This window comes from Carcharodon carcharias, chromosome 3 (assembly GCF_017639515.1).
Source record: "Carcharodon carcharias isolate sCarCar2 chromosome 3, sCarCar2.pri, whole genome shotgun sequence".
NCBI lineage: Eukaryota > Metazoa > Chordata > Chondrichthyes > Lamniformes > Lamnidae > Carcharodon > Carcharodon carcharias.
The window spans coordinates 81,372,889-81,602,017 of record NC_054469.1 but is presented as its reverse complement, the minus strand read 5'-3'; the positions used below and the strand labels follow the sequence as shown (position 1 = coordinate 81,602,017).

At 43.1% G+C, this 229,129-nt stretch overlaps 1 protein-coding gene across 1 annotated transcript; it reads right to left on the bottom strand.

The window, feature by feature from the left end:
- Positions 1–29,872: 29,872 nt before the first annotated feature.
- On the bottom strand, positions 29,873–227,948 carry dazl (deleted in azoospermia-like). Its single transcript, XM_041183964.1, has 12 exons — positions 227,892–227,948; positions 225,216–225,395; positions 188,156–188,305; positions 150,852–150,943; positions 144,586–144,640; positions 133,388–133,454; positions 106,275–106,402; positions 95,694–95,774; positions 94,182–94,232; positions 91,877–91,999; positions 60,507–60,625; positions 29,873–29,936 (listed from the first exon to the last, which is right to left on the bottom strand). The coding sequence occupies exons 1-12, from the start codon at positions 227,946–227,948 to the stop codon at positions 29,873–29,875; spliced, it is 1,167 nt and encodes a 388-aa protein (XP_041039898.1).
- Positions 227,949–229,129: the final 1,181 nt, after the last annotated feature.

Below are 229,129 nucleotides of genomic sequence, written 5' to 3'. Positions count from 1 at the left end.
ATGAAATATACTATAGTAGTTGAATTAGCTGCATTTATAGGTCTTATACATCTTCTTAATACTGGTAAGAAACAGCTCAAAAAATGTCAGTGATACATGATTTTGATTTATGAGGCATACAGATCAAGGAAGGCCCATATTTTTCCATAACATGAAAAAGTATAACTATCAATTATACATAACACAACAGTATGTCACATTGTGTTAGCATAAATAATTTAGTGCATTCTTTATGATAGCCATTCCTCAAGACAGAAGCAGCTAAGGGGGAGGCAAGGATATGAATTCCAGATTCTTGTTAACAGAGCAGTGTCTTCATGACGTTTTTTCAAAACTTCATCTTTTAGGGGTAAGGGCAAGGAATCATGAGTCATTTTCATCACTATGATACCAAGTTCAAGAAAGTAATGACATGTTTTGGAATAATTTATATCATAGTATCATCAGTTAGGTGGAAAAGGCCATTCATCCCGTCTTAACCTATCAATCCACAATAATCTAGATGAAGATTGTTCGTAGTATAGTATTATCGTATAAACACTTAACACATTCACATCAGGTTTCAGTATCCAATATTTTGATGGAAATAGTAAACTATTCAAGATGAATGGATTAATGCTTCCAGTGTAATAGCAGATATCCATGCAGTGCAGTGCAATCCTTTGTAGAATCCACCTGTCTCCTAAATAACTCTAAAGCTTTTACCTTCACTATCCTAGCGTAAATCCCTCTTCATGTGATCAACTGTAGCATTGTCCTTAATTTGCCTTTCACCAGTTTAAAGCTGTGTTCACTTGTTCCACTTTTATGCCTTACCTTATAGTGCTCTACATCTACCTCTTCTGTGCTGCTTAATAGGGTAGATATTCTGATTGGTGAAGGTCTGTGTGAACATTTAACCTGTGCTCAAGCTACCTTCCTATGCGTGTGATTTCACACAACCATTAACTTGCTTATTTTAAATGGCTTAACACCTGGATAAAAATAGAGCAACCTGAATATAGTAAAAGAACATAAGGTGTTGATGCATAATATTTGCCAATCTTAATCTCTTGTATATTTATATACCCACTCTGTATTTCATCAACATCACTTGCGATGGAAAATTTTGAGGAAGCAAAAAAGGGCAAAGACCCAATTAATCATGTCCTCAATCTCTCTTGAGACCATGTCTGTCTCTGAAGAAAAACTGATGTCTCTTTAATCTACTTTAACCACAAAAGTTCATTATGATTTGTACAATAATATTTCGACAAATTATATTTCAGCTGAACTAGAAGTATTTTGAAGATAAAGAAAATGGATATAATAACTAATGGCTCTATTTGCAGATGAGAGCAACAAGAATGAGAGAGGAAATAAATGCTTAGGTAAAGGGACTCTTGGTTTTGAACTTAGATGTCTGCGTATAAGAGGCATGAATTGTTCCACTCCTATGTACCACCAATTTAACTCTGAGATAACCATACAATGTAATAATAAAACCATCTTGGAATCCAAACTACATTTGGGGTTGAATTGAGTCATGTACTGCCTGTTCCTAGGCATTACACAGCCAACCAGAACTCAAAGATGGAGTCTGAGATGTGCTCATGCATTTTTGAAAAGGTGTGTGCAGGACATCACTTAACCACTAATAGCAGCATGCAGAGGAGAAAGATTATAATGTAAATCAGTGTGCAAAGCTGATCTGAAGCCACTGCTGCCGTGTTGACATTTCCCACTCCATCCAATCCTCTGTTTTAAACTTGCACAGCTGAATATGACATTAAAAGTATAAAAATAGTGCCAGTGCTATTTAAGGGGACCTTGAAGTACACTTACAAGTGAGTTTCCAGATTATTTCTTGTGCTTATTAGCGCAGTTGAACACACTTTTGGAGGTTTCTCATATTTAGCTACAGTTGAAGCACTCTATAGGTACTAGTTTGGCTAGTCTTGCAGTTCGTTTTTTTGTCTTGTAAGATATTGTGCTGAAACAAGTTGCTTCCAGACTTATGTGGGCTCATAGGGCTTCCTCTTGAAATTAGGTATGACTGGCAGAATGGAGAGAGATCACACAGAACAGAAAAAAAAACTGATTGATGTGGAGGTGGGGGAGGAGTGCACTTTACAGGAAGTCACATGCACAGACGTACACCAGGAAGAAATTCTCTTATCTCAACTTTAGCGAGGTGCATCAGATAACTTTGCTTCAAAAACAGGTCGTGACTGAAATCTGCCAACTGCTGCATGCTCAAACCAGGGTTAGGACAGCAAGTGCAGGAAATTTGTGCCATAGTGGTATTGTCACTGGAGTTATTTTTTAATATTCATTCACAGCATGAGGGCTTCGCTGGCTTTATTGCCCAACTCTAGTTGCCCTTGAGAAGGTGATGGTGAGCTGCCTTCTTGAACCGCTGCAGTCCCTGTGCTGTAGGTACACCCACAGTGCTGTTAGGGAGGTCCAGGATTATGAGCCAGCGACAGTGAAGGAACAGAGATATATTTCCAAGTCAGGATGGTGAGTGGCTTGAAGGGGAACTTCCAGATGGTGATGTTCCATCTATCTGCTGCCCTTGTCCTTCTGGATGGTAGTGGTCATGAGTTTGGAAGCTGTCTCAGGAGCCTTGGTGAATTCCTGCAGTCTTATAGATGGTACACACTGCTGCTACTGTGCATCAGTGGTGGAAGGAATGAATGTTTGTGGATGTGGTGCCAAGCAAGTGGGCTGCTTTGTCCAGGATTGTGTCAAGCTTCTTGAGTGTCCTTGGAGATATACTCATCCAGCCAAGTGGGGAGTATTCCATCACACTACTGACTTGTGCCTTGTAGATGGTGGACAGGCTTTGGGGAGTCAGGAGGTGAGTTACCCATCACATGATTCCTAGCCTCTGACTTGTTCTTGTAGCCACAGTATTTATGTGGCTAGTCCAGTTCAGTTTCTGATCAATGGTAGGATGTTGATAGTGGGGGATTCAGTGATGATAATGCCATTGAATGTCAAGGGGTGATGGTTAGATTCTCTCTTGTTGGAGATGGTCATTGTCTGGCACTTGTATGGCATTTGTCAGCCCAAGCCTGGATGTTGTCCAGGTCTTGCTGCATTTGGACATAGACTTGTATTCCAGAGGCTCTGGGTAATGCTCTGGGGACCTGAGTTTGAATCCCACCACAGCAGATGGTGAGATTTGAATTCAATGAATAACTAGAATTAAAAGTCAGATTATGACCACAAAACCATTATCAATTGTTGTAAAAACCCATCTGGTTCACTAATGTCCTTTAGGGGAGGAAATCTGCTGTCCTCCTGGTCTGGCCTACATGTGATTCCAAACACACAGCAATGTGGTTGGGTCTTAAATGCCCTCTGTGCAAGCACAATAAGGGGTGGGCAATAAATGCTGGCCCAGCTGTGATGCCCACATCCTATGAACGTACAAAAAAAAATCCTAGTAATCAAAGTGACTTACCTTTTATGCCTCTGCCTCCTTTCAGACTGCTGGAGAAATAAGCAATATGTGCAATTTTCAGCAGAATGCTGCATAACTGATATCACAGAGGTTGTCTGTCCACAAAGAGGCAGCTTCATCACATTGCATCTCACTAGATAAGTGGAGTGAGCAAGAGGGTTTGTACAGATTGCTGACTTACATTGTTTTGCACATAACTCATGTGGCCATTTTCACGAGCCGATCGGGATTCCAGTTGCTCAATGTGCAGCTGGTGGACTTTAGAATCAAAAACACAATTACTAAATTTGCCGATGACACAAAATTGCAGCAAGATAGTCAAAACTGAGGAGGATTGTAACAAATTACAGGAGGACATTAACAAACTTACAGAACTGAGAAATAATTGGCATGTGAGGTTCAACACAGATAAATGTGAGGTAGTACGTTTTGGTAGGAAGAATAGGGAGGTCACTTATTGGAAGGTGCAAGTCTCGAGTACAAATACACCAATTAAAAGCTGCGCCACAGATTAGCTAGACAATTGTTACAATACCCATAGAAACCAGTAAATTTAAAGAGATTTGAATTCCCAGTGACCAGCTGAAAGGATCACATGCAAAATTTCAAGTTTTAAGACTTTTACTGTAACAAGCAAAATAAAAGCACTAGCAGCTAGTGGACTTTAAATTCAATTAATAAAATTGGAATGAAAAGTTCAGTAATGGTGACCTTGAAACCATTGTCAATTGTCATAAAAACCCATCTGGTTCACTAATGTCCTCTAAGGAAGGGAAACCTGCCATCCTTACCTGGTCTGACCTACATGTGACTCCAGGTCCAGGGCAATGTGATTGACCATTAATTGCCCTCTGAAATGTCCTAGAAAGTCACTCAGTTCAAGGGCAATTAGGGGTAGACAACAAATGCTCATCTTGCCAAGCCCAATGAAAGAATAAATTTTTGAAAATAGAGACTGACTTTCCTCCCACATTCAGCTTGGTCGTCAACAGAAAGGACACACTCTTCAGCTTGCTAATCATGTTCGGCAGACTTTGCCTCTCTGTCTCTCAGAGCAATATGGTTTATTCACTGAAATAACCTAACAAGCCACTCAGTTGTAACAACCTGCTACACCTGGCATTGATCTAGGCACCAGAAACAAAAGCAGCACACCGAGCCCTGTTGATCCTGCAAAATCCTCCTTACTAACTTCTGGAGGCTTGTGCCAAAATTGGGAGAGCTGTCTCACAGACTAGTCAAGCAACAGCCTGACATAGTCATACTCACAGAATCATACCTTACAGGTCATGTCCCACTTTCACTATCCCTGGGTATGCCCTATCCCGCCAGCAGGACGGACCCACTGGAGGTGGTGGCACAATGGTATACAGTTGGGAGGGAGTTGCCCTGGGAGTCCGCAACATAGACTCCTGCCCAAATGAAGTCTCATGGCAGCAGGTCAAACATGGGCAAGGGAATCTCCTGCTGATTACCACGCACCACATTCCCCCGCCTCAGCTGATGAATCAGTACTCCACCATGTTGAACATCACTTGGAGGAATCACTGAGGGTAGCAAGGGCACTGAATGTACTCTGGGTGGGGGACTTCAACGTTCATCACCAAGAGTGGTTCGGTAGCACCACTGTTTTCCGAGCCCTAAAGCACAGAGCTGCTAGACTGGGACTGTGGTAGGTGGTGAGGGAATCAACAAGAGGGAAAAACCTAATTGACCTCATCCTCACCAACCTACCTATCGCAGATGCATCTGTCCATGACAGTATTGGTAAGAGTGAGCACCGCACAGTCCTTATGGAGGAAAACTCCTGTCTTCACATTGAGGATACCCTCCATCGTATTGTGTGGTACTACCACCTTGCTAAATGGGATAGATCTTGAACAGATCTAGCAACACAAAACTGGACATCCATGAGGCCCTGTGGGCCATCAGCAGCAGCAGAGTTCTACTCGGCCATAATCTGTAACCTCATGACCCGGCATATTAGACCATAAGATATAGGAGCAGAAATTAGGCCATTCGGCCCATCAAGTCTGCTCCACCATTCAATCATGGCTGGTAAGTTTCTCAACCCCATTCTCCCGCCTTCTTCCCGTAACCTTTGATCCCTTTAGCAATCAAGAACCTATCTATCTCAGTCTTAAATAGACTCAATGACCTGGCCTCCACAGCCTTCTGTGACAATGAATTCCACAGATTCACCACTCTCTGGCTAAATATTCCCCACTTTACCATTACCATCCAGCTTAGGGATCAACCCTGGCTCAACAAAGTATGCAGGAGGGCATGCCAGGAGCAGCAGCAGCAGGCAAAACTAAAAATGAGGTGTCATTCTGGTGAAGCTACAACACAAGACTACTTCCGTGCCAAACAGCGGAAGCAGCATGTGATAGACAGGGCTAAACAATCCCACACTAACGGATAAGATTTAAGCTCTGCACATCCAGTTGTAAATGGTGGACAACCATCATTTACAATGGAGGAGGAGGCTCCACTAATATCCCCATTATCAATAGTGGGGGAGCCCAGCAGCTCAGTACAAAAGATAAGGCTGAAGCATTCGCAACCTTCTTCAGCCAGAAGTGCCAAGTGGATAATTTATCTTGGCCTCCTCCTGAGGTTCCCAGCATCATCGATGCCAGTCTTCAGCCAATTCAATTATTCATGATATCAAGAAACAGCTCAAGGCACTGGGTACTGCAAAGCTATGGGCACTGACAACATTTTGGCAATAGTACTGAAGACTTGTACTCCAGAACTAGCCGTGCCCCTAGCTAAGTCATTCCAGTACAGCTACAACACTGACATCTACCAGGCAATGCGGAAAATTGCCCAAGTATGTTCTGTCCACAAATGCAAACCAGCCAATTGCCACCCATTGTCTACTCTTGATCATCAATGAAGTGATGACAGGTGTCATCGACAGTGCTATCAAGCAGCTCCCACACAGCAATAACCTGCTCACTGATACTCAACAGAGGGTGCTGGCAAGAAGTAACTGAAGCATTCTGGGAGAAGTCACCACAGCCACCGCGACTCAGGAGGGAATCGAGGAGAAGGACTCTTGCACTCAACAGGAGGAAGAGTATCCAACAGAGAACACTGGTGAGAAGTGACTGAAACATTCTGGGAGAAGTCACTGCAGACACCACGACTCAGGAGGGAATTGAGGAGGACCCACTATCAAAGAACGGAGTAGCCCCAAACATTACATTGCTGTAGTGTTTCCATCCCTCCCTCCTCCTCAAACCTAAATACAGAGAGAGGAAGAGGCAGTGCCTTCAGGAGTGCACCAGACCTGCGAGGGACATTCTTCTGAAAGTGGATTTTAAAGAAAAAACAGCTGATTGGTGAATAAATCCTGGGAGCAGACTCAGAGGGAGGAGCATCAGAGTGGTGAGTATAAATCTAGCTTACCTCAGGGATTCACGGCCTTGTCTCCGGGGAGCAGACTCAGAGGGAGGAGCACAGGAGCGGTGACCTCAGGGCACAGAGTGACTGAAGCCAAAACTGAAAAAGTGGCATCACAGGAAAGCTGTGACCTGATTGGTTGGTAGGAAATCTGCACCAAATTTAAAAAAAAACACTGCAAAGCTAATTAATAAATTAATTATCTTAGTCGAGATGGCTGGGCAGGTGATGTGCTGTAGCTGTATGATGTGGGAGCTGGCAGATCACATTGCGAGCCACAGTGAGCACATCTGCAGCAAGTGTTGGTTGCTGGAGGAACTCAGAATTGATGAGCTGGAGTCTGAACTCTGGACGCTGCGGCACATCCAGGAGGGGGAGAGTGCCCTGGACACTTTGTTTCAGGAGGCGGTCACACCCGGTAGATTAAGTACCTCAAGTCTGGTCGGTGGTCAGGGTCAGCAGGGTATGACTGCAAGTGAGGCAGGTAGAGGGATCCTGTGTTCAGGAACAGAGGAGCCTCAGCTCTTGACCTTGTCCAACAGGTACGAGGTACTTGCTCCCTGTGTGAATGAGGAATAGGGCTGTAGGGAGGATGAGCCAGCTGACCACGGCACCGTGGCACAGGAGGCCATTCAAGAGTGGGGAGCAATAAGACAAGTGGCAGTTGTAGGGGATTATATAATTAGGGGAATTGATAGCATGCTTTGTAAGCAGGATCGAGAGTCCCGCATGGTATGTTGCCTGCCCGGTGCCAGGGTGAGTGACATCTCTGACCGGCTTAAAAGGGAATTGGAAAGGGAGGGGGAGGATCCAGTTGTTGTGGTCCACATCGGGACAAATAACATAGGTAAGACTAGGAAAGAGGACCTGTTTGGGGATTATCAGGAACTAGGAACTATATTAAAGAACAGGTCCTCAAGGGTTATAATCTCCAGATTACAACCCGAGCCACGTGCAAATTGGCATAGGGACGCGAGAATAAGGGAAGTAAACACATGGCTAAAGGGGTGGTGCGGGAAAGAGGGGTTCCATTTCGTGGGGCACTGGCATCAGTATTGGAACAGGAGGAATCTGTACCAGTGGGACGGTCTCCACCTGAACCGATCTGGGACCAATGTTCTAGCGAAAAGGGTAAATAGGGTGGTCAACAGGACTTTAAACTAGAAAGTGAGGGGTGGGGGGAAAGGGTAAAACTCCAAGAAGTATGACTAATGGGAAACAAAGCAGCAGGTTAGTGTGTGGGGGGGTGGATTCAACTTCATGGAAAATTAAGAAAAAAACTGAAAAGAAAGGAGAGCCCAGGAGAGGCTATTAATGTCCCCAGAACACAAAATAGGACAGAGTGTTTGGAAAGGGCTAGGAATCTAACTTCAAGCACATCAGATAAAATGACGACAATGAGAAAGGGGACGGGAAATACAGGACTGAAGGTGTTGTATCTGAATGCACGCAGTATATGAAATAAGGTAAATGAGCTTGTGGCACAGATTGAAATTGGCACGTATGATGTGGTGGGCATCACGGAGACATGGTTGCAAGGGGATCAGGACTAGTAACTAAATATCCAAGCATATACATCCTATCGAAAAGATAGGCAGGTTGGTAGAGGGGGTTGGATTGCTTTGTTAGTAAGAAATGAAATTAAATTGATAGCAAGAAATGACTTAGGGTCAGATGATGTAGAATCTATGTGGGTAGAGTTGAAGAACTGCACAGGTAAAAAAAAAACATAATGGGAGTTATGTACAGGACTCCGAACAGTAGTCAGGATGTGGGACACAAGATGCACCAGGAGATAGAAAAGGCTTGTAAAGAAAGGCAAGGTTACAGTGATCATGGGGCATTTCAATATGCAGGTAGACTAGGAAAATCAGGTTGGTCGTGGATCCCAAGAAAAAGAATTTGTGGAATGTCTACGAGATGGCTTTTTGGAGCAGCTTGTGGTGGAGCCCACTAGGGAACAGGCAATTCTAGATTTAGTAATGTGTAATGAGGCAAATTTGATAAGGAAGCTTAAGGTGAAGGAACCCTTAGGAAGAAGTGACCATAACATGATAGAATTTACCCTGCAATTTGAGAGGAAAAAGCTGGAATCAGATGTAACAGTATTACAGTTGAATAAAGGCAACCACAGAGGCCTGAGCTGGCCAGAATTGACTGGGAAATGAGCCTAGCAGGAAAGACAGTGGAACAGCAATGGCAGGAGTTTCTGGGAGTAATTTGGGGGAGACAGCAAAAATTCATCCCTAGGAAGAAGAAGCATACTAAAGGGAGGACGAGGTAACCATGGCTGACAAGGGAAGTCAGGGACAGCATAAAAGCTAAAGAGAAAGCAAACAATGCGGCGAAGAGCAGTGGGAAACCAGGAGATTGGGAAGCCTACAAAGACCAACAGAGGACAACTAAAAAAGAAATAAGGAGGGAGAAGATTAAATATGAGGGTAAACTAACCAGTAATATAAAAGAAGACTGCAAGAGTTTTTTGAGATATATAAAGGATAAGAGAGAGGCAAAAGTGGACATTGGGCCGCTGGAAAATGACGCTGGAGAAATAGTAGTGGGGAACAAAGAAACGGCGGAGGAACTGAATAGGTACTTTGCGTCAGTCTTCATGGTGGAAGACGCGAGTGACATCCCCAAAGTTCAAGAAAGTCGGGGGACAGAGGTGAGTATGGTGGCCATTACCAAGGAGAAGGTGCTAGTAAAACTGAAAGGTCTGAAGGTGGATAAATCACCTGGACCAGATGGATTACACCACAGAGTTCTGAAGGAAATAGCTGAAGAGATAGTGGAGGCGTTAGTGGTGATCTTTCAGGAATTGCTAGAGTCAGGGAGGGTCCCAGAAGACCGGAAAATTGCTAATGTAACCCCCGTGTTTAAGAAGGGAGTGAGGCAAAAGACGGGAATTACAGGCCAATTAGCCTGACCTTGGTCATTGGTAAGATTTTAGAGTCCATTATTAAGGATGAGATTTCAGAATACTTGGAAGTGCATGATAAAATAGGGCAAAGTCAGCATGGTTTCATCAAGGAGAGCTCATGCCTGACAAATCTGTTAGAATTCTTTGAGGAGGTAACGAGTAGGTTAGACAACGGAGAGCCAATGGATGTTATCTACTTGGACTTCCAGAAGGCCTTTGACAAGGTGTCACACAGGAGGCTGCTCAGTAAGATAAGAGCCCTTGGTGTTAGAGGCAAGGTACTAGCATGGAAAGAAGATTGGCTGTCTGGCAGGAAGCAGAGCGTGGGGATAAGGGGGTCCTTCTTATGATGGTGGCCGCCGACTAGTGGAGTTCAGCAAGGGTCAGTGTTGGGACCACAACTTTTCAATATATACATTAATGATCTAGATGAAGGAACTGAGGGCATCCTGGCTAGGTTTGCAGATGATACAAAGATAGGTAGAGGGAGAGGTAGTATTGAGGAGGCGGGGAGGCTGCAGAAGGATTTAGACAGGCTAGGAGAATGGGCAAAGAAGTAGCAGATGGAATACAATGTGGGGAAGTGTGAGATCCTGCACTTTTGTAGGAAGCATAGAGGCAGAGACTATTTTCTAAACGGGGGGAGAAATCAGAAATCTGGAGTGCAAAGGGACTTGGGAGTCCTTGTCCAGGATTCTCTTAAGGTTAACTTGCAGGTTGAGTCGGTAGTTAGGAAGGCAAATGCAATGTTGGCATTTATTTTGAGAGGACTAGAATATAAAAGCAGTGATGTGCTGCTGAGGCTTTATAAGGCTCTGGTCAGATCACATTTAGAATATTGTGAGCAAATTGGCCCCATTTCTCAGGAAGGATGTTCTGGCCCTGGAGATGGAGTTTAGAAGGATGAGGGGGGAACTAATTGAAACTTACAGAATACTGAAAGGCCTGGATAGAGTGGACGTGAGGAAGATGTTTCCATTAGTAGGAGAGACTAGGACCTGAGGGCACAGCCCCTTTTAGAACAGAGATGAGGAGAAACTTATTTAGCTGGAGAGTGGTGAATCTATGGAATTCATTGCCACAGAAGGCTGTGGAGGCCAGGTAATTGAGTGTATTTAAGACCAAGATGGATAGGTTCTTGATTGGTAAGGGGATCAAAGATTACGGGGAGAAGGTGGGAGAATGGGGTTGAGAAACTTATCAGCCATGATTGAATGGCAGAGCAGACTCGATGGGCCAAATGGCCTAATTTCTGCTCCTATGTCCTATGGTCTTATATATTTTTAATTTTACCACCAAATCGTGTACTATTTTAAACCTTAGGGATAGAATAGAACTTACCCACTTGCCAAATACTCAAATAACTAGCTCCTTTCCCTGTAGTTGAGCAAGAACCAATTTCTACAGGGTGAGAAAGGGGAAATGAACAACTCTTCCTCCCCCTTCACCGAACTCTCTCTTCTTAGAGAATTCCCCCAGCATAAACACAAACAAAGGACAAACAGGTAGAATCTCTCTGCAGAGATAGGCTTTGGAAGATGGGCATTATAATATAAAGGATAAAGTTCACAGGGTCTCGATGCTGGCGGCCTGTAGTTTTCTCATGTGAAGATGGGCCCCTGGACCCGGTAGATGCCTGGAAGTTCTCACCACTGGTCTCAGCTTTGCAGGTCCAAATGCAGACTAGTTACACTCAGATGAGTGTTCTCTGGCTGCAGGTTGATAGCCACACACAAGGTAGAGAGAAGGAGCCGGTCAAGGTAACCTTCCCTCCTGATCTTGTTCTCCAACAAGACTGCCTTCAAAACAATCAGGTTCACAACTTAAGTTTCTTTCCTCCCTCCCACGTGACTGCCTTTTTTCTCCCAGCTTTTCATTAATGAAAATACTTTGCAGTTCAACACAAATAAACAACTCCTCAAGTACCATATAGGTCAGGGGATTTCTTGGAAGAGGCCTGCTTGTTGGCAGTTCCAAGGTGAACTTACAGGGCAGAATATTGAGCACAGCGGGCTGATGTGTGCCTGACCCAGCTGAGCGTAAAATGACACACGATGCTGTCGGGCGCGCATAGTCCCGCGATATTTCATTTAGCCAGCGCACGGAGTCGGCAGTGCACACGCCAACAATTAAAAGGTCTATTAAAGCATTAAAAAGGTAATTAATTTCAAATTTACGTCCAACCTAACCGTTGGCACGCAGACAAAAACACCAAGCTGCCTTTGCATTTTTTAGGAAACCTCATCCACGGGCGTGATGAAGGTTTCTAAAGCAAATAAAAATTTCACACTTGAATTAAAAACATGTCCCTGCTCGTGTGACAGAGTCACATGAGGGGACGTTTTATGTCATTTTTATTTTGTTCATTGTTTTTTTCAAAAGTGCTTCATCTCCCTGAGGCACGGAGCTGCCTCAGGGAGATTGAAGTGCTCTTTCACGTACATGCTCGAAGGTCGCGCTTGGCCTGCTCGCATTCCTCCCCCACCGCCTGCACAGGCAGTGCTGAGCGATGCTGCTTGTGTTCCACAATGGGCGGGCCTTAATTGGCCCTCCCCCGTAAAATCGTGGTCAGCTTTCCGACCACCCCTGCCGATCACCCCCGCCAAGGGCAAAATCCTGCCCATGACCTTCTTTAAAAAAAAAATCCCAGGTTAGCATCCACATGTTCAGATCATGCCACATCCTTCCATTTTACAAAAGAAAACTTCAGTCTTGAGAGATATGATTCGAACACTGTTCTCAAGTCGGTTCCTTGACATACTGGTCTAAAAAACTATCTAGTGCACACTCCAAGAATTCATCCACCACAGTATTATTGCTAATATAGCTTGCCCAGTGTATATGTAGATTAAAGTCACCCACGATTACTATCACACCCTGGTTACGTGCATCTCTAATTTCCTGTTTAATGCCATCCCCTACCTTATCACTAATGTTTGGAGGTCTATAGACAACTCCCACTAATGTCTTCTGCCTTTTGTTGCTTCTTAGCTCCACCCATACAGACTCTACATTTAGATTTTCTGAGCCTATATCCTCTCTCACTATCACACTGATTTCATCCTTAACTAACAACACCACACCACCTCCTTTTCCTTTTTGTCTGTCCATCCTAAATCAATTACAGTTGGATACACAGTTCCCGGCCTGGTCACGCTGCAACCATGTCTCTGTAATCGCAATCATATTGTACCCATTTACTTCTATTTGCACTGTTAATTCATTTACCTTATTTCGAATGCTCTGTGCATTCAAATACAGTGCCTTTAGACATGTCTTTTTACATTTTTACACATCATTTTTTGTACTATGGCCCTATTTGCTGCTAGTCCTCATTTCCTCTGCCTTCCACTTTGTTTTCTACTTTTGTGTCTTTCATTCCTATCTTTGTTTCTCTGTGTCTCTCCACTCAGGTTCCCATCCTCCTGCCACTCTGGTTTAAACCCTCCCCCACAGTACTAGCAAGTATCCCGGTCTTGCTGGGGTACAACTCGTCCAGCTTGAACAGGTCCCATCTTCCCCAGGATTGGTCCCAATGCCTCAGGAATCCAAATCCCTCCCTCCTACACCATCTGTCCAGCCACAAATTCATTTGGTCTATTCTCCTATTCCTGAACTCACTAGCTGTGGCACTGGGACTACTAATCCTGAGATTACTACTGTTGAGGTCCTGCTTTTTAATTTATTTCTTAGCTCCCTATATTCTGCTTTCAGGACCACATTCCTCTTTTTATCTATGTCATTGGTACCGATATGGACCACGACACATGGCTATTCACCAATGGCTGCAGAATGTCTTGCAGCTGTTCAATGACATTTTTAACCCTGGGACCAGGGAGGCAACGTACCATCCTGGTGTCACATCTGTTGCCACAGAAACGTCTATCCGTTCCCCTTACAATAGAAACCCCTATCACTATTGCTTTCCCACTCTGTGCACTGAGCCACTTGTGAAGCCACGGACTTGGCTTTTGCTGCATTCCCCTGAGAAATAATCTCCTCCAGCAGTATCCAAAACGGAAAATGTTAGGCCAGGAGATGGACACAGGGGATTCTTGCACTACCTGTCTTGTGCTTTTATTCAGTCTGGCAGTCACCCATTCTCATTCTGTCTGTGCACTCTACCTGCAGTATGACCACCTCACTGTACATGCTAGCCACAAAGATCTCAGCCTTGCAGATACTCCACAGTGATTCCAGTCACAGCTGAGGCATGCATATGTTGTGTACCTGCAGCTGTAGCCACTTCCTGTACAGGTGGTCGTCCTGGACACATCACACAGGAGTATTCCACTTGGCCAAGCTGCCCTGCTATGACCTACTTTTAAATTATTCCCTTTACTTCCTCTAGTTTAGAGAATATTACGGAGAGAAGAAATACTCACCAGGTCCTACTTACCATGGCCGCTGCTCTTTTTACTGAGGAAAGGTAGAAAATGAAAGGATCTCCCTTCCCTTTTCACCAAACTTACCCTCTCACCAAACTCCAACTGAAGCACTCTAACGCAGATAGGAGCACTCCAGTGGGGGTTACCATTGACCAGAAACTGAACTGGACCAGCCATATAATTGTTGTGGCTACAAGAGCAGGTTAGAGACTGAGCTAAAACAGCAGGTTAGAAGCTGGGAATTTGGAGGTGAGTAACTCACTTCCTGGCCTCTCGCAAAGCTTATCTGCTATCTACAAGGCACAAGTCAGGAGTGTGATGGAATACTCCCCACTTGTCTGGATGAGCGTAGCTCCAACAACACACAAGAAGCTTGACACCATCCAGGGCAAGGCAGCCCGCTTGATTGGCACCCCATCTGCCATCTTCAATTTTCACTCCCTCCACTGCCGACGCACAGTGTGTACCCTCTACAAGATGCACAGCACCAACTCACCAAAGCTCCTTAGGCAGCACCTTCCAAATCCGTGATCTCTAACACCTAGAAGGACAAGGGCAGCAGATGCATGGGAACACCACCACCTGCAAGTTCTCCTCCAAGCCACATACCATTCTGACTTGGAACTATATTGCTGTTCCTTTAGTGTTGCTGGGTCAAAATTCTGGAACTCCCTCCCAAACAGCTCTGTGGGTGTACCTACACCACATTGGACTGAAGTGGTTCAAGAATACAGTTCACCATCCTCTCAAGGGCAATTAGGGGTGGGCATTTTAATCTTTGTATCTGTATTTCAGTCAAAAACATTATATCACTTTTACTTCAGTAACTTTCAGTAGTAGTTTTGTAATAAACTAACCTTTATTTTGTTTAAAAATAAAGCTTGACTCTTTTTTTTAAATTGAATCACTCGCAAATTAAATGGGGCTACATACACACATACAAATCCTTAACTCATGGACCACTTTAAGGAAATTAATTTTATGTGGTCATGATAGTACTGATTGATAGAGATTGTTGGCAGGTGAGTTGAGTGATAAGTGTGTAGGGAATTGAGTAGTGGTTGACACTATAATTGGCATGATATGTCATTCCAAGGTTAAACTCACTCACCTTGACAATTCACGTCAGATTATTAAACATCTCCCTACTCTACATCCATGTAGTTGGAACTATAATCCTGGCATTGACTTCTGTCAATACTTCCCCCTATTGCCTCCTAAGCATACGTCTTGAGGGCCTCCCACACAAACTGCAGATACAGTACGTCTTCTTCTCCCACACCTAGCCTTCTAGTACATTATCAGAAAATCTTGGTACATTCTCTTTTGCGGGTTGCACTGTCTTGACAAAATTCCTCAAAATCAATTCACTTCCTACCACTGCTTCCAACAGCCACAATGCATCTCCTTTGAAGAAGTGCTGGTTACCTTTAAGGAGAGCGAGCCACTTTCAATATCAGTCTATTTGCTGATGTGTGCGTTCAATGATCAAGATATGTAACACTGGCTGCATGCAGTAATCATGGAATTCAACAGGCAACACAAATTTAACAAGCTGCCTGTCGTGCAAGTAACAGGCATGAATTATTTCACCCCCAAAATCTTTCATACATGTCCCATTCCCAAAACTTCTAGAAGGTGGACTTAAACACTTAGTGATACAAACTTTTGAACTGCTTTATATTACAGTGAGCAAGTTAATAAACAGAATGACCTTCCACTCAATTTTACCTTTCTCCCTGTCAGAATGGGTGGGAAATATATCATATGGTCTATCTCTTTGATGGGTGGTTATTTGTTGTTTTGGAACCACCGTGCTTAATAGGAAATTTTTATTGCAAATACTTGACTCCTACCTTTGAGCTTTCAGCTGCAGACCCCAGGACTACACCTGGTTTAAATATAACTAACCATTTGACCCTGTCCCATTCCTCCATATGTTGAGTCTTAGCATAGTTGTGATATGGATATCGTCCCCACCCTGGCCAACAGTCCTGTTAATAAAACCAAAATCCTTTCTTGACCCTTTAGCTATGGTATTAAAGAGAACGTCTCCTACTGTTCTCAAAATGCATGGGAACAATCCTGGGATGAGACAACTGACTTTTATTGTATAAGTTGGGAATCTATATGCTGGCTTGTTTGGCTCTAATACATAATCCTCAACATCTGTAGCCTGTGTTTTTTTTTAAACTTGTGAATTTGCTTTGTTTTAAAATAGTTAAATGTAACTTAACCCCAAAGTACTTCCCTCTCACGAAATGAAAAATCAGAAATGATATTCTGTTTGCCTGCTGTAACATGTAATGATCCTTCCAGAACCAAGTTTTTCTTGAATTTCAGTGGATCAAGGCAGCATAATTTGCTGAAACATTGGGCAGAAACATATACGATTACTTCACTCTGCTGAATAAGCATGGTCACTAAGGCACACCGATTATGATTCAGTGGTCTGAGACAAGAACCAAGAAGCAGTACTTTGTTTTCATCCAGAACAGTAGTTTAAGATTCTGTACCGGAATTAAAAAGAGTAACATGAGTTCTGTGGTTTCAGGTCCCAGACCACAGATCTTTGAAACATGGCCATGTTTTCTACACCACTGTAATACATTGCAAAACCTCCCCAAGGCACAACATAGATACTTAAGCGCAAGAAAAATAGCCAGTTTGCAGTCTGATGGAATTGGGTATAACATCATCTCAATCATGTGGCTGTTGAAAATACTGCACAGTTCATGCATAGAAAGTTTTTAAGGTTGGAACATTAAATTAGTGAAGGGTAAGAGTTCTTCTAGGCAATCAGGTTGGAAAGCTCAAAGAATTCTTATCTTCTGGGCAAGTTAATATTTTCTGTCAAAAGAAGTTGAGGAGTATTATTCATTTATAGATCAATTTAATGCCAAATGACAAATAAGAGTGTTGGTACAAAAGGTTACTTTTGATGGTATTGATACCAGTTTACAAGTATCAACAGATGATGGTGGCAGACCAAAGCAACAATTGTGGGAAACAGGTTAAGGTAATTATGTTTCAAAAAAGCTAGTAAACTGGCTAGTAAGCAATTCACCTTGTGCCATTAGGTAGCTTGTGTGTTGCCAGACAGTGGTTGAACAATTGTAGGAGCCATTTCTTTGCTTGCTATCCAAAATGTTTTATCTGCTCCGTTGCTATGTTGTCAAGACCAATTGCTTTCCTGTGTTTTAGATTGGATATACCAGTTTCCAGCTCTTCCATGGTGATGGTCCAGTGAAGCCAGGGTCATTGCTGTACTTCTTCCTATCTAGTTGTGCTCTTGGTTATTTCTTGTTGATTTTTCCATTTAGGAGCAACTGGTGTGCAACTTGGTTAGCAGACACATTTGGATGTTGGGCAGCTTTCTTGGGATCGCCTCCAAGTTTGTGTATGAGAGACTATGCCTTCTTGCTGTTTTTTGTAAGATCTGTTGTCTCTATCGAGATGTCCCAGGTGTTTTGACGCTCTTGAGAGATACTTAACATCACCCTCTCACTGGTAGATATTGTATCCTCTGAGAAAGGGTCAAATTCAAACCTTGAGACATACTCCCAGTAGAGTTCAGCATTCTCCTTGGTGAGACCAGAGATGTAGTGTGCTCTACAACCTCAGGGGATCTTCCTCCTGGCTGTTTTTTGGACAGCTTTTGCAAACAGGTTGTAGTGCTCAGGTAATGGTTTAATGCATTTAACCTTACAGTCAAGTGCTCGTGTGAACCCGTATCAATCGGCCTTCTTGAAGTTGAAGCGCCTTTTGAATGGTATGACAGTTGGTAACACTGTTGCATTTACCTGGATACCAATAGGATGGTGTTGTGTCTGTGACAAGCTTCTTGCAGAGGCCAGCAATGTCGTTGCTGACAGTGGCAAGATCTGAGTTATAACTACACTTCCAGCAGGCACTGTGAATGCAGGCTGGCAACTTAGGATCGTGGATGAGAGTAAGCTGGTTAGCATCCATCCATTTTTCGACTGCTCTGATGTTGTTAGACTCCTTGTACCCCCATTGGGTACAGTGGCTATTAAAGTCTCCAATGATGATCTGTGGTTTACTGTGCAGGTTGGGTTAGAGAAGCTGAAATCTGTGCCAGGTGGCTTGTACACTGAGGTCACTGTCTGGCAACACACAAGCTACCTAATATTTGGCAGAAGGCACATGTAATAGCAATATTAAAGCCTGGAAAAGATCCTCAGATCCTAAGAGTTTTCGGCCAATTTCACTGCTTTGCCACACCAATAAGCTGTTTGAACGCCTGATACTCAATAGGATAGCACCAACTGTGGATGAGATCATCATTCAAGAACAAGCAGGTTTCTGCCCCAGCAAATCAACAACAAGCCAACTGCTCAACCTCACACAACATATCAAAGATGGTTTTCAGCAAGGGATGATAACAGGTGCTGTTTTTGTAGACCTGTCAGCAGCATACGATGCAGAGGAGATGTCTATGGTTCATTGTAAGATCCTAGAGATGATAAAAGATATTCACTTAACAGAGCTATTAGAAAGCATGCTTCAGAATCGCCGCTTCTATGTTGAACTAGGTGGGAAGCACAGCAGGTGGAGTTTGCAGAAAAATGGTGTTCCTCAGGGAAGCGTGCTTGCACCGCTGCTGCACAACATCTACACAAATGACCAACCTATAGACGGTGTCACATGGCGTTTTATATATGCTGATGACTTATGTGTCACTGGCCAAAGCACTGATTTTAACACCATGGAGAAAACGCTTTCTGAGGCCTTGGAGGGACTAACATCCTTCTATGAAGAAAACCACCTTTGCACAAACCCATCAAAGACACAAGTTTGTGCAATCCACCTCAGAAACCGTGAAGCCAAACGCCAGCTTAAAGTAACCTGGTGTGGAGCAACACTGACGCATTGCGAGCACCCTACCTACTCAGGAGTCACCCTCGACAGATGCCTCACCTTGAAGAACCATATCGAAAAGACAAAGGCAAAAGTGAGCACACGAAACAACATCCTGAATAAGCTCACTAACACAAAATGGAGAGCAAGCTCGAAAACATTGCGAACCAGTGCACTTGCTCTTTGCTATTTCACTGCCGAATATGCCTGCCCTGCATGGGAAAGATCTACTCATGCTAAGATGGATGCTGTTCTGAATGCAAGCTGCTGACTTATCACAGGTTGTTTAAAACCAACAAACACCAACAGCCTATGTATCCTGGTGGGTATCGCTCCACCTGATATAAGAAGAATGGTAGCCAGCAAGGAAGAGCGACTCCGTCAAACAGCAAACGACAGGCACCCTCTACATGGTCATACACCTACACCCAATCGCCTAATGTCAAGGAAGAGCTTCATGAACAGTGTTGTTCCATTACAATCAACTCCATCTGAAGCCCGCATTACCTTGTGGAAAGACCGGCTTGCCAGTCTCGAACAACCCCCAGAGATGGAAATTCCACCAGATGAAAGCCTTCCCCAGGAGCTAATTGCAACTGGGCAACCTGGAAGACTTAGGACTGGTGTAGGTGGTTCAAAGGTGTCAGTAAGCAAATGGGGATATACAACCTGCCTGACAACTTGTGAATGTGGAACTGAGCCACAGACTCTGCAACATCTCATGCAATGTCTATCGCTAGAGGAACCCTGCATTGTTGCAGACTTTGCTGAATTCAACAACAAGGCGCAAAAATGTGTCCAGTTCTGGCTGGACACGTGGACACGATAAGAAGAACCTTGTACCATTCCCCAGCCTTTTCCCTGTAGCCCTGCATTCTTCTTTTTCAGATGATTCAATTCCCTTTTGAAAGCCTCAATTGAGCCTGCTTCCACCACAAATGCATTCCAGATCCTCACCACTCACTAGGTAGAAAACCTTTCCTCATGTCACCATAGCTTCTTTTGCCAATTTGCTTAAATCCTTGCCCTCTAGTTCTCCATTCTTCTAACAATGAGAATAATTTCTCACCAGCTGCTCTGTCCAGAACCCTCATGATTTGAATACCTCGATCATATCTCCTCTCAACCTGCTCTTGCCCAAGGAGAACAGTACCAGCTTCTCCAATCTTTCTACATAACTGAATTTCCTCATCCCAGGAACCATTCTCATGAATCTTTTCTGCACCCTAATGCCTCCTCATCCTTCCGAAAGTGTGGTGCCCAGAACTGGACACACTACTCCAGTTGGGGCCAAACCAGTGTTTAATACACACTTAACATAACTTCCTTTCTTTTCTACTCTATGCCCCTAATTATAAAGCCCAGGATGCCCTATGCTTTATTAACTGCTCTCTCAGGTGGAGAGTTTTATGGATAGCACATTATAGATATGGTCACTCCGCAGCTTAAGAGTATGAAGGAAGAGAGCGAATAGGTGACCACCAGTCAAGAAAAGATAGGCAGGAGGTGTCCAAGTCTATCTCACTCTCCAGTATTCAGTTCTGCTCCAAGTCCAAGGCACCTATTACAGGAGATATTAGGTTCAATGACCAGAAGCTTGGTCAAAGAGATAAGTTTTAGGGAGTATCTTGAAGGAAGAAAGCAAGGTAGGTAGGCAGAGAGGTGTAGGGAGGGATTCCAGACCTTACGGCCTATGAAACAGGCAGCAATAGCAGAACGGTTAAAATTGGTGCTCAAGAGGCCATAACTGATTAACAGATATTTAGGATGGTTGAGGCTGGAGATTAAAAAGATAGGGGAGTGAGGACAAGGAGAGACTTAGTTTTTAAATTCTCATCCTGGTTTTCAAGACATTGTTTGACTGGGATCCAACGAAGGTCACCAAGCACAGGGGTGATGTGAATGGGACTTGGTGCGAAGTGGGGCACAGACAATAGAGTTTTCAATATCAAGTTGATGGAGGATAGAACATGGAAGGTCAGCCAGGAGAATTGGAATAGCCAGGTCTCAAGGTAACAAAGACATGAATGAGGTTTCAGCAGCAGATGAGCTGAGGCAAGGGCAAAGTCAAGCAATGTTACAGAGGTGGAAATAGATGGTCCAAGACACGTCATGAATATGTGGCCAGAAGCTCATCTCAGGGTCAAATATGACATCAGGGTTGAGTAGTCTGGTTTAGTCTTATTTGGCAGAGAAAAGCATGGAGTCAATAGCTGAGGAACAGAAATGGAGCAGGCACCAAAAACAACATCAGTGCTCCCAATATTCAATTGAAGGCAATTTCTGCTCATCCAGTATTGGATGTTAAATGACTAGTCTGATAATTTTGCGAGTGAAGGAATCAGGGGGCGGTGATGACGTAGAGCTGGGTGTTGTCAGTGTACATGTAAAAGATAATACCCTGCTTTCAGATGATGTCATCGAGAAGCGTATACATGAGAAATAGAAGAGGGCAAGGATAGATCCTTGGGCAACACCAGAAGTAACAATGCAGGAGTGGGAAGAGAAGCCAATGTATGTCATACTCTGGATATGATTATATAGATAAAGAGGAGGCCAGGAGACGTCAATCCACCCAGCTAGACAACAGTGGAGAGGGAATGGTGTGGTCAATCTTGTCAAAGGCTGCAGACTGGTCGAGGAGGACATGTAGGATACTTCATACCAAGATTGTTAGGAAAGTAAGCTGGGAGGAGGACAAAGTCTGCAAAGGGATAAAGGTAGGTTAAGTGAATGGGCAAAAAATTTGTCAGATGGAGTATGATGTGGGAATTTGTTGACTTTGGTGTGAAGAGTAGAAAACTAAAATATTATTTAAATGGAGACTGCAGAGTGCTGCAGTAGAGATATCTGGGTGTCCCTGCACACAAATCAAAAAAAGTTGGCATGCAGATGCAGCAAGTAATTAGGGAAACTCATTGAATGTTGGCTTTTATTGCAAGGGGAATGGAACAAAAAAGTAGGGAAGTCTTGTTACAACTGTATAGTGCTTTGGTGGAGGTGAGATAAACTTACATTGGAAGCAATTCAGAGAAGGTTCACTAGGCTGATTCCTGAGATGAAGGGGTTACCTTATCAGGAAAAGTTGAGCAGGTTGGATGATCTACATTCATTGGAGTTCAAAAAATTGAGATATGAATTCGTGGAAAAATAAGGTTCTGAGGGGGCTTGACTGTGTAGATGCTGAATGTTACCCCTTGTGGAGGAATCTGGAACTAGGAGGCACTGTTGAAAAATAAGGAGTTTCTCATTTAAGATGGGCATGAGAAGGAAATTCTTCCCTCAGAGGATTATTAATCTGTGGAATTCTCTTCCCCAGATAGCAAAGGAGGCTGGGTTATTGAATATATGAAAGGCTGAGTTAAACAAAGGAGTCACGAATTATGGAGTTGGTTGGGGGGGGGGGGCAGTTTTGGTTGCTGGCAGGAAAGTGGAGTTAAGGCCACAATCAGGTCAGCCATGATATTATTGAATAGCAGGGCAGGCTCAAGGGTCAAATGGCCTACTCCTGTTCTTATTTGGGTGTTCTGCATGGCTCAGTTTTTTGTGGTATACCTTAATGATTTGGATGTAAACATAGGGGGAATGATCAAAAATTTGTAGACACAAAAATTGGCCGTGTGATTGACGGTGAGGAGGATAGTGTAGATTGCAGGAAGGACAGGTCAGCTGGGCAGAAAAGTGGTAAATGGAATTCAACCAGACACTTGGGAGGTCAAACAAGGCAAAGGAATACACAATAAATAGAAGGATACTGAGAGGTGTAGGAGACTCCCTCGGCCTGGAGTAAACATCCACAGATCCCTGAAGGTAGGAGGACAGGTCGATAAGGTGGTTAAGAAGGCATTTAGAATCCTTTCATATATTAGCTAAGGCATAGAGTATAAGAGCAGGAAGGTTATGCTGCAACTATATAAATCATTAGCTAATTCACAACTTGAGTACAATGTGCAGTTCTGGTCACCTCATTACAAAGGAGGAAATTGCACTAGAGAGGGTACAGAGAAGATTTATAAAGATGTTGTCAGGACTAGAAAGTTGTAACTATGAGGAAAGATTGCAAAGGCTGGGGTTTTTCTCCCTGGAATAGGGGAGGATGAGGGGGGGTTTGATTGAAATGTGCAAAACTGACAGGGCTGGATGGGAAGAGTCTATTTACTCTAGCAGAGGGGTCAATGGCTAGGGAGCATAGATTTAAAATGATTGGTAGAAGAATTGGGGGTAGATGAGGGGGGAAAAATCACCAAGAGGGTTGTGGGGATCCGGAAATCACTGCCTGAAAGGGCAGAAACCCTCAACTCATTTAAAAAATGTCTGGATATGCACCTGAAGTGCTGTAACCTAGAGCTCCAGACCAAATGCTGAAAAGTGGGATTAGGTTCGGCGCAGACACGATGGGTCAAGTTAGCTTTTTCTGTGCTGTAAACTTATGATTTACATTTTTATGCGCCATATTGCTCGACACCTTTACCTATGAAAATCTACCTGACTCTTGAAAGCTCCAATTGTCCTAGCAGCCACAGCCTTTGGGGGATTTCAAATTTTCACAAATGCTTTTTCAGGTGTCCTTGAGACACAGGACATTGTACCACAAGCTTGGGCTTTGTTGCACTCAAAGGAACATTTAAGTCCCATTCTTACCCCGTTTTTCCTTTCTAACCAATTTCTAATCCGATTTGCTATCTTTCCTGATTCCTACCCATTAACTTTCCCTAATAATCTGTGGTAATTTGTCAATGGCTTCCTGAAGTCAATGTAACCTATATCCACTGCATTTCCCCCAACAGATGTCCTCAAAGAATAATGAGGCTCATCTTCCCTTTGAAATCCATGCTGGCTCCCTCCTTTTTATCTAGATATGGTATTTTCATCATTTAAGAAGTCTAAAATTAACTAATAGAAGTTAAGCTAATTAGAAAGTAGTTACTTAAATTTCTTGCCTTTCCAGGGATAGGTATTATATTGGCCATATTCCCATCCTCCAGCATATAACTCTGAAAAATAATTTCCATGGCCCCTGCAATGTCCCCCCTTATGATCCACAGATATATCCCATCAAGCCCTGGTGCTTTATTTTCTTTTAGCTTAACTAAACTATATAAGACCTTTCATCCAACATAGCTCATCATCTTGCTCACCCATTCACCTGACACTCTTCTTTGATGAAGGCTGATGGAAATTATCTATTAGATGTCTTTACCATTTTTAATCGACAAATTGACAATCTTTTGTTCTCAGGGATACCACTTCAGTGGCACAAGCTAACATTAATGGCCCTGAAAACTCAAATTGTGTGATTTTGACACTCGTGATGGTATTATGCCACTTATCAATAAAAATTTGGCAAGTCAGGGGAAGATCCTGTAACTTAGAAGCTATCGACAGGCACCTGCCTTATAGCAGGCTACAAATTGCAACACAGTGGTCTGCATTTTACTCCCCAGAAACTTACTTTAAGTGTTGCCTGTAGCCCCTTTGACAAGGGTCCACTCTATTTAAAAATTGAACTGCCACCTCTTCTGGATCTGTACCTCTGTTCCAGCTTGGAGCCCAAAGTGGACCCCAAACCATTACATCATGATCTGATTCACTTGCTTGTACCTGGCTCAAGGTTACAAGGACCCTTACATTGGAGATCCTACTTCCACCTATATCAATGGCAATATTTGAGTGGGCAGAGGCTAGGAATCCTGTGACGAGTAATGCACATCCTGATTCCCCAAGCCTGTCCACCACCTGCAAGGCACAAGTCAGGAGTGTGATGGAATACTCTCCACTTACCTGGATGTGTGCAACTCCCATAACACTCAAATAGCTTGACACCAGTCCAGGACGAAGCAGCTCACTTGATTGGCACCACATCCACAAATATTCACTCCGTCCATCACCATTGCACAGTAGAAGCAGTGTGTACCATCTACAAGATGTACTGCAGAAATTCACCAAGACTCCTTTGACAGTGCCTTCCAAACCCACGACCACTACCATCTAGAAGGACAAGGGTAGCAGATAGATGGAAACACCACCACCACCTGGAAGCTCCCCTCCAAGCCACACACCATCCTGACCCTTCACTGGGTCAAAATCCTGGAACTCCCTTCCTAACAGCAGTGTGGGTGTACCTACATCAATGGACTGCAGCAGTTGAAGGCGGCAACTCATCACCACCTTCTCAAGGGCAACTAGGGATGGTTAATAAATGCTTGCCCAGCCAGTGAAGCCCACATCCCGTGATTGAATTTTAAAAAAAATCCAACAGGTCGTCATGGGTACTCCAATGTTTAGCCTCAACACCTGATATACTCAGAATGATACCAAAACTCCCACATTTTAAGAAGGCCTCAATGACCAAGGCCTACACCTACTCCTTGTTCGAATGTATGTTCGTATGTTAGATCACCAAATAGGGGTCGCTTAGCAAGCAACAGTAAGCGGACAAATAGGGTTTTGATTTGAACAATCACTGTATGAAGATGGCCTAGATCAACACTACTCTACAAGAAGTTTTCTAAAAACAAATTGCACCCAAAAAATCAAAATGCTCATCAGAAAGCAGTTATAAGTGATGTTAAGCTGAATTTCTACAAGGCTGAATTTTCTCCAAGTTTCTCCACACCACCCCACCCCACCTTACCCCTTACAAGCCAACATGAAAGCAACTAGTCCAATGAATTTCTGCCATCACTTGGTTATAGCATGGCGTGAATTTTCACTACCAAGGTAGTTAGCTCAAGTATGGAAATTTCCCGAGTCAGCAGGGGCGTGATTGAGTCAGACTTGTCGCAAGGGGCAACTTGGAGACAGCCGCTGAGACAGATGAGCACAGGGACAAGCTGATCAGAAGGCTCACCTTGGCTCTGAGACTTTGGCCCAGTTTTATAAAAGGCTGTTAGGCCCTCTAGCCCTCACCTATCTGCCATGGCCCCTCATACCCCCCATGCTGCCTCCATACCCACTCACCCCCAATGCACTATGGACAGACCTTAGGAGCCATGTGCAGATGAAAAGAAATTCAACTTAAAATAATCTAATAGAGCTTTCATTCATACATACTTGACAAAGAAACTCTTCACTCATGAAACTCAAGGAATTTAAATCGCCTCTTGGTCAATCTATTATAAAAAATAAACTTTATTCAGTAACGACAAAGGCAGCTAATCCTTTAACAGCCTGTTTGAAGCTGAAAATTAAAATGTGAACTCAGCCCCCCACTAAGATGGGTGGTTTGGGATCTTTTGAAACTCAGTCAAGCATTCATAATGGGCTCAGCTGTGATGGCAGCCCTTGGAAGATGTCAACGATGAAGTCTATTGAAACTGTAAGGAAAACACCATTACCCATCTGTTCTAAGCTGCACCAGATGGCCTGTCAATCAATGCCCTCCAAGGTTCTGTTTTATTTCCTCTGACAATTGCAGCTTTTTTTTTTCATTTTCAAAGGACTGGCGATTTAAATAATTTCCAATCATGACACTTAAACAGACATCATCTGCCCTCTAAAATCATTTACATTTCCATAAATTTGTGCCTCCCACACTGTGGGTTAAGCTTATTGAAACAGTAAGTGGGGTCTGTTTAAACCCAGAGCTATTTTCCGAAGATTCCAGATTAGTGCTTTGTGCCCTACCTCACTTTTCCTTTTCCAGAGGAAGCTGTATCATCCAGAAATCAGGGCAGAACTTCCACATCAAGATGCACCCCACCATTTTATCTTTCTTATTTAGAAAGGTCTTTGGAGTAGTCCTGAGTGAAAATCCAGCCCTATGTTTTCTCTGAAGATGAATTCTATTTTAGTTCTCTGCACAAGGATAAGTTGGGTTGGTCATTCTGAGGGACCAGGGATTGTCAAGACATTGAGCTGAGCCAAAAAGGATGCTCACACACTTGAGAAATTGTGTAACAATTGTGGGCACCGGAGGTGAGTGTCAACAAGCATCGCGCTGGAGGAATTTGAAATCAGAAGTACTCATATAATTTTTTGTACAAAAGGTATTATGCTAGTGATATCCCTCATCGAATGACAATCATTTCATTAAGTTACAGCAAAGCAAGTGAAAATGAATAGAAACGCTCCTAGCATATGTTAAGTGTTTACGAAAGAAGCTATGCCTCAACTAGCTTTTGACTTGTTCAAAACAAAAACGCCGTCACTTCCCTCAAACAATAAACAGATCAAGCTGAGGGTGGCAGGGTGTTAAAAACAAGGTGCAGCAATTAAATTGGTTCTTTTTGCAAACTCAAGAGGGAAGCATCCCTCACTTTACAAGCGGAAGGCATCCCTCAGTTTAGTGTTGAAGCATTTCTAAAGTAGTTGCTCAAACTTTAATGCAGTACTTTATTCAGAAATAAATTTTCATAGTTGAATAAACAGAATTGTCTTCAAGCCAATATATTTCGATATGATAGTCAACTCTTACTGCGACTCCAAATAGTTACAATGGGTCAAAAAATCTAAACAGGACAGAAATGCACACTGAACAACATACAGTATCTGATAGTGCTAAACATGTTTCGTATAAAAAGGCAACAAAGGTATATAACATGCACAAAGTATGAAAAGCTTGTAAAACTAAGACATTTATATTTTAAACATGTGAAGCATTTGCAAACAATATGACATTCATTCCACATTTTAACTAGGGACAATAAACACAAATTTAAAAAATAAAACTTCATACATATTATATCTTAAACCTAGAATATTTGCTGTCTTCATGACAGCTTGTTTTTATCAATATGGAAGGTGGCTTGTTTTAGTTCTATGAAATGTTTTACTAAGTTTCATTAGTAACAAAGTTTAAGACTTTTTTTAAATCTTATATAAGTTTATATTTTTCATTGATTTTTTACTAGATAACATGAAGGAAGTACTGACCCTGCTAAACTCTGGAAAATGTGATCCCTAATTCAAGTTAAAATTGGAATTGTCATTTAATATGTTCTATACACAAAAATGATTTTGGTTTTGGTGTCACAGTATTAATCACAAGCCCAAGTTGGTGCCAGATTACCAAACAAGGTCCAGCATGGTTAAAACACAAGCTCGAATTAACCTATATTTTATGGAGCAGAGAACTCCAATATTCAGTTCACAGCAGGTTCACCATTTTATCCAAAAATAATCTTCAAACTGAGTATTCTCCCCTAAATGCTTGCTTTAAAGAAAATCAATGGTAAGCATTGAAACCAATTAAACATTACTTGAATTAGATGGGCAAGTCAGAAGCATAGTTTTAATTAAAATTAGGGACTTTCAAGATAGGTTTTAATTAAATCAGATTAAAAATCTGTGCAAGATAGCTTTTCACTGAAAGAAAAAAAAGTTTTTAATTCTTCCAAGGTTCTGGTAATTCAGGCAGTGCAAAGCATTCGAACACGATTTACTAACAAAGGACAGCCCAGAATTTACAAAATAATTACTGGTTAGATGAGTAGAAGAACGTAAATTAAGTAAATCCAAATCAAAAAAATGGTGCTAGCAACTTAATATTGGACATATACCCTGTAAAATACAAGTTGCTTGTAGCCTCTAGTTTCATTTGTGAGCAAAGCCATTATTAGTTTACAGTGGCTAAATTAAAAAAGATGTAATTTCAACATATTAAAAATAGACCCATTAATTACTGTGGATCACAGTTCAATTGCTTTTTTGTGAAACTATAAGACACTGTAAAAGAGAATATGCTAAAAATGTTGGATAGAGCTGAGTTTTAAATGAGGGCTTAAGTGATTGTTCAAGTATTTAGCCCTACAATAATGGCAAAAGACAGCTCATCCATATAAAATGGTGTGAATATAAAATACAGGATCAGAATCACATGACCTGTAGTGAAATCTCAATATTTGGTCAAGAGAGCCTCCCCAAGTACTCTGATACACATTTTCCTTGTGTAACAAATAATTGAAATTCTACTACAATATATGTGATATCTTATATCACGATGATAAAATCTATATTTCCTACAGTTATGGTAAAGCTTCATTTAAACGTTTCTGTAGCTGCTTATAGACATGAATTTTTAAATAAGAGTATTGCATGTATTGCTCATCAGCAAGTTGACACCACTACATTTCTCTTAGGGAATCAAACCAAAAACTTTGTAAAGAGAAAAATATTGCCAATCTGAAAAAAAACAGCAAATGTGAAGCAAATGGCTATTCCCTCCAAAAATGCTGACTGACATGCTGCATGTTTAAAGTGTTTTCTGTTACAAAAAATTGTTTGAATTAGTGTTTCAACACAAGGAGGAAATGTACACCAGGATTTTACATTTTCTTATAATTTAGCTTTGGGGCTGAAAAATAATTATATTCTCCTGAAAATCTGAAGGCATCACAATCAAGGCAGTTTTATCACTATTTTTAACTGTTATTAATGTTCTCAGTTAATTCAGACTTTAAGTATGTCATTAAAAAGGCAAACAGTAATAAGGGAGTAATTTAATATTGTGGTTCATATGGCATCCATAAACCAACTAAGTTTCACTATTATAGCTAATGTCATCAGAACCTACAAAATAAATTACAATATTAGGACACACTAATCCTAAGTTTGTACATTAGAATTGAAACAGAGAAATATAAAGTGGGTCTACTATCAATCAAGTAGATATAAGAGTGATTCAACTGGAATGTGACCAGGAACACACTTATTAGTGCTTCCAGTAGGAAAATGGATTTTAGTTTTACATGATCAAAAGTGCTACATGACAAGACCAACAATAATAATGTAGCCCAGTCTTAAGGATCAACACAATATTGATATTAGCAAAGATCAGATTTGAAGATCAGTTAGTTTTAGCCATCCTGTAAACAGGACCAGTTACTTCACTTCGGATGCTGCAGGACTACTTCTACTAAACTGTAAATCTGTGCACTCTTTTCTCCTGAAAGAGAAATAGCAAAATAATTAGCAAACTTAAGTATGCTTTAACAACATCTTTCTGCAACAATTTAAGTATAACTAACATTCAGCTAAAACCTCAAGACACTAATAGTATAAAACTTAAGAAATTACTTCCAACTTATTACACTTACAATAATGACCAGTAAAGTCTGGTTCAGTATTTTGCATGATGAGTCAAGAAATTGAATGACTTCATTATACCGGAAACGGCAGTGATATAAACAAAGGCAAGTAAAAAGAACATATTAATATAGCATCTTTAGTGTAATAACACATCCCAAGGAACATTATAAAACAAATTAATCACATGAGGAGCTATTAAATCAGCTTGCTCAAAGAGATAAATTTTAAGGAGTGTATTAAAGGAAGAAAGCAAGATGGAGAAGCAGAGCTTCTGTGTAGGGAAGGAATTCCAGAGCTAAGGGCCTTGGTAACTGAATTTGTGGCCACCAACGGTGGAGCAATTAAAATCAGTGACGTTCAGGAGGCCAAAAATAGATGAGTGCAGGTATCTCGGCAGTTGTGGGGCTGGAGAAGATTGGGAGGGGCGAGGCCAGGGAGTGATTTGAAAACAAGGATCAGAATTTTGAAATCAAGGCATTGCTTCACCAGAGCCAAAGTAGGTCAGTGAGCACAGGGGCTGATAAGGGAATTGAATTTGGTGTAAGTTTAAACATGGGCAACAGAATTTTGGATGACCTCAAGCTTAGAGGGTAAATGTACAAAACCAGCCACATGTGCGTTAGAAGAGTCAAGTCTAGAGGTAACAAAGGCATGAATGAGGGTTTCAGTAACAGATGAAGCTGAGATATTAACCTTAATTATATTGTGGAGTGCATCATCACAAGATTAATTAATTTTAAACACATCAAAAGGTCCTATGGTGTCAATATTCAAAGCTTTGCTTATATTTGGAAAGAAAAAATTATGGACTCCTTTCCAAGATATACATATAAAATTGTAGACAGGACATTCATTTCCTGTTCACAAAGAACAAAGAAAAGTACAGCACAGGAACAGGCCTTTCGGCCCTCCAAGCCTGCACTGATCATTTTGCACTTCCGGAGTCCGTATCTCTCTATTCCCATCCTATTCATGTCAAGCTGCCTCTTAATCACCACTATCATACCTGTTTCCACCACCTCCTCTGGCAGCGAATTCCAGACACTCACTACTCTCTGCGTAAAAAAACTTGCCCCGCACATCTCCTCTAAAGTTTTCTCCTCTCACCTTAAATCTATGTCCCCTAGTAATTGACTCTTTCGCCCTGGGAAAAAGCTTCTATCTACTCTGTCTATGCCACTCAATTTTGTAAACTTCTATCAAGTCGCCCCTCAATCTCCGTCACTCTAGTGAGAACAATCCAAGTTTCTCCAATCTCTCCTCATCGCTAATAACCTCCAAAACAATTTAAGTTTACAAAATTATGAGGGGCATAGACAGAGTAAATGCGAGTAGGCTCTTTCTACTTAGATTAGGAGAAATAAACACGAGAGGACTTGGCTTTAGGATGAAAGGTTTAGGGGGAACTTCTTCACTCAGAGTGGTGAGAGTGTGGAACGAGCTACCATCTGACGTGGTAAATGTGGGTTCACTCTTAAGTTTTAAGAATAAATTAGATAGGTACATGGATGGGAGAGGTCTGGAGGGTTATAGACTAGGTGCAGATCAATGGGACTAGCTGAATAATATTATTTCGGCACAGACTAGAAGGGCCGAATGGCCTGTTTTCTGTGCTGTAGTGTTCTATGGTTCTAATTCCCAATAAGACTTTTGGGCAACCTTTCCATTCTAAATTTGTTAATATTGCTCATGCAATTTTGTATTGCCATCTGTTAAATTTTGTTTCATTCATTCATGGGATGTGGGTGCTGCTGGTGAGGCCAGTATTGGCCATCCTTAATTGCCCTCAAGGTGGTGGTGGTGAGCTGCCTTCTTGAACCGCCGCAGTCCACGTAGTTTAGGTACACACTCAGTGCCGTTAGGGAGGAGTTCAAGGATTTTGACCCAGCAACAGTGAAGAAACGACAATATATTTCCAAGTCAGGATGGTGTGTGGCTTGGAGGGGAACTTCCAGGTGGTGGTGTTCTCATCCATCTGCTGCCCTTGTCTTTCTAGATGGTAATGGTCATGGGTTTGAAAGGTGCTGTCTAAGGGGGGTTGGTGAGTTCCTGTAGTGCATCTTGTAGATGGTGCACACTGCTGCCACTGTGCGTCGGTGGTGGAGGGAGTGAATGCTTGTGGATGAGGTGCCAATCAAATGGGCTGCTTTGTCCTAGATGGTGTCAAGCTTCTTTGTTGTTGGAGCTGCACGCATCCAGGCAAGTGGTGAGAATTCCATCACACTCCAGACATGTGCCTTGTAGATGGTGGACAGGCTCTGGGCAGTCTATTGAAGTGCAATTACAAGTTCAGCCCACTGAGTGCTTTGGTGGAAATATCTGAACTATTGGCCAAATACAGTTACTAATATATCCTCTATTTTTTGTTGTGTGCAGCCTATTCACTTAAGTGCAGAGCCCTGTAAATTTTTTTGCACAGCAACAGGAAAGTGGTGATGTGCTGCGTGGCTTAGAGTGGACGTTGTTGGCCACAATTTTCATTAAAAATAAAACTTGCCTTTGGAGAAGGGCATAATTTTGTTATAATTTACTCTTAATATTGGCCTATTCCCAGGTACATGGCCAGTTTCTAGTTGCCTGCTGTCTGGTCTTCAGCCTTCGACCCCTCAACAGTTGTTCTTACTGGGCACTGCACTATCAAATATTCCAATTCTTGGCATCCGCCAACTTTCCTCAATGGGCAACATATGCTTCTGAACTGATATGAAGTTTTTAGCCGCCTTGCAGCTCAGCCTTCATCGGCATTCTGCTTTTTTCCTATGATTGCTGCTGAGGCACTCGTTTCTCTTGCTGGCACTGATCCTCTGTGAACCTCTCAGTAACCTTGCAACACAGCTTTCTTGAACTACTGCCTACTGACGATTAGGATGTCATTAGACAAATTCCAGTTATATTCTGCTTTTAACGTGGAAAAACATGCTAAGGTGCTTCAGAGGCATATGATGGTCAAAATGAACAAATTAGGAAATGTAACCAAAACCTTGATCAAGGAGGCGGGTTTTAAGGAGGGCCATAAAAAGAGGAGGCAGAGAGTATAGGGAGGGAATGTGGGGCATAATTGACTGAAGAAATAGCCACTAACAGCGAGCAAAACGTTTGGGTGAGTTGGGGGGAGGCAGGTGATGGATGGTGTTCGAGGTGGAAGTAGGCGGTCTTTCTGATGGGAGAGTAAATGGGATCAGCAGCTCAGCTCAGGGTCAATTAGAATACCATTGTAAACAGTCTGGTTTAGCCTAAGGTAATTTTGAGGGAGTGAGGCAAGAGGACAGAATTGCTGGGAAGAAAAGCCATTGCTGGAATTACTGTGGTTATGATTGGACATACAAAAGTAGAACAAAGCAAAGACAATTCCACCGAGCTGGATAACGGAGAACGGAGGGCAGACATTGGAGGGTGGTTGGTCAAGTGAGCCAAAAACTGCTGAGATTGAAGCTAGAGTCACAGAGATGTCATTTGACACAATGGTAGGGTCAGTTCAGTGCTGTGACAGGGGCTGAAATCTGACTGAAGAAATTCAAACATGGGTGCAGTAAATAAGAGCGCAGGCTTGGGAGACGACAAGTTCCAGAACTTGAATGGAAAGCTTTGAACGAAACAAGGTCAACACCTAAGGATTGAGAATAAATTAATATGTTATATAGTAAGGATGTCAGGAAGGAAGGTGGGGTTCCGCAGTTTAGTGGGAATGGGACCAGTCAAGTCTCACAGACAAAATGCATGGTGTGAGGAGGAGGGATCCCATTTCACGCGGACAAGTACTGGGGCAGGAAGAAGTACCACTGAAAGGGGTTCCACCAGCATTCTAGCAGAGAAGGATAAACAGGGCTTTTTATAGAATTTTAAACTAGTAAGACAGGGGAGGGATCTAGTGAAAATAAATCTGGAAAAAATATAAAAGAGGAAATTAAAAGGTCAGACCAAAGTAAGGAACAAGGGTAGTAAACGATCATGAAGCAAATAGTTGAAAAAAATAACCATTAAAAGGACTATTAAATGAAACATCTGCACAGCAACATATTTGGTATCCAAAATAAAACCAGAAAACTGCAGGCAATAACGTATAGCTAGCACTCAGATATACTAGGAATAACTAAAACAATGCTATATAAAGAATAGGACTAGCAATTAAATGCTGAAGGTTACAACATAATCAGAAAGGATAGGGAGAAAGAAAGGAGATAGGGTAGCTGCATTAATTAGGCACGACACTTATGCTAATTGAAATATAATACAGACCACTAATAGTGGAAAGGAGGTGTAAGAAATATGAAAAATAAGTATTTAGAACAATGATGGGAGTTCATAATTACCCACAAATAAATTGACAAGAGGTAGCAAAAGGATATAGGAGATGAAGTTTTTAAACATGGGTTCAGGACACCTTTCTTATCCAAAATGTAAAAAGCAGAGAAAGTGAGCTATTGGATCTGGTATCGAGAACTAAGTATATGAGAATTATTTAGGCCCAGCCATCACAACTGAATAAGGTTTAAGTTCAAAAGAACAAGGTCATAAGACAGAAAGACCAAGTAATAAATTTGAAAAAGTCAATTTTAAAGGGAACAAAAATGGAATATGGAAGAATAAAATAAAAATTTATGGAGAGAAAACTTATAGCCATCAGAAACATTTAAAATAATGGGCGCCCAGGAGAAAAATATCCTACTAAAAGAAAAACTAATCCGCAGCGACACACCAGGGATGAAAAAAATAAGGGCAAAATTGAAACTAAAGGAAAAAGCATACACTAAGTACAGAGTCAAGTGGAGAGGACAAAGGAGAGAATGAGATTAGGAATGAAATAAAAAAGATAAAGGGAAACTAAATTATGAAGGAATTATTCTACAGACACAAGGATATGGCCAAACTCTCAAGTAATTACAGCAAAATGGCAAAAATATTAAAAAAAACTCTGCCTTGTTATTCCTAGGAGGACTAAACACATTTAAAGATAAAACTCCTGTCCCAGATGGATTGTATCACGGCAGATTAAAAGTAGCTGGCAAGAGTAGCTAGAGATGAATTCCCACAGACACTATTACACATAAGAATTCATTAGGAAAGGAATTCATGCCACAGGATAGCAGGCAGCCAACATGTTCTCTCTTTTTAAATGTAGAACTCAGGTCCAGAGAACGATAGGTCAATTAGCAGTGATCAGAACGACATTTGAATCCTTACTCAGATATAATAGAAAAATATCTAGAAACTGAAGATGTAGTAAAGAGGTCAGCCAGGATTCCAAAAGGGAAGGTCATACTTGACGGAATTCTTTGAAGTAGTAATAGAAAGGGTACAAGGGTAATGCAGTACATGTAATAAACTTGAATTTTCAAGATGTCTTTGGCAAGGTACACAAGAAAGTTGAGGCATAGATCACATGCCAACTGAGCCTGCTCCACCATTCAATACAATTATGGCTGATCTCACGCTTCAATTCCACTTTCCCGCCAGCTCCCCATATCTGTAGATTCCCCGAGATACCAAAAAATCTATCTATTCCAGCCTTAAATGTATTCAATAATGAGGGAGTAGAGAATTCCAAAACTTCACAACCCTTTGAATGAAGTAATTTCTCAGCATGTCAGTCCTAAATAATCTGCCCTTATCCTGAAAAGTGTCCCTGTGTTTTTGTTTCCACTGGCCAGGGAATCTCTCTCTCAGCATCTACCCTATCACACCCCTTCAGAATCTTGTATGTTTCAACGAGGTCACTTCTCATTTTCCTAAACTTCAGAGAATATAGGTCCAACTTACTCAGCCTGTGATAGGTCACCCTCTCATCTTAGGAACAAATTTAGTGAACCTTCGCTGTACTGCCTCTAATACAAGTATACTCTTCAAGTATGGAGACTAAAACAGCGTAGAGTTTTCAGATGTGGTTTCAACAAAGTCCTAGACAATTGTATCCCCTTGCAATAAAGGCCAAAATGTAATTTGCCTTCTAATTGATTGCCATGTTTGCATTTCATGTACAAGTCCACCCAAGTCTCTCTGAACATCAATATTTACAAGTTTCATGCATTTCAAAAAATATTTTTTCTAGTCTTACAGCCAAAATGAATAACCTCACACTTCCCACATTATACTCCATCTGCCATCTTGTTGCCCATTTGTTTAACCTGCCTTGATCTCTTTACAGACTCCCTGCTTATTATTTCCACCTAGCTTTGTATTGCCAACAAACTTAGATAAAGTACTCTCTCTTCATCCAAGTCACTAATATAGATTTTAAATAGCTGAGGCTCTATCATCCTTGTGGCACTCCAATGGTAACAGGCTAGCAACTTGAAAATGCCCACCTTATGCCTACTCTTTGCTTCCCATCTGTTAACCAATCCTCTACTGATATTTCACCACCAACCCATGAGCCATTATCTTGCCAATTAACCTTTTGAGAGAGACCTTATCGCATTCTTTTTGGAATCCAGGTATACTACATCTACTGGTTTCCCTACATCTACCTTAATAGTTACATCCTCAAAAAACTAATACATTTGTCAAATACGTTTTCCCTTTTGTAAAATCCTTCTGACTTGTTTGAATCATGCTGTGCTTTTCTAAGATGCAAGACTTTCCTGATAACACATTTTAGCACTTTTCCAATGACTGATGTCAGGTTAAATGGCCTGTAGCTCCCAGTTTTCTCTCCGTTCTTTCTTAAAAAGCGGTGTTACATTTACCAACTTCCAATGGAACCATTCCCAAATCTAAGGAATTTTGGAAAATCATAGCCAGCACATTGACCATCTCTGCAGCTCTTTTAAAACCTTAGGTTATGGCCATCAGGTCCCAGGAATTTGTTGGATTTTAATTTAAGTTTCCTCCGATACGTTTTCTCTGCTGATATTAAATAATTAATTTCCTTTCTCTCTTTAGCTCCGGGGTTGCCCTCTATTTCTGGTAGGCAACTTACGTCTTCTACTGTGAAGACAGACACAAAGTATTTGTTCAATGCCTCTGTCATTTTCTCATTTCCCATGGTAATTTCTCCTGCCTCTGCTTCTAAGGGAACACTTACTTTAGCTACTCTCCTTTTTTTTTTACAGCAACCTGTGAGATGCAATGGTATGCTGACCAACATCTGCAGCTGATCCTCAGAAGGAGCCAGAAGCAAGGATGTTCAAGGCCACAGTGACCTTAATGGCTACTGTTGGAGCATGGTGAGCAGTGCTGTGAGGTAAAAGGTCTTCTACTACAAGGGCATCAATCTCTAGCACCAAGCCTAGAATCTCCTACAGCACTGGTTCTCAGACATGCCCAGGTAGCCTCATATTTGGTGGTACACCCTATGTTGAGTGTAGGGCCTCCATTGCTTGCCTGTTGCTCATCCCTCTCCTCTGCCCTCCTCATGTTTAGGCTCAGCCTCTGTTTAAGGACGTTGAACCTGATCCAATATCTGACAAACGTAATCCCATCACCAGCTACTGCCTTAATTTCAATCAGCTGCACTCCTAATAGTGTATGGAACCCATTACAACCAGGTCAGGAGGAGTGAACTGACTCTTTGTCCCACCCTGGGTTGGTAACATATTGCAAATTCAATACACACTGTGTACAGCAAGGTGTAAGAATTAAACCATGGATATTCCTTGAGTTAACAAGTAAGCATAGAAACTAGGAGCAGGAGTAGGCCATTCGGCCCAGCTCCACCATTCATTATGATCATGGCTGATCATCCAACTCAATAGCCTGCTCCTGCTTTCTTCCCATATCCTTTGATCCCTTTTGCCCCAAGAGCTATATCTAACTCCTTCTTGAAAACATACAATGATTTGGTCTCAACTACTTTCTGTGGTAACAAATTCTACAGGCTCGCCACTCTCTGGGTGAAGAAATTTCTCCTCATCTCAGTCCTAAATGGTCTACCCCATATCCTCAGACTGTGACCCCTGGTTCTAGACTCCCCCACCATCGGGAACATCCTTCCTGCATATACCCTGTCTAGGCCTGTTAGAATTTTATAGGTTTCTATGAGATCCCCCCTCATTCTTCTGAACTCCAGCGAATAGAATCCTAATTGACTCAATCTCTCCTCATATGTCAGTCCCACCATCCCTGGAATCAGTCGGGTAAACCTTCGCTGCACTCCCTCTATAGCAAGAACATCCTTCCTCAGATAAAGAGACAAAAACTGCACACACTATTCCAAGTGTGGTCTCACCAAGGCCCTGTACAATTGCAGCAAGACATTCCTGTTCCTGTACTCGAATCCTCTGGCTATGGAAGGCCAACATACCATTTGCCTTCTTTACCGCCTGCTGCACCTGCATGCTTACCTTCAGTGACTTGTGTACAAGGACACCCAGGTCTCGTTGCACATTCTCCGCTCTCAATTTATAGCCGTTCAGATAATAATCTGCCTTCCTGTTTTTGCTACCAAAATGGATGACCTCACATTTATCCACATTATACTGCATCTGCCATGCATTTGCCCACTCACTCAGCTTGTCCAAATTACACTGAAGCATCTCTGCAGCCTCCTCACAGCTCACCCTCCCACCCAGCTGCTTGTCATCTGCAAATTTGGAGATATTATATTTAATTCACTCATCTAAATCATTAATATATATTGTGAATAACTGGGGTCCCAGCACCGAACCCTGCGGTACCCCACTAGTCACTGCCAGCCATTCGGAAAAAGACCCATTTATTCCTACTCTTTGTTTCCTGTCTGCCAACCAATTTTCTGCCCATCTCAATACACTAAACCCAATCCCATGCGCTTTCATTTTACACACCAATCCCTTATGTGGGACTTTGTCGAAAGCCTTCTGAAAGTCCAAATAAACCACATCCACTGGCTCCCCCTCATCAACTCTACTAATTACATTCTCGAAAAATTCCAGTAGATTTGTCAGGCATGATTTCCCTTTCATAAATCCATGCTGACTGTGTCCGATTCTGCCACTGTTTTCCACGTGCTCAGCTATTAAATCTTTTATAATGGACTCTAGAATTTTCCACACTACCGACGTCAGACTGACTGGTCTATAATTCCCTGTTTTCTTGCTGCCTCCCTTTTTGAATAGTGGGGTTACATTAGCTACCCTCCAATCTGTAGGAACTGTTCCAGAGTCTATAGAATCTCAGAAGATGACCACCAATGCATCCACTATTTCTAGGACTGCTTCCTTAAGTACTCTAGGATGTAGATTATCAGCCCCTGAGGATTTATCAGCCTGCAAGCCCATCAATTTCCCCAACACCATTTCCCTACTAATACCAATTTCTTTCAGTTCCTCCCTCTCACTAAACCCAACATTTCTGGTATGTTATTAGTGTCCTCCTTTGTAAAGATAGAACGAAAGCATGTATTTAGTTGGTCAGCCATTTCTTTGCTCCCCATTATAAATTCCCGTGTTTCTGACTGTAAGGGACCAATATTTGTCTTCACCAATCTTTTTCTCTTCGCATACCTATAGAAACTTTTACAATCAGTTTTTTATGTTCCCTGCAAGCTTACTCTCATACTTTATTTTCCCCTTCTTAATCAATCCCTTGGTCCTCCTTTGCTGAATTCTAAACTACTCCCAATCCTCTGGTCTGTTGTTTTTTCTGGCCAATTTGTATGCCTCTTCCGTGCATCTAATACTATCTCTAATTTTCCTTGTAAGCCATGGTTTGGCCACCTTTCCTGTTTTGCTTTTGCGCCAGACAGGAATAAACAACTGCTGCAGTTCACCCATGCGCTCTTTGAATGTTTGCCACTGCCTATCCACTGTCATCCCTTTAAGTAACGTTTCCCAATCCATCATAGCTAACTCGCGCCTCATACCATCGTAGTTTCCTTTATTAAGATTCAGGACCCAAGTCTCAGAATCACTCTCCGTCTTGATGAAGAATTCTATCATATTATGGTCGCGCATCCCCAAGGAGCTTCGCACAACTAGATTGCCAATTATTCCTTGGAATTAGTTTTGTTACTAAAACTCCACTCAAGTAAAGATGCAGAAATTAACAAAAAAGTTGAAAACATACAAATATATCCAACTTCCCACAATGCAAAAAAAAAAACACACACCCCTTCTCAAGGCATACATAAAAACAAATAAAACAGAGAATCAGATGTTAAAACTTGGCCAAGTTAAAAAAAAAGTTAGAAAAATTATCCACGAATTGTCCTAATGCTTGTTTGTAGCTAGAGTCACTTTCTAAATTGGTTGTAGCTTGAGTTGGAATCCTCAGTTAAGAGCTCTCATTTTGGTCTTCTGGTGGGCTTTCACACCACAAACAGGGCTCAGCTTTGTTGCGAGACAGAGCAGTCTGTGTGCTAATTCAAATCCAGTATATTTTACTCCCAAGAACTGGGTCACATGACCTCTTTATAGTTTCAATCTGGGTCTTATCTTTGCCATTGTCTCCAGGAGCTTTCTAGACTCATCTCCATAAAGTGCTGTGGACTTCACAAAAGCAACTTAGCTGTTTTAGCCAGTGTCCTTTGTTTAGCACAAAACGTTCTCTTCAAATAGTTACATATATTTAGTATATACAGATACATATCCAACAGATTACATTACAAATTAATATTCTACAAAGCACATGTTCGTAACAAACCCTGTCCTCTTATGCCCCTGCAATGCTCGGAGAGTCATGGCCCCTGCACTGTCCCAGCACGTATAAATCATTCATCCCACAACTGCTTCACAGCCGATGTAATCTGCATGAGTAGCTCTCTTATGAGGCCAATCTAAAAACATGGTGCAGCCATAACAGGCTGACTGCTGTGTTGTCGTTCCATGCACATGGTGTGTTACAGAAGGTCTGACACAAATAGTTAACGTGGAACTGAGTATGGTACCACCCATAGTGATAAGAGAACATAACTGCACCCAAGGGTCAGTGTAGTAATGGACAGAGAGTGTAGAAGCAAGCATGGAGACAGCTCCTAGTCTGGACCTTTACTGTACCTTTGTATATAGTCCCTAGTCATTAATAAATATTTACTATTGAACTACCTAAGACCACAAATACATTAAGACCTACTAAATTACATCCAACACCTTGCAACATAGTGGCAGTGAATGGAGCAATGCAAAATCTCACAGGGGCTGAAAATTAAAATCCTGGAAAAATTGAAGGAAAAACGAAAGAAGCATTCTGACCTGAAGAAAAGCTCAAGAAGCAAAGGCGCAGAAGGAAATCAGTACAGAAAAGCTCCAAAGAAAGGCTTTGAAGCAAAGGGCAGAAATTAAATTCCTCACTGAGGCAGAAGACTATTGAACTGTGCAGAGTTAGCAGACCTAACAGCAGTGAGCTAAAAGTTTAAAATTCCTGGACAACACAAGTCCTGAAAAAAATTAAACACTACAGTGGTCAGAAATTGCCGTTTAAATTGCAGTCCAACAAAATCACATCCTGAGTTGGTGGCAGAGTTCACTCCGGACAAAAAGAAATTAGTTAAAAATTAATCGAAACTGAGTAGGCAGCTTTCAGCAGAAGCCAGGTTGCACTAAAGCCAGTCCATCCAAGCAGACATTGAAAAAAATTTTAAACACTGAGATCGTGAATGCCATTACTGAAGGAGCGTGCCAAAACTGGCAAGTGCAGGAAAACCCTGTGTGATGAAGTGTACAGCAGCGCCTTCTTGGATTTTCAGAAACCTCAAAACTGAACCTGCAATTTCAAAATTTTAACCATGGATCAGAAATTCACTGTTCCACATCAATTTGGACTTATCCAAGGCCCTTATTAATCATAAAGTTTAGGACTTTGAAGAAAGATTTCTTAGATGCATGCTTGCTTCAGGTCTGGATATAAAGACAGAAGCTGAACAAGTTAACACACTGCTATATTTGGTAGGCCCAATAGTCAACAATATAAGAGCTAGTCAACAACACCACTGCGCCATCACCTCCCCAAAATGAACAGTGGGAAACACTTAAAGAAACAATTCAAACTGTTCAACAAAAATACATTCCAGTGAAAATCAAACTCAGCAAGAAAGAACTTCCCTAGAGCCACAGATGGATAAGCATAGCATTAGATTGAAAGTGGCAGCTTATAACGTTGCAAAGAATAATAGTTAGTCTGAAGATTGGAGTGTTTTGAAACCAACAAAAGGCCACCAAAAAGCTGATTAAAACAGGAAAAAATAGAATAACAGGGTAAACTAGCCAGGAATGTAAAAAGATTGTAGGAGCTTTTACAAGTTTATAAACTTGTACTATCAAGAATGAAGAAATGGTAGAAACATTAAGTAAAATATTTTGTGTCCGTCTTCACAGAACAAATTGCATACCAGAAATAGAGGGTAACCAAGGAGCTAATTAGAGTGAGGAAAATTAGTTAATTAATTTCAGCAGAGAAAAAAAGTACTATGGAAGCTTAAGGGATGTTATGCCCCAGTATATTCTGAACTTCAAACTATCATTTTAGAACTGGTGACAAAAGACTGCAAAAGATGGCCACCTCAGGATCACCTGACTTTTGTGGATTGACAACACTCCCATCTCAAGAGGAAAATTCAGATTAATGTTGAATCAATACCTTCCCTGATACTAATTCAAATGAGTAATTTCAAATTGAATGGATCAAATACGAAGAATACTGGCTGCCTAAAACTCTTAAGGTGTCAAACAACAACATTGGCTGTTTACTCAATGTAACCACTTACCTTATTTGGAAAAGGACTCTGAACTTGTCGAACATCACATGAAGAAATAGCCATGTTTTCTGTCAACTTTTAACTCAGCAAAAGCTGCTTGCAGACAGCAAATTCCACTAAAAGCCAAACCAGCTGTTGTCATCCAAACACCCAAGGTAATATAGAGCAATACCATGAAAGTGGGAGAAGGACCTCTCTAACTTGGTCCAGTTAGAGTTCACCTGAGAACCAACCTCCTAGAAATTCAACCACAAGAGATCTCACAGCTTGCTGAAAATCCTTTGCTTTACAAGATCTTCACTTCAACTAGAAAGCATCGATTGCCTCTAAGAAACTACAGGCCTGCCACGAAAGAGGCTGAGATAATTACGGCCCGTAACAGCACATTATCTTCATCTCTTTCTAACCAGTGCAAGAGGGGACGACAGGTGAAGAAGTGTGAGAGAATAAATTACATTTTAAACCCTCAAAAGCTTGCTGTTGAGTTATTTAATTGGGACACACTCCAAGGTAGAAAAACACACACCTGTTACATATCATATATATTATGGGCAATATAAAGAAACAATCTTAAAATCCAGCAAATCCCCAGTACTTGATGGTCTACATCTGAGGTTTTTAAAAAGAGGTAGCCGCAGAGATAGTGGATACACTGATTACGATTTTCCAAAACTTCAATCCCAGCAGATTTTAAGTTAGTAAATATTACACTGCCATTCAAAAAAGGAGAGAAAACAGGGAACTACAGGTCAGTTAGCCTGACATCAGCTGTCAGAAAAATGTTGGAATGTGTTAAGGAAGTCTTAACATGCACTTAAAATCATGATACAATCAAACAGAGCCAACATGGTTTTACCAAAGGAAAATCACATTTGACAAATTTATTATAGTTTTTTGAGGCTTTAACTAGTAAAGAAAGAGTAGCCAATTTTGGATTTCCAAAAGGCATTTGATAAGATGGCACATGCAAAGTCTCAAGGAATACAGATGAAAGATTGCTTCCCATCCATTAGCCAAACAGTAGAGTCACAAGGGGTATTTTCAAGTTGGCAGACTGTAACACACAGGGATAACAAGGAGAAATTTCATGACTTAAAAAGGGTTGTGAATCTTTAGAATTCTCTACTCACAGAATTGTGGATGCTCCATTGTTGAGTATATTCAAGGCTCAGGGGCAGAATTCTGGTCACCCAAGAAATCAAAGGATATGGAGAACAGGTAGGAAAGTGGAACTGAGGCAATGATCAGCCATGATCATATAGAATGGCAGAGCCGCTTAAGTTCTGATCTATTCCTGCTTCTATTTCTTATACTCATGTCTAAACCCTGACCGCTTTAGGATGCAAAGATGGGAGCCATGCTGGGGGTGGGGGGGAAAATCAATCAAATGGGACAGGGAAAAGGTTTTGTTGAAGACATGTGCAAAAATGGGCATGAGAGGGTGATTAAGCACATTGATGACAGCAAAAGGCAAGGCTAATAAATGTTAGGCAGTTGGGTTTAGAAAGTACAACTTCAAGTGACTTGGGGGGGGGGGAAGAGTTTTTGACCCGGGGAGGGCACAAAAGGAAGTAGGAATGGAAGGAGTGAAGAGGAAGCAGATGGTGAGATATAAAAGGAAATAATCAGTGATAACCAGGTCTGGAATAGAGACTAGCAAGTAAAGAGGCCACAGGAAATGGCCAAGCATGTTTCCTGAAAAAGGGTAAGAGATTTTATATGGAGAAAGAGGTTAAAACAGTACAGTTAATTCATTAGAGAAAGCAAGGGAAGTGTAGAAGATCAAAATCATGGATGAGTTGTCATTGAATACGCAGGCTAAGAAAAGGAAGGAGGATTTTTCTGTGTGAAACCAGAGTGGGGTGAGGGTGGCATAAAGAATGAAGGTTTCAAACAAAAGAACCTTGAAAGAGAAGAAAGTTCTAGAGAAAATGGGATGGGGCCATGATGTGATTTAGTGATGAGCCAGGCTCCGATGCAGCAGTTTAGATGGGACAAATGGTAGAAAATATAGTCGAGGCAGAAAGGCTGCAGTAAAAACCAAGTTGATACCACCTGTGAGCAATATTTGTCAAAACAAGGGGATCAATGCAATCATCCACGTTATCATTAATGGAAAATTCCTCATTTACATGCAAATAAACAACTGGAGGGAGATGTGTGAAGTTGTGATTGACTCGAATCAAAGGTGTCAGTGCTTGGTGATTGGGATGGGAATGGAGGTTGAGGAGGTTAGCCCAATGATTGTGCTGGGATTGTTGGAGAAAGAAATGGATAGGGCATTTGGAATTGCTTGATAAAACAGGTGGCGTGTGGTCCTTCTGAGGATGTCTAGAATGTAGCTGTTAACTAAAATGGCATTCAAATTCAGAGAAGTGGCAGCAAAAGAGGAGCACAGAGTATCAGTGATGGGTGGAGTAAGGAGGGGATAAAGTACCAAGAGGAGAAATGAAAGTTAACATGACTGGATGACAGGAAGGGAAGGCAACAGGTCAGCAAGGTCTGAGAAGCCAAGAGAAAAAATAGTAATGGCTCAGGTCCAGAACGGTAGCAAATATTTGTCAAAACTCCCTTCCTAGCAGCACTGTGGGTGTACCTACACTACATGGACTGCAGCGGTTCAAGGTGGCAGCTCATCACCATCTTCTCAAGGGCAACTAGGGATGGGCAACAAATGCTGGCACAACCAGCCAGGCCCACATCCCATGAATGAGTATTAAGTTCCATCCACGATTACATGGATATGACAGACATTAGAAGTGAGGCCCTTCTACTTTATACCCAATTTTCTTTTGCACCCTTGTGTTTTTTGGCCAGGATTTGGCAGTAGACTGAATTTGTTGGTAGCATTAAAAATAAATTACTGGTTCCCAACTTAGTGCTGCGAAGGATGTATCCGTCAGTTCACAAAACTTTAAAAATTATTTATTAGTTTCAACCACTAATGTTCAAATCAAGTTTATTTTTAAATGCACATACATGCACCATCATTCGTTGATCGGAGTAAGATTCCATAATGGTTATGTTATTGCCCTAATGATCCAGAGACAGAAGTTCAAATCTTACCATGGCAGTTGGGGAATATAAATTCAATTATATAAATCTGGAATAAAAAGCTAGCATCAGTAATGGTGACTGTGAAACTTGTGGATTGTCATAAAAATCCATCCAATTCACCAATGTGCTTTAGGGGAGGAAATCTTTCATTCTTACCTTGTCCGTCATAGATCTGACTCCAGAACCACAGCAATGTGATTGATTCTTAATTTTCTTTGGAAATAACCTAGCAAGCCACTGTTTCATGAAACAGCTACAAAAGAGTAAAGCTGAATGTTATACAGGGCTGGTATACAGGCAAAAGAGAATGGCCTTGGGATTCCTCAACATTGACTCCAGTCGTCTCATGGCATCAGGCCAAGCACGGACAAGGAACCCTCCGCTGATTATCATTACAACCCTCGTTCAGTTGACAAATCAATATTCCTCCATCTTGAATGCCACCAGGAAGAACCACCAAGGGTAGGAAGGGCACAGTAGCTACTCTGGGTGGAGACTTCAAAATCCATCACAAGTGGCTTGCACGCACCACTACTGACCAAGCCAGTCAAGTCCTGATGGACAGTGCTGCCAGACTAGGCCTGCAGCAGGTGATGGAATTAACGGAGGAAAAACCTAGAAACTTTGTTCTCACTAATCCATCTGCCACAGATGCATCTATCCATGACAGTATTGACAGAATTGACCACTGCACAGTCCTTGTGGAGGAGTCCTACCATCACAATGTGTGGCACTACCACCAGAATAGATCCAGCAGCTCAAAACTGGGCATCCACGAGGTGCTATGGGTTATCAGCAGCAGTACAATTATATTGTAGCCTTATGGACCAACATATCCCTCACTCCATCATTATTGTCAAGCCAGGTGACTAACCCCAGTTCGAGCTGGGGAAGAGAGCAAGCTAGGAGTAGCACCTGGCATACTTGAAAACGATGTTCTAATCTGGTGATACTTATCATGCACAGCAGTATCGCATAGCCAGAGCTAAGCTATCCCAAAGCCAATGGATCAGATCAAAGCTTTGCAGTCCTGCCACATTTAGCCATGAATGGTGGTGGACCATTAAATAACTAACAGGAAAAGGAGGCTCCATGATGGAACAGCCCGGCACATCAGTGCAAAAAAAAACTGAAGCTTTTTCAACTATCTTCAGCCAGAAATGCCAAGTGGATTATATTGTTGTCTCCTCCTGAAATCCCTACCTTTCCAGGCTGCCAGTTTTCACCAATTAGATTCACTCCACTGAATAAAGAAATGGCTGAGTGCACTGAATACAGCAAAAAGCTATGGGCTCTAACAACATTATAGTTGTAGCGCTGAAGATGTGCTCCAGAACTAGCTGTGTCTTTGGCCAAGGTGTTCTAGTGCAGTTGCAACACTGGCACCTACCCAGCAATGTGGAAAACTGCCCACTATGTCCTGTCCACAAATCCGATCTAGCCAATAACTGGCCCAGTCTGCCCTCAAATCATCAATAAAATGACAGAAGGTGTCATCAACACTGATAGCAAGCAGCACAAACTCACCAATAGTCTGCTCAATGACGCTCAGTTTGGGTTCCACCAGGGCCACTTGGCTCCTGACTTCATTGCAGCCTTGGTCCAAACATAGACATGAGGGTAACAGTGCTTGTCATCAAGGCAGCTTCTGACATCAAGGAACCTGAGCAAAATTAACGTCAATCAGATGGAAATCACCCTATTGCCTGGAGTTATATCTAGCACAAAAGGAAGATGGTCGTGGTTATTGGAAGGCAATCATTTCAGCCTTAGGATATCGTTGCAGAAGTTCCTCAGCACAATGTCCTAGGCTCAATCATCTTCAGCTGCTTCATCAATGACCTTCCCTCCATCATATGGCCAGAAACAGGGATGTTCACTAATAATTGCAGTGCTAATACCATTTGCAGTTCCTCTATGAGGATATTCATACCTGCAAGCAGCAAGCCCTGGGCAACATTCAGACCAAGTGGCAAGGAACATTCATGCAACATGCAATGACCATCTCCAACAAGAGTCTAACCACCTCTCCTTGATTTTACCATCATTCCATATCAATGACCAGAAACTGGACCAGTCAAATACTGAGAATCCACAAGAGCAGATCAGAGGCTGTGCATTTTACAACTCACCCCGACTCCCCAAAGCCTGTCTACCATCTACAAGGCACAAGTCAGGAGTGTGAAGGAATGTTCTCCATTTGCTTGAATTATTGTACTTCCAACAACACTTTAGCAGCTCAACACCATCCAGGGCAAAGCAATGTCACCAAGGCTTCTTAGACTGCACCTTCCAAACAAGGACAAGGACAGCAGACACATGGGAACACCACCACCTGAAAGTTGCCCTCCAAGCCACTCACCATCTTGACTTGGAAATAAAACTCCATACCTTCCCTGTTGCTGAGTCAAAATCTGGGACTCCATCCCTAAAAGCTAAACTACAGGGACTGCAGTGGTTCAAGGCAGCAGCTCACCACCACCTTCTCAAGGGCAATTAGGGATGGGCAATAAATGCTGCCCTAGCCAGCAACGCTGGAGTCACGGAAATAAAAAAAAAGAACCTGTCAACTGATACCTTATCCACCGCCTTAAAATTCACTCTCTCTGCTACTGGCATACTATGACAGTGTATACTATTGTGACTTGGAATTCTAATCGTTGTTCCTTCACTGTCATTGGGTCAAAATACTGGAACTCACTCCTTAACAGCATTGTGTACATATCTACACCACTTGGACCTGCAGCTGTTCAAGAAGGCATCTTATCATCTTCGAAGAAAGTTGGGGATGGTCAATACCGGTTGAACACATTTTAAAAAGCACGCTAGGCAGTTTAGAAAAACAATTGCAATTGCTTACTTAATGCTTAAAGCCACTTTTTGTTAGATTATTTTGTTTTGACCTGAGTAACGTTGGCACCAAAGATATGCTGGGAGCAAGTGGACTAGGCTTGTTTCTCTTGGTCATCAATGCACTCAACACAAGCATCACGCAATGACCATCTCCAACAAGAGTCTAACCACCTCTCCTTGGTTTTACCATCATCCCATATCAATGACCAGAAACTGGACCAGTCAAATACTGAGAATCCACAAGAACAGATCAGAGGCTGTGCATTTTACAACTCACCCCGACTCCCCAAAGCCTGTCTACCATCTACAAGGCAAGTGGACTAGGCTTGTTTCTCTTGGTCATCAATGCAGTCACCTGCTCCCAATCTTGGTTTCTACCACATCCCAATGCTTTCTCTGGGTCTTGCATTCATATGTGTCCACCACTAACTGTTCATAAGAACACACCTTTTTCTTCTGTTGCTGCTTGCTACCAAGTCAACCCAGCCCCATGCCCTACCAGCCTGCTACTGCTGCTTTTCACAATGCTTCCGTCCAGCACTGCCACATGTGCTTTTCATTTGCTGGTTCCAACACTAAACTGGTAATCTATTCCCTCCATGTTATTCAAAGTGAGAAAAATGAAAAATGACAAAAAACAAAGAACAGAAAAATCTAAAGAAAAAAGCACAGACAAAAAAAATAGAAGACATAGAAATGCAAGAAAGATATATAGCATATGTTTCCAAGTCACTGAACAATAACATGGGGGAATTACACATTTTGGCTTCATTTTCGAAGTTCCTTTCTCTCAGGGCAGGAAAAGGTTGGCTTAACAGCTTGAACATTAAAATCTTGCCTCCATCTGTGTTCCCAGTCATTGTAATAGCAATTGAGACCATTGATGAGGCTGTGGCTAAAAGCCGGCAGGAGCCTAATTAGCATGTCAAAGTCAGGGTCTAACAATGTCTAACATCAGCTTGGTCGAAGGGTCATGAGGACTCGAAACGTCAACTCTTTTCTTCTCCGCCGATGCTGCCAGACCTGCTGAGTTTTTCCAGGTAATTCTGTTTTTGTTTTGGATTTCCAGCAGCCGCAGTTTTTTTGTTTTTATGTCTAACATCAACCTGGGAGGGTCCTGCACTATCTGCTGCCCAGCAGCAGAACCATAATGTAAAGAGCCAAACTGGCCAAAAGAGGGCAGTGTGTTTAAAAATGTCCTTCTCTTGAACTGCTTCTGGGCCTGAAGGAGCAAAAGTACTTCCTCACCCAAAGTCTCTGAACCACCCAAGCCCCAGTCTCCTCTCAATCACAAGCAAATCCCACCCCAATCAGTCAATGCCCTGAATCTATCCTCCAACTGTCTGCTGGGAAATATTTCCACAGATGAGACCATAAGATGTAGGAGCAGAAGGCGGCTATTAGGCCCAATGAGTCTGTTCCACCATTCAATGAGATCATGGCCGATCTGATAATCCTCAACTCCGCTTTCTTGCCTTTTCCCCATAACCCGATTCCTTTACTGATTAAAAATGTCTATCTCAGCCTCGAATATACTAAACGACCCAGCCTCTACAGTAAAGAATTCCACAGATTGACGACCCTCAGTGAAAAAATTCCTCTTCATCTGTGTTTTAAATGGGCGCCCCCTTACTCAAATTGTGCCCTCTGGTCCTAGACTCTCCCACAAGAGGAAACAACCTCTCAGCGACTACCCTGTCAAGCTTCCTAAGACTCTTATGTTTCAATAAAGCCGCCTCTCATTCTTCTAAATTCCAATGAGAACAGGCCCAACCTACTCAACCTCTCCTCATAAGAAAATCCCTCCATCTCCGGGATCAACCTAGTGAGCCTTCTCTGGACTGCCTCCTCCCTCCTCCATCCCTACCCCCCTTTTTTCCATAACCATTTTTTATTTTTAAATTTTTATTAATTTTTTTCCATTTATTTTCATTATTATTTTTAAAATGTATTTCCATTTTCATTTATAGTTTTATTCCCAGCTTTTAGCCTATTTTCGATCTTTCTTCCTACCACCGTCCCCTCCCTCCACCCCACCCCCAAAAGGGCCATCTGTCACTTTCCAGAGTGCTTACCCTGGTCCAGCCATTATCACATTTTGCTTTCTTAATGTCACCATTAGCACCTCATTTAGCCAGTACCACCACCATTAACAACTCTTTGACCTTTTGTTTATGACATCTTTTGCCATCTCTCCTTTGCCTCCACTTATCGCTGGCCTTCTATCCAGCTTCACTGGTTCCACTCTCCTTAATCAGTATGTATTTCACATCTCTACCTTAGATCTGAAGAAGTCATATGGACTCAAAATGTTCTGTCTCTCTCTCTCTCTCTACAGATGCTGTCAGACCTGCCGAGTTTTTCCAATATTTTTTTTTTCCATTCCAGTATATCTTTCCTTAGAAAAGGGGACCAAAATTGTTCACAGTATTCTAAGTGTGGTCTAACTAGTGCCTTGTATAGTTTTAGCAAGACTTCCTTATTTTCATACTCCATTCTTTTGAATAAAGGCCAACATTTAATTTGCCTTCCCTGGACTTGTGTGTTAGCTTCTTGGGATTCATGCACAAGGACTCCCAAATCCCTCTGTGCTGCACCCTTCTTTCATTTAAATGTTATTCAGCTCCTCTATTCTTTTTGCCAAAGTGCATAATCTCACATTTACCCACATTATATTCCACCTGCCAAGTTTTTGCCCACTCACTTAACCTGTTTATATCCCTCTATAAACTCTGTGTCATCCTCACCATTTGCCTTCCCACCTATTTTTGTCATCTGGAAACTTGGCAATGGTACATTCTCTTCCCCCATCTAAGTCATTAGTATATATTGTAAATAATTGAGGCCCCAGCACTGATCCCTGTGGCACTCCAATAGTTACAGGTTGCCATCGTGAAAATGCCCCCCCTTATCCCAACTCTCCATCTTCTATTGGCTAGCCAACCCTCTATCCATGCTAATATACTACCCCCAACACCACAGGATCTTATCTTATTAAGTAGCCTTATGTGCGGCACCTTATCGAATGCCTTTTGGAAATCCAAATATATTACGTCTCTTGGTTCCCCTTTATCTATCTTGTTCGTTACCTCCTCAAAAGAATTCTAATAAATGTTAGTCATGATTTCCCCTTCATAAAGTCATACTAACTCTGCTTGATTAGATTATGCATTTCAAAATGTTCTGCCATTACATCCTTTATAATAGACTCCAACATTTTCCCAATTACAGATGTTAAGCTAACTAGCCTATAGTTACCTGTTTTTTGTTTCCCTCCCTGTTTGAATAAGGGTGTGTTACATTGGCAATTCTCCAATCCTCTGGGACCCTTCCAGAATCTAAGGATTCTTGGAAGATTACTACCAGTGCATCCACCATCTCTGTCGCTACTTCCTTTAATATCTTAGGGTGCAACCCATCAGGTCCAGGGGACTTATCGGCCTTTAGCCCCATTAGGTTTCCTAGTACTTTTTCTCTAGTGATAGTGATTGGATTTATTTCCGCCCCCTCCCTTTTGCCCCTTAGTATTTTTGGAATGCTATTAGTATCTTCTACTGTGAAGACAGAAGTGAATTATTTGTTCAACTCCTCTGCCTTTAGCTGGTTCCCCATTATTATTTCCCCAGCTGTGGCTGGTTGCCACCTAATTTCCACTCCCCCCACCGCCGGCCAGGTAATGTCAGGCAGGATGCTAATTAAAATCAGGCACTGCGTTAAGATCAGTGCACTTGAAGAAGCTGCTACCTGCTTCTTAATTGCACACCATTCCCACCATAGACCTTCCATTTCAGCAGAAATCAAAGCAAACATCTCTAATGTTGCTGCACAGGTGGTCTATAAAGAGTGAGTAAAAGTTTTGTTGCAATGTTCCCAAGAATGCAAAGCTCCATTAACAATAACATCCATTATACAAAAAATTGGAATATGTGCTATTCAAAACATTTTCTATGAGGATTCCTATGCTAAGATGCCCTAATTCACCCGTTAGGATTCACAGCATTGGTAGGTGGCATTGTAATGAGTTTCAATGTAAAATAGCAAATTGCCAATCAAGTCAGTGTTCTGAAGCCTCTCAACCCTGTGCCGAAACATGCCTACAGCTCCATCTGCTGTTTAACAGCTTTTAAAATGTTGCTGCACAGGAGGTCTATACAGAGTTAGTAAAAGTTTTGTTGCAATGTTCCCAAGAATGTGAAGCTCCATTAACAAAGATTTTGGTGAGTGGCTTGGAGGGGAACTTCCAGGTGGTGGTGGTCCCATGTTTCTGCTGCCCTTGTCTTCTAGATGGTAGTGGTCATGGGTTTGGAAGATGCTGTCAAAGGAGCCTTGGTGAATTCCTGCAATGCATCTTGTAGATGGTACACACTGCTGCTACCCTGCATTGGTAGTGGAGGGAGTGAAAGTTTGTGGATGTGGTGCCAATCAAGCGGGCTGCTTTGTCCTGGACAGTGTCAAGCTTCTTGAGTGTTGTGGGAGCTGCACTCAGCCAGGCAAGTGATTTGTGCCTTGTAGATGGTGGACAGGCTTTGCTCCATCAAACATCATAAAAAGTCATGAATATGTTTCCTCTACAATGTGAGGTATAGGACATACCAGGGTGACATTTCTTTTGACTAAGGCCATCCAGCTTTCCAATGTTGATGGCATGGACAAATCAGTGACATTAACACTAGGAAGGACAGCACCACTTTCTGCATCTATCAGATGAATTCAAACAAGTTTCATAGCCTTTGACAAGAGCTGCAACTCACATTTCCTAACACCACAGAGGATAGCAACCATGCACAAAGGAGCTCAGACAGTGGGAGCTGTTCACTCCTATGTAGTCAACACGAACTAGCTGATAACCTGCTGTTACCAATGTCTAGTTCATAGTTCATGTGTTTTAGAATACTACTTTTAGTTTTGGGAATTAAAGTTTTGACTGTGGAGAATGGGGGCATCTGGTTGAGAAACTGATGAGTAAACCTGGGGTGAATGCAATTCAAACAAGCTTGGAGTTATTGCACTTAAATGGCTGGGGTCATGTTGACTTAAGAGGTTAACAGTTAGAAAGGCAAAGTCATAGAACAGCAGGTAGACTTACTTAGCTAAAGAACTGGCGACATCATATTTTGTAGTAATTCCAGTAAAAAAACGACTGGAGATGTGTTTAGCTGAAAGCTTAAGGAGGAAGCCTATAATAATCCTCAATAAAAGGCACTTAATCTTGTGGCAGTTCTCGAAGTAATCAGCATGGTTGCAGTCTGAAACCAAAGCGGATTGCTATTGGAAACCAAAGGTGTTTAAAGCCACTACGAAGGAGTCGCAGTTAGGCCCATGCTAGAGCTATGACATCCAGAGTCATGAGGTCGTTGAAGAAACTGAAGAGCGCTAAGCCAAAGGCTAATAGAAGGATTCCCGTGAAATCTTGTAACTTAGAGAAAATAGCTAGAAATCGGAAGAGAAATCAGTGAATCAGTCATTCATGAAGCAGCTGAAGATGGCTGGGCTGAGGACAACACCCTGAGGAATTCCTGCAGTGATGTCCTGGAGCTGAGATGACAGTCCTCCAAAATCCACAACCATCTTCCTTTGTGCTAGGCATGACTCCAACCAGCGGAGAGTTTTCCCGATTCCCATCGACCCCAGTTTTGCTAGGGCTCCTTGATACCACACTTGGTCAAATGCTGCCTTGATGTCAAGGGCAGTCACTCTCACCTCAGTTCAGCTCTTTTGTCCATGCTTGAACCAAAGCTGTAATGAGGTCAGAGGCTAAGTGGCCCTGGAAGAACCCAAACTGGGCATCAGTGAGCAGGTTATTGAGAAGCAAGTACCGTTTGATAGCACTGTTGATGACCCCTTCCACTTCTTTACTGATGGTCAAGAGTAGACTGGTGGGGCGGTAATTAGCCCGGTTGGATTTGTCTTGCTTTATGTGTACAGGACATACCTGGGCGATTTTCCACATAGCCGGGTAGATGCCAGTGTTGTAGCTGTACTAGAACAGCTTGGCTAGGGGCACGGCAAGTTCTGGAGCACAAGTCTTCAGTACTATTGCCAGAATGTTGTCAGGGCCCATAGCCTTTGCAGTATCCAGTGCCTTCAGCCATCACATGGAGTGAATCCGATTGGCTGAAGACTGGCATCTGTGATGCTGGGGACCTCCGGAGGAGGCCGAGATGGGTCATCCACTCGGCACTACTGGCTGAAGATTGTAGCAAATATTGTGGCATTGTTCTGCTGAATTGCCGAGTGTACGGATTTCTTCTTAAACATTAAAATCGAACTAATTAGCAGAATAGTGAGAAAGGTCAAAAGCCTTGTGAAATACACACTTGTAAGTGCAACATTGCTGCAGCTATGTGAAAGGGAAGGTGACATGGATGAGTAGGACCTTGAACCTTCAGGGATTTGAGCATCCTTCATAATTTCTGGAAGCTCAGATACAAAATGGAATTTCAATTCAGTATCTGTTTTAAATGATTATTGAATTCTTAAATGCCTTACCCCAGTTTTTTCCCATCAACTCCTCCTAATTATGTATTTAAACTTTTCTCTTGCTTCTTCTTGCCTGGTCAGCTGCCTTTAAGCATGGCAAAAAAAGGTCCAGTTGAATCAAGAGTTAATGGGTGTGTGGGCCATCCAACTGCTGCTACTGTTCATCTGGTTTCACTATGCACTTCATCCATTCTCACCTGTACTCGAGGCCCTGCTGTTCCTTTCTTGCTTTTCTTGTCTCAATAGCTGCTGCCTCCAAGTGTGAAATAAAAAAGCCTTGCTGGCCGAGGGCTTGTAGAGACTTGCTGCTGCTGTCCTGGTTTCCTCTGAAGACCTCTATCATCTCCAGCTACATTGTTGTGAACATCTAGCTAGCTATTACCAAGCATTATATATGACAGCCTCGAAAAAGCATTGGGAAATCAAGTTATGCTGAAGACTTCTTTTCTCTTGTTGCTAAAGCAAAGTCGATAGTGGTAATAGAAATTTGAATTGAAGAAATATACAACTGCATTGCTGTTAGGGGATTTCAATGTTGTTAATAGAAAAATGTTGGACTACAAGCAAGCAATAAACAGAATACACAGTAATCGACTAATACTGATCAACAATAGAAGATAGGGAAAAATCCTCATCTAGGTGCACAAGTATGAGTAATAGGCAGATGAAGTAATTGGGCAAAACGGTGTCAAATGCAGTTCAATGTGGAGGTGAGAATCCAGGAAGTCACATCAAATTATTTCCAAGTGGTGAGAAACTAGGAACTGTAGAGGAGCAGAGAGCTTAGGTTGTACACAAATCACTAAATGCTAGTGGACAGGCACAAAAGAACTCATGATTTGTTAACCTTTATCAAGGAGGTTGAAATCCAAGGGGAGGGAGTTATTTTTCAGTTATATAAAGTCTTGGTGAGCTCCCATCCTACGTTTAAAGCTGCACACAGTTCCTCAGGAAGGATATGTTAATGTTAAATAGGATTGCTAAACCAATTCATCATCAGGATGATACCAAGGGTTAAACTATGAGGACAGGTTGCATAAATATGGCTTGCATTCCCTTCGGTACTGTAAACTGTTCTATAATCAAGGGTTTAGATAAAGACTGATGAAGGAAAAACTATATCCTTTGATGGAGGTTGAAAGCAAGCACAACAATCTTACAAAATAGAACGAGGCATTCAAGAGTGAAATCACCAGCAAAGTTTTACAGTCCCCGCCAGCAGGTTTACAAGGGTATCTAGTAAATATCCCTGGGTGGTCTTCCTGCCACCTATCCCCATCTTGCCTGCCCTCACCCTAATTGAGGCCCTTAAATGGCCAAATGTTGCACAATGTTCAGCACAATTCACCGCTCCTCAGATACTGAAGTAGTCCACGTCCAAATGTAGCAGGACCTAGACAATATCCAGGCTTGGGCTGACAAGTGGCAAGTAACATTCATACCACACAAGTGCCAGACAATGACCATCTCTAACAAGAGAGAAACTATTGCCCCTTGACATTCAATGACATTACCACTAACAACATCCTGGGGGTTACCATTGACCAGAAACTGAATTGGTCTAGCCATATAAATACTGTGGCTACAAGAGCAGGTCAGAGGTTAGGAATCCTGAACCAAGTAGCTCATCTCCTGAATCCCCAATGCCTATCCATCATCTACAAGGCACAAGTCAGGAGTGTGATGGAATACTCTCCACTTGCTTGGATGAGTGCCACTCAAGAAGCTTCACACCATACAGGACAAAGCAGCCCACTTGATTGGTACCCCGGCCACAAACATTCACTCCCTCCACCACCGATGGACAGTCCATGTACAAGATGCACTGCAACAACTCACCAAGACTCTTTAAGCAGCACCTTTCAAACCCACAACCACTACCATCTACAAGGACAAGGGCAGCAGATATATGGGAACACCATCTGCAAGTTGCCCTCCAAGCCAATCACCACCCTGACTTGGAAATATATCACTGTTCCTTCATTATCACTGGGTAAAAATCCTGGAACTTCCTCCCTTACGGTACTGATGGGCGTACCTACACCATGTGGTCTGCAGCGGTTCAAGGTGGCAGCTCACCACCACCTTCTCAAGGGCAATTGGGAATGGACAATAAATGCTGGCCTAGCCAGCGATACCCACATCCCGTAAATGAATTAAAAAAACCTTAAGAGCTGCTTTCCGCCTGGCTTAAATTTTGAGGCTGGCGGAAGGAAGTCAGGGAAGTCTAGCAGGAGACTCTACTCAAACCTCAGATTGGGGGTAAGGGGGGGGGGCCTCCCTCAAGGGCCCCCTTTCCTCATCCCCCTTCTCCCTATCACCCTCCAATGGATCCAGGACTTGGAATCTCAGAATTGCTCATAGTTCCAGTCGTGGCCACTGCTGGGACTACAGAGCCGCCGGTTAGTTTGAGGTGGAATGAGTGAGGATAAGTCCTGTCTCCAGCCAATTAACGCTCCTCGCCGACTCTTCAGGTGGCAGGGCTGTAAATCCTGCCCCATGAGTACTATATAATGCAAAAGGTGGTAGAAATCTAGAATTGTCTCCCCAGCTTGCTGTGGATGCTGGATGAATTCAAACGTTCACGATTGAGGTCAATATATTTTTGTTAGGTAAGGGCATCAAAGAATATGGATCACGGGCAGGTAAATAAAGTTGAGATGTAGATCAGCCATGATCTAATTGGATGATGGAACAGTTTGAGGGGCTAAAGCAATTTCCGTTGTTATGGGAGGTGTTATAAATCTAAAACAACATGGAGTCAGCCATTCAGAAAACTAAGAAATGGGGAATGATGTGTTGAAGGTTAGGACTTTAAAAGCTATCTCAGCTCTAAGCAACAAAAAAAAAACAATGTATCTGTAGTATAGTGCATATTAAATCTTCTTTGCAGGGGTATAATAAAAAGCAGCTCTTGAAGTACCTTTCTGCCTCGGCACGCCACTCTCCACTTCCCATCCAAAAAAGTACAAAGACAGAAACAGAAATCAAAAAAGGGAAGGTACAAAAACAGGAAAACAAACACCAACACACAGAGGATAGGCAGAGGCAAGTTACAGGCAACTCAGCCTGATAAAGGGTGAGCCATGGCATGGAGCTCCAGTAGTGGGAGGTTAAAAATATATTAAACTTGAGAACTTACAGGAGCAAATTCTCTGACTGACACGACTTAATAAGAACACTGATGCCACAGAAGTCAACACAATGGCATACATCACACCTCACTGACAAAGGATATAGATGAAGCCTACAGCATAGCTAAATAGAAACCAACAAATTCATAAACTCAAGAAAATCTAGTCAATTAATGGAGCAACCAACAACGTTACAGCAGGCTAAATGATCATATATTCATAGAGCAGTAAAGCTCAATAAATTAAAAGTGTCAAGCACCTCTGTAATCAATATTGGAACAACCCCAGCTGGACATCAGGCAGCCAGGTATACAAATGGGGCAGCTGGAAACCCCTTAAGAGGAAAACAATGCATATTAGGTTTCGAACACTAATCAACTACAAAGAAAACACAAAAGTCTGGGGTTGTGGAGGCACTGACTGCTAATTAGTGTGTTCATAAATTAACTCCATTGTATCTAATCTACAACCAATAGGCAATTTCTGTTTACATGAAATTTACAGATTTTTATAAGCACTATGTACATATAAAGATACTTTAAAAAATGTCAAACGTTGGCATATAGACCATAAATCAAAAGTGTGACACGAGAAGTTAAGGTTTGTGGATAAAGTACAAACCAATGCATGATTTTTAATACACTGAGGTGTCAGCTTTGAGGACACTAAACTGTCAGAATTGCCATGTTTTAGATGAGATAATAAGCTTTCTGCCCTCTTAATGCCAGGGGAACATTTATATGCACAAAGAGAAGGCTATCCTGGTATCTTGGTCAACATCAAACTCTCAACTAACTTTACTATAAAAGATAGAATTTTTAAAATTAATTTGCTGGATGTGGATGGCACTGGCTAGACCAACATTTATTTCCCATCCCTAATTGCCCTTGTGAAGGTGATGGGAGCTGCCTTCTTGAACTGTAGTGTAGGTACACCAACAGTACTGTTAGTGAGGGAGTTCCAGGATTTTGACCCAGTGAGTGAAGGAATGGCAATATATTTCCAAGCCAGGATGCTGAGTGGCTTGGGGGAGGAACTTCCTGGTGGTGGTGTTCCCAAGTATGTGCTGCTCTTATCCTTCTAGATGGTAGCAGTCTAGTTGCACAGATTAGTTGCTCTGCTTCTGCACATTATAACAGCAATAATAAAGCAATTCACTTACTTTGGGACAGCCTGCAGCTAGGAAAGTTACTACTATAAATGCAAATGTTTTTCTGACAGTTGATCTCTGTGGTATGGACATGGCAAATCAGAGATTGTGATCTTGGTCTTGACTACCTCATCTGTCTTCCAGTTGTTAATTTCTCTTTCTCGAGTTTTCCTTTCTCTTTTTATTTTCTTTTAGTTCTGTCTCTGTCTGCTGTTTCTCATTTTCTTTTGTGGGATGGCATGACATTGTGGTGGGGAAAGAAGCCACCTAAAGGCCACCTTTGATGTATTTTTGGCAGTGGGCAAGAAGTCCTTTCAACACCAACTTGTTTCCCACCTCCCCTCCCACATTGATTTCCCTCAAAACGGCTTTGCTCGCTTTCAAAATCTGACATAAAAAAAATAGATTTCAGTGAGAAAAGGCACCATCTGCTGTTAGGTAGAATAAGGTCATCAACCTGAAATATTAACTCTTTCTCTTTCTACAGGTGATACCTGACCTGAGTATTTCCAAATTTTCTGTTTTATGTTAAATTTTACATAAAACATTTGTTACACAACACTAAGTAATGTGTACCGTTCTGGTCTCCATATTTAAAAAAAGGGGTATTGGAGAGAGTCCAAAAGATACCAGTGAGAGGTTATACCCATCAGAAAAGTTTGAACAGGCTGGAAAAGTGAGCTCTAGAAAAGTGAAAGGTTGCCCAATAGACATTAAAACTATAAGGAGATTCAAGAGGGTAAACATAGAGATGAAGTTTCTACTCATGGGTAGTCCAAAATTAGGGGTCATAAGAATAAGTCATTAATAAATCCAATTAGGAATTCAGGAGAAAGTTCTTTATTAAAAGTGTGACTAGAATATGGAAACTGAGATCACATGGATGATTGAGATGAATAACATAGATGCATTTAAGGGGAAGCTAGGAAAACATAATAGAAGGATTTGCTGTTAGGGATACATGTAGTAAGAGTGTAAGGAGGCTCATGTGGAGGATAAACACCAGCATTAGCCAATTGGACCAAATGGCCTTTTTCAGTGCTGCATTTCTTTATAATTCTATGCACAGTTATGTAACTTGGTAGTTACACAAAGGTATAAGAAAATTAAGATTCTCCATAAATAAATTAAAAACAATGTCTATACTTCACACTGTAAATACAACATGCCTTTACATAATCATCTGATGCTCGGCGATGGGTTCTGTGCCTATTCATTGGCAAATAAGTCCATGACTGCGTTTGCACCCCACGATCAACATAGTTCTGAAAAATAAATGTTTAGAGCAAAGCACTTATTTTTGGGTGGAGTGTAAAGACAAAAAAAAGTTGCTCGTATTGAAGTAAAACAAGTATAAACAAATATTGATTCCATCAAAGAGCATCTGATCCTTCCTTGATGAGTCAGCAGCTGTTGTCTTATTTTTGTAGAGAATGGATAATACTGAACAAAAACAATCCTAGCAACCAGGAAGAATGATGAATTGCTTGTTTTAAGAGGCACTTTCCTCTTGGGACACGTCACTTGCGTTTCCAGACCAGCTTAGTAGAAGGTACAAACAAGTTTTTTTCACTGAAACATACAGCACAAGAGGTGGTTACTCAGGCCATTATGCCTATGCCAGCTCTTTGTTATCCAATTAGTCTCACTCCCCTCTTTCCCCATAGCTCTACAAATGTTTATTTAAAGTATATATTCAATTCTACTTGAAGGCTTCTTTTCAACTGGTTTCAACCACTTTCAGGCAGTACATTCCAGATCATGTTGCTTAAAATCATGTGGTTTGCTCTGCTTTGTAAATAGGGGCATGAAACAAAAAAATGCAAGTTATGCTAAACATTTACTTTTTAAACTTTTAAAAAGTTTTGGTTAGTGTTGCATGTAATTACAGGAACTATACGTTAGCGAGGATGTCAAGGCCTTGGACAGGGTACAAATTTTACCAGGATGACAGCAGGGATAGGGACTTCAGGTAACTGGAGAAAGCTGGGGTTGGTCTCTTTCAGAGGAGAAAAGCTTAAGGCAAGACCCAGTTAAAAGATTCAAGTGGGGTTTCTTCCAACTTTTTCTGTTTCCTCTGGCAAGTGGATCAGTAACCAGAGCTCATTTTAAAAGTGTTGGCAAAAAGAACTAGAATCAGGAAAATTATTTCAGTTTTATTACTACCTAGAACACACCACCTGAAAGGAAGGTGGAAGTAGATGCCACAGGAACTTTCAAAATGCAAGTGGACATGTACTTGAAGACTAATATACGAGGTATAGGGGAAAAGCTGGGATATCGGACTGAAATTGACAACTCTTTCATAAAGGTTAGCACAGGCAGGTGGGGCTGAATGGCTTCCTTCTGTGCTATAAGATTCTATCATTCTTTCATTGCAAAACTCTCCTCCACTCCCTTCTAGTTCTTTTGTCAATTACCTTAAACCTGTATCCTCTGGTTACAGACTCTCCTCCCAGTGGAAACCCTTTTTCCTTATTTACTCTACCAAAACCCTTCATGATTTTGAATGTCTATTAAGTGTCCCCTTAGCATTCTCTTTAAAGGAGAGCAATCCCAAATTCTCTGCTTTTTCTACATAACTGAAGTTTCTCATACTTAATACATTTATATGTAATCTCTTCTCTGCACCCTCTCCAAAGTCTTGCTTCCTTCCTAAAATGGAACAATCAGAGATGAAAACAATATCCTCAACCAATAAGTTATGAAGATTTACACCATAACTTCCTTGCTTTACTTTTGTACTTGTGACTTTGAGCCCCAGATCCAGAATGCTCTAACAGCCTTCTCAACTTGCCCAGTCACTTTCAAATATTTGTCAAGTCTCTCTGTCCCTGCACCCTACAGTTTGATTTATATCACCCCTCTATTCATTCCAGATTGCATCACTTCACACTAATCATGTTAAATCCCATATCCCCGCTTTTTGTCCAAGACCCTTTAAGTTAATCATCCTGGAGTACCTTTCCAACTCCAAATTCTTTACAGAATCAACTTCCACTACCTTGGTATTCCAGAACTCTAGAACTTTTGCCAATGATTTTAAATTGATGACCTCTGGTTATTGACCCACTCACCTTTCGCCATGTATTCCATCAAAACCCCCAATCATCTTGCAAACTTATCATACTACCTCTTAACCATCTCTGCTTCAAGGAGAATAGTTCTCATGAAGTTCTCTATTCCTGATACTGTCCTCTGTAGCCTTTAAAGCTTTTCACATCTTTCCTCAAGTATGGTATCCAGAATTGGCCATCATACTCTAGCTGAGGCTTAATGAGAGGCTTATAAAGTCTGAGCATGAACTCTCTGCTTTTATATTCTATTGCTCTATTTATAAACCCAAGTAACCGCTGTTTTCTTTAAATATCTTATCAACCTGCCCTGCCACCTTTAAGACTTTGAATATATGGACACCAAGGTGCTTCTGTCCATCTACATTCTTCAAAATCATGCTATTTTAGTGTACTAGTCTTCCCAAGGTGCATCATTTCACACTCTGCACTGAACTCCATCTGCCATGCTTCTACCATTTCACCATCTTATGGCAACTTAAGTCTACAACCATCCATTAATATCTATTACATTGCCGAGTGTTGTATCATCTACAAAATAATACTGATCCCAAATCAGACTCTAGGTCCTTTATCAAATTAAAGAGTAATGGGCTCAAAACTGACCCTGGGGATCATCATTGCAAACCACCTCCAGTTTGAAAAAACATCCATCCATCCACACTCCTTGCTTCCTTTCACCAAGCCAATTCAATAGCCAAGATAAAAGCAAAATACTGCAGGTGCTGGAAATCTGAAACAAAACAGAAAATGCTGGAAAAACTCAACAGGTCTAACAGCATCTGTGGAGAGATCTGTTATCCAGCTTCACCTGCTCCACCACCACCCCCCCCACCTTAAACAGTATAAATTTCATCATTTTTACTTCTCTTTAGCTCTGAAGGAGAGTCATATGGACTCGAAACATTAACTCTGTTTTTCTCTCCACAGATGTTGTAAGACCTGCTGAGTTTTTCCACCATTTTCTGTTTTTGTTTCAATATCCACACCACAACTTCCATCTTCATTACAAGTCTGTTTGACATTTGGCCAAAAGTCGAATGTACATCTACCACACCACCTTAAGTCAACCTCTTCTGCTACCTTTAAAAGATTTAATCATTAGTCAGATGTGATTTAGCTTTAACAAAGCAATGTTGGCTCTCCACGCCTTTCCAAACAAAATAAATTTTGTAAAACAAAAACAAAATTACCTGGAAAAACTCAGCAGGTCTGGCAGCATCGGTGGAGAAGAAAAGAGTTGACGTTTCGAGTCCTCATGACCCTTCGACAGGGGTTGAAATATAAGCTGGTTTAAGATGGTGGTGGGTGGGGTGGGTGTTGGGAGAGAAGTGGAGGGGGGTGGTGTGGTTGTATGCAAAAGCAGTGATAGAAGCAGATCATCAAAAGATGTCACAGACGGCAGAACAAAAGAACACATAGGTGTCAAATTTGGTGATATTATCTAAACGAATGTGCAAATTAAGAATGGATGGTAGGGCACTCAAGGTATCGCTCTAGTGGGGGTGGGGGGAGCATAAAAGATTTAAAAATATATTTAAAAATAATGGAAATAGGAGGGAAAAAGAAAAATCTATATAATATATTGGAAAAAAAAAAGGAAGGGGGAAGAAACAGAGGGGGGAGGGGGTGGGGATGGAGGAGGGAGGTCAAGACCTAAAGTTGTTGAATTCAATATTCAGTCTGGAAGGTTGTAAAGTGCCTAGTCGGAAGATGAGGTGTTGTTCCTCCAGTTTGCGTTGGGCTTCACTGGAACAATGCAGCAAGCCAAGGACAGACATGTGGGCAAGAGAGCAGGGTGGAGTGTTGAAATGGCAAGTGACAGGGAGGTTTGGGTCATTCTTGCGGACAGACCGCAGGTGTTCTGCAAAGCGGTTGCCCAGTTTACGTTTGGTCTCGCCAATGTAGAGGAGACCGCATTGGGAGCAACGAATGCAGCAGACTAAGTTGGGGGAAATGCAAGTGAAATGTTGCTTCACTTGAAAGGAGTGTTTGGGCCCTTGGACAGTGAGGAGAGAGTAAGTGAAGGGGCAGGTGTTGCATCTTTTGAGTGGGCATGGGGTGGTGCCATAGGTGGGGGTTGGGGAGTAGGGAGTGATGGAGGAGTGGACCAGGGTGTCCCGGAGGGAACGATCCCTACGGAAGTGGGGGTGAAGGGAAGATGTGTTTGGTAGTGGCATCATGCTGGAGTTGGTAGTGGCATCATGCTGGAGTTGGCGGAAATGGCGGAGGATGATCCTTTGAATGCGGAGGCTGGTGGGGTGATAAGTGAGGACAAGGGGGACCCTATCATGTTTCTGGGAGGGAGGAGAAGGCGTGAGGGCGGATGCGCGGGAGATGTGCCGGACACGGTTGAGAGCCCTGTCAATGACCGTGGGTGGAAAACCTCAGTTAAGGAAGAAGGAGGACATGTCAGAGGAATTGTTTTTGAAGGTAGCATCATCGGAACAGATGCGACGGAGGTGAAGGAACTGAGAGAATGGGATGAAGTCCTTACAGGAAGCGGGGTGTGAGGAGCTGGAGTCAAGGTAGATGTGGGAGTCGGTAGACTTGTAATGGATATTGGTGGACAGTCTATCACCAGAGATTGAGAAAGCGAGGTCAAGGAAGGGAAGGGAAGTGTCAGAGATGGACCATGTGAAAATGATGGAGGGGTGGAAATTGGAAGCAAAATTAATAAATTTTTCCAAGTCCCGACGAGAGCACGAAGCAGCACCGAAGTAATCATCGATGTACCGGAGAAAGAGTTGTGGAAGGGGGCCGGAGTAGGACTGCAACAAGGAATGTTCCACATACCCCATAAAGAGACAGGCATAGCTGGGGCCCATGCGGGTACCCATAGCCACACCTTTTATTTGGAGGAAGTGAGAGGAGTTGAAGGAGAAATTGTTCAGTGTGAGAACAAGTTCAGCCAGACGGAGGAGAGTAGTGGTGGATGGGGATTGTTCGGGCCTCTGTTCGAGGAAGCAGCTAAGGGCCCTCAGACCATCCTGGTGGGGGATGGAGGTGTAGAGGGATTGGACGTCCATGGTGAAGAGGAAATGGTTGGGGCCAGGGAACTGGAAATTGTTGATGTGACGTAATGTGTCAGAGGAATCACAGATGTAGGTGGGAAGGGACTGGACAAGGGGAGAGAGAAGGGAGTCAAGATAACGAGAGATGAGTTCTGTGGGGCAGGAGCAAGCTGAGATGATCGGTCTACCGGGGCAGTTCTGTTTGTGGATTTTGGGTAGGAGATAGAAGCGGGCCGTCCGAGGTTGTGTGACTATCAGGTTGGAAGCTGTGGGAGGAAGATCCCCAGAGGAGGTGAGGTCAGTGACAGTCCTGGAAACAATGGCTTGATGTTCAGTAGTGGGGTCATGGTCCAGGGAGAGGTAGGAGGAAGTGTCTGCGAGTTGACGCTCAGCCTCCGCGAGGTAGAGGTCAGTGCGCCAGACAACAACAGCACCACCCTTGTCAGCGGGTTTGATGACAATGTCAGGGTTGGACCTAAGAGAATGGAGTGCAGTAAGTTCAGCGAGAGAGAGAGAGATTAGAATGGGTGAGAGGAGCAGAGAAATTGAGACGACTAATGTCGCGTCGACAGTTCTCAATGAAAAGATCAAGAGAAGGTAAGAATCCAGAGGGAGGGGTCCAGGTGGAGGGAGAATATTGGAGGTGGATGAAAGGATCAGTTGAACGGGGAGAGGACTCCTGCCCAAAGAAGTGAGCCCGGAGACGAAGACGGCGGAAGAAGAGTTCAGCATCGTGCCGAGCCCGAAATTCATTAAGGTGAGGGCGTAGGGGTATGAAACTAAGTCCTTTGCTGAGCACTGAACGTTCAGCACCGGAGAGGGGAAGGTCAGGGGGTATAGTGAATACACGGCTGGGGCTGGGATTGGAAGATGGGGTGGGGACGGAGGGACAGGCAGGGGTGGAGGGTCCTAGATGGGTGTTGGTGTCGATGAGTTGTTGGAGCTTGCGTTCCTTAGCACTTGAGAGAAAGAGAAAAAGTTTCTTGTTGAGGCTTCGGACAAGCCGAAGAATAAAATGAAACTGGGGGCACGCGCAGCTTTGAAAAAGGGTACGGCAGTGCTGCTGGAGGGAGAGGTCGAGTGTGTTCATATGGCGGCGCATGGCACTGAGTGTGGATTTCAGAATGTGACAGGAACAGCCGTCCGAGAAACGTTTTATGTCCCGGAAATACCTGTCATCCTGGGTGGGTTCGAAACATGAGGGGTGGAATTTTAGTTGAAATCCACGTGGGGTAATTCGGAGACGGAGACAGTCACTGAGGAAGGAGATATGGCTGTGAAAGCGGGTTTTAGTAAACACCTTGTCAAGCACCAGGAGAGAAATGGAAAGCAATAAAGGTGAACAAGGCAAAAGGGAGATACGGAAATCTTGTCACAGAGACGAACAGAACTTCTTCAAGGAGGTAGGCATTTCTTGAAGAGCAGTGGCAGTCAATTAAACACAGAGATAAAAAACAAAAAACTGCGGATGCTGGAAATCCAAAACAAAAACAAAATTACCTGGAAAAACTAAATTTTGTTCCTGATAATGGTTTCCCAATAATTTCCCCAACCACTGATGTTAGGCTGACTGGTTCTCAGTTTCCTGGGTTATCCCACTCCCGTTCCCTTAGTGTTATAGCATTAGCAACTCTCCAGTCATAGAATCATATAATGTACAGCCTATAAGGTGGCCATTCGACCCACTGTGTTCATACCAGCTCTCTGTAAGAACAACCCAATTAGTCCAACTCTCCCACTCCTTCCCCATAAGGCTGCGCTCTCTCTCTTTAAGCACTTATCTAATTCCCTTCTGAAAGCCTCAACTGAATCTACTTCCACCACACTCCGTGCATTCCTAACCACTCACTGCACAAAGTGCTCTCCTCATATCCCCTACTGTTCTTTTGCCAAGCATCTTCGTCCTCTGGTTCTCAAACCTTCCAACCCTAACGATTTGAGCACCTCTATCAAATCTGCTCTCAACCTTCTCTAAAAGGAGAATAGCTCCAGCTTCTCTGATCTTCCCACATAATTGAACTTCTACATCTCTGGAATCATTCTTGCAAACCTTGCCTGCACACTGTCTAAAGCCTTCACATATTTCTTAAAATACAATGCCCAGAGTTGGACCCAATACTCTGGCTGAAGCCAAACCAATGTTTTGTAAAGGGTCATGACTTCCTGGTATGCTCCGATATATAAAGTCCAAAATCCTGTATGCCTTTTTAATCTCTTTCTAGATCTGTCCTGCCACCTTCAACGATTTGTACATGTTGACCACTAAGTTCTGTTCCTGCACTCCTTCAGAATTGTACTGTTTAGATTGGTCCTCCAGCACTAATGCTGAGGATTGAAAAAGCCTCAGCTATCCCCACCTTTACTTTTATCCCCAACCTTCAGGAATGTTAATCCTTTTCATATATTTTCTCCAATATTAGCATGTCCATAATTTCCCTCTCCTTTTATCACAATGTTCATACCATCCACTCACTTTGTGACAAAGATGCAAAGGAGTCAATTCAAACTTCAGCCATGACTTCTACCTCTACATGAAGATCGCCCTTTGGGTCCTTATTAGACCCAACTTTTTCTCTAATATTTTACAGTTTATGTTTAGAAAATGTTTTAGGGTTTGATTTAATGTTGCCTGTTAATCTTCTGTCATAAGCTCTCATTGTCTCCTGCATTAGCTTTTTTTAATTCCCTCCTGTGCTTTCCATAACCTTCCTGGTTATGAGTGTAATTGTTTTCTTTATATGTTAGTAAAATACATTCCCCTCGTGCGGATGCACTAAATTTTTTTTTTATCCACTCTATGCACCTAATTTCCTTCCAGTTCTCCACTGCACTATTCTGCTCAATTCTCTACTGTATTATGAGCCTAATATTTATTTCAAACCTTTTTTGGTTTCATTGTAATCCTACTTTTTGTAGTCATAAAGAACACTCTAATTTTGGATACCTTTCGCCCTTTATAATGTGTCTGGTTTGTTTGTGAGTTATGCCCTCCTTGAAAGCCTCCATTTATTTTTTTTACCTGACAACCTTGGTTTCTATTCCATCTGGGCCAGATCCCCTTTCAAATTACTGAAATTAACTTTGTTCCTCATCTTTTTTCTATCAGTACTCTAAACCTAATGATATTGTGATCACAGTTTCCCAAATGCTCTTTCACTAAAAGAAGTTCCACTTGCCCCACTTCATTGTCCAGAATCAGATCTGGCACTGCTTCCTACCTTACTAGGTTGGAAATGCACTTATCAAGAAAGTTCTCCTGTCCCTCATGCAGGTTAAGATTGGACTATCTCAAGAAATCCATCACACTGAACTTAAGAGGGGTCCCCAAGAATAGAAGGTAAACAATTCCTTTTGTTGTCACCACCCAAGCTGTAAACATAAGTATAACATTCATTGAATGCTTGGCAGCGGGTCTCAAACCCAAAGTCCCACTAAGATTGATGGGCATTCTGCAAAAGGATCTCTCCATTCATCACCAACTTTCATAACTCATTTAACTCCTTTCCTGAGAAAATCAATTGCTTGCTGATCATCTTATAAAAGGTTGACTTAGCCTTTTGCCAGTGCACCTGTCCATAGAGTCTTGAAAAAAAAAACTTAAAACTCATCATTGGCTACTGCTGGTCAGTCTACGGCATTCTGCATTCTTAGCTAAGGGCTATGATCTAGCAATAGATTTTCTTGATGAGGTGCCATACAAACATTTCTTTGATTACAACCTGGATAAGTGCTAGATAGATGACCAGTGAAAATGTTTGATCAGAAATATAGGCTGCTGTAGTAATGCCAAAGAAATTTTCCACACTTGTCAGTGCCAGGCCACCAGGGCCAATATCAGTTTAGAGATGAGCTAATATTGGACAGTAACTGTAAGGCCTTCAAATCCCATCACCTGTTCTGTGACCATACCACTTCCGATAGAATGGGTCTCAGGTGATGCAGAATTCTGTACCAAGATTGGACAACACAAAGTCTTGGGGCTAAAATGAGTCTTACTGAACTGAATCCAGTGGTTTCCCTGTGTCAGGGTGAATCAAATATAGGCAACTTCAAAATTGTTACACCACAGGAGGTCATTCAGCCCATCGTGTCTGCACCAGCACTTTGACTGAGCGATTCATCTAATGCCATTCCTCCACCTTCTCCCCATAACCCTGTACATTTTTCCTTTCCAGGTAACAATCTATTTTCCTTTCGAACATCTTGATTGAACCTGCTTTCACCACTCTCGGACAATGCAATCCAGACTTCAACCGTGCAGGAGTGGGAACAGTTTTTCCTTATCCACTCTGCCCAGATCCCACAATTTTGAATATCATCAAATCTCCTCTCAGCCATCTCTTCAAGGCAAACAGTCCAAACTTTTCAATTTATCATCATAACTGAAGTTCCCTGGAATCATTTCCTGAATCTATTCTGCTGTCTCTCCAATGCCTCACATCCTAAAGCGTGGCACTCAGAACTGGATTGCAATGCTTCAAGCTAGGCTGAACTAGTGTGTTATACAAGTTCAACATAACCTCCTTGCTTTTGTACTCAATGCCCCTATTAATAAAGCCTAATGTACTGTATGCTTTATTGACTGCTCCCTCAACCTGTCCTGCCACTTTCAATGATCTATTCACACATACACCCTAATCCCTCAGCTTCCGCAATCCCTTCAGAGTTTTATCCTTTATTTTATACTGTCTCTCCATGTTTTTCCTCGCAAAAAAAATCATTTCACACTTCTCAACATTGAACTTCATCTGCTGCCTTTCCACCCATTTCACCAACTTGTTTATGTCCTTTTGAAGTTCTACACTATCCTCATCACAGTTCAAAACGCTTCCAAATCTTGAATTATCTGCAAATTTTGAAATTATGCGCTGTACACCAAAATCTAGGTCATTAATGTATATCATGAAAAGCAAAGATCCCAACACTGACACCTGGGAAACTCCACTACAAACCTTCCTCCAGCCCAAAAAAACATCCATTAACCACTACTCTCTTTTCTGTCACTCAGCCAATTTCGTATCCATGTTGCTACCTTCCATTTTACTCCATGAGCTATAACTTGGCTCACAATCTGTTATGGGCACTGTATTAAACACCTTTTGGAAGTCAATGTGCACAATATCAACAGCATTGCCCTCATCAATCCTGTTACCTCTTGCAAGTTAGTTAAATATGATTTTCCCTTAAATCTCTGCTAGCTTTCTTTAATTAACCCACATTTGTCCATGAGGCTATTAATTTTGTCTCGAATTAGTGCTTCTAAAAAGTTTCCCCACCACCAAAGTTAAACTTACTGACCTGTAGTTCCTGGGCTTTTCCTTATATCCTTTTTATTGAACAAGGGTATAAATGCAATTCTCCAGTCCTCTGGCACCAGCTGAGTATAAGGAAGACTAGAAAATTGCCAGTGCTTCTGCAATTTCCACTCGCACTTCACTCAGTGTCCTTGCATGTATCTCATCCAGTCCTGGTGCCTTATCAACTTTAAGTACAGACAGCCTAATACTACTTCATCAATTTTAAATTCTTCTAGTGTATTAATTACCTCTTCTTTCATTTGGCCTAGGCAGCATCTTCCTTTGTTAAAACAGATGCCTTAGCTATTCCCCCTGCCTCCATGTGCAAATCACATTTATTTTTATTCTTTCAAGGGTGTGGCTGGTCCATAATTTATAGCCCATCCCTAATTGCTCTTGAGGTGGTGGTAAGCCATGTTCTTGAACTATTATAGTCCATGTGGTGCAGGTACACACACAGTGATGTTGGGAAGGGAATTCCAGGATTTTGACCCAGTGACAATCAAGGAACAATGACATAAATCCAAGTCAGGATGGTGTGGCTTGAAGTGGAAATAGCAGGTGGCGGTGGTCCCATGCATTTGTTGCACTTGTCCTTCTAGATGGTAGAGGTTGCAGCTTTGGAAAGTGCTGTCTAAGGAGCCTTGGCGAGTTGCAAAAGTGCACCTTGCAGATGGTACACACTGCTGCCACTCTGCATCGGTGGTGGACGGAATGAATGTTGAAGGTGGTGGATGGGGTGCTTATCAAGTGGGTTGCTTTGTCCTGGATGGTGTCAAACTTCTTGAGAGTTGGTGAAGCTGCACTCATCCAGGCAAATGCAGAGTATTCAATCACAGTCCTGATTTGTACCATGCATATAGTTGGCAGGCTCTGGGAAGTCAGGAGGTGAATTACTCACTGTAGAACTCCAAGCCTCTGGCTATAAGAGGTCACAGTATCTACATAGCTAATCCAGTTCAATTTCTGATCATGAAATTCTGTACCCCTTTCTGGTCCCTAATCTTTTCATTATTTATATTTCTGAAAAAACTATATTTCTGAAGATTATCTTTTATGTTAACTGCCAATCTTTTTTCATACTTTCTCTTTGCTTCTTCACTTCCCCTCAGCACCATCTATTTTCAGCCTGGTATTATCCACCTCATTTGTCACAGCATACTTTTTCTTCTTTATGATGATCCTGAACCAGATCCCCAAATGTTTGGTACAATCTGATTAGGGACCAGTAATTTTTCGTTTAAAGTAGACAAAGTTTGAGATTCAAGACACTTGCGAAGAGAATAAAGCCACAAACTTCCAAAGGCTTTGAACAAAAACTTTACTATACAAGGTCAAAGATAAAACAATTTACATTTTCTGTCATCAAATTCAGAGTTAATATGAGATACGTGTGAATTTACAGGCAAACGTGGTTGAACACACCACATTGCACAATAAATGACAGGTGTGACCAAGATGGATTCCAAGGATTACTCAACAACCCACGCATGTCAGTAAACACTTGAGTCAACAGATTGCACTGAAATGCTGTCTCTCTCACGAGGGATTCCAGTCTTCATTTTTACATATCTTTCCTTGGAATTCTCTCCAAAAGTCATTCCAACCCTGTTGACTCACCTCACAGCGTTTCAATCCAGCCTCCTGAGGCTCCATTTCTCTGGATTCAAGTCTGCACTTCACCAAGCACAACTTCAACTCTTCTGCTGTGCCAAGCAGAATACTACTTATTCAGAGGGTTACCGTTACCCCAAAGGCCTGTAGCATGGAATCGCCAACCTTCTTCTGCCTTCTTCGATCTTCAGGGGTTCTCTTGAGCGCTCAGAGTCTGTCAACCACAGCTCTTTTTCGGCTTGGAGCCTCCCTCTGCTCCTCTCTCTAACTGGAGCCTCAATTTGTCTCTTCTCCAACTAGGACTCTTCTTTTGGGACTTTTCCGTGCCCGGCACTCCTCTCTTATTATGGTCAGTTGGGTCCTTGGCCTGGTTGTCACACCATTTCTTTTTCTTTCCTTCAGGCAGGCGCATTGCTGTCAGGATGGCAGAGCCCTTTAATTGCTGGAGGAGCAACAACTCAGAACAGAGCATATGAGGCTAGACATGCTGCACACCACACATGCGCTGAAACTCTCTGCCTGTTGGTATCATAATCCTCGGCCTCCACACGACAATAAGTTCAGATTTCTTGACATCTTCATCTTAATCCCTATCTCTTTTGTCATTCACGGAGCTCTGGATACGTTTACCCTATCTTCCTCTAAGGAATAAACGTTGACCATGCCCAAACTCTCTTCTTTGAAGGTAGCCTATTGTTCAACTACTGTTTTTGCTGCCAACCATTCATCTCAATTTATTTTGGCCCAGATCCATTCTGACCCCTTTGAAGTTTGCTTTCCATCAGTTAATTATTCCTACTCTAGATTGCTCTGTCTTTTTCCATAGCCAACCTAAACCTTATTATATGATGATCACTGTCCCTAAATGTTCTCCTACTGATATTTGACCTACCTGGCGCATCTTATTCCTAAGAACCAGATCCAGCAATGACTCCCCTTGCTGGACTGGAAACCTACTGATGTAGAAAATTTTCATAAACACTATCTTGGAACTCTTGTCCCTCTCTGCCCTTTACACAACTAATTTTCCAAATATAAACTGGGATAGTAAAGTCCCCCATTATAACTCCTTTGTAAATTTTTACACCTCTAATTTCTTTGCAAATTTGTTTCTCTATATCCTTGTCACTAGAATGTGGCTTATATACTACACTGAGCAATGAAATTGTGCCTTTTTTGTTCCTTAGCTCTAGCCAAATAGATTGTGTCTTTGACCCCTCTGGGGCAGTCTCTCTCCAGCACTGAAATGCCCTCCATAACCAATGCCACCACCCCTCCTCCTTTTCTTCCTTTCCTATCTTTCCTGAACACCTTATGTCCAGAAATATTTAACAACTAATCCTGCACTTATTTGAGACAGGTCTGAAATATCCACATCATATTTTCACATGTCAATCTGTGCCTATAACTCACCATTCTTACTAACCACACTCCATGCATTCACATACATGCACATTAACCTTGATTTAGATTTTATTTTCTCCCTTACTCTTACTCCCCCAGTATGTGCACCTTGGTATTCCTCTGATAATTCTTCCTGGTTCCTCTACCCTTGCCAAATTTGTTTAAATGCTCCCTTACTAACTTTTTCATCCTTACTTGCAGCACTTGCATAATGTTAAAGGCCACTTTTGCTGCCAATGCCGTGCACGCGCAGTTGCCATGGGAATATGCAGCAGGGGGCAATGTGCAACATGAACCCAGCTTACTTACTTTCAAGGGCTATGTACCATGCATCAAAATAAAGTGGCTGCTGGTACTTTGCAAAATCATATTTTGTTCTGCATCTTATTAATTCATTGATCTTTCTTAAACTGAAGAAATTTGAGAACTTGACAGAATATGCAGATGTTTTAAGGCAGGACTCTTCGCTAAACCCACTTGAATTAGTGAGCTCAGTACAACATTACAGCCGTTTTCTTTCCTGTCTTGACTGAAACTTTTCAGATCACTGAATATCTAGCAACACGTGTTCACAGTGCTCGTAAATGACAAGACGACAGAAATCACTAAAGTGAGCTACATATTAGGAACAGGAGTAGCCCATTCAACCCATTGAGCCTGCTCTACCATTTGATTAGACCATGGTTGATCATCTACCTCAATGCCACTTTCCCACACTCTCTAATGTCATTAGCCTCCAGAAATCCATCAATTTTTGTCTTGAACTTGCTCAATGATTGAGCTCCACAGCCCTCTGGGGTAGAGAATTCCAAAGAATCACCAGTCTGAGTGAAGAAATTCCTCCTCACCTCAGTCTTAAATGGTTTACCCCTTATCATGAGGTTATGTCTCCTGGTTTTAAACTCATCAGCCAGGGGAAACATCTTATCTACATCCAACCTGTCATGCCCCTTAAGAATTTTCTAAGTTTCAATGAGGTCACGCCTCATTCTTTGAAACTCTAGGGAATACAGACCTCAATCTCTCCTCATAAGACAACCCCACCATCCCAGGCATTAATCTAGTGAACCTCCGTTGCACTCCTTCTACAAGTATAACCGTCCTTAGATAAGGGTATCAAATCCGTGCATAATCCTCCAGGTGAGGTCTCACCAAGGCTCTATACAACTTTACGCCTGTACTCAAATCCCCTTGTGATGAAGGCCAACATGCCATTTGCCTTCTTAATTGCACCTGCACGCTAGCTTTTAGTGACTCACGAACAAGGACACCCCGGTCCTTTTAGACATCAATGCTTTCCAATCTCTTTTCATTTAAGAAATACTCTGCCTTCCTGTCTTTTCTACCAAAGTGAATAACTTCACACTTATTCACATTATATTCCATCTACCATGTTCTCGCCCGTTCACTTAGCCTGTCCAAGTCCTCTTGAAGCTCCCCTGCATCCTCTACTTACATTTCCACTCAGTTTGGTGTCATCAGCAAGTTTGAAAATATTACAATTTGTCCCCACATCCAAATCATTTATATAGATTGTGAACAGCTGTGGACCTAACTTGGATCCTTGCGACATCCCACTAGTAATAGCCTACCATCCTGAGAATGATCTGTTTATTCCTACTCTGCTTTCTGCCTGCTAACCAATTCTCAATCCATACTAGTATATTTATTTACTAACTTCCTATGTGGGACCTCAGCAAAAACCTTTTGAAAATCCAAATACACAACATCCATTGGTGCTCCTTTATTTATGCTACAAGTAACATCCTCAAAAAACTCCCAAGTTTGTCAAACAGGATTTCCCTTTCATAAATCACACTGACTCTGCCCAATTTTACTATTCTTTTCTACACGTTCAGTTATCACATCCTTTGTAATAGTTTCTAACATTTTCCCTACAGCGGACATCAAATTAACAGGTCTGTAATTCTCCATTCGCCCTCTTTCTGCCTCCTGAAATAGCAGAGCCAATTTCTAGTCCACAGGAACCTTTCCAGAATCTATAGAATTTTGAAAGATAACCACTAATGCATCCACTATCTCTCTAGGTACCTCCTTTAACACTCTAGGATGAAGCTCATCTGGTCAAGGGGATTTATCAATCTTCAACCCAGTTAATTTTTTGGGTACTGTCTAATTTTTTAGTTCCTCAGTTTCACAAGTCCCTTGATCGCCAAGAATTTTTGGGAGATTGTCTGCGTCTTCTTCCATAGACAGGCGCAAATTAACTCTTTAGTTTCTCCGCCAATTCTCCTGTTCCCACCTGTAATGGGCCCACATTTGTCATAGCTAATCCTTTCCTTTGTACATGCCTAAAGCAGCTTTTACAATCTGCGTTCCTTGTTAGTTGGCATTCATATTTTCTTTTCACTTTCTTAATCAGTTTCTTGGTCCTCCTTTGCTGGGCTCTAAATTGCTCTCAATCCTCAGGCTTGACACTTTCTCTGGCATCCTTAGAAACCACTTCCTTTGATCTGATCTAATGCAATCTTAGACTTCTTCCATTAACCATGGTTGATTTACCTTACCCTTTGAGTGTCTGTGCCTTAGAGGAACGTATGTCTGCTGCAAACCACATAGTATTTCTTTAAATACTGGCCATTGCTCATCTACCATGAAATCTTTCAGTGCATTTTCCCAATCCACCATAGCCAACTTGTCCTTCATATCGTCATAATTTCCTTTCTTCAGAATTAAGACCTTAGCTTCAGAATGACCTATATCACATTCAAACTTACCACAAAATTCCATCATATTATGGTCACTATTTCCCAAAAGCTCCTTTACACCAAGATTAATTAGCCCTTTCTCATTGCACAACACTATATTCAAAATAGCCCAATCCCTAGTTGGCTTCTCAACATACTACTCCAGAAACCCATCTCATACACACTCCAGGAACTAATCCTCCACAGCAGCATTAGTGTTAATTTGGTTAACCCAGTCTGTGTGTAAATTGCAGTCCCGCATGATTATTGTATTACCCTTGCTACATGCACCTCTAATTTCCTGATTTATACTGTGCCCAACATTACCACTACAGTTTTGTGGCCTATACAACTCCCACCAATGTTTGCTGTCCCTTGCTGTTACTTAGCTCCACCTAAACTTGATTGCATATCTTAATCCTTCGATCTAAGATCCACTCTTACCAATGTACTGATTTCGTCCCCTTAAGAGTTCTACCCCACCTGCTTTTATTTTCTGCCTATCCCTCCTAAATGTCTTGGATATTCAGTTTCCAATTTTGATCACTGTGTAGCCATTTTTCCCCAATAACAATCAAATCATACCCATTTACCTCAATTTGTGCATTCGAATCATCAACCTTTTTGTGAATGCTACGTGCATTCAGATAGAGTGCCTTTAATTCTGTTTTAAACTTCATTCTTGATTCTGATCCTCTTTGATACTTGTCTATGCTTCCTCAGTCTTCTATTTTTGCTTTCTACTTTTCGATTTCCTTTTACCAGTTTTACTTCCATTGAATTTGAGCTCCCTCTCAGATTCCCATCCTCCTGCCAAACTCATTTAAACCCTCCTGAGAACTAGGCCAAATGCCTCAGAAATCTGATGCCTGACTCACTACACCAGTTCTTCGGCTACTCATTCAAATCGCTCAATTCTCCTATCTCTATGCTCACTAGCACATGGGACTGGAAGTAATCCTAGAGGTCCTGCTTTTCAATCTCCTTTTTAGCTTCCTGAAATCTAGTTTCAGGCCTTCATCCCACTATCTACCAAAATCTCTGGTACCGAAGTGGATCACGACACCTAGCTATTCACCTTCCTCTAGAAGAATGTCCTGTAGCCGTTTCATAAACTCTTGACACCAGCACCAGGGAGGCAGCATACCACCCTAGAGTCATGTCTACAGCCACAGCAATGCCTACCCTGTTCTCCTAATTAAGAATCCCCTATCATTACTGTTCTTTCCCTCTTCTTCCTCTGAGCTGACCGTGGTGTCACGAACTTGGCTCTGAGTGCACATCAGCATCCAAAACAGATAACCGATTAGTGAGCAGGACCTCACGGGACTCCTGCATTGCCTGGCTCTCTTGAACTGCCTGGCAGTCACCCATTCCCTCTCTATCTGCATGCTCCTAACCTGCAGTGTGACCATGCCTCTGAACCTGTTATCCACATAGATCTCAGCCTCGCGAATGAGTGACTCCAGCCACCACTCGAGCTCAAAAACTCCAGATCAAGTTTCAACAGCTGTTGACACTTCCTGCACATGTGGTTGTCTAGATCACTGGTAGCATCCATGACTTCCCACATGCTACAGGACATATATTTCATGCAACTGAAACTGCCCTGCCATGCCTCAACTTTACTGCACTTTTGTTAACTTTACTTTACCTTAACTTAATAAACCTTACAACTGTGATAAACTCAAAATATTTAAAGACACTTTAGCTATTTAACCATTATTTAAAACTTTACATTTTTCCAATTTCCAGCTTTTTATACACCCTCCCTAAAAGCAATTACTCACCTTATGGCTTTCCTGTGACATCACTGCTCACTTGTTTTTCAAACTCAAGAGTGCTCCTGGACTCAGAAGCTCCTCTCTCCCTGCTGAGTAACTCCTGCAGGTCCGTCTCTCTGCTTCTCTTCCTGAAGCCGAGTGATATTGCGGGCTACCTGCCAACTAAGTGACGTGTGGGGTCCATGGAAATCCGCAAACTAAGAGCATATTGCAATAACTGTTAAAAAGCAAAGTAAGTTGGTGTTGTGCTGGGTAAACTGGTGTGCACACAGTTGGATTTCTTCATATGCATGGACCAGTGCGCACTCGCAGACAGGTATCAGTAGCCACCTTGCATGGCCATATCGCGTTGGCAGGGAATACAGTGAATGTTAAAACAGTTCTGACATGCTAAAATCGTGACATGGGATGGAGGTGGCTGGATCAGCAGTCTAGAAGATGTATATTTTAAAAAAGGTATACACTATAACCTCTCCAGTCCAGAAATCTACTGTTCAGAAACACCAGTTGTCCAGAAAGCTTTTGCGCAGGCCCAAGTGCTCCAACGTCATCATAAGAAATAAGAACAGGTGTAGACCATTCGGCTCCTCAAGCTTGCTCCGCCATTCAATAAGATCGTGGCTGATCATTTTGTGTTTTGATTTCCACATTCCCATCTAACCCCAATAGGTTCTGATTCTCTTGCCTAACAAGAATCTATCTACCTTAAAAATATCCAATGACCACACCTCCACCACCTCCTGAGATAAATAATTCCAAAGTCGCATAACCCTCAAAAAAAATTCTCATGTCTGTCCCAAAAGGGCGACCCCTAATTTTAGAACAGTATCCCTGGTTCTGGACTCACCCATAAGAGGAAACATCCTTTCGACACCAGCCTTGTCAAGGCTGTTCAGGATCTTGTATACTTCAATCAAATCACCCCTCACTCTTCTAAACTCCAATGGAAACAAGCCCAGTCTGTCCAACCTTTCCTCATAAGACAACCCACTCATTCCAGGTATCAATCTAGCAAACCTCCTTTGAACCACCTCCAATGCATTTACATCCTTCCTCAAATGAGACCAAAACTACCACAGTATTTGAGATGCGGTCTCCCCAATGCCCTGTATAACTGAAGCATAACATCCTTACTTTTATGTTCAATCTCTCTCATAAGGATTGCATTCCATTAGCTTTCTTAATTATTTGCTGTACCTGCATACTTTTTATGACTCATGTACTAGAACACCTAGATTCCTCTGCACCTCAGAATTATGCAGACCTTCTCCATTTTAGTAACATTCTGCTTTTTTTTTCTTCCTGCCAAAGTGAACAACTCCACATTTTCCCACATTAAACTCCATTTGCCAGATCTTTGCCCACTCACTCAACCTATCTATATCCATCTGCAACCTCATATCCTCTTTCCTACCTATCTGTGTATCATCTGCAAACTTAGCTACCATGTCTTCACTCCGCTCATCTAAGTCTTTGATTTAAATCGTAAACAAATTGAGGCCCTAGTACAGACCGCTGTGGGACTCCACTCGTCACACCCTGCCAATCTGAAAGAGACCTATTTACGCCTGCTCTCTGCTTTCTGCCAACCAATTTTCTATCCATGCTAATATCTTACCCTCGACACCATGCACTTTTATTTTCCATAATAATCTTTGATGTGGCACCTTCTGGAAATCCAAGTACATTATGTCTACAGGCTCCCCTTTATCCACTGCTCACATTACTCCTTAAAAACGCTCCAATAAATTGGTTAAACATGATTTCCCTTTCATAAAACCATGCTGACTCTTCCTGATTGCCTTGAGTTCTAAGTGCCCAGCTATAACCTCCTTACTGATTCTAATAGCCTCCGCACAACAGATGTCAAGCCAACTGGCCTATAGTTTCCGGTCTTCTGCCTCCCTCCCTTCTTGAAGGGATGGGTTAAATTTGCTGCTTTCCAATCTGATGGAACCCTTCCAGAATCTAGTGAATTTTGGAAAATTAACACCAGCGCATCGACTACCTTATTAGCCACCTCTTTTAAGACCCTAGGATGTAGCCCATTGGGACCCAGAGGCTTGCCAGCCCACAGCTCCATCAATTTGCTCAGTACCGTTTCCCTAGTGATTTCAATTTCACCAAGTTCTTTTCTCCCGTTCACCTCCTGGTTTGCAGCTATTGCTGGGATGTTTTTTGTATCCTCTATAGTGAACACAGAAGCAAATGATGATTTGTTCATTTCTTCTGCCATTTCCTTATTATCCATTAACTCCCCATTGTCACTCTCGAGAGGAACAACACTCACTTTACGTACTCTTTTCCTTTTTAAAATACATGTAGAAACTCTTGCTATCTATTTTTACGTTTCCAGCTAGCTGTCTCTCATACTCTAATTTCTGTGTCCTGATTAACTTTAAGCCATTCTCTGCCATTCTTTATATTCTGTCCAATCATCTGTCCTGCCACTCATCTTTGTGAAGTTGTATGCTTTTTCCTTAAGTTTGTTGCTTTCCTTAACATCTTTAGCTAACCACAGATGCTGTATCCTCCCCTTAGATTTTCTCTTTAAAAGTGAGAATGTACTTATTCCGAATACTCTGAAATATCCCCTTAAATATTTGCCACTGCTTCTCTATTGATCTATCCCTTTGCCTAGTTTCCCAGTTCACTTCAGCTAGCTCAGCTTTCATCCCCACAGTTGACCTATTTAGGTTTAAGATATTAGTCTTAGATCCACTCTTCTCCCTTTCAAACTGGATGAAAACTTAAATAATAATGTAATCAGAATCATTGTACCATAACATCCTGGGAACGAAAACCTGGCTGGAATGTTCTGCTCTCCCCTGCGACAACTTTGGTAGCAGGGAAGGAGAGAACATTTAATCAGGTGGGAGGTGGGGACCCCACCGTCTTCTCCTCCCAATCCCGATCAAGTCAGTGGCAGGGAGGCCTGTGGATGGCCATCCTGCCCTGCTACCAATCGAGGCTACGTGGCCAATTAATGCTCACTTAAGAGTCTGGAGTCTGTTCCTGCCACCACCATAATTAACCCAGAAGGCTCACAACGCAGGGAGCACCACAAGCAAATTGTGTGGAGTTGCTTGCTGACTTCTAGGGGTTCCCTCAGTCAAAAGGAGCGCAAATGCCTGATTCTGGGACCCAGCATCAGGAAGGGAAGACCCACTGAGAACACCCCCTTGCCTTTGTTGCTGATCACGTGCGCCCCCTCACCCTACCACCACCAGTAGCCTGGAATTCAGCAACCATCCAAAGCCTCAGCTGGATATTGTACTGGCAGCATCACTAACTCCCCGGTGGCGCTGCCATTCAACACAGCTGTCAGCTCACCCTGGAGATCAAGGATCTCAGGAGAAGACCCCCCCCCCACCCAGCCTGTCAAATGCCTTCCCAAGAGCAGCAACACAGGGCGCTGACCAGCTTGCGAGACCCTCATTGCCTCCATAAGATTTTGGCCACACAAGTTCCTGTATTTGTATAAGGAAAGCAATTTTTATTACTGCTTTATAATGTTTTATCAGATGAGTATTTATATTCATGGTCTTTTCCAGTTCTTAGACTTATAGTTAGGCATTCTAACATCATTCAGAAAATTCTAAAATCCAGAAATGACTTGGTCCCAAGCATTTTGAAATGGAGGTTAGAGTGAACTGAAAACAAATTAAAATAGGTGGTCGCCAGACACATCATAAGGAAATCAACCAAGCTGAGTTACAAAACAGGGCTACGTGCATGCTCGACACTAATGGCACTAGAGATAAGTGGACTCCCAATCAACAGATCACAGCAAATCATATCCAATCAAGAAAGGTGGTGGATAATCAGGTAACTAATAAAAGGGGGCTCCATCAATCCCACACTCAACACTTTGTACACAACACACAAATGCAGAGATAAGACTGCAGTGCTTCTAAGTGTGTTCACCAAAAATAGAGTGAAGTGATCTCCACTCAAGGTCCACACAAATGTCAGTCCAACCAAAGTGGTTCACCTCAAGTAACATTTAAGCAGCAAATGAGTGTACTGCATACAGCAACAGTTATTAAAAACAAGGATAAAAACAAAAAATTGCGGATGCTGGAAATCCAAAACAAAAACAGAATTACCTGGAAAAGCTCAGCAGGTCTGGCAGCATCGGTGGAGAAGAACAAAGTTGACATTTCGAGTCCTCATGACCCTTCAACACAACTGTGTAAAATTAGGAGAGGGGTGAAATATAAGCTGGTTTAAGGTGGGGGGGATGGGGGAGAGAAGTGGGGTGGTGGTTGTAGGGACAAGCAAGCAGTGATAGGAGCAGTTAATCAAAAGATGTCACAGACAAAAGAACAAAGGGGTGTTGAAGGTGGTGATATTATCTAAAAGAATGTGCTAATTAAGAATGGATGGCAGGACACACAAGGTACAGCTCTAGTGGGGGTGGGGTGAAATAAGACTAACAGAGCAAAAAAGTATAGATTTAAAAATAATGGAAATAGGTGGGAAAAGAAAAATCTATATAAATTATTGGGAAAAACAAAAAGGGGGAAGAAACGGAAAGGGGGTGGGGATGGAGGAGGGAGTTCAAGATCTAAAGTTTTTGAATTCAATATTCAGTCCGGAAGGCTGTAAAGTGCCTAGTCAGAAGATGAGGTGCTGTTCCTCCAGTTTGCATTGGGCTTCACTGGAACAATGCAGCAAGCCAAGGACAGACATGTGGGCAAGAGAGTAGGGTGGAGTGTTAAAATGGCAAGCAACAGGGAGGTTTGGGTCATTCTTGCGGACAGACTGCTGGTGTTCTGCAAAGCGGTCGCCAGTTTGCGTTTGGTCTCTCCAACGTAGAGGAGACCGCATTGGGAGCAACGAATGCAGTAGACTAAGTTGGGGGAAATGTAAGTGAAATGCTGCTTCACTTGAAAGGAGTGTTTGGACCCTTGGACGGTGAGGAGAGAGGAAGTGAAGGGGCAGGAGTTGCATCTTTTGCGTATGCATGGGGAGGTACCGTAGGTGGGGGTTGAGGAGTAGGGGGTGATGGAGGAGTGGACCAGGGTGTCCCGGAGGGAACGATCCCTACGGAATGCTTCCGGGGGGGGGGGGGGGGGGGTGAAGGGAAGATGTGTTTGGTGGTGGCATCAGGCTGGAGATGGCAGAGGATGATCCTTTGAATGCGGAGGCTGCTGAGCTGATAAGTGAGGACAAGGGGGACCCTATCATGTTTCTGGGAGGGAGGAGGAGGTGTGAGGGCGGATGCGCGGGAGAGGGGCCGGACACGGTTGAGGGCCCTGTCAACGACCGTGGGTGGAAAACCTCGGTTAAGGAAGGAGGACATGTCAGAGGAATTGTTTTTGAAGGTAGCATCATCAGAACAGATGCGACGGAGGCAAAGGAACTGAGAGAATGGATGGAGTCCTTACAGGAAGTGGGGTGTGAGGAGCTGTAGTTGAGGTAGCTGTGGGAGTCGGTAGGTTTGTAATGGATATTGGTGGACAGTCTATCACTAGAAATTGAGACAGAGAAGTCAAGGAAGGGAAGGGCCCCAACTATGCCTGTCTCTTTATGGGGTATGTGGAACATTCCTTGTTCCAGTCCTACTCAGGCCCCCTCCCACAACTCTTTCTCTGGTACATTGATGATTACTTCAGTGCTGCTTCATGCACTCGTCGAGACCTGGAAACATTTATTAATTTTGCTTCTAATCTCCACCCCTCCATCATTTTCACATGGTCCATCTCTGACACTTCCCTCCCCTTCCTTGACCTCTCTGTCTCAATCTCTGGTGATAGACTGTCCACCAATATCCATTACAAGCTTACCGACTCCCACAGCTACCTCAACTACAGCTCCTCACACCCCGCTTCCTGTAAGGACTCCATCCTATTCTCTCAGTTCCTTCACCTCCGTCGCATCTGTTCTGATGATGCTACCTTCAAAAACAGTTCCTCTGACATGTCATCCTCCTTCTTCCTTAACCGAGGTTTTCCACCCACGGTCGTTGACTGGGCCCTCAACCGTGTACAGCCCATATCCCGCGCATCTGCCCTCATGCCTTCTCCTCCCTCCCAGAAACATGTCAGGGTCCCCCTTTTCCTCACTTATCACCCCACCAGTCTCCGCATTCAAAGGATCATCCTCCGCCATTTCCACCAACTCCAGCATGATGCCACCACCAAACACATCTTCCCTTCATCCCCCGGCGGCATTCCGTAGGGATCGTTCCTTCCCGGACACCCTGGTCTACTCCTCCATCACTCCCTACTCCTCAACCCCCACCTACGGTACCTCCCCATGCATACGCAAAAGATGCAACACCTGCCCCTTCACTTCCTCTCTCCTCACTGTCCAAGGGCCCAAACACTCCTTTCAAGTGAAGCAGCATTTCAATTACATTTCCCCCAACTTAGTCTATTGCATTCGTTGCTCCCATTGCGGTCTCCTCTATATTGGAGAGACCAAACGCAAACTGGGCGACCGCTTTGCAGAACACCAGCAGTTTGTCCGCAAGAATGACCCAAACCTCCCTGTCGCTTGCCATTTTAACACTCCACCCTACTCTCTTGCCCACATGTCTGTCCTTGGCTTGCTGCATTGTTCCAGTGAAGCTCAACACAAACTGGAGGAACAGCACCTCATCTTCCGACTAGGCACTTTACAGCCTTCCGGACTGAATATTGAATTCAACAACTTTAATCTTGAACTCCCTCCTCCATCCCCACCCCCTTTCCGTTTCTTCTTCCTCCCTTTTGTTTTTTCCAATAATTTATATAGATTTTTCTTTTCCCACCTATTTCCATTATTTTTAAATCTATACCTTTTATGCTCTGTTAGTCTTATTTCACCCCGCCCCTACTAGAGCTGTACCTTGTGTGTCCTGCCATCCATTCTTAATTAGCACATTCTTTTAGATAATATCACCACCTTCAACACCTCTTTGTTCTTTTGTCAGTGACATCTTTTGTTTATCTGCTCCTATCAATGCTTGCTTGTCCCTACAACCACCACCACCACCCCCAACCTCTCTCCCCCACATCCCCCGCCACCTTAAACCAGCTTATATTTCACCCCTCTCCTAATCTTACTCAGTTGTGTTGAAGGGTCATGAGGACTCGAAACGTCAACTTTGTTCTTCTCCGCCGATGCTGCCAGACCTACTGAATTTTTCCAGGTAATTCTGTTTTTGTTATGAAAACAATGTCATGTAAACTGCCGGAGTAGGCTTGCAAGGTTCATGAAGGATTCATCCCAATATGTGACTAAAATGGAGCTTCAGCTTGAAAGCTGGTCACATAAAATGAAGTTCAGTTGTTGAAATGAATGCCGGAAAAGGCTTTAGCTAACAAGGTTCTGAGTTAGTTCAAATCATGAATCAGGCTTTTGGCCATGGAGCTTCCCAAATAGTCTGCCATAAATGAATTAAAGCCACAAAATCTCTAGGTTAATTGCACTAGGAACATAATTGCTTATATTATCACCAATTTACACTAGTGTGAGAACACAGGAGTAAAAAAAAAGATGTTACCTCTTCCTACTTATGTTGGATAAAACTGAACTGCAAGGTGGTGGAGGTGGGGCGGGGAGGAGGAGGGGGTCTGAAAGTCAAATGCATTTTATTTTGCTGAAGGAAAACCTATGTTCTAGCAACTCAATGAAAACCCCAGGACTCTACACTTAAAACTACTTGATTGGCCAGGGTGGGCTGAGTAGGGGGTGCTGGCACCAATTTCATTCTAATTGGTTAGGGAATTCTGCTTTTAAAATTACATAAAAGATGATTCTGCACCTCTCAGGCTAATTAGTCTTCTATTTCCCTTTGTCTTTTCTGGATTACACTTTAGTGTCTCCCTTAGTTCAACTACATTCGCTTTGTTCTTCAAGAACATTTACATACCAGATTCAGAACAATGCAATTACAGGTCCAAAATATTAGAACAAGGAGTAAAAGATCAATTTACAGGGAACAATAACCCCACTGCCAAAATGGGAGTCACCGATTCAATGCTCCAAAAGCCACACCCACAACCCAGGGAAGAGGAGGTTGATGTAACCATGCCACTCATGAGGCCATGTAAACTCCGCACATTGTGAATTATGGACAGGCTTGATCTATTCAGTTAACTGGTTATTCAAAGCCATTAACTTGTCAGATATCACAATTACTTTAAGTAATTTCATGAATTGATAACCTCAAGCTCTGATCTGTGGTGGAATGCTATTGTTTAATGTTTGGCATCTATTGCTGATTTACAGTGATACACTGGACTGTTTGTGCAACCTATGCTTCATTGTTAAGTAATCACCCATTAATGATCTCTGCTCAACTGCTTATTCTTATATATGTCTATAAGCATGTACCCAACTTAGAAGTATATGCTGTTGATGCATCACTTGTGGTCTGGTTTCTTTTTTCAAGATATGTCAACAAAGTTTATTCATTCAGCAGCTTGAGAACAACCTAGCCAAAGGTTAAATAAAGTAAATTCATTTCTATCCAAGTTAAATCTAATATAGTTCAGAAGCCAAGTCAAACATCACTCATTCTCGGACCTACACTGGGAGATAATATTAAGAGAGTTAGAGGAAATTATGAGATTTGTCAGATTCCTTGGTATATATTTATCAAGAGACCAAAACTCCACTTTCTTACAGCCCCAACAGCATTTCAGCTTTAGCAGTGTCGACCTGTCAGAATTAGCTGTCCCCTACTTCTCCCCACTTTTCTGACCCCAGTTCAGTTGTTCCAGTACAGCAACAGCATCGATACCTCCTGACAATGTGCAAAATTGCACAACCATGACTATTCATAAAAAAACAAGGTTAATCTAGCCCATCCAAATATTCCTCTGTACCTTAATCAGGCTCCTCTTAGTCATCAGTAATGAAAGTTCTAAATAGTGTTATCAGTAGCACCTATTCGTCGACAGCGAGCCCAAATTCTACTAGAGCGTCAGTTTCAGACTTCATCATAGCCATGAACCAGATATTGGCACAAGAGTGAATACCAGAGTTGAGGGAGGAGTAGCTGCGCATGACATCAAGACAGCATTTGAATATATAGCAGGTACCAGAAGCCCTAGAAAAATTGAAGTCAATGAGGCTTAAAAGGAAAACACCCTTGCTGCCAAAGTTATACCCATTATAAAAATTGATATGGCAGTCAGAGGCAAATCATAACCGCCCCGGACACTGCTGCACAAGGTCCTCCAGGCAGCATCTTTGGCTGAACATCAACAGCTTCACTGATGACATTTATTCCATCACTAAGGGGAGAAGTGGGTCATCTCTTATTTTTTCACAACTCCTCAAATAATTAAGCAGCCCATATTAACCTAAGGCAACATCCAGGCTTGGGTTGACAAGTGACAGCCAGCATTTGCACCACATAAATACTATGCAATAACCATCTCAAATGCTACTCCTGGCCTTCCATGGAATCATGATGGCAAAAACCCCACAATCAACATCTTGGGATCACCTGTGATCAGAAGTTCGACATGGCCAGCCATGTCAAAAATGTGGCTCCAAGAGCAGGGTAGACATCAAATACATTGCAATGACTGGGTCACTTTCTAACTGCTCAAAATCTCTCAATTTATAAGGTTCATCAGGAACATGCTGGACTTACTGGCTCCTCACCTGAATGCTTGCTGCCCCAGCATTACTCAAGAAGCTCAATGCCATCTAGAAATGTGCAATCTGTTTGCATGGCAATTGGTTTCAAAATTCAACCCCTCCACAATGAGCATTATGGGTGTAGTATGTACTAACTAAAAGATCACATTTTTGAACATTATGTGCATCTTTGCAACTAGGTGCCTTGCTAGGACACTTCAAAGGATCATGAGAGTCAACCTTAGTGTTGGACTGAACTCTAGTTAGAAGTGACAGGTACCTTTCCCTGCAAGATATTAGGGAGTCAGTTGTGTTTTAGAATCTGAAAATTTTCAAGATTATTGTTTTGGAGGTAATCAATAAATTACCAGATTTACTGAATTTAATTTGTCCACTTTCCCTGACATTTGGACCATGAAATTTGGCTTTCAGTACAGGCTAGCTTTAAGTGGTGTTAACACCACACAAACGTGAGCTCCCTGCTAAGGCATGCAGCCACTCAGCAGTGTTTAGGTACTGCCTACATTCAAAGCAACATGCACAGGTTTAATACACATTTTGATACCTATGCCCATTTTCAGGCCATGCCCAGTTTCACAGTATTGAAGTTTCAACCTCCAGATTGCTAGTCCAGTGCCATTACCAGTAGGCTACCATACCTCAAGTGCAATCTCAGTCCAGAAAATCATGCAAGATGCTCCTCTCATATGTGGGGATAGATGCCCCAACTTGGAAAACTGTCAAATAGAGTAGTCAACCATGAATTGAATGTAGTCATACTTGCAAAATAATATTTGCGAATATCCTATACATGTCCATTACCATTTCCAGATATGTCTTTTCACACCAACAAGACAGACCCACCAGAGTTTAAGAGTGGTCCTGGGAGCCAACATTGGGTCATGTGGTCTGTGGTTATATCCCATGCAGGTTAAATTTAAGGAAAAATTCTGCTGGATGTCACCTATCATATCCCCTCAATGATGAATCAATATTCCTCCATCTTAAACATCAGTTGGAGGAAGCCGAGAGAAGCACTTACACAGAATATACCCTGAACATCAAAGTCCACAACACAGTGGCTCGGTTATGCCATCACTGGTCAAGCTCTCAAGGACAAAGGTGGCAGACAAGGCCCTTTAACAAGTGGTGACAGGACCAACATAAGAAATCTACACACCCTCACCAACTAACCAATGCAGACATGTCCATCCATCTCTAGTGAGAAGTGACCACTGCAATAGACCTTGCAAAACTCAAGTCTCACATTCATGGGGAGGACACTTCCACCATCTGTTCTGTGACAGACTAAAAGCAGACCTGGAAATCCAAACTGGGTAGCCATAAGCCACAACCCTATTTCATCACAACCTGGCATATGTCTGTACCCCATTAAGCCAAAATGACCAACCTTAGTTAAATTAATGTGTAAAATAGCATGACAGGAATAGCACTAGGCATAGCTGAAAGTGAGATGCTACCCCGGTGAAATTACTGCAGAAGGCTGCCTGCAATCTAAAAACTAAAAGGAGAAGGGCACTGACAGAGTTAAGGAGTTCAGAAACCAACAATCAATGCCAAACTTGGCAGACCTGGTGGTAAGCAACTAAGCAACCAAGAGGAGGGGGCACCTCCATGAAAAAAACCATCCTCGGCCATCATGGAGCCCAGCATGTGACTGAAAAGGCAAGGCTGAAAAGTTTGCAAGTTTCTTCAGCCAGAAATGCCAAATGGATGATCATAGTTTGGCCTCCTCTCAAGATCCCCATTTTCATGCTCCAGCCAATTCAATTAACTCAATGACACATGGTATTGTAACCTATGGGGCTACAGACCAAATTGGAAGGTGGGTTTAGACTGGATAGCTTCTCTTTAACCAGCACAGACAATGAGCTGAATGGCCTCCTATGGTATAAGTCTATGTTTCTGTGATATTAACAAGCAGTTAAGGTACTGACACTGCAACGGCCCCTAATAATTCTCTGGATGTGGTGCTTAAATCATAAGCATCAAAATTAGTCACACCTCATCCTATCTGTTTAAGTACAATGATACTGGCATCTACCCAGCAATGTAAAAGATTGCCCAGGTATGTCCTATCTGCAAGAGCCCCAGCAATCTCCTCCCAATCAGCACTGATGGAAGGAGTCAATAATGCCATCACATGACAGCTATTCACAACCATCATGTACATGTGGTCACAACAGTTGAATGCTACAAGAGAGTAGCTATCCTTGATGTCAAGATAGTGCTTAGCATAGCACCATCCTAGCAAAACTGAAGGCAACAGAGGCCAAAGTAATATCTGTTGCAAAGAATGTTGTTCAGGGAAACATCCTTGGCTCAACCATATTCAACTGTTTCAATGATCTGTACTCCCTCAAAGCCAGGAGTGCAATTGTTTAGTGATGATTTTGGCGTTAAGCTTCATTCACAAGTCCAGGAATAAAGCAGCTGATGTCAACCTACAATAGGACCTGGATAGTATCCAGATTTGAGATAAGTGGAGATATTATTTGCACTGCACATACCAGGTAAGGACCATCTTGTACAAGGGAAACCCAAGCACTCTCTCCTGGGCCTTCAATGAAACCACCATTATCAACTTCCCTATCATAAACATTTTGAATCAGAAGCTGTTCCAGAGAAACCACATTAAAACCATGGCTACAAGTAGGGGAAAAGCTGGATGCCTTTTGAGGAGTGGCTCATCACAGGAGTGGCTCATCACCTGATCCTTCAAATTTTTAACACTATCGACATGACTCAAGGCAGGAGTATGATAAAATACTCCACAGGGTGTGGGCAGCTATAACACATGAGAAACTTGACTGTCCAGTTCAGTGTAATTTAATTGACTGGTAACAGTGCTACTGAACTCAGTATCCATTCTCTGCACAATTGGCGTGCTAGGGTTGCAATGTGTAAAACTACAACCAGCTCCAACACCACCTTCTCAAGGGTGATTAAGGATCGGTAAGGATCTGGTCTGGCTAACGATACCCATATTCCATGAATCAATAAAAAAAATCTAAAGGATGCGTTGCAACAACTTGGCAGCATATCCATCTCCAGATAAGGGCCAGGAACAGCAATGTGGTGTGAAAACTACTTTCTCCAAGTTCTTCACCGTCCTGACTTGCTTCATTGTCATTAAGTCAATATACTGGAATATGCTTCCCAACAATGATGTGGGAGCACCGGCACTACAATGACTAGATTGCTTCCAGAAGGTCCATCATTAGTTTCTTTGGATAACCAGGAATGGGTAATAAATTCCATCTCAGTGCGACCCACATCTTGAAACCAAATGGAAAAAAGGATATATTATAGCAACTTGCCGAGCGTAATTCAACAGTGCCTACCTTCCACAACTTCTACCACTAGGTAGATCAAAAGCAGTAATAACCTAGGCATTATCTGTTCCAAATTATGTACAATCATGGCTTGAATGTATATCACATGTTATTTATTCATTGAATCGTAATGCTGGAATTCCCTACTTATCACTAGCACAGTACCACCATCACCACAAAGACTGCAAGCCTTCAAGGCCACCAGCTTTGCCGATGTCACCCACATCCCAAGGACAAACTTAAAAAAAAAATGCAGGAATTGACATAACCCACAGGCTGCAGAGCTGGGGAAAAAAATTTGGGTGAACTGATAAACAGGTTTCAAACATCATAGTGGGGCCACTAATAAATTACTAGAAGAAATTAAAAATGGTATATTTACTTGAAATCAAACCTAAAATCACTGCAGTGCAGAAAATTAGCTTTCCCTTGTGAGGGATATATAAGGTGATTGTGATTTATAGAAGGAAAGGAATTGAAAATTCAGGCCAGTGTGGTGGTGAATCAAGAGACAAAGATAGTGTGGAAATTTAGAGAGAGAGGATACCTCCTTCATTCTCACACCCCCCCAACATCGACACGATTTTACATTAGTCATCAACTTTCCGCATATAATTTTGGCATTATTTTTATACAGGAAAGGACAAAGTTTTGAAAATCTTTGTAAATTAGTTGATTACCTTTTCCACAGTATCTAGAGGAGAAGATGGAGTTTGTTGTGCATCACATTCCCTCTGCACAAACACAGTTCCTGGGTTAATCATTTCAGGATATGGGGAGTTCACGTATGTCCCAGTGGTAGGCTAATTACGGGGGAAAAATTAAGAATAAACTTTAGTTCTTTATATTGTAAGAATGCTTCAGTGCAAAGAATGGAAAAAGTAGAGTTGTTGAGTTAAGTTCAGCTAAATCACCTTAAGTATTACTGAAAAAAAAGAGGCTTGTCAAAGCTTTTCATCTTGCACTCATCAGGACACTTGGCAAGGATACCAATATAAGGGGAAAACAACAATCTGTACTGTATGTGAAGACAGTGTTGCCATGGAGAATGCACCAATGATGGTGAATGACAGTTAACTGCCAAGCACTGTTTGAAATTTAAACCAGGCAGCCTAACCAATTCCTCAGAGCAATGCCATGACCAATAAGTTAGCGAATGGCTGTACTTTATTTTGTTTAGCTGAAACAGGTGTAATGTTCTGTTTGTCTGTAAAGAACACTGCCTTGTATATCAATTATATGTAGCTTCCAGTACACACAAATATGCCACAATGCTAAAAGGTGTTCTGCCTATCACACAAGTAAATAAATTGATATATGAATTTCAGTGCCAGTGTGATGCTGGGTATATAGCTGTACATCCCAAAGACTGGCAAATCGTATCAAACAGCATGTCCCAGCCGCTGTTCACAATGGGCATGGTACAGACCCTACCCAACCAGTCCATGCTTGCAAAACTGAAAATAGTGTCCAGCATTAAATGTGATTGCACGATTGGGCAACATTTGCCAAATAATCATCAGTGTGCTAAGAATCACACTGACAACCAATTTAAGATAGTCAGTCGGGCTTGCAATGTGGCACATTTGCATGTACTGGAAGCTACATCTATTAAATCACAGGGCCCTTTTTTTTGCAGACAGAAAGAACATGTAAACACACTGCACCTGTTTCAACTAAAAATAAGTGACAGCCATTTGCTAACTTACTCCTCAGGGCAATGTCTTGACCAATCAGGATCAAGCTGCCTGGTTTAAATTTCAAACAATGCTTGGCAGTTAATTGTCAGTCACCATCACTGGTGCATTCTCCATGGCAACACTTCCACCAGAGGCCACTTGCCAACCAATCAACTACTCTCTTCAAATGCAAGATAAATTGTTGTTTTCCCCTTATATTGGTATTCATGCAGAGTCTTGATGAGTGCAAGGCAAAAAACTTCAACATGTCTCTTCTCAACAATACTCAAGTTCTGTACTTCCAAATGGCTATTTAAATCATCTAAATTTAGGCTATTCACAACTAATATAAGAAAACATTCCCCACTTCCAAGTTAAGCTACTCGGGTTATCACCTTTGCCATGTCCAACACTGGACACGAACATGGAAGAGAAAACAAAACTGCAACTCAGGTACTCATTTTTCCTTGCTGCTAATGAAAATTAAATAGGAACTTCTGCATAATGTGAAACCCAAGATTTTATTTTAAATTTCATCTGAGAAATTTCCAGGCAGCCCAAGAAAGAAAAAAAAACAGATCACATGATCCAAAACTTGGCAGGAGGCAACACAACAATTTTGAATCCAACTTGTTTTCTATACTAAATAGCTGGAAAGGTATCAGCTTTGGATAGAACGTTCATAGCCTTACAGTTCTCAAACGTATGCTCAAACTAGCATCCCTTCTCCACAACAATCAAGCAGATTTCCCATTGATAGACTTTGCAACCAAATATTAATGCAACATTTGGTACGGGAAAAATGTTTTCTTGTCACTTAGCAACTGTGCTGCACAAATGTAACTAAATTTCAGCACCTAAAAAAGGTGCAGCATACCACAATCTAGAGTTATAAAACACACTTTCTTCATTTGGAATTGAGGAATATTATAATTGCAATCAGTTTATTTATATTTTACCTTTTTGTATGAATTCATGCACAAAGAACTAGCAACCATGCAGGTTTTCATAATTCAGGACGCCACACAACCAATAACTTTAGAAATGAAGTCAAGATTGTAATATTGGGGACCACTAAACAACCTGAACTAACTTACTAGTAAAAAATGAAATACATATCATTCATAAATTAACAAATGTGTACTGGATAATCCTTGTTTTTAACTAGATTCCAATTGTCAGTAACTAAGCCAATTATTTTCTACTATAAGCTAGACATACAGAAAGGAAGCTGAATTATGCTACCTTCCTAAAGTAAACAAGTGTGTCTTTATTAAAATTGAACTGACTTAGCAGTTACCATCACCTGAGGCATCATCCATCTCCACTGACCTCCTGGTGACCATTGTGTTGCTGCCTGTAATTATCACAAAAGCAAAAAATTGAAAGTTACTTACTTTCCTAGGTGTCAGCTTTCTATATGCAGTCAGGATCAATACTCCATAATTTTCCAAAATATTGGTGAACAGCCTAATGTACTAATAACCAGTTATTCTACAGATCGCTCTCACCCTAAGGTTCTGGTAGGATCTTGCTCTTTAATGAGATCCCCCACACTATGTGGATTGCCCAAATTATTGAGGTGAAGGGAGTGGGGGGGGGGGCGGTAGGAAAGGGGGATATAATTAGGAATAGAAAGAATGTAACTCTTGTAAACATGCCACGACAGTCTCAATGGATCCTCATCAGTTGCTTATACAAATGAGTGTGTCCAGCTGGTTTGGTGCCATGCATTTATGACAGCTGTGAAATAATTCTTTTAAATACAAAAAAAAATTGTTCAAAGAATACAAGTACACAACAATGGTAGTAATTACAGTCATTGTGATGGTCAAAATACAAAACACTGGTTTGAGGAACACTTCTTCAAAATTTGTGACACTAAAGCAGAGGTTTTGAAAATGTGAACGGTGTTTGAGCACCAGGAAGATACACGTTAGCAAGATGGGAAGACCGATAGATGCAATTTTGTATGAGAAACTGAAGGCAATACATTTTGGAAATTTTCTGAAAAATATGAACAAACAGAGAATCAGGGTCCAAACACAAGATTGGTGAAAATGTAATAATTATTTGAAGCAGTGAAAGATTCAAAGTTATGAAGGAGGAACAGGACAGGGAAGTTAACATTTGAATTGTTCCAAAAGGTCAGACAGAAAAAGTTAAGTGGCCTCCTGTGGAATAAACATATATATTGTATTGTAAACCTAGAATTTTAACTGTCTGTAATGAAGGTAGTTTCTTTTTATTAATCCTGGAAATCCAAAACAAAAACAGAATTACCTGGAAAAACTCAGCAGGTCTGGCAGCATCGCGGAGAAGAAAAGAGTTGATATTTCGAGTCCTCATGACCCTTCAACAGAACCTTTTCTTCTCCGCTGATGCTGCCAGACCTGCTGAGTTTTCCCAGGTAATTCTGTTTTAGCTTTGTTCATATTCTCAGTAGAATCTGTAATTTAGCTACACAACATAAACTAATTCCATCACTACATAACTGGTCTAACTGGAATTTAAAATTTGGTTAGTATAACAAACATATAGCAAATCTGCTCACATTCCTAATAACTGCGATTAAACCTTAGAGAAAAACAAAAATCACTATATCCAGCTTTCCACTTTCCCAAGCAAATCAAGTGCTAACCATGGTCTGAACTGAGTAAATCTTCCAATAAACCAATTTGTATCAAATTGGTATTGTTTTTAAATATGCCTTTGGCTTCTTGTTTAAGGTTGATATTATTGGAAACTCGTGCACTAAATGTCATTTATATTTAAGCTAAACAAAAATGAAGTCAAACAGTATTCTGTGAAACTTCACCTGATAATTATATGCAGGATGTGGATAACCCATTTGCACTTGTGGTAACGCCACAGCAGGAGGGCTGGGATATGAATAAGTCTGCAGAATAGAAACAAATCCATACATGTAGAAGACTGAATTCAAAATGCAACAATTTAAATAGTACAAAACCTATGTTTATATAGTGCTTTTAACATAATAAAACATTCCAAGGCACTTCACAGGAGCATTATAAAACAAGTATGATACTCAGCCACAAAAAGATATTAGGTCAGACAACCAAAAGCTTGGGCAAAGGGGTAGATTTTAAGTGACTTATAGGAGGAAAGTGAGGTAGAGTGGCCGAGTGGTGTATGGAGGGAATTCCAAAGCTTGAGACCCAGCCACCAACAATGGAGCAATTATGATACACAAGAGGCCAGAATTAGAGCAGTGCAGCTGTTTTGGAATGCTGGGGGGTTAGAATTCAGAGATAGGGTGGGACAAGGCCATATAGGGATTTGAAAACAAGATTGAGAATTTAAAATCAAGACGTTTCTTGACCCGGAGCCAATGTCACTCAGCAAGCCACCTGGGTGATGGGGGAAAACGGGACTTGTTGCGAGTTAAAAAACAGGCAGAGTTTTGAGTGACCTCAAGTTTACGAAGGGTAGAATATGGGAGACCAGTCAGGAGTGCGTTGGCAAAGTCAAGTCTAGAGGGAACAAAAGCGTGGATAAGGGTTTCAGCAGGGGATGAAATGAGACAGTAGCAAAGTCCAGCAATGTTACAGAAGTGGAAAAGACGGACCTAGAGATGCCATGAATAAGAGGTCGGAAGCTTATCTTGGGAGTAGGCAGCAATCACAACACTAATTAAGAGCTAAATGAAATTAAGATCAGCAAAAAAATAAAATACTGAGAAAAGCAGAGTATTTTTGGCTCTGGTGAATTTGGTATTGAATGCAACATATTGCTTACTGTATGTTTAAACAAAACAAAAAGGTACAAGACTCTACAAAGCCAATGCCTCCATCGATAGTCTATTCCTAATCCAAAGTAGTATTAAATTTAAAGCATCGGGACATTGGGATACCTCATCTGCATTTATTCTTTAATAATTAAAAACTACACTTAGGTAGGTCCATAACAACAGAGCAGACAGCAAAACTGTTTTTGGCATCGGCCTCTTCACAGTAATTTGTGCAACAGTTCAGACACTTCAAAAACTTCATAATTTCCTCAACTTCTGTCACTGAGGAACATCCCACTTCGGAATTGAGTTCTAAGCATTTGTCTTACGGACCTGGACCATGGAAAGATCAAAAAAAGACATAGCTCTAGCCCCACTGTGTCTGATCCCAAGATCACTATTATTTAAAATTATCTAAAAATATGATTCACATAGTATGCAGTGCATATACTTCAATTCAATTATAGTGCTTATTGTCAATTGGTGATACTAAAATCAGTTATTAAACATTAAGTAAAATAAACATATGACCTTCATAAATGTATTAAAAGGTTAAATGTAAACCAATTATACAAAGAAATTATCAGCTAAGAAAGAAAAAAGGGAATGGCTAGGATCAAGCTTGGGGGAAAAGAGATCAAAATGATATAACACAGGAGGTGGCCAATCACCCTGTGACTGTGCTGACTCTGAGCTGTCCAATTAATCCTACAGCCCTGCCCTTTAAGTATTTATCCAATTACTTTTTGAAATTTACTGCTGTATCTGTTTCCACCACCCTTTCAGGCAGTGTATTCCACAACTTATAGCATCTTGTTGCACAAAAAAAAGTTTCCTCATGTCACCTCCGATTCTTTTCTCAATCATCATAAAATAATTGCCAACTCTTCTGCCACTGGAAACAGTTTCTCTTATTTAATTTAACATGAGCCCTTCATGACTTCTGAATACCTCCATCAAATTTCCCCTCAACTTTTTCTGCTCCAAGGAAAACAATCACAATTTCTAGTCTCTCTGCATAACTAAGTTCCACGCCCTTAGTATCAACCTCCTCTGCACCAGTGTGTAGCTACCATTTTAATACTGTGGCTACAAGAGCAGGTCAGAGGCTGGGAATTCTGTGGAGAGTAACCCATCTCCTGAACCCTGAAAGCCTGGCCACCATCTATAGTGCATAAGTCAGGAGTGTGATGGAATACTCTCCACTTGCCTGGACGAGTAGTTCCAACAACACAAGATGCTTGACACCCTCCAGGACAAATCAGCCTGTTTATTTGGCATCCCTTCCACCCTCAACATTCATACCCTTACCACTGATGCACAGTGACAGTGGTACATACATCTACAAGATGCACTGCAGCAACTCACCAAGGCTCCTTCAACAATACCCTCCAAACCTACCACATTACCACCTGGAAGGACAAGGGCAGATGTGTGGGAACATCAACCCCTGCAAGCTCCCCTCCAAGCCACACACTATCCGGAAATCGGGAATATACCACCATTCCTTTACTGTCGCTGATTCAAAATATTCAACGCCCTTCATAACTGCACTGTAGGTGCACTTACACCACATGGATCACAGCAGTTCAAGAAGGTGGCTCACCACCTTCAAGGGCAATTAGAGATGGGCAATAAATGCTGGCCTAGTCAGCAACACTCACATCCCATGAAAAGACCCTATTCAAGGCCACAACATCCTTCCTAAAGTGTGGTACTCAACACTGGCCACCAGACCGGAGCACTGTGTAGGTATGACTTAAACTCATAAGCATCTACGTAGCACAGCCCATATTGCTTGCTTGATCCCTTGCTCCCAGTTATAAAAATAAGTAAAACATGCATTTGTGGGGCAAAAAATTGAGGCCGAACAATGGATCTTCCCATGCTTGCTGATTATGGGTGGGCATTCCAAAATGGCCATGGCATGCTTCTGCCTGAATGGCTCATGGGTTGGCTGGCAGCATAGCATTGCGAGTCAGGACACCTAGAAAAGGAAATCGGATTGTCGTGAGGTACCTGAATTTAATTATTAATTTAGTTTTTTGCTGTACTCGGGAGCCATGTGTTGAGACTCAGTCAGGGATCGGGATTAGCCATGGGTTTCTTTCAAATGGTGTTTCTGGCTGAATGAATGAAAAGTGTTCTTTCAGGACTGGCTGGCATGGAATTTTAAAAATTTTTTCTCATCCTTGCGGGCTGAGCTCTCTGTTTGGTGAAGCTGGGCTTAAGGGAATTCAATGGAGCCTTATGCTGGAGTACAATTTCTACCATTTTGCTTCCAGGCTCTTCTGTCTCTGGAGATTTGTCTTTCTGGTGAATTTTTCTCCGCGTCTGTAGCTTCAGTTGGGAGTTTGTTTCAGTTCAGAATCCTTAGTTTTTCTGCATTCTTGTGAAGATAAGGGCTTTTGATCCGGATGCTGCACCATGAAGAATCCTGCTTCGGACACCACGACTTGAGTATATTAACAGCAAGTCTTTATTAGCACAGTTTGGAGCTGACTCCATCCTAGGTCTTTACACAACTCTATCCATCTCTAGACTGACCCTGGCTCTGGGCCATGTGCTTTCTTACACCACCGTTTGGGCAGTACTCTACTCAGTCACACATTAACCTTGCATGTACCAGACCTTACTACTATAAGGCTGACTGCTGATGCAAGTTTGGACAAAAACACAATTTTTGGGGCCGGAATAACTGAGTTGTTTTATCCGCTGCTATCTGCAGTATGTAGTCCCTGTGGGTTATTAAGTTGAACCCTGATCTTCCTGTAGGGATGGGCATAAAAGGTCCCATGACACAATTTGAAAAACAGCAAGAAATATTTCAGGTGGCTGGGCAAACAGTTTTATCACCAACAGCCTTACAGAATGCCTACAACCAATGCAAAAGTAGTTCCCCTTGCTGAGACAAAAAGGTCAGTAAAACAAATATCAACTTATTAAAGCCAAGTTTAGGTTTTATGTTGAGTGGAATGGAGAAACAGAGTATCATACATTTCATAGCAGTTTTATTAAACTCCTGTACCTGGGAGTGATCCCCATAAAGATTTGGCTTGTAAGTTCCCTCTACAGCAAAACAAAAATCAAGCTCGGATATTGTGGGGGGCAGGCTTCTCTTCTGAGTTATTTAAGTGATCTGTTTAAACTTGAGACAAATGTCTGGAATAGATTGCATATTTGGAAAAACAATACCACACAAGCAGGGAATTGGAATTAAAACAGAAAATGGAAATAATTAGCAGGTCTGGCAGCATCTGTGGAGAGAAAGAGTAAGAGTTAACCTTGCAGATAGTTGACCCTTCACCAAAACTGTTTCTCTCTTCACAGATGTTGCCAGACATGCTGAGTATTTCCAACATTTTGTTTTTACGTCATATTTGGTAAAAGTTCTGCAATGGAAAGGAAATGTGGGTAGACATCATGTTTCAGCTTCAGCAGAACGAATATGTGGCACTCAATCCAATTTATAAAATATTCATGCTTAAATTTGAGATATTAAAATGAGTCCTTGCAATTCACCGTCAATACAAAAAGATCGTCTGTCAGTAGTCCAAGTGCAAAATAATTCTCCTAGTCCAACATTCGAGAAATATCACCATTAGTCTCATTTCTGTTTGCAAGGGCTGGAGTTCACCATTCACTGTGTCAAATTAATGGAGCATGCAATAGACTACCACCATGCTGGAAATTCTTGCAGGCGAGTACTGGAGGGTGTCTCCCAAAAAGTGCAGGCATCGAAAGCACATTTCAACAGCTCACTAAATGAACGTCCTCCTCAGTATGTGGCTGGAGACATAGCGACATTGGGGTTCTGACCAGTGCACACAAAAGGAGAGAGCAACTACCTTACTGAGTAACCCCTGTCACCCAGTAGTCTGTCACAGACTCGGGGGGGTATGGCAGAATAGTTTTAGACATGTGTAATTGCCTCAGGATGAATGAACCTGGGAAACATGACCATTCGTGCAGAAAAGTCTGAGTTTGGTCACAGACTATCTACATGATGATGGACTGGAAAACCTTTCAGTTGATGAATTTTTCAGGCAGTCGCATTGATGCCCTGTTAACTTCATGCATGTACTCAATCTAGAGAAAGCTGAATATAGTTTAAAAGTCCGTTCGCCTCCATGCTTGTGACGCCATATCCATGGGGAAGCTGATGTATTCCACAACCCTTGCAAACAGGGCACTGTCACAGAATAGGGCATCTGTGACAGAGGTAATGCATCCCTGGGCGGCCATTTGAGATTCCACAAAAGTCTGCAAGCAGACCCCTGGAATGTTCCAGCCACAGAAATTTAGGGCCATCACCACTTTTGACTGCCACCAGGAGGGAATAGCAATTGGTTGTTCAAGGCACCGGGTCTTCCTGCACCATAGCACAAGTCAGTAACATTTCTCTCAACATTCATATCATTCTGCACCATTGCTTCAACATACCCAGGTAGCTTGGGCAGTTCCAGTACACCTTGCCCTCAAGGATAGTATTTTTTCCTCCTCCCTGCTGCTGCCTTTGGTGGCTCTGCCTCCTGCCATCAGGGTATCCTGGCTCTGGCAGCATGCTGCTGCTGTCCTGCCTCTACAAGCCTTGATTTGGGAAGATACAGCACCCATTTTTCATAGCAGCCTTCCTTCACAAAATTATCCTTTTCCAGTGAGCCTGGCAGTATTGGATGTCAGATGCTTTGACAGATATGGAGGGGTTTTCCCTTTCTCTTCCCACCCTCCTCTCCCATCTTTTGCTCTGCCAACACTTGAAACAGCAAAGTTACTGCTCAATTAATCATACAGGTGAACACAACTTAAATACACTCTCTATCTATATTCATGCCTCCAGCCATCACTCAGTAAGGCCTCCAGTGTGACTAAAATTGGGTCCGATTTAAATGGCCACTGAGTTTAAATGCCTCTCCACAGTTTGAGTTCCCCTTTCCCATGCCAGCAAAAATCACATCCACCGGAAATGGGGACAGGGCTCCCACCTACTATTTTTAAAGGCATCCTGCCTCCAATTCACCATTATAAAAATCCAGCCCACGATGTCAATAGAAAGAATGAGCAGATACAATAATTGCTAAAATGTACAATTTTGAAGGAGATGCAAGGAGAGAAAAACCTGGGGATGGTTTTGCACAAATCTTGAAGGTAGCAGGACAGGTTAAGAAAGCAATTAATAAAGGACACAAATCCTGGGCTTCTTTTATAAATAGAGGCACAGAGTACAAAACCAGAAGGTTATGTAAACACACAAATGCTAGTTCTAGCCCCAGCTGGAGTCATGTCCAATTCTGGCATCACACTTTAACGATCTGCTCATTCTTTCTATTGACATGCTGAACTGAACTTTCATGTCAATGATTGGAGGTGTGATGTCTTTAAAATGGTGGTGGGATCCAGAGGCAGAAGTCCTGTCCCCATATCGTTTTTCACTGGCAGGAGAAAGAGGAAACATTTTGGAGAGGGTACAGAAGAGCTTTACTAAAATGGTTCCAGCGGTAACATATTACAGGTATGTGGACAGGCTGGAAAAGTTGGGGTTGTTCATCATGGAGCAATGAAGGCTAAGAGAAGATTTAATAGAGATGCACAAAATATATGAAGGGTTTTCAATGAGTTAAAGAGAAACTATTTCACAGGCTAAAAGGGTTAGTACCAGAGAGCACTGATTTAAGGTGATAAGCAAAAGAACCAGAGGGAACAAGGGGAAAAACTTTTATGCAACACGTGGTCAGTACTCCTGATAAGGTGGAGGATATAGATTCAATTCTAGCCTTCAAAAAAGGAATTAGATAAATAGTTGGAGAAAAAAATTGCAAGGATATGGGGAAAGAATGGGTGAGCAGGACTAACTGGATTGCTCTTTCAGAAGAGCCTGTACAGAATTGATGGGCTGAATAGCCTCTTACTGTGCCATATTATTCTATGATTCAATAACAGCTGATACATTTCCTTACATAGTCAATGCACTTCCAAAGATGTAATTGTGTTAAATGATTCCACCTAATTTACAGAAACTCAATTAATATGTTAATTAAGGAAGTAGTAAGAATGGAATATAGTCATTGTTAACAGTGAAAGTACTTTTAATCAAATAAATGCCTTCAGATATAAATTAAATGGCCCATAACAATGCTATATTGATATGGGGTTGAAGCACCTTAGTTCTCACTCTATGACATGTAAAACCAACAGGTATATGTTCCTTTACTCAAACTTATCCGGGGCTTCAAAACACAGCTTATTGTTAATAACATAATCAAATATTTTTGCATTAGGATCAGCTGAATAGGAAGGTTAACAATGGATTTGGATTTGGGGGGAGGCGGCAGCATAGTGATAATGTCACTGGACTAGTAATCCACAGGCCCAGGCTAATGCTCAGAGGACACTGGCTCAAATCTCACCACAGCAGCTGGTGGAATGTAAATTTAATTAATAAATCAGGAATTAAGAGCAAGCTTTGGTAATCGTGGCCATGAAACCATTGTTGATTGTTGGGGAAAAACCCATCTGGTTCACGAATGTCCTTTAAGGAAAGAAATCTACTGTCTTTACCTGGTCTGGTCTACATGTGACTCCAGACTCACAGCAATGTGGTTGACTCTTAAAACACCCTCTGAATTGGCCTACCAAGCCACTCAGTTGTATCAATCTGCCACCAAGTCTACAAAAAGGAAATGCAACCAGATGGATCACATGGATTGACCCAGGCACCAGAAACAGCAAATTGTCACAGACAGATGCATCTGTGACAGGTAGACTGGCGAGGACGAGGTTTAAGTATATTTTTCCCTTGTTGGTTCCCTCACCACCTGCCGCTGATCCAGTTTAGCAGTCTTTAGAACTCGGCCAGGTGGGTCATTAATGGTGTTGCTGAGCCACTCTTGGTGACAGACATTGAAGTTTCCCATTCAGAGTACACTCTGTGCCCTTGCCATCCTCGTTGAGCTTCCACTTGAAGGAAGCAATACGGAGGCGTACTGATTCAGCATCTGAGGTGGGAGGGTTGACAGTGGTGGTGACGGTAGGGGTAACCAGGAGGAGGTTTCCTTGCCCATGTTTAACCTGATCCCATGAGAGTTAATAGGGTCCAGAGTCAATGTTGAGAAGTCCCAGGGCAGCTCCCTCCTGACTGCATACCATTGTGCCGCCACCTCTGGTGGGTCTGTCCTTTAAGGCTGGAAAGTGGGATTATGATGGGTGGCTAGTTTTTCTTTTTTTTTTGCCAGTGCAGACAGGATGGGCTGAATAGCATTTTTCTGCACCGTAACTTTTCCATGGTTCTATACCCAGTCATGTCGACCCTGCAAAGTCCTCCTTGCTAACATCTGGGGCCTTGTGTCAAAATTGGGTGAGCTGTCCCACAGACTAGTCAAGCAACAGTCTGACAAGTCATACTCACAAAATCATGCCTTACAGACAATGTACCGGACATCACCGTCCCTGGGTATGTCCTATCCCATCAACAGGACAGACCCACCAAAGATGGCAGCACAGTGGTATATAGTCAAGAGGAAGTTGCCCTGCGAGTTCTCAATATCGACTCTGGGCCCTACCAAGTCTGATGGCATGAAATCAAACATGGGCAAGGAGACCTCCTACTGGTTGCCACTTACTGCACCTCACCCCACCCCAGCTGATGAATCAGTTTGCCTCCATGTTGGACTTTCGCTTGAAGGAAGCACTGAGGATGGCCACGGCACAGAATGTACAATGGGTGGGGGACTTCAATGACCATCACCAAGAGTGTCTCAGTATGACTACTGACTGAGCTGGCCAAGTTCTAAACACTGTTAGACTGGGTCAGCAGCAGGTGGTGAGGAAACCAACAAGAGGGAAACACACTTCACATTGTTCTCACCAATCTACCTGTTGCAGGTGCCTCTGTCCATGACAGTATTGGTAGGAGTGACCACCGCACAGTACTTGTGGAGACAAAGTCCCATCTTCACATTGAGGATGCCCTCCATCATGTTGTGTGGCACTACCACAGTGCTAAACAGGATAGATTTCAAATGGATCTAATAATGCAAGACTGGTCATCCATGAGGTGCTGTGGATCAGCAGCAGCAGCAGAATCATATACAACCACAATCTATAACCTCATGGACTGGCATATCCCCCACTCTACCATTATCATCAGCATCAAGCCAGGGTATCAACCCTGGCTCAATGAAGAGTGCAGGGGGGCATGCCAGGAGCAGCACCAGATACCTAAAAGTGAGGTGTCAACCTGGTGAAGCTACAACACAGAGCTACTTACAAGCCAAACAGTGAAAGGAGCACAGAGCTAAGCAATCCCACAAACAGATCAGACCTAAGCTCTGTAGCCCAGCCACATCCAGTCATAAATGGTGGCAGACAATTAAACAACTAACTGGAGGAATAAATTCCACAAATATGCCCACCCTCAATCAGGGAGGCCAGCACATCAGTACAAAAGACAAGGTTGAAGCATTTGCAAAATCTTCAGCCAGAAGTGCTGAGTGGATGATCCATCTCAGCCTCCTCCTGAGGTTCCCAGCATTACAAATGCAAGTCAACAGCCAATTCGATTCACTCCATGGAATATCATGAAAACAGCCAAAGGCACTGGATACTGCAAAGGCTATGGGCCCTGACAACATTCCAACAATCGTACTGAAGACATGTGCTCCAGAACTAGCTCCTCCCTTAGTCGAGCTGTTCCGTTACAACTATAACACTAACATCTACCCAGCAATATGGAAAATTGCCCAGGTATGTCCTGCCCACAAAGATCAGGACAAATCCAACTGGGTCAATTACCACCCCATCGGTCTACTCTCAATCATCATCAAAATGATGGAAGGGATCGTTGTCAGTGTTATCAAGCAATACTTATTCAGCAATAACATGCTTACTGACACGCAGTTTGGGTTCCACCAGGGCCACTTAGCCCCGACCTCACTACAGCCTTGGTCCAAACGAGGACAAAAGCGGCCTGCTTGATTGGCACCCTGTGCACCACCTTCAACGTTCACTTCCTCCACCACTGATGCACATTGGCAGCAGTGTGTACAACCTACAAGGTGCATTGCAGCAGCTCACCAAGCCTCCTTAGAGAGCACTTTCCAAATCGACAAGCTCTCCCACCTGGAAGGGCAAGAGCAGCAAATGCATGGGAACACCACCACCTGCAAGTTCCCCTCCAAGTCACATAGCATCCTGACTTGGAATTATATCACCATTCCTTCACTGTCGCTGGGTCAAAATCCTGGAACTCTCTTCCTAACAGCACTTTGTGTGTACCTACAACATGGAGCAGCTGTTCAAGGCAGCAACTCACCACCTGTTCAAGGGCAATAAGGAAAAAGAGTAATACATGCTGGCCTAGTCAGCGATCTCCACGTCGCATGAAAGAATTAAAAGAAATAAAATTTTCCCTATTTATAGCGCTGGTGAATTACAAGGGCAACTCGATCGTAAAAATATCAGGCAGGATTCTTTTGGCACATTTGCAAGACAGAGTATGAATTTTTCAACTCCTCCCAGTCACCAGCATCTAGCAAAAGTTATTTTAAAAACCACACTTCATAAAACCAATACTTACTTACAGCAGCTAAGTATTTAAAATGGAGGTAAAAGCTGTACACAAAAATAAAAATGGCTCTCAATTTAACTTGCCTGTACATATTGAAGAGCTGATCCAGGAAATCCAGGTGATTGAAAATATGTCTCTGTATTTTGGCACACACAAGGAGTTGGTGATGTTATTAGGGGAGCTGGTCTTGCCTGAACCAAATGAATTGGATCTGGATAACAGAATACAGGGAAGGTTAAACATAAAAATGCATACAAAAAAACTCACCCAACTGAAGCAAAACATTGATTCTCCCAGTAGTTTTATGAGGTGCATTTAGCATGTAAGAAGCATTTTTCCAAGTTCACCCAGTATTTGGCTTTTCTTGCCTTCTAATTTGTGTTAAGTTACATACATATGGACACCAAGATATGCTGCTTTTAACTTCTCAGCTTTTTGTTTACCAGTTTCAGGTCACACCACCAGCACCTGCATACTCAGGATATCATAAAGCCCATCACAGCCAAAATCATACTTCTGAATTAGTTATACTCTGGTCAGGTAGGCAATAGTGACACTCAATTCACACACAGCAAGGTGCTGCAAACAGCAATGAGATAGATGTCCAGTTCCATCTGTTTTAGTTTGTTGATCAACAGATAATTTGGCAGGACACTGCAAAACTCTATTCTTGAGTAGCCTTACTGGATCTTTCACCTGAAGTGTTAGGGCCTCAGCTTAATATCTTATCTGAAATAAGTGTCATAATACAAGCATATTATCTCTCATTGGAAAAATTCACTGTTTTTGGTTGATCTTTCAAAGTTGCTATTACTCGGCCAAGTCTGCAAGAAACCATTCTGAAAATACTGATCCCTTGAGGACAGATTCTAGTTTTAAAAAACACTTTTTCCAGCAGTTTATTTGAATTTTAAAACAACTGTTATTTTGAGAGTTTGCTTGGAGTTTTTTGATCTTTCAAGTAAAGACAGTCAAGGAGTCTTAGTTTGTAAACACTGGTCTGATGGCATTTTATTTTCCACCTTTGGAAGGGATAGAAGAGCACAGTGGTGCATTCTGTGCATTCTCCTTTGAGCAAAACATTGTGTTGGAAGTTAAAAGTTCAACCTCAGCCTGATAACCTATTAATGCCATAAATAGTGTCATGCCTTTCAGTCCACAAAAGACTTATCTGACACTTGTGCACATGAAAGCAAAAGATTTTTTAAAAGTTTATCGAAGTCATTCAAGAATTTAGAATAGAATTTTTAATTGAAGTTGTTCAGGCACATTCAAAGCAAAATCAGAATTATGGCACAACAACCTTTTACAGCAAGATCAAATCCCACTAAGCCTGCTGGGAACTTAAATTCAATTAATTAAATAAACCTGGTATAAAAAAGAAAAGCTAGGAACAGTAACGCTCACCACAAAACTACAGGATTCCCATAAAAAAACCCATCAGATTTACTAGTATACTTTAGGGAAAGTAATTTGCCATCCTCACCCTGTAGACTGCATGTTTTCAGATCCACAGCAATGTGGTTGACTTTTAAACAGCCCTCTGAAATGACTTCGCACACCACTCAGTTGTATCAAATTACTACAAAAAAAAAATTACAATCGAATGTCTTCCCTCAGCTACTAAATCTGTACTCCACTTTGGTGTTGAACACCATGTGAAAGCACTACCTTCGGGCAGCAAGGGCACAGAATCAAGTCTCCCACCCAAAGTTCAATGCACATTCAAGAGTGGTTTGGTAGCACCACTACTGACGGAGCCCTGAAGGACATAGATGCCAGACTGGGCCTGCATCAGATGGCGAGACACTGAATATATGGGTGGGTGGAGGATGAGTTGTTGGGGGGAGGGGAGAACTTACTTCACCTTATCCCCACCAACTTACCTGAGGTACATGCATCTGGCCATAACAATACTGGTAGGACTCATCAATGCACACAGTCGCTCTGAAGTCAAAGCCCCATCTCCACACCAAGGATACCCTCCATCGTGTTGTGCGGCACTATCACAGTGCTAAATGGGAGAGATTCAGAACAAATCAAGCAGTTCAAAACTGGGCATCTATAAGGTATTGGGGGCCATCAGCAGAATTGTATACCACCACAATCTGTAACTTCCATGGTTGGACATCTTTCACTCTACCAATACCAAGCTAGGGAAGCAACGCTGGTTCAAAGGGGGTCGCAAGAGAGCATGCCAGCAGCAAAACCAGGCATACCTAAAAATGAGGTGCCAACCTGGTGAAAGTAAACACAGTAGTACATACAAGCTAAAAATAGACGCTGCAAGCTGCGGACAGAACCAAGCGATCCCACAACCAACAAATTCAATAAAAGTCTTGTGGTCTTGGCACATCAACTGAACTAGAGCCCAGCAAAGGAGGGCAAAATACAAGGCTGAAGCATTTGCAACCATCTTCAGCCAGAAGTAACAGGTGGGTGATCCATCTCCCACCCCCCAACCTCCCCAACATCACAGATGCCAGTCTTCAGCCAACTTGCTTCAAGGTAATAAAGGAGTGGCTGACCTCACTGCATAGCAATGCTATGAGCCCCAACATCATCTCGGCTAAAGCGAAGACCTGCTTCAGATCGAGCAACACCTCCAGCCAAGCTGTTCCAGTAAAGCTACAACACTGGCATCTACCCAACAAAGTGGAAAATTACCCAGTTAATCCTGGCCACAAAAAGCAGAACAAATCCAATCTGACCAATCTATTCTCAATCAGCAAAGTGATGGAACATGTGGTTGACAATGCACGTAATCACCAAGAGCCTGCTAACCAAGACTCAGTTTGGGCTACACCAAGGCCATTCTGCTCCAGGACTCGTAATAGCCTTATCCAAGCTCGAATAAAACAGCTGAATTCCAGAGGTGAAGACAGACATCAAGGAACCCTAAATGGGAATCAAGAGGAAATAAATGCCCACTGGCATACCGAGCACAAAAGGAAACGGTTGTGGGTGTGGGAGGCCAATCACCACAGTCCCTGGTCATCACTGCATGAGTTCCTCAGGTCAGTGTCTCAGACCCAACCTCTAAAGTTGGTGCAATGACCTTCTTCCCATCATAAGGTCAGAAGTAGGGATGTTAGCTGATGACTGCACAATGCTCAGTTCCATTCATGCCTCCTCACCTGGAAAAAAAAATCCAGGCCTGGGCTGATAATTGGCAAGTAACCTTTATGCCCACACATAAGTGCCAGGCAATTACCATAAGACATAGGAGCAGAAATTAGGCCATTCGGCCCATCCAGTCTGCTCCACCATTCAATCATGGCTGATAAGTTTCTCAACCCCATTCTCCCGATTACGGGAGATCACCTTAACTACCTACCCTTGACATTCAACAGGATTACTGTCACTGAAGTCCCCACCATCAAATTACTGGGTATCACCAGTGATCCAAAAAATAATTGGACCAGCCACATAAATACTCTGGATACAAGAGGAGGTCAGAGGCTGGGTATTCTGTAGCGAGTAACACGCTTCCTAACTTCCTAAAGCCTTTCTACCATCAAGGCACATGCAGTGTGATGGAAGATTCCCACTTGCCTGGATATGTGCAACTCCAACAACACACAAGAAGCTTGACATTATCCAGGAAAAAGCAGCCCTCTTGACTGGCACCCCATCTAGGATCTTCAACATTCACTCCTTCCACCACCAGCTCATCACGGATGCAGCATTCAGCATACATCATTTACAAGATGCACAGCAGCAGTTTGCTCGAGCTTCTTCAACAGCATCTCCCAAACCCACAACCTCTATCTCCTGGAAGGACAAAAATAGCAGGCACATGGGAAGGCCATCTCCTCCAAGTCCCACAGCATGCTGATTTGGAAATATAGTCACATTTCCTTCATCTTTTAACTCAGTCAAAAATCCCAGGATTCCTTCCCTAACAAGTACACAGAGTAGTATCACCATGCAGACTGCAGCGGTTTAAGAAGGTGGCTCACCACCACCCTCTCAAGAGCAATTTGGGATGCACAGTAAATACTGGCCTTGGATGCAATGTCCACATCATATGAATGTGTAAAAAAAAAAAAGAGTTATGGAAAGTTTGAATAGAATACTTACTTCAGGGGGAATTCTGGGCAAATCTTTATTTCAAAGCAACTTGCAGATGTTCGCCATTTTTACATACATAAAGAAGCAGCCCAGATAACCTGTTCACCGTCTGACCAGGAAGGTAAATCAAATTTCATGTTCTGCTAACCGCAGTTTCACCATTGCTTTAAGGTTCAAGGAAGAAATACCTCTACTTAGTAGAGGTGATAATAGTAGACATCTGACTGTCTCAGGAGACGATGGACTGCAGCTGGAATGTATGTCACTTTTGGATTGAATATCTTCCGTAGTGATTATAGAAGCCGACTTGAGTAGCAATCACTTCTGCAGCTGGCACAGATAAATATAGTGTTGGCCCGAAGTCAACATATGTTTTCCCTCCACTGGGCTCTCTTTTCCGCCATCTGGCCGTTTATCTTTGTCCTGTGCTTTTTCCATGCCCTTCCTAATTACTCATCTCCAGGCAGCACCAAGAACATCCCATGCTTCGACTCTGATCCTGGTCAACTTGAGGTCTTGCTTACAGATGTTGTTGTATCTCAGACGTGGTCAATCACCAACAGCCTGTCCCTGGATGCCCAAATCAGCACTAAGATTGACATGACAGCTATGGCCTTGGCGAAGTTGAGAAAGCAAATGTGGACCAACAGCAAACTAACCAAAAATACAAAGCTCTGCATATACCAGGCTTGTGTTCTCAGCAGAGATAAAAACAAAAAAACTGCGGATGCTGGAAATCCAAAACAAAAACAAAAACAGAATTACCTGGAAAAACTCAGCAGGTCTGGCAGCATCAGCGGAGAAGAAAAGAGTTGACGTTTCGAGTCCTCATGACCCTTCGACAGAACTTGAGTTCGAGGGATCTCCCTCCCACAGCTTCCAACCTGATAGTCGCCCAACCTCGGACGGCCCGCTTCTATCTCCTACCCAAAATCCACAAACAGAACTGCCCCGGTAGACCGATCATCTCAGCTTGCTCCTGCCCCACAGAACTCATCTCTCGTTATCTTGACTCCCTTCTCTCTCCCCTTGTCCAGTCCCTTCCCACCTACATCCGTGATTCCTCTGACACCTTACGTCACATCAACAATTTCCAGTTCCCTGGCCCCAACCGCTTCCTCTTCACCATGGACGTCCAATCCCTCTACACATCCATCCCCCACCAGGATGGTCTGAGGGCCCTTAGCTTCTTCCTCGAACAGAGGCCCGAACAATCCCCATCCACCACTACTCTCCTCCGTCTGGCTGAACTTGTTCTCACACTGAACAATTTCTCCTTCAACTCCTCTCACTTCCTCCAAATAAAAGGTGTGGCTATGGGTACCCGCATGGGCCCCAGCTATGCCTGTCTCTTTATGGGGTATGTGGAACATTCCTTGTTGCAGTCCTACTCCGGCCCCCTTCCACAACTCTTTCTCCGGTACATCGATGATTACTTCGGTGCCGCTTCATGCTCTCGTCGGGACTTGGAAAAATTTATTAATTTTGCTTCCAATCTCCACCCCTCCATCATTTTCACATGGTCCATCTCTGACACTTCCCTTCCCTTCCTTGACCTCTCTTTCTCAATCTCTGGTGATAGACTGTCCACCAATATCCATTACAAACCCACCGACTCCCACAGCTATCTCGACTACAGCTCCTCACATTCCGCTTCCTGTAAGGACTCCATCCCATTCTCTCAGTTCCTTCGCCTCCGTCGCATCTGTTCCGATGATGCTACCTTCAAAAACAGTTCCTCTGACATGTCCTCCTCCTTCCTTAACCGAGGTTTTCCACCCACGGTCGTTGACAGGGCCCTCAACCGTGTCCGGCCCATCTCCCGCGCATCCGCCCTCACGCCTTCTCCTCCCTCCCAGAAACATGATAGGGTCCTCCTTGTCCTCACTTATCACCCCACCAGCCTCCGCATTCAAAGGATCATCCTCCGCCATTTCCGCCAACTCCAGCATGATGCCACTACCAAACACATCTTCCCTTCATCCCCCCTATCGGCATTCCGTAGGGATCGCTCCCTCCGGGACACCCTGGTCCACTCCTCCATCACCCCCTACTCCTCAACCCCCTCCTATGGCACCACCCCATGCCCACGCAAAAGATGCAACACCTGCCCCTTCACTTCCTCTCTCCTCACCATCCAAGGACCCAAACACTCCTTTCAAGTGAAGCAGCATTTCACTTGCATTTCCCCCAACTTAGTCTACTGCATTCGATGCTCCCAATGTGGTCTCCTCTACATTGGAGAGACCAAACGTAAACTGGGCGACCACTTTGCAGAACACCTGCGGTCTGTCCGCAAGAATGACCCAAACCTCCCTGTCGCTTGCCATTTTAACACTCCACCCTGCTCTCTTGCCCACATGTCTGTCCTTGGCTTGCTGCATTGTTCCAGTGAAGCAAACTGGAGGAACAACACCTCATCTTCCGACTAGGCACTTTACAGCCTTCCAGACTGAATATTGAATTCAACAACTTTAGGTCGTGAGCTCCCTCCCCCATCCCCACCCCCTTTCTGTTTCCCCCTTCCTTTTTTTTCCCCCAATAAATCATAAAGATTTTCCTTTTCCCACCTATTTCCATTATTTTTTAAAAAAAATTTTAAATTTTTTTTTTTTAAATTTTTTAAAAATCTTATGCTCTCCCCACCCCCACTAGAGCTATACCTTGAGTGCCCTACCATCCATTCTTAATTAGCACATTTGTTTAGATAATATCACCAACTTTAACTTTAACACCTGTGTTCTTTTGTACTACTGATGTTGATATCTTTTGATGATCTGCTTCTATCACTGCTTGTTTGTCCCTACAACCACAGCCCCACTCCACTTCTCTCTCTCTCTCTCTCCCCACCCCCCACACACACACCTTAACCAGCTTATATTTCAACTCTTTCTTGGACTCGAACGCAAGTTCTGTCGAAGGGTCATGAGGACTCGAAACGTCAACTCTTTTCTTCTCCGCCGATGCTGCCAGACCTGCTGAGTTTTTCCAGGTAATTCTGTTTTTGTTTTTGTTTTGTGTTCTCAGCACCCTACAGTAGGAAAGCATGACCAACTTTTACAAGCTAAGGCAGGACAGCTTTCAACGCCATTTCCTCAAACATTGGGCATCTCCTGGCAAGACAGTGCCGAATGCAAAAATATTCTAAACAAAAACAGAATTACCTGGAAAAACTCAGCAGGTCTGGCAGCATCGGCGGAGAAGAAAAGAGTTGACGTTTCGAGTCCTCATGACCCTTCGACAGACTGTCGAAGGGTCATGAGGACTCGAAACGTCAACTCTTTTCTTCTCCGCCGATGCTGCCAGACCTGCTGAGTTTTTCCAGGTAATTCTGTTTTTGTTTTGGATTTCCAGCATCCGCAGTTTTTTTGTTTTTAACAAAAATATTCTAGTTTGCAGGGATCTCCAGCATATTTGCCCTCGAGTCAGCAGTGATTCCTTTGGCTGGGTCATGTGCACTGAATAGACACCAGCCATATCCTCAAAGAGGCACACTATAGCAAAGTTGCTATTAGCACAAGACTTAGAAGTAGGGATATATATGGTTTCAAGTTCATTTCTGTTAGGGGCAAGCAGCAATGGGGGAAAAATGGATGGAGATTGAAGGGTCAAGTTTTTCAACAATGAAGGGGAGGACAAAAAAACTAAGCAATTTAAAAGGGAAGAGGTGGGATCAGCGATGAGAATGAAGAGTTGGTTGGATGGATGGGAAAAGAAAATGTGAGACATAATGAAAGCAATTCATCATCAGTGACAGCTCTCCAAGATTATATTCTCCAATTTATTGTGCACAAACCCACAGATCTATTAGAATTCACTAAAAATCTTGCATCAAGCGTACAGCTCCTTCTCATCACCGATGAAAGGTTCTGATCTGAAATGTTAACTCTTATTCTCTTTCCATAGATAGTGCCTGACCTGCTGAGAGCTTCCAGCATCCACACTATTTTGCTTCTGTATCAAGCTTTAATAGGATCGAAATCCCCTCCAACTGGAAATTTATGGAATATAATTTCAAACGCACAGGCATGTTTTGGAACTATAAATTTCAAAAAGATAAGCTGCAGTCAGTAGCACAGGTCTGGGCAGCAAGGAATTAATTTAGACATTTAGTGCAAACACAGTGATTCATCAAAAGGGTTTGGACATTGACTAACGCAATCAAGAAGTCTGATTACCCAATACAATGGCACAAAGGATATATCATCAATACAATATACTCAAGACATTATTCACAAACTGGAATTGGGTAATTTAGCCTTCATCAACTTTGGAGCCAAGTGCCACTATTGTGCTATTACTGTGCTACCTCAAACAGCAGGAGAATTGTTCATACAATGAAAACTGATAAAATTCGTCTGGATACACCTTCCATGGAAAACCCAGTACTGTTTCAACAGTTTGTTTTATCAGCAGGAGCTGATGACATTTGTCCGGACTTTGTGTGGAATCAACTAAATGGTCATTGGAACAACAGGAAATAGGTTTTGACATGTCGGAGTTAAATTACTATAAAAGCAGAGCAGATCTGAGCATCTGGGTCGAGTTTGATCACCTTGACTCAGGCCTACAGTCAACACTAGACAGACCAGCCGTGTTGGGGATTGTAAGTTTCAGCCAAATCATAGTGATATTGGTCTGAGGGTTGTGTGAAATTTGGGGCAAAAACTTGATACGTTTTACTAGCACCTTGTTTCAGCCATTTCTTGGTGATATTGATCTGAGGGATTTTTTTTAAGGTTTCAGGACAGCATGTGGTGTTTTGCTTGTGTTTTTGTAAGTTTTAACCTAGAAGTGGTAACTGTGTGTCAAATACTGGGAATAGGTGGTTTTAAATTTCGGGTTTTGTACTGTGGGGTTGTGGGTGATTCAATAAAGCAATTGTGAATTATCAGAAGAAAATTGTCTCGCTGGTCATTCTGTTCAAGTCATACACTAGTGAATCTGATGTCACGAACTTGTGTGTGGGGTGGGTCTCTGAGGGAAAAGGGGAACCCCTACACTGTATCTCAAATCAATTAGTCAGAATGAAAGAAGTGAGAAACAGAAATATGAAGTCCAAGGAAAGTAACCAGAAAATTGACAATGAAAAACCAAAAATGCAAACCTAGAAGCTGCAAATAAAATGATCAAAGTATTTTTGAAAAAAAGGCATCTGCCATTTTTCCTTCAGTAATTGGAATCACAATGTCCAAAATAAGGCTTTAAACAAACTTATTTCTTGGTAACAAGTTCAAACAGTGAGCAGTCATTGTGTGTATTTGAATACATTAAATTTTTTAACTTCAAAATCCCTAGATGCCTCAAAAGCATTGCTTCTCCTTCCAAGAACATAAGGCGTTACCAACCACATATAAATGAGAATGTGTAGAATTTCCCAGCATGCAATGTGGGACTTGTAATCAAAGAAGATAGCATCATCAGCTTGCATGGACTTGGAAGTTTCTCTGATTTTTCCAAGACTTTTAAACAAGCTGTATTCTGAATGCCTTTATTTCAGTCACAGGAAAGGCAGGGTAGGAAATCATAGGCTTGCAAATAATGATTTATTTTTGTCCATTAAAATTAACAGGTATGCCCAATTGCAGAGTCAGCTCTAATCCTTCACTTAGACTACCAACAATGCTTCTACCTCGTTACAAAACATTTATTTCCACTCAATTTAGTCAATAATCCAACTTCCAAATCAAGATAGAAAGGCAGAACTATGAAATATGGACAGACAAGATAAGGACTTGCATCACTGAATTTTACTCAATTTCGCATTACATCTTGTCCTGAGGAAATGCATCCCAGAGGCCCAGAAATGCAAGTTCCTGGAAGCTCCATGCAAGTATATTCTACATCCTAGAATGTTCACTTATTCTTAATCTCATGCAGATGGTTCAGGATGAGCCTTCTAAGCAAATTGATCTCCATAAAGATCGGGGATTTGGAGACTAACAGAACCCAGCACTGATACTTGATCCAACGTGTTTTGCTGAGCCAGGATATGTCTGACACCACCACTCCAAACCAAGAATGAAACCCAGAAGCTCTGCTACATCAACCACTTTGCTGCATCTGTTTCACAAAGGGATGAGAGCATAATAAATAATTTAGATGTAACAGGTTGAGAACTGGATGGTATTTAAAGACAGGGCTACTAGAAACCTGACCAACACCAGTCAGCCTCCGAGGAACCCAACTGAGGTTTCTGTATTAATTATGAGCATACCTCATATTTATAAATACTTGCATTTCCCTGAATTTCACCTTCAGTTGGAGCAACCGAATTGGAAATAGAATAATGCAATATATGAATTAGGAGTAGGCCACTCAGCCCCTCAAGCCTGTTCCACCATTCAATAAGATCATGGCTGATCTGATTGGCAGGATGAGGTTTCCTAAAGCAAATGAAAATAAAATAAAAATTTTACACTTGAATTAAAAATATATCCCAGCTCATGTGACAGCCACATGAGGGGGCATGTTTTATGACATTTTTATTTTGTTCATTAGTTTTTTTTTTAAACACTGCTTCATCTCCCTAAAGCAGCTCCATTCCTCAGAGAGACTGAAGTGCTCTTTCACGCAAATGCACGAAGTTCGCACTAGGCCCGCTCGCTCTCCTCCCCCACCTGCTGAGCGCTTCCACTCACGTTCCTTAATTGGCCCACCCGCATAAAATCGCAGTGCAGTGCCAATCACAAATGGCGGTCGGCTTCCCAAGCACCCCCGCCAAAGGCAAAATCCTGCCCCTTGAATTTATCTAGTGCCCAGCTATAATGCCTTTAATAATAGCTTCTAACATTTTCCCTACGACAGTAGTGAAGCTAACTGGCCTGTAATTTCTTGCTTTCTGTCTCTCTCCCTTTTTGAATAAAGGAGTTACCCTCATTATTCTCCAATCTAATTGAACCTTCCTCGAATTTAGGGAATTTTGGAAAATTAAAATCAATACATCAACTATCTCTCCAGATGTTTCTTTTAAGACACTAGGATAAAATCCATCAGGACCCGGGGACTTGTTAGCCTGCGGCTTCAACAATTTGCTCAGTATCACTTCCCTAGTGATCGTAATTTTCCCTGAGTTCCTCCCTCTGTTCCATTTCCTGATTTACAGTTATTTCTGGGATCTTACTCGTATCCTCTATAATTAATTATAAAGAGCAATACAAAATACCTGCTCAATTCATCAGCTATCTCCTTATTTTCCATCATTAATTCTCCATTAATTTCCCCAGACTCACTTTCTATGGGACCAATGTTCACTCTGTCAACTCTTTTTTTTAAAATATCTATGGAAACTCTTAACATCTGTCTTTATATTTCTAGTTAGCTTTCTCTCATACTTTTCCCTCCTTATTAATCTTTTAGTCATTCTCTGCTGCTTTTATATTCTGTCCAATCTTCTGGCCTGCCACCCACCTTTGCCCAATTATATGTTTTTGCTTCAAGTTTGAAACTATCTTTAACTTTTTTTTTAAGTTAAACATGGATGGCGGGTTCTCTCCATGGAATTTTTTTCTTTCTCTGGGATGTATCTATTCTGAGTATTCTGAAATGTCCCTTTGAACATCCATCACTGCATTTTTATTGAATATCCCTCAACCTAATTTACCAGTTCACTTCAGCTAGCTCTGCTTTCATGCCCTCAAAGAAAAGGCATTGCAGGTAATGTCAAGGTATATTCACTTGAATGGGAAAGGTAGGACAAATAAATCCAGAGTGCCCTGACTGATGAGAGAGATAGAGATGAAGATGAAAAGCAAGAATTGCACGTATGACAGGTGGCAGCCAGAAAATACAATGGAGAATCAGGCTGAATATAGAAGGAGCAGAATGAAAACCTAACAAGAAAAGCAAGAAGAGAGCATGAAAAGAAACTGGCGGCTAACATAAAAGGAATGAAGCATATGAATAATAAAAGCAGTCGTTTTGTCATATAGAACTTAAGCACTGCTGAAAAAAGACATTTTGTCAAAATTTGCCTATCTCACAAATAAGTTAGTGATTATGAACTTCACTGCCAGTGTGATGCTAGGTATGTAGGCCCTACATCCCAAAGAATAGAATAGCAGATCAGATCAAACAGCATGTTCCTTCCGCTGTTTGCAATGGGCAAAGTACAAACCATACCTAACCAGCCCATGCTTGCAAAACTCAAAACACAATGTCCAACATTAGATATGATTCTGTGATTGGATAACATTTGCTAAATAATCCTCAGTGTGCTAAGAACAGCGCTGACAACCAATTTAAGATTGTCAGTCAGGTTCGTAGTATGGTGTATTTGTGTGTACTAGAAGCTACATATTAAAAACACAGGGCCCTGATCTTTGCAGGCAGAAAGAACACATACGCACATTGCCTCTGTTTCAGCTAAACAAGTGATAGCCTTTTGCTGGTTCATTCCTTAGAGCGATGCCCTGACCAGAGTCAACCTGTCTGGTTTAAATTTCAAAATGCTAGGCAGTTAACTGTCAATCATTAACTGGTGCATTCTCCATGGCAACGCCTTTACTAGAGACCACTTGCCAACCAATCAGCACACTCTTCTCATACAGTATAAAGTTGTTGCTTCCTTTGACATTGGTATTCTTGCAATCGTCCTGATGAGTGCAAGGTGAAAAGCCTCAACAAAACATCTTTTTCAGCAACAGTCAAATAATAAGAAAATGTGGTAAAAGAGTAAGCCCAATTAGGAATTTAAAAAAAGGGGGGACCTGCACATGGAGGCAGGAGAAATAGCAGAGGTATTAAACAAGTACTTTTCATCTATCTTTACAAAGAAAGGAGATGCTACCCAGCCCGAGGTGAGAGGAGGTAGTAACTGGTACACTAGAAGAATTTACAATAGAGAAGGTGGTGTTACTTAAAATAAATAAGGTACCAGGACCGGATGAGATGCTTCTGAGCGTACTGAGGGAAGAGAGAGTGCAGCAGAGTCACAAGTGATAATCTTTCAGTCTTCCTTAGACACAGGGGTGATACCAAGAGGACTAAAGAATTGCAAATATTGCATCCTTATTCAATAAAGGGGTGCAAGGATAAAGCTAGCAACTATGGACCCATCAGTTTGACTTCAGTGGCAGAGAAACTTCTGATAACTATAGTTCGGGACAAAATCAATGCTCACTTAGACAAGTACAGGATAATCAAAGACAGCCAGCATGGATTCATTAAGGGAAAATCATGTTTACCTAACTTGGAGTCTTTGGATGAGGTAATAGAGAAGGTCGATAAGGGCAATGCTGTTGATGTGGTGTAGGATTTTCAAAAGGCATTTGATACAGTGCCACACAACAGGCTTGTGAGCACAATTCTAGATCATGGAATAAAAGGGGAATTAGGCACTTGGTTAAGAATTGGCTGATTGACAGGAAACAGTAGCGATAAATGGTTGTTTTTCAGATTGGAGAAAGTTTGCAGTGGAGTTCCCCAGGGATCAATGTTGGGACCCTTGCTCTTCCTGATATATATTAATGACCTAGACTGTGGTGGTCAGGGCATGATTTCAAAATTTGCAGATGATATGAAGATTGGAAATGTTGTCAATTGTGATGAGGCTAGTCTTGAACCTCAAAAGGACATAGACATGTTGGTGGATTGGGCAGACAAGTAGCAGGCAAGTTCAATGCAGAGAAGAAGTGTGAGGTGATTCATTTTGGCAGGAAGAATATGGAGACACAGTATCAAATAAAGGGAGGAAATCTAAACGAGGTGCAGGAACAGAGTGACCTCAGGGTATATGCACATAAGTCATTGAAGATGGCAGGGCACGTTCAGAGAGCAGTTAAAGCATAGAATCTTAGGCTTTATTAACAGGGGCATTGAGTGCAAGAGTAAGGAGGTCATGTTGAACTTGCATAAGACATTAGTTAGGCCTCATCTGGAGTATTGCATCCAGTTCTGGGCACTATACTTGGAGGGATGTGAAGGTTGGAGAAAGTACAGAGGAGATTCACAAGAATGATTCCAGGGATAAAGAACTGTAGCTATGAGGATAGATTGGAGAGGTTGGAAGTGTTTTCCTTGGAGAAAAGGGAGAGGAGACTTGATAGAGATATTCAAGATCCTGAGGGTAAGTAGTGAGAAACTGTTCCCACTCAAGAGAGCAACAAGAACTAGAAGGCAGATTCAAAATAATTGGCAAAATGAGTAAAAAAAAGTGATGCAAAGAAATATTTTTTTTCATCCAGAGGGTGGTTGGAGTATGGAGCAAATTCAGAGAGCAGTGGAGGCAGGTTCGATCGAAGTATTCAAAAGGGAATTGGATTGCTATCTGAAAAGAATGAATATGCATGGTTATGGGAATAAAGCAGGGAAGTGGGACTAAGTAGAATGCTCTTTCAGAGAGCCAATGCAGACTCGATGGGCCGAATAGCTTCCTTCGACACTGTAAAGATTCTGCGATAATTGCTCTTATCTAAGTTTGAAATACAAGGCTTGGACCCAGTCTTGTCTCCCTCAAACTAAATGTAAAATTCAATTATTTTATGGTCGCTGCTCCCAAGGGACCTCACTATGAGGTCACTAATTAAACCTCTCCCGTTGCATAATATCAGGTTTCGTATAGCCTGTTCTCTGATAGTTTCTTAGAACAGTACGTTCTGGAGTCAATCCCAAAAACATGCGATCAATTCCTCATCTAGGCTACTTTGCCCATCTTGTTTTTCCAGTCTATATGTAGATTAAAATCCCCCATTTTTGCCACACCTTTCTGACAAGTTCCCATTATTTCTTCCTTTATACATTGTCCTACCATGTTACAGTTGGGGGCCTGTACATCACTCCCACAAGTGACTTCTTGCCTTCATCATTTATCATCTCTACCCAAAGCACTTCTACATCCTGGTTTCCTGAACTTAGGTCACCTCTCTCTATTGTGCTAATACCATCATTAATTAACACAGCCACTCTCCAACATCTTTTAGCTCCTAACCTTCCTAAATGTCATATGCTCTTCAATATTCAGATCCTAATCTATGTCAGCCTGCAACCTTGTCTCTGTATTGGCTATCAGATCATACTTATTTCAAACTGCGCCATCAGTTCATTTGTTTTGTTTCGAATGTTACTTGCATTCAGATAGACCCTTTAGTGGTGTCCTTTTATTATTTTTGTAGCCTCTAGCCTTATCTGCTGATTAACCTTTAGATTTGTACTGTTCCTTCCTGTCACAGTCTGTTTATCATGTTCCATCTTAATACCTTTCCCTCTTGCCTTGTCTCTATTGTTTGAGTTACGACATCCTCCCAAATTTGATCCCTTGCCCACACTAGTTTGAAACCCTTTCTACTTCCCCCAGTTATGCAACTCACTAGAACACTGGTCCCAGTACAGTTCAGGTGTAGAATGTCAACAGTACAGCCCTCATTTTCCCCAGAATTGGTGCCTGTGTCACATAAACTAGAACCCATTACTCCCTTTGTCTTTGAGCCATGCATTCATCTCTCTAATCTTATTTGCCCTATGCCAATTTGCATGTGGCTCAGGTAATAATCCAGAGATTATCAGTTTTGAGGTTCTGTTTTTTTTTTAAACTTAGTGCCCAGTTCCTCATACTGTCTAGGCAGAGCTTCTTTCCTAGTTCTATCCATGTCACTGGTACCTACATGGGCCACGACAACTAGATCCTTCCCCTCCCATTGCAAGTTGCTCACCAGCTCTGAGCAGAAATCCCAAATCCTGGCACCAGGCAGACAACACAGCCTTCCAGATTCTCACTTTTGGCTGCCGAGAAGCATCTGCCCCCGACAATACATTCCCCTACTACCACTTTTTGCTCCCCCGACTTGAACGGCTTCCTGTACTTTGATATCATGGCCAGGCTGCTCATCCACCCTACAAACCTCACTTTCTTTCAAGCAGGTTGCAAGAACCTCAAACCAGTTTGACAACTTCAAAGTTTGCGGCTCCTCCACTACTGTCTGCTCAGTCTCTCTTCCTGCTTCACTCACTATTGACCAAAACATATGACCCTATTCTAATCGGTGTGACAGTCCTCAAAAAGTGTCCAGGTATTTCAACCCCTCCCTGATATTGCATGGCGCTGTCTGCAGTTTGGTTCCAGATCAACAACACTGATCTGGAATTCCACTAGCTGTTTGCACTTTCTGCAGGCAATCAGCTAAATTAGAAACAGATAAACTAAAAAGGGATTTGCAAGTTAACTGATCAGTACAAATCACAGGTAGTTCTAACATGCAATAGAGGGCCCTTCACATCAACATAATCCAAAGGCCCATGCAAATGCCATGGGGCTCAGGTTTAAATCCCACCAAAGCGGGCGGGTGAGCGAGCGCCCGGGCGAGGGGGAAAAGAGGGAGGGCGCCCGGGCGAGGGGGAAAAGGAGGGAGCGCGCGCGCGGGCAGAGGGAGAAGAGAGCCAGGCGAGGGGGAGAGGGAGAGGGAGAAGAGAGCCAGGCGAGGGGGAGAGGGAGAGGGAGAAGAGAGCCAGGCGAGGGGGAGAGGGAGAGGGAGAAGAGAGCCAGGCGAGGGGGAGAGGGAGAGGGAGAAGAGAGCCAGGCGAGGGGGAGAGGGAGAAGGAGAAGAGAGCCAGGCGAGGGGGAGAGGGAGAGGGAGAAGAGAGCCAGGCGAGGGGGAGAGGGAGAAGGAGAAGAGAGCCAGGCGAGGGGGAGAGGGAGAAGGAGAAGAGAGCCAGGCGAGGGGGAGAGGGAGAAGGAGAAGAGAGCCAGGCGAGGGGGAGAGGGAGAAGGGAGAAGAGAGCCAGGCGAGGGGGAGAGGGAGAAGAGAGCCAGGCGAGGGGGAGAGGGAGAAGAGAGCCAGGCGAGGGGGAGAGGGAGAAGAGAGCCAGGCGAGGGGGAGAGGGAGAAGAGAGCCAGGCGAGGGGGAGAGGGAGAAGAGAGCCAGGCGAGGGGGAGAGGGAGAAGAGAGCCAGGCGAGGGGGAGAGGGAGAAGAGAGCCAGGCGAGGGGGAGAGGGAGAAGAGAGCCAGGCGAGGGGGAGAGGGAGAAGAGAGCCAGGCGAGGGGGAGAGGGAGAAGAGAGCCAGGCGAGGGGGAGAGGGAGAAGAGAGCCAGGCGAGGGGGAGAGGGAGAAGAGAGCCAGGCGAGGGGGAGAGGGAGAAGAGAGCCAGGCGAGGGGGAGAGGGAGAAGAGAGCCAGGCGAGGGGGAGAGGGAGAAGAGAGCCAGGCGAGGGGGAGAGGGAGAAGAGAGCCAGGCGAGGGGGAGAGGGAGAAGAGAGCCAGGCGAGGGGGAGAGGGAGAAGAGAGCCAGGCGAGGGGGAGAGGGAGAAGAGAGCCAGGCGAGGGGGAGAGGGAGAAGAGAGCCAGGCGAGGGGGAGAGGGAGAAGAGAGCCAGGCGAGGGGGAGAGGGAGAAGAGAGCCAGGCGAGGGGGAGAGGGAGAAGAGAGCCAGGCGAGGGGGAGAGGGAGAAGAGAGCCAGGCGAGGGGGAGAGGGAGAAGAGAGCCAGGCGAGGGGGAGAGGGAGAAGAGAGCCAGGCGAGGGGGAGAGGGAGAAGAGAGCCAGGCGAGGGGGAGAGGGAGAAGAGAGCCAGGCGAGGGGGAGAGGGAGAAGAGAGCCAGGCGAGGGGGAGAGGGAGAAGAGAGCCAGGCGAGGGGGAGAGGGAGAAGAGAGCCAGGCGAGGGGGAGAGGGAGAAGAGAGCCAGGCGAGGGGGAGAGGGAGAAGAGAGCCAGGCGAGGGGGAGAGGGAGAAGAGAGCCAGGCGAGGGGGAGAGGGAGAAGAGAGCCAGGCGAGGGGGAGAGGGAGAAGAGAGCCAGGCGAGGGGGAGAGGGAGAAGAGAGCCAGGCGAGGGGGAGAGGGAGAAGAGAGCCAGGCGAGGGGGAGAGGGAGAAGAGAGCCAGGCGAGGGGGAGAGGGAGAAGAGAGCCAGGCGAGGGGGAGAGGGAGAAGAGAGCCAGGCGAGGGGGAGAGGGAGAAGAGAGCCAGGCGAGGGGGAGAGGGAGAAGAGAGCCAGGCGAGGGGGAGAGGGAGAAGAGAGCCAGGCGAGGGGGAGAGGGAGAAGAGAGCCAGGCGAGGGGGAGAGGGAGAAGAGAGCCAGGCGAGGGGGAGAGGGAGAAGAGAGCCAGGCGAGGGGGAGAGGGAGAAGAGAGCCAGGCGAGGGGGAGAGGGAGAAGAGAGCCAGGCGAGGGGGAGAGGGAGAAGAGAGCCAGGCGAGGGGGAGAGGGAGAAGAGAGCCAGGCGAGGGGGAGAGGGAGAAGAGAGCCAGGCGAGGGGGAGAGGGAGAAGAGAGCCAGGCGAGGGGGAGAGGGAGAAGAGAGCCAGGCGAGGGGGAGAGGGAGAAGAGAGCCAGGCGAGGGGGAGAGGGAGAAGAGAGCCAGGCGAGGGGGAGAGGGAGAAGAGAGCCAGGCGAGGGGGAGAGGGAGAAGAGAGCCAGGCGAGGGGGAGAGGGAGAAGAGAGCCAGGCGAGGGGGAGAGGGAGAAGAGAGCCAGGCGAGGGGGAGAGGGAGAAGAGAGCCAGGCGAGGGGGAGAGGGAGAAGAGAGCAAGGCGAGGGGGAGAGGGAGAAGAGAGCAAGGCGAGGGGGAGAGGGAGAAGAGAGCAAGGCGAGGGGGAGAGGGAGAAGAGAGCAAGGCGAGGGGGAGAGGGAGAAGAGAGCAAGGCGAGGGGGAGAGGGAGAAGAGAGCAAGGCGAGGGGGAGAGGGAGAAGAGAGCAAGACGAGGGGGAGAGGGAGAAGAGAGCCAGACGAGGGGGAGAGGGAGAAGAGAGCCAGGCGAGGGGGAGAGGGAGAAGAGAGCCAGGCGAGGGGGAGAGGGAGAAGAGAGCCAGGCGAGGGGGAGAGGGAGAAGAGAGCCAGGCGAGGGGGAGAGGGAGAAGAGAGCCAGGCGAGGGGGAGAGGGAGAAGAGAGCAAGGCGAGGGGGAGAGGGAGAAGAGAGCAAGGCGAGGGGGAGAGGGAGAAGAGAGCAAGGCGAGGGGGAGAGGGAGAAGAGAGCAAGGCGAGGGGGAGAGGGAGAAGAGAGCAAGGCGAGGGGGAGAGGGAGAAGAGAGCAAGGCGAGGGGGAGAGGGAGAAGAGAGCAAGGCGAGGGGGAGAGGGAGAAGAGAGCAAGGCGAGGGGGAGAGGGAGAAGAGAGCAAGGCGAGGGGGAGAGGGAGAAGAGAGCAAGGCGAGGGGGAGAGGGAGAAGAGAGCAAGGCGAGGGGGAGAGGGAGAAGAGAGCAAGGCGAGGGGGAGAGGGAGAAGAGAGCAAGGCGAGGGGGAGAGGGAGAAGAGAGCAAGGCGAGGGGGAGAGGGAGAAGAGAGCAAGGCGAGGGGGAGAGGGAGAAGAGAGCAAGGCGAGGGGGAGAGGGAGAAGAGAGCAAGGCGAGGGGGAGAGGGAGAAGAGAGCAAGGCGAGGGGGAGAGGGAGAAGAGAGCAAGGCGAGGGGGAGAGGGAGAAGAGAGCAAGGCGAGGGGGAGAGGGAGAAGAGAGCAAGGCGAGGGGGAGAGGGAGAAGAGAGCAAGGCGAGGGGGAGAGGGAGAAGAGAGCAAGGCGAGGGGGAGAGGGAGAAGAGAGCAAGGCGAGGGGGAGAGGGAGAAGAGAGCAAGGCGAGGGGGAGAGGGAGAAGAGAGCAAGGCGAGGGGGAGAGGGAGAAGAGAGCAAGGCGAGGGGGAGAGGGAGAAGAGAGCAAGGCGAGGGGGAGAGGGAGAAGAGAGCAAGGCGAGGGGGAGAGGGAGAAGAGAGCAAGGCGAGGGGGAGAGGGAGAAGAGAGCAAGGCGAGGGGGAGAGGGAGAAGAGAGCAAGGCGAGGGGGAGAGGGAGAAGAGAGCAAGGCGAGGGGGAGAGGGAGAAGAGAGCAAGGCGAGGGGGAGAGGGAGAAGAGAGCAAGGCGAGGGGGAGAGGGAGAAGAGAGCAAGGCGAGGGGGAGAGGGAGAAGAGAGCAAGGCGAGGGGGAGAGGGAGAAGAGAGCAAGGCGAGGGGGAGAGGGAGAAGAGAGCAAGGCGAGGGGGAGAGGGAGAAGAGAGCAAGGCGAGGGGGAGAGGGAGAAGAGAGCAAGGCGAGGGGGAGAGGGAGAAGAGAGCAAGGCGAGGGGGAGAGGGAGAAGAGAGCAAGGCGAGGGGGAGAGGGAGAAGAGAGCAAGGCGAGGGGGAGAGGGAGAAGAGAGCAAGGCGAGGGGGAGAGGGAGAAGAGAGCAAGGCGAGGGGGAGAGGGAGAAGAGAGCAAGGCGAGGGGGAGAGGGAGAAGAGAGCAAGGCGAGGGGGAGAGGGAGAAGAGAGCAAGGCGAGGGGGAGAGGGAGAAGAGAGCAAGGCGAGGGGGAGAGGGAGAAGAGAGCAAGGCGAGGGGGAGAGGGAGAAGAGAGCAAGGCGAGGGGGAGAGGGAGAAGAGAGCAAGGCGAGGGGGAGAGGGAGAAGAGAGCAAGGCGAGGGGGAGAGGGAGAAGAGAGCAAGGCGAGGGGGAGAGGGAGAAGAGAGCAAGGCGAGGGGGAGAGGGAGAAGAGAGCAAGGCGAGGGGGAGAGGGAGAAGAGAGCAAGGCGAGGGGGAGAGGGAGAAGAGAGCAAGGCGAGGGGGAGAGGGAGAAGAGAGCAAGGCGAGGGGGAGAGGGAGAAGAGAGCAAGGCGAGGGGGAGAGGGAGAAGAGAGCAAGGCGAGGGGGAGAGGGAGAAGAGAGCAAGGCGAGGGGGAGAGGGAGAAGAGAGCAAGGCGAGGGGGAGAGGGAGAAGAGAGCAAGGCGAGGGGGAGAGGGAGAAGAGAGCAAGGCGAGGGGGAGAGGGAGAAGAGAGCAAGGCGAGGGGGAGAGGGAGAAGAGAGCAAGGCGAGGGGGAGAGGGAGAAGAGAGCAAGGCGAGGGGGAGAGGGAGAAGAGAGCAAGGCGAGGGGGAGAGGGAGAAGAGAGCAAGGCGAGGGGGAGAGGGAGAAGAGAGCAAGGCGAGGGGGAGAGGGAGAAGAGAGCAAGGCGAGGGGGAGAGGGAGAAGAGAGCAAGGCGAGGGGGAGAGGGAGAAGAGAGCAAGGCGAGGGGGAGAGGGAGAAGAGAGCAAGGCGAGGGGGAGAGGGAGAAGAGAGCAAGGCGAGGGGGAGAGGGAGAAGAGAGCAAGGCGAGGGGGAGAGGGAGAAGAGAGCAAGGCGAGGGGGAGAGGGAGAAGAGAGCAAGGCGAGGGGGAGAGGGAGAAGAGAGCAAGGCGAGGGGGAGAGGGAGAAGAGAGCAAGGCGAGGGGGAGAGGGAGAAGAGAGCAAGGCGAGGGGGAGAGGGAGAAGAGAGCAAGGCGAGGGGGAGAGGGAGAAGAGAGCAAGGCGAGGGGGAGAGGGAGAAGAGAGCAAGGCGAGGGGGAGAGGGAGAAGAGAGCAAGGCGAGGGGGAGAGGGAGAAGAGAGCAAGGCGAGGGGGAGAGGGAGAAGAGAGCAAGGCGAGGGGGAGAGGGAGAAGAGAGCAAGGCGAGGGGGAGAGGGAGAAGAGAGCAAGGCGAGGGGGAGAGGGAGAAGAGAGCAAGGCGAGGGGGAGAGGGAGAAGAGAGCAAGGCGAGGGGGAGAGGGAGAAGAGAGCAAGGCGAGGGGGAGAGGGAGAAGAGAGCAAGGCGAGGGGGAGAGGGAGAAGAGAGCAAGGCGAGGGGGAGAGGGAGAAGAGAGCAAGGCGAGGGGGAGAGGGAGAAGAGAGCAAGGCGAGGGGGAGAGGGAGAAGAGAGCAAGGCGAGGGGGAGAGGGAGAAGAGAGCAAGGCGAGGGGGAGAGGGAGAAGAGAGCAAGGCGAGGGGGAGAGGGAGAAGAGAGCAAGGCGAGGGGGAGAGGGAGAAGAGAGCAAGGCGAGGGGGAGAGGGAGAAGAGAGCAAGGCGAGGGGGAGAGGGAGAAGAGAGCAAGGCGAGGGGGAGAGGGAGAAGAGAGCAAGGCGAGGGGGAGAGGGAGAAGAGAGCAAGGCGAGGGGGAGAGGGAGAAGAGAGCAAGGCGAGGGGGAGAGGGAGAAGAGAGCAAGGCGAGGGGGAGAGGGAGAAGAGAGCAAGGCGAGGGGGAGAGGGAGAAGAGAGCAAGGCGAGGGGGAGAGGGAGAAGAGAGCAAGGCGAGGGGGAGAGGGAGAAGAGAGCAAGGCGAGGGGGAGAGGGAGAAGAGAGCAAGGCGAGGGGGAGAGGGAGAAGAGAGCAAGGCGAGGGGGAGAGGGAGAAGAGAGCAAGGCGAGGGGGAGAGGGAGAAGAGAGCAAGGCGAGGGGGAGAGGGAGAAGAGAGCAAGGCGAGGGGGAGAGGGAGAAGAGAGCAAGGCGAGGGGGAGAGGGAGAAGAGAGCAAGGCGAGGGGGAGAGGGAGAAGAGAGCAAGGCGAGGGGGAGAGGGAGAAGAGAGCAAGGCGAGGGGGAGAGGGAGAAGAGAGCAAGGCGAGGGGGAGAGGGAGAAGAGAGCAAGGCGAGGGGGAGAGGGAGAAGAGAGCAAGGCGAGGGGGAGAGGGAGAAGAGAGCAAGGCGAGGGGGAGAGGGAGAAGAGAGCAAGGCGAGGGGGAGAGGGAGAAGAGAGCAAGGCGAGGGGGAGAGGGAGAAGAGAGCAAGACGAGGGGGAGAGGGAGAAGAGAGCAAGACGAGGGGGAGAGGGAGAAGAGAGCAAGACGAGGGGGAGAGGGAGAAGAGAGCAAGACGAGGGGGAGAGGGAGAAGAGAGCAAGACGAGGGGGAGAGGGAGAAGAGAGCAAGACGAGGGGGAGAGGGAGAAGAGAGCAAGACGAGGGGGAGAGGGAGAAGAGAGAAAGACGAGGGGGAGAGGGAGAAGAGAGCAAGACGAGGGGGAGAGGGAGAAGAGAGCAAGACGAGGGGGAGAGGGAGAAGAGAGAAAGACGAGGGGGAGAGGGAGAAGAGAGAAAGACGAGGGGGAGAGGGAGAAGAGAGAAAGACGAGGGGGAGAGGGAGAAGAGAGAAAGACGAGGGGGAGAGGGAGAAGAGAGAAAGACGAGGGGGAGAGGGAGAAGAGAGAAAGACGAGGGGGAGAGGGAGAAGAGAGAAAGACGAGGGGGAGAGGGAGAAGAGAGAAAGACGAGGGGGAGAGGGAGAAGAGAGAAAGACGAGGGGGAGAGGGAGAAGAGAGAAAGACGAGGGGGAGAGGGAGAAGAGAGAAAGACGAGGGGGAGAGGGAGAAGAGAGAAAGACGAGGGGGAGAGGGAGAAGAGAGAAAGACGAGGGGGAGAGGGAGAAGAGAGAAAGACGAGGGGGAGAGGGAGAAGAGAGAAAGACGAGGGGGAGAGGGAGAAGAGAGAAAGACGAGGGGGAGAGGGAGAAGAGAGAAAGACGAGGGGGAGAGGGAGAAGAGAGAAAGACGAGGGGGAGAGGGAGAAGAGAGAAAGACGAGGGCGAGAGGGAGAAGAGAGAAAGACGAGGGCGAGAGGGAGAAGAGAGAAAGACGAGGGCGAGAGGGAGAAGAGAGAAAGACGAGGGCGAGAGGGAGAAGAGAGAAAGACGAGGGCGAGAGGGAGAAGAGAGAAAGACGAGGGGGAGAGGGAGAAGAGAGAAAGACGAGGGGGAGAGGGAGAAGAGAGAAAGACGAGGGCGAGAGGGAGAAGAGAGAAAGACGAGGGCGAGAGGGAGAAGAGAGAAAGACGAGGGCGAGAGGGAGAAGAGAGAAAGACGAGGGCGAGAGGGAGAAGAGAGAAAGACGAGGGGGAGAGGGAGAAGAGAGAAAGACGAGGGCGAGAGGGAGAAGAGAGAAAGACGAGGGCGAGAGGGAGAAGAGAGAAAGACGAGGGCGAGAGGGAGAAGAGAGAAAGACGAGGGCGAGAGGGAGAAGAGAGAAAGACGAGGGCGAGAGGGAGAAGAGAGAAAGACGAGGGGGAGAGGGAGAAGAGAGAAAGACGAGGGGGAGAGGGAGAAGAGAGAAAGACGAGGGGGAGAGGGAGAAGAGAGAAAGACGAGGGGGAGAGGGAGAAGAGAGCAAGGCGAGGGGGAGAGGGAGAAGAGAGCAAGGCGAGGGGGAGAGGGAGAAGAGAGCAAGGCGAGGGGGAGAGGGAGAAGAGAGCAAGGCGAGGGGGAGAGGGAGAAGAGAGCAAGGCGAGGGGGAGAGGGAGAAGAGAGCAAGGCGAGGGGGAGAGGGAGAAGAGAGCAAGGCGAGGGGGAGAGGGAGAAGAGAGCAAGGCGAGGGGGAGAGGGAGAAGAGAGCAAGGCGAGGGGGAGAGGGAGAAGAGAGCAAGGCGAGGGGGAGAGGGAGAAGAGAGCAAGGCGAGGGGGAGAGGGAGAAGAGAGCAAGGCGAGGGGGAGAGGGAGAAGAGAGCAAGGCGAGGGGGAGAGGGAGAAGAGAGCAAGGCGAGGGGGAGAGGGAGAAGAGCGCAAGGCGAGGGGGAGAGGGAGAAGAGCGCAAGGCGAGGGGGAGAGGGAGAAGAGCGCAAGGCGAGGGGGAGAGGGAGAAGTGCGCAAGGCGAGGGGGAGAGGGAGAAGAGAGCAAGGAAAGAAGAGGGAGAGAGAGAAGAGAAAAAGAAGAGGGAAAGAGAGAGAGAAGAGGGAAAGAAGAGGCAGAGAGAGGGAGAAGTGGGAAAGAAGAGGCAGAGAGAGAGGGAAGAGGGAAAGAAGAGGGAGAGAGGGAAGAGCGAAAGGAGAGGGAGAGGGAGGGAAGTGGGAAGGAAGAGGGAGAGAGGGAGAAGAGAGAGAAGGGGGAAAAAGAGGGAGAGAGGGAGAAGTGAGAAAGAAGAGGGAGAGTGAGAGAAGAGAGAAAGAAGAGGGAGAAAGAGAAGAGAGAAAGTAGAGGGAGAGAGAAGAGAGAAAGTAGAGGGAGAGAGGAGAGAGAAAGTAGAGGGAGAGGGAAGAGAGAAAGTAGAGGGAGAGAGAAGAGAGAAAGTAGAGGGAGAGAGAAGAGAGAAAGTAGAGGGAGAGAGAAGAGAGAAAGTAGAGGGAGAGAGAAGAGAGAAAGTAGAGGGAGAGAGAAGAGAGAAAGTAGAGGGAGAGAGAAGAGAGAAAGTAGAGGGAGAGAGAAGAGAGAGAGGGAGAGAGAAGAGAGAGAGGGAGAGAGAAGAGAGAGAGGGAGAGAGAGTGAGAAGAGTGAAAGTAGAGGGAGAGAGAGTGAGAACAGGTTAAGAAGAGGGAGAGAAGGAGAAGAGGGAAAGAAGAGGGAGAGAGAAGAGGGAAAGAAGAGGGAGAGGGAGAGAAGAGGGAGAGGGAGAGAAGAGAGAGAGAAGAGGGAGAGGGAGAGAAGAGGGAACGAAGAGGGAGAGAGAGAAAAGGGAACGAAGAGGGAGAGAGAGAGAAGAGGGAACAAAGAGTGAGAGAGAGAGAAGAGAGAAAGAAGAGGGAGAGAGAAATAAGTGGGAGAGACAGGAGAGAAATAAGAGGGAGAGAGAGAAGAGAGAAATAAGAGGGAGCGAGAGAAGAGGGAAAGAGAGAGAGAGAAAAGGGGGAAGAGAGAAAGAAAACTTGCATTTGTATCGTGCTTTTCATGGCCTTCTGATGACTTAAAGCATTCTACAGCCAAGGTCACTGTTGTCATGAAGGAAAGTCAACTAATTTGCACTCAGCTAGCTCCTACAAACAGCAATGTGATAATGACGAGATAATCTGTTTTGTCATGTTGATCGAAATATAAATATTGTCCAGCACACTGCGATAAATGAGGAACAGCCAGGGAAATAGTGCGGTTTGTTCTTTTACATCCATCTGCATGGGGCCTTGGTTGAATATCTCATCCAAAAGAGGCACCTCGAAATCAAACACCTTCAGTGTTGCACTGGAATCAGCTTTGGTTTTTGTGTTAAAGTCTTTGGAGTGAGTGTGATTTGAAAGCAACTTTATTATAACTGGGGCCTCAACTATTTACGATCTAATGACTTGGAGGAAGGAACCATATGTATGGTTCCTAAATTTACTGTTGACAGTGAAGAGGACGTAAGAAAAGTGAGTGGGCAAAAATCTGACTGATGGGAGTAGATATGGAAAAATGTGAACTTGTCCACTTTGACAGGAAAAATAGAAAAGCAGTATATAATTTAAATGGAGATTGCAGAACACAGTGGTTCAACAGGATCAGGACATCTTGCTACAGGGATCACAAAATGTTAGCATGCAGTACATCAACTGATTAATTAGAAAGGGAAATTGAATATTGTTGTTTATTGCAAGGGGGGATGAAATATAAAAGTAGGGAAGTTTTGTTACAGTTTAACTGCATTAGCAACACAGAGAAGGTTCACTTGGCTGAGTCCTGGAATGAAGGGGTTGTGTTCTGATGAAATGTTGGACAGGTAGGGCCCGTGTGTATTGGGAGTTCAAAAGAATGAGAGGTGATGTTATTTAAACATAAAAGATCCGGAGGGGAATTGACATGGTGGATGCTGAGAGGATGTTTCCCTATATGGGAGAGACTAGAACTAGAGGGCACAGTTCAAGAGTAAGGGGTCACCCATTTAATACCGAGATGGAGAATTTTTTTCTCTCAAGGAGGTTGTTAGTCTGTGGGACACTTCCCCAGAGAGCAGTGGAGGCGGAGTCACTGAATATTTTTAAAGGTTCCGTTAGATTGACTCCCTTGTCAGTCAAGAATCTAAGGGTGTAGTGGGTAGACAGTAAAGTAGAGGCCACAATCAGCCATGATCTTTCAAATGGCACAGCAGGCTCAAGGGGCTGAGTGGCCTGTTCCTAATTTTTATGTTCATATGCATAACACTACTGAGCCAAAATGTTTTTAAACTGGTAGGTGGAACAAGTAACTTGTGACCAAATCATGCCCACTCGCTTATATGTTCTCTTCACCGTCAATTATCTTAAATATTGAAACCATATCCCAAACTGTTATTGTTGAGAACAAACCAACTTTTGTTACAGCCTTCATCAATTTTGGCCAGCTACAATAGAAAATTGTGCATTCACCCCATCATTATGGAAGGAAAATTAAAAAGCATTCGGGGAGAGACCATTACAAACAGGCACATTTATTTTAATGTGTAAAATACCTAAACACAAAATACTTTCCTTAAAACAAAGGAGTGCAAAATTGTGCAAGATACAACCTTACTGCTGCTGTAGGTGCAAGCCCACCTTTACAGTATCTATACTAAAGCTAACATGCCATTACTTTGTTACAGGATGCTTGAGATCAGCAGACTCCACTACAAAGAGCTAGACAGAATGAGAGCAGCAGACCCTTCAAGACAGTAAGGTGGGGATTTGACAACTGAGTTGACAAACAAGACTACCACTGACTGAAATGCCTCACCATCATGATGGGCTGTGTCAGTCTCAACTCATTTTAAATAAAATGTAATTTACATAACTTAACCACCTTTACACATGAAAACCACTTACATGAATCTTGTTGCTTCCTGATTGCAGGTCCTATCTTCAATTTCTTCCCTTTGAAGTTGATCTGTGACTGTAAATGGAAAACAATAAACCAACATGCCCACTTCAGCACAAAACATGGTATTTCACTTAGGAATGGATAATCAATTCTGTTTTTCAAAGTCATACTTCATTTACCTTTAATAAAGGGTTGGACTATAGTCAAAGTTTTAGTATACAGTCAAGCTTTAGGATACTTCCTTGTTAAAACAGATCTACATACTCTATAGATACAAAATGAAACAAAGGCAAACAGACCAAACTTTGGAAATAGTACAAGCATTGTGGTAGTCACAAATTACTTGCAATCGTGTGTAGAAAATCCATTTTTAGAAGGTCAAAAGGACTTCAGGCTTGCCATCATCTTGTAAGGCAACAGTTTTTTTTACTAGCTTGGGTGAATATAAACTAGATATTCTTAATATACACCAGTGAGGCTCAACACATTTTGTATCAGGCTAACATAATGGGAAAACCATAAATGAGACACATTTAACAAGACTTAATATAGATAAGACTGTATATTAGATAATATTCCTATAGAGGTGCTTATGGAGTGACTTATTGAGAGCGATTTCCAGAAAATGTTGGAAATGACAGGTCCAGCAGTACCTGTAAACAGAAGAGATAGATTAGCAGAGCTCTGGCAAAGAAACTGCCTCCAAAACATGAATCCTCTTTGCAGATACTGACTAATCCATTTCGTGTTTTCAGCAGTTGGCTCAAATTTCGGATCTGTGATTTCTCGTCTTTCTTTTTCTCTCTGAATTTGATCAACCGTACTGATGTAGACGAGATTTAGTTTTTAAAGCCTTACATGGCTAGAGAGACTTTCCATCATGCAATTTATTAGCTTAGCAATTATCTTATATATTGAAACCATATCCAAACTTGTAAACAATTAATAGATCAAAATTCCCTTCAGTTGCATGCTGTGCTGTCAAAATGTTTATTAGCTGTCATTTTGGTTATAAATCATAGGTCTGCTCTTTCCCCTATCACAGGCTAGAGGGAGACCAGATTTCAATTCATAACTAGCAAGCAGGAAGTACTAGACATGAGCAGCATCTGCCCTGATCAAAGATGGCGACCACCTGGTTGTCAGGGCTAAATAAGATCACTCACTCAGGTCATGGGGAGTTCAGTTCAACAGCAAGTGAAATATGATCACCTTCAAAATAAGTTGCAACACGATTACCTTGCCGCAACAATGATCATCTATTTTCTCTGCTAGGCATATCTAAGCAACTCAAAACTAGGCATCCATGAGGCATTGTGGGCTGTCTACAGAAGCAGAAGCATATACAACCACAACCTCATGGTGAGCCATACCTCTACCCTCCCCCTGACAATCAAGCCAGGTAATCTAGCAGCACTAGATATACATAAAAATGAGGTGTCAACCTGCTAAAGCTATAATACAGGACAACTTGCACGCCAAACAAAGGAAGCAGCACGTAATAGACAGACAGAATTAAGCAATCCCACAACCAACAGATCAGATCTAAGCTCTGCAGTCCCACCACATCCAGTTGTGAACGGTGGTGGATAATTAAACAACTAACCACAGGAAGAGATCCACAAATATCCCCATCCTCAATGATGGGGAAAGCCCAGTGCATCAGGGCAAAAGACAAGCAAGGCTGAAGCATCTGAAACCATCTTCAGCCAGAAGTGCTGAGTGGGTGATGTAAGGACCCAGCATCACAAATACCAGTCTTCAGCCAATTTGATTCACTCCACTTGATATCAAGAAATGGCTGAAGACACTGGGTATTGCAAAGGTTATGGGCCCTGACAACATTCCAGCAATAGTAGTGAAGAGTTGCACACCCAAATTAGCCAGGCCCCTAGCCAAGTTGTTCTAGTACAGCTTAAACACTGCCAGGTAGATGCCAATGGAAAATTACCCAATTATATCCTGTCCACAAAACGCAGGACGAATCCAATACAGCCAACTACCACCCCAACAGTCCAGGCTAAATCACCAAAGTGATGGAAGGTGACATCGACAGAGATCAAGCAACACTTGCTTAGCAATAAACTGCTCAATGATGCTCAGTTTGGGTTCCACAGGACTACTCAGCTCCTGACCTCATTACAACCTTGCACAAGAGAGCTGAACTCAAGACGTGATCTGAGAGTGACTGTCCTTGGCCATCACTGCATGAGTCCTCAGGGTAGTACCTGAGGCCCAACCATCTTCAGCTGTTTCATCAATGACCGTCCTTCCATCATATGGTTAGAAATGGGAATGTTTGTGGTGACTGCAGTGTTCAGTGCCATTTATGACTCCACAGATACTGAAGCAGTCCATGTCTATATGGGGCAAGACCTGGATAAATTCAGGCTTGGGCTGATAAGCAACAAGTAACAATTATGCCACAAGTGCCAGGCATTGACCAATTTCAACAAGAGAATCTAACCATCTCCCCTGTTGACATTCAATGGCATTACCATCCCTGAATCCCCTATCAACATCCTGGGAGTTACCATTAAGCAGAAACTGATCCAGCCATATAAATACTGTGGCTTCAAGAGCAGGTCAGACAGGTCAGAGGTTCGGAATTCTGCAGCAAGTAACTCACATGACTCCCCAAAACCTGTCCACCATCTACAAAGCACAAGTCAGGAGTGGAGGTTATTCCATCACATTTACCCGGATGCATGCAGCTCCAATAACACGAGGCTCGACACAATACAGGACAAAGTAGCTTGGTTGATTGGCACCCATCCACCACCTCAACACTGATTCCCTCCACTACCAACACGGAGAAACAACAATGCGTACCATCTACAAGATGCACTGCAGCAACTCACCAAGGCCCCTTTGACAGCACCTTCCAAACCCACAACTGCTACCATCAAGAAGGACAAGAGCAGCAGATGCAGGGGAACACGATCACCTGCAATTCCTCTCCAAGCCACACCATCCTGACTTGGAACTATCACTATTCCCTCACTATCGCTGGGTCAAAATCCTGGGTCAAAATCCTAGAACTCCCTTCCTAACAACACTGTTGTAGGTATACCACATGGACTGCAGCGATTCAGGTGGTGCCTCACCACCATCTTCTCAAGAGCAATTAGGGATGGGCAATAAATGTTGACCAAGCCAGTGATGCCCACACTCTGTGAAAGAATGAATTTTAAAGAAAAGCCCTGCAGTAGCTGATGAACATTGCAGATGATGAATCCTGAGTTTATTCCTCCTGAGGGCACAGTATCATAGATCTCAAGCTTACCATGCATTAGATAAGATACTCTCACTTCAGTAAGTCCAGTTAGATAGTTGGGTTTGCACTTGGTGATGTACAGTTCAGCTGACAATTGTGACAGGGACAGATCAGGTCCACATCAGACAGCCCTCTCCAAGCCTTCAGTTGGAAAGCAATGCTGTATCCCATTTTTCAATGATCAGAATAATCAATGAGTGGCAGCAGAAAATGTGTGGCCTGGCAAGAGGCCTTCAAAGTACACTGTCCTCAAGTGCAGAGAGAATGGAGTTGTCTGCCTCAAGTTTAAGTGGGATGATGTCTCAGCCTTGTGATTATGTTTTCTTGCATGCATAGAATGGCCAATTCCATGCAAATCAATCATGGCAATTAAAAGAAGTCCATGCACACTTTGATAATGACAATGCTATTTAAGGGGCAGAGTGTACAATGAGCTAAAGGCCTATAAGCGGAATGATGAATGATGATGAAAGGGGGCATAGAAATGGGACTTCACTCAAAGTACTTCCACTTCTAACCTATTAGCTCCTACCAACACGTCAATACATGACATGCTGTCTCTTCTTCCCGTGGCAGAGTCTGCCCCTGCACAGGTGCAAGTGGGGCAGTGTTGCATAGGGCCTCAGACTCCATAACAGAGAAGCTATCAACCAAGAGCATCATAGCAGCCTGTCTTCTACTTCTGCTGAAGCCATGGGGTTGCACTACATAGGACTGGCAAGAAAGGGTAAAACTTTGTAGTTACACAAGGTTATATACATGGTATACGAGAAGTCATTATGTTGTGAAGTTTTGGTTCTATAGGGAAATCACAAGGTGTATTACTCTACACCACTTTCCCATGTTATCCATTTTTGGTGTACCTGGATTTTCAAAAGGTGCCACACAAAAAGGTCAACAAGAAAGATAGGAGTTCATGGAGTTGGAAGCAATATGATAGCATGGATAGAGGATTGGTTAATGGACAGGAAGCAAAGAACAGGCATAAATGGTGCATTTTCAAGTTAACAGGCTGTGACTAGTGGAGTACTGCAAGCGTTGGAGCCTTAGCTATTTACAGTCTATATTAATGACTTAGAGACAGAGTTAAGTGTCTAAATTGGCTGACGATACAAAGCTAGGTGGAAATCTAAGTTGAGGAGGAGGGTACAGAAAGGCTGCAAAGAGATGTAGACAGATTAAGTGAATGGGCAACAAGATGGTAAATGGAGTATAATGTGGGGAAATACGAGATCATTTACTCTGGTCAGAAGAATAAAAATAACTTTTTTTTTGAAAGCCATGAAACTTGTACATGTTGATGTTCATTAAGGGTTTGCTCATACAATGAACAAAGTTCGCATGCAACTGCAGCAAGCAATCAGGAAGGCAAATGACATGTTGACAGGAGAGTGGGCATTGGATGTAGACACTAAGCCATGGGGAAAAGCTATTCTTTCCCATCGATAAGGAAAAAAGCAGCTGAGACCACAGAGCATTTGTCTGACTTTTAATGAGCCTTGTGAACTCCTGTCATAATTAAAACCAAGGCAAGGATACAAGTTTCAAGAAATCTGGGAAACTGTGGAGGTGCAAATAAGTGCAAAACTTGTGTAAAATATAACAGCAATTGAGCTATTACCATATTTAAAAATCACTAAACTGTTTAGAGGGCGTTACTTGCAGCCAGCCCAACTCACTCAAATTAAGAATGGAAGTCAGTGCACAGAACCCATTTCCTGTCACATTTTGGCCAGTGAGTCCCATGCGCTGTTCCATGTTATGCTAAATCTTTATAAAACACTGGTTCGGTCCCAGCTTGAGTATTGTGTCCAATTCTGGGAACCACACTAAGTCAGATGTCAAGGACTTGGCGAGGGTGCAGAGGGAATTTATTAAAAAATGAAAGACATCAGTGAAATAGAAAAAACAAACTGGGGTTGTTTTACTAGAGCAGTGACAATTAAGGGGAGATTTGATAGAGGTGTTCAAGTCTTTTGATACAGTATAAGAAAGCAAGTGACAGAAGGGTCAGTAACTGGAGGATCCAGATTTAAGGTAATAACGAAAAGAGCTAGAGGGATAAAAAAATTACAAAGTGATAGTCTGGAATGCATGGCCTGAGAGTGATGAAACAGGTTCAAAAATAATTTAATGTAGTTTGATAAACATGAGAAAAATTTGCAGCGCTATAAGACAGGAAGTGGGATTAACTGGACAACTGTTTCGGAGGGCTACCACAGGCATGATGAGCTGAATAATCTCTTATGATTTTAAAAATCATTTATAAAAAGGAAGAAATTGAAGACATACTGCCTCTCTGGCTTTGGATTATATATCTGAAGCTGAATTCATATTCTTAATTTAAGTCTGATAGAACACCTATTTCCTCTTAAAAAATGGTGTCCTTTCAACAATACACATTTCCTCATCTATTGTATGTAGGGCAAGGTGTAAAAAAAAATTAGCAAATTCTAGCCAGAATTTGAACAAATGAAATTTCTTTTACATGAAGAAAAAGTGAGTGATCAATTTTATCTGCTCACTACTGTGGTATAAGGGTCTGGCATGTATAGGGTTAGTGTGGGGCTAAGTACAGTACCGCCCACAGAGTGATGAATGAGAGCACATGATCCATACCCAGGGTCAGTCCAGTGGTGGACAGAGCCATATGTACCAGCAGGCATAGAGACAGCTCTTAGCCTGTGTCATTTACTGTATATTTGCAAATAGTTCTGAGTCAATAAAGGTTTAGTTAGCCTATGAATGATTACATAGGCTTCTTCACACCTACCAAACTGTAACCAATGACAATGCAGAAAAAAACTAAAATGCTGGAAGACTGAGAAAAAATTCAGCAAAGCAGTCCGACTTGAAAAGAAGTTCCAGGAGCAGACACGCTGAGGAAAAGCCACCAAAACAAAGCTCCAAAGAAAGGCTTGGAAGCTGGAGGCAGAAATTTAAAATTCCTTTCTGCAGCAGAAGACTCTGTTGAATCTCCTTTGGAAGGCCAGCTTCTAATCCCAGATAGCAATGTCAGCAGACCTAACAGGGGTGAGCTAAATATTTTAACTGCAGGCTACAAGTCCTGAGGAATCTTTAAATAATTCAGTCAGAAGTACAGATTGAAAAAACCCGCTAAAACCTGATCCCCTAGTTGGTGCCTGAACACATGGCTCCCGAGCTCACTCAAACGAAAAGAAAAATAATAATTCGGGAGATTCACAACTTCTAAACTCAACTAAAAGAAAGCAAATGCCAGGATTCGACAAATTTGTGACTTTAAGATAAAACACCAAGGAAGAGAACTCTGTAGGCAGTCAATCCAGGCAACCATGAGCATGGCTGCCATTGTAGCAAAGCTTGCCAAAGACAGCAAGCACAGGAAATCCCTTTGTCTCCTACTGAATGGTGACGGAATGCTCTTAAAGCAGAACCTACACTTAAAGATGTAACCATGGATCAGAATTCCACACTTCCAAATCAATCTGGACTAATCCAAGGCCCAGATCAATCACATAATTAGGAATCCTTTCCTTCAAAGTCCCCAACATAGCACATTGCTGTAGGTTTAAACAAAAAGACAGAAGAGCAGGATAACACTGCTTTACTTGTTAGGCCCAATTGCAGACAACATTATTGATATCAATGTATCACTGTTAAATTTGAAGAAGTGTTAAAATCTTTTGACATTTACTATAATCTAAGTAAGAAGCAATGAAATTCTCAAAAGAGCAAAATTTAACAAGCAAGTGCAACAGCCAGGAGAACCTATTTGATTCATTCAATGGTCTGTACAGGACGGTAGAAGGTTGCGAATACAGAGACTTAAAATCTGAATAGCAGTAGGAGAAATGGACAATGCGCTCTCTGACCTCATGCAAACAAATGAAGATCTAACCCTCAAAAAGGCAATCCAATAGTTAGACAGTCAGAATTCCATTAACAGCACAGAGCCATTTTAAGGGGAGAAAATAACTGTGGTGCACAGGCCAACCCACAATTCAACTAGTTGAGCAATAAAAACACGGGGACACTGCAGGCCAGGGAAAGCAATACCCAAGCCAGCCAGCCAGCAGAGCAACCATGCCAATACTGTGGATCAAACCACAGGTGAGATCTATGCCTTGCAATTTCAGTCTAATGATTTCAGGGCAATAGGATTGGACATTACTACAAACTGCAAGGCAAAAACTCAAATGCACAGAAGGCCCAAAGATCATCCATGAGACTGCGCTTGCAAGCCTGGAAGAGGGCGCCTGCAAGCTCGGAAGAGGGCAAGCCATCCTTCATGAATGAGGTCAAAGATCTTGGCTTTCCATTTTGGAATGCGGACATTTCAGTCAATGGCCACTTAATAAATTTTAAGTTGGATACAGTTGCCAGCATAGTACTCCTGTTGGACAAGGAACCATAGCCGGTGACCCAGTGGTTGATGCTGTCCATGACACCCCTATATGGGGGAGTCTTGAAGCTCCTGGTGCAAGGCATGCTGCAGGCGACACATACAAAAATAAAACAAACTGTGCGACCCTCTGTGATTCACAACCGGATTGTTCGTTACTAAGCCACAAAGCATGTTGAACGTAACCTGTTACAAACGACTGACAAGGTCAGTCAGCAGGGGTCTGGCTCTATATACAAACGATAGTTCCTAAAACTCTTCATAGGACTGGAGCAACTGAAAAATGCATAAAGGATCAAAATTGAGGATGTTAAACCAGCGAACCTATTCACATCATGCAAGGTTCTCCACCCTCTCAAAACAGTTGCTGCAGCAGCTGGATGAGATGACAAACCTGGGAATCTTCTCTTCAGTTGCAAACAACTGCGTGGCATCTTGGGATAGTCCCTGTTCCAGAACCAAACAGATCCATCCATATCTGCGGCAACCTGACACAGCTCAAAGCCATAGCCAGAGAAGAATATCCATGTCTTCTGTGGATGAAAATGTGACTAAACTCTCAGAGCACAGTATTTTCAAAACTGGATGCAAACAGCAGCTTTTGGAACTACTTCTTGATGAGGAATCCAGGCTCTTGACAACAACATTTATTAGCCCCATCAGCAGATTCTATTTTAACTGCCTGCTGTTTGGAATCACATTGACACCAAAAACATTCCAGTGTATGATGTCGACCATTTTGTAGGGCCTTCAGGGGGTTATTTGTCTCATGGGCAATGTATTGGTTCACAGTGCAATGGTGCGTGAACATGACAAGAGACTCACAGCAATCTTAAGAGCACCTGCAGGAAGCAGGGCTGACACAATGGCAAATGCGAGTTTTTCAAAACATCAATTCAATTCCTGGCCACATCAGCAATAAGGGCATCACAGCTTTGGTTTTTTTTTGTGCATCTACCATCAGCAAGTTCCCAACCCCATGCTCAATTTCAGATCTCCAGATCAGGTCTCCACACTTCCAACTCAATTCAAACTAATCCAAGGCCCAAGTGATAATTGAGTACTTTGATGGAAAAGATTCCTAAGGTTTTGGTGAAGGTGAACCAGCTGGCAACATATTTACCAAATTTGGCAAAGATCACAGAACCCTTAAGGCATCTTAAGACCAAGCATCGTGCTGGGACTCACTTCAAGAGCCAGCATTCAACTCACATCAAAGCAATGCTATTCTCCACAGACATTCTGGTCCACTATGACCCAGCCCTGCCCACCACCATAGTAGCAGATGTTTCATTAACAGTCCTGGGAGTGGTCCTGTTCCAGGAACTACTGGGTGGAAGTCGCCAACCTATCTCCGGGGCCCTTCAGGCATGGAGACAAGGTATGCTGCCACAGAAAAGAAAGGCCTCGCAGTCACGTGGTCCACAAGAAGTTTTCAGACTATATTATCAACCTCAAGGGTTACAATCTAAACAGATTACAAGCCACTCATCGCGTTATTGGACGAGAAGGAGTTAGCTAAGACGCCTCCCAGAATCCAGAGGTTTCGCCCGCACTTCATGAGGTTTGCCCACGAGACAGTACACGACCAAGGTAGAAACCAGACAATAGCAGAGACACTTTCAAGGGCCACATGAGCCTCCCAACAAATAAGGGTGTAAATCTCAGCGAGCAACTGGAAGCGTACTCCCAAATGACAAGGAGACACCTGACAGTGACCACAAGAAAACTCCAACAGATTCACCAGGAAGAAACACCCAATGAATGTGTCTGCATTTGCAGATACTACCAAGGAAGGCCTCTGCAGAGACCAAATGGAGGGTTCACGAAAACCTGGTTCAAACAAAAAGCTTTACGATTATAGATGACCTCCTGATCTATGATGAGCGGCTGCTCATCCCAGTTTCCCTGAGGCCAGAGATCCTTCAAAAAATAAAATAAAAACACGAGGGCCACCTGGGCATCAAGCGCACAGCACGTGCCCAATCTGCTGTCTAGTGGCCAGGCATTTCCAGGTGATTTATCCCCTCATCCCCACACAATTCCCTATCTGGCCATGGGAGAGGCTTGGCGTCAACCTGTTAGTCTTCAACAGCAAAACATTCCTTAGTGGTGAGCTACTTCCAGATGGGTTGAGGTGAGGCAACTATATACGGCTACCACAGTGGCAGTGATTAACACACTGAAAGAGATGTTCAGGAGCCATGGCATCCTGGATGAGAAAGCACCCAATAACAGTCCAAACTTTTCAAATGAGTACCTTGTGCGCTTCGCCACCACATCGGCTCCCCAATAGGCCCACAGTCAAATGGGGAGGCTGAAAGAGGGGTCTATCCAGTAAAATCATCAAAGATCAAGGACCTCCCCACAGCACTGCTCACATACAGGTCCACCCCTTTACAATGCGGTCTGTCCCCATCCGGACTCCTGATGAGCAGGAAACTCTGCACACAACTTCCAATCCTGCCCAAGAACTCATACAAGGGCTGGTAACCAAGGATCACCAGGACTTCCAAGAGAGCACTGTCTTACAGGCAGAAGAAGGCTGTCGACAACAGAAGGTATCACACCAGACACTTGCCACAATTACCGAAAGGTGACAAGACCTGGATTAAACACCTCGAGAGAGAAGATACCATCATTAGAAAGAATGAGGATTGGCACCTGATTGGCACCACAGAGGGCATATTAAGTAGAAACAGGAGGAGCCTCCTCATCCCTTGACCGCCCACCCCCATTATGCAATGGGGAGATAATGATGAGCGTACCCAGATGCCAGCACAACCTCCAAACCTCAGGAAGAACCAGTGACAGAGCCCACCACTCTCCCAACAGTAGTGTGAACGAGATGTGGAAGAGTTAAGCCCTCCAGACTGCCTGAACCTTTGAATTCAAGGACTTGAAGGGGGGAGATGGGGTAGTGTTAATGTAGTAATGACAATGAAAATGTATGATAGAAATAACAAAAGAGATGAGGTAAACTATAATCACAATAGATAAAAGCTTAGGGAAGTTATGATAAGGGTCTGGCAGATATAGGTTTAATGTGAGTCTGAGTACAGTACCACCCACAAAATGATGTAAGAGAGCACATGACCCAAACCAAGTCTAGAGTTGGACAGAGCCATGTACACCACCAAGCATGGAGACAGGTCCTAGCTTGTACCCTTTAATGTATATTTGTAAATAGTCCTGTCAGTAAAGACTTACAGTTAACCTGTGTGTGACTACGAAGACATCTTCCAATCTACCAAACTGTAACCAACACCGTGCAACATGTACCATATTGTGTGCCAAAAATAGACAATCTCAAAACTGAAACTGGAGAGCAGAAAAGGAAGTGAGCTCAAACGTTTTAAGCATCTTCAAATATTTTCAAACCTCATCTAAATGAGGATAGTACTGGAAAATTAATAATTAAACCAAAAAGTAAACATTGCAATGCCATCCATAATTTGCTGGGAAAAAAGGACTGTAGGGCTTTTTAACCATAGTTCAACATTAATATTCTGGTTATCTTTATAAAGACAAACTTCACTTACTTCAGAAATAATCTTCTGTATATCCACATCATTGTGAAATGAGACAAAGCCATATCTGAACATGAAAAAAATAAATTCATTCATAACAAATACAATTGGAAAAGAACCTGCATTGTTATGACATCATTCACAACTTCAGGGCATTCCAAAGGTATTACAGCCAATTAAGTACTTTGAAGTAAAAACAGGAAAACACTAGAAATACTCAGAAGGCCAGGCGACATCTGTGGAGAGAGAAAGAGTTAACATTTCAGGTCAATGACTGTTTGTCAGAACTGGAAAACACTCAAAAGATGTAACAGATCTTAAGCAAGCACAGTGACAGGGAAAAGGGGAGGGGAGAGGAGGAAAGAACAAAGATCTGCAAAAGGATGGTATACAGGAGAGATTAAATCGCAAAAGGGGTGCTAATGAAACATGTATAGAGACAAAGATGTGTCAAGAGGAGGCATATATAAGAATAGCAGAAACCTTACCAACAGCTGTGTGAAAAAAATAAGGAAAGCAGATACAACCTGAAATTGTTTAACTCAATGCTGAGTTGAGTCCAGAGACCGTAAAGTGCCTAACTGAAAGATGTGATGCTATTGATCTTCATTAGAAGAGGTAGGGCAGAGGGGTCAGAATACGAGTGGAGCAGAGAATCAGAATGACAAGTGACTGTAAGTTCGGGGCACATTTGCACACTGCATGGGGGTATTCCACAAGGCGGCCATTCAATCTACATTTGAATTCCTCAAATTGAGTGATGTATAAAACAAAGACTTGCATTTATAAAGTGCCTTTCATGCCAACCACCCAAAGCACTTCAAAGCCAATGAAGTACTTTTGAAGTATAGCCAATGATTTAATGTAGGAAACATAGCAGCCAACTTGCACAGCAAACTTCCACAATCTGATAATGATCAGATAACGTGTTTTGATGTTGTTTGAGGAATAAATATTCATCAGCACTCTCTCAATATTGCATTGGCACATCAGCTTTGATTCTTGAGCTGAAGCATCTGGAATGGGAATCAATCCCACAACCTTCTGACTCAGGAGGAGAATATGCTACCAACTGGGCCATGGCTAACACTATACAATATACAACTTGAAAGGTTACAAGTAAATTTCTTTCACCTGGAAAGTGTGTTTGGGGCCCTGGAAAGCAGAAGGTAAAGTGACAGATGCTGTATTTCCTGTGCTTTAATGGGAAGGTACTAAATGAAGGGGAGAACCAGGGTATCACAGAGGGTTCAGTCCTTTCAGAATGGTGAAAGAAAAGGGGAGGAGGGAATAGAAACAGAAAATGCTGGAAAATCTCGGATCTGGCAGCATCTGTGGAAAGAGAAACAGAGTTAACGTTTCGAGTCTGTATGACTTCTTCAGAGCCAATAGGAGGAGCGAGCTGCGTCAGTGATGGCATCATGCTGGAGATGGCAGAAAATCATCTGTTGAACGTGGAGGCTGGTGGTATAGTCTATCATGGTTCTGGGAGGGAGTGGAATGGTTGAGGGAAATGTTGAGAACGCAGTGGGCAGTATGTGGGTCCTGTCAGTCCCAGTGGAAGGGAATTCTCAGTTGGGAATAAAGAACCACACCTCGGAAGCACAATTATGCAAGGTGACATGACAGAAACCGGGAGAATGGAATAGTCATGCAAAGAAGTGTAGTCAAGGTAGCTGCAGGACTCAGCAAGCATAAAGCAGTCACTGATTGATTGTCTCCCATTTCTAGGGACAGTCTATGAGGTCAAGGAAGGGAACAGTCTGAGATAGACCATGAGGAAAATATGGAAATTGAAAGGAAAATCAATCCAGTTTTTTTAGTTCAGCGCAAGAGCAGAAAATAAAAAGGATACAATCAATGTACCACAGGAGAGATGAGAGGAAAGGATGTTCCACACATTCCAAGAAAAGCCAAACATAGAAAGGGACCATACAAGTTCCTAAAGCAGCACTTGATTTGGAAGTGTGTGGAGTTGAAGAATAAGTTGTTCAACACGAGAACAAATTCAGCCAACAGTGGAGGATAGTGCTAGATGGGGGACTGACAGGGGCCTCCATTCAAGGGAGAAGCGGAGAGCTCTCAAGACTGCCCTGGTGGGGCATGGAGGCGTAAAGGAATTGACTGTCCTTGGTGAAAAGGAGATAGTTTCTAGTTTGGGCATAACCTATTAAAATGGCAGAGGATGTTGGAAGTATCAGGAATGGAGGTGGGAAGAGACTGAACAAGGGGAGACAAAATAGTTGAGAAAGGAAGAAAACAATTTTGTTGCACAAAAACAAACTGATGTAATGGATGTACCAGGGCAGTCCTGCTCCTGGAACTTGGGAAGAAGAGGAGCCTGGTCTGGAGAACTTTTGAGGCTGGGGGCATAGTGAGGTCTCCAGAAGAGAGGAGGTCAATGACAGTTCTGGAAATGATGGCTTGATGTTCAGTGGTAGTAGGAAGAGATCTCAGAGTGGAATTGAAGTTCTACAAGGGAAGAGGTTGGTTTGGAAAACAATAGTGCCGCCCTTGTTGGCAGTTTAATAACATAGGGTTGGGCTTGAGAAAACCAAGTGCTGCAAGTTCAGAGGGAAATAGGATAGGGTTAGTGAGGGGAGCAGAGAAATGGAGCTGGCCATGTGATGCCAACAATTTTCAATTAAACAATCTAGAATGTAAGATGCCAGTGCAAGGGGTCCAGATGGAATGCAAATTCTGAAGACTGAAGGGAGAGTCCATTGTGCTGGGGACACACCACCAACCTCTGCATACAATAGATCATTGATGCCACCAAAAGGGGTGAGGATAGAGGAGAGAGTTCATGGTCTGGAGTTGTTGAACTCAATGTTAAGTCCGGAAAGCTGTAAAGTGCCTAATTGGAAGATGTGGTGCTGTTCCTCCAGTTTGCGTTGGCCTTCACTGGAACATTGCAGCAGGCCAAGCACGGACATGTGGGCATGAAAGCAGGACGGTGTGTTGAAATGGCAAGCAAAACACTGTCCTGTGACCATTCTGAGTGCCAGAGCCAAAGCTTGATTAAACTACCAGCTGGGAAAACACATCTCTGGGGAGACCACAATGTATGTTAAACTGGTAATCTTAGATCCAATAAGCACTAGGGATCATAAAGATGGTTGAACCCATCAGATTGGGATTTTTCAGAAAAATTGCTAACTGGAATGTTGGCGACACTCCCACATCCTTCCAGAAAGGAACTCAGATTTTGAAGTACTACAAACCAGTCTAGAAGCAGAAAAAACTTCCGCCAGATACTGTTTATCATCCCTTTAGAGTTCTAGCACACGTCTTATAATTATGCAACAGAGCTTTTGAACAGTATGTAACGGAGCTAAAAACTCAGTATATTTTTATGAAATAGAGATGTTAACGACCCCTGTGGCTGCAGAGATCAAATTCAAAAGAAATTCTACAATGGCCATCTATACGTCATAAACCACCGAAGCCTACCAGTCTGCTAAGGCAAAGGACTCTGAAAACGCCTTTGAAATTCTTAATGGTTAGAACATTAACAATCCCAAGAATTCAGACAAAGGAATACACCATCCTTTGTCAATGCCAAACTGGACAGGTGGCATGTGACATGACACCCTAGCTGGAGGAACCAGTTACACAGTCTTGCTATACTGCCAATCAATTTGCCATTTTTCATCTAGCAAACAGCAGCTCAGAAAAAGGACTTAGTCCAGGTTTGAATAACTGGACCTCATCTACACTTTCTATTGTAACTTCTGCACCAGTGTCTACAATCTAATCCATCTCTGCGTGCCTCTCTCATCGTGGAAACCATCTCTACTGGAAACGTGAAATATTCAATATCAGTTTTCAGCCTGTCAATCTCTGAAGGAATGCTTGGACTTTGACTCGGGACTCACATAAAACAATAATTCTTTATTCTGTGGTCTTTGCCCTGCAAATCTCTTTCCCTATCCTCCCTCTTATTGTACAAATGAAAAAAGGAGGCTACCTTGCAACCCTCCTCTTGTGCTATTAATAGAAATTGGATCACACCACAACCGAGGAGTTGAGAAATGCGCCACCGCTTATAAAGGGGGAAATCAAAATCAAAACACCTGTTTACGGGTAGGTGGAGGGGGGAGAAATCAGGGCTGTTTAAATTAAAACCCCTCCCGTCCGTACCAGTGGCATAGTTGCGGCACCTAGTCCCTCTAGGAGCGTTGAGGGGTCCAGAATTATGAATAAGTAAGCAGTAAGGGTCGGGTTGATGACAGCAGGACAGAGGTTATGCAGACTGTTGGGCAAGTTTAAGAGCAGATACTGTGAAGGCAGCAAAGGATGTTAGAGTACAACAACCTGCATTTATGTAACGGTGCCTTTAACATAGCAGTTATGCCTTGTGATGACAGTCATGTTCAAGGATTTTAGTAGCAGAGGGTTGAGGTAGCCACAGAAGCAGTCCGTGTTTAAGAGGTGGGAGTAACTGGTCCTTAGATTGAGTTTTAAACTGCAAATCCTAAAACAAAGAGGATACCAAGACTGAAGCCGAAACAGGGAAACGTAGCTAGTAGAGGTTGGGCGAAGGTGATGGCTTTGTAAAGTTGCAGGAATTTTGTGACTCATCTAGTAATTTGACAGGAAGGAAGGGTTACAAGAGGCAATGGAGCTGGCTACAATCTGCAAACGTCAAAAGCGACTAGTACTTGCAGCGATGCTGCCAACACACAAGGTTAAAGCGAAAGGGGCAAGGATAGATCCTTGGGGAATCTGGAAGGTGGCGTGAAGTAGGGAAGAAAAACATTCGCTAGATATATGCTGAGAACATGCTTAGGCAGGATTGGAATCATACCAGAGCAAATGTACAAAGATGTATGTGGAGAAGTGCTAGAAAAGGATAGGATGGGCAGCAATAACAAATACCTTTGGAAAAGCTGAGAAGGCATAATGTAATCCAACTTTAATTGATTCAATTCTTTGTTCACATGTACCCCAAAGTTGGGAATAAGGCCCTGGCTGAGCACCAGCAAGCCATCTATGCCCTACAGTCAGAAAAACCTGATACCTGGTAACAGTATTGTGGCCTCTTAGTGCTATTGGGAATCGGAAATGCCCCCAGTTATTAATGTTTCACATCACTTGTTTGACACCTCAACATACTCACTTATTTGAGAGATATCACCAGTAATAGCTTGAAATGATATGTTGGCATGGAAACTCAAAGCAGTTGTCATTTTCATAGCCAATGGCAGAGCTGTCCTTCCAATTGTTGCTGAAGGTACAGGTCAAAGAGATGACATAGCCTCGGTCACTGTTCCATTTGAGAAACATGGGTAATGACCTCTGGCATACCCCAAATAGCTGTAACTAAGTCTACAGACCCTGCACCTGATGGAACGACCAGATGTACTTGTACCTGTCTTAATTCCTCCTCAGAAACATCTCTTCCTCCTCCATGAGTGCAAGAGAAATTCTCATCCTTAGATATTTAGTTGCTGTAAACTAAAAGTGCAGCTAGCAGGAAAACAAATTTAAAAACATTAAAAAAAGCCACAAGTGGGAAATAGTGCCACAGTGGGAAAGCAAAAGGGAATCGAGAAAACAAATACTTAAACCTCAAAAATCTAAAGGGAACAATTCAACACACGAGCCATGATGCTCCTTCCTTCCAGCAATCATTTCATAAGAACATAAACAAAAGGGAGTAGACCATACGGCCCATCAAGCCAACTTCACCATTCAACAAGGTCATGCTGATATTCAGCTTCAACTCCATTTTCCCACCCACCCTTTATATTACCATGAATCAAAACCCCTTCTTCCTATACTACTGAGCTACACATTTAATTTTCTAATCTCTGATCCTATGCCTACATTTGTCATTGATTCCTACACGGATCACAACAAATGAAATCACCCCCCTCCCACACCAGTCCAAGTTGATCTCCAGCCTTAACCCTAGCACCCAGTAGGCAACTTATCCTTCAGAGCTCCAGATCATGGCTGTAGATATGGATGTACAATGCATTTAGTGCATTCTCCACCAAAAGCATGAGAAATTAACAAATTAAAATACATTTCTGTATGAAGCTTTAATGAAAAGCTAGCGGACTCTAAATAGAACAAGCCTATCCCTATTTATTTTATTTACTTAAATGTCAGATTGAACCATTCCATTGTTCAAATAATACATTTTATTAAAAGTCCAAAACCTAGCAAATGCCTACTTTTGCCTAAATTAATTACAGAATTATATTTCAAAGCAAAGACAGCAAAACTTTTGTGCAAGAGTCCACTTCATTAGATAAAAAACTTCTTACCCTCTGGAAACACCACCTCCATCACTGATTATTTTAACTTGCTTCACAGCACCATACCTTGTAAAGAAGCCTCGCATTTCATCTTCACCCATCTAGAACAGAAAAAGTTCAGTAATATTTTTGACTTGAAGACTCTTCCAATTCTTGTTAAAAATGCAGTAACATAAATGTCTGTGCTCCCCCCAAAAGAAGTTAAAATAATCTCAATATTTACTTCTGATCTGCAACATTTGCAAGACCAAAAATGAATTTCTCAGTGTATTACAGTTAGTCCCTTTTGTACATTTTCCTCATCATTTCCCTTTATTTCAAAGTCACCACATCATTCAACCAAGCAGTCAGGCAGAGAATCTATTCACAAAAGCTCTTAAAATATTATAATTGTTAATACTACATTGACCAATGTTCCTTAGATTTTCCCTCCTTTGTGTTTCAGAATACTATACTTCAGCATAGCATGATTTCTTCTCTCCCTCCCCTCCTTCAAAGGAGGATTTGCAACTTGTTTTTTTGTTTAACAGAAATTCTATCAATCCTGTGGTTCCACTTTTATAATGATAACTTATTAAATGGTCTGAATTTGAGTTGTAGTGAAACATTTACATTACGTTAGGAAATTGTATGCTAGTCTTAGGCAAGCAAATCTATGGAATGGAGGGAAAGCTTGACTTTTATTCAAACAGGCAAATTCCTCTATCCCATTTGAAAAAACCATTTCCAGAGATACTGCCTTGCAGCTCTTCAAGCCAGAGGTGATTCAAGTATCCTGACTGAGCTTCGCACTGGGCTGAATCTTCAGTTCTTCACCAGAAAAGCACCAATAGGGATAGTCAATCCGAGAAAGAGCACCTTAAACTTTGTGGCGTTATTTTCAGTGGAGATGGAAACAGGGAGATGGGTAGATAGACCAAAAAAAATTCCAAACTGGAACAAAGATCCTACAAAGTAATTAATTCACGTTTCCTTAAGAGGTCTTTGAGTTTTAGAGCAAAATTTGGATCAAGAGTAGACTGATGAGGCAGTAATTGGCTGGATTGATCCTGCTTTTCATGTAGAGGATATACCTGGGCAATTTTCCACATAGCCAAGTTGATGTCAGTGTTGTAGCTGTACTGGAGCAGCTTGGCTAGGCGCGAGGCAAGTTCTGGAACACAAGTCTTCAGTATTACTGCCAGAATATCAGGGTCCATAGCCTTTGCAGTACCCAGTGCCTTCAGCCGTTTCTTCATATCACGTGGAGTGAATCGAACTGGCTGATGACTGACGTCTGTGATGCTGGGGACCTCCGGAGGAGGCCAGGATGGATCATCCACTTGGCACTTCTGGCTGAAGACTGTAGCAAATGCTTCAGTCTTATCTTTTGCACTGATGTGCTAGGCTCCTCCATTATTGATGATGGGAATAATTGTGGAGCCTCCTCCTCCAGTGAGTTGTTTAACTGTCCACCACCATTCACGACTGAAAATAGGACTAGAGCTTAGATCTGATCCGTTGGTTGTGGGATCGCTTAGCCCTGTCTATCACTTACTGCTTATGCTTTTTGGCACAAAAGTAGTCCTGTGTCATAGCTTCACCAGGTTGATACCTCTTTATGAGGTATGCCTGTTACTGCTCCTGGCATGCTCTCCTGCACTCTTCATTGACCCAGGGTTGATCTCCTGGCTTAAGTGGGGGATATGATGGGCCATGAGGTTACAGATTGCGTTCGAGTACAATTCTACTGCTGCTGATGGCCCACAGAGCCTCATGGATGCCCAGTCTTGAGTTACTAGATCTGTTCAAAATCTCTCCCATTTAGCAGTGGTAGTGCCACACAACACAATGGAGGGTATCCTCAATGTGAAGGCAGGGCTTTGTCTCTGTGCGGTGGTCACTCCTACCACTACTGGACAGATGCAACTGCGGCAGGCAGGTTGGTGCGGATGAGGTCAAGTATGTTTTTCCCTCACCATCTGCTGCAGACCCAGTCCAGCAGCTATGTCATTTAGGACTCTGCCAACAATGGTGCTACCGAGCCAGTCTTGGTGATAGATATTGAAATACCCCACCCAGAGTACATTCTGCGCCCTGGCCACCTCAGTGCTTCTTCCAAGTGATGTTCAACATGGAGGAGTACTGATTCATCAGCTGAGGGAGGGCAGTACGTGGTAATCAGCAGGAGGGTTCCTTGCCCATGTTTGACCTGATGCCATGAGACTTCATGGGGTCCGGAGTCTATGTTGAGGAGTCCCACAGTTTGCCACTGTGCCACCAGCTCTGCTGGGCCTGTCCTGCTGGTAGGACAGGAAATACCCAGGGATAGGGATGATGCTGCCTGGACATTATCTGTAAGCAAACTATGTCAGGCTGTTGCTTGAGTAGTCTGAGACAGCTCTCCCAGATTTTAGTAAAGAGGACTTTGCAGAGTCAACAAGGTCGAGATTGTCACTTTTCACTGTTTCCAGTGCCTAGGTCGAATCCGAGTGGTCCATCTCGTTTCATTCCTCTTTTGCAGCTGTTTGTTACAATTGAGTGGCTTGCTAGGCCACATTACTGTGGGTCTGGAGTCACCTGGCCAGACCAGGTAAACGACAGATTTCCTTCCCTAAAAAGGACATTAGTGAACCATCTGGGTTTTTACAACAATCGACAATGGCTCCACAGTCATCGTTAGACTTTTTAAATTCCAGTTTCGTGGCAGGATTTGAACCTGGGTCCCTAGAGCATTACCCTAGGTTTCTGGATTACTAGTCCAGTGACAATACCACTATACCATCCTCCCCCTTATGTCTTTCCAACCAGAAAAAGACCCATTAATCCTGACTCTGTCTTCTGTGTGTTAACCTATCCTCAATCCATGTTAATACATTATCCCCAATATAGCGGACTCCTATCTTGTGTAATAGCTTTTTATGTGGCACCTTATCGAATATCTTCTGGAAATCTGAATACAGTACATCTACTGGTTCCCCTTTATCAGCTCTGCTTGTTATATCCTCAAAGAACTCCAGCAAATTTGTCAAACATGATTTCCCTTTCACAAAACCATGTTGACTCTGATTGCATTAAGCTTTTCTCAATGTCCTGCTATTCTTCCTTAATAATGGATTCTAGCATTTTCCCAACAACAGATGTTAGGCTGGCCTATAGTTTCCTGCTTTTTGTCTCCCTCCCCTCTTGGAACAGCGGTTTTCCAATCTACTGGGGCCCTCTTGGAATCCAGTGATTTCTTGAATACTTCAACCAATGCCTCCACTATCTCCGCAGCCACTTCCTTTAAAACCCTTGGATGCTGGCAATCAGGTCCTGGCCTTAAGTTCCATTAGCTTGTCAAATGCTTTGTCCCTTGTGATAGAGACTGTTACAAGATCTTTCCTCGGATTAGCTCTTTGCTTATCGGATATCTTTGGGATGTTTATAGTGCCCTCCACCATGAAGACCGATGTAAACCATTGGTTTAAATTATCTGCCATTTCCCTGTTCCCCGTTATTAATTCTCCAAGTTGCATCCTCCCAGGTTCTCACGCTCACTTTAGCTACTCTTTATATACGCACAGAAGCTCGTGATGTTTGTTTTAATATTTCTTGCCAATTTACTTTCATCATCAATTTTCTCCCTCTTTCTCCAACTGTTGCTGGTTCCTAAAAAAATCCCAATCCTCTGGCCTATTACTAGTTTTCACCACTTTGTACACCTTAGTTTTTGATTGGATACTCTCCTTGACTACCTTTATTAACCATGGGTGGTTCATCCTTCTCATCGAGTCCTGCTTTTTGACCGGGATAAATTTTTGCTGAGCGTTATGAAATATCTGCTTAAATGTCTGCCACGGCTCATCCACTGACCTTCCCCCAAATCTGTTTTCCCAGCCCTCTTCAGACAACTCTTTCTTCATAACTCTCACTGCCCTTATTTAAGTTGAGGACATTGGTTTGAGACCAGAGTTGCTCACCCTCAAACTGAATTTGAAATTCTACCATGTTGTGATTGCTACCCCCTAGGAGGATCCTTAGCTACAATATCGCTTATTAATCCTACCTCATTACACATTACACATTACTAGATCTAAAATAGCCTGTTCCTAGGTAGATTGTGCAACGTATTGCTCTAAGAAACAATCCCTGATGCACTCTACAAATCAGTCTTCCATGTCACCCCTGCCATTCGATTTGTCCAGTCAATATGCAGGTTAAAATCAACCATGACAACTGTAGCACCCTTCTTACACACCTCCATTATTTCCCAATTTATACTTTGTCCCAGTGAGGCAACTCTTTGGGGGCCTATTGGCGACTCACACCTGTGACTTCTTCCCCTTGCTATTCTTTACTGCACGTCACAATCTATTGCACTTATATCACTACTCATCACTGCATTGATAGCTTAGTTTCTTAAAAAAAGCTACTCCGCCTCCTTTTCCTTTTTGCCTATTTTTCAGGAATGTCAAGTGCCCTTGAATCTTGCATTCCCTGTCTTGGTCACTCTGCAACCATGTCTCTGTAACAGCTATCAAGTCATATTAATTTACTTCTGTTCGTGCCATTAACTCATCTTTTTTATTACAAATGCTGCGTGCATTCAGATAAGAGCCTTAAGCTTTGACTTTTTACCATTATTACTCATTCTGAATCAAATTTTTGCTGCACTCTTCCGCTTATATATTCTGCCCCTTCCTGTCACACTTGGATTATCGTTCACCTCTTCACTACCCTGCACCTCTGCTCTCATTTCCTTTTGATTTTTTAAACTTCCTTTCAATTGAACCTGCCCCACTTCACTAATTAGTTTAAAGTCCTATCTATAACCCTAGTATACAATTTGCCAGGACACTAGTCCCAGCATGATTAAAATGAAGCTAGTCCCAATGGAACAGCTCTCTTCTTCCCCAGTACCCCGTGAATCAGAATCCATTTCTCCCACACAAATCATAGAACCACGCATTTACCTCTAAGCTTATTTATCCTACATGGCCCAGGTAGTAATCCGGAGATTGTCGCCTTTGTGATTCTACTTTTTAAATTTAAACCCAAGCTGCTCATAGTCCCTCAGCAGAACCTCTTTCCCAGTCCTACCTATGTCATTGGTACCTACATGGACCACGACAACTGGATCCTTTCCGTCCCGCTCCAAGTTCCTCTCCAGCCCAGAAGGGACGCCCTTAACCTTGGCACCAGGTAGGCAATACAGCCTTCAGGACAGTCTTTACTGCAGAGAACAGTATCTATTCCACTAACTATGCTACCCCTATTACTACTTTTCTCTTTTCGCCCCTCACTTGAATGGCACTCTACCACAGTGTTGTAGTAGTCAGTTCACTCATCCTCCCTGCAGTCTGTGCCCTTGCCCACATTGAGAACAAGAGCTTTCTACCGATTGGACAAGGACACTGGCTGAGGCTCCTCCAAAGCTAAATTTTGGATCCCTATTACTGCCTCACTCGCAGTCAGTCTCCTGTCCCTGAGCACTGGCCAAATTTGATGTAATTAATCTAAGGGGCGCGACTGTCTCCTGAAACAGTGTCCAGATAACTCCCCCCTTCCTTGAAGTATTAGTGTCTGCAGCTCGGACTCCAGCGACGGCATAGTGGTATTGTTGCTGGGCTCGTAGTCCAGAGACCCAGGTTCGGATTCTACCACTGCAGATGGTGGAATTTTAATTCAATAAATATCTGGAATTAAAAGGCTAATGATGACCATGAAACCACTGTCGCTAAAACCCATCTGATTCACTAATATTCTTTAGGGAAGGAAATCTGCTGTCCTTATCTAGTCTGGCCTTTATGTGACTCCAGACCCACAGCAATGTGGTTGACTCTTAAAAGACCTCTGAACAAGGGCAATTAGAGATAGGTAATAAATGCTGGCATAGCCAGCAATGTCCACATCCCATGAGTGAATTAAAAAAACTGAATTAAGTTCCACAAACAGCCAACACTTGCTGCAGATGTGGTCACCATGGATCGCACTGGCGTCTAGCACTCCCCACATACTTTAGCTGCAACACATCTGCACAGCCATCCCTATTCTATTTAATTAATTTGGATGTTAAATATTTTAAGTGAATTTCTTAACTGTATTCCAGCTGTAATAATATCTCCCAATTTAAATCACTTGACCAATCAAAAAAGACACAAGAGATACCCACCAATCACCTACCTGTTTTCCTTTGACATCACACTTCGGATCTAACAGGTCCTCTTCTCACACTCTCCTCTTGGTGCTGCTGACTGCCTGTCCCAGGGTTGTCGTCCTCTCACTCTCCTCCACACTCAGGAGGCAGCAGGTTTTTTTTGTGTTAAAAATGGTTTGTTCACAGCTGATCTAACAAACCTAGTCAAATCCACATATCCAGAATATAAAAACATTTTCTAAATGTGATCTAACCAAGATTCGATTCAGGTTTAGCATAACCCCTCTCGTGTTGATTCTATTCCTCCAGAAATAAAGCCTAGTGCTTGGTTTGCTTTTTTTTTTAAAACAATGGCCTTGCTAACATGGGACACAACTTTTAGTGACTGGTGTATTTGTACTCAGATCCCTTTGTTCCTCCGATACTTGCACCTCCCAAGTAATGTGATCTCCTGGTTCTTCCTACCAAAAAGGTACTGCATCATATTCAGTGTTGAACTTCATTTGCTAATTATTTGTCCATTCTGCAAGTTTATTAATGATCTCCTATAATTTGTTGCAGTCGTCCTCACTTAACTATCCCCACCATAGGCCCACCAATTTGGTGTCATCTTCAAATCTGAAATCAAGAACACCATTGTTAAAGTCTAAATCATAAATGTAAATTGTGGACAGCAGTAGGCCCAGCACTGATCTTTGTGGAACACCATTTCACATCTTCTACCACTCTGAATAAAGATCCTTTATCTCCATTCTCCACTTTGTCTTGAAGCCAGCTAGCAATCTATTCTGTCACTTATCCTCTGACACCACATTCTCTGGCCTTATTGATCAGTCTATTATGGGGCACCTTATCAAAGGCCTGTTGAAAATCCAGATAAACTACATCTACTATGATATGGCAATGGCAACTGCCTGGCTGACCAATTCCAATGGGAAACTTGGCCAAGCTATCACAACAATTTGCAATTTGTATTTTTATTAAGAGAAGGAATGTACATTGAAGTCAGAAGTAAAGAATGCACTACCACTTTTGGAGATTAAATATCAAATGAAAACATTTATTCACAAAAGAAAACTTAAACACAAGATTAGTTACACAGTTAAATTTAGTCTTATAACATTTCCCCAAAAGGTTTCTACTTACCTAAACTCCCAAATAAACACCATTTTCCAGGCCACAGCCCAAATAGATTCTTAAATCAATAAAATATCCAGTAATATTACTGCAAAGCAACCACTATTGCTATTAGGGAGGTAATTCTCAGGGCTTCCCTCTCCTTCGACTATGGAAATCTAAGACTAAAACAAAAAAACTTTGCTTTCTGGTACAAGCAAGCACTTCCAAGGTGACTTAAAGCTGATACTTCACAGTACCCTCTTCAAGATCTCACATGGCCACTCTTCATACAGCTTTCAATCTTTCCTTAAATATATTTTCTCCCCTTTTTATTCTTTAAATCCATTGTTTTAAACTTTCTTTGAAACTCAAACTCTTCCAAATATAAGATCTTTCATGTTTCCATCTTATCTTTGCTTTTGGGTCAATAAAACATGATATCCCCACTTCTCGTTTACCTATGAACTCCTGCAAGATGCAACCATTTTCCTTATCACCTTCTAATTCCCCTTTGAAATTCAAACCTCTCAACTTATCTATAAATGCAAATGTTAGCTCATCCATTTCCATTTCAAAATGCCTGTTTTTACACCCAATCCCTTTGATGATTTAAACCTTGCAGTCTGACTGTCTTCAGTTTAAATTAGTCTCACACAGACAACACACAGCCCCTGTAAGCCTGCTTCAGTATACCACAGTAACGTTAAGGGAAAAAAGTTAAATTTACATTACATATTGCATTACACTGTCTACACTCTGCTACTTTCTCAAAAAAATCCAAGCTTAGTCAAGCAAGATTTTCCCTTTTGAAATCCATGCTGATTATTCATTATATTTCAGTTCTAGATGTTCTTCAAGATTTAACTCTATTCAGGCTAATTCTGCATCCTAGGCTATGATCCTTTTTCCCGACACTTTTATCTCATCCCTTATTTTCAGGGCTACCCCATTTCCTTTTCTATTTTGTCTATCTTTTCTAAGAGTCACATACACTGGAATATGTTGTTCCTAATCCTGATCACCTTAAAGCCACTTTGGATATGTCAACTAGATCACCCCAACTTTTGTTTCTATTTATGCCATTAAGTTGTCCATCTTTTGCAAATGCTTTGTGCATTTGAGTATAATGCCTTTACTTTTAATATTTTACTGCTTTTCCTTGACCTTATTCGCAAATACTCTATTAGTTATTAAATTCCATCCCTTCCTGACAATCTGCTCAATTTTACTTAAATTCCTACTCTGCTCTGAAACCTTGACTTTTCTTTTCAGATACTTATAATCACACTCATGAACCCTCCATCTCCCAGTATTAGTTTAAAGCAATTTCACCAGTTATTCTATTTACCAGGACGGAGGCCCCAGCCCTGTAAGCGGAATCCAACCCAACAAATAAATTCCCCGTCTCCCCAGTACTGGTGCAAGTGCTACAGGAATTGAAAACCCTACCCACCACCACCCCAAACTCTCATCACTATTTCAGTCATGCATTTAAACATTTAATCTGTTTTTCCTTGTGCAAATTTGCACTTTATTCATGTAGTAAAAAGGAGTATTATCTTTGAGATTCTGCTTTTTCATTTGGAACCTAGTTTCGCAAAGTCATTTCCTATCTGGGCCACAATTTGATCCACCCGTTCCCCTCCTCTATTTTTCGACAGCTGCAAGGAGAGCTCCTTGGCCTAACACTGGAGAAGCAACACAGCTTTCAGAACACCTAAATCATGGCCACAGAGAACAGCATATTCCCTGACTATACTACCCTGATCACATTCCTCTACTCTTCCCACTTGTGTGACCTCCTGTACTGTGGCGGCATGGTCCATTTGCCTGTCTTCTCTACAGCTTTTGTTTTCACCCATACCGCCTGGTGAACTATGATAAAAGTTGAGGCTCTTCCACCACTGCAACTGTGGTCCCCCTACCTGCCTGAATCACAGTAACATCTCTCCCTGACCACTAACCAAACCTAAAGCATAGCCTAATGAAAAAAGACTGCCTCCTGATCAAGATGTCCAGATAACCCATCCCCCTGCCTCCCTGATACATCATAATGGCTGCAACTCCAAATCCAGCTCAACAACTGAGCTGATCTTTTGAATTATGAATACTTACTACAAATATGGGATCACTCTGCTTTCCACATGCTCCCACCTGTGGATGCAACACACTTCCTGCATTCCAGCACTATCTAAATTAGACATGCAAATAAGGTTAATCGATTTACTTGTATTTTTAACATTAACCTTGTTTAAAAATACTTACATGTTCAAACTTAAACACAGCAGTGTTAAAAGACAAAAAGGAACACCTTTCTGCTTTGAATTCTCACCTTCCCGCTCTTTAGGATACACTTTGCATCTTGGTAATCGAATCCTTGAAATTGTTTCCCAGCAGTAAAAATATAGTTCTGAACCACTGAAAAAACATTCATGTTTAACAGGAATGTATTGATGGTACAAGGAAGTCCCAGAAAATCTCCCTCACCAACTAAATTTGGTTGTATATACTATAACAAGCCCTGCAACAATAAATGCACAACTTGAAATATCTAGTGATCAAAAATAAATTTTCAATTTAACATTACTATGAGAAAACCAAGTCAGTAATTCAGTTAAATTCAGACCAAAATTCAAACAATAGGCAGAATCTGCTGGAGGTGACAGGGGTCTCGGCCACTGGCTGGATAGCTGGCAAAAACTTGGTATTGCCTCATTTTGGGAGGGTCAGCTGCATTTGTGTCATTGAGGCACTTGACTGGTCACCAGTGGGCCTTTCCACAGGATCAAGAACCCAGAGGTAGAAGCCCCACCCACTGGTTGCCAACTTCCATGCTCAGCAGCACTACCAGGGAGGCAGTGACTGCCGACGGTATGACATCCACCTCCAGCCTCAGATTACAACAGGAACCCAGGCCAAAAAGATGAGTAATAGTGTTGCAGAGGGGGTTCCAGCAGCAATGACAGGTGGATGGCTCTCAGCAGCACCCCCTTCCCAATGCTGGGTCACTCAATCAAGCACTGAAAGTCTTCAAACTAGGGACCTGCCCCCTGGGAGTCCAGCAGCAAACAGTGTTGGTCTGTTGTGCACCCCGCATGGAGACACCGCTGCTAGCCACTGGCATAAAGCCACCTCATCCTGCGTCAATGGGATGAGGTCATAAGCAGGCATTACTTGCCCACTTAAGGGCCTCAACTGGCAGTGAGGTAGGAAGGCCGATGGGCCTTCCCGTCATGGAAATAATTGGAGTGGACGTGGGAAGATGGCATAGCATCACCCTCCCACCAGATTAAATGCTCCCTGCCAAATTTTCCACAGGGAGGGAACAAGATTCTGTCATAAGACTATAAAGCAAAAAACCTGAAACAAGGTCTTTACTTAGTATAGAAGCAACACAATCACAGGTTAGAAAAGGCATTAAAATAAACAGGCTTTGCAAATGGAGGGCAATAAATAGAAACAAATATTTAAATGTATAGCTTAAATGAATAGTTGAAGGTTAAAGTTGAGTAACACTAGAAACAAATGACAAACAGCAGGGAAATGCCAAAGTCCAAATGTAATGGCTATCATCCCAACTCTTCATTGCATTCACTGAGCTGACCAAAGCATTTGACTCAGTAAATCATGAGGTTCTGTGTATTGTGCTTCAAAGATTTGGATGTCCAAGGAACTTTACCACAATCCCTGGAACTGCTTCATGATGATATGACTGCGACTGCCTTGAGTGGGAGATCTGAAAGCCACCTTCAAAATCCGGACCGATGTCAATTCCATGCGATAGCCTCTATACTATTTACAATCTGACAGTGATTATTCGCCTCAAAGTGTTTGACAACAAAGGCCTCCGCAAGTCAACAGAAGTCCTAGTGTACAGAGCAGTTGTCATCACCACACTCATGTACTGCAGTGAGACCAGGATTGTGCATCAGTAACACAAGAGCACTAGAGAAATTCCATCAGTAACACCTCCACCACATCCTCCAGATTCAATGGGAAGACCGCTGAACAAATACTAGCATCTTCTTTGAAGCCAGCTCCGCAAAGCATTCAGGCAAAACTCCTGCAAAATCAACAGCGATGGGCTGGACGTTGTCCAAATGGCCAAAAACCAATTCCCCTGCCCAATCCTGATTTTTAAACTCTCAAACAGCCAGCTTCCCAGGGGAGGACAAAGATAATGCTTGAAACTTGACAGCATTGACATTAATAACTGGGAAGAAGCTTGCTACCAAATCATTCAAAATGGCAACAACTTGACTACCAAGTTGCATCATACTTCAAGGCCAAACGTCTTAGTGATAAAGCAGAGCAGGAGGGAAAGGAAAAGCAGCAAATTCCACTCTCTGGATCCCACCACCTCTTGGGACCCATGTACCAACACTCTGCAGTCAAGAATCCACCTGTTCAGCCACAAGGCAACACATGGCAGAAACTCAATCCCTGAATAGATGTCATCTTCAAATCATGGGGGAGCCAACAACAATCCCCATCATGCATTCCTCCATTCACAGACAATTGAATGTGTTAAGAAACCTGTTTCACATGAACACAGAAAATGGGAGTAGGCCATTCAGCCCCTCTGGTCTGCTCCACCATTCAACCAGATCATGGCTGATCTACCTCAACGCTATTTTCCTGCACTAACCCATATCCCTCGCTATTTTTAATATTTAGAAATCTATCGATCCTGTCTTGAATATGCTGATGGGATGTTTGAGATATATAAAACAATAACTAAAATCACTTGATGAATATAGTCAGACTCACATGGCACACCCAAACATGTTGGCTGCAAAAAGAAGTGCCTCTAATCAATGCAAATTCAGGATGTTTCAGATACTGGAACCAATTTTTCACATAGCTAATTTGGAAATATTGACCTTCTGTATGTTCCTTGCCTGCGTTCTGAAAGTACAGAATTAATCTAGAGGATAGCAAGAGTAAGCAGAAGCCAACTGTAATTTGGAAGATGGAAACTAGTATCCATACAATTAACTTTCTTTGCTTCTACATATAGCAGTCCACAATTTTGTGCTATTCAAGGAAATGGGTGGGCAGAGCAAGTGGGTGGTGGAAAGTCGCAGGCTGGAGCGTGCGTGTATGGAAAACCACAGCTCATAGGGAGAGATATGACTGTATAAATTATACCTCAGTCTGGGGTGAAATGGAGAGGGGAGTCATCTTGTATGCTTTTATCATATATACCCATATACAAGTTCATTTCATGTAAGCGTCAACTCATGATTGTTGGCTTAACATTTCAAAGTTTTTCATATACCTCATCTAAAAGTTAACCTTTGTTTTTCAGGGATCAAAGCCCACTTGCTCCTTCCCCGGTGCCCCTTCACACACATCCCTGGATAAAGCCAGCAAGTAGGAGACTGTCCAGAAAAGCCCTCGTGTCCTGGAAGCCCTCTGCCAGGAGCTACTTTAACCAACATTGGCATTGTGGACAGTCCAAGGCACAAAAGCGGCCAAACAATTTGGCAATCTCACCCCGCTACACCAAGAGTTCAGAACTAAACAGGACAGTTTGTCCAACTGCAGCACCTCACTAAGGTGCACCCACCCGCGCCATAGCAACAAGCCAGGGGCAGCTGGCCAGTGATTCATCTAGACAGCCAATCCATCTACAGGAAGTGCACGAGCCCAAATCAAACATATATGTAGACCCCTCGAAAATAATACTCATGTAAAGTAAGCTCAAAAGTCAACCCTTACTTTTGCCTAAGTATTTTTTTTTAAACTCTCAAAAATTAAACTTTTACCTGGGTACAAAGGTAATTCCCATCCCAAATCTTCCCTCAGATTTCTGTCCTGGCTGCCTTTTCTCCTAGTGATTGCACCAAATACAGAAGGCTCAGTAAAAGCATCACACCAGGGCATTTCTATCAGTAACTGCTCTGCTTCTCCACAGCTATTATGCAGATGGCAAATTATCTTCCCAATGTCACCTCAAATCTCCCCTAAAATTTAAAATTGTAGGCAGCTCAACAGAATAGGTTTAAGGATAACATTTATTTCCCAGTTCTCCTAAATGCACATCTTACCTTACACAGGGCATGTTCTGTAGAACAGGATCTTAAAATCCCAGTTTCCCGTTAATGGGGGTGCATGGTGCGCAAGGGTGTTCACTTTCAAGTCATTAGGTAGCAAGCTATACATTGCTTGATTCAGATCATTGACGTTTGGGAAAGGTCAAAGTGACATTTGAAACATTTCTGCAAGGCAGAATTGAACACTTGGCCCAAAGTGTGCTATTTAAAGCTAAGCCAAAAGAATGTCATTCCACATTGTGAAGGAAATTTAGTAGATTCAGATTTTCTTATTCTGCAGAATTGAAGATAGTTCTGCTGTTGGCTTTGATCATGTAACAGCAGTCCCCATCCTACCAGAAAACAGCTATATTAAAGTACCTAGGAGAACATTTTCAGATTATGCCCAAAAAGGGTATGAGATGTTAAAGGCAACCAAGTCCAATGACCTCAGCCTGATCGCAAACCATTTTCAGGTTCACTAATAAAAAGATGAGATGTCACCAATCACATTGTTAATTGGACAACTCACTCATTATGGGCAGGCTTGATATCACTTCCAGCAAACCTACACTTCTTAAAAGGAGAGGTGTCATGTTCATTGTGGAACGCATCTGAAGACTACTTCTGCTGTTATAGACCCCATGGAGACTACAAACCAAAATAACCAAATTTAACCAAACAACCCCAACGATAAATCAAATGGATAAGATTTTACTATCAAACCAAAATCAGCATAAAACCAAAACTTAAATCACAGTCAATTTATTTACAAATTACACATTAAACAGCAGATACAAAGATAGATCTCATGAATTTACTGGGCAGCCTACTCAGTAGAATTCCACCTCCCTTTCTAAGATTTAGCCACTGATTCTCAACCGACAGCAGCTCCTAATCAACCCGAGTCCCACAGATACAATCTTCAACAAAATGGCTACTTCTCCAAACCTTTACAGCTTTGAATCACAATTTTAACAGCACAGAAAGAGGCCATTCAGCCCATCATGTCTGCACCAGCTCTCCAAATGAACATTATGACCTAGTGCCATTGCTCTGCTTTTTGCACATTGTTATCTAATGCCCTCTTGAATGCCTGGATTGAACCTGCCTTCACCACATTTCCGGCCAGTCATTACAGACCCAAACCACTCTGTTCACAATAGTCATGATGTTGTGGCTCCACCAGTATTACTTTTATCCAAAACCTCAGTGACAAACCTATGCATTCGATGGCTGATCAGTGAATTACTTTAAATTACAGAAACAGCTGCAGCAGCTTTGTACTAGTCTATTTTCAGGTCCCAGATCCAGCCTTTGTTTTCTTCAGCCTGCCTGTATTGCACTGATAGATGAGCTGAGCTTGGGTGGCTCTGGGTCTTTCAGGTTTTCAACCAGTTGCAGTTTTCCTAGAAACAGGCTTCAGTCTCTCAATTAGAGTCTGACTCAAAAAATTACAATCTCTGAAACCAGAGTCAGTTCATCCAACAGAACATTTGACAAGTCATCTGTTCAGATAACAGCTTGCACACCTCCAGCCCCCACCAACCATAAACTGCAGACCCCAATGCACATCCCCTTTGGAAAAATAAAGTTTTACTAGAGTAAATTTTTCTTTGCAAATGTTTAAAAATACAGCAAATTCTTACCATAACCATTTTAACAAATAGTTTATTGCTTATTGAATAGATAACATTTTTGTCATATTCCAATTATACATATCGCATTTACATAAGAACACAATAATAAAAAGCAAATGTGAAAATTAGGATTCAGCATCAGATTTATCATTACAAAGCATTCTTTCATTCCTACACCCCTTCTTTAAACTCTTGATAATGCATCAGCAACTATATGTTTTTTTTCCTGCCACATGCACAACTTTTAGTTATTTGTAACTGAAATTTTCTAGGAACACAAATGGGTTGTGTTCTGCAAAGATTAGTGCTTCCACCTGATTATGGGTTACAGACACTTTAAGCCATTGAGACTTAAGGCCTCTTTTAAGATTGAGTACTTTCTATGACGCTTTACATACCAATATCATTATCAAAGAGCAACACTGCCCCCAACGCCACTGGCATCAATAGTCACTTTGAATAGCTTACTAAAGTCTTGGGCTGCAAGGACTAGCTCATTTATCAAAATGGCCTTTATCTTGTCAAATATCATTTGGCATGACTAACCATTCGGATTTTACCTTTTGCTTCAAATTTGTCAATGGGGTGACTACTTTGTTGAAATTAGGGACAAATTTCCTGTAGAACACAAACATATACCTAAGACTAAGATTATAGGGTAAGAAAGTCTTATTATTGCCTGAACCTTGGGGTCTCGTGGCAACACTTGAGCTTAAATCACAAGGTGACCTTGGAAAACTCAATCTTTGGCAGATTTATAACAAGGTTAGATTTGGCCAGCCCGTCAAATAGAGCTCTCAAATACCTGACATGATCACTCCAAGTGCTGCAGTAACCCAAAAGGTCAATGTACACAATGCAATTACTCAACCTGGCAATCACTTGACTGATCAATCATTGAAATATAGCTGGTGTATGTAGAGTAAAAGGTTATCAGAAGCATACATGATGTTGATGTAATAATACATGACAGACAGATCTGAAAGGGGAAGGTCCAACTTTGTGCAGCGGTCCCGATAGCTACAGAGTAGTAAATAAAAAGTAATGGTTTTAAAAAAACTATAGTCCCGAGCAACTTACTTTGGAAGAATAGACAAGCTCCAAAGAACCCCGTCTAAACCCCAACCACACAACATGCTGGCAGCACACAAGAAGTAAAAAGGCCCTGCGAACCGTGACTACAGACCTGGCAAGGGGGGAGAAAAGGAACAAATTCAACAACAGAGTTGTAGCATCAAGGTGTGTAGCAGATGCAAGCTGAGACACAGACCTGGAGTCCAGATGGCAGTGACCACAGGTCTGAAGCAGCAGCACTAAACCTGGAACAATTCCAGGACTCAGAAACATGGAATCCACACCACCATTCCCAAAAACATTTTGGAGCATGGAAGGCTCACAACAGGCCCACACCTGGGACAACTGGAGAAAGAGATTCACAAGATACAGAACCACTTCTGACTTACACAAAAAAGATCAAAAAGACCAGGTCACCACATTACTTTATGCACCTGGATCTATTCCTGACAACATGATAGCAAGACAGGAGGTTGATGAAACTTCAACATCTTACGAAGAAGTGCTGCAAGCTTTCGATTCATATTTCAGCATCCATCAGAACTTAATAATTGAAAGGGCTAAATTTAACAAGAGAAAGCAAAAACCAGGCAAAAGCATGGGTTCATTCATCAACAGCCTATACAGGCTGGCAGGGAACTGCAAATACAGAATCTTAAGAAATGAGTTGATTAGTGACAATCATACTGGGGGTCCTAGACAAAGCATCATCAGATCTCTTACAGACAAGAGAGGATTAATATTAATAAAAGCAGTACAAATCGCAAGACAAACTGAACTCAAAGCAGAATAAAGGTATTTGTTTGCAGAGGAGAGATCTCACAGAGGAGATTGAGCAAGACCAGTTTGTCATAAGGAAGCATGCTGAAGCCTAAACCCACAAACAGGAAGAGCGACAACCGCCATCTTGAAATATCATCGGTGTGGTGGGGATAAGCTGCACAAGTAAGAAGAATGTCCAGCAGGGGGAGCAGAGCGCCACAACTGTGGAAAAATAGGCTACTTCAAAACAGACCGTCATTCAAAAATGTCAGCAACCTGTAAAAAGAGGGAGAACATTTTAAACCAAAGCCACATTCAAGAAGTGTTAGAACCAATATAAAGGAAGTAGCCTTCCTAGGGGGGGGATAAATAATACTGAAAAACCAATACTTGAGCATTAAACTCCACTACAGAGTTTAAATTAGACACAGGACCAAGTTTTATCAGTTGAAGTCAAACAACTCCAACATATTGCACTGCAACCCTCATCTACCAATTTACAGGTTCCTGGTGGGACAAAAAGGCCAACTCATGGCAAAGTTGAAGTATAACAATAGAGAGGTTTGAGAATTCCCCTATGTCATTCAAACTCAAGGATGTTCTCTACTAAACAAAGGCATGCTTAAAATTGAAGCCAATCTATAAAGTAGATCAAGTTGCTGATGAGACTTCAACATAACATTCAGGAATGAATTTCCAAAAAATTGTTTACAAGGCTAAGAAAATTAAAACCAAACACCACATCACCCCATGGGCTGGTGCTAAACTAATTTGTCTTTTATACCAAGGAAAGTCCCTCACCCACTTTTGGACAAAGTTAAGGGTGAAATTGAAAAGATAAAGCAGTAAGGGGGTATTTCACCAGTCACCATGCCAACAAAATGGTGTACAGGAATGCTCACAGTCCCAAAGCCAAACAGTGTTCTCAGAATCTGCATGGGTTTAGCTCAACTAAACAAATCAGTGGAACACAAGATCCACCCAATGGCCTCAGTGGATGAGAATCTTGCCTAACAAGCCAAGAGTACTTGATTACCAAATTAGATGCCAACAGCGGATTTTGGCAGTTACCTCTGGACAAAGAATCCAGATTGCTGACCATATTTATAATGCCATTTGGTCGTTATTGTTTCAATAGATTATTACCCTTTGGAATAGTGTCTGCACCAGGAACTTTCCAGGGAACAATGTCACAAACTTTAGAACACATGGAAGGAGTAATATGACATATGGATAACATACTTGTAGACCAAGCATAGGCCAACCTATTATGCGTCCAGGTCACTAAAACAGAAGAATACGCCACGATGGAAAAAGATGTATTGGCAGCAATGTGGTCATGCAAAAAAAATTTCAGACTATTATGGGACTGTGTTTCAATTCGAAACAGACCATAAGCCACTAGCCACTCTTCTAACCAAAGAAATTGCGAAGATGTCAACCAGAATGCAGTTCAGACTGAGATTTATGAGATACTTGCACATACTGTGGAGCCGTATCAAAACCACAGCAGACACATTAAAATACCATCAGAAGGAACCAAACAAGAGGATTTACACTTCATCAAGGAGGTTAATCACTCGGCATTTACCAATTACTGCAAAAATGTTGCAGGAAATAAAGCAAGCCTGGCACTGATATGAAGAGCGCCTCCAAATCAGAGAATATTGTCTGGAAGGATTGTCGAACTATATCCCCATTAATAATATTAAGCAGTAGTTGAACAGCACAAGCACCTCAGTCATGGCAGTTTACTAATCTTCAACAAGAGAATAGTCATACCAAGAGCACTTCCACTTGATATTCTTCAAAGACTTCACCAGGGTCATCTAGGAGTAGCAAAATGTTGTGCGAGAGCAATCTGTCTGGTGGCAGGGCATTGCTTGCTCTGTAGAAGAAATCATTTCTAACCTTCTTACTTGTGCCATAAACAGTCAAGAACAAAAAGATATACTATCTTCTACTTTTCCATCAAGGCCATGGGAGCACCTGGGAATGTACTTAGTTGAATTTAGGGAGAAAACCTTCCTTATTGCCAATGATTCTACTCTCAGCAGGTTGAAATAAACAGATTGCATTGTATCACAGTAGCAGTCAGAGAAGTTATGCAAAACAGGGCATCCCAGACATCAGTGTCCAACAATGGGCTGCAATTTGCTAACGGGTGAGTTATTTCACAATTTCCAAAACAAATACAACTTTACTCATGTAACCAGTTCACCCAGCTATCCTCAAGTGAATCGTGAAGCTGAGAGAGAAGCACAAACCATCAAAAATTGATTGATGAGAAACAAAGACCTTAACTTAGCTCAAGTTATCAAACCTCACCCACAACAAGTTAGTTTCACCAGTGTTACTAATGGGAATCAGATTGAGAACACAACTTCCATCTCTAGAACAAAAACTCAAACCCAATATCACCATGAATGACCACAAGAGGACAAAACAGCTTGAGGAAATAGAAACAAACAGGCTCAGAACTTTAATCACATGCACAGAGCACATGAGTTGCCAATGCTGAAGCCTGGGGATGAAGTATTGGCTCAAGACCAACAGAGAGAAGGTACAATCATCAAAAAAACTCCATAACTGAGATCATACAGGATTGAGACAGGCCAGGGTGTCATAAAAAGAAACCACAGTGCCTTACTACTCTTAGAAAGAAAGCCAATAGAAGCTTAGGCTTACTATTCAGATCCCAGAGAGAAAGTAGTCAGGCAAAGCCCTACAGCCACCATTGAGAAGAACACTTACACCAACATAAGGGAGAGTACTGAATATCCTCGAGAACAGAACAAGATACGTTAGGTTACCTCAGAGACTAACCCTGTGAAGCCTGAGACTTTGGGGTAAGATGTATAGAATTAACATCTGAAGCATCATTATTACATCAGCATCAAAAGTCATACAATATGACAGAGATCTGGAATGGCATGACTTTACATCGAAATAGACCATCTGAGGCAAAAAGCAAAGAGTTTCTTGGCTTGGCCACTCAAGTAGACTTGACAGCAGCCTTTAAGCAAATCCATCTTGCGAACAGAGGCTGAGCTCCCCCATCCTATCAATACAATCCTCAAGTCTTGGGATTAGATTGCAGTCTTAGTTACCACATTAACCTGTTGGTAATCAATGCAAAATCATTGAGAACCGTCAGATAGTGCTAACAGAATGACAGGGGAACTCAACTACTTTGACATGATTTCAATTATATCGTTACCTAATATCAATTGAAACTCCTCCCTGATCTTAGCCAAATTGCTGGGATCAAGTCCGTAAGAGTTTTGTTTAACTGTTTTAGCTTTCCCTACATCATGAATAGCCAGAGGTACAACCTGTCTTATTTGCGCATACAGGCTTATATTTCCTCCAAAGGCCAACTATGACTTTCTTCTGTTGCTTGGGTAGATAGTGTTACATCTCATCCAGACCTTGAAACACCTGTGTTCAACAACTTCACCACAAGAGGCTCAATCTGAGAACTTTGTCTCAGACTCATCATCTGGTTCACGTGTGCATCTACATACTCTACCATTTATGATAACCTACAGGCTGACTATGCTTACAGTCCTACTATCTCTTCACCATGTTCACATGACACACCCTTTTATATCCTCTTCTGTCTGGGATACTAACCACAGAGCTCACCTCAGTTTCCTTTTGATACAGTAGGCCACTAAACCTAGCTTCAATGGTTCTTCAGGAAAAGGCAACACTAGCATCTTATCCCCGTTCAAAAATACATCTTAACTGTTCTGTCCACTTGTGCTTTCAGATGTTCTTGCCACCAAAGCATTTGAGAGTTTTTCTCGGGATTCCAACACGAGCTAGAGTGTATTTCCTAATCTTATGCCAAAAATCTCTCTTTCATGAGTGTAAGGGGCCCCTAATCTCATGCCCATAGACCAATTCGAAGAGACTGAAACCAGAAGACTAATTTGGTTGCGAATAACAAGGTATTGCTTTATCCCAATCCTGGGGATATTCAAAACAATTAGCCCTAATCACACTCTTTTGGGTTTGGTGATATCTTTCCAAAGTACCTTGAGACTGTAGTTAACAAGTAAACAATTAAGCCCACTATTTAAAAAGGGAGGCAGAGAGAAAACAGGGAATTATAGACCAGTCAGCCTGACGTCGGTAGTGGGGAAAATTCTAGAGTCCATTATAAAAGATTTAATAGCTGAGCATGTGGAAAACAGTGGCAGAATTAGACAGTCAGCATGGATTTATGAAAGGGAAATCATGCCTCACATATCTACTGGAATTTTGCGAGGGTGTAACTAGTAGAGTTGATGAGGGAGAGCCAGTGGATGTGGTTTATTTGGACTTTCAGAAGGCTTTCGACAAAGTCCCACATAAGAGATTGGTGTGTAAAATTAAAGTGCGTGGGATTGGGGGTAGTGTATTGAGATGGATAGAAAACTGGTTGGCAGACAGGAAACAAAAAGTAGGAATAAACGGATCTTTTTCTGAATGGCAGTGACTAGTGGGGTACTGCAGGGATCGGTGCTGGGACCCCAGTTATTCACTATATATTAATGATTTAGATGAGGGAATTAAATGTAATATCACCAAATTTGCAGAAGACACAAAGCTGGGTGGGAGGATGAGCTATGAGGAGGATGCAAAGATGCTTCAGGTGTGATTTGGACAAGTTGAGTGAGTGGGCAAATGCAGTATAATGTGGACAAATGTGAGGTTATCCATCTTGGTAGCAAAAACAGGAAGGCAGATTATCTGAATGGCTTTAAATTGAGAGAGGGGAACGTGCAACGAGACCTGGGTGTCCTTGTACACCAGTCACTGAAGGTAAACATGCAGGTGCAGCAGGCAGTAAAGAAGGCAAATGGTATGTTGGCCTTCATAGCCAGAGGATTTAAGTACAGGAGCAGGAATGTCTTGCTGCAATTGTACAGGGCCTTGGTGAGACCATACCTGGAATATTGTGTGCAGTTTTGGTCTCCTTATCTGAGGAAGGATGTACTTGCTATAAAGGAAGTGCAGCGAAGGTTTATCCGACTGCTTCCTGGGATGGTGGGACTGACATAGGAGGAGAGATTGAGTCGATCAGGATTATATTTGCTGGAGTTCAGAAGAATGAGGGGGATTTCATAGAAAGCTAAAGCTATAAAATTCTAACAGGACTGGACAGAGTAGATGCAGGAAGGATGTTCCTGATGGTGGGGGAGTCCAGAACCAGGGGTCACAGTCTGAGGATATGGGGTAGACCATTTAGGACTGAGATGAGGAGAAATTTCCTCATCCAGAGAGTGGTGAGTCTGTGGAATTCATTACCACAAAAAGTAGTTGAGACCAAAACATTGTATGTTTTCAAGGAGGAGTTAGATATAGCTCTTGGGGCCAAAGGGATCAAAGGGATGGGGCGAAAGTGGGAGCAGGCTATTGAGTTGGATGATCAGCCATGATCATAATGAATGGCGGAGCAGGCTTGAAGGGCCAAATCGCCTACTCCTGCTCCTAGTTTCTATGTTTCTAACTTGAGCTTTTCACTCAAACTACAGATGACCACCTGAAAAACACCTGACATGGAAATTGACCTTTGGCAAGACTGCATACATACCAAAAAACTGGACCAACTTCTCAACCACAACTTTATCTTTTTCCAATAGTCCTGCCTTGGGAAATCAAGTCTAAAGAAATCCATGATGGTCAGAAGATATCTATTCCCCTGTTTAGTCTTAGGCAAGAGTTCAACACAAATTAATAATGAGAACCTATTAAATGTTTCATCAAATGCAGGTATCGATATTAATGAGGCTGGCCTGATCGAAGTCATACGGTTAGGAAGTCATAGCCTTATATGACATCTTAAAAAAGTCTAAATCACAATGTAGGATCAAACTAGACTGGCAGGGGATGGAAACCTGAGTTGGGAGACACAGAGGGAAACAAAGTTAGGAAAGAAAGACACAAGTACAAAGCAAAAGTGGAAGGTAGAGGAAACAAGGGCTAGCAGCAAATAGGGCCATAGTACAAAAAATGTGTAAAACATTAAAAGTTTAAAGACACTGTATCTGAATGCATAGGCCTCCAAAAAGTAGTGATAAGGTAGGGAATGGCATTAAACAGGAAATTAGAAACGCATGTAACAAGGGTGCTAAAGTAATCATGGGTGACTTGACTGGGCAAGCCTAATTAGCAATAACACTGACAGGTGAATTCCTGGAGTGTGTATGAGGTGGTTTTTTGCACCAGTATGTTGAGGAACTGACTAGGGAACAGGCTATTCTAGATTTGGTATTGTGCAATGAGAAGGGGTTAATTAATAATCTTGTTGCATGGGATCCTTTAGAGAACAGTGACCATAACATGAGAGAATTCATCATTAAGATGGAAAGTGAAGTAGTCAGATCTGAAACTAGGGTCCTAAATCTAAACAAAGGAAACTATGAAGGTATGAGGTGTCAGTTGGCTAAGATAGATTGGGGAGCTTCAATAAAAGGCATGACGGTGGATAGGCAATGGCGAATATTTAAAAAGGAACAAATGTATGCATTGCAACAGCATTACATTTCTTTCTGGCACAAAATCACAACAGGAAAAGGTGGCCCAACCATGGCTAACAAGAGAAATTAAGGGTAGTATTTGATCCAAAGAGGAATCATATAAAGTTGCTAGAAAAAGTAGCAAGCTTGAGGAATGGGAGCAGTTTAGAATTCAGCAAAAGAGGATCAAGAGATTAATTAAGAGGAGAAAAGTATGAGAGTAACTTGCAAGGAACACAAAGTGGACTGTAAAACCTTCTGTGAATATGTAAAAAGATAAAGATTAGTGAAGACAAATGTAGGTCCCTTACAGTCCAAAACAGGAGAATTTATAATATAGAACAAGGAAATGCAGAGCAATTAAACATCTACTTTAGTTCTGTCTTCACAGAGGAAGACACAAATAACTTCCCAGAAATGCTAAGGAACCAAGGGTAAAGGAGGAATTGAAGGGAATTAGTATTACTGAAACAATAGTGCTGGAGAAATTAATGGGACTAAAGGCTGAAAAATCCCCAGGGCCCGATAATCTACATCCCAGGATACTGAAGGAGGAGGCCATAGAAACAGCGGATGCATTGGTGTCACCTTTGAAAATTCTGTAGATTCTGGAACAGTCCCAGAAAATTGGAGGGTAGCAAATTTAACCCCACTATTTAAAAAAGGAGAAACGGAATTACAGACCGGTTGGCTTAACATCAGTAGTAGGAAAACGCTAGCGTCTACTATAAAGGGTGCGATAACAGGACATCTAGAAAACAGCAACAGGATTAGGCGAAGTCATCATGGGATTATGAAAAGGAAATCGTATGTGACAAAACTACTGGAGTTTTTGAGGATGTAACTAGCAAGATAAGGGAGACCAGTGGATGTGGTGTATTGTCATGAAGCTATGAATATATATTAAAAACAAAATTACCTGGAAAAACTCAGCAGGTCTGGCAGCATCGGCGGAGAAGAAAAGAGTTGACGTTTCGAGTCCTCATGACCCTTCAACAGAACTAGGTGAATCCAAGGAAGGGGTGAAATATAAGCTGGTTTAAGGTATGTGTGTGTGGAAGGGGGGGGGGGGGGCGCGGCGGCGGTTGGGTGGGGGGAGAGAAGTGGAGGGAGGTGGGGTTGGGTGGGGGGGGGGGGGGAGAGAGAAGTGGATGCGGGGTGTGGTTGTAGGGACAAGCAAGCAGTGATAGAAGCAGATCATCAAAAGATGTCACAGAATTTGTTAAAATGATAGTAGTAATTTGTAGCCATGTGCATATGTTTAACTTGTAAATGAATGAATGTCTCATATAGTTTGATATAAAAATCTCTCAAGAACTGGGTCTTATTCCTGAATTTAGAGCTGCAATTCAAAACATTGAAAATATAGGTTATGACAGTTGTTTAAAGTGTCCCTCCGAGATTTTAAAATAACAGCCTTTACCAACTGCTGTGTCATAACAGTATTTGGATTTTCAGAAAGCTTTTGATAAAGTCCCACATAACAGATTAGTGCGTAAAATTAAAGCACATGGGATTGGGAGTAATATATCAGCATGGATTGAAAATTGATTAACAGACAGGAAACAGAGAGTGGGAATAAATGGGTCTTTTTCAGAGTGGCAGGTGGGGTGCCGCAGCGATCAGTGATTGGGCCCCAGTTATTCAAATATCAATGATTTGGGTGAGGGAACCAAATGTAATATTTCCAAATTTGCTAACAACACAAAACTAGGTGGGAATGTGAGGGTGAGAATGTTAAGAGGCTTCAACGCAATTTAGACAAGTTGAGTCGGCAAATACACAGGTGCATTTAACGTGGATAAGTGTGAAGTTATCCACTTTGGTAGAAAAAACAGAATGGCAGAGTATTCATTAAATGGTGATAGATTGGGAAATGTTGATCTACAAAGGGACCTTGGTGTCCTTGTACAGTCACTGAAAGCAAGCATGCAGTTGCAGCAAGCAGTTAGGAAGGCAAATGGTATGATGGCCTTCACTGCAAGAGGGCTGAGTACAGGAGTAAGGATGTCTCGCTGCAGCTGTACAGGGCCTTAGTGAGACCACACCTGGAGTATTGTGTGCAGTTTTGGTCTCCTTACTTAAGAAAGGATATACCTGCCATAGAAGCTTCACCAGACCAATTCCTGGATTGGCAGGATTGTCATACAAGAAGAGATTGAGTTGACTAGGCCTGTATTCACTGGAGTTTAGAAAAATGAAGGGGGATCTCATTGAAAAATTCAAACAAGGCTAGACAGACTGGATGCAGAGTTGATGGATGGGAGGAAGGGGCCTAGGACAAGGGGTCATGGTCTCAGGATACGGGGTAAGCCATTTATGACATGAGGAAAAAACTTCTTCCCTCAAGGTGGTGAACCTATAGAATTCTCTACCACAGAGGGCTGTGGAGGCCAAGTCACTGAATATATTTAAGGAGGAAACAAATAGATTTCTAGATTATAAAAGCATCAAGTGGTATGGGGAGAGAACAGGAGTATGGTGTTGAGATAGAGGATCAGCCATGATCCTACTGAATGGCAGAGCAGGCTCAAACGGCCAAATGACCCACTCCTGCTACTATTTTCTATGACCAATAAAAAAGTGTTCCATTATCCTAACCTGAGTCTTCCAAATATTCAAACGACCTGCAACTGGAATCCAGAATCCAATGGGCAATTCTTAAAATCCCACTGAGGTAAAGAGGGGCAACAATTTGACAAAAGCAAAGTACCATGGATGCTGGAAATCTGAAATAAAAACAGTGCTGGAAAAACTCAGGTCTAGCAGCATCTGTGGAGAGAGAAAAACAGAGTTAATGTCAAGTCCAATATGCCTCTTCAGACAACAATTTGATGGATTCCAGCTCAAACCTCATCAGCTGGCCTCTGGGCTACACTTCCTCATCATAATATCATTCTTGACATAACATTGATTAATTAACATTAAGAATTATGTCTGAGACAAGCTCTTCAGATAAGGGTCTGCCTGTTGTGCCTCAACTAAGGAAGATCTGCTAAACAATTCATCATTGTTAGCCTTGGAGCTTTTAACAGTGACATTCTTACCCAAATCTCTGAAAAAAGTCTCAGCCAATCAAACACCCAACTGTCCTCTGCAACAACTAAATCCAGCTCATCTTGTTCAGCTGTGAGCCTGGGGCCTCGTCACAACACAATATGCAAATAGTCCAGGAAACTCTTCTTGCAAAACCTCAGTTTCAGCAGCCTTAACTGGCTCTCCCAAAAATCACTGGTTATACCATCACCTTATTCCCGACCAAGTCATTTTCTAGCAAAAAAACCCCACACCTTCAAAAGGCAAACTAAGAAATGCACCAATGGTAACAGGATCAGTAATTAAGTCACATTTTAAAATCAACCCTACAGATGGGAACGGGTAAATAAGTTCAATCAATTTCCTGAATCAATAACTTTGCATTCAGAGTCAGTGCACCAAACAGAACATTCAACAAGTTTCCTGTTCAAACAACAGCTCACACATGCTACCTGACTGGTCCTACAAACTGCAGATTCCATCATACAGCAACAATGTCCACTGAGAACGCACTGATAGTTCGATAGTGCCCTGAAATCTTCAGTGCAGGAAGAACAACACTTTCTTCCCATCAGATGGAAAAAAGCTTCCCTGCCATATTAATACGATATCAAACCATCCTTGCCTGTTACGGAGCATCAATGTCAGAAGGTTAGATTCTTGAACATAGTATCAGTGCAGAAAAAAGTTCAATGACCAGCAGGACCATCATTCACAGTTTCTATTATCACGCTGTCCTGTATTACTTTCGTGCACCCTTAATGCTTCTCGCTCACACTAGCCAAACTATTTGACTCTGTCGACCAGATATTCACTTTTTTTAAGCAAGCCATTAACATAAGTACCCTTCTCTTGCAGGACACTTGCACACAATGTGAAGGAGAATACAAACACCTTAGAAGAAGCACCATCTTTTAAAGTCCTCACATCCAATGATATCCTAACCAACTCACCCCCGTCATTCCACCTCTTCCCCCCCCACCTTAGTCTGCATTACATCCTGGTGCTGCAAGGACCAAGTGCTCGTCTGTATACTAACCACTTGCTCAATGTCCTCTTTCCAGGTCTTGTGGATGTTCACCCTGGGTGTAAAGGCAAGAGGATGGGAAGATGATGCACTCACTCACTCTTAAAAGCACTAGTTCAAAAACAGTTACTCAGCTTTTAGGTAGTGATCAGGTGGAGTCCCTCAAGAGCAAAGAGGATGACGACACAGGACACTCACTGTTCACTGTAGTGCAAGCTAACATTTTAGACGTGCTGTACATGTCACAGATGTCATCTAGGGTGCAGACAACACAAAATAAATTGTTGCTGTACACGAGGAACTATTCAGTGCACTGGTGTGTTCGTAAGGGCTGCTATGTGTTATGAACTTAATTTTCCAGACAGGTTTCTCTGAAGAAAGTGAACTTTATTTACAGGGCTCCAGCAACAGTTACATGCTTCCATCAAGAACAACTAGACAAGCTCCCCTAAGGTTCCCCACACTTTCGGCTGATTCATTCACAATGTCACTACATTCCTTGCAGCTACAGTCACTACATTCCTTACAGTTACAGTCACTTGTCACGACACACTGGGGATAGTGTGCTGCAATATCAAGCCAAGCCCCACTGCTCCCCGAGCCGCGCCAAATGTGAAAAAAGTTTGATCAACCCACCTAATTGTTTAATTTAGGTTAACAGAATACAAGCACCAGGTTTGCAAACTTAAGTAAATAACTGTTTATTGAACAAACTGTCTTTAACTAGTGGCAAAAGAAAGAAATATGAACTAATTTTAACTATAACCTAAATTCTACCCCTTAAATCCCTATACACACATACAAGACACATAAGACACACAAAAACATGGATATTAAGGGTGGGATAAAACAGTTCAATGGCACCAATTCCAGAGTACAGGATTCGAGGGGTTGATTTTGATCAATGTCTTCCAAATTCCTTTCAGTTCTTTGTTGATGACACAATAAGGAACATATCTTTTTATTTCTGTTGGACTGCGGATTAGAGTTACAATGTCTGCAGTTTGAGACCCATGAACACTGGAACAGGAGGAGGAATATACAGTGTTGCAGTCCTGGAACACAGTGTGCCATGAAAGATAGGATGGTGCCAGAAAGGAGTCCTGGATCAAGGGAGCTGCCTGGCAACATTTTAATTGGCTCCTGACCAGGTTTTGAGAGTAGTAGTGCAGCAGAATAGCTCCCAGCCTGAAATGAACAAGACCTAAAACCTCTTTCCTATGTGTGAGATTCAAATAATTCCACAATATCTAGCTGTTTTTTTCTCACATCTCCATAACCTGCTTTCTCTGAAAACCCCTGTCAAGAGGCAAAGGGGAAAATCACTGTTAGAGACATTGAAAGGCAAGTGCTCAACCAGTGAACTAAATACTGAAAGTGCTGGAAGACCACCTTGTGTCATCAACAAAAACTGAAAGGAATTTGGAAGACATCGATCAAGATCAACCTAGCGAATCCTGTATTCTGGAATTGGTGCTATTGAACTGGTTTATCCCACCCTTAAAATCCATGTTTTTGTGTATCTTATATATGTGTATAGGGATTTAAGAAAGGGTAGAGTTTAAGAAATAGAGTTAAAAATTATCAGTTCATATTTCTTTTTGCCACTGGTTAAAGACAAATTGTTCAATAAGAAGTTATTTACTTATTAAGTTTACAAACCTGGTATTCTGTTAACCTAAATTAAAGTTAGATAGAATTGGGGCATTCTAGTGGTTTGATCAAACTTTTCACAATTATCACGGCTCAGGGAACAGTGGGGCTTGATATTACAGCGCACTATCCCCAATGAGTCATGACAACACGAGGTGGTCCTCCTGTACTTTCAGTCTTTAGTTCACTGGTTGAGCACTTGTCTTTCAATGTCTCTAACAGTGATTTTCCCTTTTGTCTCTTGACAGGGGTTTTCAGAGAGAGAGAGCAGGACAGTAACATTGTATACATCCCCCACACTGTTCCAGTAGACGTCTTTCAAACTGCAGCCGGAAATAAAAAGATATATTCTTTACACACTACATTCCTTACAGCTACAGTCTCTACATTCTTTCCACTTCAAGTTTTTTTTAGAATTTGTATTTACAAGAACTACATTCATGAGATTACAAATAATTTCAAAACCCGTGTATATATACATTCAGTCTCAGGCGGTTTCCTAATCTGGGTAGAACATCGTAACTCCATGCCTTTAGAATCTCTTACTGAATCTTCATTTTCTGGAACCACAGCAACATCAGGTACCTCCTTAGGCACATGCAGTTCCAGAAGTGACACCTGGTATGTCTATCCTTGGCTGATCAAATCACAACAGGGAGCACAGATTCTACAATGGTTACAGGTAGGACATTGGTTTTGTTGGGGTATCTCCCTTCTTCTCAAATGATCATGTTTTCAGGTGATCCGGCCCTCCACTTCTATGTGGTACAACAGCAGTCCAGTCACCAACTACTTTACAAGGTAACCAATTCAATCCACCACTGAAGGTTCATACAAATACTGTTTCACCCAACAGCAAATTCTCTCTCAGCAATGCAAATCATGAGTCATTGATTCCCTTGACTGTTCTCTACCTTCCCCTCCAAATTGGGAAGTACCAGGCTTAATCTCATATACAGATGGTGCTTTGTAAGTAATTCTGAAGGTGTTTAACACCTGTGGCAGTGTGGGGGCCGTTCTATAGCTTAACACAAAAATGTGCAAGTTTAGTCTTCAATGATGCTCCTTTTTCATCCTAAAAGTTTGTACTGCTTTCGGCCAATCCTTTAGAGGACGGATAGTATGATGCTGTCTTTAAGTGTTTGACACCATTTAAGCTTGCATATTTTTGAAATTCAACACTAGTAAATACAGTACCATTATCTGAGACAATGGCTTCTGGCAATCCATGTATAGAAAAACTTTGGCGTAACCTTTCCATAGTCACACCTGATGTTGACGATCTAACTTCGTACGCATCCAACCATTTGGAATGTGCAATTATTAGGAGAAGCATGATGCCTGGAAATGGACCTACATAATATACATGCAATCTCACCACAGGTGCAGTGGGGCTGCAACAGGCAACTTCTGTAGCTGCTGGCACTGGAGACAATGTTTAACCATTTTTTCTATATTACTGTCTATAACTGGCCACCAGATATAGCTCCTTGCTAGCATTTTCATTTCGGAAATTCCAGAATGCGGTTCCCATTCTTGGAGGAACAACGACTCGTGCACCCCATAACAGGATACCATCCTGAGTACTCAATTCATTCCTTCGAGTGAAGAATGGCTTCAATTTTTCTGGAACTGGTTCCTGGGACCATCCTTTCAATACTTGGTCTTGTACTCTAGACATGACTGGATCACAGTTCATTCGGTTTATTTGTCTTGTACAGACTGGCGAAGAATCCAGGAAATTCAACACTAATACGATCTCTTAGGAGTTGGAGCATGTTCAATGCTCTCTTGCAAAGGAAGGTGTCTGGGGGCATCTGCGTTGGCTATATGTATCCCTGGTCTGTGCATAATAGTATATTCATATGGTAATAAAATCAAACCCATCTTTGAATTCTTGAAGTTATGGGAGGGATAGCTTTTTTTTTCTGCAGAACAGACCCAAGAGTGTTATATTATCTGATCACAAACCAAAGTGTCAGCTATGGACATACTGATGGAATTTTTTTAATTCCAAAAATAATCAATAATCTTTCTTTCTCAATTTGTGAATGACCCTTATCAGCCAAAGAGGGGGTCCATCTTGTGAGACAGTACCACTCACATGTCATGAGGGAGGCATCGCAAGCTAGCACCAATTCTTTTGTTGGATCATAGTGTACTGACAAGCTCAAAGGAGTGCAAGAGCTGTTTAACTTCTTGAAGTGACATCCAAGACCAATGTTGGTTTAAGGGGCTAGGACCAGTGATAAGTTGGGTAGGAATCAACCATAATAATTTACCATACCCAAGAATGACCTGAGCTCAGACATTTGTAGGTGAGGGTACCTCCTTTAACATTTTCATCTACCAGGTGTAACCCTTGGGCATCCACCCGATGGCCCAATTAAACAACTTCACTAAATTGAAAGGTACACTTTTCCTTTTTCAAGCGCACCCCTGCTTCCAAGAATTGTTTTAAGACTTCTTCCAAGTTAGCCAAGTGTTCTGCTTCTGCTAACCCAATTGTTAGGGTGTCATCCAGGTAGCCACAACTTGAGGTAGACCTTGCAGCAAGCTCTCCCATCATCCTCTGGAAAATTGCACAGGCCAAAGAAACACTGAAGGGCAGGTGTTTGTATTGATACAACCCTGTGTGTGTGTTTATAGTTACAAATGCTCTGGATGTATCATCCAGTTCCAGCTGCTGCTATGAATGACTCATAGCTAATTTAGTCCAAGTTCTGTCCTGCTATTTTAGTATACAGATCCTCAATCCTGGGGATAGGGTATTTGTCCAACTTGGCAGCCTTGTTTACTATTAACTCATAAACCCACAGATCCGATGGTCTGATCCACGACAGGGACTATGATGCTGACCATTCCGAAAATTGAACAGGCTGACTAATACCCAGCTTCTCTAAACGGTTTAATTCAGTGTCAACCTTCTCAGGGCACAAGGCACAGGCCTGGCTTTAAAAAAAAAACGAGGTGGTGCTTCAGAGTCAACATAGATCTTGGCCTGCAGGCCCTTGATTTTCCCCAGTACCTCTCAAAAGACCGTGTCATATTTCTACAGCAACTCTGGCAATCTTCCAGCTCTCAGCTGGAAAATTTCAGACCAATTTAGTTTAATTTCTTTTAACCAATCATGACCTAGAAGGCTTGGACCTTCTCATTCCACTACAATTACAGGAAGCTGTGCTGTCTTTCTTGTAATAAGTACAGTAGTAATACCTCTCACTTGTATGACTTCATCAGTATATGTTTTCAATTTGTCTGAAGTCTGCTCCATATTGAATTGTCAAGTACCCTTGTTTAAATATTTGAATGTGTGCTCCCCCACTAGTGGCTGATGCACCAGAATCCACTTCCATAATCAAAGGTTTTCCACTGAGCTGCAGAGTAACAGAGATTGGCTCGGTTTTCCTTACTTTCACATTAAATCAAGTTTCCAAATCAAAAACATAGCAGTATTCTACCTCCCAAACTGAAGCCACTGCGAATTGCACAGTGATACAGTTTGTAGAAGAGCACAAGGCAGGCCACTAGGGTCTACACCAAGGTGATCAGCAATTTATGGAACTCAAAGATCACAATGTGTTCCATCCTTTGAGTTTAATGTGCTCTTTAGGAAAGACATCAATTCCTTAGTGTCCATAAGAGATTTACTTGAATGTTACCAAGGATGAGAGACTTCAGTTACATCAGCGTTTCCAGCAATAGAAGGGTCAGTAGCCAGAGGCACAGATTTAAGGCAATTGGTAAAAGAAAGAGGTGAAGGTTTTATTTTATATATAAACAACATGGGGTCTGCAATGTACAGCCAGAAAAGTGGAGTGGAAGCAAGTTCAATAGTAATATGTAAAAGAGAGTTGAACAAATACTTGAAAGGAAAAAGGATACAGGGTTATGGGGGAAAAGCAGGGGATAAAATGGATAGCTTTATCAAACAGCTGACAACAGCACAATGACCTCCTTCCATGCTATATCATGCTACTGAGTTTATCTGGCAAGTATATGTTGCCTAGGTAAAACCCATGCTACAGTTTAAGTGCAGTCTTCAGGGTGGTGGCAGGGTTGGAACTGATGTTGGGAGGGCCTGCTAGCATAGTCAAGTAGGGCCATGTCTGCCAAACATGCTTTTTGATGAATTAGTATTACAGAATGCTTGCAGATGGTAGGACAGCTAGGTCTTACCCTTCCATGTTATCTTGTCTCTTCCTATCATTCATGCTCCTCTGTTTCCATATCTTCCCTTTCAAGTGACCTAGTGGGTTGGCCCCTCTAAATAGCAAGAATGCTAGCAAATATAGCAGACAGCAGGGGGAGGATTCTGGAGAAGGGTAAGTAGGCTTACAAAGCTAAAAGGATATGGCAGCTTTGCAGGGCACCTACTTAGCTAGTGATACCCAGGGTGTGACAGGGTCAGTGCACAAACATAAAAAAAACAGTAGCAAATAGGGTCAAAAGGGGGAAAAAAATGGGTAAAAGGCAAAATTAATGGCCTTTTACTTAAATGCTCGTAGTATTCGAAACAAATTAAATCAATTAACGGCACAAAGAGAGGTTAATTGGTATGATCTTATAGCCATTACACGGACATGGTTACAAGGAGATCAAAGCTAGGAACTAAATATTCAGATAAAAGCAAAATACTGTGGATGCTGGAAATTGGAAACAAAGCAAAAAATGCCGAAAAAACTCAGCAGGTCTGACAGTATCTGTAGACAGAGAAACAAAGTTAATGTTTCGAGTCCATATGGCCTCTATGCTCTGAAGAAGGGTCAAACAGACTCGAAATGTTAACTTTGTTTGTCTCTCCACTAAATATTCAGGGGTATATGATTTTTCGAAAGGAGAGGCAAGAAGGAAAGGGTGGTGGGGTAGCTTTGTGAGTACGAGATAGAATAAGTACGATAACAAGAAATGAGCTTGGATCAGATGATGTGGAATCCATATGGGGGGAGGTAAGAAGCAAGGGGAAGGCGACACTGGTGGGAGTAGTCTACAGCCCCCTAATAGTAGCAACGCTGTCAGGCTGAATAAATCAGGAAATAATGAGGACATGTAAAAAAGGCAGTATATTAATCATGGGTGACTTTAATCTCCATGTAGATTGGGAAAATCAAATTGGCAGAGGTAGCCATGAGCAAGAATTCAGAGTATATTCAGGAGAATTTCCTAGAACAATATGTTGTGGATCCAACCAGGGATCAGGCTATTTTTGATCTGGTAATGTGTAATGAGGCAGGTTTAATAAATTATCTCAGAGTAAAAGATCCCCTAGGTAACAATGACCATAACATTGTGGAATTTGGCAGTTTGAGAGTGAGAAACGTAGATCAGAAACAACTGTACTAAACTTAAATAAGGGTAATTACAAAGGAATGAGGGCAGAGTTGGCTGGGAAAGAAGTTTAGCAGAAAAGACAGTTGATGAACAATGGCAGATGTTTAAGAAAATAGTTTTGACTCACAACAAAGATGAGAAAGGAGGGTTGTAGGAAGGCGATAAACTAATCATGGTTAACCAAGGAAGTTAAGGACAGTATCAAAGTGAAAGAAAAAACATACAATGTGGCAAAGGTTAGTGATAAGGCAGAGGATTAAGGAAGTTAAAAAGCAACAGAAGATGACCCAAAAAAAAATAAAGAGGGAGGAAATAAACTTTAAGGGTGAACTAGCAAGTAAATATAAAAACAGATAGTAAGAGCTTCTTTAAACATAAAAAGGGAGAGGGGCCACAGTCAATATAGGCCCCTTAGAGAATGAGGCTGGGGAAATAATTATAGGAAACCAGGAAATGGCAGAGGAGTTCAATAAGTACTTTGCTTCAGTCTTCAGTGTAAAAGATACTAATAACATGCCAAAAAATACAAAACAATCATGGGGCAAAAGTGGGGGAGAAAATAAATACAAGAACTACAACACTAGAGAAAAGTACTAGGGAAATAAATGGGGCTAAAGACCAATAAGTCACCTGGACCTGATGGGTTGCATTCTAGGGTATTAAAGGAAATAGTTGCAGTGATAGTGGGTGCACTGACAGTAATCTTCCAAGAATGCATAGGTTCTGGAAAAGTCCCAGAGGATTGGAAAACTGCCAATGTAACACCCTCATTCAAAAAGGGAGGGAGACAAAAACAAGTAACTATAAGCCACTTAGCTTAACATCTGTCATTAGGAAAATGTTGAGAGTTTATTATAAAGGATGTAATAGCAGAGCATTTAGAAATACATAATAGAATCAAGCAGAGTCAGCATGGCTTCATGAAGGGGAAATCATGCCTGACAAATTTATTAGAATTCTTTGAGGAGGTAACAAGCAGGATAGATAAAGGGGGACCAAGCGTTCGATAAGGTACCACACGTAAGGCTACTTAAGATAAGAGCCCATGGTATTGGGAGTAATGTATTAGCATGGATAGAGGGTTGGCTAACTAATGGAGTTGGGATATGTGGGGCATTTTCAGGATGGCAATTTGCAACTAGTGGAGTGCCACAGAGATCAGTGCTGAGGTCACAATTATTTACCATATATATATTAATTACTTGGATGAAGGAAATGAATGTACTATCAAGTTTGCAGATGACAAAAATAGGTGGGAAGGCAAGTGGTGAGGATGACAGTCCACAGAAGGATAGAGACAGGTTAAGTGAATAGGCAAAAATGTGGCAGATGGAATATAATGTGGGAAAGTGTGAGGTTATGCACTTTGGCAGGAAGAATAGAGGAGCTGAATATCATTTAAATGGAGGAGGATTGCAGAAAGTTGCAGCTCAGGGAGATTTGGGGGTCCTTGTCCATGAATCCCAAAAAATCTAGCATACAAGTTCAACAGATAATATGGAAGGCAAATGGAATGTTGGCCTATATTTCAAAGGGAATGGAGTATAAAAAATAGGGAATTCTTGCTAAAGCTATATATGGTACTAATTAGACCACACCTATAATACTGTGAACAATTTTGGTCCCCTCATCTAAGGAAAGATATATTGGCATTGGAGGCAGCCTAGAGAAGGTTCACTAGGTTGATCCCGGGTTTGGAGGGATTTTCTTATGAGGAGAGGTCGAGGACATTGGGCCTGTACTCATTGAAGTTTAGAAGAATGAAAGGCGACCTTATTGAAACATATAAGATTCTTAAGGGGCTTGACATGACAGATGCTGAGAGGTTGTTTCCCTTGTGGGAGAGTCTAGGACCAGAGGGCATAATCTCAGAGTAAGGGAGCACCCATTTAAAACAGATGAGGAAGAATTTCTTCTCTCAGAGGGTAGTCAATCTGTGGAATTCTTTACTGCAGATGGCTGCAGAAGCTGGGTCATTAAGTATATCAAGGCTGAGATACAGATTTTTAATCAGTAAGGAAATCAAGGGTTATAGGGAAAAAAGCAGGAATGTGGAGTTGAGGATCATCAGGTCAGCCATGATCTCACTGAACGGTGGAGCAGGCTCGATGGGCCAAATGGCCTACTTCTGCATCTTATGGACTTACAATGATGTGAAAGTAGAGGTTGTATTACAGCACACCTCCAGATCTATCCTGAAAACAAAAGCTTAGTTTAAGGTGACCCATGATCTACTCCCAGGGCTCAGGTGTAGGCATGGCATTGATTACATCTCATGGCCATGGTCCGTATTCAAACTCCCAAGAGACATCATGCACAAGGTCTGCAAGTGATGGCCTTTGTCCTTAAGCAGCCAGCCTCTGATCCAAATGGAGTGGCTGAAAAGAGGGGGGATTGAGGTCTGACCCAGGACAAAGTACCATGGCAACCATTAGAAAATTTAGCACAGACCTGGATCATGTACTGCATGTGTCACGTGTCAACTACAAATTCAGTAACTGGAATCCCATCCTATACATGTTCCAAGTTCTTGGATTGGAGCACAAAAGGCTGAACTGTGCACGTGGTTGCTGATGCCCTGTACCTGGGCAAGGCTACAATTCTTACAAAGTCCAAACCCCTGTCTTCTTGCTTCATAACATTCATGAGGAGAGATGAATTCGTTACTTCCAGCATTTTGTGTATTCTATTTTATGTCAGAATACTGTAAATTTTTACATCTCTAGGTTTTATGTAACAAATTTACATGACACATTTTAAGATACTAATATTTTTCAGTATTCTATTATTTCCCAATCACTATTGAGGGTGCACTTCTGCTACCCTAACATTTAAGTCATGGATGGATTGAGCAGACACAAACCTTTCTAATCTAGTGTACACGATACATGGTGCTACACCGTGGATAAAAGAACTGCAGGCTTTCTATAGAACAACGCAAACGTGTTTACAATTTTCACAAATTAAAATACCAAACAATTTAACAAAAACTTTATCACAGCATACCTCAAAGTCAATTCCACCAACAAAAATTGTATTCGGCATGATTCTTCCACTTGGCAAGACATATCTTCGGTTCACTGTGGGTGCTGCAGAAGACTGACTCTCCAGTTCCTGGCTGACGTCACTATCTTGTGCTTCAATGATTCTCCCGGACTGCAAATAGGGAAAATGTTGAGAAATTCAGGTTTAGTTTTCATCCTGGTAACTTTTTGGAATCCAAGAGACTGGGTAGTACCAAAGGAAGTAACTTCACCTTGAACAATGGCCTGATTTAAGGAAGTAAAGAAAAACTTTTTGGTTACAAATGTTCCACTGGCAAACAAGTTTAGTAGTCTTAGTTACTTAGTAAGAATTTGTCCACAATGCAAAACTGCATTAATTCAACACTAATTGGCACAAAATTAATGGTTTTGCTGTGAAAAGGCATAAGGATAGTTGGTTTAGGAAAGGGAATTAGTGACAGTGACTGAAGTTATAAGATTGTAAACTGGAAAGGAATGATGGAGAAATACTTAGGTGGTATTTCTTCCTGCCCGCTCAAAGAAAACAGAACACCTTCTCAACAATCCATAAATTTTCACAACCTCCCCAAAAGAATTACACTCTTCACATGACAGAAGTGCTCAAGTATGTACATTATTTATGAAGGTATTGAAATGCATAAAGGTTCAAATTAGTTTAGTGAAACCCAATCAGGAAAAGTCTATGCACTCAGCCAATTTTACCACCTCACTTTATCACTCACTTTTACCACCTTAGATACATTCAGATCAACATTCAAGACTACTAAATGGGAATTTCTAGGCTTTCTTATGAAGGTACAGTCTGATTCATTATCACAGAATCACAGTGCAGAAGAGGCCCTTCGGCACATCGAGGCTGCACCGACACATGAGAAACACCTGACACATTTACCAGCACTTGGCCTATAGCCTTGAATGTTATGACATGCCAAGTGCTCATCCAGGTACTTTTTAAAAGGATGTGGGGCAACCCGCCTCCACCACCCTCCCAGGCAGCGCATTCCACCATCTGGGTAAAAAGGTTTCTCCTCACATCCCCCCTATACCTCATGCTCCTCACCTTGAACTTATGTCCCCTCGTGACTGACCCTTCAACTAAGCTTCTCCCTATCCATCCTGTCCATGCCCCTCAATCTTGTACACCTCAATTGGGTCACCCCTCAGTCTTCTCTGCTCCAACGAAAACAATCCAAGTCTATCCAAATTCTCTTCACAACTTAAATGTTTCATCCCAGGCAACATCCTGGTGTATCTCCTCTGCACCCCATCCAGTGCAATCACATCCTTCCTATAATGTGGCGACCGGATCTGCACACAGTACTCCAGCTGTGGCCTCACCAAGGTTCAATACAACTCCAACATGACCTCCCTACTTTTGTAATCTTTGCCTCGATTGATAAAGGCAAGTGCCCCATATGCCTTTTTCACCCCGGCAGTAACATGCCCCTCTGCCTTCAGAGATCTATGGACACACATGCCAAGGTCCCATTGTTCCTCAGAACCTCCTAGTGCCATGCCATTCATTTAATACTTCCTTGACAAATTACTCCTTCCAAAGTGTATCACCTCACACATTTCAGGGTTAAATTCCATCTGTCACTTATCTGCCCATTTGACCATCCCGTCTATACCTTCCTGTAGCCCAAGGCACTCATCCTCACTGTTAACCACCCAGCCAATCTTTGTGTCATCCGCAAACTTACTAATCCTACCCCCCAACATAGTCATCTATGTCGTTTATATAAAATGATAAATAATAGATCCTTGTGGTACACAACTGGACACTGGCTTCCAGTCACTAAAGCATCCTTCTGTCATCACCCTTTGTCTCCTACAATTAAGCCAATTTTGAATCCACCTTATCAAATTACCCTGTATCCCATGTGCATTTGCCTGCTTTATAAGTCTCCCATGTGGGACCTTGTCAAAAGATTTTGCTGAAATCCATATAAACTACGTCAACTGCACTACCCTCATCTACACACCTGGTTACCTCAAAAAATTCAATCAAATTTGTTAGGCATCACATCCCTCTGACAAAGACATGCTGACTATCCCTGATCAAACCTTGCCTCTCCAAGTGGAGATAGATTCTCTCCTTCAGAAGTTTCTCCAATAGTTTCCCTGCCAATGACAAGAGACTCACTGGCCTGTAGTTTCCTGGCTTATCTCTACAACCCTTCTTAAATATCAGAACCGCATTAGCTGTTCTCCAGTCCTCTAGCACCTCCCCCGTGGCCAGAGGAATTAAAAATTTGGGCCAGAGCCCCTGCGATCTTCTCCCTTGCCTCCCTCAGCAATCTGGGACACAAATCATCTGGACCTGGAGATTTGTCCACTTTTAAGCCTGCCAACACCTCCAATAAAAGAAGAGTTGACGTTTCGAGTCCTCATGACCCTTCGACAGAACTTGCGTTCGAGTCCAAGAAATAGTTGAAATATAAGCTGGTTTAAGGTGTGTGTGTGGGGGGCGGAGAGATAGAGAGACAAAGAGGTGGAGGGGGGGGGGGTGTGGTTGTAGGGACAAACAAGCAGTGATAGAAGCAGATCATCAAAAGATGTCAACGACAATAGTACAATAGAACACATAGGTGTTAAAATTAAAGTTGGTGATATTATCTAAACGAATGTGCTAATTAAGAATGGATGGTAGGGCACTCAAGGTATAGCTCTAGTGGGTTTTTTTTATATAATGGAAATAGGTGGGAAAAGGAAAATCTTTATAATTTATTGGAAAAAAAAGGGAAGGGGGAAACAGAAAGGGGGTGGGGATGGGGGAGGGAGCTTACGACCTAAAGTTGTTGAATTCAATATTCAGTCCGGAAGGCTGTAAAGTCCCTAGTCGGAAGATGAGGTGTTGTTCCTCCAGTTTGCGTTGGGCTTCACTGGAACAATGCAGCAAGCCAAGGACAGATATGTGGGCAAGAGAGCAGGGTGGAGTGTTGAAATGGCAAGCGACAGGGAGGTTTGGGTCATTCTTGCGGACAGACCGCAGGTGTTCTGCAAAGCGGTCGCCCAGTTTACGTTTGGTCTCTCCAATGTAGAGGAGACCACATTGGGAGCAACGAATGCAGTAGACTAAGTTGGGGGAAATGCAAGTGAAATGCTGCTTCACTTGAAAGGAGTGTTTGGGTCCTTGGACGGTGAGGAGAGAGGAAGTGAAGGGGCAGGTGTTGCATCTTTTGCGTGGGCATGGGGTGGTGCCATAGGAGGGGGTTGAGGAGTAGGGGGTGATGGAGGAGTGGACCAGGGTGTCCCGGAGGGAGCGATCCCTACGGAATGCCGATAAGGGGGGTGAAGGGAAGATGTGTTTGGTGGCGGCATCATGCTGGAGTTGGCGGAAATGGCGGAGGATGATCCTTTGAATGCGGAGGCTGGTGGGGTGATAAGTGAGGACAAGGGGGACCCTATCATGTTTCTGGGAGGGAGGAGAAGGCATGAGGGCGGATGCGCGGGAGATGGGCTGGACACGGTTGAGGGCCCTGTCAACGACCGTGGGTGGAAAACCTCGGTTAAGGAAGAAGGAGGACATGTCAGAGGAACTGTTTTTGAATGTAGCATCATCGGAACAGATGCGACGGAGGCGAAGGAACTGAGAAAATGGGATGGAGTCCTTACAGGAAGCGGGGTGTGAGGAGCTGTAGTCGAGATAGCTGTGGGAGTCGGTGGGTTTGTAATGGATATTGGTGGACAGTCTATCACCAGAGATTGAGACAGAGAGGTCAAGGAAGGGAAGGGAAGTGTCAGAGATGGACCACGTGAAAATGATGGAGGGGTGGAGATTGGAAGCAAAATTAATAAATTTTTCCAAGTCCTGACGAGAGCATGAAGCGGCACCGAAGTAATCATCGATGTACCGGAGAAAGAGTTGTGGAAGGGGGCCGGAGTAGGACTGCAACAAGGAATGTTCCACATACCCCATAAAGAGACAGGCATAGCTGGGGCCCATGCGGGTACCCATAGCCACACCTTTTATTTGGAGGAAGTGAGAGGAGTTGAAGGAGAAATTGTTCAGTGTGAGAACAAGTTCAGCCAGACGGAGGAGAGTAGTGGTGGATGGGGATTGTTCGGGCCTCTGTTCGAGGAAGAAGCTAAGGGCCATCAGACCATCCTGGTGGGGGATGGAGGTGTAGAGGGATTGGACGTCCATGGTGAAGAGGAAGCGGTTGGGGCCAGGGAACTGGAAATTGTTGATGTGACGTAAGGTGTCAGAGGAATCACGGATGTAGGTGGGAAGGGACTGGACAAGGGGAGAGAGAAGGGAGTCAAGATAACGAGAAATGAGTTCTGTGGGGCAGGAACAAGCTGAGACGATCGGTCTACCGGGGCAGTTCTGTTTGTGGATTTTGGGTAGGAGATAGAAGCAGGCCGTCCGAGGTTGGGAGACTATCAGGTTGGAAGCTGTGGGAGGGAGATCCCCAGAGGAGATGAGGTCAGTGACAGTCCTGGAAACAATGGCTTGATGTTCAGTGGTGGGGTCATGGTCCAGGGAGAGGTAGGAGGAAGTGTCTGCGAGTTGACACTCAGCCTCCGCGAGGTAGAGGTCAGTGCGCCAGACAACAACAGCACCACCCTTGTCAGTGGGTTTGATGACAATGTCAGGGTTGGACCTGAGAGAATGGAGTGCAGTAAGTTCAGAGAGAGACAGGTTAGAATGGGTGAGAGGAGCAGAGAAATTGAGACGACTAATGTCGCGCCGACAGTTCTCAATGAAAAGATCAAGAGAAGGTAAGAATCCAGAGGGAGGGGTCCAGGTGGAGGGAGAATATTGGAGATGGGTAAAAGGATCCGTTGAACTGGGAGAGGACTCCTGCCCAAAGAAGTGAGCCCGGAGACGAAGACGGCGGAAGAAGAGTTCAGCATCATGCCGAGCCCGAAATTCATTGAGGTGAGGGCGTAAGGGTATGAAACTAAGTCCTTTGCTGAGCACTGAACGTTCAGCATCGGAGAGGGGAAGGTCAGGGGGTATAGTGAATACACGGCTGGGGTTGGGATTGGAAGAAAGGGTGGGGACGGAGGAACAGGCAGGGGTGGAGGGTCCTAGATGGGTGTTGGTGTCAATGAGTTGTTGCAGCTTGCGTTCCTTAGCACTTGAGAGAAAGAGAAAAAGTTTCTTGTTGAGGCGTCGGATGAGCCGAAGGATAAAATGAAACTGGGGGCACGCGCAGCTTTGAAAAAGGGTACGGCGGTGCTGCTGGAGGGTGAGGTCGAGTGTGTTCATATGGCGGCGCATGGCACTGAGTGTGGATTTCAGAATGTGACGGGAACAGCAGTCCGAGAAACGTTTTATGTCCCGGAGATACCTGTAATCCTGGGTGGGTTCGAAACATGAGGAGTGGAATTTCAGTTGAAATCCACGTGGGGTAAGTCGGAGACGGAGACAGTCACTGAGAAAGGAGATATGGCTGTGAAAGCGGGTTTTAGTAAACACCTTGTCAAACACTAGGAGGGAAATGGAAAGCAAGGAAGGTGAGCAAGACAACAGAGAGATACGGAAATCTTGTCGCAGAGAGGAACAGAACTTCTTCAAGGAGGTAGGCATTTCTTGAAGAGCAGTGGCAGTCAATTAAACACAGAGATAAAAACAAAAAAACTGCGGATGCTGGAAATCCAAAACAAAATCAGAATTACCTGGAAAAACTCAGCAGGTCTGGCAGCATCGGCGGAGAAGAAAAGAGTTGACGTTTCGAGTCCTCATGACCCTTCGACAGAACTTGCGTTCGAGTCCAAGAAAGAGTTGAAATATAAGCTGGTTTAAGGTGTGTGTGTGGGGGGCGGAGAGATAGAGAGACAAAGAGGTGGAGGGGGGGGGGGTGTGGTTGTAGGGACAAACAAGCAGTGATAGAAGCAGATCATCAAAAGATGTCAACGACAATAGTACAATAGAACACATAGGTGTTAAAATTAAAGTTGGTGATATTATCTAAACGAATGTGCTAATTAAGAATGGATGGTAGGGCACTCAAGGTATAGCTCTAGTGGGTTTTTTTTTTATATAATGGAAATAGGTGGGAAAAGGAAAATCTTTATAACTTATTGGAAAAAAAAGGGAAGGGGGAAACAGAAAGGGGGTGGGGATGGGGGAGGGAGCTTACGACCTAAAGTTGTTGAATTCAATATTCAGTCCGGAAGGCTGTAAAGTCCCTAGTCGGAAGATGAGGTGTTGTTCCTCCAGTTTGCGTTGGGCTTCACTGGAGCAATGCAGCAAGCCAAGGACAGACATGTGGGCAAGAGAGCAGGGTGGAGTGTTGAAATGGCAAGCGACAGGGAGGTTTGGGTCATTCTTGCGGACAGACCGCAGGTGTTCTGCAAAGCGGTCGCCCAGTTTACGTTTGGTCTCTCCAATGTAGAGGAGACCACATTGGGAGCAACGAATGCAGTAGACTAAGTTGGGGGAAATGCAAGTGAAATGCTGCTTCACTTGAAAGGAGTGTTTGGGTCCTTGGACGGTGAGGAGAGAGGAAGTGAAGGGGCAGGTGTTGCATCTTTTGCGTGGGCATGGGGTGGTGCCATAGGAGGGGGTTGAGGAGTAGGGGGTGATGGAGGAGTGGACCAGGGTGTCCCGGAGGGAGCGATCCCTACGGAATGCCGATAAGGGGGGTGAAGGGAAGATGTGTTTGGTGGCGGCATCATGCTGGAATTGGCGGAAATGGCGGAGGATGATCCTTTGAATGCGGAGGCTGGTGGGGTGATAAGTGAGGACAAGGGGGACCCTATCATGTTTCTGGGAGGGAGGAGAAGGCATGAGGGCGGATGCGCGGGAGATGGGCTGGACACGGTTGAGGGCCCTGTCAACGACCGTAGGTGGAAAACCTCGGTTAAGGAAGAAGGAGGACATGTCAGAGGAACTGTTTTTGAATGTAGCATCATCGGAACAGATGCGACGGAGGCGAAGGAACTGAGAAAATGGGATGGAGTCCTTACAGGAAGCGGGGTGTGAGGAGCTGTAGTCGAGATAGCTGTGGGAGTCGGTGGGTTTGTAATGGATATTGGTGGACAGTCTATCACCAGAGATTGAGACAGAGAGGTCAAGGAAGGGAAGGGAAGTGTCAGAGATGGACCACATGAAAATGATGGAGGGGTGGAGATTGGAAGCAAAATTAATAAATTTTTCCAAGTCCTGACGAGAGCATGAAGCGGCACCGAAGTAATCATCGATGTACCGGAGAAAGAGTTGTGGAAGGGGGCCGGAGTAGGACTGCAACAAGGACCCCTCCCTCTGGATTCTTACCTTCTCTTGATCTTTTCATTGAGAACTGTCGGCGCGACATTAGTCGTCTCAATTTCTCTGCTCCTCTCACCCATTCTAACCTGTCTCTCTCTGAACTTACTGCACTCCATTCTCTCAGGTCCAACCCTGACATTGTCATCAAACCCACTGACAAGGGTGGTGCTGTTGTTGTCTGGCGCACTGACCTCTACCTCGCGGAGGCTGAGTGTCAACTCGCAGACACTTCCTCCTACCTCTCCCTGGACCATGACCCCACCACTGAACATCAAGCCATTGTTTCCAGGACTGTCACTGACCTCATCTCCTCTGGGGATCTCCCTCCCACAGCTTCCAACCTGATAGTCTCCCAACCTCGGACGGCCCGCTTCTATCTCCTACCCAAAATCCACAAACAGAACTGCCCCGGTAGACCGATCGTCTCAGCTTGTTCCTGCCCCACAGAACTCATTTCTCGTTATCTTGACTCCCTTCTCTCTCCCCTTGTCCAGTCCCTTCCCACCTACATCCGTGATTCCTCTGACACCTTACGTCACATCAACAATTTCCAGTTCCCTGGCCCCAACCGCTTCCTCTTCACCATGGACGTCCAATCCCTCTACACCTCCATCCCCCACCAGGATGGTCTGATGGCCCTTAGCTTCTTCCTCGAACAGAGGCCCGAACAATCCCCATCCACCACTACTCTCCTCCGTCTGGCTGAACTTGTTCTCACACTGAACAATTTCTCCTTCAACTCCTCTCACTTCCTCCAAATAAAAGGTGTGGCTATGGGTACCCGCATGGGCCCCAGCTATGCCTGTCTCTTTATGGGGTATGTGGAACATTCCTTGTTGCAGTCCTACTCCGGCCCCCTTCCACAACTCTTTCTCCGGTACATCGATGATTACTTCGGTGCCGCTTCATGCTCTCGTCAGGACTTGGAAAAATTTATTAATTTTGCTTCCAATCTCCACCCCTCCATCATTTTCACGTGGTCCATCTCTGACACTTCCCTTCCCTTCCTTGACCTCTCTGTCTCAATCTCTGGTGATAGACTGTCCACCAATATCCATTACAAACCCACCGACTCCCACAGCTATCTCGACTACAGCTCCTCACACCCCGCTTCCTGTAAGGACTCCATCCCATCTTCTCAGTTCCTTCGCCTCCGTCGCATCTGTTCCGATGATGCTACATTCAAAAACAGTTCCTCTGACATGTCCTCCTTCTTCCTTAACCGAGGTTTTCCACCCACGGTCGTTGACAGGGCCCTCAACCGTGTCCAGCCCATCTCCCGCGCATCCGCCCTCATGCCTTCTCCTCCCTCCCAGAAACATGATAGGGTCCCCCTTGTCCTCACTTATCACCCCACCAGCCTCCGCATTCAAAGGATCATCCTCCGCCATTTCCGCCAATTCCAGCATGATGCCGCCACCAAACACATCTTCCCTTCACCCCCCTTATCGGCATTCCGTAGGGATCGCTCCCTCCGGGACACCCTGGTCCACTCCTCCATCACCCCCTACTCCTCAACCCCCTCCTATGGCACCACCCCATGCCCACGCAAAAGATGCAACACCTGCCCCTTCACTTCCTCTCTCCTCACCGTCCAAGGACCCAAACACTCCTTTCAAGTGAAGCAGCATTTCACTTGCATTTCCCCCAACTTAGTCTACTGCATTCGTTGCTCCCAATGTGGTCTCCTCTACATTGGAGAGACCAAACGTAAACTGGGCGACCGCTTTGCAGAACACCTGCGGTCTGTCCGCAAGAATGACCCAAACCTCCCTGTCGCTTGCCATTTCAACACTCCACCCTGCTCTCTTGCCCACATGTCTGTCCTTGGCTTGCTGCATTGCTCCAGTGAAGCCCAACGCAAACTGGAGGAACAACACCTCATCTTCCGACTAGGGACTTTACAGCCTTCCGGACTGAATATTGAATTCAACAACTTTAGGTCGTAAGCTCCCTCCCCCATCCCCACCCCCTTTGTTTCCCCCTTCCCTTTTTTTTCCAATAAGTTATAAAGATTTTCCTTTTCCCACCTATTTCCATTATATAAAAAAAAAACCCACTAGAGCTATACCTTGAGTGCCCTACCATCCATTCTTAATTAGCACATTCGTTTAGATAATATCACCAACTTTAATTTTAACACCTATGTGTTCTATTGTACTATTGTCGTTGACATCTTTTGATGATCTGCTTCTATCACTGCTTGTTTGTCCCTACAACCACACCCCCCCCCCCTCCACCTCTTTGTCTCTCTATCTCTCCGCCCCCCACACACACACCTTAAACCAGCTTATATTTCAACTCTTTCTTGGACTCGAACGCAAGTTCTGTCGAAGGGTCATGAGGACTCGAAACGTCAACTCTTTTCTTCTCCGCCGATGCTGCCAGACCTGCTGAGTTTTTCCAGGTAATTCTGATTTTGTTTTGGATTTCCAGCATCCGCAGTTTTTTTGTTTTTAACACCTCCAATACCTTGCCACTCCCTATATCAATTTGCTCAAGAACCTCGCAGTCTCTCTCAGAGTTCGATACCTTCATCCTCATTCTCTTGGGTGAAGACAGATGTGAAGTATTCATTCAACACTCTAGCGATGTCATCTGCTCCACCCACAGATTGCCTCTTGGTTCCTTATGGGCCCTACTCTTTCCCTGGTTATCCTCTTCCCACTGATATACTTATAGAATATCTTGGGATTTTCCCTACTTCTACCAGCCAGAGCTTTCTCATATCCCCTTTCTGCTCTCCTAATTGCTTTCTTAAGCTGCACCCTGCACTTTCTGTACTCCACTAATTCCTCTGCTGATTTCCCTTGTACCTGCTAAAAGCCTTTCTTTTCCTTCTCATCGTAACCTGAATACCTCCGGTCATCCATGGTTCTCTGGGCTTGTTACTCCTTCCTATCACCCTGGAGGAACATATTGAGTCTGTACCCTCCCCATTTCCTTTTTGAACACCGCCCCCCCTCCCCCGCCACTGCTCCTCTATCGATTTACCCACAAGTAGCTGTTCCCAATCTACTTTGGCCAGATCCTGCCTTATTTTACTAAAATCCACTCTCCCCTAATCCAAAACATTTTTTTTGCAACTTGTCTATTTCTTTGTCCATAACAAACTTAAACTGTACCATGTTGTGGTCGCTATCACTAAACTGATCCCCCACCACCACCTCAGCCACCTGTCCGGCTTCATTCCCCAGAATTAGGTTCAGCACTGCACCGTCCCTTGTTAGACCCTCTACGTATTGACCTAAAAAGTTCTTCTGTACACATTTCAAGAAATCCACTTCATCCAAGCCCTTAACATCATGCCAATCCCAATTAATGTTGGGAAAGTTGAAATCACCTAATATAATTACCCTATTGTTATTGTTTTTACATACCTCCACAAATTGTGCACATATTTGCTCCTCAATTTCCCACTGACTATCTAGGGGTCTATAATAAACACATAACAATGTGGCTGCCCCTTTTTTATTCCTAAGCTCTACCCACAAAGCTTCATTCGATGCCCCCTCCACGATATCATCTCTCCTTACTTAACTGACTCCTTAACTAATAATGCAATGCCTCCTCCTCTTTTACCCCCTCCCCTTTCACGCCTGAAGTATCTATATCCCAGAATGTTGAGCTGCCAATCCTACCCCTCCCTCAACCACACCTCTGTGATGGCTACTATATCACAATTCCTTGTGTCAATACTCACCCATAACTCATCCGTTTTACCTATAATACTCCTGGCATTAAAGTAGAAGCCATCCAGCCTTGCCTTACTCCCTTGAAACTTAATGCAACTATACTCCCTCTGACTGGATTGTTTTACTATATTATGTGTCCCTATTCTGCTAACATTGTGTCCCCTCCCCCTGCCGAATTAGTTTAAACTCATCCCAACAGCACTAGCAAACCCGCCCGCAAAGATGTTAGTCCCACTCTGGTTCAGATGTAGACTGTCCCGCTTGTACAGGTCCCACTTTCCCTAGAAACGGTCCCAGTGATCCAGGAATCTAAAACCCTCCCTCCTGCACCAACTCTCTTGGACTGCTTGGTGGTCACCCATTCCCTTCCTTCCTCAGGTCCTTTCAGCTGCGGTGTGACCACCTCTCTAGACGTGCTATCCACGATGTTTTCAGACTCATGGATGCTCCAGTGTCCCCAGCCGCCGTTCCAGCTCTGAAACCCAAGCTTCCAGGAGCTGCAGCTGGACACTTCCTGCACACATGCTGGTCCCAGGCACTGGAAATGTTCCCAGCTTCCCACATGGAGCACGAGGAGTACACCAAGGCTTTGAGCTCTCCTGCCATGACTTATCCCTTTAAATTAAGCCTCTTAAATCAATTACTCTAGGGCCCTTCTTTCCCAATCCTCGTTACTACAGAATATACAAACTATAAATCACAAAAAGATCTTAAACTATAAGTAATAAAAGTAGTAAATCCTTAGCCAGCCTTACCCACTACTTACTAGTCATTTCTCTCCCCTGTAGCCTCTTCTGCTGCAATAGGGCAAGACCACTCTCTGAAGATTTAAGTAGTTGGATAGCAAATAAAAAATGCAAAGAGCACCTCTTCCCCTCTACACCAAATTCCCACTGTGCACCATGCCAATACCCAAACTCACTCTGGCTATGTCTCACTCACAATGAGGTCTCTACCCGATCGTGTGCTTCTAATAATCCCTTTCTTAAATAAAGCTGAGGTGAGCTGAGATGACACGCTAGTTAAACTTCAAAAAGTAATCAACACCTATTCAGGCCCTAATCAGGCTTCAGGTGATGACAGTTAATTGTCACACAGTCAGCTACCTTACCAACCTTCTAACTAAACTACTGAACTTACAAAAATTAAAGAAAAAGACTTACCAGTTCAAAACAATCAGCTCAGACAATCCTCAACTCCACTTTCCTGCCTTATTTCCCATCCCTAGTTACCCTTGAGGTGGTGGTTAATATAAGCCTAGTGTTGCAATCTGTCCTCATAATTTAACCCTTTAACCGAAGCTACTTTTAGAGTTTTATTGTAAAAAGAATTACAAACACTCTAGTTACAAATTTTGTAACCAAAAATAAACTCTGGCATTTAATAAATAAATATTTATTCTGCCACTTCAACTCTCTACTTAAGCAGATTCTTTAGTAGAAATCAAGGTGGTCATTTCAGTGGGTAAATTCCAAATTGCTATTTTTCCCACCATTGGTATTTAACATCATGCTCAACTTAGGATAAGCTGGGTGAACCAGACGGTCTTTTCCTGTCTGGCATTATTCAGATGTAACACAGCAGAGCAGTGTGCAACTCTGATGTGGAGTTGGAATGTGGAGTTGGAATACCCCACCCTCTACTGGCTACATACTAACCAGTGACCCGGGCAGCCATTATCCCAGGTGTCCCCATACTGGAAACTTGTGGCCACAGAAGGACAAGCAATGGTCCAGCCCTTAATAGGTCTGATCCAAATGTGACCCAAGACATTACTATCGGTCAAAACCCACCATTCCAAGATGAGCAGGTTCTATGTCAGATGACTTGACTGGCCTGCCATGTTTGAAAACATGTCAACAATGGAGGTTTGAAAGCTATATAATTTAGCATTTAACTACTGGAATATATTTAAAAATGTTGCTTCAAAATTCTAATTATTAGTCAGCAACGATGATTTAGAGCACAGATGTCTGGCCATAAACCACACAATCAATTACACAAGTACATCTCAAAGCCCAAACAGACATGTTTGGATTCCAAGCGAAATGTAGATTGATTTTTAAACCCTTCACATTTTTGAGTAACATACAAACAATCTAAACTAACAATTGAAAAGTGTTCTGTTAACCGTTCCAAATGATGGCAATTCTATGCTCTTTCAAACGTTCCAGAACCACAATGAATTTAAGTTACTAACTTCTCAGCATTAGCTCACAAATAAAAACACTTGCTCACCTTGTGTCAACACTAAAAGTCCTTGTTCTAGGTCTTCAGGGAAAATAATAAATTTAAAATAATGTTTGCCATAGCAAGGCCAGAAAGCCAAACAGTTCATTATTTCAAAAGAGGGACAACTACTCAAGCTCTAAAAAGTTTGAGCCTTAAAGAATCTTTAAACAGAAATTGCTAACAACTTGCATTTATGTAGTGTTTTCACAACATGTAATGTCTGCTCTACCTGAAGACAAGTCCTTGGCTCACTGATGCTTCATCCTGAGCAATTTTTACCCAAGGTGGCTTGCCACTGCCCTCCACCCTTAGAGAAGTTCCAAGTCTGCCTCAACCAGAATGGGAATCAAACCCCGGCATGATTCTGAACCATATGCTAGCCAACCAGCCCCTATTTAGTACTTTAACACAAACATTCCAGGGTGATTCACAGAGGCGTTACCAAAATTTGACACCGTGCCACAGATATTAGGGCAGGTGGCCAAAAGCTTGTCTAAGAGGTAGGTTTTAAAGGAGAGCCTTAAAAGGCAGGCTTGCATTTATATAGCATTTTTCACAACTATCAGATGACTTAAAAAGGACTTTGCAGCCAATGAAGTACTTTTGAAGCTTGGTCATTGTCGCAGCAGCCAATTCATACACAGCAAGTTTTCACAAACAACAATAATGTGATAATGACCAAATAATCAGTTTTTCTGATGTTAGTTTCAGAAATGTGTTCAACAGAACATCCTTGATCAATATGCCCTCAGCCTAACTAGAAAGGAGGCATTGCTGGATCTGATGCTAGGGAATGAGATAAGCCAAGTGTCTGTGGGGGAGTACTTGGGCAAGAGCAATCATCATAGCATAACGTTTAGATTAGTAATGCAGAACAGCAAGAAACTATTTAAAATAGAATGCCTGATTTGGAAGAAGGCTAATTTCAATGGAATGAGAAGGGATGCAGCCAGGGTAAAACAGAATCAACCATGGACAGGAAAAACTAAGGAAAGGTGCTTCAGGTATAGGCTAGGTGCACTTCAACAAGGGATTGTAGGGAGGCCAAAACCAGGACTCCTTGGATGATGAGGCAGAGAGAGAATGTGATGAATCAAAGAGGTGTATGAAGCATTTCAGGTGAATTCTCCAAGCCGGAACCAGATCAAATACAGTAGGTTGAGAGGGGAAGTGAAGAGGAAAGCAAGTCAGGCAAAGACAAAACATGAGAATAGAACTGGCAGTCAACATAAAAGGGAACCCAAACATCTTCTACCAGCATGTAAATAGTAACAAGGTAGAACGTGTCAGGGTGGGGCCTATAGGAATAAAGCAAGTGATACACACTAAGAGGCACAGAGCAAGGTGAGTAAACTCCGCAATGTACTTATTAAGGAACCGGAATCTCTCAATATCAGTAGTAGACCTAATGGGAGGAGTGAAAATTGAGAAGGAGGAAGTACTTATTAGAAAGGCTGGCTATGCTCAGAGTGGATAAGTCACCTAGTGTGGATGGCTTGCATCCCAGGTTTCTAAAGAAGTGGGGGTGGAGATAGCAGAAGAGCTTTCCATAACCTTTCAGTGTTCCCTCCGCACAGGGTTGGAGTGTGGCAAATGTGATACCCATATTCAAGAAGGAATATAAGGCTAGCCCAGGCAACAACAGGGCAGTTAGTTTACCATCAGTGTTGGGTAAAGCTTTAGAAATAATAATCGAGGGAAAATAAATCAGACACTTGGAGAGGTGAGAGTTAGTTAAGATTAGCCAGCACGGATTTGTAAAAGGCAGATCATGTGTGACTAATCAAATTGAATTTTTTGATGAAATAACTGAAAAGGTCGATGAAGGCAATGCAGTCTATGTTGTTTATATGGGTTTTAAAAAAACATTTAACAAAGTACCACAAAAAGCTGGTTAGAAAAACAGCCTCATTGAGTAGGGGGGTCAATGTCAACTTGAATGAAAAAAATTGGCTTCAAGACATTGGTTACTTTTTCCTGATTGGAGGATGGTAAACTGTGGTGTTCCCCAAAGGTCAGTGTGAGGACAACTTCTTTTTCCACTACAAATAAAGGACTTGGATATTGAATTACAGGATAAAATTTGGCAATGATACCAAACTTGGAGAAGAGGCAAATAGTGAGGATGGTACAATTAGCTGCAACAGGACAATGGCATATTAGCAGAATGGACAGACAAACGAGAGATGGAATTTAATATATAGTGGTGAGGTGGTGCATTTTGGCAGAAGGGATAGCAAAAGAAAATACAGACTAAATGGCACAGTTCTAAATGTACAAGAACAGAGAAACAGAAGGGTGCATGTGAATAGATCTTTGTGGCAGGTAGTGATCCTACAACCAACTGATCAGATCTAAGCTCTGCAATCCTGCCACATCCAATGGCGAATGGCAGTGAACAATTGAACAACTCACTGGAGGTGGCAGCTCCACAAATATCCCCATCCTCAATGATGGGGGAACCCAGCAAAAGACAAGACTAAAGCATTTTCAACAATCTTCAGCCAGAAGTGCCAAGTGGATGATCTCCACCTCTGCCACCTTCAGAGGTCCCCAGCATCACAGATGCCAGTCTTCAGCCAATTCGATTCACTCCATGTGATATCAAGTGGCTGAAGGCACTGGATACTGCAAAGGCTATGGGGCCTGACAATATTCCAGCAATAGTATTAAAGACTGGTGCTCCAGAACTTGCCGTGCTCCTAACCAAGCTGTTCCAGCACAGCTACAACCCTGACATCTACCCTGCAATGTGGAAAACTGCCCAGCTATGTCCTGTACAGAAAAAGCAGGACAATTCCAGCCTGGCCAATTACCACCCAATCAGTGAACTCTCCACAATCAGTAAAATGATGGAAGCAGTCATCAACAGTGCTATCAAGTGGCACTTGCTTAGCAATAACCTGCCCAATGATGCTCAGTTTGGGTTCTGCCAAGGCTACTCAGCCCTGATCTCATTATAGCCTTTGTTGAAACATGGACAAAAAAGAGCTGAACACCTGAAGTGAGAGAGTGACTGCCTTTGATATCAAGGCCACATTTGACCAAGTGTGGCATCAAGGACCCCCAGCAAAGCTGGAGTCAATGCGAATCAGGGGGAAAACTCTCCACTGGTTGAAGTCATACCTAGCACAAAGGAAGGTGGTTGTGGTTGTTGGGAGTCAATCACCTCAGCTCCAGGACATCACTGCAGGAGTTCCTCAGGGTAGTGTCCTAGGCCTAATCATCTTCATTTGCTTCATTAATAACCTTTCTTCCATCATAAGGTCAGAAGTGGGGATGTTCACTGATGATTGCACAATGTTCCGCCCCATTCTCGACAACATTCATACTTAAGGAGTCCATTTCCAAATGCAGCAAGATCTGGACAATTTCCAGGCTTGGGCTGATAAATAGCAGGTAACATTTGTGGCAAAGTGCCAGGCAGTGACCATTGCCCCTTGAAATTCAATGGCATTACCACTGCTGATTCCCCCACTGTTTACATCCTGGGGATTACCTTTGACCAGAAACTGAACTGGGCTAGCCATATAAATACTATGGCTACAAGACCAGGTCAAAGGCTAAGAATCCTGTGGTCAGTAACTCCCTCCTGTCTGCCCAAGGCACAATTCAGGGAGGAGTGTGATAGAATACATTCCAATTGCCTGGATGAGTACAGCTCCAATAATAATGAAGGAGCTTGGCATCACCCAAACAAAACAGCCCTCTTGACTGGCACCCCAGCCACATTCACTCCCTATACTGCTGACAAGCAGTGGCAGCAGTGTGTACCATCTACAAGATGCATTGCAGGAACTCACCAAGGCTTCACAGACCTTCCAAACCCATGACCACTACCATCTAGTAGGACAAGTGCAGCAGGTGCATGAGATCACCACCACCTAGAAGTTCCCCTCCAAGTCACTCACCAACCTGACTTGGAAATATATCACCGTTCCTTTACTATTGCTGGGTCAAAATCCTGGAACTCCCTCGCTTATAACATTGTGCATGTACCTACACCACAGGGACTGCAGCAATTCAAGGAGGCAGCTCACCACCATCTTCTCAAGAGCAATTAGGGATAGGCAATAAATGCTGGTCTAGCTAGTGACACCCACAAAAAGTACTGAGAGTGGCTAGCAAAACATATGAGATCTTGGGATTCATAAATAGAGGCAATGATTATAAAAGCAGGGAAGTTATGTCAAACGTCTATAAAGCTCCAATTAGTCCACAGCCTGTATTGTGTCCAGTTCTTGTCACCATATTTTAGGATGTAAGGGTCATTGGAAGAGATTTACCAGATTGGTTCCAGGGATGGGGATTTTAGCTAGTGTTAGGTTGGAGAAGCTGGGGTTGTTCTCCTAGTAACAAAGGAGATGGGGAAGATTTGATTGGGATGTACAAGATTAGGACAGGTTGGGATAAGGTAGGCAAGGAGAAACTGTTCCCATAAGCTGGTGGTACTAGAACGAGGGCACGCATATTTAAGGCTTCAAAAAGGTTCTGCAGGAAGGTGCCGTTTGGGTGACAACTATTTCCCAGGAACTCAGGAAGAGTGGAGCTACTGTTTCAGGTGACTGTGAACCATATCTATTGAGTGAGAAAAATGATAAATCCAACATACAGGAGAACAAATTGTAAAAACTATGAGGTTACACATGGTGCCACATTTGTGCAGGGAGTGATGCAAATGATTACAATCTCACGAGATGGCCTTTGTTGCATCTGCTATTCCATGTGTATTATACTTTGTACCAACCATAATTTGCCTGTTAACACACTCTTAATTTATTGATTGATTCATGTTAAAGTAGAAGTTACAAAAGGTGAAAACAGGTTGGAAATTTGTTGTTTGGTAAATTTGCTCATTTTGGTTTTAACAAAATTGGGGGCTCATCCAGGGATAAACCAAAAGAATGTAAAACAGGTTTGCTGGAGCTTTCAAGCATTTAAACAAGACTTAACATTTGCTTCTGCTATATTGTATTGGGAAATCAACAATGGCACCTGAGGCTTGAGCCTTTGTGGATAGAGATGATCTATCAGGCTTGAAACAGTTGAGAAAATATGATTCACAGGCTGTGGCAGAGCACATAGGGATTAATGCAAGATCAGGAGCTAAGAGAGATGGGATCCTTGAATAATTGACTAGACACCTGGGGCTTGAGGAAGAATGGACCAGTTCCCTTAAGTGATGTAATACTACTGGCCAGAACTGAAAACATAAATATAACTAAGAAAGACTGACATGGAAAGAGAGAAATTAGTAAGAGAGGTAAGGAAACAGAAAACTTTTAGAAAAAAAAATCAAAATGGAGCAGAAGTTCCAATTATATGAACTTGAGCTGATGAGAAGTGTGGCTGACTCAGAGGGAAGTCCACTTAATTTTGATTTGAAGATTTCTCACTTCATACCTAAATTTAGCAAGGAGGGAGTAGAGATGTAGTTCCCATTGTTTGGGGAATTGCCATGAATTTGAATTGGCTACACTCCTAAAATGCATTTTGCTGGGAAGGCTGGGAAGTGTATGCATCTACTTCAAAATAGCGCTTGCGTGATTATGAGGAAGAGTGCCATACTCAACTCAAGTTTGCATCAGAGGACTATAGGCAGGAATTTAGGAATTTGAGGAGAACAGGCCAGACCCATGCAGAATTTGTCAGGGAAATGGAAAAAGTGCGACAGGTGATGTAGATTGATAAAGGTAGAACAGAACATCAATAACCCTAGGGATATGTTGGAAGAGCAGGAATACAAAAATAATGCTCCTTTGGGGTTAAGGTCTCACCTAGAAAACCACAAAGTTCATAAAATAAAGGGGAGCCTCAGTAGCAGCAGACAAATGCAAAAGAGAGCTGAAGAAACTGAATGCAGACTTGGAGTTGTGAGTGGGTAGTTTGGTGGAGGGGGGAAGGAGGGAGGTATCAGTTTCCTTTTTCCATCTTTCTCACCCCATGTGAATTGGTTCTTGCTCTACTACAGGAAAAGGAGCTAGCTGTTTGATGAGTAAGTGGGTAAGTTCTATTCTAACCACATTTAAAATAGTATACAAATTGGTGGTGAAGTTAATAAAAAATAAAAAAGCAACATGTGATTAATATAATTAAGTAATTATTTAAAACACATTAAGGATGGCAGGACAGGTGAGGTCAAGAGTGCAGCATGTGGGTGCTCCTGGATAACATTGTGTTCCAGGGAAACACATCTGCAGTGTTGGCGGCTTAAGGGACTTCGGCTCAGTCACTGAGCTGCAGACTCTGCAACACATCAGAGAGGAGGAAAGTTACCTGGATGCTTTATACCCGGAGGCAGTCACACCACTTAGAATAGGGTCTTCTGATTTGGTCATTGATCAGGGATAGGAGGGTGTGACTGCGAGTGAAGCAGGTAAGGGGGCCCAGAGGGCAGGAGTGAGAGCCTCTGCATTGTCCAATAGGTGTGAGGTTCTCTCAGCTTGTTTGGATGAGAGCAGGGGCTGCAGGGTGGATGAGCAAACTGACCATGGCACAAAAAGCCATTCATATTGAGGGAGCAAAAAGAAACGTAGCGGTAGTAGGGGACAGTATAGTGAGGGGGGATGAACACTCTCCTCTGTAGCCAAAAGCAGGTCCAAATGGCTGTGTTGCCTGCCTGGTGCCAGGGTTCGGGACACATGCTCAGGGCTGGAGAGGAACTCGCAGTGGGAGGGGGAGGATCCAGTTGTCATGTAGGTATCAGCAACATCGGTAGAACTAGGAAAGAGGTTCGGAGTAGAGAGTATCGGGAGCTAGGCAGTAAATTGAAAAGCAGAACCTCAAGGGTTATAATCTGTGGATTATTACCCAAGCCGTTAGCAAATTGGCAGAGTACATAAAATTAAGGAGTTGAATGCATAGCTCAAAGGCTGGCGTGGGAGAAGGGGTGTTCTGGTTTGTGGGGTACTGGCACTAGTATTGGGGAAACTGGGGGCTGTACCGTAGGGACAGCCTACAACTGAACTGGCCTGGGGCCAGTGTTCTTGTGAACTGCATGAGGGAAGTAGAGAGGATTTTAAACTAAATAGTGGTGGCACGGGATCAAATGTGGAAAGGTGTGATATATCAGAGTACAGACAAAATAAAAGAGGAAAATAGTAATATGGGAAAATGAGGGTCAAAGAATAATAGGAAAAAACCTAAATGCACAAAGAATCAAGACCAGATGTTACAAAGATAAGAAAAAGACTAAACTAAAGGTTCTGTATCTGAATGCACATAGCATTCATAAATTGATAGCGCATGTTGAAGTAAATATGATCTGACAGCCATTACAGGGACTTGGCTGCAAGATGACAAGGATTGGGTCCTGAATATTGAGGGGGTACATGACATTCAAGAAGAATAGGGAGCAAGGTAAAGCACTGTTAATCAAGGACGGCATTGAGCAGTAATTAGAAATGATTTTGGTTCAGGAGGTCAGGATGTAGAATCAGTTTAGGTGGAGATGAGGAATAGTAGAGGAAAGAAGTCACCAGTGGGAGTAGTCAACGGCCCCCTAACAGTTGTCACAATTTAGGACTAAGTATACAAGAAGAAATATTGGGTGCTTGTGTTAAAGGGACAGCAATAATCATGGGTCACGTTAATCTACATATTAGCTGAAAATCAGATTAGCAGTAGTAGCCTGGATGAAGATTTCGTTCATAGAATACTTTTGAGATATTTCTTAGAGCAGCATGCTCTGGAGCCAGCCAAAGGGTAGATTATATTAGACTTGGTATTGTGTAATGTGACAGGAGTAATTAATGACCTCAGAGTAAAGGCACCCCTGGGGAGCAGCAACCACAATGAGAGTGAATTTTACATCCAGTTTGAAAGGGAGCAGAGTGGGCCTTAGACTAGTATTTTAAATTTAAATAAGGGCATCTATATGGGCATGAAAGCTGAACCAGCTGAACTGTACTGGGATACTAGGCTACAGGATAGATCAAGAGAGAAGCATTGGCAGACATTTAAGGGGTTCTTTCAGGATACTCAGAATAAGTATATTCCTACTATAAAGCAAATTCTAAAGGGCTTACCCACCATCCATGTTTAACTTTAGAAGTCAAAGAAAGCAAACTTAAGGTAAAAGCATATAACTGCACAAATACAAGTTGGTGGTCAGATGATTGGTCAGGATATAAAGAACTGCAAAGAACATCTAAAAGGTTAATCAGGAGAAAGAAATTAGAGTATGAGAGGATGCTAGCTAGAAACGTGCAAATGGGTAGCAAGAGTTTCTACAGGCAGTTAGACAGGAATAAACTGAAGTAAGTGTTGGTCCTCTAAAGTGAGAATGGGGAGTTAATAGTAGATAATAAGGAAATGACAGATGAAGTGAACAAATATTTTACTTCTGTCTTCAATATAGGGAGTACAAAAAACATTCCAGTAGTAGCTGTGAATCAGGGCCTGGAGAGGAGAGGAACTTGGTGAAATTACAATCACTAGGGAAGCAATGCTGAGCAAACTGATGGAGCTGCGGGCTGACAAGTCTCCGGGTCCTGATGGACTTCATCCTGGGGTCTTAAAAGAGGTGGCTAACAATTTATCTATATCTGTCTGCAAACTCATTGTCGTCTTCACAAACACTTTTCTACCTATCTTTGTGTTGTCTTGTGTTGGTTTTAATTATCCAAAATTCCCTAGATACAGGAAAAATTCCATCAGACTGGAAAGCAATAAATATTACCCCTCAGTTCAAGAACGGAGAGAGGCAGAAAACAGCAAACTATAGACCAGTTAGCTTAACATCTGTCGTGATGAAGGTGCTAGAATCAATCATTAAAGAGGCAAGCAGAAAGCGTCAGCGTGGTTTTTGTGAAAGGGAAATCATGTTTAACCAATTTTGGATTTCTCTGAAGGAGTAACATGTGCAGTGGATAGAGGGGAGACTGTAGAGATGTTGTACTTGGATTTCCAGAAAGCATTTGATAAGGTGCCACATCAAAAGTTATTGCAGAAAATAAAAGCTCAGTGTAGGGGGTAACATATTAGCCTGGATAAAAGATTAGCAGGCTGGCATAAACCAGAGTAAATGGTCTTTTTCTGATTGGCAGGATGTGACGAGTGGAATCCCAAAGGGGTCTGTGCTGGGGTCTCAACTTTCATTGATGAATTAGCTATGGGGAACAAAGGCACAGTAGCTAAATTTGAAGACAACACAAAGATAGGTAGAAAAGTGTGTGTGAAGACGAGAATGAGTTTGCAGACAGATATAGATAAGTTGAGTGAATGGGCAAAAATCTGACAGATGGAGTATAACGTTAGAAAATGTGAAGTTGTTCACTTTAGCAGGAAGAATAAAAAAAGCACAATATTACTTAAACAGCGAACGATTGCCGAATTCCGAGGTGCCGAGGATCTACGTTGTTGTGCATGAATCAAAAAAATTTATTATGCAGGTTCAGCATGTAATCAAGAAGGCTAATGGAATGTTATCCTTTATCCTGAGAGTAATTGAACATAAAAGGATGTTATTCTTCAGTTATACAGGGCATTGGTGAGGCCACATCTCAAATACTATGTGCAGTTTTCATTTCATTATTTAAGGAAGGATGTAAATGCAATGGAGACAGATCAGAGGAGGTTTACTAGATTGATAGCTGGAACAAGCAGGTTGTCTTTTGAGGATAGATTGGGCAGACTGGGATTGTTTCCACTGGAGTTTAGAAGGGTGAGGGGTGACTTGATTGAAGACAAGATCCTGAATGTTTTGACAAAGTGGATGTAGAAAGGATGTTCTCTCTTGTGGGTGAGCCCAGAACTAGGGAGCACTTTTAAAATTAGGGGTCACCTTTATAGGACTGATGAGAATTTTTTTTCTGAGGGTTGTGCAACTTTGGAACACACTGCCTCAGAAGGCAGCAGCAGGGTCACTGAATATTTTTAAGACAGAGGCAGATGCATTCCTGTTAGGCAAAGGAATCAAAGGTTACCCGGGAATGTGGAACTCAAAACACAAACAGATCAACCATGATTATATTGAATGGCGGAGCAGGCTTTAGGGGCCGAATGGCCCACTTCTGCCCCTATTTCATAAGTTCATGTTTGTATGAATTAACATATATGATGATTAGTAACAGGCCCCACTTTGGTACTTTCCAGAGGAACTAGAATGAGACGAAGGTCGATGAAGAGAAGTCAGGCCCTGCTGAGAAAGGGAAAGGTGGTAAAGATCCAGGCCTTTCTTGGATTAGCAGAAAAGAAGGTTCAGAGGACAGGTTTAGCTCAAAGTGGCTGACATGCTACTTTTGTCACAAGAAAGGGCACATGAAGGCTGAATGCTGGAAGTTAAAAACTAAACCAGTCATGCTTGCCCAGTCAAGGGGTGTTCCTCCAGCTGATAACATCCTGGCCAGTTAAAGTTCACACCAAGCAGGGAGTCTCCCCCGCAGTCGGTGAGAGGGTGAATTGGGTGATGGAAAGCGATAGATTTTCTTGCTCAAGGGTAAATACTTTACTTGTTCACCCGGTGAGGCAGGCAAATAGGATTATTCTTAATACGGGATGAGCACAGTCACTGACATTGGCAGGTGACAAAGCTCTCTCCAAAATGTTTGCTAAATAAAAAGTATTGATTCAGGGTAGTGATGAAAATGATTTATTTGTTCCTTTGTATAACATTAATGTAAAGCGAAGTCACTGGTCCTGTTACTATGGGTGCCGTTCCAACTTTGCCCACTGAATGTGTGATTTCTTGTTAGGAAACAACTTGAATGGGAATGAGGTACTGCTGTCTCCAGTGATTTCAGGAAAGCCCGTTGAGATTGTTGAAACTGAAACTGTACAGGAAAAGCCAAGAGGCTTAAAAGAATCCATGACCATCTGTAAGCCTGCTGCAAGAAATAACGTTTTGACTAAAGGTGTCGCAAGAGTCAGGAACGCAGCCTGAATATAGAAGGACAAGAGGGAAAAAGGAGAAACTAATAAGAAAAGCAAGGGTAGCGCATGAAGAGAGGCTGGCAGTGTACATAAAAGGAAATCCCAAGATCTTCTATAAGCATGTAAATAATAAAAGGGTGGTAAAAGAAAGAGTAGGGCCGATTAGGGACAAAAAGGGGACTTGCATGTGCAGGCTGGAGAAATAGTGGAGATATTGAACGAGTACTTTGTATCTGTCTTTACAAAGGAAGAACTTGCTATCCAGGCCAAGACAAGAGAGGTGGTAACTGGTACATTAGAAGAGCTTACAATTGACAGAAAGGTGTTGGAAAGGCTACCTCTACTTAAAATAGATAAGCTACTAGGACCAGATGAGATGCATCCAAGGGCACTGAGGGTAGAGAAAGTGGAAATTGCAGAGGCACTAGTGATAATCTTCCAGTCTTCCTTAGACACAGGGGAGGTGCCAGAGGACTGAAGAACTGTGAATGTTACACCCTCGTTCAAAAAGGGGTGCAAGGATAAAGCTGGCAACCACAGACCAGTCAGTTTGACCTCAGTTGTAGGGAAACTTCTGGAAACTATAGTGTGAGATAAAAATCAATAATCACAGACAAGAGCAGAATATTAAAGAAAGCCAGCACGGATTCATCAAGGGAAAATCATGCTTAACTAACCGCTGGAGCATTTTTTTTGAGGTGGTAACAGAGAAAGTTGATGAAGGAAATGCTGTTATGTGGTGTTTATGGGTTGTCAAAAGGTATTTGATACAATGCCACACAACAGAATTGAGCAAACGTCTAGGTCATGGAATAAAAGGGACTGGGATAAGAAATTGGCTGTGTGACAGGAAACAGTAAGGATAGATGGTTGTTTTTTTAAGATTGGAAGAAAGAACGGAGGGACCTTGGTGTATACGTACATAGGTCATTGAAGATGGCAGGGCATGTTGAGAGCAGTTAATAAATCATACAGTATCTTAGGCTTTATTAATAGGGGCAGTGAGTACAAGATAAGGAGGTCATGTTGAACTTATATAAGACAGTTAGGCCTTCTCTGGAGAACTGCGTCCAGTTTTGGATGCCATACTTGAGGAAGGATGTGAAGGCATTGAAGAGACTACACAGGAGATTCACAAGAATGATTCCTGGGATGAAGAACATTAACTATGAGGATAGATTAGGGGGGTAGGGACTGTTTTCCTTGGAGAAAACATGGCTGAGAGGAGACTTGATAGAGGTGTTCAAGATCCTGAGGGGTACGCACAAGGTAAATCGTGAGAAACTGTGTTCCCACTCATGAGAAGGTCAAGAACTAGAGGGCACAGATTCAAAATAATTGGCAAAAACAGTAAAGGGGATGTGAAGAAAATTTTTTTCATCCAGAGGGTGGTTGGAGTCTGGAACAAACTTCCTGAAAGGGTGGTGGAGGCAGATTCGATAGAGGTATTCAAGAGGGAATTGGATTGCTACCTGATGTGCAGAGTTACAGGCATAAAGCAGGAGAGTGGGACTTAGCCAGTGTGGACTCAATGGGCTGAATGGTCTCCTGCTGCACTGTAAAAATACTGTGATACTGTAATTTTAGAGACACCAGAGCATCGGGCTGAAAATGAGTCAATGGCAGTTGAAGATGATGTAAAGCTATCTGAATTAAAAATGCAGAAAATGTATGAGCAAAATGAGGCAAAGCAGATAGCAACAATGCTCAAAGCTAACGAGGAAGGAAAACATGCTTTGAAAGCGAGTAGAAAACCTGAGTCCGATGCCGACAGACACTACAGAGCTCCTGCTGGAACAGCATTAAACAATGTCCATAGGCAATGGGGGGAAACAAATAGAATTCAAGAAAATTTGCGAACAGAGTAAAAAAAAAAAATCAGGCTTTCTTAGCTGAACATTGACATAACCATAATGAAGTTCTAAAGCAGCCAGACCAAAAAATGAACTGCTGCACAAAAGGAAGCAACATTAAACCTGCAACTCCTGGAAAATAAAACTGGAGGATAAAATTCGGGAGAAGTTAAAAATGATTCTGAATTTAAACAGAATGAGGCAAATTCAGTCGCTCTAAAGGTCAACTCGGATGTTTGGTTGGTTGAAACTTTTTTCCCCGAGACTTGGGCATTCAAAATGCATGCAGAAAAATGAAGTTAAAAACTGAACAGACTGTTCAAAGTCTGTCATCAGGTTTCCACTGTTTAAAACAATTGCATACCTGACTTTAAGAACAAAGGGAATCCAGAAGATTCAAAGACATATAACAGGGGATTTCTCCTGGATTAGAATTCATAGTCCATTCTGCAAGTATCCAGAAGCCAGATGGTTTGCCAGCAATCAGCAGTGTTGTCCTTGGCAAAGTTAACCAGACCAAGCAAACTGTAAAACCTTGCGGTCCAACACATATGCTATTTCAGCATCCCGACTCTGCACAATCCAATCCAGATTTTAAAAAGCATCATAGAGAATGCAAAACCAAGGCACTTGTCTGTATAGACCACAACGGTGGTGTTCTTACAAAAGTTTGAAACCAAGAATCAGGCAGTTTCGATGGAGTTTGATGCTCCAGTCATTTCAGCCTTCAACTTGCACAATGTGAAGGCAGCTACCCCTGTTGAGAGTTGAAAAAACAAGGCGCAGTAACAATGTCCTCAAGTCAGGTTTTATAAGTTTGTAAAACAACACTGTTCGTAATAAAAATTGTCTTATAAATATGTTGTATCATTGTTACCTGTATAACATGTAACATGCTAGTTGAAGTGTTAGGATGTTAAGGACTTGCTGTATTTCAAACACTGTTGTAAAGAATTACTATGGGTGGAGGGGGTGTATGATAACCATTGACCCAGAAGCAGTAGAGTAAGGAAAGTCCCAGAGGATTGGAGAACAGCCAATGTAACACTCTTATTCAAAAAAGGGAGGGGGGGTGAGAAAACAAAGAAAAAACAGGTATCTTTAGGCCAGTTAGCTTAACATCTGTCATTGGAAAAAATGTTGGAGTCTATCATAAAAGATGTAATAGAGCATTTAGAAATACATAATCTAATCAAGCAGAGTCAGCATGGCTTCATGAAGGGGAAATCATGACTAACAAATTTATCAAAAATTCTTTTGAGGTGGCAACAAACAGGTTAGATGTAGGGGAACCGGCAGATGTAATATATTGGGATTTCCAAAAAGTGCTCAATAGGTTACTGTGCACGAGGCTATTTAATAAGAGTCCATGGTGTTGGAGGTAGTATATTAGCATGGATAGAGGATTGGCTAACCAATCGAAGACATTTAGGATAAGGGGGGGCACTTTCAGGATGGCAACCTGTAACTAGTGGAGTGCCACAGGGATCAGTGCTGGGGCCTCAATTATTTACAATATATACTAATGACTTGGATGAGGGAAGAGAATGTATTATCACCAAGTTTGTGGTTGACACAAAAATAGGTGGGAAGGCAAGTGGTGAGGATGACAGGGGTATAGGCAGGTTAGGTGAGTGGGCAAAAACGTGGCAGATGGAATATAATGTGGAAAAGCGTGAGGTTATGCACTTTGGCAAGAAGAATAGAGGAGCTGAATATCATTTAAATGGAGAAAGACTTCAGAAGGTTGCAACAGAGGGATTTGAGAGTCCTTGTGCATGAATCCCAAAAAGCTAACATACAACTTCAACAGGTAATTGGGAAGGCAAATGGAATGTTGGCCTTTATTTCAAAGGGAATGGAGTATAGAAATAGGGAAGTATTGCTAAAGCTATACAAGGCACTAGTTGGACGACACAGAACACTGAACAATCTTGGTCCCCTTATCTAAGGAAAGATATACTGGCATTGGAGGCAGCCCAGAGAAGGTTCACTCGGTTGATCCCAGGGATGATGGGATTTTCTTATGAGGAGGGGTTGAGTAGGTTAGGCCTGTACTCACTGGAATTTAGAAGAATGAGAGGCGGCCTTATTGAAACATAAAATTCTTAAGGGGCTTGACAGGGTGGATGCTGAGAGGCTGTTTCTCCATTGTGGGAGTGTCCAGGACCAGAGGGCATAATTTCAGAGTAAGGGGGTGCCCATTTAAAACAGAGGTGAGGAGGAATTTCTTCTCTCAGACGGTAGCCAATCTGTGGGATTCTTTGCCGCAGAGGGCTGTAGAGGCTGGGTTAAGTATATTCAAGGCTGAGAAAGACAGATTTTTAATCAGTAAGGGAATCAAGGGTTATGGGGAAAAGGCAAGAAAGCAAGTTGAGGATTATCTGATCAGCAGAGCAAACTCAGTGGGCTGAATGGCCTACTTCCGCTGCTACATCTTATGGCCTTATTGTAATTTCTTTGAAATGTCTGTGGAATCTGTAACTGTTTTCAAGATTATGAGTTGGTATCAATTATAATTTTATCGAAGAAGAAATACTGGTCCATGTGACTTGGCGACCCCTAACCTGGAAGCAGAACCAACAGGAAGGAAGTTAACATATAAAAACTGTGGCTGGCAGACACATAGGAGAACTGGAGGTAGAAGACAATCAGCACACAGATGGAGCTCTTGGGACACTGTACAAGCAGGCTAAAAAGGTCCAAAATCTGGAAGGCTGCGTGAATAGCTAAAAGATGTCCAGCTGGGTGTTTTACCAGAAGTAGCCAAACTGTTTCCCTGGGTCAATTGTAAAGGAGCTCTGGAAAGCTACACCAATCTACAAAGCACAAGTCAGGAGTGTGAGGGAATGCTCTCCACTTGACCGGATGAGTGCAGCTCCAACACTACTGAAGAAGCTGGACAGCGTTCAAGACAAAGCAGTCCACTTGATTGGCACCACATCCACAAACATTCACTCCCACCACCACCACAGTAGCAGTGTGTATCATCTACAAGATGCATTGCAGGAATTTACCAAGGCTTCATAGACAACAGCTTCCAAACCCTGACCACCACCATCTAGAAGGATAAAGGCGGCTGATACATGGAAACACCAGCACCTGGAAGTTCTCCCCCAAGCCACTCACCATCCTGACTTGGAAATATATCGTTGCCCCTTCACTGTCACTGGGTCAAAATCCTGAACTCCCTCCCTAACACCACTGTGGATGTATTCACACCACATGGACTGCAGCGGTTCAAGGAGGCAGCTCACCACCACCTTCAAGGGCAAGTAGGGATGGGCAATAAATGCTGGCCTAGCCAGCAAAGCTCTCATCCCTCAAATGAATTTTTTTTAAAAAGGACTATCACCACCCAAGGGAGAAGGGGTTCATAGAAACATGCCTTGCTGATGATAATCATATCCATGAAACTGAGAGATAGGACAGGACTCCTCAACTACCCTGTGTTAATAAAGAACAAAGTATTGTGGAACTGTTTGGCCACGTAGTGCCATGTGTTTGCAGAGAGTGATGCAGGTGCTTGTGGTTGTGTAAGACACCTTTGTTGTATCAACTACTTATAGCAAAATCGACCCTTTATTTGAAGATATCACTTGCCAGTTAATACATGTTTAATTTATGTCAGCACTAGTTCATGTTAGAAAAAGTGAAATCATTTGGCAATTTCACTAGGGGTAGTTTGGTAGATTTGGTTATTTTGGGTTATGGTTCTGCCAAGGGGATCATAAACTGGAATCTACTGCCCATGAAGGTTGTGGAAGCAGAGGTGATTAATGATTTCAAAAGGAAATAAGCTCTCAGGGATAGGGGTGTACAGCAGGATAATAGGAGTGACTGGATTGCTCCACAGAGCTGGCACAGATTCCATGAGCCAAATGTCCCCTTTCTGTGTCATAAATGACTCTCATTGCAGGATAAATATTGGTCAGAACAACAGGGATAATTCCCCTGCTAGTCTTGAAAATAGTGTCACAAGATCTTTTACATCCACCGGAGCAGTCAGATAGCAGTCCTCCAAGCTGGATCGCATTATAAATAATTCCCTCTACTCTCAGTCCCCAATTTTTTTTCCCAAATCCACCATCAGCTGCGTTCTCAAAAACAACCAACCTCCTTCTCTCCTTACAAACAAATGCCCACCTTCAGCCCACTTTTTCTCCAAGTCCTGGACTCTGTTCTAAGAACAGAAAATGTTGGAAATACTCAGCAGATCAGACACCATCTGAGGAGAGAGTGACATAATAGGTTTTAATCAAGTACAGCACTTTCCCATGTAAGCACAAGAGGCGCAACACCTGCCCTTTTACCTCATTCCTTCTCACTGTCCAGGGCTCCAACAGTCCTTCCAGCTGTAAATGATTTACTTATACTTTCATATTAGTTCACTATAGTCACTGCTTACTGTCTGTGCAGAAGTGGCTGGATCAAGTGTAGATTGAGTGACTGCTTTAATGAACACCTCTGTTAAGTCTATAAGTGTGACCCCCAGCTTCCAGGTGCCTATCATTTTAAGTCTCTAGAACAGTGTAGGCAGCTCAGGGCAGAAGGGTCAGAGTAGGAATGAAGCAATGGAGTTCAACAAAAGTTCAAGGGACAGCACCTCATCTTTTGATTAGGCACTTTACAGCCCTCCAAACTCAGCTCAACACTGAATTCAACAATTTGTGATCATAACCTCTGTTCCTACTTTCCTGTCGACAGCTGTAGGTAACAATTGTTTTTCCATTTTACACTCCTCTCAATTCATCTTTTTTTTTCCCCATTCCATTACCACTTTTAATTTCTCCTGCCTTCCACCCTCCCAGACCTTCCCTTTTGTTCTTTGCCACTCTCCACCCTCTGCTTTCCCTGCCTGTATTGCTTAGAACCTATTACACATCTCCTTTTCCATTTTTGACAGAAGGTCATCAATTTGAAATGTGAATTGCTTTTATCACAGATGCTGCCTGACCTAAGCATTTCCTGCATTTTTTTATTTCCAATTTCTAGCATCTATGAAAATCTCTGCTCTTTGTCTCTATTCAAAATTTTAATTTTAAAGAGCATTTGCTTCCCTAATCTTACTTCCAAAAGCATATTACTTCATTTTCCTGAAGGCTTTCATAATTCATTAACTTATATATCTCCATTTACTGACTGCAAAATTTCAGTTTGTTTCTTCATTATGCTAGAAGAGCAATGGTCCCTTCAAAGACCCATGTAAAAAACCACTTGATCTTACCAGTCTAAGAAAGTTCCTTTAACACCCAGCCTTTGCTTTCCTCCTACTAACCACATCTTTATTCCAGTGGCCATGTTTCCTTTAATTCTCTGTCCGATTATTCATCCTTCAATTCTCCTTATGGATTAAGTTATCAACCACATCCACTTATTTTCTTAATCTATGCTGTTGTTTCAAGATGGATCAAGCATGATAAACCCCAAGTTGGCTGACCCTGACTAATTTATGTTTCTCCAAATACTTCATTTAATTACATATTATAGACCACTAGTTTACCAACAACTGAATAAGACCAAGGACCTATAACTTCCTTATTAATCCTATTCCTTTTTGTTTTGCCACTGTCCCAACCACTGGCATAATTTTTCTTCTCTCATCTTTGGAACGTTATAGTTAGAGCCTCCACTATTTGTCCTTTCTATCAAGGCAGTTTACTTCCACCTCCATAGTATCACCCATCTTCATCCCTGACTTAACCTATCTCCTGCTGAAAACCTCTGTCATTATGACCTCCAAACTCAATTCCAAAACTCTCCTGACCAGTATCCCCTCTAAACTTAGTTCAACCAAACCTCTGCTAAGTCCCATTTCCTCATCATTCCTGTGCTTGCTAACTTCCACTGGCTCTCTCATTGCCAGCAACACAAATTTAAAATTCTTATCCTTGTGTTCAACTCCCTCCATGACCTCAACCCTCCTCATCTTCCTGTCCTCCTCCAATCCTCTGACCCTCCTCAAACTCTACTTCAATTCTGGCCTCTTGTTCATCCCATGCTGGTTCAGCTGTCCAGACCTCAAGCATTAGAATTCCCTCAAAACCTCTAGGTCTCTCCAAGATATTTAATCAAACTTATCTCTAAACAGGCTTTTGTTCACTTGTCCTAATATCTCACAATGTTCAAATTGTGTCGGATAATGCTCTTGAAAAGTACCTCGAGATATTTTACTATGTTAATGGCACACTACAAATGCAGCGCCAGGTATCTGCACCCGCAGTAACTATATCATCCCCCAAAACATGTGTATTCTTTTAGCCATCTCTTTACCATGCAGTTCCATTCTGTTTAACATCTTGTTCCTTAATTTTTCCGATTAAGATTTAAATGACACCTTCTGAAAATCCATGTACACATTCCTGTGACTTCAAAATATTCAATTAAAAATTGAAAATCCATGTTGACCACCCTTAAATGTTCTCCCATTTCATACCAGATTATCCATCAATTTTGCAATCCTGACAAAGTATAGAAGGAAACAGCAAGCTACCAACATAAAGGCAGCCAAAAGTACAAGAACTCACCCCCCAACTTTCCAGTCAAATAATCTGAAATGATTAGCATGAGCTCCCAGCACATATAGCCCTGCAGCAAATACTAGCTAGGGACACAATAAACTTGAGCTGTCATATTATATGAACATTCCCAAGTAACAATAAGCAGCTACATATGGGGAAAAATAACTTCCAAAGTAGGCCCACTCTTCAATATTTGCCAATGTTTTGGGGGAATGGAGGGGGGAAAGAATTACCAAATAAAAATGAAGTAAAAATTAAACCCAAGGTGGAGGCACAGAACAGAGACAGTGTAAATAACATGGGTACAACAAAACGCCATATTACAGCAAGAAAAATGGTCGTACTATTGCACAAGATGGGTGCCAAGAGCATCACCAGAAAGCAACAGCTGCAACATACCAATCAGGTGATGCCATTCAGGGTCAGCATCTGTAAACACTTTCAAGAGTACAGAAGACAACGGTACACTTTAAAGGAATGTGGCAAACACAACTGTACCATTTATCAAGCCATAAGCACAGAACTGCAACACAAAAAATTACCAATTTGTTTCACATGTACTGTTCACTCATGGAAAGCCCTCACAACCGCTTTTTTGCTGCATTCCATGCATGTGCATACTTTGGGACGAGATTCAAAGTGCAAACAATTAATAGCATTGCATAACAGCAAACAGAAGCATCCATAGGCCTTTAAGCCAGCCCTACCATTCAGTTTAGATCATGGGTGATCTTCTATCTTAACTCCATCTTCCAAAAGCATCCACATGTTCTTTGATTCCCTTAGTATCCAAAGCTATCAATCTCTGCTTTGAATATACTCAACAGCCCCCTGGGGTGGAGAATTCCAAAGATTCACAATCCTCTGAGTAACAAAATTTTTCATCAGTCCTTAATGGCCTATACTGTGGCCCTGTGCTCTGGATTCCCCAGCCAGGAAAAAACAAGCATTTTGGCAATATCTACCCTGTTAGGAATGTTATATACTTTAGTGAGATTGACTCTCATTCTTCTAAACTCCAAAGTTATAGGCCTAGTCTACTCAATCCCTCATCAGGCAATCCCCTCATCCCAGGAGCCAATCTAGTAAACATATGTTGCACTTCCTCCAAGGCAAGTATAACCCTTCCTTGGAAAGGAGACTGAAACTTTACACAGTACTGTAGTAATGTGGTCTCACCAAAACCCCGTATAATTGCAGCAAGGTTTCTTAATTCATACCCCAATCCCTTTGAATTAAAGGCTTACACAACATTTGCATTCCTAATGCTTGCTTACCTGCATGATAACTTGTGATCCATATACAAGGACAGCCAGGTGCTTCTAAATAGCAACATTTCCCACTATTGTTATTTAAATTGCTTTTCTATTTTTCCTACCAAAGTGGAAAACTTCACTTTCCTATACTATATTCCATCTGCCACATTCTTGCTCAATCGCCATCTGCCACATTCTTGCTCAATCGCTATCTGTTTAAATCTTTTTGCAGTCTCCTTGCATCATCCTCAAATATTTTCCAAGAGTTTTACACATCAAATCACTAACACAACTTAACCATTTATTCACTGACAGATCAATGCTCCTCTGACTTCCATCTCAGATTTTGCATATACAAGATTCAAAGAACAGGTCTCAGATAGAGAATTGTGCATGCATCAAATATCAACATACTTGGAGGATTTCAACATAGGTACAAAGCACAGATGGAATCAGAAAAAATGAAGCAGGCACCCAGGGCACTTGCTCATGTCATGTTCCTCCTCGTGCACTCACATAACAGAAACATAACAAAAACGCAAGTTCCACTGACATTGCATCAGGAAAGCCAGCATTACAACAGGATATGAAGGCATTAGAGGGCACAGAAAAGATTTACGAGATGAGGGACTTCAGTTATGAGGATAGGATGGAGAAGGTGGGGCTGTTCTTAGAGGAGGTTGAGAGATTTGATAAAGGTATTCAAAATCTTGAGGGGTCTGGACAGAATAGATAGGGAGAAACTGTTCCCATTGAGGGAAGGATCAAGAACCAGAGGACACCAATTTAAGGTGACTGACAAAAGAACCAAACACAACGAAAAGCTTTTTACACAGCTGGTTATAGTAGCTGAAGTGCACTGCCCGAGTGAAGTGGGTACAGATTCAATCATGGCTTTCAAAAGGGAACTGGACAATTATCTGAAAGAAAAAACTTGCAGAGCTACGGGGAAAGGGTAAGGGTTTGAGGCAAACTGAGCTGCTGTTGGAAAAAGCAGACCCAACACGCTCCTTCTGTGCTACACCATTCAATTCTATGATTTATCCCTTTAATAATTCCTAAACAAATTCCATATAAATGGTATCCTACATGGTTTTGACAAAAGACAATGGGAGAAAGTGAAATGCTGCTTTCAGTGGCCCAGAGCAAGGCTACATCACAAGACACATTCCCCTCTGAATTTTTCCAAGCATCAACAAACCCATAATCATCCAGAAGACATTAGTAAGCTTGAACCAATACCAACTCAAGCCAAGTACATGAATGAGGAAAAGCAAAAAAATACAAAGGGGTTAGGGTTAAAAGCTTACATTTATATAGCACTTTTCACAATCACAGAACATCCTAAAGCACTTTACAGCTAATGAAGTACTTTTGAAGTGCAGTCACTGTTGTAATTTAGGAAACAGAAGCACCTACACAACATTCTGACTTGGAAACATATCACCTTTCCTTCACTGCTACTGCTTCAAAATTCTGGAGTCCAGGACCACTCGGCTCCAGACATCATTTACAGCCTTGGTCCAAACAAGAAGTTTGGGTAATTAAACTTAAAAAAAGTTTGTGATTGGGCTAAAGAGCTGAATTCAAGAGGTGAGGGTGCCAGCCCTTGATGTCAAGGCAGCAGTTGACCAAGTGTGGCACCAAGGAGCCCTAGTAAAATTGAAGTCAATGGGAATCAAGGAAAACTCCCCCTTGACATTCATTGGCATTACCACTGCCGAATCTCCCACCATCAACATCCTGGGGTTTATCATTAGCCAGAAACTTAACTAGGCCAGCCATAAAAAATACTGCAGCTACATAAGCAGGTCAGAGGCTGGGAATTCTGGCATAACTAACTCACCTCCCAACTCCCCAAAGCCTGTCCATCTTCTACAAGGCACAATCAGGAGTGTGATGGAATACTCTCCACTTGCCTGGATGAGTACAACTCCAACAACACAAGAAACTCAATATCACTCAGGTCAAAGGAGACCACTTGATCAGCAGCTCATCCATCAGCTCATCACATTCACTCCCTCCACCAATGGCACAGTGATAGCAATTTGTACATCTACAAGATGCACTGCAGCAACTCGCTAAGCCTCCTTCGACACAACCACCTAGAAGACAATGGCAGCAGATAAATGGGAACACTACTTGCAAGCTCCCCGCCAAGCTACACACATTCCTGACTTGAAATATCATCGTTCCTTTACGATCACTGGGTCCCTTAACAACAGTGTGGGTGTACTACAGAGCAGTTCAAGGTGACTTACCAGCACCTTCTCAAAGGCAATTAGGGATGGGCAACAAATACTGGTCATCACTGACAAAAAAAGCCAATTTGCATACGGGGAACTCCCAAGAGCAGCAATATGACAACGATCAAATAATCTTTTTTTCAGTGATTTGATGGAGATACAAATATTGGCCAGGAGACCAGAGATAACTCTTTGAATCATCCTCAAGATACAAAATTGGATCTTTGCCACCAAAGAGAGCAGATGAGGCCTTCATTTAATGTTTCATCTGATTGACAGCACCTCTAGCTAACACGAGATTTCAGCCTAGGTTTTTGCGTTCAAGTTTCTGCAGTACAACCTGAATCCACAATTTTCTGATTCAATCATGGCTGACACTTGATTTTTAACAATCTGGCAGTATAACATTTTGCTGCAGTATTGACTTTTACACTTGGAGTTGTCCCTGTGTTCTTTTTTGTAGGTCAGTCTCCTGAAGATGGCATAGCTTAATAAAAAATTCTTTTGGGAAGCAGTGGCAGCAAACTGACAGTCTGAAATGCCAGGCTGGACTGCCTAGGTCAAGCTCCTGGGGTAATGACAGGTACCAACATAAATCTGAGCTGCAATCACATGACTGTTATCCTGATTTTATCTTCCTATCAAAATCTTGGAGCACCATTAGAACTTCAAAAGGAACTAACATCCCGAGCACTTTGCTGCAAGCAAAATTGCAGATGCAAGCACAAATGTTGTAGAAGAGGAGCAACTAAGTCTTGTAGTACTAAACTAAATGAGGCAAAGTAATGCTCTAGTTACAAAGGATATTAAACCAACTGGGAAGAAAAGCAATCTACATTGGCAACTGTGCAGTTTTCAGTCAAACTCCAGATTCACTAATGCACATCCTTGGAAACTTAGAACTGCACTTAGGCAATTTGGGGAGGGGATGGAGGGTAGTTGTCCCTTAAGGGAATGGGTATGTTCCATATCAGACAAAATTCACATATGACTATCTCTCAGTGGCTTAATCTAGAAGCAAAAATGAAATGGGCTCCTTTACATGTAGACAAGGCTGGCAAAACATTAGTTTTCAGATTGGAATCTAATTAGCTTACAGTTACTATTGCTCCAATTGTTGTCTACCTTCAGTTCACTTACCTGACCTACTTCGTTGCACAGAACTGTATCCTTCCTTATGGGACATGCAACATATTGATTAAGCAAATAATGTTGGATGCATTCTCCAATCAACCTGAAAGTGGGTGGATGAGAGTTTGGCAAATTAAGTTTTTCTGTGTACAATGATTCCTGTTGTATCTGGGTGCCCAAGAATTGAGTCTGTATACAGAACAATGCAGTCACCAAAAACCCAAAGAAAACTGGTCAAGCTCACAATGCTAATATTAACCCACCAGATTTATCTACACACTATAGTACAATCTTTAATGCAATGTCTCCTCCCATTCCATGCCCAGCTTTGCCACAATCCTTCAAATCTGGTTTCCATCCATTGCAGAACATTGGAATGGCCCTATCCAACTACAAAGCTAGCACATAAAAATGGAGGAAAATAGCAGACTTCAGGCAGACAGATTAGTGAAATGGGTAGATACATGGCAGAAGAGGTTTAAAGTAAGGAAGTCTTGCATTTGGAAAGAAGGATGAAGAGGCACGGTAAACTAAAATGGCACAATTTTAAAGGGGTGCAGAAATAGAAACCTGGCTGTTTACATACATAAATCTTTGAAGGCAGCAGACTAAGTTGATAAAGCTGTTAAAACAGCATGCAGGATGCTGGTTATAAAATTGGTGATAAATATCCTTGGTTATAAATAGGGACATGGAGTACAAGAGTATGAAATCCCCAAAGCTTGATAACCTACATCCCAGGGTACTAGAATTCTATAGATTCTGGAACAGTCCCAGCAGATTGGAGGGTGGCTATTGTCAACATGGGTTATGAAAGGGAAATCATGTTTGACAAACCTACTGGAGATTTTTTTGAGGACGTAACCAGCATAGATTAGGGAGAACCAATGGATGTGGTGTATTTGGATTTTCAATCAGCTTTTGATAAAGTCCCACATAAGGGATTGGTGTGCAAAATTAAAGCACATGGGATTGGGGTACTATGTTGGCATGGATTGAGAACCGGTTAACTGACAGAAAACAAGAATAAATGGGTCTTTTTCCGAATGGCAGACAGTAACAGGGATCAGTGCTTGGGCCCCAGCTATTCACTATATATCAATGGTTTGGATGAGGGAACCAAATGTATTATTTCCAAGTTTGCGAATGATACAAAACTAGGTGGGAATGAGTGGTAGGGATGTTAAGAGGCTTCAAGGCGATTTACACAAGCTGAGTGAGTGGGTAAATACATGGCAGATGCAGTATGATGTGGATAAGTGTAAAGTTATCCACTTCAGTAGGAAAAACAGAACAGCAAAGTATCATTTAAATGATGATAGACTGGCAAATGTTGATGGAAAACGAGACCTTGGTGTCCTTGTACACCAATCACTGAAAGCAAGCATGCAGGTGCAGTAAGCACTTAGGAAGGCAAATGGTATGTCAGCCTTCATTTCAAGAGGATTTGAGTACAGGAACAAGGATGTCTTACTGCAGCTGTACAGGGCCTTGGTGAGGCCATATCTGGAGTACTGTGTACAGTTTTGGTCTCCTTACCCAAGAAAATATATACTTTCCATAGGGGGAGTGCAGTGAAGCTTGACTAGGCTGATTCCTGGGATGGCAGGATTGTTATATAAGGAGAGGTTGGGTCAACTAGGCCTGTATTCACTGGAGTTTAGAAGAGATCTCATTGAAACGTATAAAATTCTAACAGGGCTGGACAGACTGAATGCAGGGATGTTTCCTCCGGCTGGGAACAAGGGGTCTAGAACAAGGGGTCACAGTCGCAGGATACAGGCCATTTAGGACAGACGAGGAAAAATTTCTTCACTCAGAGTGAACGACCTGAAGAATTCTCTAGCACAGGAGGTTGTGGATGGCAAGTCACTGAATATATTTAAGAAGGAAATAGATAGATTTCTAGATTCTAAAGGCATAAAGGGGTATGGGCAGAGAACAGGAGAATGGCATTAAGATAGAAGATCAGCCATGATCATATTGAATGGTGGAACAGGCTCGTAGGGCCAAAGGACCTACCCCATCTCCTATTTTCTATGAAAATATGCTAAACCATTATAAATCCAGAAGCAAAAAGCAGAACACTGCACGTGCTGGAAATCAAATAAAAACAGAACATGCTGGAAATGCTCAGTGGGCCAGGAAGCACCAGTGAGGATGCTGCCTGACCTGCTGAATATTTACAGAATTTTCTGTTTTAATTTCATTATAAATCCATGGTTAGGCTTCACCTAGCATATTACGTACAATGCCAGGCACACTTTAGGAAGGATGCTAAGGCCATGGAGATCGTAGAGGTGATTTACTATAATTGCACTAAGGATGGGGGCCTTCAGTTACACGAAGAGGCTGAAGCAGAGACTTCTCTCATTCGAGCAAAAAAGGTTAAGGGGAATCCAAAATTGATGAGCTTTGATAGAGTACATAGGAAAAGCTGTTTCCACTTGCCAGGGGGGTCAGAGGAGTAAACCAATTTAAGGTAATTGAAACAAAGAACCAAAGGGGAGATTACTTTGTTTTAAAAAAATACTTAGTGGGTTATGATGGTCTAAAACTGGATAAATAATTGGAGAAAATGTTTCAGGACTATGAGGAAAGAGCAGATTAATGGTACTAATCAGATAGCTCTTTCAAAAAACTGGCACAAGCAAGATGGGCAAATTGTCTCCTTCTGTCCTGTACGATTTTAACATCTCCAGGAATGACTTCATCCTTCCCTCCTGATTCCTCAAAATCCATTCTTGGCTTCCTCCGATTCATAAGACCATTAGCAAGAGTAGTAGGTAATTGGACCAATCAAGCCTGCTTCGCCATTCATTAAGAGCATTGCTGGTCTGATTGCATCCTTAACTCCACTTTTCTGCCTGCCCCCACAATCTCTGTAGATCAAAAATCTGTCTAGCTCAGCCTTGAATATACTCAATGAACCAGCCACCACTGCTCCATGGAAAAGAATTGAAAAGACTAACAGCTCAAAAAATTCCTCATTCCCACCTTAAACGGAAGGCCACTTATTTTTGAAGTGTGCCCCCTAGTTCTAGATTTCCCTCATGAGGAAATATCCTCTCAGCATCTACCTTGTCATGCCCCCTCAATCTTGTGTTTCACTAAGATTACCTCTCATTCTTCTAAACTCCAATGGTCCAACCTGCTCAACCTTTCCTCATCAGACAATCCCTTCATCCCAGCAATCAGCTTAGTGAACCTCCTCTGAGCTGCTTCCAATGCAGGTATGTTCCTGCTGACAAATGGAGACCAAAACTGTATTCTAAGCACGGTCTTACCAATGCTCTGTACAGCTGTAGCAAGAGTTTCCTACTTGAATATTCCACCCCCTTTGCAATATCTGCCAACGTTCTATTTGCCTTCCTAATTACTTGCTGTACCTGCATGCTGATTCCTGTACAAATTAACCCTCTGCACTACATAATTCTGCAGTCACTATTTGAATAATTCTTTATTTCTACCATGTTCCCGATTCCGATCTTATTTGCACTTGTTTGTTCACTGTCCCTTATTCTGGTTATGATTACCTGTATTGTTATCCTGCATAACGAGTTTGTCCTTCATCTCCAACTTTCCAAAACTGCCCTCACGTGAACCCTCCCCTCCATTATTGAGATTGCAGACCTATCTACAGGTCTAGTTATACAATTTGCCAGAACACCAGTGCCAGCATGGTTCAAGTGATGGCCATCCCAACAGTACAACTCCCTTTTTCCCCAGTACTGGTGCCAGTGCCCCATGAATTGAAACCCATTTCTCTCACACCAATCTTTGAGCCATGCATTCAACTCTGATCTTTTTTACCCTATGCCAATTTGCTCAAGGCTCAGGCAGCAATCCAGAGGTTGTTAGCTTCATGGCTCTGCTTTTTAATTTATCCTTTAGCTGCTCACACTTCCTCAGCAGCAGCTCTT

What these genes read in the sequence shown, in the direction of transcription:
- dazl (XM_041183964.1), bottom strand. Translation starts at nt 227,948, where the DNA reads ATGGATTTTGAGGAATCAGGAGGGAAGGATGAAGTCATTCCTGGAGAT. An exon ending in GGAGGTGGTGTTTCCAGAGG is followed by an intron (nt 144,641 to 150,851) that starts GTAAGAAGTTTT and finishes TTTCATGTTCAG; the next exon opens with ATATGGCTTTGTCTCATTTC. An exon ending in TACAGAAGATTATTTCTGAA is followed by an intron (nt 133,455 to 144,585) that starts GTAAGTGAAGTT and finishes TTCCATTTACAG; the next exon opens with TCACAGATCAACTTCAAAGG.